Source organism: Channa argus, chromosome 12 (genome assembly GCF_033026475.1).
Source record: "Channa argus isolate prfri chromosome 12, Channa argus male v1.0, whole genome shotgun sequence".
In the NCBI taxonomy this organism is placed as follows: Eukaryota; Metazoa; Chordata; class Actinopteri; order Anabantiformes; family Channidae; genus Channa; species Channa argus.
In genome coordinates, this window is record NC_090208.1 from 26,393,077 (window position 1) to 26,650,327 (window position 257,251).

Consider the following 257,251-nt stretch of genomic DNA (forward strand, 5'->3'; position numbering starts at 1 on the left):
ACATGTGACCGTTATTGTTATAATTAATGTTATTGTTATTATTAATAATCATTTAAATTAGGGATATTCATCTATGTGAAGACACAGATCATGTCAATGATTTCTCACAATAACTATAAAATGGGATTTTAAAAAAGAATAGCAACAAAACAATTAGATGAAGCTCATTGGTAAGTGGCACTATGGTGAGCTATTTTTAGAACAGGCCTGCGGGCTACCTGGTGCCCACCGCCACCCTGTTGGTGAGCCCCCACTCTACAGCAACGCTCACTTGTTCTGATGTCTTTTGAGGGATAAAATAAATTCCTATCAGTGAATACACAGGTAATAATTTTAGCTGAACTTACAAAATACATTTTAGTCTTTATCTTTTTGCTTCACAGTATAACTTTGTCATTTGGAAAAATGAAAATGTAATTCGCAAAAATTATTAATTACAATGACCATAAGCACGAATCGTGATGACGTCATTCTATATCAAAGGCATCCTGATGACGTAGGGTATACGTAGGGTAAGTTAAGGCCTATAATGGCAGAATTACCTTAATGTATTGCTGCCAGAGAATTTCTTCATCGCCTTTTTTAAGGTTTTGAGGTGGATCTGATGTAAAAATGTTGGACGAAAATCTGAGGAATGATGAGGTGAGGATCACCTGGGACACTTATCGGGCGTATGTCGGTAGGCTGCAAGAAGCAGAAACCAGGGAAAACTACTTTAAAAACCGATATTTGTACACCCAGGAACAACTTAGGAAAACAGAAGTCAGAGTGATGATTTACTATTTGCAGTTACAAGGAGAAGCGCGACAAATAAAGTCTCTGACCGCGGAGAATAAATCCCTGAAGGAAGAACTGTTACAACTTCAGGAAGAATTACAGACGCAGCAGAGACCTGAAGGTCCGTGGACATGGTCTCCAATAGAACTAGTGAAGTTGGGTTTGTGTGTGGGAGTCGCCACCATGGGTGCAGTTCTATTGGCCAAAACCCTCAAGTCCATCTAAGTCCGGAGTCTGGGACGGGGTCTTCATCGTTACCGTGACACCTCCTCTCGTGTATCCGTGGGTTTTCTCCGGGTGCTCCGGTTTCCCCCACAGTGAAAAAAAAAAAAAACACTTTCACCGAGCTGAAGATGGAAATGTGAGTATCAATAAACGAGTGGTCTTACAGTTTCTGAAGGGAATATGAGACATGCAACGGTTTCGACTAGGTTTTCAGTTCTTGCACGGCCAACGAGTGACAAGTGGCCCTGCACCTTCTCTACGAAGTATTGAGAGCATTTTACGTTGAGGAACATTTTTCCAAAATTGTTCCACAATGTTTAGATGCAGTTTGTCACAGATTTGTGATCCTCTGTCCATCTTTACACTCGAAAGGCTCTGCCTCTCTGAAATGCTCCTTTTATAATCAGTCATGCAACTGACCTGTTGCCAATTAACCCAATTAGTTGTCAAATTCTCCTCCATTTGTTTTATATTTGCAGTAATTATTTTTCCAGCCTTTTGCTGCCCCACCCATTTTTTTTTGTTTTGATATGTGTTGCTGCCATCAAATTCAAAATGAGCTAATATTTTGTATTAAATGTTTAAATGTCTCAGTTTTAATATCTTATATGTTGTTTATGTTCTATAGTGAATAAAATAAGGATTGATGAAGTGTGTGTGTGTGTGTGTGTGTGTCTGTTCTTATATTGCAATTGTTAGTGGTGTGAGAAGTACTAATATTAATTAGTCTAATATCACATTCAAAGACATTGGGGCGGCTGCAGCTCAGTTGGTAAGGCAGACATCCACGGATGTGTCGTCCACAGACCACAGAGTCAGTGGTTCAATCCCAGCTGTGTCTCTGGGCAAGACACTAATCCCCTAACAGCCATTTCACATCTTTTTGCATCAGGAAGGGCATCCGCCATAAAAACTTGGCCAAATCAACATGCGGACAATGATCCGCTGTGGCGACCCTGAACTCACTGGATAAGACGAAAGGACAAAAAAAATCACATTCGTGTTACTGGATAAAATTATTTGTCCATCATTGTTTTCAGCTGTTAACAAACAGGTTATTTTAACAACTTTATATGCTGTTTTGATTATCTCATGTTTTGAATCTAATAATTGAAATCTCTGTATACTGCTCAGTAGCTGTGAATTTCATAATTATGGTGAATAAAGTTTATACTATGCTGCAATTTGGATTACTAATCTGAATCTGATATGAAACTAGTAAATAACATAGTTCTGAAATGAATTAAATGCAGGTCTCCGTATCCAATTTCTCTGCATAGTTTTAAATTAAACAACAAAACAGTCTATCAAAGCATTGACGTTGGTTTCGACAAAAATATTGAACTATAAATCCTCTTCAGTAAGGAAATCACTTTAACTTAGCTGCACGAAGGAGAAAAAAATAATTGGGGATTTAAACCTGTGAGCTGTGATTGTTAAACAGAACAGGTAGCTTCAATAACTTAGATCACGCCTTAACATACAGACAGCAAGTGAGACAGGAGACCAAGTCTATTATTCTTGTGAAATTAATACTGCAAAAATTAATACTATTAGAAGCTTTGCATAGAAACACTATATTTACATGTAGTCATTTGTGTTTGTCCAAAATGATTTACACGTTTCACACATCAGGGGCAACCTGGGCTTTAAAATCTTGTCCAAGTACACTGACATGTGGAGAGGGTTCAAACCACTGACTGCAGGTGGTGGATGATGCTCATACCACAACTTGGGCGACTGTGGCGCAGGAAGGTAGAGTGGTTGTCCACCAATCTCACAGTTGTTGGTTCAATCCCCAGCTCCAACAGTCACATGTCAAAGTGTCCTTGAGCAAGACACTGAACCCCAACTTAGTTTCTCCCGGTGAGTGTTGGCCAGCTGCATAGCAGCTTCCCCAGCAGTGTGTGTGATTGTGAGTGTGAATGGGTGAATAAGAAGCAGTGTAAAGGTAGAAAAGTGCTATATAAGTGCAGAACATTTACCATTTACTTTTAAACTCAGTTAGAAGAGCATCTTATTCCAAAGTGTTTTTTTGTCTAAATCAAGGAAAGAAAGAAAACCTTTAAAAAAAAAAAAACTTTTTTTAATCAGTACCATGAAAGGTTTCATAGCCAATCCTGAAGACAAATTAACCCCGTTCAGCACTTCAAGTAAAGCAAAAACAGTAGTAAAAACTTAACTGTGGCTACTTTTTGGGCAAAATCTGTCTTACTCTGATGCCTCATTAGATTGTCATTCTTAAATCTACAAGCGTATGTTGATGTCTCTTGTCAGCTGTGCTCCTCTCTCTCTCTCCTATTATCTTCTAACATCATAACATTACTTACTATCCACGTGCCTCTCTTTGTCTTTATGTCCCATCTGTTCTTGTCCAACATCTGTCTTGTTAATTTTTTAAATAAACATTTTAATACATTTTAGACAACAAAAACACACTCTTAAAAAGTTATTTGAAGAGTGAAACTTTCACGACTTATAAATTTAAAGAAAATACACACATTTCTCATCTAAAATTACGTCTGAAGCGCCGCTGTCTTAATCCATTCAAATAGCTGTGTCAAAACGTGGGGTTTTAAGGTGAGTTGCATGCTGAAATGATTGTATATATCTTCATTGTAAAGAATGTGTGGAGCTCCTACCTCAGCAAAGGGAATGTAGAAAAAAGCTGCACTATGCTGCACGATGCTGTAGACTCCTTGAAGTTAAAGATGCCAAGCAGTCTATGCCCATTTGAACAATCCTTGCTATCATCTGTGTCCTTTCAATCAAAACAAAACAAATCTATCTCCTGCTATCTCTGTGTACTGTGTTTAAAAGGCTTTTGGCTTCTTTACATGGATTTCATTTGATTTGCTTTAAGTTGTTTCCCTAAGTTGTTTTCCATGCTTTTGTATCTGTCTGTGTGTCATGTGCTGTTATGCAAGAATGAAAAGACTATTGTGTGCAATCTGAGAAAATCATGTTTGTCCGCTGTAAAGACTCTAAATGTATTTTTGACTCTTCATGTACCTATTAAAAATTCTGGACCTCATTGTCCCAACTAGTTACTTGTGACAATATTAAAATGACTTAAAGTATAAAATTGAGTATGGTGAACTCTACAGAAACCCTGTGGAAGTGTCTGAATAAAACGTAAAGAGAAAACCCTTTTCAGTATGATTAAGTTCTGTAAATATTTTCACTCTTTGTTCTTTTTTGTCATTCTGCGAGGTCTTTGGCCATGGGAAGACAAATGGAGAACCCACCTGGTCCCTGCTGCTTACGGCTCTTATTGCTGAGTTGGGAATTCTCATCGCCTCTCTGGACCTGGTGGCTTCCATCCTGATACTGTGAGACACAGCCCTGTGTGTGTGTGTGTGTGTGTGTGTGTGTGTGTGTGTGTGTGTGTGTGTGTGTGTGTGTGTGTGTGTGTGTGTGTATTTGTATTCACAACCGGGTTGAGGACAAAAAACGTAATTCCTAACTGAGTTTGGATCTTCTGGTGGTTATTTCCTTGAGGTTGAATTTTGCTGGTGCTAATAGTTGTAATGTTACTTATCGAACTTGAGTCTTTCTCCTTCAGGGAGTTGTAATTTATTTTCTTTATTTAGGTTGTTTCCCATGTGTAACCTGTTTGTTAAGCTGGCATATGCCCTGCAGACCCTCCTGAGGATGCCCAACTGGAGGCCACTCTTTTCCTACTACCACTGGTACTACCACAAATATATTCTCACACATACACACACACAACCTCAAATCATCCCACTGGCCAGAGTGGGGATCCCTTCAATCTTAGAGAAATTGTTGGAAATAAAATATTCATCACAGGTGGCTATGAGCTCTGGGCTAAGGCAAAATAGTTTTTTCTTTTTCCACCAAAATAGAATCCTGGCTGGAGTTAAAGTTTGTGCTCGCAGTTCGGTTCACTCTCTCTTTGTCTGTCTCTTTATCACTGTCTCTCTCTCTCTCTCTCTCTCACACACACACACACACACACACATTCACTCTGATCTCTCTCTCTCACACACACACACACATTCACTCTGATCTGTGCCTCTGCTGCTTGCCTGTGTCCAGGATGTTGTCATTTTCATGTTCTTATTCTCTTGCTACTACACAATTATTGCCATGGTGATTGCCCGCATACAAGTGAGTTAGAGCTATTTCGCCACCCTGACTTGAAATTAAGTTTTCAGTACCATTAGAATCAAAACTTCCAGGAAATGAGATTGTCTGTGGGTTTGGGTAGGTTCACATGGAAAATGCCTCCACTATGTCTTTTCACTCACTCCTTGATCACTTTGATGTCCACGTAGTGGTTTCCATCATAGCGAACAGTCACACCAAAGTTCATGGACACAGTGTAGTGGACTCCTGACTTGAACACAGAGACACCACTGAAAGGAGTCACTGGCAGGTTTACATTGGTCCCATTGAGCTGTATAGGGAAAGAAGGTGTAAATATTGTAGTCAAGAGATCATTTTAAAGAACTCTGCATAAATCCACTTTTCACTTACTGATGCAATTGTGATGCTAGTAGTTAGTAAAATACGCATTGAACAACAGCACTTGCAGATTTGTGCTAGATATGGCAACAATGTAACTGTCAGCATCCTGAAACCTATTTGTGTCTTTTGTGCTGCTCCTCCTGTCATTTACCTGCACAGTTCCACCTTTCAGTACGGAGATCTTCACCTTGTGTACATACACATGTACAGCTTTCACATAGGAAATCGTGGGTGTATTATAACGATTCTCATTTTCAGCATAAACCTCAAAGTACGGCAGAGTGGTTTCATTGCAGGGTCGAGACATCAGATAGCTGCAGCTGCCCATGAAGTCATAGCTGAGTTTGTCAAAGGTGATGTAGTGGGGATCACTAGATGCTATGCAGGTAAAATTTTTCATGAAACAGTATTCAAACATTGACTCTTTGGTAAGTTAACTTAGCAGCTTAGCCGAGCTGGACAGAGGATTACAACATACCATGTCAGACACACTGGTCCAGTAGGGGTGGGCAACATGAAGGAACTGTTGTCATGATGTCAACACAAATATTCATTTTGAAGTGCCGCAAGCTGGTTAGCAAAAATCAAGTCCAGTGGTTTCCGAAGCTCCTTCCTGAACATAAGCTGGCTGGACTCCTGGACAGCAGTCTGGTAAGGTGCTGGTCCCAGTTCCTCTGCCGGCTGGTCAAGATGGCGAGCTTGGTGGCGAGGGTGCAATTAAACCGCTCCACCAGTCCGTCACTCTGGGGGTGGAGTGTTGTGGTCCTGGTCTTTTACACCTCCAGGCACTGGAACACCTCAGCAAACAGCCAGCTCTCAAAGTTCTGGCCCTGATTGCTGTGTAATTCATCCGGTACCCTGTATCAGGTGAACATCTCATCCATCAGACACTGAGCTGCTGTGGAGGCAGTCTGGTGGTCTATAGCCACCAGGAAGTAGCGGTTGCCGGCCTCGGTACGGGAAAAGAGCCCAGGATGTCCATGTTGACCCTTTCCATGGGTGCCCCAGCCAGATACTTCTGTAGCGGCCTTTTGAACGTTGGTTGGGTCCTTTCTGCACCGTCCAGTCATCACAGGTGGATGTGAAACTCAACATCCTGGTGGCAGCCCGGCCAAGAAGCGCTGTCGCAGCCAGAGGCAAGAGGGGGCGGTCATTGGGTTGTGCTGACCCTGGCTGTGTGGCTCCTACGGGACGTCGAGGCCAACTGGAGACACTCCGCCCCCCAGCAGGTCTGCCGGTCCAAACCAACAATGCAGTCGTCTTTAACGTCCGTGAGCCAAAACACACGGCTAACCTCTTGCGTACCCACCACCACGGATAACACTTACTTGCCCGACATTCTCCAGTCACCGTAGGTAGCTCAGTCGCGGTGGGGGTCCAGTCCCTGGGGAGAGAACCAGTGGTCCCTGGGAGTAGCCCCAGTCACAACAGGCAGATGGTGGATCAGGGGATCTAGTGAATGGGGATTCCCTGGCGCACTGCAAAGCGGGATGACACAGTCTACACCCCATTGTATACATTTAGGTCATAGAGTGTTCTAATGTCTCGTGTTTCTGAAATACTACCAAACTCAGGTGCAAACTTTATGTGGCCAAATTTGTGGTGTTTTACAACTGTTTCAATAGCACATGTTGTACAATGTTCGTTACATTGTACAACAACAGTCTACATTTGTAGACTCCTTTAATTCAATTCAATTTAACTTTATTTATTTCACAACAAAGTCATCTTAAGGCACATAATTAAGTCCAGACTATACAAGTATGTAGCCATAGGCAACGGTGGAGAGGAAAAACTTCCTTTAGCGAAAGAAACCTCCAGTAGAACCAGGCTCAGGTTGGACGACCATCTGCCTTGACCGGTTGGGGTGAGTGGAAAGTGAAGAGAGAAAAGAAAAGAACAACATGCATTGGTGACAAATAAATGTCTGAGAAAAAAGAGAGGAAAAGAGCTCATTGCACTTTGTGGGCCCCCCAACAATCTAAACCTATAGCTATTGTAAGAGGAAATTCCGGGAACCACAAGTAGGCCTGCAATCTGAGATCGAAGTGGTCTACTGGGATGATATGGAACTATGAGGTCTTTTAAATATGATGGATCTTGAACATTAAAAGCTTTGTATGTAATGAGGAGGGTTTTTAAATTCTCTTCTAGATTTAATGGAAAGTTAATGAAGAGAAGATAATGAAGGTGAAATATAAAAATAGGCTTAGACTGCTGGGGGACCCACCCCCCGATGCACTGAGCTATTTTCCTCCTCTTGTCCCTCTCTCCTCTCCTCTCACCCCACAATTGTCACCACTTTATGACATTAACTCTGTGTGGTTTTTCCAGTAGGTTTCTTTCTCCATCTCTGTCCCCCTCTCTCTGTCCCTTTCTGCAGGTGTCCCCTTCTTATTGTGAAATTCAGCAGCTATCCAGCAGTATATAAAGTAATTCACATTATAATATTAGATTCATGAAAACATGTATAGGGCTGTTAGATCACATCATTACACTCATTCAAATGCAGTAATATCATATTCACTGATTTTGTAATATTTGTAAAGTACCATTTTGAATGGAGGACTTGTCTACATGATAGTTTATGATAATAATGATACTTTCAGTAGCTTGATGAACTTGTGGCTGGAGGTGCAGGCAGTTGACCACGGAGAGAATACAACTTCTACCACGGTTCAAACTGGTGTGGGTCCTTACAACAGGAGAAATCCAACCCAACACATAACACACACAGGGTTGTTTCCTGAGGACTGATGCTAATATGATGGTAATATATTTAATTAAGGATCTGACAGAAAGAAAGTGACACAGGTGAAGGTTGGTGTTAAGGTTTTTCCAGTTGTGTGTGAATGAGTCAGAGTAAACGTCTGTCAGTCCTTATTTAGCATCGTGTGAACAAAGTGAAAGACTGTGGTTCAATGGGGGATGGGGGTTAATAGGTACTCGTTTCCTAGTTGAGGGTGTCTGCTTCTGTGGTGATATGATTTACACTTCTCTTTGTCTTGGTGACATCTTTCACACTTTATCTGTTGCTCTTCTGCTCAATTTTTTTTATCCTCATTATTTCCTCAGGTGAAGACAACATCAGTCAGACAGGTAAGAAAACTTGGACCTTTATCTCTATATTCTATAAATTAAGCTCAACTTTAGGTTTCGGTTACGAGAAGTTTAAAGTGACTTCATCAATAACGACTGAGTTCTGTATTTTAAACTCCACTGTTGAGCTTTAATCTGAACTAAGGACACACTCTTCTCTGTACGACTAAAAATATGATCTCACATGATTTAGTTTAGCTCAACTCTACAGCAAAACTCTTACTTGTTCGAATGTCTTAACGTGGACAATGTAATCAGATTAGTCTGTGGTGAAAGAGATACTGACACTTTTTACTTTCTACTTTAGCACTTTGAGATTTGTCAACAAACGTAAAGCGCTTTATAAATAAAATTAATTATTATTATTACTAAGAAAGTAAAGCATTATCTCCTCAGTACAGATGTTTTCTCGGTCCGAGTCCTGCATTCAACACTTTATTAAGCAAAATTATGGAAAAATTACCAATTTTGCAAGGTAATACTTTTAGGTTGAAACTGTTAGAAAAGTGATAATTCTACTAGAACATGTGTTTATTATTGAGGTCAGAGTGGGTGGTGGAGTCTTACTGAAGTGCATAATAATAAGAAGAACAGGTTGTTATAACCAAACTGCAAAAAAAAAAAAAGCAGAAATAATAAAACTGTTTATAATATATAAGATATGTGTAGGTTCCATAAAAACCAAATAAACTCACTATTACTAATATTTGATTTAAGCAGCTGTTCACAGCTCAAACAGAAAGACAGAAAAACCTGTTTAGACCAACAGTAAAATAAAAGTGTAAAACACTACCAACAATCCCTCGGTGTCTGTAACCAGCTCTGACCTAAACCAAAAACAACTTCTGTGTGAATTCTACTGATGCGCACTTCCTGTGTGTCCCATTGTAGGAAGTCTGGTCCCCACAGTGTCTCTGTTTTCTCCTACATTGATGACAGCTGGCAGAGTGGAGCCAGCACCACCTACTTCAAATGGCAGACTTCTTGTTTCTGGTCCAGTTACTGATGGTGATGAAACTGGCGGTGCTGAATAAGAGTGAGTTCATTTAGGAAAACTCCAATCCCAAAGCTTTGTCTTATAAAAACAAGACAGGCTTCTTCTCCATGACAACAGCAGCTGAGGCTCATATGTACTGTAGTGCCATTAGAGATGGAAACCACCTGATTAGTCAGTACCAAACGGATGTTTGAACTGGAAAATCTAGAGAGGTGGAGGTCTGACATGGAAAACAGAGGAATGAAGATTAGCTGCAGTAAGACAGAATACATGTGTGTGAATGAGAGGGACTCAGGTGGAACAGTGAGGTTACAGGGAGCAGAGGTGAAGAAGGTGCAGGACTTAGGGTCAACGGTTCAGAGCAGCAGAGAGTGTGGAAAAGAGGTGAAGATGCGAGTGCAGGCAGGTTGGAACGGGTGGAGAAAATTGTCAGGTGTGTTGTGTGATAAAAGAGTATCAGCGATCAGTGTGATCTTTGCAGGTGTCCAGGGAATCATCCCCCATGTTTTTTTTCTGTATGACTCTTTGAACTATTTCCTGTCTTGGATCCAGGCCTTGTGGCCCCTCAATGTCCTGATGACTGCAGGTGAATTTCAGGTTTTCCCAAAAAACTCAAGGGTTAGAGATAAGTTGGTCACTTCTTCTTACCAAAAACTGATTTTGATCTGTTCATCAAGATTCAATGACTCGATGACGATTTGTTTGATCTGATCCCCCTTAACCAGCAATTCTGGTTGTAGATTTTGGTGGACAAGTCGCTTATTTGTATGTAGCTATGCTTCTAGTATCCAAGATAGTATAGGATGGCAGGAACTAATGTGCCCCTACTAATACCTGAACTGCATTGGTCTTTGCAATATAATTTTCCAAAGTACACAGAGTGTTTCTATTGATTTGCCCTTGTTTTGTTGTCTGAGCTCTTCACTTTTTCTTTCATCTCTCAAAACATTTCCATTATATTTCCATATATAAAACATCAGGTAGGTTGGTAGGACCAGTAGCTGGACACAAAACACAGCTCGAAAGCCAGGGACACCTGCAGAAAGGGACAGAGAGAGGGAGACGGAGAAGGAGAAAGACAACTAGGGGAGAAAGCCCACAGAGTTAATGCCATACAGTTGTGAAAATTGTTGGGTGAGAGGAGAGGAGAGAGGGACAAGAGGAGGAAAGTAGCTCAGTGCATCGGGGGGTGGGACAGTCTAAGATGGCTGAGGGAGTAACTGGGGCCTGAAAGTAGGGAATTACAGTAGTCCAACCTAGAAGTAACAAATGCATGGACTAGTTTTTTGCCATCACTTTGAGACAGGATCCTTATTTTAGCAAATGTTTCGTAGGTGGAAGAAGGCTGTTATACTAATACTAAAATACTAAAACTTCAGTCTCATCTTTTGTAGAATTAAAAATTGTGGGACATGCAGGCCTTTATGTCTTGTATGCATGAGTTTTATTGGTAAGTTTGTGCGGAACATTGCTGCTACTCCTCCACTTCAGCCTGTGCTTCTAGGAACATGATAATTAATATGACTCATTTAAACTGACATATTCTTCCTGCTGCAACCAAGTTTCAGTGAGACAAAATAAATCAAATTGATGATCAGTTATTAAGTCATTTACTAACAGATTTAGGAGAGAGAGATCTGATATTTAATAAGCCACACATAATAGTTTCAGGGGTTTGTTCTGTAAGTGGAGGAGTTTTAACTTTTATTAGGTTATCATGATTAACTCCTATTAGGGTCATTTTTGGTTTATGTAATTTAGTATGTTGGGGAGCAGACACAGTCTCTATAGGTATTTAGGAGTTGTTGGAGTTTGAGACGGTCATAGGGACACTGCACAGAGGCTTGTAGGACTAGATCACTGCATCAGATTGTCATACTTTTGGTTGTCTAATAAAAACCAGCCATATTTCTGGATAAGAAAGCTGCACCATCTAAAGTAGGATGGATGCCATCTGTCTAATCAGCCCCCCAAAACGTTTCCAATTGTCTATGTAGCCCACATCGTTTGCTGGACACCACCTAGACAGTTAGCGGTTGAATGACATGTCGTACATGTTGTCAATGGTCAGATTTGGCAGGGGTCCAGAGAAAACTATAGAATCCGACATTGTTTTGGCAAAGTTACACACAGATTCAACATTTATTTTAGTGACCTCCGATTTGCGTAATCGGACGTCGTTAACTCACTTGCAAATAATAATCCTACTGTATTTACGTTTATCTTTAGCCAGGAGATTTAAATATGATTCAACATCGCCCGTTTGGCCCCAGGAAGAAATTTGACTATGGCCGCTGGAGTCTCTAATGACAAAATTCACACTCTTTTTATTTTGATACCTTGGTATGACAGAAGTTGAATCTCTTCGGGTGACTCAAAAATCTCTTCCACCCTCATCACGCCTTTTCCTTCTGCTCCTCTGGTGTCTCCTCTGGCTCAGCTGAGGGTTCTTGCAGAAGTTTAGTGATAGGTTGTACCTTTACACCAGGAAATGCCTTTCTTGGTATGGGACCATAACAGCTTTAAACTCCCCCTCTACAGTCTAGACTTGATGTGGTCAGTGAGGATTGGTTGCCTGATGAGCAAAGGAGTCTGAGACCTGGATTGCCATGTCTCGTATACTAGCTTCAGGGGTGATCTGGCACTGCAGTTCCTTCTCTCTCATCATAGATCCAGGTGAGCCCCATGGGTCATAAAATAGTGCAGCTGATATTGATTTAATCCAGGTTCAGCAGGTATTTTTAAACCATCCTCCTGATACCACCATCTTTTGGTGATCTGCCAGGTATTTATTATCCCTTTTTTTTTTAAATCATGGTTTGGTTCTGGTTTTTAGAGACTTTGCACCCAATGAGTCTGACACCACCTGTCAACAATGGCATTTTTTAAGTAGCATTTTCAATTTGAAGTTCCTTTGCATCCCTAAGGCCCTACACAGGTTTGCTCGAAGAGCATATACCACACCGCTGCCTGTGGCCAGAAGTAACCACAGATGGAGTCCATCTTTACTATCAAGAGCAAAGTCTCTTGGGGTTTTTGTTCTTCTTTTTGTTCTTCTTCCTCTATGTCTACTTTTACTTCTACTTTCCATAGTTTGGTTTGTAGTAGGCACGTGTGGAATGTTTTCACATCCCCAGTCATATGAATAGTGTATGTGTCCATAGCGTGAGTACAGATCCACCAGTGGACAAACATAAGTGAGCTGTTAGTTGCTCTTAAATGTGGTTCATAGCCAGTTTACTGTAGGTTTACTAATTAAATAAATAAATCAGTCAAACCATTTTCAGATTAAATGAAAAAAATTGCAGCACCAACACAGTTTAAAGAAACATTTACACTTACCGCATATAAAAGCTGAATTAAATTTGAAGAGAGTTTGACATGAATCTGTCCTATGAACGAAAGTCATTGGTGGTTGTAGCTCTGAGTGACAGAGAACTTTCACCAACAAACAAAACAGATCGATGACTGATGTGACATAACTACAAACAGAGATGTTTGTGGTTGTTTCTATTTAAATTGTTTCACCAGCTACATGTTGCTGAAACATGAATATTGAAGTCACCACAAACAACAAAATAGACCAGATAAAAAAATCTGAAATTTCGAACAAGAAGGAACTAGCAGTTTCTGGGGGTTGATAAAAGACAGCAAATAAAACCGGTGACGGGCCACTAATTTTAAACAGGAGCACTTCAAAGGAAGAGAATTCACTTGATGATAACTTTTACATTTAAGGAATTTCCTGTAGGTAGCAACAAGTTCACGTCCTCTGGCTCTGGGGCAACTAAAGTAGTAAAGTATGGACAATCACTCGGGTGGCACAGCTCAGTCAGCTGCCCGAGCTTCCCGGTCGTAGCCAGGACTCGTGATAAACAAGAAATCTAGGTCCATAGAGGTAATGAAATCATTAAGAATTAAAGTCTTATTAGAGAGAAATCTCTCATTAATCAAAGCCATGTTCAGCTTCCTGTGATGCATTAATGTAGGTGCTGGTCCTGGAGCTTTAGTCACAATCTTTATGAGGTTATATAGGTTTTCTGAGTTCATCCTTATTTGTTTCACAATCCTATTAGTTATTCTAACTGGGATACTTGAACTATGTAAATTACCGTAAAGATTATCTGAAACAGAACTAGTGGGGTGAGCAAGGTCTCTCACCTTGTGACAGGAGCAGAAAAATGACCTGGTAAGCAGGTTAATACTGGACGTAAACAGCAGGAGGAGCTGTTAACATGGGGAACCAGATTCATGGCAGGTTTGTTTCCCAGTGGTAATCTGGAATGAGCATGGCTGGTAGCAGTTGGGAGTGGACCTAGATCACTAGGAAACACAAATTCACCATGCAAAAGCGAGAAAGAGTGGGATAATTTGTGGGGGGAACAGATCTATGAGACCGACAAGAAAGTGAGGATTTTAAGTGGCGAAGTAGTCAGTCATGTGTCAACCAAACAGCATTGAATATTGGCAGCAAGCGTTCCCCTGCCCAATCTGGATCTGCCCCAGAAGAGAGAGACTGGAGCCAAGTGTGGAGGCTGAGGATTCTGCTGAAACGCACTGTTCCCCTATTTAACGTGGAAATAGGGCCCGAAATATTGATACAGGTACTGAGAAAGGTGGAGGTCATTGAAATTGCTTTTTGTGAACTCAGATGTTTGACTGGAAGTGTCACGTGACCCCACATGAACAAGCACTCAAATGATGGAGGATGGGAGAGAGTAACAGTTCGTGGAGCTTATCAAGAATGACCAGGACTGTGGCTCCTGGGAAACAGTGAGTGGCTGCAATAAAAAATCTAATGTTCCTGACAACTCTTAATGTGTTTGGAGAGAGAAGAGGCTGGGGAGAGTGGCCAAAGAGACAGTGCCTACCTCCCGAGTTGTCGCAGGCCACCCAGGGGGAACCCCAATCCTGAGCCACAATGTCCAGAACTTCAGGCACGGGAGATGGGGAAATCCACATCGGGGCAATTTCCCCAGTCCTAGGAGGGTCCCAGCTTACTCCAAGCTTGAGGCGCCTCCAGAGATTGCATATTAGTTGGAGAGGCCCACAGTTCATCAGAAAGCTGGCGGATGTCTTCCTTAAGGTCAGCAATCGTGTTCTTTGCTAACTGGAGTAGCAGGTTGTTGCCAGCAGCAGCAGCACCGGTAGCCATGTTGATCAAATGTGTATTTTAAGCTCAGCAGTGATTTTCAGCATCTCATAGGTGAGAAGTAAATCCTTCTGCATGTGAGATGTTCTAGTCAGTGCAGGAGTCCAGTTAAAATCCAGCTGGCTGAGACCATTTAAAGTACAGGCTGCGCTTGGCCACACTAGGCCTCATTGCACCACAGTAGCTCCAGTTCTCTTGAAAATAGAACTTCAGATCGAGTTGATCAGATGAAATATATATCCCCGCAATGTCCACTGCTAATCTTGATTAAGAGTCTGAAGTTAATAATAAAATCTGCTAAAAAAAAATCTGATAAATCTAAGGATCCGTGGGAGAGACAAAAACAATTGACTGCACCAGTCAGAATGTGGCTGGAGCTCCTTGCAGGCCAAATGGAAGCACTGTGAACTGGAGCTGTTACTTCCTTGCACTCTTCTGTGACTGGGACCAGCCAGTATCTCTTCCATAAATCCAAGGTACTGATGTAATTGGAACTGCCAAGCCTTTTAAATCAAATCATCAACCCTGGGAATGGTATACAAGTCCAACTTACTCACTTACTGATCTTCCTAAAGTCCAAACAGAACCTTAGTATGTCATCCTTCTTGGGGACAAGGATTATTGGACTGCTCCATTCACTATTTGAAGGTTTCATTACCCCATTTTCCTCATCATGTCCAGTCCTTTCATCAGCACAGGTGCGTGCTGCTCTGGGACCCTGTATACAGACTGTCACAAAGAACTGGGATCCTTCGAGGAGATGTGATGACGTACAACTTCTGCTATTCCAGGGGTCTGCAAAAAGAGATCAAGGGGCAGGATCTCAAGAACCTCCCTCCCTCCTCAGATAGGTGGGCCAAATCCATTTGTGTCTCCTCTACGCCCACTGGAAGAAACTGCTCCACTTACTCCTCCTCTTCTTTTACAGCTCGAACAAAGAAGGGAATGTGCTGTAGACAGTTTTGGAACTGAGCGTGGGTGCCATTTCTTTAACGTGTTGATGTGAAATGTCTGGAGTTGTTGTTTGCAGTCTGGCATTAGAATCTGATAAGTCACTTCTCCAACCTTTTTGTTCACCTGATAAGGGTTATGGCACTTTCCCAGCAGTTTGTTCTCAGATGTTGGCAAAAGTAACAAAACTTGATCACCAGCCTAAAGCTACGCTTCCTGGCTGACCAGTCATACCTGCCTTTCATCAATTGGTCACGCGTCTTATTTACAAATGAGATGACTCAGACTCTTCCCACATCGCTCAATGTACATCCAGGGGCTCTGACCTGATGACCCTAGATGAGTTCAAATCGCAAAAATCCTGTTGTGCTCTGGGGAACCTTCCAATAGGCAAAGAGCAGAAAAGGCAGCCACTTGTCTCCATCCTTTCCTGTCTTCAACATGTGAATTATTGAACCACTCTACAAGACCATCAGTTTGAGGGGGGTAAAGGGTGGTTCTTATCCTCTTAATACCTAAGAGCTGATACACTTGAGAGAGTGGACCGCTCATTAAATTGGGTCCCTGGTCTGTAAGGATCTCCTTAGGAATGCCAGCCTGGCTGAAAAACCTTCTCATGGCTGTAGCTACTTGTTTAGCTATGATTTCTCTCGATGGATATGCTTCTGGGTACCTAGTTGCATAGTCACAGATAACCAAAATAAACATGTAACCTGCCTGACCTCTTTCAAATGGGCCAACTATATCAACACTAAGATGTTCAAAGGTGTAGAGATTACAGGCAGTGGTATAAGAGGTACGGGCACTCCATTTTTGCTTGCTGCAAACTGACATTCTGGGCAAGTTTTACAGTAGTTTTTGATTTGTGTTTACATTCCAGGCCAGTAAAATCTCTTTCCTATTCTTAGAAGTGTCATGAAACCCCAATGGCCTGCCCATGGTATAGTATGCCCAACCTTTTTCACCTCTGCCCTTGACCCTTCAGGAAGAACAAGCTGCTTACCCTCATCAGACTGTCTGTACAGAAGACTTCTTTCCAATACAAAATACTTTGAAAGCATGCTGGAACTGTTCTGTACTTTCCTGAAACATTTGGCTAGTGTGGGATCATTTGTTTGTTAGTGGGAATGGGGACAGGTTAAAGAAAAGTCATTATCAAGTAGCTCTGGAGGCTCAACGTCTTGCTCTGATTGCTCAGTTGACTGAAGTAGCAGCCCTTCAACCTGGTCTCTGCACTTATTCAGCCTTTCCTCTTGTGTGACCCTTGACCCCTCACCTACTTGTTCATTGTGGAAAGGCAAAAGTTGTAAAGTGCCACCGGTAGTAGCTGGTGCTTGATCAGGGGGCCTTTGGCACAATGTATCAGTAACATGACTGCCAGTGAACACTGCCTCTGTAGACATATCTAAAGTAGTGACTGGCAAAACACCATCATGTACAGTAGGATGGGAAGTTGCAGGGTTTGGGTAAATAACCCTGAATCTTCAAACATGGTTTGCTGTAGCTCTAGTGACTACACCACACAACTTACTCCTGCTCTCTTCAATGAGATTTAAGAGAATGGGTAAGTTAGTCCCCAGTACAACAGGATAAGACAGCTCTGGAGCTATAACTACTTTCATAAGATATGGTTGATTATCCACTTCTGTGTAGACCTCCGCCTTTGGCAAATCAGAACTGTGCCCAAGCACACAAACCACTGATACTACATCTTCTATATTCCACAGTTCTTTGGGAATTAACTTGGCCTGCACAAGATGGTGAGAGCAACTTGTGTCCAGCAATTCAGAAAGGGTAGAACCTTTGACAAGGACGTTAGCTACAGGTGACATGGAAGATGCATCTTGAGGCAAAATACTTCAGGTTGCGGAACAAAACAAATATTTGTGCTTCTGGGCTTTTTAACAGGACAAGAGGGACGGGTATGGCCCACCTCACCACAGTTGTGACAAACAACCTCAGCTTTACTGCTTACCTGAGCTTTACAGTTGGATGAGTCAAAAACTTTGCTTAACCACCATCTTTACTCAACCCCTCAGAAACACCCCCAGTTGGTCTGAGCTGGCAGACATAGTGGTAGACTCCTGATTCTTTTAGTGAGTAGTCAGATTGGCATTGACCAGTGTCAGACTTACTAGTGTTTCTTTAATTTTGGTAGGACCCAAAGGGAGGAAACAACAAGGGAAGGTGTTAAGGTAAATTAATGTTTATTTAAATAAAAGCAAACAACTTAAAATCAATCAGTGAGGAGGACGGGAAAACACACAGCTATAACTTTAGTAAAGTTAAACGGAACTTTGACAGACCAGGATTGTGCTCTTTGACGCAAGCCTTCACCTCTGGAAACAGCACTCTGATGTACTGTTCAAGGATCATCTTCTCCATTATCCATTATTATGTGTCATACTGGACCCATTTGCAAAACAAGTCCTTGAGGTGAATATACAGTTCTTGGGGTGACTCTTCCACAGGTGTCTCCTAAGAGCAAAATCTGTGGTGGTAGGTGTCTCTGTTGGGCTCATATTTCTTTTGCACAGCTGTCTTTAAGATGTCATAATTATTTGTGTCTGATACAAAAGCACTCTGATTAATTCCACTGTTGACTGGAAGGTCTCAATCAGCCCATTCTTCCTGAGGCCAGTTGTAGACTTCTGCCAGTCTTTCAAATATGGTTAGATAATGTTAAATATCATCCGAATCTTCCACGTTTTGCAGCTTTGGCTCTCCTGCTGGCATTCCTCGAGGTGGTGATAGTAGTTGACTGGCCCCGGTGGCTTCGAGATCCAAATGGAGTTGTGTTATTTGTTGGGTTAGCACACTGAATTTGTGCTCATGTTTTTTCAGCTTGTTTCTCTTGGCTTCTGTCTTTGAATTTGCATGAAATTCTCAAACATTTTGGCCCGTGTGACCAGACTGGATTCTGAAGAACCACTGAGGCTAGTTCCTAGCTGGGCTGCATCCTCCACAATACCCAATATGGCAATTTTTTCAATCTCAGCTGGTGCTGAGGCTTTTTAGGACTCATCCTTGGCTTAACTTCTGACACCACATGTAAAGGTTTGGCCGAGTGCTGGAGGACACACACGCAGGGAGGCCGGAGTATACTTCACTCGGTCTGGGATTTATTTACAGTGAACCCAACAACAGCAGCTCAAATTGATTTTGTGAATGTGTGGAAAGTTATATACAGAAACATAAAACACAGACAACAAAAAAAACCTAAAACTGGTCAAACAAAATAAGAAAAGAAAGACTAAACTAGGCCTATGGCTACAGGACAGCTAGCAGCAGGTCTGCCTCTAAACTGCAGCAAAAGCAATATATATATTATATACCTAGAGCCCCTCGTACATAGACAAAGTACTACTCATTACCAATCAATCAAGACAATCTATTAATTCTTTTCTATTAAAAAAAATATAAATGTCTTATGCATGTTAGCCTTATTTCTCCCATCTGGGAATATTACCATTTAATGTTATTAGGACGACTTTTAAGATTATTTCCCCATAAAAATCATAAAACTCCCTTTTATTTCATCTCCGGATGCTACAGTCTAATTCCCCCCTACTATAAAGACTTTTCAGACCTCCCACTGTTGATAGTCTGAACCTGTGACCGGTTGGTAGATGGAGTGGAGCCCACATGAACATTTAGTAAGTATCATAGTGGCAATGGTTTTCAGAGGATCTGGTATATTGAATTTGTCCACACAACTAAACAACAACAACAACAACAACTGTATTGTGCTGACTAGATGGTAAAACTAATAGAATTGGTGGTACTAGTGTATGATAACAAATTTGTTCCTAGTCCCATGACAGTTTCATACTGTATTTTAAGTGTCTTTCCTGGAGGTGCAGCATTAATTAGAGTCAAGACCATGTTTCTAACTGATACAGCATCAGCATTGTTCCTGAGTTTTGTTCTGGGTTTTGTAAATCGGTATGATGCAGGTCTTGAACAGAACAATGATGAAATGATGACAATTTCTTCAGGTCTGCTCTCCTCCATCCTGTTCCTCTGCTGTCACTAAATCAACACTTTCTCTGTGTGACCTTTGACCTCAGCTTCCTCTGCAGAGATCATCTTAATATCTGTAAACAGCAGTGAAATCGTCCTGCTGCCCTCAGGTCTGCGGGTAGAGGAGATGGAGCACAGGTGGGATGACATCCGATGGATTCATCGCCCACTGGAGAAAAATGGGTCATCGTTCGAACACAGACGCGGTGAGCTGGCGAGAGGGATGACGAAGCAGAGCTGGGATGCCAGGGTGGTCTCACTGAAGAGAAACTTGACAACATGTGACCACAGACGCTGTGAGCTGTTGCGTGACGGTTCACTGAGGTTCAGCAAAGTTCAGACTGAAGACTCAGGAATCTACAGCTTGGAGGTGTTTTATAAAAACGGGACAATAAGGATGAAGAAAGACTTCCAGCTCAGGGTGGAGGGTGAGACTAACTAACTACACCAACTCCAAACTAAAAAAACAATAGCAAACTAACTACATCAGTCCTAGTGAACAACACAAAGTATCTCTGCTTTATTTATTCTGATGATTTGATAAAATGTCACCTTATGACAGCTGATGCAGTTCACTTCACCAATGTGTATCTTCTGACATCTATCTGTTTAATCAGCAATGTAGTGTCTATTGTCACTTCCTGTTTAATGTCAGATCAGCTGTTCCACGTGTTCAAACTGGGTTTTAAAGACTCACGTTTTCACTATAGATGGAATAAGCTGCATAAAATGTAAAAAATACAATTTATTATTTCTCTTCATTTTGTAATAAAGTCAGGCATTTCCAGTGACAGTTCTCCTACTATAACATACTTTATATTTTATGTCCATTTCTCTGTGCATTTGTGCTCATTCAAACTGTGCAGGGTTAATAATTGCAGAGAGTCAGAGGACAGAGAATGAGACAGACTACATGCCAGGCTTGATCTGCTGCCTCCTCCTGCTTCCGATGTTGTTCTTCATCGTGTTCTTCACCCTGAGGAGGAGGAGGAGGAATAGGAAGAAGAAAATCTCAGGTTCTGATCTGAAGATCTGTTTCTTTTAAGACACAGCACATTTAAATCCGTAAGAAGTCTGATAATACTAATCTGCTCTCTTGTATCAGGTCCCACTGAGGAAAATGTTTATCTTTCAATGCATGGTCCCCATGGCAACATGAGGAAGGATGAGAACAAGGCGAAACAGGAGATACCGGAAGAACCCACTTATGGTACACAAAGAGATGCTAACAGATGCTGACACAAAAATAGTGATGCTAACAGATGCTAACAGCAAAAGAGAGATGCTAATAGATGCTAACATCTACTTCTTACAGTTCTCTTTAATCCTACAGTTTCCATGGAAACAGTAGATGTTGGTGGAGAGAGAAACATCCACGTCTGACGACCCATCAGAGCTCACCTGGTTGTAAGTGTGCTGTGACTCACCTGGACGCCAGATTTAGCTTTATTTACTTTATTTTGCTTGCCTTGTACCACACTTGTAAGTTATCTGGATAAAAGCGTCTGCTAAATGAGCAAATGTAAATGTTAAATGATAAGGTTGACAATATTTCTTCTCTATTTTTCATGAACTCACTGTTTCTTAGTCCCAGCTCATCCCCTCACTCTGCGAGTTTAACGTGTGTGATTTGGCTGTGGTGTCCTAAGAATGTACATACATGTCTATTCACTGACATTTCAAATATAAGTTTATTTTCCCGGTATGTGTTTGTTCTCATTTTCTCTTCTTGTTAGATGTTTTATTTCTGAGATTTTCTGAGTTTTCTTTACTCAGACTGACACTTTTCTCTGTAAATATCTGTTTCTTTCTTTTTCATTCGCGTTTTAATGAATTGATGTTTTAATGCAATACTATCACAGGAAACTTGCGACTTATAATTATTGATGCATCACTTTACTGACAGAGGTGGTAACTGCTGGAGCTGGTTTTAACATACTCTTTTAATAAACAGTCTGATGATTATACTGTATTTTGTTTGATTCATCTGAACCTCAAAAATTATTAGTAACTATCAAGTTCTCAAAAAATAGTAAAGTAGTGAAGTCAATGCATGAAATAGCAGTAAATGAAATCACTAGGAGTAACAGGGAGGCTCGATTAGTTGTGGAACAGATTACCAAGTTAAGGCCGATGTTTTCCTGTTCATAATGACAGATTGTCTGATGAAGTAATAGTTGAAGTTTTTCAGATTTTCCACAGACAGTTGAACAGCAATGAGGATCTGATTTTCTAAATACAGAGAGAAGGCTGCGTAAGTCAACCTTCCTATTTTTAGTTCAATGGTGCATTAAGCTTTGTTCTATAGAGTTTTGATAGCACTGCAGAAAAATGAGCCAAAATCCACATTTTTTGAGCCAGTGAAAAATAAAATTATTATTAACGTCATCAAATGTTTTATGAAAGTTTAAAAACAAACAAACAAGCAAAAAGACAAAACAATTAAACGATAAGCAAAACTACTGATTGATAGAAAATGTAAAACTAATCACACTCTCCTGGTTTATTAGCTACTTTGGAGTTTAGACGGCAAAGAATTAGAAAAGACAGTCCTCCGTCTCCATTTGGCTTTTATTTGTAAAAGCTTGAGCCAACACGTTACTTTAAGTGAACAAATAGCTTGACAATTTTCAGTGCTTAACGAGTTTTTTTAGGAATCAAAGTTAGTACTTCCCGGTACATGATGGGACCAGGGATCCATTATCAATACAGTCCAAAAGGACTTGGTGTAGGAAGGGAGCATTCTCTAGTTATTTCATCTGTGCCTGGACTTTTGTTGGACTTTAAACGTTCCGTGGCATAAGATACATCACGCATGCTAATTGCTCTATCGCACATTTCAGAATCACTGCCCACTGTGGACGACTTGGATCAGGAGCTAGAAAACAAGGCTTGTTCAGGGATAGCTGGAAAACAAGCAGGGCTCTGTTACACAGAGTTTGCCTCTCCTGCCCAACTGAATACCCAAAACACTCAACTCATCCGGTTTGAGATTTCAAATGCAGCATTTCATCTCAGTATCACGAAATATGTCAGGAAATGTCCACCCACTTTCCATGCGGTTGCTTCAGAAAGTACTCAGATATACTTCTTTCAGTCTTTGCACACTTGTTAATTTAATTAAAAAAAACAATTCCTACTAATCTACACACAATAACCCATAATGGTAAAATTAAAAACTCAATTATCTCATTTACAAAAGTATTTAAATGCTTTCCTGGCTCCAGAATTGGGTAGGTACCTCCTGTTTGCTTTTATATATTTTTTTTGAGTCACACTGACACACATACACTTGTTCAGACAGGACATGAACTAATTGTAATTTGTGATGAGGCACAGGTCAGGACAAATGTCTGAAACCATTTCTAAAGCTGTGTTTTCAAGAGCACAGGGGCCTCAATCACTTAATCAATGTATTGGAAGATGACTGGAACCATGGGGAGGCCTTTTAGGGTTGCTCGTTAGGCCAAACTGAGTAACTGCAAATTGTTGATGTTGGTAGGAGCCAGAAACAGAAAGTTTCTGCAGTGATGGGATAATCTGGTATGAAGACGAGCATCTCAGGAACAATCCATCAATCTGACCTGAGGCAGAGGAATAAGACAGAGGACAAACAACCTTTGGGTGACTGTGTTCATCCACCAATCCCACAGTTGTTGGTTCAATCCCCAGCTCCTGGTCACATGTCGAAGTGTCCTTGAGCAAGACACTGAACCCCAACTTAGTTGCTCCCGATGAATGTTGGCCAGCTGCATAGCAGCTCCCCCATCGGTGTGTGAGTGTGTGTGTGTGTGTGAGTGCGAATGGGTTAAGCAGAAGCAGTGTAAAGTGCTTTGAGTGCCAATAGGTAGAAAAGTGCTATATAAGTTCAGACCATTTACTTCAAATGACTCAGAGCTTCTCAGCAGCACAAACAGGAAGTGGCTTAGATCTCAACACCAGAGAACATATGTGGAGACATGTGAAAGCTGCAGTTCAGAGATGTTTCCCATCAAATCAGATGGAGTTCGAGAGGATCTGGCAGAAGGAACAGAATGAACTGGTTTTTTGATAAGATACAGAACTGTAATTAATGTCAAAGGTACTGATTTAAGGTTGACTCTCGAAAACAAGCGGTTTGAGTTTTTAATTAGACTGAAGAGCAGAAATTAAACTAAAATGAGCAAAAGGTCAAAGGGTCTGAATCCTTTTTTTTAAGTAAATGCATTGATGAAAATATTCTTCTGACCTGGATTGTTCTCTACAACCATGAAAATAAAACAAACTGATCTTTACAGGTCAAATTAGTGGTGATGGTTATGTATCGTGTCTAAAAGCAAACATTTGAGCTGTACCTTTTTTATTGACTTTGAAAAAAGCACCGACAGTGACAATGCTGGGTTCAGTTCTTTCTGCAGCAACCACAGCTGTCAGTCGTACGGAGTAGTACAAGCTGAGAGTACACTGTTATAGTTTTATCAGTTGGGCTAATGTCCACAGTGTCACGAGCTCAGCTATGTTAGACACGGCTGCACCACAGAATACCCACATCTTTCAAAGATCAATTCAGTCACTCAAGTTTTAGGCAGAGTAAGCTTTTTTACATTCTAACACAGGTCCTGTTCAGGGAGTACAGCAGAATGAGAGACAGACAAACATGCTGAAGACATCACAGGTAAACTCATGGATCTACACAGTACATCTGCATCACAGGTCTCCATTGTCCATGACTAAGAATACACACACAAATGGATACATTCTGCCAACATCATTAAACACAGAGCAGTTGGAGTCTTTAAACATGAAATATTAAGGTGAATGTTAATGTGCTGTGAATATGGAGACACAGGGCAGCTTTGAGGTGGTGAAGGACATAAACACTGTTCTCTCCCATTTTTAAACACAGGTTGGTTTGGAACACAAACACAGGTTTTTTGGAATTGTTCACTGGGTTTTGGGGAATGTAGTTGGAGCAGCACTGTTGAGTGAAAACATTGTGACCTTGGAAAACGGGGAAGCAAAATAAGGAATCATGTCTTTAATGCTTTTACTCCAGCTGATGAATGTCATGATCCCAAGTTGAAATTATTATTATTATTATTATTATTATTATTATTATTATTTAACTGCAGAAAAACTGAGCTGAAGATACGAGGTTTTCACCCAACAGAGACTATACTGTGTGACTTGACAGTGGGAAATAATGATGAATATGGTCGCTTCAAAACAGGTTACTGCAACTGGAAGTAAGAGAGGTTATACAGAGATCAGTCATGTAAATAAATACAGTACACATTGAAAAGCTACAGAGTTTCTCTCTCTTGGTTGGACCACACGGTAAGCTACAGTGAGGTGGAGGAGGTTTAGCGAGGGTCATCAGGAGCAGCAATCTTCTCCAGACTTGGCTCCATGCCCCAGATCTCCTTGGCATACTGGGAAATGGTGCGGTCACTGGAGAATTTCCCAGAGCCTGCAATGTTATGGATCACCTTCTTGGTCCACTCTTTAGGGTTCTGTTGATAGGCACATGGGAAAACAGGATAATCACTGAGACCTGAGTGCTATAGTATAGTTTAGCGCATATAGTGTATGGTACAATTTATTACAGTACTATGTACTATGGAATAAAGTATAACAAGGTAAAGTGTGCTGTAGCATAGCACCATAGTGTCTAGTATTGTATTGTAATGTACAGAATAGTTTAATATAGTAATATCATATTAGTATAATATTCTGGTGCAGTACAGTCTCAGTACTCAGACCGAGTACAAGAACTATAAAAGCATACTTTTGTTTTCACGCCTATCCTAAGCTAGTATTAGAAGTCTTCAAACAGTCCAGAATACTGCAGCCTAAATTCTTAAAATCTTAAATGGAAGTTCTCCTTCATCTTTGTCTGATCTCCTTCAGCCTTATATTCCATCTGTTGCCATTGGCTCACAGAGTGCAGGGCTCCTATCTGTCCCCTGTCTGAAAAAAAAGTCAGGTGGCTACAAGGTCTTTTCCTATTGTGTCCTCGTGCCGTCCTGACGTACTGACCTTGTAGAGCTCGCTGACTTTCTCTTGACATTTGATGTAGTCCTCATAGTCGGCAAACACCTTGAACCTACAAGCACAGACACACAGTTGGAGCTGAAGTGAATATGATCACAGTCAGACAGTTTTCTAACATTTGTAGAGTCCATCAGTTTGAATGTAGGTAGCGATGATGAAATCTTTCTGGTACAGATTCTCTATTCACATGTATTTGACAACGGATGACAGTGATACTTTGATAAAACTACATGATTATTGAGATAGAAGCAGAATGTGACAGCATAGATTCCTCAGTAGTGATGTGCTCCAACCTGTCATGGTGCATCAGCATGTTGACGAGGTCTTTGAACAGGTCAGGCTGGCTGGGACTGAAGAAGCCTCCGGAGATCTGGTCTATCGCCTGCTTCAGCTCAGGGAGTTTATTGTAGTACAACAAGGCATCATAACTGGGAGACATTTAGAAAACACTGTTAGTTACTACGTCACTACGTGTTTGCTGCTTTGTCGGGAGATAACACTGCTTTAACTACAGAGCTTCAAACAGAAACAATTGTTTTGTTTCACGCCAAAGTTCACACCTGAAATTACAGAATGTAACAAAAGTGAGCACAACCCAGATCATTAAAATGATAAGTCCTGTTCAGTTCATTTCTTTTTGTTTTTAGCAAAATGAGGCTCACCCCTTCTTGTCCATAGCATCCACGTCTTCCACCCTCATGCCGAAGATGAAGAGGTTCTCCTCTCCAGCCTCCTCTGCCATCTCCACGTTGGCTCCGTCCATGGTGCCAATGGTGAGAGCGCCGTTCAGCATGAACTTCATGTTCCCGGTGCCAGAAGCCTCAGTGCCTGCTGTGGAGATCTGCTCTGACAGGTCAGCTGCAGGGATGACTGCACAGAGGAGACAGGGAGAAAGATCCAAAATAATCTGACCCAGCCTCAGTCCTCTGAACCATCACTGACAATAAGAATCAAAGATCGGAACAAAGGAGCCTGCACACTACACAAATCCTTTTAGGAGAAAGCTGGTTCAAATCTAAACCTGAAAAATCTACATGAACTGCTTTGGAATGGGACTGACAGTATCCATTACCTTTCTCAGCCAGAGTGACCCGATAGTTCTCCAGAAAGATGACCTTGAGGCGATCTCCCACCACTGGATCATTATTGACAATGTCTCCAATTGATGTGATCAGTTTGATGATCATCTTAGCAGTATGGTAACCTGGAGCTGCCTGGAAACACAGAGGACTGTCACAATGATACACTTACAATAAGCTGAGATGACCAAGAACAGCCTTTGTAGAATCACTGCTTTCCACACATGAGAAGAGTGAATAACAGTTAAATGCATGTGGATTTATGTATAATCTCTGCTGCTAAAAAGCGTTTATTTAGTAAACAGATATTAAGTATTAAGTATTTGTCAAGTTTGGTGAGAAGTAGGCAAGTTCCCCTCTTTCCAGGCTGTACGCCAAGCTAAGGTAAAGTACACCCAGCAAGGCAGACGTAATCAGCTGGGTTCGATTCTTCTATCACTACACACAAAGCTGCTCACCTTTCCTCCAATCATGATGGTCCTGGGGACCCAAGACTTGTTGGGCTCCTTCTTGATGCCTTTTAAAGAAAGAAAGAGTTTAGCACAGTATTCAGATTAGTTTTTTCTGCAAAGCTGCCAGGAAAAGAAGGAACACCCACGGTTGTACAGAGTGATGATGTGCAGGCAGTTGAGTAGCTGCCTTTTGTACTCATGGATTCTTTTCACGTGGACGTCAAACATGGAGCTGGGGTTGATTTTCACCTTGTACTGCTCCTCAAGATAGGCAGCAAACTTCATCTTGCTCTCCTGAAAGTTGATGTCCAAAGATTCAGTGTGATTAGAAAAAAGAAACATGGCACCATAAAAATCTTTCTTTACGCTTTTTGAGTTCGCACTTGTTTGACTTTGGCAACATCCCGAATAAAGGCTTCATCATCCACAAAGTCCAGAAGCTGCTTAAGCTGGTCCAGGTTCCGGATGTAGTCGTCACCAATCCTCTGCAAGAAAAACCTGTCAGTGAGGCTGTTTCCAGTTCTAATCACCATATTAAAACATATGTATGATTTGGAAGTGTAAGCAGTATAAGCATAGAAGCTGCATAAATTTAATTTTAAAAAATCATCCAGGAAAATGTATGATGTCTTAAGGCTTCTGCAGAAAACAGTGGAGTAATTTCTTCAAACTATATAAAGCTGCATTAGTTAATTTATTCGTCCACAGAAAGACACAGGAGCAAGCTGTAAACCAAACACTAGCATAGTTTCACCTTAAAGAAATAAATATAAATATATAATAAAAACAATAGTATAATAAATACATGCTGATATAACCATTTACCATTTAACTGCACTGTATCTTTCTAAATAAAACCTCCTTGGAAGTTGTGGATGACTTTGTAACGGTTAGTTTTCATAAAGACACTGTAAGAGTTTTCAAAGCTATGAACACGTTGCAGATGTCTGTCAGGTAACTATCTATGCTGACAATGTAAGGACTCGAAATAACTCCTCTAACTTCTCAGCTCTGTATCTCTGAACAGACAGACAGACCTCAGCGATGACCTCTGCCAGACCAGGGTTGCACATAACCAGCCACCGTCTAGGTGTGATGCCATTGGTCTTGTTCTGGAACTTCTTAGGGTCAACTTCATAGAAATCCTTGAACCTAGTGAGGGAAATGATGAATGTAGAAGCTTGAGATGTCTATAAAGACACTAGTGCAAACAGGGTAGAGAAGAGCTGAGGGAACTGCTTTTCCTACACTGTGTCTTTGATGATCTCAGAGTGGATGCGAGCTACTCCGTTGACAGCATGAGATCCCACAATGCACAGGTGAGCCATGTTGATTTTCTTGACGTTCCCTTCCTCAATCAGTGACATGCGGCGCAGACGGTCAAGGTCTCCAGGGTAAAGTTTACTGATGCGCTGGGTGCGGGTGCAGAAAAGAGACATGGAAGTAGAACATTTGTTTTTATGGAGATGCTGAAGTCCGAACACATAACAAACTTACCAAAACTCCATCTTAACCTAGTAAAAATGTATATTACAAAGTGACTTATTCAGCTTCAGGTAGGTGCTGCAGTATCAGCACATTATCCCAGTAGAAGCAACACATCTCTAGACTGAAATGTCCCATTTCTTGCAATAAATAGTACGCAGAAGAAAAGGTGACTACTATTATGATTAAACTCTGTGTCCACAGACACTTTGTTAACTACAGACCCTGTCTGAGTTAACAAAGTGTTAGAGATGGTGTAGTACAGAGAAAAGACAGATGTTACTACTGTGCACTCATGTGTTCTGCAGCAGGATGTGGTGTTTGCTGTAAGGTTGGTTTCTGTGTCTGACCAAGCATATAAGCACCTGCTTCTTCAAACCAAAAAGCAGCTTCTTAAGGCTGGAGAGAGAATGTGATGCTGAAGGCTTAAAATACTCATTACACTTTGTGCTGAAAGTCATGAAACTCCTTGTACCTCCAGGTGCCTCCTGTTGATCTCGTAGATGATGTCCAAGTGTCGAGGCAGCAGATTTTGGAAGAGGTCGACAGGCCAGCGTTCTAGAGCTTCAGGCAGGACTGTGTGGTTGGTGTAGGCACAAGTACGAACCACGATGTCCCAGGCCTACACCCAGAGAGGACAGAGAAGCCTGACACTATCACACATATCTCTGACTCAGGAAGGAGCTGTAAGATGAAGTTGAGTTATGTACATGTGTAAATTTCTATACGCATTTTTGCTTAATTTGATCATTTCGTGTGAAACGTCACTGTCCATTTTTCAAGTCCTTTTGGAACAGATGATTCGACATAATGAAGTTAACCGGCTCACTTGCAGCCACAGTAAACAACTGACCTATCAGTTATCACTTTCCCTCTGAGGAAGCAGCAGTCCTGCAAAAGGTCAGGGACTCAGGAAAGTATTGTGTCTCTAGTTCATACAGATTTTACTCATTTGATTGATTTTGATGGATTTTTGAAATCTTTTTTGACATCTCTGGAAAATGCAGAGGAGGTGTGGTAATGTATGGCTGAGGTGCTGCTGTGTAGTTAACGCAGCATTAAAGGATACAACACAGAACTAAGTGAGCACAGAACAGGCTGAATGTCTCACACTTTTTGACAGGTGCTCTGATTTTTCTACATAACTCGACAGGCTGTTAGTTTTAAGCATGTTGCTGCACTGCTGCAACATCATGTACCTTCTCCCAGGTGAGTTTCTCAATGTCCACCAGGATCCTCATCAGCTCGGGGATGGCCAAAGCCGGATGAGTGTCATTCAGCTGGATGGCCACCTAAAGACCAGATGTCACAACTTTAGATTCACCTTACTAGCTACAACACACTTAGCATTTATTATATAAAAAAAAAAAAAAACTGTCACCTTCCAAGAAAACTCTGATCAAAAACTACAACTTTTCATACAAACTGTCACCTTACAACTTACAACACTTACAGCTTCTCAGAAAGACTTACCTGTACCACAACAAGCTGGAATATCTGTGACTGCTTAGTTTACTGTAACATGTAGCACATCGTACCCAATTATATAATGGGATGATGGATCTCTTACCTTGTCTGGCAGTGTAGAAAGATCCATCCGCACAAACTCTGTGGAGCCAAACTTGGAGGCTTTGAATCTCCGGATGATGTCTTGAAGAGTTGCAGCTACAACAAAGTACTCCTGTTTGAGACGCAGCTCCTTCCCCTCAAAGAACTGAAGAACAATGACAACGCAGACAACCATGTCACATCATTTTAGAACACCTGCTAATAAAATATCTGCAGTAGAAACACAGGAAGACAGATCTCTTCTGTAGGTATATCTGTTCTTGTGTTATCTTTGGTTGCATCCGAGCTGCATTGTTTAGCCACGTGCTGGCTGCAGTGAGGCCCAACAAACCAAAGACAATATCTGACATTTTCTTCAACAAGTTTTCATGTATGTAACCTGTTTCCACTGTTTATGTAGTATAGAAATCGTCCAAAACCTCTCTTATTGTGAGGAGGTCAATGTCTTGAATACCCCAGCCGCACTGAACATCACTGTCAGAGGTAAAAAGATATAAACTCCTAAATGTTTTTTGAGCGAGACCTACTGCCCAATCAGAAGATTTCGACTACTGCAGGAATGTAGAGCGGTCGTCCACCAATCCTGCAGTTGTTGGTTCGATCCCCGGCTCCTCCGGTCACATGTCGAAGTCTTCTTGAGCAAGAACCCAAACTTAGTTGCTCTATGTGAGTGTTGCATAGCAGCTCCCCCATTGGTGTGTGATTGTGAGTGTGAATGGGTGAATAAGAAGCAGTGTGAAGTGCTTTGAGTCCCAATATGTAGAAAAGTGCTAAATAAGTGCAGAACATTTAATCATTTTTGTGTCAACTTGATAAATTTTGGTCCATTTTATGTGTTGAGGCTTCTCTGGGTTCAGCAGCTAGTAGCTAACTGTGTCCTCTCACATCTAGTGGACAACCGGTTTATCCAAGCTTATTATTTCATTACCCAAACTAGTTTAACACACTGGTGATTTAATTGATTATTAGAGCTTTAGGACAGCAGATAACACCAAGTTCCAAACTTATAAAGATTAATGTCTGTTGAAAATGGGCATGGGCAAGGACAAGACAAATGTTTGACATACTTTCATGCCATCTGGTTTGTGCTAGTTTGAGCTCAGGAAACTGTGGGTTATTTTGCTCGTCATAGTTTAACTCAGATTTCAATCATTTGAAATTTCACATGAAAACAATGTTCAAGCTACTAGTATCTTTCTGTATTAATCATTGTGCTACAGCTGGGTGTAGACAGTCTTCCTGTGTACTGTGCACGCACTTTGTTTAGATAATGTGGATAAAATGTTTGTCTCACAGCCCATGGTTCCAGTCTGTTTTAGTTAATATGGTGAGTGCAATGTTACAAATCACTGATTGAATAGTTTTTACCAAGATTTATAATAAGATTCAAGAAATAAACGTGAGTAAAGTTTGCATAAAGTTTGGATATTTGTAAAATGTAAATAAAAAGAATAGTTGCACAATTTGAATTTGATGCCAACACATCTCAAACAAAACAGGAAAAGTTGTGTATTGCCACAAAACGTGTGTTCAGTGCTTTCAGAATAACATTTCTCATCGTAAAACTGCAAATAATTTTGTGAATTTCATCATCTACTGTTCATAATATAGTTTAAAAATGTAGGCAATCCAAAGAAATCGCTGTCTGCAAGGGACAAAAAACAATTCTAAATGGTTGGGATTAAGGCCCTGAGACAGCACTGCACTAAAAGCAGAAATCACAGCATGGGTTCAGATCCAGGTCTGAAAGCCATCGTTGTTCACAGGACAAGAACTGTCTGAGTCAAAATCTGAAATCTTTTGGGAAAGCATGAACACTATCCCATGCTAAAAAGGAAGGTGCCAATCTGACTTCTTATCAGCGCTCAGTTAAAAAGCCAGGTTCTGGACACTGTGGGGGGCTTTAAAGCACAGCATGGATAATTTGCACATCTGTGAAGTCTTTATTAATGCTGAAGGATTTGGAGCAACATAGTTTGCCTTTTTTTGTGATGTCTTTTTAAGAAGTCTTCCTTATATCAGCAACATAAAGTCAAACAGCAACAGCATGGCTCAGTAGTAAAAGAGTCCAGGTGCTAAGCTGACTTGACCACAGTCCAGCCCTGAAAATATTTGGTGCATTATGTAATGAAAAATATGACAACAGAGGCTTCAACTATAGTAGTTGAAATCCTGCTTCAAGTAAGAATAGGAAAATATTTGGTGTCAAGATTAAAGCAATAGATCCCTTTTAGTTCTTGACCACAGTGTTGTTTAACAAAGAGGTGATGAAACAGTGCTACACGTTTCTCCGCTCAGCTTTTTTGAGACATCACATTCTAAGGAAACATTTTTCAAATAACAATCATATTTTTCAGTTTCCACATTTCATATGTTTTCCATCACTACTATTATTGCTATCTACAATCAAACTAACTTTTAGAAATGGAGATTGTTAAATCACAGTCTAAGAAAAATGTAGACAGATATTGACAGAATAAGTTCATATGTGGTATGTTTTACAAAATAATTGACTCACATTGTCATTGGGGTAGAGAACTCTGGAGATATTCTCAGCCAGGTTTCGATCCAGCACAGCTTGGATGTAGCCACCAACATTAACTGTGGGACAACAGCACTTTGAGCATGTTGTGCTCGTCTAGTTCACTGGATTGTTTAGATTTGTGTTTAATACAGTAGCTGACAATTTAAATGTCATCTAGTATATAAACTGTATATTAGTAATGATATTTAACACTTCAGATGGCAACTCACAGTCTTTAAGGTTAAATTCACAGGGGGCCTTAGCAGACCACAGTCTCATGGTGTTGACAATGTTGTTTCTATAGCCGGGGACTGGGGTGTCATAGGGAAGAGCCAGGACCACCTGGATCCAAAAAAAAACCCACATTAAATTCAGTGGTTATTATTACATCATTATAAAATATGATCATCTAGGAGTTAACGCTCAAAAACACAACTAATCTGCTTCATTAGCACTGTGCGGCCGTGACTAACCACACTAAATAGTCCAGTACTGATAGCAGAAGTCTTTCCATTGGTTCCTACCAACCTGTGTGTCGACCCACTTCACCCCTTCAGCTGTGTGTTCCACTCTTCCATAAAAGTGGACTGGGCGCATGTACTCAGGGCGAGCCTTCTCCCACGGGTTCCCATAACGCAGCCAGTCATCAGCTTCTTCCACCTGAGGAAACATGCCACCTTGGGGTTTAGGTACTGTAAGTCATACTGCAGCAGCATGTTAGTATTTCTTCATGTTTTCACAACTTATTTACATCTACTGCAAAATGTGGAATAATTACTAGATTAAATGGCCTCTGAAATACAAGTATTCAACAGATGTAAAAGTAATAATAATAACATAATGAATAACACCACACAGGAAAGCAAACTCTTGGTCATGATCGTTCCAAAGGTCCTGTTCAATTTAATCTTCTTCCTCTACTTTTCCACAGCATGGTACTGGCTCACTTTGGATACATTTGCCTTTTTTGTGCTGGGCCTGGTGTCTCAGCGGGTAGAACATCAGGTTGGCCTTTGGTGTAAAAAACCCATGCCAAATCAACATGCGGAACCTGTTCCTCGACGGACCGCTGAAGCGACAAGCTGAAAGTCGTTGATCTTTGACCTCTGCCATTTTTCTAAGCCAGGTGACATGATACCAGAAAATGACGTGCAGCATGTCATGGGGCATCACTGTGATGACCAGCTACACTGAAGTATTATATTTGCTGTGGAAAAGGAGGTAATGGGGTGACTGTGGTGCAGGTGATATAGCAGTAGTCCATCAATCCCAGGGTTGTTGGTTTGATCCCCAGCTCCTCAGGTCACATGTCGAAGTGTCTATGAGCAAGACAATGAACCCCAACTTAGTTTGTCCTGGTGAGTGTTGGCCACTTGCATAGCAGCTCCCCCATCGATGTGTGTGATTGTGAGTGTGAATGAGTGAATAAGAAGCAGTGTAAAGCGCTTTGAGTACCAAAAGGCAGAAAAGCACTAAATAAGTGCAGAGCATTTACCATTTAGGTACCTGGTACCAAAAGCAATCAGAGTGGCCACGTGCCATGTGGTGAGGAAATAACAAACAAACAAACAAACAAACAACAACAAGAAACACTATTCCAGCCAGGGTTACACCCTAAAGCAAGTTCTTTATATTTGGTTCGGTGCATCAGTGCAAGGACACAGCGCCCCAGACCCACCACCAGGTTCTGAACTGACCTGCCAGCCGCTGACAATTTTCTGATTGAAGATGCCAAACTCGTAGCGGATGCCATATCCATAAGCAGCCAGACCCAGAGAAGCCATGGAGTCCAGGAAACAAGCTGAGTCAAAAGAGGGGGGAGGGTTTGAGACACGGCACTAAACATCACTGTTTGTCAGGAGATAGTGGTCAAGTTTATCAGTTACCAGGAAGAAGCAAGACTCACCAGCCAGACGACCCAGCCCTCCGTTGCCTAGACCGGCATCTTCTTCAATGTCCTGCAGCTCTTCCATGTCCAGTCCCAGCTGAGGAACAAATCAGACTTAAAATATATGCATCACTACTTTGAAATCACAAGGTGGTGGAAGACTTTGGATATTTGACCAATTTCTTGTCTTTCCACACTAAAAACAAAGATGTTCAGTAGCATCAGTGGTGTCACCCATTGGTAGCTGGAGGGACATTGTGGAGTCTGGAATTGTGTCGTTGTGACTGTGGTGTCTTGTGGGTAACAACCTGGGAGTAGCCAAAGTGAATTACAGTCGTTAATTTACTGACAACAGTCACTTAATTCGTCACCACTCAGTCATTGATTGCAGAACAGGGCAACTTTTCAACTGCATTAACCTACAGTAGATGAAACTGTCTTACATTCATGGAGCTTAAAAGACAAACATTGAAACTTGTGAACTAAGTACATTTACTCACTTAAGACTTTACTTAAGAGGCAAATATAGTTTTATATTTTAACTTAATTACATCTGAAAGCTATAGATGCTTTACTAATTCTAATTATTAATCCAAAATGTTTTCAATAAATAATAACTTACTGTTATAGATTACACTACTCAGCATTGTAAACACTAGTTTAAATTAGAGTCACCAATACCAGCTACAACATTAAAGTGACAGACACATTCATGCATCTATTCTTATTATGCACTTGGATTTTTTTATTTAAATATTTTTTTGTCGCCACAGTGAATCATTGATCCCCATGTTGATTCGGCACGTTCTTATGCTGGATGCCTTTCCTGTCGCAACCCCTCCCCAATTTTTCCGGGCTTGGGACCAGCACTACATGGCTGAGGATGGGGATGGGCTGTTTGGAGTTCAGTGTCTTAGTGTCCTTGGGCAAGACACTGAACTCCAAACAGCCGGGCACGAACCTCCGACCCTATGGTCAGTGGGCGGCCATTTTACCAACTGGTTTAGTCTCAGTCCAGCCTCTACATAATTAGCCTTTTCCTGTCCAGTGTGTTATATTAAGATTAGTGTGGAGTCTAAAACAGCACTAACTGATCATTCTTCACTAACCCCAACTGGAAGCACAGGTGCTAGATAAGAGGGGAGTCATTGCTGTGCCCTTTTCCTTGACCTTTTAACTTTGACCTTTTCCTTGACCTCACCTGGTAGGTGGCTTCATCACAGGCATTCTCCAAAGCCAGATTTACCATGGTGTTCTGCAGAGTGCGGCCCATGTAAAACTCCAGGGAGAGGTAGTAGACACGCTGCAGGAAATCAGAGGACACCAACCTGTGAATGTTTGCTTTCAGTATATTCCCAACTCCTATAAACCTGCCAACAATTAAAACTTTCTTTAAACTTATAAAATGCAATGAAAGAAACATTTGCAAACATATTTAATGTTTTATAAACAATTTGACCGGATGAGACTATGTTTAATTCCCCGAAAAGACACTACACATTGTCAGGAGGCCACTACTAACAAAAGCTACGTGCTGTTAGATGTCCCCATGGACCCTGCAACATTATCTCCAGAGGAGAAAAACAGCTGCTGTTGGAAACAACAGCAGAGCTATTACTGGCATCTCCTCCAACACTATCTCTTAAACCTCCCAGAGAAGTCTGTCCAGTCCCAGGACAACAGAACCACACAGTGTTAAGTGTCTGTTTACAGCTGAGTTAGAAGAAGTCTCACACACGTTCCAAATGAACACATGTACTGGGGATGATTGCCTACCAAATGATGTGGTGGTAATGCTCCAAAACTGTAAGGGGTCATGCATGTCCTCAGCCTCTCTGATCTTCTAAATTGGGACACATTGTGATCCTGCTCGTCGTCCACCGATCCTGCAGTTGTTGGTTCGATCCCTGGCCCCTCCGGTCACATGTTGAAGTGACCTTGAGTAACACACTGAACCCAAACTTAGTTGCTCCCGGCGAGTGATGGCCAGCTGCATAGCAGCTCCCCCATCGTTATGTGAGTGTAAGTGCGAATGGGTGAATAAGAAGCAGTGTAAAGCACTTTGAGTACCAATAAATAGAAAAGTGCTATATAAGTGACCATTTAGTTACACTGAATTATTGGTTTTAATATGCAGTAGCTTTGTTAATTTATTGTTGCACGTTTGATGTTTCTCAACACAGTATGCACCGATACAGAAAACAGACTTTGAGAATCCCTTTGGCCTCTACTGAAGGGGAACATTTAGACTAACAGCTCACATGTGTACCGTTACTTAAAAAGCACCAGTACCTGTTGCTTGTAGTTTAAACACGAGGGAATGTTGCATTGAGTAGTGGCTTCATCTTCATGCATCCTTTAATTGTGTGTTTTCACTTTACAGCTTTAACTCTCTGCATTATGTCGTCATTGCAGCTCCTGGATGTCCAGGCTGAGTGAATATTAAGCTCAAACCTCAGTGCTCTAATGTCTAGATCGTCCCATAAAATTGAAATGTCATTCGCACAGAGACATTTGGTTTCTTTACGAGCTTGGAGACCACCCATTACACTGTACATAAAGTTTTGTGAAGCAGAACCAGGCTGGGCTCTACAATCTGAGGGTGGGAGGATGAGCCAACCGGAGGGTACAGTACAGTTTAAGAGGCTAAAGTCAGGATTACTGGATATTCAGGAGCAGCATCTTTATAGTGGGATGAACTAAAGCCTCACCCAAGCCAGACTTACACCCTGTCTATGATTCCTTTATTATACACGTGAATGCCCTTAAAATTCTCCCTTCAACTTCCTCCATTTAACAAGGAAGTGCAGTGCAGGACATTTTATAGATGCACTGAAATCAGGTTATTAGTGGAAAATAGGTCTCTGTATAAAAAGGTTACAATATCTTAATATGCTTTGTAACGCTGCGTGTGTCCATTTAGTGATGCGCCGTGTGGCGCTCGTGGTGGAGGCTAACGGAGCCCCCCTCCCCTTAACCCCCCTCTTACGTAATCCACATTTCCACAATTAACCAGGCTTCCTAATGTCACCCAGAAGCAAAGCAGCAGGGCACCTGCAGCCTGGACTAGTGTCATACGAAGCACAGAGGACGCGCACGGGGGGGGGGGGTCTTCAATGGCGAACAGTGGAGAGGATCAAGGTCGCCGAGTCTGATGCAGAAGTACGTGCAGTCGATTATGTAAGAGCTCTGACGCCAGGAAACGTGAGTGAGGATTCCCTCCTCGACAAACACTCCAGCAGCCACACAGCCAAACTGGGGACCGGAGTGCAGTGTGCGTCGAGACAATGTGGCCGGAACATTTCTATAAAAGGATATGAAAAGCAAAGCAGCGGAAGGGGCGCGTGCGCACACACACACACACACACACACACACACACACACACACACACACACACACACACTCAGACAAACGTTCACACATGCGCACGCGCACAGCATCAGCTGTGATACTGCAGCACAGAGCCCCGCGCCCCACCTCACCCCACTCCCCCACCGCTTCTCGGTCAGCTGTGTGTAGGTGCACGACTGCGACATCAGGCCGCTGCTTACTTTGGGGTCTTTCTCATAGTAATGCTGCTGCGTCCGGATCCAGCGGCCCACCAGGTGGTCTCGGACGGTGTTGGCAAGGGCAAAGTAGTAGTCCCGTTTGGTAGCAACATTTCGGTCCTTAACTAGGGTGAAATGGAGGTGTCGGTTGAAATTGGTTTTCAGGTCTGCAACGTTCTCAACGCCGGCCAGACCACGGACCGAGATCTGCTTCTTCTTCTCCTGGTCTGTCAGCGGCTTGGCCATCTTACCGGCTCTTTCTGGATAGTATTTACTGTGCGTTGAGAGAAATGTCCGCCGGCCGTCCGTCTTCCCCTCTGTCGACTCTCCACAGACAACAGACGGCCCATTGATATATGCATATATTTACGTAGATACCGCCTTCCCCACTGGAACGTACGCCAACGTCGCCGCCATGTTGGTGAGGTCAACTCTGGCTTGTTGACAAATACATATAAAACGCGTTTACAGTTGTCGAGTTCAGTGAATCGTCTCTTTTAGTAGGATTATTACAAAAAAATACGTTTGTCTGCAGTTAATGATAACTTCGATCGTTGGGCTGTGTGTGTATCAGTGTGGATTGAATGAAGTGAATCACTCACGTGGTGAAAAAAAAACAACTGTCATAAGGAATCATAAAAAAATTATGTGTAGGTTTGGTTTAACATCGCCTAACTTGTCAAAACAAAAATGCATTTTTATTATGGATGGCTAAGCTGTTATTACTGTTCAATAATATGCTAAATATTTTATCTTCTATATTATACTACTTATATTACACTGTTTACTATTGGTAATCTAATACTATATTATATTGCTACTCTAAAATTACAGCCAAACTACATCCTATTGTACTTAACCTATATTTTACTTACTTACTTACTCTTCTCTAAGTAATACAGCTCAAAACGTTATTTGTACTTAGGTCAGAGTTGACCTCTCCATCATGGTGGCGACGTTGACGTATCACAACAACGGGCCCAAGCAGCTAATGCGGCATCTGCATCAATTGAGAGACAGCCAGGTCACGTACGCGGTGTCAGCAGCCTTTTCTGGTCAACAGCTTCAAAAAGAAATGTCTAATTTGGTAAGATACCTAACCCATAATTAGTAAGTTATTTAATTAATAATCATTATTCCATAATAAGTTATTCATAGCCTTATTGTAGCTTATTGCATCTGTCTCACCATAAACAAATGAATAATGAATAACTTTAAACAATCGCTAGTGAAAATCCAAATTTAGTTTATAAAATCATTCTTAATTAATGATATAAATCCAAACATTTGTCTACTAGCAAGACCCGAATTTGCACATAAGCGGCAGAACACTTAATCCACTTCCGGTCTTAATCCGATCATTTTACTTTAGATCTTTACATCCTTTTCAATTTGCTGCATTATCAAACATATTTAGACATTGATAGCATTCCAGCATATCTACACCAAGATTTGAGGCCTAAGAAGAAATTATAATGCCAATCATGCAATTTTTGATGTGATTAAATGGGACCAGACAGACAGGTTAAAGTAGAAAAAGAAATTTAAAAGAAACTAAGCGAAATTAAAGGTTTTGTTCTTTAACTTGGTAATAGTAAGTAATAGGTGATGGGCAATGTAACAAATAATCCTAACAACTCTCCAAAACCACAAAATGTTTAGTTCCATATTGAATCATTGTAATGACAATATGATAAAGAAATGTAATTAACAGCAAAAAACATTGTTTAAAATGTAATTCAAATGGCAGTCTTTTTGCTTTTTCAAAGTTCTGTTACTTCTCAAGTTGGTGAAATTACAAATTGGACGTCTTCTAAATGCTGAAAAGGAAGAAGCCAACACCCTTACACAAGTAGAGATTACATTCAATTCCGTTAATTAATAATTTGTTAACAGTCACAGACACTTCTCTGCAGACATTTGCAGATGATCCCCAAAACCTCTAAAATCTAAAAAAAAAAAAGTCAAAATCCAAAGTAATTGAACGAACTTTAATCCTCAGTTTCTCTAAGCACTGGCTTCCTGGGCAGTTCAGGACATGGTAGACACCCTTGACAATAACCTGCTATGTAACAACTCTGAGGTAGCCAACGGGGAAGCCCACTGACAAGCATTCTCCTCAAAAAGGGTCTTACATGCAGTACACAAAAGAAGAAATCAGTCTACACTAAACATATGTAAAATCAACCAGTTTAATGCAAAACCAAGCAAGATTTCAACAACTATTCATTCAGACTATAACATAACAGCCTGTTCCCAGAAATGGTAAAACTACGTTTTCTTCTCCAATAACAAGACAAAATTGATACACTCGTCCCTGCAGAAGCAACGCAAACAGTGCACATTGCATCTTAAAGCATAGAGAGATGCAGAAAAACAAGGATATCAGATTCATTAGCATTCAAGTAGTGCAGGCCCAGAAGCTAGTAGATCACAGCACCACTCCCCCTATCAATAAAAAAAAAAAAAAAAGAAAACAATGAGACGGTACTAAAAAAAACAACAAAAAAAAAAACTACAAAAAAACAGCTCATTACAAAAATATTCTTCCTTTTAAACTCAAAATTAACATGTGGAACAGGGATATAAATGTGTTACTTTAACCAAGTCTTAAAATGAATCATGCAGAGAAACTTGAGTATATTCAATGTTATGAAATTATATGTTCAGGTCAGACTTGAACACTAGAAGCAATGAGACTGTTCAGCACAAATTAAACTTGTGGCTGACTATTTGAGCAGTTTTATTTAGTCGACAAGTAACATGACAGAAACTAATGTAGCACTACAGGACACGTGCTCAGGGGGAACAGTGCTTGTATGCACACAAGCAGCTTTGTGTTATTACAAACTTAAAATAAAACAAAAAAAACAACCCAGGAACTAATTAAATTACACAACTTCACAAATTGAACTAATACAACCTTTCAATGTTTCAGAGATGTTTTCACAATATCAAGGATCAATAAAAATAAAGCACTGGTTATATTTTTTTCTGTGAGTACAGAGACTCTGTATATAACATCAGTCTATTGGATATCTGGTGAACAATGGGCTGCAGCGTGGGAGGACGATTCTTCTGTGGCAGGATTAATTCTGGGGTGGAGGAGGTGGGGGGGCAGGAGGCATGCCAAAGGGGGGCATGCCTGGTACACCCATTCCCATCATAGTGACAAAGTTGGAAGGGTCCATGGGTGGTGGTGGTGGTGGTGGTGCATACATCATCCCAGTTGAGCCTGGAGGTGGTGGAGGGGGGGGAGGAGGGGCACCAGGCGGCAATGGTGGCTGGACGCCAGGGGGGGGTGGCACCATGGATGGGGTACCCATAGGTGGTGGGGGCTGAGCTCCGGAGGCTGCAGGCTGCTGCGGCTGCTGCCATGGAGGCAGCGTTCCAGTGCCAGGGCTGGAGGTAGTGGTGGTATCTGCAGGGCAGATGGGGACAGTTATGGGGACAGTTACAGGGACTGGTCAACTCAATACAACAAGACCTACAAGACATTCCATTACATCATATGAACTTTCATAAAGAAAAAGGTATCCAATGTGATGTCACCTAAATTGAGCAGAGGATTATGGGATTAGCATGTGTGCAAAACCACAAAGGCAGTCATTGTATTTACCACAACCAGGTTTTGGAGAACCAGCTGAACTGGACTGACCACAAGTTCACTTTTCTGATGTCCAAGCTCCAATTAGATATTTGCAATAAAAAAAAAACTGTTTGATATTTGGGTCATGTGGATTATCAATAGGTGCATCAATTCCATAGCTACTGTCTGACATATATGCCTGACGCTTTTCACTATGTAGTAAAGTTTTCTCTTTATGTAGTTGTGAACAGTGAACTTGGTGAAGAGCAGAACTGTGCATGATTTGAATAGCAAATGACTAAAAGGTTTCATATGCAGATTTTGTGTTTACTTACTCTGTTGCCATGGCAGTGGTGTACTGGTTGCCATGCTGCTGGTTGGAGGGGGAGGTGGAGCCTGCTGTTGCCATGGTGGCAGGGGACCAGAAGGAGGTGGTGGTGGCTGGTTGCTGGGGGGAGGAGGTGGAGGTGGCATCATACCCATTGGAGGTGGCAGCAGACCTGTAAGGAAACAAAAAGTCAAACGTTTCTCTAATGGTCAAGTTAAAAAGCAACACAGATGCAAGTCTGTTTTGTAACCGATTTAAACGTCATCATGAAAATATTTCTTCCATCTAGAAACTCTCCACTAACGATATGGTGTTGTGAAAAACCCTGTAAGCCAATAAATGTTGTCTCTTACCCATGGGGTGTCCATGAGGACCTGGCCCCTGGCCCATGGGGGGAGGAGGTGGCTGCATCCAGGGAGGGGGCATGCCATTGGGATTAGGGGGCATAGGGGGTCCTCCCATATTGGGCATAGGAGGGGGGAAGTTATGTGGACCCCCATGGCCACCAGGGCCTCCATGCATGCCATGGAAGTTCCGGTTGTCTGTTGGGCCCGAATTCATCCAAGGAGGCCGGTTCTGCTGCACAAAATTGTCAGTCAGTTAAGAAACTTCTCTACACAACACAAACAGAAATCATAAGTCACCAACTAACCGGTGGGGGCTGGTTACTGTTGGGGCCTGAGGCCCGAGGTGCTCCTCCCTGGGTGCTGGTGTGTCCCCCACCAGATGTGGGGACTGGAGCCTCCCCCAATTCAGCCATGAGGGACAGGTACTCTTTGTCCATTCGAGCTTTGTCTTGGGCAGACTGTGGAGGTTCGCCACCTGTTGCTCTATGGGCAGCAAATGTGCTACACCAACCAAAACGGCAATTGTTGTTACACACTAAATATAGAAATGATGCTTTTAGCGTAAGTGGTGGGACATGTTAAATGCTCATCACCTGGTGTACTTGCAGTCAGAGGAAATGTGGCCTGCTCCACCACACTTGGTACAGACGGTGGTGTTAGTAATGCTACGTGGCTCAGAATTCTGCCAAGGGCGAAGGATCCTACAGAGACAAAGAGGGGCAATCGTTACTGGTGCTCTTTAGTTTCAATTAATAATCGACTGTGTCTCAGTCACCACCAGTGCATGAAGCTCAGATTTACTGACCTGTTGTCATCTTCCCTCAGTGTTCCATTAAGTCTGGCCAGCTCTCTCAGCTGCATCTTTCGTAGGTCATTCTGGTCCTCAGGGGTCTCTATACCTTGCTTCAGGATATTGCGAATCTGTGGACGTGAGGTATGACAAAAACAAACAAACAAAAAAGATTTTTGAGTTCAGAACAAAGAGCCAATCAGAGATCCAACAGGAGCACAATAATCCAGTCACTGAGGTCATCGTACCTGCTCTACAGCTTTCTTGACATTTTCCATTGTGTTGGCGGTGACCAAGGCATGCAGAGGCTCATCTTCCCCTGGAAGCATCTGTCCATCCTTTCGTCCTACCTTCCCCTCCTTCACAGAACCTTTACCACGGATCATGATCTTAGCACAGCACTCCTTCTCAATGTTCTTCAGTGTGTTTCCACTGATTTAAAAAAACAAAAACAAAAAAATAGAAAAACGTTAGAACTTAAGCTTATTTTAACTGTAATGCCAATAACTTACTTGGTTATTTCATTATATTAAAACCTAATTTACCGTGGCCCAATCAGCAGACCAACAAAGTTGATTTCTGGGTATTCATCCTGGGGGATCATGACTTTGTCGCTAACTCTGGTAGCTGGAGGTCTGTAACAAACAAACAGAGCAAAGTCAGTGGATGTATTAAGTCATATACATCACCAGTCAGCCATAACATAACATAACCACTGACAGGTTTAGTGACATTGAATTCCTCATTACAATGGGATACATACAGGCAGCAAGTGAACATTTTCTCCCGTAAGGTGATGTGTGCACAAAAACATCTGCAAACAAGGATTTGAGTGACACCAACATGCACCAAAAGGTGATTGCTAGACAACTGGGTCAGAGCAACTCTAAAACTACAGCTCCTTTCATGTCAACAGCCACGGGCATCTGCACAGAAAATGCCTGAGCTCCCAGTAAATTGGACATTCTTAAAACCCAAACTTCTAAAAACCTTTTCTTGTGTTTTCACTGATACTTGTAATTACAGAGGGGATGCTGCCATTTCTGCAACTGTTTGGCAGCTAGAAGTAATTGAGACATTGTTGTGGCTTGTTGTGTTGAATCCCTACTGGGTTACAACTACATAGTTTACTGTTACTTTAGGGGTTCATTTCAAATAAACTGTCATAAACACCAACAGACAACTGAATAAATCCTACTTGTAATCTGCAGGAGGCTTGAAGTCAGGGTTAAGTCCAACCATCTCAGTGATGAGGGCGTGACGCTCCTCCTCTATCTTCTTTCGTGTGCGGTATTCACGGGTGTTTAACCTCTTGCCCTCGCTGTTGTAGATGGGCTCTGGAGAGGGAGACCTGAAATTGGCAGACAAAAGACAAAAAAGAAATCATTATACCTCATTGGACGTGGAGCTCTGACAATTACAAGAACACAGGCTCCCTAGAGCTAACTAAGACTTTAGAAATGGCAAATCTTTAGTAAGAGTTTTCAATCAATCAATTGGGGCTGACATGTCTAAGAAATAGTTCTTTAAAATTTTGTTTTGAAAAAGTGGATCTACTGACAGAAATGTCAGACTACGTGTGTCTTTGCCAGTGCCAAAACAAACTCAAAGAGAAAAGTATGTAGGAGCTCTGCACCGACATTTCATAGGCTACGGTGTTTTTTTTTGTTTGTTTTTTTTTAAAAAATGTTTCCCCTCAAAATTTTGTGTAAAATGTGGGCAACCAAGGCGGCATAGTGGTAATTAACCCAATACACTGGGAGGGACATTGACCACACAGAAAAACCCAAATACATGGCCATAACTAAACCTGCATACAGGATTGTTGGCCTACAAGAAAGGAAAATTGGAGGCAAGAAAAAGAAACCAAATCATGAGCAGAAACGCTGGCTTTGAGAGTTGCTCGGTGTTGACGTGGCGGTAGAGGTCCATACCTCCCCTTGGATGCTGAAAACCTGTGCTGCTGCATTAAGGAGACTGTGCTTGAAAAAGGGTTAGGTTGACGTGGGGTAATTTGGGTTAGAGAAAAGGAATTAAGATTAGATATCCACCTCTTTCTATGCTCTCCCGTCAGAGAGCCACATTTGTGTCCATGTGATGTGAAGAGTGAGTTTTTTTTTCCTCCCTTTTACGCTTCAACTTCCAACGGTGACAACCTGAAACACCCCAGTTGGTTCTGTCACATTAGATCGGGGAGTGATTTATAAAAGTGCTGCAGCTCTGCAATCAACTTTTTACTTTGCTGTGGAAATGTCTGATTATGATGAGAAATTCTATGCAGTGTACAAAGGACAGGGACTCTATCTAACAAAGGTCAACTGCACACACTGTTGAGAGCAAGCCACTTGCAGGAACACATCCTTAGCGCAACTATGTTAGAAGCTGGCCAAAACTTTTTTTTCTGGTAGTTTTCTTCCAGAACACAACAGCCCAGAGGGAAAACAGGAACCCCCCTTCCTTTTCCATTAGCAGAAATGTTTAAAGCCACATTATGGAAAACCAGAGATCAGCGCTGAAAATCATTAGGTCTAAGACAAAATATTCATGGCTACGTTATGCCTACATGTCAGAAGCTTTGACCATTAGTAGCAAAAATAGTTATAATATTTAGTGCTTATTTAGTCAGGTAAGGCAATTTCAAAAACAGCCAATTCATCCAAACAATTAGCTTTAAAGCCAACAAGAGTTTGAATAAGATTTCTTGTCTCAAAGATGAATATATTTTTATTTTGACTCCGTATGCCACCACAATGGATTTGAAACAAAACAAGTAATTTCTTTGGCAGCCAGATATGCACCATAACACTACCTCTACAATGCTTCACAGATGAATCTTACCAGTTTACATTTAGTGGTAAACCTCTACAATGGTGACGTTGTCTTTTGACTGTTGACTTTGACAGATCCACCAAGCTCCCAGAGGATGTTCTTGGTCTACTCCGACTCTTGTGAAAAAGACTTCATATGTCACGAAACAGTTGTTTTCTGTGGTCTCCCAAGTGTTTGGATATCACTGAGTTTCTTCTTAAGAATTAACTTTGATTGTCAGTGACAGCTCTTTGGATTTTAATTTAAACAATTCTAAAAGCAAATTCAACTCAACTCTAGACCTTTATTCTGCTGAATTGTAAATAAGCTAATTACGTAATAATAAGTGCAAAAGTGCAGTCAACTACACATTTTTTGAGTCATTAAAATTGTTGGTATGTAAACAATGGTTTTAATTAGTGAACACTTAAATGAATATCTTTGGCCGAAGCTTTTGAGTAAAGCCTGCACTGTACACCTCCAGCACATCGGCTGTTTTCTTGTCATATCCATTGTGGTGATACACAGGGCTACTGTCCAAATACATATGACTGACTATGTATTCAAAGATGGATATAACACTCTTCAGACACAAAGAAATAGTGGGTGAAATGTTAAGAAATGTTAAGAGGCTAAATCAGAACTAACACCCCTAGTTATCTAGTAAAATTAGAAATAATAGACTATAAAAATGCACTTGAGTTAGTTTTTTTTGGCTCCTGGTTCTGAAATATACCCAACCTTGGCCTAGACTGGGCTATGTACTATCCATACCCGGCTGCTCCTTTCCTCTTTGGAAACTCTCCCTTTCAGAACTATTGCAATAAAGTATCTTTTAAGATTGAAAAACAAACAAGTAAAAAATAAACATCGAAAAAAACAAACCCAAACAAACCCACCTCAAGATCCACTTGCTAGCTTTGGAACCTTCAATAGTATCTGACAAAGTTCCTCAGCAAATTTTGAGCGTGCTTTACGGACAACCATGACTTGATTGAAGGTTCCAAATAAATACATTAAATAAATAAATACACAGTTCAGAACTCTGATAAGGTTTCATTTAAGTTAAACTACTGGTTCCATAATCAACACTTCTAGACTTAACTAATTATTTAATAACATTTTTAAAATGATCTTCATACAAGTTCTAAAACTTTACCATTACTTATTCTAACCAATCAATATTAAAACCTCCTACTGGTAAATGTACATTTACATACACTTACTGGTGATGGGAGCCTCCAGAGAGGTTCATAAACAACACGAATTTAAAAATAGTTGGGATGATGTATAAAATGTAAATTTGACTAAAAATCAACTAAATCAATGGAAAGAATGCAATGATTTGCAGATCTCATTAACCCACATTTTATTCACAACGGAACATAAAAAAACGTATCAGATGTTAAAAACAGTAATTTTACCATTTCATGGAAAATATTGGTTCATTTTAAAATTGATGGCAGCAACAAATCTCAAAAAAATTGGAACTGGGGCGACATAAGGAAAAGTAGGAAAGTTAAAAAAAAAAAAAAGGTGGAAAAGTTATTGCTGCAAACAAAAAAACATAACAAATGGAGGAGCATTTGACAACTATTTATATTAATTGGCAAAAGGTCAGTAACATGACTGTGTATGGGGACTGGGTATAAAAGGAGCATTTCAGAGAGGCGGAGCCTCTCAAATGTAAAGATGGGCAGGGGGTTCACCAACATGTAACAAATTGCATCTAATAATTGTGGCCCTAAAGAGGAGAGGGACAATCCATCTTATGAGAGGACAGCTCAAAAGCCTACATCTCTGATTGTATGGGGGGCATTAGTGCCTGTTGCATGGGCAGCTTACACATCTGGAAAGGCAGCATCAGTGCTGAACAGTACATTAGGATTTAGAGCAACATATGCCCCCATCAAGACAACACGTCTTTCGCGGAAGACCTTGCATATTTTAGCAAGACAATGCTAAACCGCAACAGCATGGCTTTGCAGGACAATAGTCCAGGTGCTGAACTGGCCTGCTTGCTGTCCAGACCCTTCACCAATACAAAACATTTGGCACATCATAAAAAGGAAAAATCTGGCAACAAAGGCCCAGGACTGATGAGCAGCTAGAATCCTGCATCAGAAAAGAATAGGTCAACATTCCTCTCCTAAAACTCCGGCAACCAGCCTTCTCACTTCCCAAACATTTACAGACAGTTGTTAAGAGAATTGTGAACATCATTCCAACCATCATTCCAACCATTGAGGTGTTTTGCTGCAATCAAATTCAAAACAAACCAATATTTTCATTGAAATTGTAAAATATCTCTGTTTCAACATCTGATGTCAATTATGTTTCATTGTCAATAAAATATGGGTTGATGAGATTTGCAAATCACTGCATTGTGTTTTTATTTCCGTTTTACCCACTGTAACATTTTTTTTTTTTAAATTGTGGTTATATACTGATCAAATCTCTAGCACTAGGTTTTGGCAAAGTGAAAAACTCAAACTTTTAAACATCACTGCTCTTCCTTTAGGAGATGGCTAAATAAACTACTACATCTGCCAGCTAAAAACTAAAATTCTGAGAGTTATGCTAAGAACCACATAGATACATACTGTAAATCAACAACTGTGTTCCAAAAAGTCAAGAAGGTAGAGAAAATGTTACTGTTTGTGGGTTTAATCTTTTTCCGACCTGTCCTCAGGGTTAACAGGGATTCCCAGGTCTCCTGTACGCAGTTTACGAGTCAGGTCTTCAATCTGCAGTTGGACTGGAAGAATTCAGGTTAGGAAAGAAAAACAAGGATGGAGAGAAATGTGGTTACCACAACAACATCAGAGAGACAATGCTCTGCACATTAGAGCATGGCCTCATTCATTACTGAGGTTCAAAAAAGAAGTGAGTTGGTTAAATAAGAGACAGAATAAAAATTTTCAGTCTGAATCCTAAAGCCATTTAACTCTTTTCTAAAAACATAAACATATTTGAGGTTATTTACCTTAGAATAAACAGGACTAAGCCTTTTTCAGACAATGATTAAACATGACACCATGTCTGTAAATGATTATACCATAATTCCTAAAAGTGCCTGCCATGCAGGTTTCATCCATGAAGACAGGGCATCTCATTCTGTAGCAAAACGTATTTAAAGGCTTTTACACATAGGGTCTAAAAATAAATAAATAAAATCATTGATTGGTCTATTTGTTTTGCAAGTCTAAATAAAAACGCAGGTGATCAGTCACTCTGTGCACACCACAGATCTAACACTGAGGGGCTGCAGTGACAAAGAATCAATTTTTACATTTGGAAGGAAATGACAAAAAATAAACCAGTCATCCCATGCACAATATGAAAGTTATAGTGAAATACCCCCCAAACACAGAAATTCACTGGTCACTGAAATGATTACTCTGGATTATAGAGATGGATACAGGACCTGTGAATTGTGGCTCACAACAATTTCATCTTAAAATGCTTTCTGTGGATTGTTTTAGGGGATCGACTGAATGAGCAAAGAAACGATAAGTGTGAGAACAGAAGGTGGGCACAGATGAATGTTTACATACCAAGGAAGTACAACCATTACCAATGAGTGGACAAAAAGTAACACTGAAAATTACAATGTCAGTTATCGACAAAACACACTTTTCTGCTTCAAAACACCCTGCTGAGGGCCCGTGAAGACAGTGCGTTGGTGGTACACTGCTGCTGAAAGGCATTTGTGGTTAAAAAAAAAAAAAAAAAAAAACACAAGCCAAACAAAGTGCACAATGATCAAATGTTTCCCAATTTGCACTGTACACTACACCAAACTGGTTGGTGATTTCAATGTGTTAAAGAGTTGTTTGCCATTGAAGCAGCATTGATCACACTTAGACCAATATAATTTGAAGCATACTTTAGCATGTTAGGACAACATGAGTAATGCCTCCATGCACAGGAACAATACTGATGATGTGTAAAGGATAAGCCAAGACGGTGCACAGTGACCTGCAGCTTAGGACTGATACCAGCAAGCAGTGGTGCTTAATCTATCTCAGATTCCTCTTGCTAATGGGTGCCCCATGGTATGCAAACCATAAGACAACAGAAACACTATTTTCATTTAAAGAGAAATGACAATTTACACCAAGTTATAATCATCGCTTATCAGAAATATCTGCCTGGTCTCAACAGCTGGAGCAAAATCAAACATTTCCTATTTTGTGCCACCTAGTAATGTCTCTGTTGGATAAATAGGAAATGTGCCTTTAGAGAGCTCTAACTGTTGGGATTTCAGCAACCAGGACACAAGTTTAACAATAATACTGGTATGCAACATGTAAGAAAACTAAACCCTTAAAGAGATGCAAGTGATAAGACATTATTTTTTAAAAAAAATCATTTGTATATATACACGTTATAATTATATTATTATTTTTAATAATAAACATCTACCTATATAAGCTCTCTCTTGATCCCGGGTCAGTCCAGGGGGGATAACAGTAGGCATGCCAGGGATCACGGTCTTCTGGTCAGGCGTCTCGCTGCTCCATCGACTCTTCTTCCTTGCTTTCTTCTGACCAAAATCTAGCGAGAGAGACGTAAGACGTGATGCTTTTATGCACTACGTTACAGAATGAACCGCTCTACTTGACCTTGTTTATGAGTTGAGACAAAAGGACACAGGGATACGTAGCTAACAGCAACATGAAGCGGAGGTGAATGAAGTTACAGAAGCTATTCAGTTAGACACGCTCGATCAGAAATGAAAGGAAGGTGAATTATCATGTCATGAGTGTGTATTAAATAACAATCTGGCTTTAGGTTAAAATATTCATGACTCCGAAAAGTTAACTGACAATGCGTCGATGAAGTAACGTTATAACATCATAAGCCTCACGCCAAGATTAACGTTACCGTTGCACTAAATGCCCAAACAAAATCAGTTCAACATTACATTTACTATGTCTAAAGTTGAAAGGGAGCTAATGTTACTGCGATTAATGCTACGGGTACAGACATTTCTACTTGCCAATTAGCGGAGTTGTCTCCATTTCGTGCGAGGCCGCGCTTGATGTTGGGCCTCTACTGTTAGCTAGCTAGCCAAAATAGCTTGAAACACGCCGCATCAAATGATTGGAACGTCAGCGGTCGTCCAGTTAACTTACCAGCTTTACCCATTCCCATCCCAAGAGCTGATGGTTGTTGAGCCTGCGTTCCTGGGTTGAACTGATGTGACGGCGGAAAAGCCGCGTTTGACATCGGGGGCTGGAATCCTTGTAGCGAAGGAAAAGGTGCAGGCTGCCCCGGAGTTGGCATCAACCCATTCCCTGCACCAGGCCCGGCGTCAAATCCTCGTTTTGCGCCAATACTGGGGTGCAACTTCCCTAAAGGGGTTGCATTAGCTCCCGTTGCCATTTTCGACGACGTAATATGGCTTAGGTTCTGTCCAACGTCAGACCACACGAATATAAAACTCTTTAAACAGAGAAAATATCGACCATACACTGCTCACAATGCGCTTTCACGGTACCTCAATCAAAATGGCGCCCAGCAGAAACCCACAAAGGATGTGTGCACGGACGTGGGATGATGCGCTGCAGTATAGAGCGGTCTTATTGGCCAGACCAATCCCCTCCCCAAAGGTTGTGTTCTATTGGGTAGTGGTTTATTTATTATCCTTATACTGAAAACTGATTGGCTCATGTATATCCGATTATCTTATCCGGATCATTTCACTGTTAAGGCATTGAATGAGGATTGTATGAGCCTGGTTGTTCTGCTTTGTTTTTTCTGTAGTATATGTAGATAATAAAAGCGTAGACGTCACATATCACATAAGTGCCTTTGAAGTTTGCCTAGTCAGTAGTCAGGGATGCGATGTTTGGTTTAGTGCTAATGGATCAACGTGGACTACAAAGTAGTAGTGGAAAGTTGAGTGTGTAGCTGTGGAGGTTACACGGTTTCTTAAGTTGCTGATAGTTGTTGAATCCTGGATCTTACCTTGTTGTGTGAAATATTTTGTGGAACGGCTTTTTGGTTATCATCTCACTGTTTTCTTAAGAATTGTTTTTTATGAGCTTAATTGTTGAATGGGGAATTGTTCAGTGTTTGTCCTACACCCCACCTCTGTGGAATGGATAATTGTTGGACCACCGGACATGAGTAAACCTGCCTCTACAAGGATTACACTGTTCTCGAGAGAACATTTGCACAAAACATATATTCCCCTTCTTTTTAGGGCACTTTAAACCACAAGGAAAAAATAAAATATGAATATTTAACTAAATTTATGGTGGACTGCCAATTGATTCTATGGCTAGTTGAAAATAACTAAATTCGTATTTGTATGTTATAATACAATCACCACGTTACATCACAGATCATAGTCACATACTTCCCATTTAGTTAAATTCCTTTAATCAAATTTTAAATATAGGTTATAGTTTCACTGTGTCTGTATGTTATCTTTAGTCCAGTTAAAATGCCAAATATTTCAAGATGGCTGTAGATATCAATATCTTTACCACAGGACCTGCTGAAAGAGAAACTAAGAAAATAGACAGTAACTAAATGTCAAAGGTTACAGAGTGTGCAGTTTCATTTTAATCGTATATAAATGGTTATTTGAAGTGTTGGTAAATAAGTGAATCATAAAGAAATACATGGAGAGATAAATTAATATATTTTCTCCCAAAACACCTGATCTAATATATTTTCCCAGTGTAGTAAATATATCCTTTCGGTGCATAATGGGGTTGGCATTAGGTGACATAAATTTCTTCAATCATACACCCGTTCCTGTTCAAAATTTCTGGAGCAGATTGTGGTTCTGAAATTGCTGCTTGATTAGAGGGATCAACAGAAACACAGAAATGTCTCCATCCCACAGAGTGGGATTTATTTTAGTGCTTCCCAATTTCCAGCCTAATTAATGCTTCACAGTGAGTGGAACCAGTTACTGCTTTTTTTTTTTTTTTTTTTTTTAAAGTTAAGTCCTGACTAAATTCTTAAATCAGATGCATGTTCATGTAAATAGTTGGAAGCACTAATCTGAATGATTTCAATCTGATTGAAGTAACAGTAGCTGGTTTTTAAAATAAATTATCAAAATGCTGCTAAGACTTAGATTTCTCTGTTCTATGCCTGATAGAAAATTGATTCAATTCCCGAATGAGTGAAGTTTGTCAACCTCCAAGTTGTTGATAATGTTACCTTTTCTTTGATTGACATTTGATAGAATACTAGAGGACTCAAATTTTAGACAAGAATTTAATTTTAACCTAATAGTAGGAAACACTTAACAGCATAGGTAAGTGTGGTAATTTTCTTATGAAACTACGACATATTTCCAAAATGTAAAGCAATTATTACAGCAATGAAAACCAATTTAAAGCAAGTATGGGCCTAGTTACAAATAAGATCACGATGTAGCATGATTTTTAAAAAAAGCTTTTCAGCCTAATTTTACAACAGGTCTGTTGTAACACAAATTCTAAATCTAACATTTTTTCTCTGTGCAGATCCATGTTTGGTACAGATGTGACATTGCAGTCCACAGTTTAAACAATGTAGGTGATGAAACACAGTAATTTTTTTTTTTTTTTTGCAGTTGCTTCACATACAGTATGCAGCGACAATGTGAACTTACAAACACTAAAAATGCATTTAGTAATACACTAGATCCTGCTAAAAGAAAATACGTATACCAAAGATTACTCACCTTTAAGACATGCACCATTCACTACCTAATGTGTCCTATTAACTAAGTCTAAATAGCGTATGAATGTATAGCTACTCGGAGGGACAAAAAAAAATAATAAAAAAAATAGTTCTTATATTATCACGAATGAATGTCAGCCAGGATGTAGGTAAAACCAGGATCTGTAATTCCACACTTCAGAACTGCACGAATACCACAACATGTAAATAGAACAATGAAAAGTGGTCAACTGAAAATTTGTTGTGCTGCATTTTAAAATAAAAACTGGAATGAGATTATAGCATGACGTGAATGCGTTCAACCATTCACATTGGAATCTACTTGTTCGCCATAGTATTTGGCAGGCTCGTATTGTAGCCTTGGCCTTGCTACCCACATACCTCAGAGGGCTGACATTGTCCCTAATGTTACCAATGAGATACACACGCCCCCACCCCCACAGTTCTGAGATTCCAATGGCACTTAGGCTACTGTGTCTGCTAAATATTGGTCAGCTCTTACCGGGCTGCATGGGACAAAAATTAGTATGTATATTAGTATGTATATCGTGCCCGATCAGCACCGGAATCCCGCGGATGCTCATAGGTAGAACTTCTTGGAAGGGCGGGAACTGGGGAAAGGCGCGAACGCTCATATGTATATCCATCTGCCTCGGCAGGGACTCTCCGAATCGGACTCCGGTCACGTGCATAGTATGAAGAGACCGGGGCTGGTGGAGGAGGGAGGGGAGGGCACCCGTATGGGTCAAGGCTAGAGGGGGGCAGACGTTCCCTCATTATAGCTGTAGAAGAGGAGGTTGATGGAGCAGGCAAGGGGACGGCGCGGCGTTCCTCGAAATAACTGCCTCCGTAAGAATTGGCCCTGTATTTCTCGTAGTAGTCCACGACCCCGTACGGATCTCTTTCCTCATAAGGCGACCGTCGCATCGGGTAGGGTGGTACCGCGCCATAGAGAGAGCCGTTGCTCCTGTATGCCGCCTCACTGCCGTACATCCGAGCCATGCTATGTTCAGCGACAGCGCTTATGCCGTAACCTGGGTGCAGCCCGTATCTCATTGCACCCTCGTAGCCTACACCCCTTCTGTACCCTGCCATGCTGCTGCTGTGGCCAGTACCCCTGGAATAACCATGCACAGGGGGATAGCCGCCACCATAATCTGGATTGCCACTGAAGTCCGGATGATAACCCCTGCTGCGACCACGCCCGTCAAATCTCGAGACATCATATCCATCAGACTTTGGCTCTGAGCCGTTTCTGTGGTAGCCATTTTGGTCTAGAGGGCATTCTTTGGACCAGTGCCCTTCCTGCCCACAACGATAACAACCCGATCTGTCCCCCATTCCCGGCGCAGTACGTAGACGGCTAGTTGAAAGCTTCACGCTCATCAGTTTGCCTTAAAAAGAAAACACTTAGTGAGGACTCATGCCTGCAATTATTCCAGATATATTTGACATCACCTGGCTAATTCTGTTTACTTAAAAAAAAAAAAAAATGCATTCAATTGCAAGTAAGACATGATTTATGGGTTCGGCTTAGACAAAAATTCTTAAAGCTGAAATCCGTAATTTTCCACGTTTTACCTTGTGCAGTGGCAAAAGGTAATAAAAACAACATTCATAAACAGGCGAAAAAAACTGATCGAGCTCTTGATATAAATATGAATTGTGTATAAATATGGTATCGTTTCAAATCAACAGTGAACAATTTAAAAGGTGCAGTGTGTACGAATTAGTGACATCTAGCGGTGAGATTGCAGAGTGCATTCATCTCGCCACCACTCCTTCCTTCCTAAACGCAGCGTCCTGCAGGGTCATGCTCACCACGATGGTAAAATTAGCATCAAGAGATTATACTTTCCATGCAGCTGCTTCACAATTAGAGCCAGTTGGTGCTTTAAATGTGAAAGAGCATCAACATGGTCAACATTACTGCTTTACTAACAGAATAACATCTTACCCCAAGGTAATTAAAGATTTACGGCATCGTAAACACTTTTCATTTTACCTAAGCCTGTGATGTCTCAGAGTTTGTGTACTCTGCAAGTCTGTCAGCAGCCAGATCTGTACAGTTAAACATATCACATCAACATTTCTGTGACCAGCAGATATATATATAAAAAAAAAAAAAAAAACTGCTGAGTTCAGCTAAATGAATGACAGCTCAGTTCAGGACAGAATGTAGTCCGAGAGCCAGGACAAAGACTTATCAGTCAATAACACTAACCAATGGAATGCTACACTTCACACAACGGGTGAGCTTATCCTAGTGGCTTTGAGTTTATCTGCTTGCACAACAACTTATATTTCAAGACGGAACTGAGTCTGCACGCCAGACCACCTCGGATTTAATAAATATGTTTGCACACAGAAAGTTTAGGAACAGAACTAGTGAATATCTGGTGAAATAGCCCAGTTTGACTGTGTTTGCATTAATGGCAGGTCTGCTGTTAGGATTGACAATTATTAGGTCCTGTATAAAACAACTGTGGTAGTGATCTCAGATCTAGCTGTGCCTTATTTTAAAAAGGTTACATTATGCATAATTATCCCTGCACACAATATTGTCAATAAGACAGAGGCATAACATGAAAAATCAAAACTAAATACAAGTATTAATTATGACAGCTTTGCTGTGTTGTAAAGTGAACGCTGTATTTAAAACTCTGCCTGGAGACTGGAAATAACATTTCTGCTAGAGATGACTCTCAATTATACACACTGCACCTTTAACTGAACTCCACAGCCTCAGCTCCCGCCCTGACAACAAATCGGAGAAGACTCAAGACAGTGGATTTGCATTAAGCTGGAAATCTCAATGAGTGTAGCTACTGAGCCACCCAGTTAGAATTATAAATGGGGACAATTTGGTACTGTGGACACTGTCCCCTGATGTTGCAAGCAAAGATAAAGGTGAAAACGCAAAGCAGAAATGCAATAGAATATAAACCACACAATAGCAGCTAAGGGTTTAAAGGAAGAGGTGAAGCTGCGTAACATCTCTGTTCACGAGTCAACTATGCATAAATCATAACGCGTTATTGCATGTCCATGTGGTTTAGCCAATGCAAGGTAAACATTTAAGCACTTTCATTGACTTAACTTTGAATTTCTCTATACTTGTGACATATAGATGAAAGTCATATCACACTGTGATAAAAACTAGAAACCAGGTAATTCCACAGGTCTCACAAAGCTTTTCTTTGTTATTGGTACTACACTTGGATCGCGCACATACTCCTGGTTCTTTTAGTGTGTATCCTACTCTTAATGGGCCTGCACAGTTCAGTTGAAGACATGGTACATCTTTTATTGTGTAGTATTAAACTGCATTTGCAATACCATCCTAAAAAGGTGTGATATAACAAGTCAAAGGTGGCAAAGTGGCAATAGGTCTGTTTTTGTCCTTTACAACAATTTGCCATACAACTACTGCCAAAGACATTACGGATAACAGCTTTAAAATAATAAATACTGTGGGCTGCCTTATTTTCTTCAGCTTACCATTGTCGCTTCATTATGGTTTTTTTTACTCACCTGCGGTTCATCCATATCTAAATACTGTCAATTCACAAGAACAGAATTAGGTCTTTTTTTTTTTTTTTTTTTTTAAATACCATTTCTTTAATATAAGGTAAACGCCCTATTAAGCCCAGCCCATGATATCACCTTTAAAAGCTGTGTTGTCTAACTGATTTATGGCTTCCATGGCATCCTCCATTCGCTCCATGTGAACAAAAGCATAGTTTTTAACTATGTCACACTCCAACACAGTGCCAAACTCTTCAAACTTAGCCCTCAGCTCCTGGTTGGTACAGGCAATGTTGCCAACATGTAGCTTCGTGGACCCTCTTGACTTTCCACGGCTCAATTCTACATTCATGGGCTGGCCGTTCAGCTCGTATTGGTGGAGGTTGCGGATGGCTTCTTCTGCTTCTGCTTTGTCATCCATGTGCACAAAGCCAAAGTTCTTGACAATACTGCATTCGGAAATCTTGCCATACTGGGAGAAAAGAGAGCGAAGTTCATCAGATGTCGTATCTGATGACAAGTTCCCGATAAATATTTTCACCATTGTTGAACTGCCGGGTCACTAAAGGAGGAGAAGAAATCAATGATTGGTATAAATACTCTACTGACTCAAATGAAAGCACGAGTGAAAGATTTTACATAAATACTATTTAGGCTTATTTTAAACATATGTGCCTCAATTTACATGCATTCGCACAAGTCTTTGCTCCAACCTGCACAGAGATAACCACAACCATAATCTGTCATATAATGAAAGCTGCTAACAATAAAAGGATAGGCTCTAATTACTGACCCTAACCAGTCTAGGTCTGCACTGGAGGATATGGTAACTGTAATGGTAATCTGTATAATGCCATACAGTTGTTGCAGCACACGCATCAACCTCCAACATTCCCACACTGTTGAAAGGGATGTATCTTTATGAATGAGCGACAATAAAACATTGAAAGCTTCTTGAGCTGGTTGCAGGTCAACGTGCTTGCTTTTTTAAAGATGATGGCAGCACGGATGAAGTCACATTGTTTGGCGATACTTGAAATATGATCAAAATAAGGAATGTTCGTGGGAACATTAGCATTGGAGCAATTTATTTGCAGAAAATGTAAGAAAGCATCGTATGTTCAACATGACTAATCAGGGATGGTCCCCCTGCCACTATGGGCCAACCTGCGCCCTTAGTTCTATCAGTATAAGTAGTGGAAGTCTTTCACGGGGGGTGGGGGGTCTGGTTTAACGTTGACGTTGTACTTGCTATATTCAGAAGCGAAGAACAGACGACTGCACAGCTCCGATAACGTTATTGAGTGTTCATCAGCGGATGCTATCAAGAGACCTGCGTTACCACCAACTACGAAATGAATTGACCAAAAACAACAACAGTCGCACGGCCATCGCTCGCCTTCTTTTCCCCACTCACAACACGAACATCGTGGCTCTGCGGTAACGTTAGCATTACGTTAGCTGCAGAGCTCAAAACTACATCTAACAGATGAGAAATAAATAAAATAGTGGCATGAAACAGAGGTAACCGTGCGCTAATCGCCATTCGCCTTATGTAACATGCTTTCCAATGCGTTTAAGCAGCCACCTTCACGTTTAAACGCGTTGCATGCGAGTGGCCAGTCGAAGTTAGCATAGCACGTCTATAAATGACAGAGAAGCTCCCTTTGATACAAGGTTAGGAAATATCAAAAGCTGGAGTATAGTGGCCAGTTTTCATCATCAAGATACGCTCTGGTTTATTTTTCATTTTAAGCTTCTTGAAATCATACCTTTAGCTACTGCGGGTCTGTGCCTCAGTCCTCCGAGAGTGAAATGGCGACTGCCGCTGATACCGACTGACGCTACATTAGCATCTAACTACTGCTCAAATACTGTAGCTAACATCGTTAGCACTGTATAGTCGGGACCAGCGCCACTGAGTTGAGCGACAGGGGAGAAAACAATCGATGCGCTATAAACAGGACATAACGAGTATTTGGTCTAATAAATGTACTTACATTTTGTAACATTGTGCAGTTCGATTTCCTTATCAAAAAAAAAAAGAATCATTTTCATGCTTGCATCACAGGGTTATGAAAAGATAAGCTGTCTTTGAAATATCACTTCTTTCAGTAAATCACCTCATAATCAAAGGCGTTTTAACTATTACGGTTAGATTACTATGTTGTTAAAGTGAACACGCCTAGACAACATGCTATTAATGATTATTGCTCTGCTTAAAGAAAGTCTGATCACTTTGACCTGTCTCTGTTCAAAGACATCCGTGGTCCCGATCCACGTGGTCTGACGGGAATAAAAACTATGATGAATTAAACACCAGGCCAAACAAGCTGAATTGGTTATTCTGTAGTAGAGCTAAGTGGATTTTCCTTTTAATTCCATCCCTCTCACAATCCTTTCATCAAATTTCTTTTTGTTTCTGTTATGTTTACACTGTAGATTGATATTTGAAACAGTGGAATAAAATGTATGAATCATGTGCACTAAGCAAAAATGTAAACATCTATATTTAAATTTAAATGAGCTTTGGACACTCTCTAGATAACCAGCAATCTTCAAGGTGTCCCACAGATTGTAGGCTTATGGTCCAACTCATCACAGGTCATGGAACCACAGGTGATCAGGTGTTTGTGGAGGCCAGGTTGCATGATGCAGCACGTCAGAAAAACAAGTGATGGTCTCACACTGGAGTGCGAACCACACTGCACAGTGTGTGGCTGCAGGATGTTAGCCGTGCTGATAAAGTGAATATATTTTCTACAATGTCACCAACACAGCGCTTCCACACAATCACACTTGCAAAGTTAGAACTACACATGCAGAAACCATCTGTTCACCTTCTCCTGTGTCTCTCACAGGAGTTTGAAACAAAACCGTCAATTTGGTCTCATCGCAACAACGTAGAGAGTTCCTCTGGTTTAAGGTCCACTATGTTTCCTAGACCAAGCAATTCTCTTCTGATTCCTGGTGTCTTCAGTAGCAGGTTCAACAATGAAAGCCTGACTCACAGAGTCTCCTCTCAACAGTTGATATTAAGATGTGTCTTGATGCCGAGGCGACTAATTAATGACCTAATTTTATGCAGCAGAGCTAACTGCTGGTCTTTTGTCATGGAGCAAACCTCATGAGATCCAGTTTGATGGATTTTGCAATTGCATTTGAAGAAATTCCCAGATGGACTGATCTTCATACGTTTCAGTTTTGTTGGCCTGTTGTTCTCTTTACTTTGCTTAACAGGGTTTTTTATAACATGGGTTACTATTTTCCCTCAGCATAACACAAAATATCGGTCTTAAATATATAAAGAGGCAAGAAATTCCTTCCATTAAACCTTTGACAGGCACAGCTGTTTGCTAAAGCCCATTCGAGATGTCTACCTTAAGCTGGTTTAAGACACTGCCGCCAGTTTGGAAAGCTGTCATCAAGGCCCTAGCTACTCTGAGGAATTTAGGTAGTTGTCCACCAATCTCACAGTTGTTGGTTCAATCCCTGACTCCTCTGGTCACATGTCGAAGTGTCCTTGAGCAAGACACTGAACCCCAACTTAGTTGCTCCCGGTGAGTGTTGGCCATCTGCATAGCAGCTCCCCCATCGGTGTGTGAGTGTGTGTGTGTGTGTGTGTGTGTGTGTGTGTGTGTGAATGGGTGAATAAGAAGCAGTGTAAAGCACTTTGAATGCCAATAGGTAGAAAAGCGCTATATAAGTGCAGAACATTTACCATTCAACACATTTTTTACTCTCCAATTCTATGCTTTATAGTTTCAATGTCTTTCCTTTTTTTTTTAATTTAGAAAAAGTCTGCAGGTGTACATAGGTAGCTTCTAAATGACCACCAAAATTAAAAAGCCTTTTAAATAAACATATTGTCAGTGCAAAATACCAAACTAAAAGTTAGGTAAAATGACAGGTGGTTGCATATGTAATTCCACAACCTTGATTCCATATTTGTCTCAGACGTGTATGCAGAGATGGCAGAAGTGCACAAGCTCAATATTCGAGTAAAAGTGCAACTGATAGTACCCTTTCAAATCTTATCCTAAAGTCAAAGTACAAGCAGATTATCGTTATTATTTTTCTTAAAGTACAAGAGTAAAAGTACTCCACTATGAAAACAATGCATTTTAAACAATACTGATTATGATAGTAATTGCAAAACATGACCTGATTTTAATTAATCTTCACTATGTGCTAACAGGCACTTAACCTATTATAAAACATTATTTAATAGTTCATATTATTACACATTTCTATATTAAAACCCACAGGTGGTATTAAAGTTGTGGCTGTGTCAATGTATATTAATAGTGTAAATATATATAACACTGCACTGTGTGTTGCCCACTTCTAAAAATAATACCCATGATCCTCATGCTCAAGAGTAAAATATGATTTATAATTTCAAAACAAACGGTCTGAAGCCAACACATGGGGATCCAAACAAAAGAATAAAATGTCATGCATCACCAAAATATGTTTGGCTTTATTAAAAAATAGTTCAGTTTAGATTTTTACTGTATGCTGGTATTTTTACAGCTAGTATGAAAAATACAAACTTCAATTCTCTCTATACGCAACACAAACAAAGGCACATTTAACAAAGTGCCTCAAGCCCTGAGTCCTGCCTCACATTTCTGTACAGCTTATGCTTACGCTATGTTACAAGAATACAATAAACATTCGCCCCTGACTATAATTCAAAACATATCAGTTTTGTTTTTATAAGCTCTAAAATGTGCAACGTTATCTGTGGAAACAAAACTGTTACGTTGTTGCACAATACATGCCAGCAACTATTTGTGTCACTCATTTTTGACTTCAGATCAGCAGACACCTCAAGTATTTTTACATGAAATTCAATTTATATTTAGTGAACACAAATTAAGAAAAAGGAGGCTGGAATGTTTGAGGTTGTTTGTCTTACCACAGATCCTAACTCCAAATGTATGTCTGTAACCTAACTGAACACTCAGCGATGTCAGTTACATGAATATGGATTCATACCACTATTTCTTTCTTCAATAAGAATCAGTGTGTCCAATAACAAACTACAGAGGGGAAGAGTCTGCAGGTTCTTTTTCCCTTCCACATTAGATAAATTAATGTAAGTTTCCCTCTTTCAAGCACAAAGGAAGCAATTTCTCAGGGAAAACATTTGGCTTAAGCTGCCACAGAACATACCTGAAGAATCGCAGACCTCCACAGAATATTGTTAGACATCAACAATGATCACTTTTGCTAAATCTTATAGCCTAATGTCTCTTTTTATCCACATCCATATAAACTGAGTTAGATCATATCAGATGTGCAAAAGCAGCAAGATAAACTTTTCTGCTGAACAAGAAAAGGATGCAGGTGAACATAATGCAGATCAAATTTCTAAAATAAGGTTTTACAAATTCATTCAAAAAAAAAAAAAAAAAAAAAAAAAAAAAAAACACTTCCGCTGATTGTATCTTTAACACAAGGCGTTAGCAGGAGTCCTACACATACCTATAACATAAGTTTGTCTATAAGTTTATAGAGACAGCTTTAAAGGACAACTCCACAAATTTTCAACTTGCTTCCTATGGCTTTACTTTAGCGTGTAAATTTACATTAATGCTTTTAAACTTCCCTCAGACTTCCCTTTATTAAAATATTTCTTTGCTTCAAGCTAAACAATTCCCCCGGATGACATCACCCGAAGAGTTTTTTCTCATTAGGAGTTCAAATGATGCCTTCTAGAGATCTGGAAAAGCAGGCTGAACATCATTTTAAACTCCATAGTACGAGCAACAATGTGTTATTTCAAGTGATGTCATTTGGAGGCGTTTTTCATCTAGAGTAACAGAGATATTTTGATATAGAGAAATCCCAGGGAAGTTTAATGGCATTTATGTACACGAGTCATCAGTGAAGGGTTCCTTTAAATCATTCACATCACCTTTGTAAAGACCTAGACGTGTATATGTGAAAACATTTTTGGGGCCTTTCGGCATATCCTGCGAGTTCAGGGTTGCCACTGTGGATTGTTTGTCCGCATTTTGATTTAGCAAAGTTTTTACACCAGATGCCCTTCCTGACGCAACCCTCCCCAATTTCTACCAGGCTTGGGACCGGCATTGCATGGCTGGTGTATATGTCAATAATCAAGCCATATTATGCTCTGTAATGGTGACTGTCAACTCCCAAAATGTTTTCACTCTCAACAAACTTTAGCAGCATCAGTGCCATTTAGCAGAAAACACCGGCAGCCAATCACACAGCATCGTCATCAATGTAGCTCCAATCCGTGGCTAAGCCAACTTCAGCTTCGATCTTTTGCATGGAAGCATTAAGATTGTAGCCCCTCAACACTGAAGTATAAATCCAGCTTTCCTCTAAATGTCAAATGATGAACATTTTCAAAAATACCAAGTTCATCTAAAACAGAAAGGAACACGGGTAAGAAAAACAGAGACATGGCTAAACTGAATTGAAAAGCTGCAGAGCAAGTGAAAAAAATATTATTTTATAATAAATGTCAAACAGCACAGTCTGTCTTATTGAAAATAGGATGTTATGAAAATGTCATCTAAAGAACAAGCCATCTTGTGTTTGGAACATATTGACACAATTTCAGAAGTAAATTTCACATCTCATATGCTTCGCCACTTATTGCGCAGGCTGATGGAATCATGAAGCTTGGAGAAGTGATAAAGGTAAAGTCCTGCAGTTCATAAGCACACCTAGAAAAAAAGCAAAGGAATCCCTTTTCAGAAACAAAGTTTAATCGCTCATTATCCTCAGCAGAGCTTCAAAGGATTCAGGATCTTAAAATACGTTCAAGACCCCAGGTCCCACTGAGGTTTTACAGTGAAGTGTCGCAATCTTGAGAGATCAAATAAATTGTCATACTTGTTTATTTAGTTGCTCACCTTGGCAACGTGGCTTTAGTAAGGCGCATAGCGTGGCACATAATGATCCTTGGTTCGTGGAGCAGCGTAGGAACTTCTGGAGGAGGACACTGGTGACAGTCGTGTTCGCTCATAGGTGGAGCTTGCTGTGGAGCCTGGCACTCTTCTGATCGGGCTGCGGTCTCGTGCATAGTATGCGGCAGCTGTGGAAGCAGATGAAGGTGGAGGCAAAGGCCGACGGTCATATGGATCCATACTGGAGGAGAGCTTTAAAAGGGATGAAGGAGGAGGCGGGGGAGGAGGAAGATAGGACATACGACGATCTTCGAAATAGCTTGAGCCATAAGGGCGAGCCCTGTACTTCTCGTAATAGTCAACACTGCTATACACACGGTCACGATCATAAGCTGATGACTGCTCAGCATAGGAGCCTATTGGTCTGCTGGCGTACCTATCCCCGGCATCAGAGCTGTAGCCACTAAGCCTACGGGGGGGAGGTGGCAGCCCACCTAAATAACTAGCCTGACTATACGCAGAGCCACCCATGTAATGCAATGCTGAAGATGAGGCCATCCCATAGCTGCCCCTGCCATAACCTGGTGGACTGCGAGGGGGGGCCCGGCTGCTGCGACCTCTCGTGCCGTCGCCGTGGCTACCGTCCCGACCGACTGGACAGTCTTTCGACCAGTGACCATGTTTCCCACAGACAAAGCAGCCAGTATGATCTCCCATTCCCGGGGCTGTGCGAAGCCGACTGGTGGACAGCTGTACGCTCATCAGCTTCCCTTTTAAGGAGAGAGAAGACACGCATGAGACCATGGGGTTCTGACACGAAAAGGCTCTTACCGACTTTAAAACACGTTAAATGCATTTGACCGACAATCACAGAGCGAAGCGGGGGGGGGGGGACTTTCAGGGCCAGGTACAGATGATTTTATGTCAGTGCATACTGAGTTACCCTGACAAAATTACAAGTGACTACTTTTCAGTCCAACTGGTGAGTTAAGGGGAAAGTGAATCCATTCTTTCCTCTTATCAGATAGCTGATTTTACTTGTCAGGGGAGTTTTAGGGCGACAGATACATGTCTACAGACAGCAAAGAAAACTAGCTCTCCCCCATCCCCAGAGTTCACCTTTGAAGGCTGTGTTGTCCAGCTTATTGATGGCCTCCATGGCATCGTCCATTCGCTCCATATGAACAAAGGCATAGTCCTTCACTATGTCACACTCTACCACCGGGCCAAACTCTTCAAACTTGGCCCGCAGAACATCACTGGTGACTCCTTCACCAAGGTTACTGACATGCAGCTTGGTAGTGGACTTGGGCCTCCCTTTGCTCATCTCCACATTCATGCGCCAGCCATGCAGCTGGTATTGGTGGAGGTTTTGAATAGCCTCCTCCGCTTCCGACATGTTACTCATGTGAACAAAACCATAGTTTTTGACGATGTCACATTCTGAGACTTTGCCATACTTCTCAAAGAGTTCACGCAGCTCCTCAGCTGTGGCATTGCAGGCAAGATTGCCAATAAAAATTTTCACCATGGTGAAATTCTGTTTCCTAAAAGATAGAGAAAAATACATTAATATGTGCTGTATCCCCACCACCATTTTTAACTGTGCCCTTTATGGATGTGTGGGTCACCCCACAGTCAATGAATAAAAAAAGTTGACATTAATATACACTGATCAGACATAACATTATGACCGCCTATACAACTGAATGCAATTCACCATATTTAAAATAAAGGTGGCCAAAACATTAGAACCACCTCTTCCTTTAATGCACTCCAGTTCTTAAATTCTAGCCTTGTAAAAGTAGAATTCTTAGCAGAGCCAGTGTATTGGATTCCATTAAACTGCACAGGAGGTCAAAATGTAATACATGTAAAACCTGATCCGTGTGTACATCACTCCTACAAGAGCTGTGACGGTTTTACTTTAGTTAAGTGGCAATTCCACCGCATTGCTATAGTTCTACGTTGTACTATAATTTTGCGAAATGTTACAGTGTTTACGTAGCACGCCCTCAATGAGAGAGACAAATTAGAAACACTTGCACTGTTAATGAGGGTAGGAAAACAGTTTCCGACCTAATCTGAGACATGTTAAAGCTGAAACACTTGTGTAAGAGTTTTAATAAAACTGTAACATACCTTTAATCATTTATTGTCTGTTATGTTGGATTGGTTTAAGGCAAATGAGAGAATTAGTATGTCACAGGATCAGATTGCATTTCAGGTGCTTTCACGTGTTTAAACAGCTCCAAGCTTTGAAGTTTCGCATCGGCCATTCACGGGTCTTTGCTAAGTCCACATAGGGAAACATGCTATTTCGGGATAAACCGAAAGCAAATAGCACTGCGTGGCTAGCTTCAAAATAAAAACATAGCCGTTTTTAACGTTACTATTCATAATGGCTACATAGTCTGAACGTCACTCGCACGTACTTTATATAAATTAAACAGTACTGATATTGTTCAGAAGCAATGCGTCCATATTTGGCAGTAATGGCGTTAAAAAGCAAGGGAAATAAGTCGCGTGGAATCAGGAAGCTACTAGCTAACTAGCTTAGCTGCTACCCTGCCTAAAATTCGCCCCGATTCAGCCCATACCGTCTCAGGAAATATCTTTATTAGTGATACGATGACGTTTCTTTGTTGACGACTGTCTGAAATGTATTCAACGGCTACATTTAACCCTTCCAGTGTCTAACTCACCAATAACCGATGTGGGCCTCAAGAGTAATGAATGGAAAGTGAAATGGCGACACTGTGGCCCTGACGCTACCACGGTTTCTTCAGCTCCCACATTCAGGTCGTTGCCGCCACCTGTTGGGTGGATGTATGAACTACTTCCTTCTCTTTGACGTTGTGTGGTGGCTCATGTTCTTAATGTTGCATTACTGTCTCCTCCGGGAGATTGATCTTTTTTTTTAAATCAATCAAACAGTAATAAGGAAGACACCCTGGGGTCATCTTGTCCCAAATGTGATTTTCTTTCGCCTATCAATAAGTATTATTTACTTCCAAATAAACCAACGTTTATTATTCTCAGTTGTTTAAGTGAGATCTACTTCTGTTTAAACTGAGACATCCATCCAAAAAGAGATCAAATTAAGTCCAATTATTATGTTGTGAGTGTTTAGCAACACAAACTAAAGAGGTGTTTAAAATTGTGGATGATAGTGCACAAAAGAGGTGGGTGGGCATCTTGCTCCGTTCTATAGGGGTGGCCTACATAACTATGTGTAGATGTACAAAGGACAGAGGGTTCTGATTATAATAGAAGAACTATTGCAATATATAATACACACTGTATGTCTTCATTTAAAGGACAAACTTATGGTGGTAGAGTAGATGGTCCCTGCTGTAATCCACCTTCCAGGAGTGTGCATGGTCTCCCCATGTGTGGTTCAACCAAACTTCAAAAAAATGCACTTAGGCTTAATTAGTGTGGTTTGAATGGATGTCTGTGATAAAACTGTCCAGGGTGTAACCCGCCTCATGCCAGAAGACAGCCTGTATTGGCTGCAGCACCTCTATGACCCGGGCATTGATATTGGGTAATTTATTCAACATCACATATGAAAGAGCATCGGTTTCTCCATTTTTATTGTTACATCAAATCTCTGGGGAGGCTGCCAGCCCATCACTATCAGTAAAACATAAACATCATCAGTAAAACATACAGTAATGTATGTAAAGCTGCTGCACCTTCAAAGGATACTAAAGTCTTTATTTTGTGTATTACAATACTTCTACACTGCAAGAGCATTTTGTTATATACATGACATTTTATATACAACAATAAAAGCATCTTAAAAAACATATGCATATTTCTTCTTTCAAGTATCTCATGGGGAAAGGTGAGTGTTACTTATACAGTTCCCTTTCCATAAATAACATAAATATCATTACACACAAAAGTCTAATGTAGTGGAATTTACATTTAGTTGAACAATTGTTTGCATTCTGTTCCTGCCTGTGTGTGAGCTGGATTACTATTAGTGATGGAGGACACACAGTTTGACTGTATTTTACACCCATGTATAACTGTGAAGGAAAGTCAGAAATCAGAGGCTCTCAACATGGTGGCACATTGTGTAAATTCATTTAGGATGTTCCAAATTTGAATGTTTTTTTTTTTTTTTCTTCATGTGGTTTTAGATTAAAGAAATTACATTTGGAAATTTTTCAACAAGTTGAGGAATTTTCAGGTTTTTCAAGATGGATGAAAGAAACCCTATATAGATTGTTACATTATTGTTATGCTAAAATTCAGCTGTAAATTCTGAAGGCTACTGTGACATTACACATGTGCCACAGCTGGTGTCCCCTCTGTACTACAAAACACAATTTCCAAAGCTATATTTCAAGTCAAAATTGTTTTAGAATTGATACACCGAAGAGAGGTTGTTGATGGAATCCTCCTTTCATTATTGCACAAAACAATAGAAAGGACCGAGAAAACTGCCAGCATCGGCTATTTGAAATTAAGAATAAGAATATCTGGCTTAACCTGCCTGACTTGTTTCGGTCGCACAGAATGTGATAAATGCTGAAGATTAGGATGTCGAGGCTTACGTCATAGCAGTTTTTACGCAGCTTAGTTGTCTACTCTAATTGGAGAGATGATGCTTGATGATTTAGAGTTCATCCTGGCCACATGTCAAAGTGCCCTTTGCAAGACCCTGAACCCCATTTCCATGTTGAATATATCCTGTACTTTCAGAAAAAAGGGTGTTGATGTGAATAGTATTAGTTGAAAATCTGTAATTACTGTAACATAAACATGACACAAACAAAACATGAGTAAGCTGAAACATTTTACCTAAAAATATATATTGAGATTATTTATGATGATGATTGATGCAGTTTGATCATCTCTTTGACGTTTCTCTCACGTGTCCCATTTCACTAAAATGTTGTGGTTCAGACAGTAGCCGCTAACTACAGCTTTACTTCAGAAGCTAATGTGTGGTGTCATAGATGTTACGCAGACAGCAGTACATCTTCATTATCTTTAAGTTACAGTGTGCAACTTTTTTTTCCCCCAAATATTTTTAATACAAATGTGCACCAACAATTCCTTTAATGTGGTGAGGTGCAGAAGAAGCCTGCTCTAGCACAGACTTCTATAACAACAGCGGCAGCAGTGCAGGGATGTTCACATCTAAAAGCGTATTGAGCGAGACTCACCTTCCTGACCAATCAGAGAAGAGCAGCAATTACATACTGAATTAGTTGTATTGTAGCTTGTCATTTATTGTAATTTGGTAACTACCACTACCTGAAGATGGAGCGTAAACTTTGGTGAAGTGTAAAGAATTAAGTCAAGCTGTATCAGAGAAGTTGTAATTAGATGTGGTAAGTAATTAAAGACATTTGATCAAGTGCTGTACTTTAGTACAATTTTGTGACACTTGTACTTTACTAGAGTATTTCCATTTCAGGCCACTTTTAGTGGAGTATTTCTTAGGAAAATACTTTCCCTTTTATTTGATTATTGAGTTTGTGTACTTCTATCACCTCTGGCTGTACTTTTGAGTCCCACTTGTGCTAGTGCTACATTAAGTTACACACTGCAGCCCTAATGAAACTGAGGAGCAATGGAACAGTCTTCCCTGCTACAGCCCAGGTGGGAAAGTGAACTGTGTGTTTACACTGTGATTCTACAGTGGCGTTTGTCATTCACAGCAGAATAACTTGGTGCTGGCGTCGTCCACAGCCTCACATTTCCACTACGTGGCTGAGGAAGATCTCTCTGCTTTTTTCTTCAGTGGGATCTTCTCTCAGTAGCTGCTTTCATGTCCAGTCAGGATGTACAGGTTGCTCAGAGCTGAAGGGTCATCTGTCGGCGTGCTCTGAAGGATGATGTCCCTATGAATGAAAAATCAATCGACCAATCAAATGTAGTACTGCTTACAGAACCAGTACTGTAATTACTACCAATACTCCTATAATTTTGCCATAACTACTGTTAATACTATGATGCTGCTACCGGTGCCACAGAGTAATAATATTACTCTCACTATAAGTAATATACAGTAACAGTAACCACTACTATTAATACTGCAAACATCATCACATTAATTACTATTACTACTACTATTTATACTACTTCCACTATTACCCCATACCGGGTGTCTTTTGATCTTTCTCTTAATTTCATTGATACTTGCTGGTGTCACAAATCCAAAATGAGCAAATATTTTTCAAAAACACACACAATTCTCAGTTTTAACATTTGATATGTTTACTTTGTATTTGTTTATATTCAAAAAGTAGATTCAAATGGATTTGTGAAACTTTGCGTTCTCTTTATTTACCTCTTACGCAGTGTCTCAAGTTTTATAGAATGCTATTGTACTAGTACTGTTAACAGTATATTACAACTACTACCAACAATGAATGATACGGATATTGTCAGGTGTGTTCAGGTACCTGTTTGTTCCCAAAACTCTGAATACTCGGCTCTCATCTGTAATTTCTTGTGTTACCTACAGACAAAGATCAAACATCTTAAAGGACTTGACTTGAGTTGAGCTCCAGCCTGATGAAAATCTTGTTAAGAAAAATAAAATCACCTCATTTGAATGAAAACTCTTTCCTTTGAGGCCATGTTTCCAGAAAGCCAGCACACTGTCCTGTAAGCAGACTGAGAAAAACAGAATGTCCGTCAGTCAGTCAACTGGCAGGATCAACATCGCGTCTCATTCTTTGTGCTTTTCATGTGACTGTTTCTACCTAGAGTTTCAATAGGGAAGTTGAAGACTATTTCAGCAGTCAGCTCTTTGGATGGAAGCCCTCGGAGGTTCACAACCTTTACAGTTTCTGTTCAAAGAGCAGTGAGATTGAGACAGCATGTTGGGAATCAGTATGAACGATAGCTGGAAGATTCAGAGCACGTGTTGAGATGAGACCAGCTTACTTTCTACTGCAATCAGAACTGTGTCTCTGTCCAGTTGGGTCACCTGTACTGTTCTGAGGGCTCCGCTACCTGCACGTACACAGAGAGGCTAACAGGTGAGTGTCATTTAAAATTTATGATGAACTCTAGAAACACCAGGACTGAGAAAACAGGAGTCCGTCCTACCTGGTACTGAAACAGGGGCACCATTCAGTTCTATTATATCAAAGTTGAGCTGTTGACTTGAGGTGGGGGGTTTTCCATTACCACAGTCTCTCACCCCAACACACAGCTGGGGAAACTCATCCGTCATCAACACCAGCAGCTCAAATATTGGCAGAGAGTCTGGAAGCTTCATGGCTAAGTGCTGCCAACAAACAGACGGCAACAAGAGAGTGATGGGAATTTGGTGCACAAACCACTTAACATTGAAATGCCCAATGAGCCTGGATAAAATCAAAGCTCAGAAATATTTAAATCAAATTGTTCCTCAACCCAATAAAAGTACTTACTCTGCAATGCTGGCTCAGTGTCGTAAAGAGTCTACAACTTCTTAAGAGAGATATGTTGGGTTCTCTCTCTTTTCCTATATTATGCCTTGACCTTACTGTTTAAAGTCTCTAGAAATGATTTGGTGTTATTCTGTATAAATTAATTTGAAGTCAATTGAATCAATTAAGCTTCCCATCAAACAAGCTTACAAGTATGTCAGCAAACCAAGTCAACTATGATTCAAAGCTGTTCATTAAAGATTTGAAACAGGAAACAATGAAAACAACTGACATGTAAAGACATAATTGTTATGTTATGCTATCAACAGAGGAACATTTATGAAATAAATACAGGTAATAAGACCATTACAGTAAATATTCTATAGTTTGTCTGAACATCTTCTCGTTTAAATATATTTATGGGCATCTATTCCTTTAATTTTATTACATTTTACAGAGAGGTCTCTGGTTCTCACTAAACCTGAGACCTAACCTAGATCAGAATTATTTTAAACTCCTCTATATAAATAAATTCCATGTAACATTAACGGAGCTGATTCAAACAAAACCAATACTATTTGAACCTCTGTAACAGAAATATACAAACTGCTGCACATTTCAGTGAAGACCATGTGAAGTGTGTGTACAAACCTTTAGATGCATGAACTTCTGGAGAGGCTCATACCACAGTAATAGAACCAGGCCAGATGGAACCGCTCCACAGAGAAATGTACTGTCCGTGTATGGGTTTCTGGCTGAAAGAATGTATCTGTTGTTAGTACTGCATACAGATAAAGTGCATGCAGAATGTATTGTGGATCCCCTACCTACACTACATCTTCTACAGCCTTTAGTGTCGGGAATCTTCACAGATATGGCAAACTTTCTGTGGATCATAGAAGATATGAGAGAGATGTAAGAGTGTTATCACTTCCCCCATGTTTGATTGCTCGGTAATGTCTCATAAGTCATATGCTCTCTGACCTGGTGCTGATCCTCTCAGTGAAACGGTTTGTGCCGAGTGACAGGCTGCTGTGTTTCTTCTGCAGGTGTCCTTTCTGTTCAAACAGAGCAGTCAGACTGTGGGAATAAAGCTGGGATGATTTCCCTGCAGGACATAGAACGTGTTAGAGCAACGGTTAATATGCAGCACTCTGTGCTCTGATGAAATCTTCATTCAAAGGGATTTGTTACCTGACACAGACATTAGCACGTTGTTCATAACATACAGCCATGTACATCGCTGAGGGAGCAGCTGGAAAACACACAACATTTTGACACACTTCAAACATCTGTACATGGTTTATGGCCATGTCACACAGGCAATGCCGGATCTCAGATGTTAAGCAGGGTCTGAGCCTGAGTAACACTTGTATTGGACACATTGGTCTTAGGTGGCTGTGGCTCTGAAGATAGGATGCACTGGTTTAATCCCTAGCTGCCCCAACACGGTGTCATCACAATCACAAAGCAGCTAAGGTATTTTATAGTATAATTACCATAAGTTAAAAACACGATTCAGTCCTTTTCTTACCTTCTCTAATGTATCTTCATGAAGTTCATTTAGATTCAGTGTGTAAATACCCTCCTCTGCTCCAAGAATAAGGTGCTGGTCTAAGTGTAAGAAGTAAAGGACAATAAGTAACAGTTTCTCCTGCACTGTAACACAAATAAACTATAATATTCATGTGTGCTGACATTGTTGTCATTTTTACAAATGATTATCTTTCTAGTGAAGCTCAGTTTGAAAGAAAAACATTTTTCTATTAAAAAAACAATTCCTAATTTTTACCTCTTGTCTTTGGGAAAATCCAGGTAACAGCACAGTGGATTTTAAGAGGACAACCATTGAAGACTTTTGAGAAGCAGGCTCCCATCTACAAATACCCATTGCAACACAAACATGTATTATTACAGCAATAATAACATTATGTATTGGATTTAAAGTAGCTGCTTGGCACATTTGCGAAACCAGCAAGCTGTAACTGGGGCACTGTGTAAAATGTAAATAAAATGAGAATTCAATGATTTTCAAAGTTTTCATCGCAAGTGCAAAATACATGTATGTGCAATATATATATGTGCTCAATGGCAAAGCTTCTTCTTCTTCTTCAAATGTTGAAACTTTAGAAGTTTCCCATTTCAGAACCGAGGAGCCCAATTGTTTTAATTTTGAGAGAACATTTTTTTTTTCCACCTAGACTTATACTATTGAGCCATGCTGTGGTAATATGTGCAGAATGTGGTTTGACATTGTGCTGCTATATAATTCCTGCGATAAATGTCAGGATCACAGCAGATGTTGCTCCAAAACCTGTAGATATCATTCAGCATTAAAGGAGCCTTTAAAGATGTGCTGGTTTTAGAACTGTGCAATGATAACAAGCCAGATGGGCCCGGTCCTCTTTAGCATGGAGGACACTACGTCCATTATTTCCATACTGAATTTTAGATCTTCACTCAACAAACCACAGGACAGTTGTTCGGTTCACCTCAGTCCGATTTAAAAGAGCTCGGACCCAGAGAAGGTAGAAGAGTATGCGGATCTTGTTTATTTATGTCTGTTTCTTTCCATGGTTGAGTTTGAACTTACTGACAATGGTTTTCAGAGGTGTTCTTGAGCCCATCTCTGTTTTTAATGAGTGCTGCCTGGGGGCCATTTAATACTGGGGTTTAGTCCCGTATGTTGATTTCAACAGATCCTCTAAATCTTTTAACCACATTATTAACCCTAGATCAATAAATCCGCATTTTTTTGTTGAGAAACATTATTCTTAAGTTTTAGAACTAGTAATGTCTTTCTTGCCTCATCTCAACGATATAGAAATACACACTTTAAACATTCGATGTTGTCTTTGTACTATTTTAGCTCAAATGCAAATTTTAAATTATTTCCCAAATCATTGTGTAAAACTTTGGACCAGCCATTGAGAAATATCTATGAGTGAATGCAGCCAATAAAAAAATGATAATAAAAATGTAACTAGTGCAGCTTGTGTCATGCCATGCAAGCAAGATTCTCTCGTTAGTCTTGTAAGCATTACTATTGGCCAGCTTTTACTGTAGGTCAAATGCTGTTAGATTTCACACTTACATGGACTTGAGGGGTAGGAGGAAGTCCATGACAATCAGCTCTCTAGAAGTTTCAGAGGTTACACATAATAATAAGAAGGGGGAGGACAAAAGCTGTACATCAGTGCAGTGCAAATCAACATCTTTGGTTGTATCATTGACATCTAACAGACCAGATGTTTAAAAGGATCCAAACCAATTCATTAGGAAGTTATTAGGTTAGCATCTCACACAGGCTTACTGTTGCTCGCCCTTGAAATTAAGATATTGACAGATATTTGGCCTGAACTCACAGAGTCCTCAGTCTTTCTCCTCAGTGTGCTCCATTCAGGTGACAGTGGTGGGTCTCTTTTCTGAGAGGAAGCGTTGGGAACCTTCTTCTTCTCCGCTGTTACAGCATCTCCCACAGGCACACATGGATCACAGCGCTGTCTGATGTCCTGTGTGGCTGAGCACCTGGCCAAGGCTTATAGAAAAGAGAAAAAATAAAAACCTGGACTCAGTCTTGATTTGTTCTACTTAAGTCAAACAAACATGTTTGTCAGTACAGTACCTGTAGTTGAGGTGGAGTCAGCGGAGTCAGGGCCCAGTGTACAGCTGGGTCTCACCGTCGGGTCTCTGTCCTCTGTGCTGGGAGTTAAGGAGCTGAGTGGTGGCAGGGAAGCTGTAGATGGACTAAATAAACTACTTTTCCTGCCTCCCTGAAAAAAAAAAAAAAATAGGATATTGGTGGAATGCTTTAATCTTTTAATATATTATAATACATAAAGCATACACTCTGTTAAACTGTGGGGCTGTATGTGGCCTGTCAGACCAACATGAAATATCTACTGGACCAAAAAAAAAAAAAAACCCTCAGTCTTTGTATCTGATGCCTTCAGCGTTCTATTTAGACAAAGATCACATGGCTTGTGGTAACCAGCCTTGTTCCTCCAGTCTGTCCACAGAAACCACCAACAAGACACATGTCAATAATGGACAAAAGCCTATACACTGCATACATAATGTACAGTGCCATTCAGAGGTTTGGAGAAACCTTCATCGCAGATTAGTACTGAAGACATCAATACTATTAAATTGGCATATGGAACTATATAGTACTGCTTTGTGGTTGAATACATCCGCCAACTACTTAAGATTGAAGAAAAGAATGAATGTGAGGGCAGATTGTTCTGAGATGGCTTGTTGATAAGAATGGGTTTGATGGATGGATGGATGGAGAATTAAACATGTAAGTAACCGTGGTAAAAGTAGCCACAAGTAGCTGATCCTCACACACTACTTAACCAGCAGTCCTCAAGGCCGTCCCACACATACTGTATGTTTATGGGCCAACTCATCACAGGCCATGGAGACACAGGTAGTTTAGGTGATCAGGTATTTGTGGAGACCAGATCATGTGATGCAGCACTGCAGAAAAGCAAGTGATGGTCTCACTGAAGTCCAAACCAAACTGCAGTGTTAACAGCAAAATGCTTTCACCAACACAGCACATCTGCACAATCCCACTTGTTGTTAGAACTAACATGCAGATACCTTCTGTTCATCTACTATGGAGTTGGAACAAAAACCCTCAATTTGGTCTCATCACAGTACAAGTACAGCGATCCTCTGGATTAGGGTCTATTCTCTATTTCCTGGACCAAGCAATTCTCTTCTTCTTCCTGGTGTCTCCAGTGGCAGTTTTAACAACGAAGGCCTGACTCACACAGCCTCCTCTCAACAGTTTATATAAAGATGTGTCTTGAACTCTAAGGCTGCTAATTAATGATCATTATTTCTGCAGCAGAGCTAACTACTGGTCTTTCTGTTCTGGAGCAAACCTCATGAAAACTACTTTGATGGATTTTGCGTCTGCACTTGAAGAAATGTTCAAAGTCGTACAGGTTTTTCCCAGATGGACTGATCTTCATATGGTTGAGTTAAAACCTGTTCTGTTTTTTTTTGTTGTTTTTTTTTGGTTTACAACACAAGTTTTAAAGAAAAAAAAACATCTTCAGTATTGATCTGCAATGTAAAAAAAATAAATCATAGAACATCCTATGAGTGTGTCCATGTTTCTGACTGGTTGTGTTTAATTACATAGCAACAAATCTATCCATCATAAATCAGAGACACACTGCGCAGAATTTCATTTCCCCCAGGAAACTGGAAATCAAGTTTTTACAATTATAACACTTTTTCCCATAGACTGACATCAGCCTTCTTTTGTTGATTTGTGGATACTCTGAATTTATGTATGAAATAATTCTATATTTGTGTCAATATTTTGCCTATTTCTTCACTTTCTTTCTATTTTCTAGGAGTGTTCATACTCACATAAATGCATGTTATGCTTGTAGGATTACCACTTACATCAGTAGATGGCGCCCTCCTTATGGTTAAACTCCTGAAAAACAAAGTAGCAACAATGTTGTGGGCTTCGTATAAAAAAAAAAAAATCTAAAAATCATGTTATCTGCTGAGGTCCACACCAAGCCACGTCGTTACGACAACAAGCTGCACAACACAGGCGGATGCTGAAAATGCTGATGGCAGAGTAACAGCAGCACAACAACACAAATATTGAGGAAACACCACAAAAAACATAAATCAGTAAAAAAGAAGCAGACGAAGGAGACCAAAAGCTAAAGGACCAGAGGGTTTGTGTTGAATCGGAGCCGCACCCAGGTCATGAAGGAGAACAGGTCTGGGAGGTTTGGAGATGGGATTAGTGGAGAGTAAACACAAACCCTCTGATTATGTCAAAGAAAATCATCACAAGCGATTTAATTCAGGTGAATTCATGGTGGGGGGGGTGGGGGGGGGGCACACTGCTGTTAGGAGAGGCTGGAGGGCGGTGGACGTTGCCTACCTCAGCTGCAGAGCTTGCTCCACACATTCCAACAGGCTCCTGCAACAGGAAGACCTGGTGTTTATCTGACTATGGGCCTGAAGGGAGCATTGCTATGTGAGGAAAGTAACCAGAAGCAGACTCTTTTAGGCTGGTAATGGCGCTGACATTTGGACTTAATGAAACCACTTCAACTTACTGATATTCTGTGGCAGAAGCTCACAGCTTTAACCTTGTTCTTTCGGTCTTAGCCATCATTCCAACAATAATAACAGGGCTGTATTCACCAAGTTGATTAATAAGATGGGCTGCAGTCTGGATTCCAAACAAGGAGTATATGGTCATGCAGCTTATTTGGGTAACGACAGATGTTCTGGTTTAAAAAGAGGCTTTGTCATATCATTTGTCACCCTTCTCCCCAATCTTAGCTCTCAACTGATGACTCAAATGAACACATTAAAAGGATAAGATCTTTTTTCTGCACCTGGTTTTAACTGTAGCTCTGTGCCACAAAGCTCATTGTTGTTTAAAACCTTTGCTCAACTCTTTCTTGGAGAACAGTTTCTGAGAATGTAAAAACAAACAAACAAAAAAAAAAGTATAATATTATTCTTCTGCTCAAGCTTTTTGTTTTTTTTTAATACTAAGGTGTCTAGGAGCTAAGGAACAAAAGTGGAAAAGGTCCTAAATTCACAGACTTTACACTAGAATAGAAAATGAGTGAGAAAACACAATTCACTGTAGGTTTTAGTCTCTTTATGGGACGATTTCTGACGATATCAACCAGGATTTTCTTCCAACATAAGCAAAGCATTAAGTTTCGATTTAGTCCCATTTTAAAAGCTTTGGTCAAGTGTACATTTAACTTTGAACAGAGAAAACACAATATTTACTCCCAGTGGGTTATTCAGCTGCTAAGTGAGTCATGTCTGCATTTTGTAGCTGCTGACATCTAATGAGCAGACTATGATTAGATGTGAATGTCTTTACATGCTATCAAAACTACAGCAGAAATCACTGGTTTGTTTCTAACTTGTTCATCATCTGACTGCTACTGTTTCTTACCCCGTATGACTTTGTTGCCACAGTTTTACCTTTTCCCAGATGGCAGCGATCAGCTTGGTGACTACAGTGTTATCATATTTGATGGAAATGACTAAACAGCATCAATTGCAATAATACCCAAGTTGTAACCTGAATTATTTCTTAGAATATACTTCTACTACTGCTTTTAATAAGATACAATTTTAAACCCCATTTCCAGAAAAGTTGGGTTGCTGAAATTCTGAACCCTGAGAAGAATTTTGAATTTGATGTCAGCAACAGGTTTCAAAAGGTTGGGACAGGGAAACTGAAGACAGGTGGAGACCAGACGACAAGCTTTGCGATACTGAAAAAACAATAAAAAAAACCAATATATATCTTCAATATATATCTATCTATCTTGGGTTAATTGACAAAAAGTCTATGTCATGATTAGTTATAAAAAAAAAAAAAAAGCACCCAGAGAAGCTGAGTCTTTCAGAAGTAAGTATGTGGAGCACTTTATTACTATACAATGTGTTTAGTGCCCTGAGAAACAGCAAAGTATTTTAGGATTTCAAATGGTTCACAGTATCACTGAAACGTTTAGAGAATCCGGAGAAATCTCTGTATGCAGGAAAAAAGAAAAGCAGTATTAAATTATCGGGATCATCAGGGCCTTTAATTGCACTGTAACTGGCGACTCCTCACATGTTTTGAGTTTATATTTTACAACTCTTCTGGAAATGGCTTTTCTGTTACATAACAGCACATTAAATTATACTGTAAAGATCCTTGGTGCCAATACAAATGTCTCTCAAATACTCTGAAGTTATATTATTCACATCTGTCGATAAATATACCATCTGTGCCCCAAAGTCCCTATAAGGGGGCCGCAAAATTTGGGTTTTTTCCCCCCCAAGTTTTGGACCAATATTAACAGGCTTTCAATCAATCAATAGAATTTTGCCAGTGGTAGGAACAGTCTGAAAATGTTAATATATAAAATAATTTAATGTTAAAGACTTGATAATGATACAAAAGCACTGTACTGTATATAATTCTAATTCTAAACATATAGATGCTTACTAATGTCAATGAATATGAGTATATTGGACACTACTTCTGTTCAATTCACTGGTGAAGACATTTCACATGTTGGGAGAAACTGGGACTCTATCCAAATGACAGCATACTATACATTGTTTCCACTGTTGTTCTAAGGTCAACTACACATGGCTCAAAGAAAAGCATCCAACTATAGCTGTGACTCCTCAGAAGTGACAGATATTCCCAATCCAGAATTCAGAGCAAAGAGAGAGGGAGAAAACAGAAAACAGAGAGAAGTCTTACGGTGAGCTGTCTTCATCTCCTGACAGATTCCAGTCATCATCGTAGGAGCCCTGCTGAAAGAAGAAGCACAACAGAAGCTTTGGTCACATCTATGGGAATTCATCTATGGCTGTGACTGTCATTACTATGATGCGGTAGAGACATTACCAGATCAGGATAAGGCTCTGTGACCTTCCTCCGTGGGGGCCCAAACTTCACCTGGTCAACTGCAACATAAACAAATCAACTAATCAATCAATTTCTTGTGACCACAGTGTGTGTGTGTGTGTGTGTGTGTGTGTGTGTGTGTGTGTGTCTGATTGTCCTGCGAGTCTACCATCCATCCACTAGATGTCCCCATCTCCATCCACTTCCTCTATTTCACCTCTGTTTCCTGAATTTGCCACCTCGACTCTCTTATTTGTTACCTGTTTCATGTCTGTCAAATAAACTAAGAATGTATTCAGCAATTTATTTAATGTGGAAAACTATTAAATCTTATTTGTTTGCATGTGAAAGTATGTGAATCTGTGCCTTCAATAACTGGTGTGACGCTTTCCTTTTATCAATGCTGCACATCAGCTCAGAGACTTATTTGCAAACTTTTGATAAAAGCTTCAAATATACTAATAATTCTAGATGTTCACATACTTTTTCCACATGTGGAATTAATAACGAAAAATCTAATTGTTAGATTAGGCTCCCTGTGTATAGTTTTAGGTCTCATTTACTATAAAGAAAGAACATTTTAAAGGGTTTACAAATGCTCAATGTGTATTTATAATAATTCTCTTGAAATAAAGACAGAGGCAGCTTGATGTTCTTTTTCACCTCTGCAGAGTTTTGCTTCGACAGATCGACATGAGGAAGTGTGTTGTCATGTAACCGCAGAGAACCTGAACTACTGGCCGATAGCTTGACTTTGAAGCAGGAGATGAGGAAACTAGTGAAGCTGAAAGCAGAAGTTCCTGTTTCGTCTCAGCTCAGTTGGCTCTCATGGTGCGGCTCAACATGAAACTATCATAATTTAACTGTTTATAACTTGAGTTGTGCCACAAACTCTGCGTGTCAGAAAAGCTGAAGGATGGGAAATTGCAACCGGCGATGACTTAACAAACCGATTTCACTTTTTATTATTATGTTTTGCTTCTTTTACGTTACATACTTTGAATTTTTCCACCTTCCAAGACGTCAGTGGTTTTGTTAGATTATAAAAATCAACCTGCTGAGACTTGAAACTTGCTTGCAACACAAATTCCATTCCAGTCAAGAGGGCGCGTCCTTTATAGATCAGAGATTTATTGGTGTCGTACCTTAAAGCTGGAGGTGAAAGTGACTTCCCCGGCCTTTTGACTGGGGACCATCTGCAGTATGAGGTGGTCCTGGAGTAATACTGGTTTTGTTTTCCTGTTGTCCTCTTTTTAAACGATAAGCTTCTTCTCTTTAATTGGGTCAAACTAAGTTCAATGAACAACTTAGATAAAATATGAATTTAATTTCTTTATCATAATACTAATGTGTTGTCTCAGTATCATCTGATGTTTTCAGCATTACTAGATGTGTGGCACTATGGAGCTGGTCTGTTTGGTTGATTAGTTCATCAATCTACTAGTTTAGTCCACAGTAAAACATTTAGTGGATAAATTGCTGTTAAGTTTTGCACAGACACTCATAGTCCCCAGAGGATAATTGCTTGACAATAATAAATTCGAGATTTGTTTTCTCAGTTTAAATGTCTTAACAACTATTGGAAGGAAATGGCACCAAATCATGAGCGATTTCCAAATATCTGCTAGATGGATGTGACTAGCATTTTTAACATCCGCGGTACCTGGAGGATAAAACACAGTACTTATGACTTATTTGAATCTAGCAAATTTTCTCAAACTGCAGCCATTGACATTTACAGTGCATCCAGAAAGTATCCATGTTACAGCCTTATTTCAAAATTAAATGATTAAATTGATCGTTTTCCTCTAGGTTCTACAAATAATATCGCATAACGACAAGGTAAAACAATTTTGTTTGAAATCTTTGCAAATTCATAAAAAAAAATAATAAATAAATCACATGTACATAAGTATTCACCACCTTTGCTTAATACTTTGTTGAACCACCTTTAGCAGCAATTACAGCCTCAAGTATTTTTGATCAGGTTTAACTCTGGGCTCTGGCTGCACCACTCAGGGAGATTCACAGAGTTGTCCTGTAGTGACTCTTTTGTTACCTTGGCTATGTGCTCAGGGTCGGTGTCCTGTTGAAAGATGAACTGTTGCCCCAGTCTGAGGTCCAGAGTGCTCCAGAACAGGTTTTCATCAAAGATGTCTCTGTACTTTGCTGCGTTCATTCTACCCTCGGACCTGACTAGCCTCCCAGTTCCTGCTGCAGAAAAACATCCCCACTGCATGATGCTGCCACCACCATGCTTAACTGTAGGGATGATATTGGCCAGGTGGTGATCGGTGCCTGGTTTCCTCCAGACATGACACTTGGCATTCAGTGTCTTTGTTTCATCAGACCAGAGAATTTTGTTTCTGATGGTCTGAGAGTCAGTCTGTCATGTGCCTTTTACTGAGGAGTGGTTTCTGTCTCTGTCTGGCCTCTCTACCATACAGGCCTGATTGGTGGATAGCTGCAGAGAGGGTTGTTCTTCTACAAGGTTCTCCTCTCTCCACAGAGAAATGCTGGAGCTCTTTCTGAATGGCCATCAGGTTCTTGGTCACCTCCCTGACTAAAGCCATTCTCTCGATCGCTCTGTTTGGTCAGCCAGCCCCGTCTAGCAAAAGTCCTGGTAGTTCCAAACTTCTTGTTGATTTATGGATTAAGGGAGGCCACGGTGTTCATTGGGACCTCCATACAATCCTGTCTTGTAGGTCTACAGAAAACTCCTTGGACTTCATGGGTTGGTTTGTGCTCTGACATGCACTGTTAACTGTGGGACCTTATATTCAGGTGTATGCTTTTTTAAAATCATGTCCAATCAACTGAATGTCCCACAGGTGGACTCCAATCAAGTTGTAGAAACATCTCAAGAATGATCAGCGGAAACAGGATCCACCAGAGCCAAATTTTTGGTGTTGTGGCAAAGGGCATGATTAGTTATGCACATTTGATTTATTTATTTATTTTAAATAAATTTGCTAAGAGTTCAAGTTAAGCGCTGGGAATACTTTCTGGATACACTGTATAGTTTTGGATGTCTATAAAATGTACATTGATAATGGTACATTCACATGCTTTTCACAACCTGTACCCCTGATCATAATTCTTTATCTGACCATCACATGTGTAATTTGTCCAATATTGTGGCTTCTGAACAAATGTATGTAAAAAGTAATAACTTTCCCATCAACCTCAGGGGCTAATCAGCAAATCATGGCAAAAGCTCACACTAACATATTTGTATTAAAATTTGTACAAATACTGATACTGTACTTTTTTTTCTACAAAATATTTTTGTCACAAACAAAAAGCAGCTAAACTGTCTAATGTCTATTAACACATATTGGTCACTGCCAGCACAGTAAAAAAGTTGAATATCTAGCCACAGTGGCGTTGGTGGCTGTAAACTTGTACACAACACGTGCACATTTTTTGCTGCTTAGTTTTTATGTCTCTGGCATCAAGTGGTTTTTTTACATGAGCAACATTTCTGGAGCTCAAAGCTACAGTATGTTCTCCAAAAAAAAAAAAATAATGGTTAATAATGCTTCATAACGTGGTAGATGTGCTGTCAAAGCCTCACATGGAGGACGTGTCCTTTTGTAATTAAAACACAAAAATGTTGATAGTTTTCTTAGAATTTACTTGAGTAAAAGATTTATAGTGGTACTTGTATTTCGAGATTTTATTTTACTTTTACTTGAGAATTGTGTTTGTGTAATTGTATCACCTCCGCACACAAGTTGCTGCGTAGCTGCAGACTGCTCAGAGTGGCCATGCTGACCGTTGTCCTCCATTACTTTTTGTGTCCTCCAGTATTACTACTTACTACTTACTTACCACTGTCTAGTTTATTCTAAAACTAGTTTCAACGTAGTAACAGTGGTAATGGCAGTTATTTATAAAAACTTCAAAAACACATATTGGTCAAACTGAGGTGCAAGTGTTATGTGTGTCTGTGGGTTATGCGTCAATGTGTAGCAGGTTGCTAGATGAATAGGAAGTTGAGGTAAACACCAGGTTTCTTTATCATATTGTACTGTGAAGAGCAGTACAATAGAACACTTAGGCCACAAGACGTTCTGCAGTATGAAGTCACTCCAGCCACCACATAAAAGTAGCACTGTCTGTCACACAGTAAAGGCATGTTGTCAGTGCCATCATGTGACGCAGCTTCCATCCCACATGTATGAACGGGTTACAGGACGAGGGCCGCCGTCAGCAGGCTGACTGGGAGGCTTTTGTCCTTCTTCACATTACGGAGATTACAGCACTGAAGCGGGGCATGTGGTGGACAATGAAGCGACTCATCACCGAGTACAACCGGAATACAGTAAACGTACACGCACATGCCGACAGTCACAACCACAGCTGTCAAGTGCACTTGGACATAGACTGACGGTCAGAATCCAAACAACGCACAAGATTATAAAGAGCTAGAGTAAGAGCATTGCTAGTTTCGCTTAGGATAAAGAAAGTAAAACACACACACACACACACACACACACACACACACACACACACACACACACACACACACACACACACACACACACACACAGAGTCAGAGCTGAATGAGGTTTTAGTGAAGTTTGTGCTAAGGTGTTATGTGACTGTGTGTCTGTGTACAGATACAGTGGTAATAAAACTGATAACATCACTGACATGACAGGAAATGAGCTATTAGTGTCAAGATCATTACCATTACATGTTAAGTGTGCGGAAAGTTTCCTTCTAAAAACAAAAGAAATTCTGAATGTTCCAAAATGTTGGCGTGTCTCTTTAAAACCTATGTCTGTGTTGGTGGGAGTGTATGGGGGTGAAGGGGTCCTCACATTGCTCTTCAGACAGGGTCCTCTCTACAGGCAGGTGTTTTCCTGCTGACTGAATCTTGTCTGGAGCCATTTCCCCAACCTGTCAACGCAACAGTTCATCGACACACCAAGTAAAACACTGTTCACTTTGAAAAGCTAAGCTTCACCCAACACACAAGCTATAACTAAATACACCATGAAGAAGGTAGGAAACACTGAGGATGGTTAATAAAACATGGCCCTAGCTGCTCTGCTCTGGACTTCTTTCCCACTGACCTCCAGCTCACAGTCGTCCAGGCCATCTGTGTGACCACAGTGGAGCTCAGGGTTGTTGGCCATGTCCAGCAGCTCAATGACCAGATTCCGGGTAAGTAACTGGGTCACAAATGGATGCTGGAAGAAGAAGTTGCAGATCACAACCTTGAACACTACTACAAACCCTGTTAGTGTTGAAATTAAAAGCTAATTCCAGAGCTGTGAATCGCTGCTAACATCTCTCATTATTCTGTCTGTCTGTTACTTTTGTCGAAAGCCAAAAGTTGTTCAGGATTAAATTATTCAGAGAGAGTTTGGCATTGAAGCAAACAGGAGACAAACAGAAACAGAATCCCATGATGTATCTTCACTAAGCAACACTAACAAACATTACGTACTGTACAGAGTCAGAGCTTCAGAAACACCTTCTCACTGAATGGATTGTTTCCATCATTGTCAGTATTCTGGATTTAAACTGAAAATATCAAAACCGTAAAATAAATGAAAATAAAAATCACATTTTACATTTCTCAGTGTCGCGATTGAGTTTGGGTCAAGGCAACTTTGGTTTGTCACTAGTATCTGAGCAGCGAGTCACCTGGAGTGGACTCAGGTAACATGCAATTTTCTCCTAATGCACTTGAGGCCATCACTTGTATGTTTAACTGTTTAATTGCTGCAGTAATTCACATTATGACAACACACACTCAACATACTGTGAGTTCGGAAACATAAGGCCATCATTTTCTTACGATATGCAGGTCAGTCAATCAGGTAAATTTAAAAAACTTTAAAGGTTATAGACAGTAGTTTCCAACTTCAATCCCCTAAACTTTGGCCACGATACGTTAAGAGGATTACATCTCCCTCGAAGCAACACTTGGCACTTTAATAAAGTCTGATATTGAATTTGCTTCTAGTTTGAGTAGTACATATAAATGAATGCCATTAATCTTCCCCCTGACTTCACTACATTAAAATCTCTCTCTACTTCTAGCTGAAAAACTCCTCCAGATGACATCACTTGGGGGATCCTTCCACACTCATTGGAGTCTCTGTATGTCATGAATGACACAAATGTGGGGAAACAATTTGCAAAAAATATTTAATTGTAAGGTGATGCCATTATTTTAGAAAAAGAGCAATGTTATCTTATATATAGATATATTTAATAAAATCATCAGCTGTTTGTTGCCAAATGTGTTGTTACATATTAAAACAAATGCATCAGATTGGACATCGTGCCTGCAACAGGAGGAACCTGACTAGAAAATTTAAAGAGGTTTTTTGTTTTTAAACTCATCATCAGTCACATGACCCAAAGAGCCAGACTTTAACAAGAAATCATAATATAAAAAAAAACAGGAATGTCTAGTCAAGCGTTATCGTGTCATGTCCCCCTCTGTCTTTGTGTTTTCTGTTCCTGCTGTGCCATCAAATCAAGACAAAAATCAACTGGTGGAATCAAAATGAAACTAGATGCATTTTTTTTTTTAGTAAATCTACTTCAGGAAAAGCCACATTGCTTTAGGTATTAACAGAGAACAATGACCTGGATTTGTAGCTGAATCAAAAGTTTGAGACTCATGTTTACGAGCCAGGAAGCACCTTTCTTCAGTGACTGTTAAATGGATTTAGAGATCTGCATCTTTGATGAACATCAGAAAAAGGAAAAGGCCAAAGTGCACTGATTCTGAGTGCATGTGTGATGCGTTTGTGGTTTGCTGTGACAACATTTGATATCTGTGTCAGTCAGATGGCAGCAGGAGCAGAAATGAAATTAAAATCGGTTCCACTTTATTATTAGGATATTGTGTTTTTTTTGACACCATAACAATTCTGTTGCATCACTTTCACGTAAAAGGTAGGTAATAAATATCACTCTATTAGCTTTTTAATGCCAAATATTACACCCCCAATTACCCCAATATTAGCTTGTTAGTTTTGAAAATTTTACCTCAACATTACCCTGCTATTACCAAGCTATAAAATTCTATAATAAAATGCTACACACTGCTGTTTGTCCATAAACACTCCGATTCCATTTTATTTTATCAGTTCCCACCATAAAGGTGGCTCCTCATATGAAGAAAACGTTCACCTGCAGCAGTGTCTCAGCAGACGGCCTCTTACGAGGGTTTTTATTTAGAGCCATCTTCACAAAGCTGTGAAAGCCTGGAGACCTGTTGAAAGTAAACACGCTGATACTGATCAGATTAAAAGTGAGAAAACAAATGGTATATGATGACTAAATGATTTTCAAGAACACACCAGCTCACCACTTGGATTTATCCTTTAGTTTTGGAGGCTGGAAGCTGCCCTTGGACATCAGCATTAGTGCTCTGAAACATAGTTTTAAATGTCACCGGGCTGGAAAAGGCCTATTGTTTACATGCACTGGCTGTCCAGAAATAAAATGCAAGGCAGCCAGCCAGGTCTTCACTGTTTATCTCAACATCTTCCAGCTTCCTCAGCTCGAGTCCCTGCTGTCTGTGCTGACTCACCTCATTGGGTGGAGGTCAAACATGGGCGGCTGGAGCTCAGCCAGCTCAATGGCAGTGATGCCGACAGCCCAGATATCACACAGGTGGTTGTAGCCACCCTTCTTTTCCACGGCAGCCACCTCTGGAGCCATCCTGCACACGTGGACCGAGAGGAAGAGGAAAGAAACGAGGAAGGAAGCGTGAGACAAAAAGGAAATAAGACGCAGACAAACTAGGAATTGAGAACCAGAAAGTATTATCGGTAGCAGCTTAAACAGCAGGAGTGTACACAGTCATGAAGAAGTGCGTTACATATAAATACATTAGAATACTGCAAATCAAGCCGAAATGGTAGAAATTCTCTGGTTATGGTTTGCAGAATATCGCCATATTTTTTAGTTACATACTGCAGCTTTAACTGATTAATGCACAAGTCATATATAAGGCTCAAGCTGTGTTATGTGTATATGTAGTGTGTGAATATGTTTTAGTGAATTTCCTAACTTGTTGTAGGCCTGTTTATTACAGAAACATTAATGACAATCATTCAGCACAGTCATACATATACTGTAAAGCTGCATGTATTGCATCTATCTGTATGGTTTGCAGGGGTCCTGGAACCTATTCCAGCTGTCACTGGGCAAAAGGTGGGGTACACCTCCTGGTTGCTATCATATCAGCTGTGTGCTGTTGGAAGGACTTTGTTGTGGTGGTGGTGGTGCTAGAAATCTGGTGTATTTGGAAGTGAAATACTGATATAAAATCCAAATCACACTCAAACATTATTTTAAGTAAGTACGTCTTCATCTTACCAGTAGGGAGTACCGATAAAAGACTTCCTTTTGGCCACCGAAGCACTGATCTCTGCCGCCACGCCAAAATCAGCTAGACGGAAAAGACAGACGGGGGTCACACTGAGGCAGCCACTGGCTTAGCTGGCCTCTTTAAACCTACTCAATGAGTGCGAGCGCTTCTGTACTAAACTTCTCTAAACTGTATGAGCGCTTGTGTTAGAGTTTCCACCACTGACCCAGTTTGACGTCGCCTCGCTCTGTCAAAAGAATGTTGGCTCCCTGCAGAGAGAACACACACACATCAATGTAAGATCAGTTCACATGATCACTAGATATACGTGGAATAGTAAAGGATCCCAATTATAATGTAGCAAGAGTTTTTTTTTTTAAAAAAATGCTGTACCTTTATGTCTCTGTGCATTTTGCCTGTTTCATGCAGATGATACAAGCCCTGGAAATAAAATGTAAATCAGCAGATTCCTGAGACAAATACATATAACAACCAGGAACCAACCGGCTCCTACTATGGAAGAGGACTTGACCCCAGGTTGACTGCGTTTCAGTTATTTCCACATATTTGATTAAATCTGTTAAATATATTTCTAGAATATATACACTACATGTAATGTAAACTAACTTCTGTGAACCACTTTTCCTTTTACATCTACAATAGGTTAGAATGCAGGACCTGCTGCAGGTGGGCAGGTGCATTTAACGTCTTTGTTATGTTTGTGTATTTCTCTCTATAAAGTAACATTTACTGCTTCTCTTCTGCATACATACAGATACATTCATAAAAAGCTGCAAACATGTTTTTGCATTAGTGATAATAATCCTATTTATTAATGTACTCTGACAGGGGCTATTTTAATTATATTTTGCTTACAGTTCTACATTCAGTATATTACTTAAGTGTAGTAATGCTGCCTCACCATCAATGAATATTTTAAAACTAAATAATTATTTGCTTGAACATTTTCTTTATTGTGAATTTAACAGGATTGTAATTTTTTTTTTTCTTTTTCTTTCTATATTTACTGGTCTGTTCACCCTTTGGTCTACATTTATTTTGGATGCAGTCGGTGATCGGTCATCATTTATTGTTTGAGGTATTTTATTTTAGAAATGTAATAACATTTTGCTGGTTCACACAGCAGAGGAAGAAAACATTTCCAATAAAAATAACAAGGCTTCTTTTGTGTATCACGTCCATTTCTCACTATGACTTGAAACCATTTACTTATTTAGATAAGTGACCAAATGTGGCTAAACCGAGAAAGCACATAGTTGTGTTCTCTGAAACGTCTTCCCATCTTTCAGCATCAGATGTTGTTGTTTATTATCCAATAAGATGTTAAAGTGAACACGAGGTCACACACTACCAAAGACATCCTGCTGTTCTGCTGCTGCAGCACTTACTGCCACAGTATATTTAGTGGTGTGGTGAAGTTAAATACTATTTAGCTCCTCTGTGGCTGGGAAAAACACATGACTCATTCTGTCAACATTGTATCTCCAGAGTTTTCACAATGCAACAGCAACAAGCTGCCTTTCATCCAAAAAGCCGCCTTTCATCCAAAAAGCCTTACCTGCAGGGTTTCTCGGCACACATACGCTATCTGCTTCTCTTTTAATGGGCCCGTCACTGTGAAGAGCAGATTGATTATTAGCAGAGCACACAAACGAGCACGGTGCAAGTGAAAGAGCCTGCAGGTACAGTTCTAAAAACAGGGTTGAACTGGAGCCTACCAGCTTGACATGTGTTTGGCAGTGACTATACCACTGTCTGAAAATGAATGTGGTGATAATCACAGTCTGGCATAAAGGGAAATATGTCTGCTTTCTTAACCAGAGCCAGCTGAGGAGCTCAGTTTCATCCCTGCAAATCTACAGCTGGATCTAAGCTCAGCACAAAGGCTGAAATGAGTGGACGCAATGCAAAACAACTCCAAAGTTGTCCATGATTTGTTCATTAGGAGTGTGTGTGAAATCGAAGGGTCATAACGGAACAAGCATACAGTGTTTGGAAGGATTCATTTGAAAGTGAAAAGATAACAATCAGATCCATTTTTGTAACATTTTACAAAATCTTTTATATGTAAATCAACATCTAAGGCTCAGATTCCCTAAATTAAAGCTACAGTATGGAGCTTCCATTTTTTTAGTAGAAACATGCTCCAATGCTTTGCTCTTATTGTGATGAGGTGTTAGCTGAGATTTCAGTAACTCGTTGATGAGACTCCCTGAACAGCGATGGCAACACTGTTGAAATATTTGCTTCTACAGGTTTTGGAGGGAGGCTCACCCTGCTGACTAATCAGATAAGATTTCTGACTGCGTGGTTTGGAGCTTCTTATTCATTTTAATTTCATACCAGTCATAGAGAAAGAGGGAGGGCTGGGCTGGGTGGAGTGCATTCATATTCAGTGTCATGCTGCAGCTAAACGGATTCTCAAAAGCTACACTTTCAAAAAAAAAATTAAAATCAAAAAATCTTTAGTGAATCCAATTCAGGAAGTAAGAACTCTAATATAAAGTAGAACAGGGGTCACCAACACTGTGCCCGTGGGCATGAGTAGCCCGCCTGTTCTAAATATAGCTCGACGTAGTGCCACTCACCAATGAGCTGCATCTAATTTTTTTGTTACTATTCGTTTTTTTAAAATCACATTAGATAGTTATTGTGAGAAATCCATAACATGATGCGGGTCTTCACATGGATGAATATCATTAATTATTAATAATTACATATAATTAGTTTCAAAAAGGTTGGTGACCCCTGAAGTAGAATATATCCTGATCCAGATGGATTTTCTGTGGAATGGTTTAACAGTCGATTTACCTTCTGTAAGATAATAATTTAGCTTGCAACAGTAACTGATCCTATATGGCCACAAACTGAGAACATTTAATCTTTGCCTGATTATAATGTGTCATAAGTTGGAAAATAGTGCATTTCCGTCTACACTTCCTACCTATCACACTGTAACCTCAACAGATACCACAAAACAACTAATTTTCAAATTTTGAATATTTTTCTATGTTAGTGATGAGGGCAAAAGAAGAGTCGCTCTAAAAAGTACACTATATATTAGTGGGTGAATCCAAAGGCTAGAAATGTGCGAGTCAATGTGGAATCCAAGAGTGATTTAGTAAGACTGACCAAAAATGATGCCTCACAATGCAAACTGAACTTTCAATTGGATCTTGAAGATGTTTCAAATCTAGGCTTGTTCAGTTCTAGTTGACTGTTTGGGAGTAGCAGTTGTTCATTCTCTCTTAACATCGAGGGTCACTCAAGTCACATGTGGATCATCGTCCAAAAAGTGGTTTGGGGGATGGTTGTTCTAGTTACCCTAACTTGTCTTTTAAATCGTCTGAAGGTGGACATTGCTGTCCTCAAAGGATTGCTCCACATTAAGTGCTGGCTCTTCTGTGCAGTTCTGTGCATTCCAGAAGTGAATTGGTCAGGTGAGATACTAATCCACATATGGCCTCAACAGCCCTCAGGATGTTAAGGAGTTAATGGCTCCACAGCCACAGTGACAGCGGCACAGGAGGTGTCCTTGAGCAAGACACTGATCCCCAACTTAGATGCTCACTTTGAGTGTTGGAAATCGGTGTGTGTTAGTGTGTGAGGGCAAATGGGGGAATGAGAATTAGTGTAAAGTGCTTCAAGTACTAATAGGTAGAAAAGTGTAGACCATTTACCATTTACAGAGGATAAAGACCAGGAAGTAGTTTGAACTGAAGATGAATCATACTGAAGAACCTTAGGGAAGTGCAGTTGCCACTGAACAGCACTTCAGAGAAAATCATGACTTTTTTTTGTCTTTAATTATCCCGTAAGTTCAGGGTCACCACAGCAGATCATTAGTCTGCTTGTTGATTTGGTTTCCTGATGCGACCCTCCCCAGTTTCCACCAGGCTTAGGACCAGCACTGTGGGGCTGGGGATTGAAATGGACTGTTAGGGGTTCAGTGTCTTGCGCAGGGACACTTCGACCTCTGACCCAGCGGTCGGTGAGCAGCCAATCTACCAATGGTGCCACTGCTGCCCCACTGAGCCAGAGTATAGAATACAAATTGGCTAATTCGGGCTCAGAACTTCTCATTTAACTACTGTTTAGATACCAGTTACCAGTCAGAAAAATGACAGCTTTTCTCATTCTTTCCTCTGTGCACTGGCCACAAATCTGTGAAACTGATCTTTCACCTTGTTATGGGTAAGAAAGAAAACATTCCCACTGTTGTGTAGTAATGGTAATGCAGCAGTGTGTAAAATGTGTAGCAGTTAGTACGTTGTATCTGTACCATGGTAAATATCCTGAAGTGATCCTCCACCGCAGTACTCCATGCAGATCCACAGCTTGGTGTTCCTAGAGAAAGACAGAGAACGTTTATGTTGGTGTTGGATGTTCACGCCACTGACTTTAAGGGGAGTGAGAAACCAGGGATTTGCTGGGATTTTGAAAGGCAACGCTAGGAAACTAAATGATCATAAGAACAGCATTAACAGCTGCTGTGCCAACAATCTGACTAAATCTAACAGCAATGGGAAAAAAAGTAAAATCCTATTCCACATTTACGGGCACCAACAATCCCAGGAACTCCTCCCATCTGAATGGAGAATGCTGTGAGCGTGCAGCACCTGTGGTAGCTGCCGAAGTAGGCCACAATGTTTTTATGCTTGCATTCCTTCATCATGGTGATCTCCTGCTGAATGGATGTGATGTCATCACCTGGACAGACAGACAAGTTGGTTTAGTGGCTTCTCACGTCATACAGCTACACAGTAAAGAACACACCTGTAGATCACACAGTGTTTGTCTGGTGCGAGGATCCTTTAAATATTTATCTCTATTACACGCAGGAGTGTTGTGATGCAGCTAATAAAAACTACTGCTGACTAACATTTAGTGTCAACTTCTGCCCATTGTAGCCTCATGCATCAGTACCAGCTTATTCATCTGACGTAGTAAACTGTGGTGTAAGACAGACAAAGTCTATACAAAGTGTATCAACCTGTAACTGCTGATTTACAAACAGTTATTGTAAATGTTCTGCACTCAAAGCACTTTACACTGCTTCTTATTCACCCATTCACACTCACACACCGGTGGGGGAGCTGCTATGCTGCCAACACTCAACGCTCACCGGAACCAACTAAGTTGGGGTTCTGTGTCTTGCTCAAGGACAGTTTGACATGTGACCAGAGGAGCCGGGGATTGAACCAACAACTGCGAGATTGATGGACAACCGCTCAACCTTCCCCCCAATTATGTAACATACCGGGGTCCAGCTTGACGATCTTGATAGCTGCCAGTTCAGACGTCCTGATGTTACGAGCCTAAAAGGGGCAGAACATATTAAATACATTAATTCACTTCTATTTAATTTTATCACTTTTAATTTGATATCATGCTCATTTATGGATGAAGTTTCGGTCGACCTTTTTGTTCAAAACTCAAGATGACATCAAATAAAACGTCCTGATGTCAGAGATGATGTTGTCTGAAGGAGTGTTTCAATAGGATGCAAACAGATATTTTATAATATATAGAAAGCTGAGCGAAGGTTAATCTCCTTCATTATTCTTTCCCCCCAAACTTGAAGCATAGAAAGTTGAAATAGCCCATTAAGTTAAAAAGGCCAATAGAATAATACACAAATTGTAAGAGTAAAAGTTATTAAGTCAGTAAATGCAAAGCAGAATTGTCAAAAAAGTTCTACTTCCAGAAACACTTGCAGTAAAAAGTGGTGGTTTTCATTCTAGGGGTTAAATCGAAGTTTTGATTTTAGTTTTACCCTGATTCTTTTTCCATTTTTAAATGTACAGCACTTTGTACTTTGATGAGTGCTTTTCAAATAACGCTATTATTATTATTATTATTATTATTATTATTGGCCTCTTAATACATCAAAAAGGTTTTTAAATGTTCTGAAAACATCAGAATTGTAGTCAGTGCTGCAGAGGTCTGATGCCTTCATTTTTGGCAAAAAACTCAGACATCTGGAAAATTATAAGAAGCATCAACCTGACACTGCTAGTTTTTTAAGAACAGAAGGTGCTGGTTTAATATTAACAATGTATCTCATCATCAGTTTATGAGAATAGCTGTTGAGTAAAAAGCATATTTCACTCTGAATGGTTCTCGAGTAGACGCATAAAAAGTGCAATTACCTCAAAACTTCAGTTCCCTACTTGAAGAAAAGGTATTTTGCATCATCCTTTTCCATCCTACATCAAGCCATCTCTGCCTCTAGCTGAAAAACACCTCCAGATGATTTCAGATCTCCAAACATCAGATTGTGTCATCTAAAGGAGCTTTTGAGCTAGAAGCAAAAAGATTTTAATAGAGGAAATACAGAGGGACGTTTAATATTGTTCAAATAGATGAACTCATCCCTCCCACCAACAACTACAGGATACAAGTTGAACATGTGCTTTTTAAGTTGAAATGACACACACACAGTTCTTGTATAAATAAATACAATAAAAGATGATTAATGGTTAAAGGGCAGTGAGAGAAGCAGCATGACTTCTACCTCCTCCCTGACAACATTTCAACAAGGGGGAAATGGGACTATTTCCTGACTAGAACGTCATACACACCTGAATACCTACAACCCCCTTTCAACATGGCCCTAAGAGGACATGCTGGATGACCCTACACCAACACCACCATCGCAGTGGTAGTGGGGACTACAGACCACAGCTACAAGATTTTCAGACCAGCTGTGATGACCACAAGTATTTTGAACGTTTTTACATTTCATTAGCCTCAGAACTTTGGTTTCGGTTGCAGACACCAAAAATACGGAACATGTTCTATAGACAGTTCAATATCACTACAGTACTTTGTTTCGACTTGGATGCTTTTAGGTTAGTGGCACAAACTTCAAGGCTTATTATTAACACACCAATACTCAAAAACATGCTCGATTTTCAAAAAAAATGCACTTAAAAACTAATTTTAATTTTAATAACTAAAAAACATGCACTTGTATTGATTTACCCTGTAGACAATTGTTTCAACTACTTGAGAATAACATTTCTCAAGGTAAAACTGCAAATAATTTGGGGATTTTATCATCTACAATTCATAATTAACACAATCTAAAAATTCTGTTTCAAAAACATTTTGTCACTGCATCCACAAATGTTTAAACGGCACCAGAAAGACAGAGAAACTCTGCTGCCTCATTTGAACTAGACTGAGGTGAAGCGAAAAAAAACTGTCCAGTTGTCCGAGGAGTCTAGTTTCTTTTATGAAATCATGAACACGGTGTCCTGCGTGCTAATGAGGAGAGGAATTGTCGGATTTGTTAAGAGTGCACACATCAAAAACCAGCATCTGTGATGGTGTGTGTGTCTAAATTAAACATCTAATAATAGTGAGTGAATCTACAAGTTAACTGCCAAGTTAACTGTTGTCTTGTGAGGATTCCCCTGCTTCTCTGGCAGTGAGTTAGGTTTCCTGACTTTGTCATACTACTAAAAACTGTTGCCACAGAAGGTCACGGTCTTAAATCTATGAGCATGACTGTACTCGAATTAGCAGATCTGGAAAAACCATTATCATTATTGTCATGTCATTATTTATCAATATTCGATTTTTCAAATGTTCCAATTTAAATTTCTCCAGGTTCCTCTTCGTCCAAAACAATTTAAGCAACTGATGAGCCAAATTAAAGAGATACAGGAACAGAAATCACATGATGAACTGACACAACTTCAAATTCTCTTTAAAATTATCATCTATCATCTACTAGAAGAACACAGCAGACTGATGAATCAATCAGCATCACTATCATTAGATTCCACGGCCCTCAAAGCAATGTGGCCGCATTTAAAGTCAAGCACAGTGTTGGGTTGGGTTTATCCATCCATCAATCATCTGGAACCGCTCATCCTGGCTGGACCCCAGCTGTCATTGAGTGAGAGGTGGGGCCCACCCTAGACAGGTCTCCAGTCAGGGCCAACAAAGAGAGTCACCTACAGACAGACAACCATTCACTCTCACAGTCACATCTACAGGCAATTTAGAGACACTGCTGGAGGAAACACATGCAAACTAACCACTCCACCACCGCGCTGTGCTTGTTTAATTCAACTTTTTCTAATAATGTGAAATCAACAATGTATTAGTTTTGTGTAAATCTTTTCCAGTTCACAAATATAGTTTTATTTTTCAAATGATCAGCGATTTCCTGAAATAGCCGCTCACTGTAATTTTGAGCAACAGTTTTTTTTTTTTAAGCAGGAAGAAACTACGACTACGCTGGGTCCTAGTTTCGGCAGCGGATGAATCTATATTTAGTGCTTTAGTGTGAGGGGGCTTTTCATTTACAGGTGGAAAACACAAAGCTCAGATTCTAAAGATAGTAGGAGCCTAAGCAGTTTGTTTACAGAGAAAAATCCAGCGGTGGCCACATTTTTTAATACTGAAGTCGAACACAGCTGAAGGGGAAACGAGCCCAATAAAAACCTAGCCAGGAAAACCATGTAGCCCAAGTACAGCAGAGGTGAAAGAGGATGTTGTTTCAAATCAGCTATGCCATGTGTCAACTTCCTTGATTACTACTGGGAACATCAGTCATCGCCATTCACCATCCCCACTGACGTCACGTGGACCGTTTTCTACTGGGGCCTATCCACAACCGAGGAGGCAGCACCCAATGAGATAAGCAGGTTACCTCAACACAAGCCGTTTCTCAGCTGCATTCTCTTCCTGTTTTCTTTCCTGTTCGACCACAGGACTTCCTGTGACTGCAGTGATAGTAACGTCTCTGAGAGACTTTTTTTTAACAGAGCCGAGCCTGAAATAACAGCCGCTGAGCATAACGTACGAACGCGAGGGAGAGAGCGGAAACGTCGCAGCTCTTTGAGGCTTTCGAAAGTGGCTCTCTGCGAGTCAGACACGATATACTATCTCTGACCAATCCATAATTTATTCATAATGAGACCACCCCCATCTACTATTCGATGCACATGCAGGTGCAGGGCATGGACCGGCCACTGAAGTGGAAGCAAAAACTGAAACCTGGCTGTTGATGCAAGGTGTGAGACGTGGCTGTGTGTTTGTAGTCTGCACTTTCAGTCCAAATGTGTGAATTTTGAAGAAAGCAAGAAACATTTCAACGTAGCAAGGTGAGGGGGCCGCAGTGGCTGCTGTTTGGTTACAGTTACAGTCACAGCATAACTCAGATTTAGTCCCCTGCAGAGATTCTGCAGGTTGTGTTGCATGTGTGTGTCAGAGAGAAGAGTTCACAACTTTGTAGTGATTTGCAGTCAGCACTAGCATGTAATCAGACAAATCAGAATTCTGGAACACATCTGCTGATCGTTTTAGGTAAAAGCAGAGACGGAGCTTTACGGGCCATTGTGATTATGGTGGGTGACATTTGTTAGTTGCAGATGGATCAGTATTGATGCACTGGCTGACCAGTAACGAGACATCAGAGATACTGATGTCAATTAAAAACAGTTTGTGCACCACATAACTGTTCCACATCGTGTGCATGTTGTTCACAGTTCAAACTAAAAAACCCCAAATGATCTGCAACAGAAATCAGCCAATAAATGTTCTTACTTTTTGCTGTTTTGTAAAAGAGTGTTCAGACTAATCAGTGCAAATGTGTTCTTTTATCAGAGATCAGTAACTCAGAATCTAAAAAAAATGTCCACATGCACATGTGGCTTGTCCAGGTGTAGTAGGTCCCATTTAGCAGCTGCTTAAAATCAAGAACACAGGGAAACACTGTTTTCTCATTTCCGTCACAACACATTTATGGATTCTTATGTCGAAAGCACCTTGAGGAAATTTCTATAAATTTGGCAAAAACATCCATTTGAATTCAGAGATAAACTGGTTCGATTTTGGTGCTCAAAAGGTCAAGGTCACTGTGGCTTCACATTTATCCCAGTCTCATGAATGCAATCTCTCAAAGAGGCCTGGAGAATGACGATACATCCTGAACAAGCGTCCACTTGGATTCAATGTCATTTCCATCTCAACTGTAACCTGACTGATAAAAGGACAAAAGCAAGGCCGTTATTTTAGTGCATTTTTACTGTTTCTGTCATAATTACAGACATTTATTCTTAGTCTGACATTTATAACTCATTTCGACATGAAATTCACTTCCTCACACAAAAATCTGCAACAGTGTGTGACTTATTCCGAGTTTGTTTCAGCAGAAGAATGTATGAACACACACACAGAATTACAAGCTGAGCTCAGGAATTCACCTCCAGAACTCCGTATTAATACAGTTTGCAACTCTGCAGCTACGGTCTCTCCCCACTTTATGTCCAGGCCATCGGCTTTTAACACAAACGAGCAGAACCCCATCCTCCTTTAAGACTGTATGTCAAGATCCATCATGGCCACAAATGGCTGATGTATGCGGCCAGAGGCTCCTTCAACATGCGATAAACTGCTCCTGTCAGCTTTTAGTGGCATTTAATATGAATCAAAGATCAAAGCTTTCCAACCAGAGGCTTCATTTGCTGCTAATATACTGGACACAATGGAGATAACGTTCTAAAGAGACAAAAAAAAGAAAAAAAAAAGATATAAACAGACATTGTGTTTTCCTGTAAGAAATGACTAATGGCACTGATCTCTCCACCTACATTTATAAGTCCTGGTGTTTACCAGAAATTCTTCCCGTTTCCACCGAAAACAGCTGCAGGAACCTGGAGCTGTTAGAACATGTGCATATGTAATGAAGAATATCTCATGCACCAAAGCAAAAACAATGTCCCCCAACCTATTTAGAACGACCATGCGACAGTTACAGTAAATATATAACCTGAACACAATATAACATTGTCAAATGTTAATTCCATGTCATGAATGTGAATAACACCTGGTAAAATTTGTAAGTGAACCGTCCAACAAGTGTTTTACTCTGACGTGCAGGATGGAGGCACACGAGAGCAGATGATCCCCATGATGTTGAAATTAAATGTCCAAGAAAAAGCTTTTAAGCACAATGTTGACCACAAAGCCACTCGCACACTCCCTATGACCAGGAAAACACAATATAATAATCATAAAGAGAATATGAAAAAAAAGCAGAGAATTGCCTTCACTTTAAGAAGATTGTTCTAATCCTATAGGGGATTTACTCATTTAAAAATCATTGACCGGTCTTTTGTGTCAATTTACAGTAGATACTGGCAGATAGTAACTTAAGAGTCTGAGGTGACTCCACCAAACTTTTAAGAACTTAAAAGCTTCTGTTCGAGTCAGAGCCACAGGAGGACACGGATCAAAAGTAAAGAGAGGGACACACACTCCCATAAGGCCAAAGCTGAGTTGCCTCTGAATAGCAGCAGTGTAATGAGAGTCCAGCGAAAGCCCACACAGTCACATGTCCAGAGGTTTCTCCTTTGCCTTCTGCATTTGCAGATCTACCAAACCCACCAGCAGCAGCAGCAGCCGCCGCGGGAGCTCATAATGCGCCATTGTCCGTTACTGTACTGTACTGTTCACAAGTGTGCAGAGGCTGCAGTATGTCCAAGCGTTGTGTCCAAATATGGTGTAATGGCCGAGTCAGCTGACCATTACTCATTTTAATAAAACTTAAGTCAGTGTTGGTGTTAACGCTTATTTTTTAGGTGCCACTTTTGTGATCGATATATATTTACAGTAACAGGGAAGCTGATGATTTGTGTAATGTGACAGATGTCCCCCCAGCCAGCTCGGCGTGAGGCATTCAGGGACTGGACAGATCGTACGTGTTTTTCGAAAACGCTAACAGTCAAATGGTCGATACCCTTCACAGATGGCGCTCACCTTACCCAAACCTGCCAACAAACCTGTCTGCCTGCTGCCTACGTTACCCACAATGCAATAAAACATCCAGCAGTGGGTTATTGGTAGTAGAAGCTAATGTGTCCTAGAAGGAGCTACAGAGGTCTGTCGCTTTTCTTCCCCCACTTATTTTTTTTGTTTGTTTTCAAGTGCTCAGCCTCAACCCACTAACTCACATGACACAATCTTATCACAATTAGAAGTTTTTTTTCCTCCAAACTAAATACAAATGGCAGTGATGAGTACTGAAGCTCCTTAGTCAGGATTTAGAGAAGCTGTCACAGGGACTGAAGAGATTCATATCTCTCACACTTAAACGCATGAAATGTTTGAGATTTGGCTTGAAGAAATAAACAACTGAAGACAGGAATCAACAAGTCCAAAAGGAATCATCAAACACGCTCTTGAGGTGGAGCAATGTCAGGACCTGCTGCTGCACCGACTGACACGCTCGCTAACAACAAACCACTGAAAATAAAGCGAAAACATGTCACTTCCGTTTGCCACACTGCAGTTATCGGGGCAAAGACTCAGTAGGGGACACAAGAAGCCGTAAAAGTAGCTCAAGAAAATGTGGATGGAGCTCAACAAATACATTCTTTCCTCCGGTATTTGCTCAAAGCTACAATGTGCAGTAGCAAATACTGATAGTTATACTTTTTAAAGGTTTAGAATCTAAAGGACATCTTCAGTAAGAAGACACAGCCTGGACTTTGTTTAGCTCTCACTGGGTTTCTCTGCTTCTGAAATATTTTCTATGTTTAGAGCATCAATACGAAACTGAAGCCTTTATGATGATAACAGTGTTAAATGATCACCTGCATGCAAACACAGAGGAGAGCAGCACTGAAGGTACTGGAACTATTTTTTTCTCTCTGATCCTCAACATCAACCAACACTCTCCTCATTAATTTTCCTAACTCTGCAATTTATAAAAAAAACTTTTAAAAAACAAACATACATATTTTTCTGTCCCGCTACTAAATTGTGAACTCTGGCCATATTGACTGGGGAGTAAAAAAAAAAAAAAGAAACAATACACAGGATGCACAAGACACCAGGGTGGGTTCACAGCACAGGATGTTTGCATCCTGGCGCCCAAATCATCAAGTGAAGTGAGCTGCATGATGACATATAAACGTGTCAGTGGACTGAGTGTTTATTTTACCACACACACACCGCTAAGGGAAAACAGAGCTCAGATTTCCTCCATGTTGCCCACAGCTATGAAAACAGCATAAACCTGTGGCACCACAGATGCAACAGGCTCACACTGATGGACACAGGGTTAAATGTTTTTTTTATGGGCTAATGACGACACACACACACACCGATCTTTCATCCCGGCTACGTTTCTCTTACACCATTTTTTAACATCATACATTCGATGATAAGAGAGGAAATGCGTTTTGTGAAAAGAATTGATTCCCTTTCTTTCCTGTCGCCGTTAAACGCCTCACACACAAATAACAGAACATTTTCAGAGACTTTGACCTAAAAGACAGGAGGTGAAAGACAGACGTGCTGGAGAATCTTCGCTCATGAAGTGACAGGTCCCGATGGAGACTTGCTTTCTTGCTTTGCGTCAGCGCCGTGGTGAACACACGAGGAAGCGTTTTCACTCACCTTGAACACATCTCCATAGGTGCCGCACCCAATCCGGTGAATTAACTCGTAGTCTTGCAAAGGATCCAAGAAGGACACCCCTATCCTGTCCATGCTGGGAGACCCCCTCTGGGTGCTGCGGCTGGGCCTGGCGGGTGTTTTTTTTTTTTTTTTAATTTTTTTTTACTTCCACATCTGAGCTGCTGTTGTGGGAGGACGAAGCAGCAGCAGCAGCAGCAGCGGAGTCCTCTGCGTTATAAAGGCTAATTGAAGCTGACTAATTACTGAAAAATGGATCAGACTCGCAGAACAGCACAAGTAGCCACTGACACAACTCCGCCTTCACTGACACGCTCCAAGCGTCTTGTGCGCGTGTTTGTGTGAGTCCCGGGCAGCGGAGTCAAATCACGCATGAGCAGAGAGATTCCACACTGCAAAAAAAAGTCTGTCAACATTTTATCACGTGCACGTGTCCGTGCTACTCTCCTGACAGAGAAAAACTGAACAATCTTTTTAAAAAGTGAAACATTTATGTTCAGTTCCTTGAAATGGATGAAAAATGGTTATATTTTTGTTACTGTCAACAAATCTCATCAAATGACTAAAACCAACAATAAACTGCATCCACTGATCACTTTCACCTGTGAATGTCAAACTAAATTTGCCTCATTGAGCGTTAGTGTTGTTCATACACTGAAATATTTTTCCTAAAACAAAGGTTTTTATATTCACAGACCTTAGTGAGGGGATTTCATCATTTTAAGATTTGTCCAGTAGCCCATGCTGCTGGCTGGAGATGGGGGGGGGGGGGGGGGGTCACACATGTAGCTCCAGGCACACAAGAGACTATAAAATTATTGTGAGAAAAAATGAAACTAACTTATGGTTTTAAAGACTTCAGGGTTTATTTTAAATGTCAAAATGGATTTCTCTCTATAACAGACCTTCCACTGCAGTACTAGCTAAACCAGATCAGCATTTTTTTCAGTGTTCCCCTCAGTCACCTGTGCACTTGTGCTGTGAATTACCAACTACACATCATTAGACCTCATCACATTCTATTTCCATCAGGTCTTTATTACTCGCAGATACAAAACAAGAACAAAAACCACGAGTCATCAAGCAAATAGGATTTAGCAGGGCCACCTAATATGACTCTGTCTCAACAGTGCATGGTCATTCTGGTTTCCTCTAATTAGAAATAGGCCCAGCTCAGCTATTCTGCAAACTAAAGGCCACCTACTTTAGAAAAGAACAAAGGCAACGTAAGGCAACATGGAGCTAGCAAAAAAGAAGCTGTCGATAGAGAAGAAGTGAACAATGTTACACAGTAACTATCCTAAATTAATCACTTCCAGGACTTCAGTCATGAACAGGTTCCTAATAGTACAAGTTGATATTTACAGGTCTGTATGTTAAATTCTGGTCGTCCTCATTACTTTGGCTTCAAACATCCAGATAGAAGTCAATGACAAGTTAATCGCAAGTGGCTGCCAATCACAAATTAGTGATGAGTGAATGTTACAATCTATATCAAGACAACACAGATCCTCACAAATTCATGTTTGTCAATTAAACAGAATGAAATGTTCACTCCTTCAGTTCAAACCTGACTTGTGACTTGAAATCCAACAGCATCTGTACAAGTCAAACGTACTGCTAGGAACTATGAGGATGTTGACTGAAAATAACACCTGGATGAAAACACTGGTAAAAAGCTTCACACACACAAAAGTGAGGTTAACCGGGGGTCCGTGTTGCTGTTCACAGTATGACGTACAAAGTCTCTAAACACCTCGTCCGTAACAATCAACATGTCTAGAGGGATTTGCGCTGGCGCTTCATGAAGGACATGGAATAATCCCCGGCTGGTGTGCTCTTCTGTCTCTTCATCTGGACCTGGGACTGGGCTGTGAGCTGCAGCTTGATGGCACTGGAGTTCACCTTGGCTGCACATAGCAGCTCCTTCATCCCCTTCATCTTCTCACTCTGAAAGACCACAACAGGACCAGCTGGGGAGGGGGACATCTGCCGCTGGGATGAGGGTGAAGAGGAGGGGTCCGGACTGGGGGATTTGGGTTTTCCTTCGGCATCGCCAGAGCGCAGGCTCTGGGAGGAGCGGCGACGCCCCCCTCCCTCCCCCACCTTTTTGGGCTGAGATGCTGCTGCTGGCTGAGTGAGTGGGGAGCTGGGAGCAGCGGGAAGAGGAGAGTTCTGCTCCTCCAGCTTGGACTCCCTCCTGGGGCCTCGTCTTCGGCCCTCCCGGGGGTCGTCGCTAGATTGGTCATCATCATCGTGGGACTCTGGCTCTTTGGTGATGATTGACACCTTCTGGCGCACCTTTGGGGTCAGAGAACAAATCGATGTTTAGCTACAGAGCATCAAGGGGTCTGCTTCCTGCAGACATTTGATGCTGATCTTCAAACACTGAGCTATTCTGGGTTTTCTCACCTGAGCATCAAAGCGGCTCAGAGACTGGACCAGGTACGTGGCCCAGCCCACGTGCAAGACCGGCGTAGGACTGCCCTCTTCCCATTTGCAGATGCCATCGTAAAAGCGCAGCAGGTGGGCAAAGCATTCTGGGTCCTGGAGTGCTGAGAAGGCTGCTGCTTGTTTGGGGGGGTCCTGAAGAAGGCAATATGAGTGACAGGAAAATATCTTTATTTCGTGAACTTATTTTCAAACTAACGGTGATACAAATTTAAGTGGAGATGCACACTGAATGGATTGCAAACAAAATGGCAGGTGGTCGGAGTCACAGTGCTGTCGGCTTAGCGATTTTCTCACTAGAATCGGAGACTTCAACACCCCTTTCCCGTTCAGACTTTGGCTTCTTTTCCATAAGATAACATTTTCTCCTGTGCCTCGGGCTCCTGGAGCGACTCTGTTCAGTGTTTGAACTTGAGGCAGCAGCATAATTCATCCACCAATCAGCAGCCAGAAAGAAGCGTAGAAGTAAATGTGTAAACGAGCCTAAACAACCAATCACTCTTTGCCACCGGTCAACTACTTGTCAGTTGTTTTTATTTAAGATAAAAATTAAATTGGCTATGGAGAGAATACAGTCAGTGATTTTCCCATCAACAAGGAGTCAGTTATTCGTCTGTGCCACAGAGGTACGATGTTCACATCAGCAAGTCTCAGTGACACTTGAATTCCTTATGACAAATGTGACAGTAGCCAATTTCGAAATTCAGGTTCTGAATTTACAGATATGTTTGTTTTTTTTTTACAATAAAAATATCCCAAATCACCAACCTTTATCTTTAAGCTCTATTTTATTCTTAAAATACTAACATAAATTCTCAGTCGACATAAACATGTGGTGAACTTTGATGACCTTGGCTGCATGTCATACCTCTGCCCTCATGTTTCCTGTCTCCCTTTCACTCATTCACAGCTGATAAATACAAAAGTAACAAAAAGGTAGCGGCCACACAGCGGCTTTATGCCCTTACTCTGGAATGTTAGCTGGCAAATAGGAAAGTCCCTAAACTACTGATTAACTAAATCAGGTGGCATCATTACAACTTGATCACCACAGGCTGGAACATAAATGTTGGCACGATGACAATAATGTTTTATGACTCAATAATCTTCTGATTTTGTCAATGAAATATCCAGAAGTTACATTTTTTCAAGTTTATGTCCAAAAAAAAAAAAATGTATATCTCTAAAGGAACTCAATTGTGAGCCACTTCCTGGCTGGGAGCTCTCACCTTGTCAGCTCCATCTCCCCCCTCTCCTCCCTCCCCAGTACTCTCGGCAGCAGCAGCAGTCTCCTTCAGCAGAGTGGGGATAACATCGTTTGCAACGTCAAAGAACTCTTTGTAGATCTCCTCATCCTCACGAAAATAGTTGTAGCTGCAGGAGCAGATGAGAAGAAAAAGACATGATCAGACACTCTGCAAGACTTGCCTGGGTTTTTTTTCTTTTAGATGCCTATTTGTTTCTACTGGGTAACCAAACACAACTGTAATCACAGAATAAGGTTCAGATTATATATTATTATAAACACATTTTGGTGAATAGTGTAAGAACAAGCTGCAGTAGGGTTGGAAGGGACAACAGCAGTCTAGACATGAGAAGAAGTGAACCCTAAAAAGAATTCACTGTTGTGCAGACACATTTCCATCTTTGTACACACATTTTCCTCTTTGCCCTATTTGTGGCTGCTGCATAGAGAGAACGGCTGCAAAAGTGAAGAACAATGGGGCAACAGGAAAAGGAAGCTGATGGATGAGGAGGGAATGTGTGATGTGGTGGGTCAGTGCTGGTATTTTTAGCTGTATGTCGTGAACAGTGGGTTTAAAGTGAGGGAGAGAGTGTGAGGATGCAGAGCTGGACACCACACCCAGTCCAAGCAACTGGGCTCCTCTGTACTGGATGTGTCAAAGGAAAATTTCAATCAAAGCAAACATAATCATTTTTATTATGTTATTATTATTAATAATTTTTCCCAATACTGATTTTGAAGGACATTTACTGTTAAATGTGTTTTTTTAAATCTTCTTTAACATTGTGTCATGCAGTCACAGTCAGAAGCGAGAAAGATTGCTGTGTATTTGCTGCCATCTTGTGTTTGTCTGGTGAAACAGCTGCTGGTGGACGTGCAGTTGTTGGACGATTCCCTGCTGTAAGCACCAGCATACCAACGCACATGATGTTCAACTTTTAAGAAAAATGCAATCAAAGCTACAATAAATGCAACATATTACTACAGCAACAATTGCAGATTTGTTTGGAGAAAATTAGAACTGAATAGGTTTTCCATGAATACCGATCCTCGACCTGATGCACTAATAAAGAGCGAGTTAATTCCCCTCCTCCAACAACTGCATTTCTCTTCATGTGTGATGGACTTGTTACAATGAGCATTGTCAGCATTGACTCTAGTGAAGAGTAATGACACTTTTGAACACTTAGTTATCTCTGCTATTGTCACTAAAGGCACAGTGTCTGTGTGTGTGAGAGAGAGAGCGAGAGAGAGAGAGAGAGAGAGAGAGAGAGAAAAGCCCTCGTTCCACAGGTTTTAAGAGATGAATCATAGAGCACTGTCTTAATACATTTCAAAGATTTGGGAGATAAAATGTGTAAGATAACTTTTATGTAGTAATAATAAATAGGAAATCTATATTTTTAGATCCTCCATTACCAAAAGCAGAACAGAAAACGTGGGAGCTTACTGATGACAGCCCTTAAATATTTAGCCAGGTTTGATATCAATCCCATCAGTATAGGTTCAACTTACTTTACTCTGCTGACTCGTGTTAATAAAACAATCAACATTTTCTATCTGGTTCAACTATTCAGTACTGTGGCTCTGTCTGCAAGTGCAAACGGAGACAGGGAAACCAGTCATAGCTTCTCCATCCCTGTGTATGAACTCACTCCTGCATGACCTGAGCTGCCTCGGCCCAGGACCTCAGCGCTTCCCGCACGTTCCTGTGTCTGTAATGGAAACCAGCCAGGTACATGTAGGGGTAGATGTGTTCGTTGTTGTAGTACGTCTGAGCAGAGGTTACAGCCTAAAAGACAGGGCGGGGGGGCGACACAGAAACCCAGGGAATATGATTTCCTATTAGTCATCCTGGTCTATGAGGAAATGCGCAACATGTGAATCTAAATTCTGAGTTAAAAAATACCCAGAACCATGCACCCCTCACTGTTTCAAATACAAATGTGGTCGGGTGTAACCCTCCTTAAAGACTTGCCTTCTGGTGGATGTTAAGGGGGTTCTCCTTGCCTGGAATTGGATCCTGGTCCTCAAGGTCTGCCAGGGTGCCCATGGCCATGGGATACCTAGTACATAATACAAAGCAGGAGGATGTGTAGCAAGTGAGTAACAGTACACATTCTTTTTTAAATTCACCAACACAATCTCACCTGTCCAGGTCTCCTCGCTCATACAACAACCACAGGAGTTTCTGTTCCAGCAGAATAAAAATATAAAGAAAGATTAGGAAATATAATACATGACAGATCATGAAAAAGCTTTTTATGAAAGATTGTTTCTTAGACTGTTCAGCGTTTGCAAAAAGCTATGTTACTCTTCAGTCTCACAATTGCCATAATTTCTCCAACAGTGGATCTTCAATTAGCTTGATAGCAGAGAAACTGTTTTTGTTTTCCAATTTTGTAAACATTTTTTATAGTTTTTTTTAAACAGCTGGTAAAAATGCTGATGATGCAAACTTGACATCTCACTGATATGTTGTTGGGAAATACAGTAATTTCTTCTTTCTTCTTATCAAGTGACCCATCAGTACAGCAGTCACGTCATATTTATCTCATGTGCTGCTCTCCCCTTCAAATCCCTGAAGCCACCACTGTTTGCAGTGGCGTTGCTGCTTTTAAGCTACTGTTAATGAATCGCTGGCTCTAGAAGGCTTTAAACGTGACAAATCTGCAGGCAGTGTGGAGAGAGCAGAGAGAATGGTGTGTGTTTCATGACTGTACAAAATTCTGTCCGGATAATATTCAGAATAATACTTTTCTAAGCACCACACTGCATGAAAAGAATACGTTAATAGGCATTAATACACAGACTAAAAATGACAGAGTCACAAACCAACAACAGAAGCTCACCTGCTGTAGCTGCAGCAGCTCAGAGCTGTCAGTATGCAGGTCCAGTGAGGGGTTAATGGCACAAACCATGAAGGCAACCTCCATGTTTCTATCACATTTCATGTAGGAACCTTTCAGATACAGCCAGCTCTAAAGAAAACACACAAGCACACCCAAGACAGAGTTACAGCCATGTGAATATGAAAATTACAGTCTCGGTGTAAAGCTGTGGTTAGTTGATTTGAACCTAGATTAGACATTGTTTTCTTAACCAACAGTTGATGCCACTCATTTTAAGCCACCTTTTTCTGAGAAACTTCCTTTCTGCTCTTTCTTGCACTTTCATCTCATGAAATGCAGACACATTTCCGACAGGACTTTGCTTCAATGTTTTCTCCTCGACTTAGATTTTTGCTGCCTTGTACCTCACTCGTAAGTTGCTTCGGATAAAACCGTCTGCTAAAATTACTAAATGTAAATTTAAATACATTAAAAACAACCGCTTTTATAATTGTAGCTCAGGTCACTTTGTCTGAACAAAAGAAAAAAATGAGAAAAATGGGGGGAAAAGTGCTATGTGGCCACAACAATCATCCCACTTTTTGAGGTGGAACTACTTTCATCTATTAAAATCCAGCAGGACACACTTTTCACTTTCTCCTAAGGGAAAAAAACCCCTGCACTTAGGGGCTGATGACCATACATGTCAGTGACAAATGCTCAGTAAACAGCTTTCACAGCAGCCTGAAGACAAATGGGACAACACAGGAGAGTTTGAGCCTCTCTTATTGTACGTAAGTAACCGGGTTACTCAAAGAAATCAGCTTTATCTGGGAATTGAGGAACAGTGTTTAAATGCACTTAAAACTGCTTATTGAAAAACTGCAGATACACGTAGCCGAAAGGTAACGTGACATCAGGTTTCCCTCATCCTCGACCCTGATTTCAAAAACCAGCTGTCCCAAAATGCTGACTTGTAACCTGGTTACTCAAGTCCAGGTAACATTGATAAGGTTAGGTGGAGTTCCACAGGACAGGGACCTGACACACTTCGGTCATGCTTATTATTCGTTTATGTCTTATGGTTATCAGTTTTCTTAAGAACACAAAGGTCTGTGTTTATAGATGGATGACACATGCTGTAACTACAGCTCCTTGTATTAGTGAAACCTTGGCCTGTCAACCATGTTATACAGAATAAGTATACATTTTGTTGGCTGAGGAATTTATGTATGATGTTATGTACATATGTTAGGAAAAGTACCAGGTACTGGCAGCAAATTTGAATAATTGTTACTTGTACTTATACACATATTTAAGCGGTGAGAGAGCATTTCATCTTTGTTTGAGGAAGATGAAGGTGTTTCTCACTTTCTCACTGACTCCTGCTGTGACTGTTTGTCCTCGTCGGTCCTCGTTGCCCTTTCCATGCCAAGTGACTTCTGCAGTCTCTTCACCATCTTTACCAAAAATCACCCAAGCGTGGTCCTCAGACAGTGCGAGGTGGACGTCTTTCAGACCTAGAACCTGACATGCTGCCACAACTGCAAACGCCACCCCAGAGCTGTCCAGTTTGGTGCCTGGTTCAAATGTAATTTTAAAAATTTCATTTATTTAATAACACCCACTCAACAAACATCTTCATAAAAACTCATTGCAGCATAATAAGTAATATCATACCAGTGATGAGACTAAAGAGGGACTGGATGTGTGCACGATCCTTGAAGTATGAACGACTGAGACTGTTCCAAATCACATCTGACACTTTCTTCACAAGCTCCCTGCTGGACCCCGCAGCAGTCCTCCGGTACTGGGACAGGTCCACTGCGCCTCGGATCTGGGCTGTAAAGCGCTCGTACAGTGCAGAGATCATCCCGAGCTCCACTGTGGGAAAGCAGGAGTTGGGACAGTCCGGCTCCAGCGGTTCAAACCGTACTCCTGGAACGTTTATAGGGATTACTCGGTTCACAGCCAGGAAGTGCTCAACAAAACCCAGGACCAAGGAAAGAAGGGCTAGGTCTGGCTCAGGCTTATGGAGCTCAGCATCAAACAGTTGAACCACACTGTCAATCCCTCTCAGGGGGAAGTGCTTCTTCTGGGCTGAGTGCAAACCCATGGTTTCCACTTGTCAGTCACAAGTCAGATGTTCCCTACAATGATGTTGCAGAAAAAGGACAATTGAAAAAAGACACACTAAATTTGCCACTTACTCACTGTAGTTCTACTTACACAGGAGGAACAGTGCAATTGTTCCAAACTATTTTCAGTAGCAGATTAATTCACAATATCCTTTGATGATTATCTGTGATGGTGCATGTAGATGGCGTGAAATTAAACTAGTGTGTGCGTTCTTGGTAATGAATGAACACGTAGATAAAGATAAAGAATCCATGTTACTTAGTACTATTTTGTGAGAATTAACAGACTTACACTGAACATTTGTGATTTGGCACAAGAAATTTTCAATTTAAAATAATTTCAGTTTTACCTTATGCTACTAATAAACAGCATCCAGGTGTTAAAAGTTTCAAGTGTGTCACTTGTCAGTGAGCAAAATCATGTTTTTTTTCTATATAGTTTATAAAGCTTCGTATAGTGTCCTTAAGGTGGTCGTGTCGTTGGAAACATCCCACGGTAATCAAAGTGACCACAGCCTGACTCGTTACATAAGGCGGTTACATCAGTGCCGCTAACCTGGGATATATGGCGCTCTAGTGGGCGGGGCACTCCCACTGCTAATGAACTACATTCAACTTAAAGCTGCAAAAAAGAAAAAAGAAAAAAAGCCTTCTCGTGTCTGATCTTCGTGATTCCTTTCCATCCCCCGAAACATCTCCGGAATCTCTCAAACGCGTCTCGTCTAGCGGTACCCAGAATTCATTCACTAGCCTGTTTGGCTGACACAGGCTAACAAGCTAATTCAATGTTACTAAGTTAAGTACACGTTAGCTACTTAAGTGGTGCTGCTATCATTAACATTAGTTTTGCAAGATGTTAAATGGGCAAGATAAAGTACAGAACTCACCTGAGCCAGAAGGTGTACACAAACTAATACAAGCCGCTTGAAACCAGTTGGATGAATAACGACTAAACCGCTAACAAGCTAACAAACTGCTAGTTAACTAGCTAGGTAAACTCACCCCTTTTGGATAACGCCTTTAACTAGTACTCACGCTAAACACGTCGTCACAATAATGCCGCAGCACCGAGTCACTCTAAGCTCGTATCTTCACACAATCTTAAAAGTCTGTAAGAAATCACATACCCGTCTCCTCACAGCCTCAGCCACATGTTTTTGTTTGTGTCCCCCTTCTTTTGCCGCGCAGCTCAGTCTGTCTGAAACACACTCGCAGTCCGTTCCCAGTGTCTGCGTTTGCGCAACACAGCAGATCTCATAACGACACGTAAGTCGCTATAAAGCGCGGTTGAACGGCGATAGGCTCATCCACGTAGTTGTAGCTCTTAAGCAATTCCACAGAATTTCTTTTCACGTATTATGGGAAATGTAGTTCATAGTATGTTTTTATAGTGAAACCCCCAGCACAGGGTAGCAACCTGCCTCTATAGGCTATTGCATCAAATAACAAAGGCTTACATAATGGACAACGGGCTACCATGAAAACCCACGCAGTTTGGAGTTGTAGAAAAAATTGTATTGCATCTGTTCTATAACTGCCCCTCCATTATATTTAGAATTTTTGTCTATGTAACTGTCTCGTTATAAACAACTCATACAACATTCGATTATGATTTTAACCTATAACAACTAAACCACAAATACATATGATGATTATTATTATTTATGCTGTTTTGGTTAAAACTGCGCTTAAAATCATCGCAAATTTCGAAAGATAGTGGCCGACATAAAATACAAAGCTTTTTTGTTGTTGTTGTTGAGATCAGATACAACGTGGTGTCTGCGTTCAGGAATATTCCTCTTGCTGCCTTCAATTGTTGTCGAATATTTCCAATGTACATTTAAATTTCACAAGAAGACAATTCCGCCTTGAAGTGTCCTTATTTACTGTTACGCAAGTTACTGGTGCATGTTTTTTAAATGCAATGAGCTTTGAGTACAATAAATAAACAAGCGATACTAGATAGACGCAGGTTTTGTTTGTCAGACTGTGGGCAGAGACCTTGAACGTCTCTCCGCCCGACATGTTTCCCCTCCTGCTTTGCCTGCCTTGTTTCCCCTCCATCATCTCTGCTTTCCCTCAGTGCTCGGACGGTGCGTTAAGGTGCACATCCCAGTTCCGCTCTTGGGGAAATTTGAGGAAAGCCAGACGACATATGTACATTGAGAGGACAGCATAATACCGTCTATATCAAAACGACCGACATTTCATCATCTTTGTGCAGTTGTTCAGAACCTACAGTAAAATGGATCCAGCGACTCAGTCCGCCCAGATATCATCGTCGGAAGGGGTTGCCGACGGGCAAAATTCCACTTCCAAAGAGTCAAAGCTCTCCGGTAAGAAACAGTCTGACGTTACGTTAGCTAGGTTAATGTTAATGTTGCTTTGTCTTTACGTTTTACTACAAAGCTACACCCTCGTTTTTATTTCCAGGTGTATCGCCGTACTGATTGCTTTATATCACGGTGACTGTTAATGTCCATAACATAGTAACTAATTCAGCTTTAATACTGTAACGCTAAAGTCAGGCAGTGAATTGCAGAAAGCTCACTTTGTCAACGTGCTGTCGGCCTGCGCGTGGTTGCTTTCTCAGCTATAAGTAACACCCGTGGTTGTGGACATATTCGAACAATACCATTACTATTCGTGCCTTAAACTCTGTGGCTTTGGGCCTGTTCTGGTACACACCACGCAAATGTCTTTTGTGAATGTGTCAGCTTGATTTCGCTTTGCTAATTGAGCTGAGTAGTCAACGTGGTAACGGTAAGAGTATGACGTAATTTACTCGACTGGACATTAGCTGTATTTGGTTCGCCGAATATTCAGCGGCAGACACAGAATTGTGGTTGCTAACGCTTGCTGCCGATCATACTTAAAGGGATATGAAAAAACAAAAACGTGCCACTTATGCAGCTGATGGTCCGCCATTATGTCGACTCTTAGAAATATTCTTACGTCGAGCTCTGGGAAGTGGTCATGCAGTTTGATAAGTAAACAGAAATTGTGACGTTAACAGTTTTCAGAGTAGCGTTTGAGGTGACAAAGCGTTATCTGTGCTATATGCGATGCTCTGCACTGCAGATGCATTGTCACTGGGCAACTGCCAGTAAAGAAAGGACTCTTAAAGGCGCATTGCCCTGTTTCTGGCTGGGTAATGGGAACCATTCCCAGAACAAAACATCACGCCTCATAAGCTGCGTTATTATTTTACTCCGTCTAAATAACTCATCCCTTTTGATCTGCTTTGGAGCTTTTCAATTCACACAGTTTGGATGAGCCAAATTAAAACAAAGGAGCAGTGTTGACTTTCAGGGCCTTATTAACAGGTTGAGTCAGGGAGTGGCAGTTTCACCATCTGTGTGTGTGTGTGTGTGTGTGTGTTAAGCTATCTGGTGTGTGCTACATGGTTTAATCGGCCATTACACTTGGGCCATTTGAGAATTCTGTTGAAAATATATTGGAGGCTTTAGAGATTTAATGTATATGTGATAGTGGGCGTCAGCTGGATATGGCAGGGTGTGGCACATAATGCCTCACTGAGTATGAATATGGATATGGTCTTAAACTTGTTATATTCAGGAGAGAAAAGCAAAAAATAGCATTACTTCGAATCTAATGTGACACAAAAGTAACCTGTATATGATTAATTTTTTACTTAGCCATCATGTGATGTACCTCATGACTAAACAATAATGCCAACTATGGCCGCATTACAATGAGACTCTAGTTCAGAAAGTTGTTTCCTAAGAATATCTGAAGCGGGGAGTTTTGCATAGTTATCTTTAGTGGACTTAATGGGATTTTCGTTGAGCTTATCAACAATTCCCAGCTGTGTTTGAACTAACACAGGTCTATCTGTTAAGATGTACTCCAGAGTACATAGTTGCAAACCCAGTACACCATATGCCTTAAAACCCCTTTGAAAGATTAGGGTTGTTTTTGGACAGATAACAGACATTGCTTTCCACAAACCTTTATCATTACAGCACTGCTGAGTCACTTCAGAGTTTGGGCTTTGGGCCCCAGTAGCTCCACATCAGAAGTGAACTTTGGATGTCAGTTTTTTCAACTTCTCTAACAGCATCTAGGTAGGCAGGATTGAAAAACATGAATGCTTTGAACAGAAAATCTGAGGACCAGTTTTAAATTGTTTAGGATATAGAACGTATATACATGGAAAGGAGAGTTGTTTTTTCTTTTCTTTTTTTCTTTTATGTTGAGCATTTTTTGTTTGCCTGGTGTTGAATTCATGTTTTCCATTTAACCCTCAGCTAATGATGATGCATTCACTGATGTCACAGGACTGCATTGTTGCGGTTTTCAAATTGTTTGGACCTGTTAAAATGCTAACTGTAACAATGCGGGAAAAATCATCAGCCAATTCTACGTGAATGGTTGCATTGCACTTGAGATACTTTGCTGACCCCGTAGCCGGCCAGCTTTCTCCAGCTTGATTTGGACACTAACTCCACTGCACAGATTAGCGCAGAACAGCATCTGGAATTATGTAAGATATTTTGAATTTTTCGATGTATTGTGGCTAGAAATGCGCCAATGATAATTTATTTATTTTGTTGGTTAATGTATAAATTTTTTTAACATTGAGCGCTTATTTATTAATATAACAATATAAAAGTGCAATTTCTGACTGAGCAAAATCAAACATGGGCAAAGGTTTCTTTCAGTTTCTGATGCCACATAGATGACATGAGCCGTGTTTGGGTAAGACATAAACAACATAGTAGGAACAACGACTGGACGCCATCAGCTGCTGCAGCACACACATTCATGGTGTCAACATGAGCACAATATAATAGTAGTAATAGTAGTAAACGGTTTATAGATGTAACTGATTCCAGATGGCCTGGTCTGCCTTTAGATGAGCCAAATTAATTTGACACACTGATGAGTGAGACTAGTCACAAAGGAAGTGGCACACTTCAAAATGAGGACCTAATTTCTCAAACTATATTGCGACAGATTTCCGGGGGAAGGTAACTACGGAATTCATGTATGTGTGTAGTCTTATGATCAGAATCAGATTATTTTTTTGAATAAAGTATTTGAGATGCAACACAGATTGTTGCAGGAATCCAACAGGAATTATTAGTTCACTGTTTTATAACTAGTTTTCTGTTGGGTGTTAGAGCAAGCTCTGCTCATATTTCCTCACAAGGATGTTCTTACATGAGCCAACTAACCTTTATCTTACTCAAGGCCTTAACTTCACCTTTCATTTCGAATTATTCATAGGGCTGACACAGCTGTCCAGCCTGTATAACTTTGACTCATCCACCATTAATCAGCCTGCAAGTCTCGTGTTTCAACTATAAAAACATGATTTTCTTGTCTGTGTTCATCATCTTACTCTGCCCCCAAATCCTATCACTATTAGTTTTGTCGTTTGCTTGTTTTGAGACAAGACTCAATGTGTAGACTTTCTGTCGGTCACAGTGCTGCTCCTTCTTTGCACTGTACTATAATCCCCTAGTGGGGTGGGGTGTTTGTGATCATTCTCATATCAATGTCATCAGTACTTGGTCCACTTGATCAAGATAGTTGCTCACTACATGGCACTTGGAAGTGAAACACACAGTCCCAGTCTTACCAAGGTGCCCCTCGTTCATCCGTGCCTTGTTGTATTAGACCCTATCACTAAGGTCACAGAGGCAGTCAGATAGCCCACAGGGGTAGACAGTTGAGCAATGGCAAGGATTGTAAGCAGGAATGGCAGACATGGCTGCAGAGCGACCCTGCACCATTACATCCACCCACATGCTAAGTAGCTAAAGGCCAAAGTGCTGAAGTAGCTGTATCACTGCCAATGACATATTTAATCCACAGTCCTGCAATATTCATGACGTAAACCCTACAGATGTGAAAATCCAAAAATGATTTCCAAAACATTCACAGTTTAAAGCTACATTGCTCAATCTTTTAATATTTCAAATGATCTAATGAAATAGAACATTTGTGAGTAAAGAACTGAAATTCATCAAAGTACCAGCATCCCTTTGGATGATAGCAACATTTTCAACCATTCTACTCTGACTGCATAGTCACACACCTTCTCTAAATCCTACTGTAATAACTTCACTCACTTGTCATTGACATCAGTCCTTTTTGCAAATCATCACTGAACTCAAGTCATGCCATCCTCATTGGTCCTGTAGATTACTGTATTTTTGTGTATTTCAAGATTACAGCAGAGAAGTGAAGTACGTTTTTACAATGTGTAAGAAAAGACACATAATTAGCATATTGATTCATTATATTACAAAGCTTATGTGATGTGTGTGCACATGATTTTAGATAGTGATTTTAAAGTGTTTAAATTGACTAATGTGATGGTTCTCTGAAACCATCACATTAACGCATGCTTTGTATTTCACAGAAAGATGTGAACATGTTAAACGAGTAGGAGTAAGACCTTGCGTTGCGGTTAAAAAAGTGAAGGTGTGGTGTTTGGAGAATAACAGTTGCGTGAATCTGAGAGAAGGAATGTTGCAGCGCCAGGGCAAACCAAACCCAGCCAGCTCAGCCTGTACAAATTGCAGTTGAGTGGAACTAAAGGTAGACACCACACCTCCTTTGAGTAATTCTGCAGCTCTCACACTACAATCCTTTCCCATGACTGAAGATATTTCACTTTAAGTAAGGAGAATCAAGTTTCTTCATCACGAAGGATGCTGTTTTCAGGATGCAAGAAGATGATCTTTAGGGTTTGTGCTTAAATACACGCAGCTTAAAATGGAATAATTGCTATGACATCAAGGTCCCAAGTCTTAACTTTAATCTCAATAGGTTTATCAAACAGCCTTTCCACAGACTTGCTGTCATTCAGCTCCAACGGCATAAGTAACGTCTAACACATACTATGTTGGGTGATATAGTCTGGCTCACTGTGGGTCTTCTGGTTTATCGGAGTCACTGGATGGTGTCAATGTCAGGACTCAGGCAAGTCAGGTTCCTCCATGCTGAAGTGGGAAAACTAATTCTTAATGGAGCTGACTGCTTAGACAGGAGCGTTGGACAGAGCTGTCCACAATATGTCCATCAAATCTTTGTCCTACTACTGTCTAGCATAACTACATAAAAGACAGTGGTCCTTTAATTGTAGGTCAATTCTAGGAAGCAAATCTGTTTGCTCTTACCAACAATTAAAGCAATGTTAAGGATTGTTGATGATTCTTAAGTAAACTGTCTTGTCTTTATAGCAAATATAAGTCATGTGTTAGCTCTTGTAGGTTTATTAAAGTGAATGACAGAATGTGCATGAGGCATTACTAACTTTAGTATTTTCTGGTCTTTATTTGAAGTTTTTACGGCTGAATAAGATAATGTCTGATTTGAATGGTTGTAGTTGGTAGCAGTTCTTTTCTTCTTCTAGGATGATCATTCTTCTGTCCTGTTTATTTTTTCAGATTCCTTTCTTTCCTCTTCGCCTGTATCTCTCATTCAGTCTCCTCAAGGCAAGTGTATGGTTCTCTTACGCTGCTAGCCTGCTCTCTCCCTCTGCTGCTACACCGCTGTACTTCATTGCCCTTTTTCTAGTGCCCCTCTCCTGCTCGTACTATAATAAAATAAATCAAATAAAAAAAAACAAACCTGCAAAGAAACCAACAACGTACCCAACTTTAGTCTCAACTCAGCTCCTTCCCTAGCTTGACTGATGTTTACCCACCCCTCCTTCTACAAACTGTCACGCTCTCCCATCCGTTTCCAGCATTGCTGACCCAGTCACTGCACTGATTGTAATTGGCGGTGCATTAGCGGTCTGTTTAGCCCACTGTTAGGGCTTCAGGAAAAGTATGCATACATGGCCATAGTTTGTGCAGCAGAACCTCCAGAGCTTATAGGCAATCACGCACAGTAGATTTTGTCTCTCTGTTGCTTTAGGGGGGGATGTATCATATTGGAGTGCATCACCTGTCGTCTGCAGGACAAGTCTGTTCAAAAGTCAGTGCTGCTCATTGCTGCTCCCCAGAATCCAAGAATTAGACCTGTAAAACATTGCTGCTGGCAATCTGATCTATGCTGTACCACCTCCTAGCAATTATTATTTAGGCCAGCGGCACTGACTGTAGGTTCAAGATAATCCCAAGATTGCCACCTTATTTTAAGAAAGTAGAGAAGTTCAAGTTCACATTGTGCGCACAAGAGCAGAAACCTAAAAATGGATCAGGTTGGTTTCCCTGGGGGTTGGTCCTACCTTCCTGCTGCCCTAGTATCTCAGCCACCCTAAGCCCAGGCAATTGCGTTCTGGAGGATGAGTGGCACTGGAGAAATCATCTACCGCCCAACAGTCTGAGCTTGCCATTGCCTGTGGCTGCTCACTCGCCCACCCCACTATCTGCTTATGGCTGTGTAGGCTTTGTGCATGTCTCACATACTTGCTTAAGCATTAAATAGTAGGTTTTCTTTTATACATTTTGCTTCTATTTTCAGATTCTTTTTGAGCGGTGTGTCCGTAAATGACAGCCAGTACTAAAAGTGTGTTCTGTTGAATTGTTTTAGATTAGGATAGATAATAACATAAGCCATAAAGTATACTTGGTAACATGGTTCCATTACAGAATTACGTCACACTCATTTAATCCATTTACTCAAAGTGATGGCACCCTGCTCCTTAGAAAAAATATCAGACTTATGCGTTACAGTTAAAATAAGTATTTGATGCAGCACATATAAATAAATTAAATTCAGAGAAGAAGACTTGATGACAAATTAACTAGTTCTATAGTGAACTAGTAAAGTTTAGACAATGTAAAAAAAACAAAAAAACATTTGAGATAAACTTCTCAACTCAAAGTCTACTTACTAGGTTCCTCTGTCAATGTCAAATATAAGAATGTCACATCTAATACTCAATATTTTTTCATACAGTATATTTTAAATACCACTGCCCTTTTTTATTTTTTATTTTTTTGTCCTTTCGGCTTATCCTGTAAGTTCAAGTTCACCTCAGCGGATCATTGTCCGCATGTTGATTTGGCACAGTTTTTACACCGCAACCCTCCCCAATTTGTACCGGGCTTAGACCGGCACTGCACAGCTGGGGATGGGAATGGGCTGTTAGGGGTTCAGTGTCTTGCCTAGGGACACTTCGACATATAGCTGGGACCGGGGATCGAACCACTGACCCTGTGGTCTGTGGACGACTGCCTTACCAAAACACCACTGCCATTTTATCACCTAAAATTGTTTAGATTTCTCTAAATCCAGATTTCCTTCCAACCCAGATTGCTCACCAACTTTTTGACTCATTCGTGACAACCAATCCCGCTTGCCTGGAGAATTAACCCCACATTTAACCCCAGCCAATCGTAATTCGTATTTTAATTTTAAGAACTTCCATTAATAGTTGCAGATATAGATGTATAATTTAAGACAGAGTGTGTAGCTATTTATGAAGCAGAGTGTGATCCTGAATAAGAAGCAAAGACTGCTAGATCCACTCATTAGGTTTTTCAAAACTTGAGCTGTATAGCATAAGATGGTAGTTGTAAAATGATCTTTGTAGAGGAGTGTGATGTTAAATGTGATGTGAATCCTGCTGATTGATGTTTCAGGACCGTAGCACGCTGTAGGATTGCTAGACAACTGGCAAAATAGTTAGTTATCTAGTTTAACTGTTGGCCAGCTATATTCATTTAGCTGAGTAACATTTTTTCTTGTTTGTCATCAGAAGTGTAGTTGGTGTTTAAAGCACACTCCTAATGACAATATGATGATCATCATAACATATGTAATACAGTATGTTTACCCAGACCTAGTTTGTGGACCAATTATTTTTTTTACTAATGATCCCAAGGTCAAAAATGAAACCCTATCTTTATTATAGCATAGATTTCTGCTAGTTCAGTTAAATGTATTTATTTCCAATTTAATTAGAATATAAGTTATTCCTCCATGCATGCTTGAGCCCTAAAAGGGTTTTAATGCTCATGCCTTGGACATAATCACAGTGCAGAAAGAGTATTACATAAATCAGGCATTGTGGACCACTGAGGCCTACTTTGGCAGATGCTACGTAATTAGTGGCCTATTACTAAGCAAAGTTGATGACTTCTATATTTAAACAAGGGTATAAAACAACTACTCAAAGATAATGCTGCTGGAAGTAGTCTAGGTACTGATCAAGTAGCCCTGTATGTAATGTGTGTACATGTATTCTGAGAGCATTAGCTGTTATGGAATTTGTTTACAAGTACAGAGCCAAAGGACTACAACACTGCTGGTGAGATGGAAATCCATTCATGTGGCCTAGTTTAAACAAGGCATTGTATTGTGGAACAGGGGAGGTGGTGGTGCTGTCCATGACAAAGTAGACCAGTCAGTTAGGCACAAATGGAAAACTCTAACTATAAAGGGACTGGGAAAGGCATCATGCTGACAACTAAGTGAACAACCGTTGCTGGGTTTGTTGAAGTAGAGACAAAATGAATCTGTTTCTAACTTCCTTGTGCTTGATGAGTAAATTGTATTTTCTGGTCATTACTGGTGGAGTCATTAGTGCTCAGGTTGGGCAGGTCTGACATGTTGATGCTTCTATGTCATTTTCAGGACTCGCTATTAGTCCTGAAAGTCACATATAAGTTCAGTGGTGCTGGAAGGGATCATATAATTGATGGAAGCATTGCTTTAAACCTCTTTGGAACTCTGTCACCTCCAGGATGGCATTGAGTCACATCACCCTATGGGACGGAAGGCGACTGAGGAAATACCCGGTTACCTGCACGTTAACAAACACTAAATTTATATATAGTATGTAACTGACCAAAATTATTGCATCTGTAGAGTTTTGTAACATTCCCAAATTTCGAGATTATTCTTTTGTTTTTGTTTTTGAATTTTAAATTGAGCCAAACTACTAACTTTGGAATTGTTACTCCAACACTATGTTCTTTGTTTCAACTTAAATTGGTGCCATTGGGAAGAGGAGATACACTACCAGGGTAGAGAGAGGCCAGTTGAATTTTAGAATTCTTTGAAAATTCAGTCATCTTTGTTTCACGTGGATTATAATATTTTTCTCTACCACAGCAGGCCTTGTGGTATTATCTTTTTGACTTTAGCTGTTTTTTTTTCTAGTTCTTTTATTTCCTTTCTTCTTTACTGTCCTATTGTGTTGTTCTGCAAGAGGATCCTATGTGGTAAACACTAGCACTAGCTCTCAAAGTGTCTCAGACTTTTTAGTAGCATTTATATTTTACTAAAGCCTTTACACATAACCACAAATACTCAAGACTTGGGTAAAAACTATTAAATTATGAATTTAATGGGATTAAGAGAATGGATGATATATTTGGGGCTGACTTGGTTTTACAATTCTGCATTTTGAAAAATTACATCAAATAACCACTATTGTCATGTTCAACTGCTAGAGAAAAATTACAAAATCAAATGTAATGGTGGCGAAAGAATGTATTAATGAAATAACCATATCAGATAAACACTATCAAAAAGAAACTGTTTTTTATGCCTGCAAGTTAAGCTATGGCAAGTACTATACGCTTGCTAGACAAATTGCAAATGACATGTAGTCACATATGGTTTAAAAGTGCTACCATCAGTAATTCATTGTCACGTTTTTTTGTTTTTTTTTTTTGGTTATTTTTTTGTGAATTTGATCATGCTGACAAGTTGCTATACTGTGAACTCCTTAATGGAAATTTTGCTGTACTTATGATCAGCATGAAAGTAACAATCCCATCCATTATTTAAATCTGTCTTACATTTCCACGGTGCGATGCATGAATGCTTGGGCTGCAACACTAAGGCCTTGCTGAATATTATTAGACTTGCATGGGAGTTTAGTGATTGTGACTTATGTGACTCGCCCCTTTTTTCTTCGCTGTGGATCTTCACGCATGACAAGCAGACAAAAGAGTCATCCTAGGCTCCAACAAGCCCTCTGAAGGTGTAGCAACTTCGCTTCGCTTTCCTTCTCAGTCTGGCTCATTCACACCTGGTCATTATGGGAGTGAAGCAGGGCCACCGGATGGCCAACCAGATTCACCGATAAAGACCTCTCCAGTGTCAGAGCGAATAAAGGCACTGGAAGCTCTTGCTGCCAAAAAGAAGGAACCTGACTTCAGAATCGATGCAGGTTTCTCTCATTTTAGGGATCGGCACTATGAGAAATCTCCCTCGGAGGCACAGAAATCTCCCTCGGAGGCACAGAAATCTCCCTCGGAGGCACAGAAATCTCCAACTGAGACACAGAAATCTCCCTCGGAGACACAGAAATCTCCCTCTGAGACACAGAAATCTCCCTCTGAGGCACAGAAGTCTCCAACTGAGACACAGAAACCCCCTGCTGACAAAATTATGCCAACTTCCCAGAAAAAATCTGATCAGGATTCACCTGAATCTCCATTTGAAGTTCTTGGAGATTTAAGACAAATAAATGAATTTGAAGAAACAGAAGAGTGGATGAAGGCTTATTTACCTCCTGTGCCAAACTTTGATTCTGTAGATTTAATCAAAGGCTCCGTGGCTTCAGACAGTGTTAAATCAAAGGAGGAGAAGGAGGCTGAGATAGTTGCACCTGATGGTATTGCTGCCTTTGTTGGTGTCCCTGATGCTTTCATGGATTCTCCTATTGAACCTCCGAAACTGAAAGATGACAGTGATGCTCATAAGCCACCAATTGTTGAGGAGGAGTTTGACCTTCGTTTTTTGCCAACAGCCTACATGTGGGACCAGCAGGAAAAATCCACTATCCAGAGTCAAGCAAATCCTGATTCAGAGCTGCCACCCTCACCTCCACCTCCTGCAGGCTTTGGCTCCCCATCGCCTCCTGGTTCTCCACCAGATAGTGTCAATGCTAAACACAGCATTTCAGATGACAAGAAAACCCCTTGGACTGGAGAGCTGGAGCAGAGTGAAGCAAATGAAGCAGAGAGCTCAGGAGAGTCTGATGATACTGTCATTGAGGATGGCGGCATCATTCCCGAATCTGTTTCTCCTTCCTTTTCTGATCCAGCAGTTTTAAATGATCCTACACCTGCCTCTGCCACTCCCAATGTTCCCACTGAGGGTAAAGTGACCCCTCCACTAAAGTCTGAGAGGAAGCTGATGCAGGTTCCAACAATTAATGTCATTGAAACAGATGAGCCAAATTACAGTGAAGAGGAAATGGAACTTGAGCTTGAAACGGAGGAAGTTGAGGATTATGAGATTATAAAAGACTCAACCAGAGAGACTCCAAAAACCCCAGAGCCAGAGTACAAAAAAAATGAGCCACCCAAGACCCGCCCTCTAGAAACTGAATTCATGGAAGGCTATTCGCCCCCATCCTCTCCTGTAGACTCTGATAACGAATACTCTCCCAAACACAAGATAATCACATCTCTTCCCGAAACAGTATGTCAGGAAGCTCCATCCAAACCTGAGGTCCTACCCAATGTAGCTGTTTCAGACGACTCTGTCTCTGAGTTTTCCCAAACACAGGCGGAAGAGTCCCAAACAAACTCCGATAAAATAAATGACGAACCCTCATGTTTAGTAGTTTTGAATCAAGAAGTGGACTTCCAGGACAATGATGACGAGTGGTCAGATGAACGACAAGATATCTTAGTCAAACCTGATAAGACTGATCTTATCTCCAAGGAACCAGTTCCTTACACCCAATCCAAAGAGGATGAAAAGAGCAACATTGGTGAGGTACATGTGGAAACGGCCTCCTTTTCTAAAACCAGCTTCATGCAAGATGACCTATATGACAGACAGTCATTTGATTATGATTTTGATGCATCATCTCCCTTGGATAACACTGACGATCAAAAGCTAAACAATGCCAAGGAGCGATTTCTTTCTGAGGCTACTGAAATCCACATTGAAAAACTAAAGACAAGCAATGCACAGAGTTTTCCAGAGGAAAGTGATCATCTGGATGACTTTCCGTCACTGAATAGTGACAATGCTGAACCAGTAAGTGTGTCATCTCTAAGTGGATATTCCCAAGACCAGTATTTCCCTTTCCAAAGCAGCATCAGCGATCAGGACAGTAAGAAAATTACCACCGATGCTCTTTCAGATAGCATGGCAAATGGAAAATCTCTCCCAACACAGAAAATTGACTTGGTGACCCAGCAGGACCCTGAAGCAGGTCACCATGATCTTGGCACAACAAGCGACCCAGAAGTCACTGACCCTGACAGCTCAGTTTCTGACCCTACAGATAGCTTTGTGGAGTTCATGAGGGAGTGCCTGAAGTCAAGGCAGGATGAAGAACCTGGCAACGTGCACCAAAATGTTCCCTCCAAAAAAGAGTTCTCTGAATCTGGGTTTCCTTCCACCTACTCCCCTCCAACCATGGTGATGGATCTTGAACAAGAACAGCTTACTATCAGTGCTCTCAAAGAGCTGGGCAGCAGTCAGGAGGAGGAGGAGGCTTTTGACCAGGACAATGTTCACCCAGACACCCCATCTAGAATGCAACCTACCTTTATCTCAGATCCTAACCCACCGTGTTCTCAAAGCAACCGTGCATATGACAGCACATATTCCAAAGAAGGGGAAGCCTTTGATGAATGGGTGGCTGAAGCCTATCATCTTGCTGAGCATGTCTTGACAGCAATACTAACTCACATATCAGGTAACACTTCTTCCTTTCATGCAGTAGGCCTCTAACCTCATGTAGGCACATCAACAGGATCCCTTGAACCCTATAACTGCAGGCTTTTTCTTTTCTTTTTTAAAGTTTTATATACAAAGGGATAACCTGACTGACAAGACGTAGGAAAAACTGGTAACTGCAAACACACCTTTCATCCATCTTTACTCTGTGGTTTTTGGATGTGTAGTGCATCCTTTGGTCCTTTTGGTCATTTCTTGTCCGCTCAAAAAAGTATGTCAAGGTCTCTAATGTGTAGCTTGACTTCATAGTCCCATTCCTCCCCTAACACTAATATCTATATTTCTGTGATACACCCCTTGCTAATATTTGCCTATGAATTTGTTTGTCTAGCTCTAAGAGGAGACTGAAACTTCATTGCTTTTGATTAAACCAGGCTCACTGCCATACACTTGCATATAGTTATTGAGAGTTTACAGTGTTGGAGAGTTGACTGTTTACACATCAGTCATCAGTCTTCTTATCCAAACCACATAGAGTTGTTCATTTTTTTGTGTGTGTGGATTTAGTCAGTCGTGGACTCATTTTACCTATGCACTAACTGAACCTGTAGACTTTGCTAGTCGAAATTATTAAAGCATCATAGCACATGTGAAGCCTCAAATGCCAAAAAGCCGTAGGGTAATTAAACTGGGTGTTTTCTTTGTGTGTGTCAGAATTTCTAAATGCTTTAAACATTATCGGAGACAGCTTCCTTTAGAGAGTCACATCTTCTAAAGCCAAAGTAAACTTCCTTTTTGGCTAATATGTAATGCTACGCAGCATTTCAACGTTGTATTAATAATATCGGGAATTGCTCCCCCATGGTTTCATGTTAGAGGATGTGTTTTTACATATTCAACTAAATACTTTCGATACAATAATGTTTCTTTAAAGCCACAGTGTCTTACCTGACAGTTTATAGTCTGTAGAGACTGCAGTTGTCACATATTATTACAGCAGCCAATCCACAATGTGTGTGTGATATGGACATTAAGGCTGCATATTTTCCAGTGATCACTACTGCATTTGAGCTAATGACCCTCTCCTGCCCTCTGTCCTTTAAAGCTCGGCAGTGGTCCATTAACAGAGTTGGTGGGGGGTTAAATATGGTGGCCAAGTGTTGACTTTCAAGAACCTTGCAAGTCACATGCTATACTCAATCCCCAGGGTCAGGTTTCTGCATTCATGCCATTTTCCACAACCCACTTTGAAAAAACTGATTTGACAACAAGGCATAATACTTTAAAAGAGCATTTAATTGCACATTATCTTGGTATAGACATGTGAGGAAAGATGCCATCATAGGAAATTTGCAGCTTTGCCCTCAGTTCTTCTAGGTCTCATTTGTCAAGTCATAAAAATGGACACTAGCAAAGCCACAGTCTTGGAGCATATTTTATTTCAGGAGTTACTGCAGCCAGTTCCACATACCCTGCCCTTCTCTGCAAACATGATCTCCATTCCACAAATGCACAGAGGCTGGTATGCAGACAGCAATCCTAACAAGCTCAGTGTTACATCTACATGTGTTGAATACTTGAACCTAGAACTGGCAGACCAGAGAACCCTAGTGCTGGCACTGCAGCATCCAGAAACTAAGGGAACATTTGCAGGGAAGCCACAGGAAATGCCAGATAGGTTAGCTTCCTTTTAAAGCTGTTACAAGCATTGTTCTGTGACGCCTTCTCTCTAATTGTTTGCAAAATGAAACGTTAATGATTTATTTAATGTTGAAGAGAACTTGTTCTGCATAGGAGCATGTGATGTTGAATCCCCCTGTACCAGGCACAAGCTTGTGCTATTTTAGTGCTTCTGTGCAGTGCTGTGCCACAACTCAGTAGGTTATTAAGAAGAGTGTACACTAGTGAATTTGTTTTACTGGTTGTGTCTGTTGCCATGCTGGAAATGATATTTTCATTACTGCCTTTGGAGTTTTAGAGTTTTTTTTTTTTTACATTCACTACCACCATTAATCAGTGAAATCTATCTAATGGTCTTTAAGAAGCAGTTCTTTGATTTCCTTAGTTCTGCTACCAGACCTGTTCTCAGTCTTTAACCAGGCTTAGTTGTTTGGTGTTATTCTTCTGTGTGAACATCGGTAAAGTGGAAGAAAGGCATTTGTGAATACTGAGCTATCCGTGTTTGGTATGTTACTCCCATCTAACTGACGGGAAGCTGGAAGGTCTTGCTTGTTGGATTGATAACTGTATCTTGTTGATGATCAGAAGCAGTAACTCTTAAGAACCCAGCACTTTGCCAATGTAATACACATTAGGTTTAAGTAAATGTACCAATTGAGTGTGTAAATGAGCTTTGCTATAACTATGGTAGCTGTGTGCTCAGGCTCCACGGTTTGTTCTGCCATAGATTAACTGATCTGCAAAATAACATATAACCATGCATCAGGGCTGCAGCACTAACGGAGATACAGTTAAAACTGGCTACTGTTGTCGGCCTACAAATGTTTTTCCCTCTGTACTAATGAACGTGAAGATGGTAATTGGACAGCTGTACTCTGGCATTCAGTAACAAAATAGTGTTACACCTTGGCCAGATCTTTAAGTCTGTCTAGCTGACTTTCCCTTTGTATTGCAAAGTAGCATGGTGCAGCATAAGTTCTTGGAGCTTGTTTGCAAACGTCTTTTGTACATTTAAATTAAAATTGTCACTCATAACTGCAGGCCAATGCACTATTGTGTAGTTTAGCTCAGGAATTGTGCTGAGTCCTTGAGCACATAGCCACTTTCTAACAAGACACAAATGACCTACACTTTGTACTGTCCCGGAACTCCCCTCAATTGCAAAACACAGAAGATCCGCAGCTTTTGACAGAAGCTCAAATATTGTACAATAAGTCAATAATGTCATTTTTGTGGCAGGCCTCTAGACAGATGAATTATATCCAACAGATATATTGCAAATACTCATGTTGTGCTTAGAATGATCAGTGACAATGAAACAATTTTAAGCCGATCTCAATTCATAACCCTGTGCAATCTCATCATTACATAATAATGATTGTGTCATGTTTGTATCAGCAGGGAGATCCACTGCATCAAATCAAACACTCCCTTTTTCCACAGCTGTACAAACAAATGATAGAACTGTGTCACACCATGGGCAAATGCAGATGTGCAAGCACTTACTACCCACCATGCCTGCAATAAAGCTCAAGTCCACCTGACAGTACGACCCACTCCTGCATTGTATTTTTCCTCTCGGAAGCACCAAGCATACATCAGTCAGATTCAAAGATCTTTCCCCCGATGTTTCTCATTCAAAGCCCTTTAGCAATCTAGGAGCATAATTGCTCCTGTTCATTAAAAATCTTTTAATTTCAAATATCTGCAATCATTTATTGATGTATGATTTATTGACCGACCATAGTAATTGAATTGATTCCAGAATACTTCATATGTTTATTACAGGTTAAAATGTGCATCACTGTTTGTGCTTGTTTTGTGTTTTAATGAAAGTCTCAGCTGACTAACTGTAACGCCCTAACCCACAGTTAAGGATCTGATCCACTGGCGAGACCCCAAGAAGTCGGGCTTGGTGTTCGGTCTGTCTATGCTGATGCTGCTGTCGCTCGCAGCCTTCAGCGTCATCAGCGTGATCTCCTACCTTTTGCTGGCCCTGCTCTGTGTCACTATCACCTTCCGCATCTACAAGTCTGTGGTCCAGGCTGTGCAGAAGTCTAACGAGGGACACCCCTTCAAGTAAGAGCAATTGGAGAAGAAAGTCAGTTAGTAATTCCTTCATGTGCATTGAACCTGGTTTTCCTCGTTATTTGGCAGGTTCGATAAGCTCAGTAAAATGTTGTAATTTGATGCTCATAGTAGCTAAGTTTTCGTGTTGAGGTTGTCATTTCCACAGGGAAACAGTAGCTACTCAGTGCAACCCAGAACAAATATCCAAATATACAGTCTTAGAGGTAAGAGTGAGTCCCCTTACGTTAGCAGCTACAAATTAGATGCAAAAAAGTTCCATTTTACTGTGGTGATAAATTTTATATTAGGTGAAATTGAAGTATTGAACCAGGGAAGATGAAAAATCCATCAGGCTGTGCAGCATTTTGATCACAGATGCCACTTTCTTTTTATACACTTGACGAAAGCCCCAGAATACTTGGTCTGTGACATACTGCATCTGCACATGCCGCCATGGCAACCAATATGCGAAAGTATGTTTCACGTGATAGAAATAGAATATTCAGGTAAGACACCATGGAAACAGATTACTGAACCCTACACATGGAACACAGAGACGATTTATTCAGAGGATTACATTTTTGCTTCAGAAATTATTCACACCCTTTTGCTTTCTGCACACTTATTGGGTTGTATATTCATTTTTGGAAACAAATGACATAAAATAGACATTTTTGCTCAGCAGTGTACACCAAGTCACCTATGGTGACAAGATGAAGGTCTGTCTCTAATAAGGCCTGAAGTCTTTGTGCAGTTGAAGCAAAATAGTAATCGTAGAGGTGTCCAAACCTGGAAAGTACAGAACTTGTTCACTTCAGTTTGAGCTACTTGAGTTTCAGAACATCACATCACAGACTCCCCTGTGCTGGAGAGCGAGTTTTGAAATCTCTTTATTTTCCTAAGACGATCACTGCCAACAATGCCGTAAAACTCCCCCAGATTACCATCGGTTTGTGTCACAATGAGCATTTGTTTCTTAAGCACCTAAAGTGAAAGTAAATCCCCATGTGACTGTTACCCCCTTGAGTCTCTTACTCTACATGCTGCTTTTGTATTGTGCATTATTATGTTTTCCTGCAGCACTTTGCGTCCAGCCTCATTCGTCTGCATGCTCCTCCCCTCATTATTTCTCCCCCTCTGCAGAGCACTGATAGATAAGGATGTCAGCATCCCTCCAGAGACTTTCCGCAAGCACGTGGACAGCAGTCTGACCTATATCAACCGAGCCCTGAAGCAGATGAGCCACCTCTTCCTGGTTGAGGACATCGTAGACTCGCTGAAGGTGAGCAGTTGCAGTCATTACATACTGACCACTACAGTACACTATATATTCTCTCACAGCTCCGTGAATTTCATGAAACCTGTCTTCACTCATTCTGCTCATCAAAAACAACTCAGTGAAATATATAATTCTACTTTATTATTCAGTGAATATCAGTGAGCTAGGTGATGAAAAGTGTTGGATGTTGCCCTTAAAAGCGTCCAACCCTTAATGCTCTGTTTGCTGTGTCCTCTCCAGCTGGCTGTGGTTATGTGGCTGTTGACCTATGTAGGAGCGGTCTTCAATGGGATCACTATTCTCATCCTGGGTAAGAGGCTTGGGAAACAAGTAGCATGCCGACAGTGTCATGTTTTCCAAGAAAGTGCACGTTTGTGTTTTGTTCCTTTTGAAATAACTGACATTTGTGACTTAAAAAGCCACCTCTTAAATTAAATTCTAGATATTTTCCCCAGCTCACCATTTATTAAGTGGTTGTAATAGTCTTTGCAAACAAACTGCATTCTTCTAAAGGTCAAATGTCAGAAAGCAGTGGCAAGTTGTTGCTTTTGCCCTGGATTGGAGCCCTGAGGCCAAAAACAGCCACATGCCACTGCTTTTTGATTATAGTAGTACTAACAATAATTGGTGAGCTACATGAGCATGTGAGTGTATTTCTGAACTCAGCTTCTTACCTTACTTGGGCATTTTTCAAAGATGAGGCTGAGGAAATTGAGTCCTACAACCAGCCCAGCTTTGGTTGCTTTTACATGACATTTGGGAACATTTTATGTGTTTAATCTTTGTTTCAAAGCTCTTAAATGCCAGGATATGACATCCTCACTTTCTTCTCTCTAGCTAACATCCTGCTCTTTGCCGTGCCTCCGATCTACGAGAAGAACAAGGTGAGGGCATGATGAGTGCATCAGATGATGAAGGGAGTGTCAGGCTGCCTTTGAGAGCAGTGTTTAGCGAATATACCCATCAGCAGTGAGCTCACTGGATGAGCCATCTTGATCGGGCACCAAAGGCTTTCTGTGCCCCTCTTGTTGCTCTCCAGTGTCCAGCTGCTGAGATTGGGAAGTCATTGCACTGATGGGTCAAAGAAGATGGATGTTTGCATCACGATGCACATTATGTAAAACGTTACAACTTTAGTGTCATTTACACAGTAACTGTCTGACGCACACTTTGTAAACTGAAGCTTGTTTTGTTCGTTGGTTGGTTGCGTTTGTCATTGGTTACACTCTCTGGTTCCTCCAAAATGAGCTGCTGAGTCAGTGGGTTTTGGATCAAACACTTAAAACTGTTTTTATTCGAAGTTCAATTCAGCTTTAAGATGAGAGGTAAAACGTCAGAGTGGGAAATGCAGCTCCTCACTTCACTAACTCGTAGAATAGAGCTAATGAATAGGTTTTCTTGTCCATCTGACCATCCAGCTGTTTAAGTGGGTCCAAGTTAAGGTAGCAAGCTAGGTAAAGTAGTCTATTAGCCCTCCTTTATTAATCTTGACTCTTGTTCTTTCTGGAGACATTCTCAGATCAGATGGAGTATAATATTTTTGTTGTCGTGTCTTGAGCAGTGCTCACCTGATATGGGTTTTTTTAATGACCAATGCCCCTGGTGTTTTTTAGAGTGCAGTGAGGCCACTGGTGAATGTATAAAGCCAAAGTTGTTTTGTTTTTTTTCCCTTTATAAAAAATACAATTCAACAATAACAAATGAGAGACAAATATGTTCAGTTTCAATTAACATTTGATGAAATTATGTGAATTATTTTAAATAATGATTGAAAACAAAAAAGTACATTGAGCCAAGTAAATCAATTAGAATTAATTTTAAAAATGTTGTTGGTAGACAACAAAAATATCCTTTAAACTACTTCATTTCAGTTCAACCGCAGAACTTTACACAGTGATTATAGGGCACTGGAAACAGCTTCTCTAAAACACTTAGTTAGTTAGTTACTGTTTTACTTTATGTAAATAGAAAGATTACATTAAAATTAACCATTAATCACTGGTTGAAATGTATCAGCTCAAATAAAAAAGGCAGCATATGTTTCTGCTACAGCGTGAGCACAGATATTGGCTAATTTCAATCCATTTAAAATGACAGAGATTGGCTCAATTAATCCACAAATTTAAATGTCTTCCAAGCTGGATCTACATGGCTCATATGTTTGACTAGTTGGCAATAAGATTTCAGATAAGGGTTTATGACATGAGAAGGTTAAGAGATGCTCATTGTCTCGTCATCCCTTTCAGACCCAGATTGATCGCTACATTGACCTAGTACGTACCCAAGTCAACACCACAATTGCCAAGTAAGTGAATCTAATCCACAGTGATAAAGTGTTGCATGTAATCAGTCTGCCACCTGCAGTTTTCATGTATACATTGAGTGATCATATTTGTTTTAATTTTATACCTGTTATGTTTCTTATCCCCAGGTTGCAAGAGAAACTTCCTGGAGCTGTGAAGCGCAGCAAAATTGAATGATCAACCCCCCCATCATTAGAAAATTCCACATCACCATCATCCTCATCTCCATTACCACCTTAAACTCACTCACCCCCTTCTACCTCTCTCCAGTTTATCCCTGCCCTAGTCTGAGTCCTCCTCCCTACTCCATCTCCCATCACCATCCTACTACACTGAACCTTGCTAGGCAAAAAACCTCTGAGCTACTCGATATTCAATGTAAAACTACTGCGCAGCTTAACTTGCAAGCGTTAGACAAGAACTGTGCCTGTGCAGACAAGATGTGCACATCACTAGCGAAGAAGTGATGTAATACCACGGCAGACTCCACACACATCTGTGGGGATCCCACAGGGGAATGGAGGCAGGGTTGAGTGAACTAGACTGAATCTATGACCTGGTTTTGTTGTGTACAGCAAGCAGGGGGTGAATGATGGCCATCACAAAAAGCAAATGTCTGTACTTTAAACTACACAATTCCCTGAAGGTAAATGGGTAATTGAAGCTGGAAACATTGATTGGGGGAGAAAAAAAAGAAAAACGCAACCTTTTGGGTGGTAGGAATAGTCTAATCCTGCTCTCTTGCTCTACAGTTGTTTTGGATGGATGGATGTGAGCTCATTTTTAGAAACTGGTAATGGGTTTTGCTGTTACTGATTGGCCTGGTTATTGACTTCGTTTCGTTTTCTCTTCACTTTAGTTTTGTATGTAAAGTTTCTGCATTGCACTGGACTTTTTTTTTTTTTTTTTTTAAACCCATGAGCAGGTTGAAATAAAAGGTTTGGAACACTGAGCCAGCTGTGATAATTTGGTCTAGTTCACCCTCTATTGATCCGAGGCATTTTTGGAACAGTTCTCCGTTTGTATATACACCGTAAAATAACTACAGGCTCTCAGCTGTATGGAACATGTTAGCCTCGCTTTTTATATCAAAGGAAAGTTCCCTCACTTACAGCAGTCATAACTCCTTTTTTGTTGCACCTGTCCAAGCCACAAAGTGTTGAGATCTCATGCATTTGTACATTCTGATTCTTCTTATCACTACTTACATTAATATTAATGATAGGATGGCTGCTTTGACTCCCTACTAGCTTGACAACAGCATTGTAAGAGTTGTGTTAAGTGTCACTGAACTTCATGATCTTAAATGAGGTTTTTTCAAAGCCTCTTGACAAGTAAATTCCTGATGTTTGATAAGTTAAGAAATACACCTCCTGATGTGTTCTCACACCCTAAATCCCACAGTGTCTTCCCAGCTTGCTTTTGTTTTTTAGCAAAAAATCTACAGTTGAACTTGTACTGAGTGTCAAACAGGAGTTTAAAATGTATCAAAACCTCTTCACATTTCATTATAATTGTAAAAAATTACACAATGTGCTGACTATATTTTGCAAGAGCTTTGAAGGCCATGAGGCAAAGATAACACCTCATGGGGACAAAGAAAGTAAGTGGACCTTGTTTGGTTTTTTTAACCCCACAATTATTTCCAAGGGGAAGGTACATTTAAAAAAAAAAAAAAAAAAAAAAATCACTGTTGCTTTTTACAAATTTACTGTTAGTTGACAAGTCAATGTTTAGCCTACACATATTGTAAGCAATCATGAAATGGAAAAGAAAGATATGAGAAATACTTATTTAAAACACTGTTTAATAGGTTTAATTTGTGTTGCTCACATTGCTCACAGTTCAGCACTGTAGAATAACTTTTGGCATGTTTTAGACTCCGTACATAACCTCAGCAATAGTTTAGACATGAGGAGTTGGTGTAACAAAGTTAGAGGGCACTATTTTTAAAAGAAGTGTAGCTTGGGAATACGGAAGTAGTTTTCAGAGCTGTTGTAGAGCTGTGTTTGTCACTTTGTGCTTTGACTGCTATGGAGCACATGTCGTAGTGGAAGCTGGAAGGAGTTTCACCATTTATATAGGCTGCATCATATTGTTGACCCTCACACCACCATGTGACTATTGTGATTGTTTGAATGGTGTCAGTAAAAAAACCCATAGTCATGTTAGTACTACTGCATTTTGATATTGTTTTTAAGGAATGAATATATAGAATGAATGAAATGATGTATTTTACTGACTTGTTTCATTGATCTCCAACATAAGTTGCCATGGAACCAGTTTCCCCTGAGCACCGAGCTTAATTTGGCCAACAATGAAGCTCATGTCACTGTCTGCGCAGTGACTCCTCAGACTAGTGTCCGCGTGCTGAGTGTTTTCTCTGGTGGAACATTCCTCTCCGTGCATGCCCTCCACTGTCTCATCTCACTGCGATCACCTCCTAAATGTCTTGGTTGACTCCTTTTTTGCATGGTATCCGATCTGGAGTCTGGGTGTTAAAACGTCAAAACGTGCAACGCGGCTCCTCAGCTGAAGAGCAGGTTGCAGTTCCAACAGTGAAGTGGGGAATCAGGCCTGAATGCAGAGGCTGATAACATACTCATGCATTCTCTTTATTCGAGAGTGAAGAAGTTGCATATTGCCGCTTTCAGTTTTAATTTTTGTCTATAAAGTCGAAACGAAATGGCTTTATTTAAAGGGTCAGTTCAACCAAATTGCATGTTATGAAGTATCTGCTTCCACTTCTATGTGAATGAATTTGCGATTGCTAAATGAACTTATTTTCCAAAATCTGGTCCTTTGTGGATAAACTGAAGAACCTAAACAACAACTTCTAGAAAACTATTTCTTCTAAGCGCGTATAGAGTTACTAATGTAATAGTAGGTCTTTGAATCGTGGAAGAATAAATGGAACTGAATCCGTTTACATGCCTAGTTATCCCCGGTTATTACATTTGTGTTTTGGTTGAATCAACCCTTTAATAGTCACCCAGCAGAACCAATCTGTCTGAATGCTCCCCAGAAGTGTTTTGCTGTGAAAGCTACATAGCTTTTTATGTGTACTGCACCTTTAAGTGAAACTTCAAGAAAGGCCAGGTTACCTGTGTTCGTGTGCTACCAAGGCTTAATAGGTAAATACTTCTCAGAACCATAGTTTGTTTATTTCTTTAGAGTTTAATATATAATATAAAGAAATCCTGACATATTTGTTCCCTCACAGCATGTTGCTTTTCTCCTGTTTTCTCATCGGGTACGCAAGTGTGTCGCAGGAGTGTGTTTGACTTTGTCTTTGATGCGTCTGCTTTTGCTTTTGGCTCTTTACTGGTATCTACAGGTTGTTCACTAACATCGGCCCTGTTTTGTATTAGCTATGACTGTGGTTCCAATTTTTGAAGCTTTGGGAAAGAAAACGGGGGAAAAAAAAAAAGTTTGTGGTCTCTGTACTGATGTCAAAGTGAAATTAATAAAAACACGTCAAAGGACTCGAGCTTAATTGGTCTGTTTACTTCTTCTCTGGGTAAGTGGGCACATGAGGGCTTTGCGACTACAGTATCCCAGCATGCAAATAGTGTGGGAGGATACAGGATTTCAAATGCAGCCAGATGAAAATGTAAAATGTAACATAAGCTTTAGCTTGAGGCTGCTGTCTGTCGTGGTTCGGTATAAACCTCCAATTGAAAGTTCTGCACACAGGTGGAGATGTCGATCAACAAATCCCTAAACATAAACCTGCAAAAGCAAAAGCAAAGCGCAAATAAGTGGACAGCCCCAAGGTGAGCATTTATTCAAAGATCACTGAGAAGAGAATGCATATCTCACATGTTGGCCATGTACAGATGAATGTTGAGTGATGTCAAAGTGAAAAGAAATGACAATATAATCATTCACATACACAGAATAAACACGCATACAAGCAAATGCATAAGTCATTTCACCAAATGCTCTCATTCATCTTACTGTAACTTACTTCATTTTAAATTAAGTGCTATGTCAGATTTGTTTACTAGAATGATGTGGCCATAGTCCATATGACACTTTCTGTCCTGTGACAGTGTAGAGACTTTTCCTTCACCACTACAATCATTTTATATTGAAAGGTCAATTCTGATCATTTTTCAAAAATTGAACAATTTAGAATGTACGTGTTCACATTCACATTTAGGTACAACAGAGTAATAGGGCCACCCTTATGAAAAAAGTGACTTTGTGAATACAAATAAACTATTTTTTTTTTAAAGATATTCATAATTCTGAGAACACTAGTTGCTCACAATTTTAAATTTCAAGACACAGACGTATCATTCTCTGAGTGTAAAATGTTATGTGTTGACTTACATGTGACTTTTCTGCGAAATTCAAATATTTTCTACAAACATTACAGATTTTCTCCTAATACAATGATCTTTTTTTTCTCCATTATTTTATTATAAGATTTTTTTTTCCCCCTCTCAAAATATATTATTAATATATTGTATATATTTTCCCCCTAAACATTTTCTTAAAATGACCTTTTCTCCCAATGTGTTTTTTCTAAATTGCAACCTTTTTATGTTATGCATTCGAAAAGATCAATTTACACATTTCTTCTGAAATACTTGACTTTTTAGTATTAAGACTATTTCCTCAAAACCAAAACATCCAGCTCCAAACATTACCATGTATTCACTAGATAATTCCCCTTGATTCTGCAAATGTTTTTCTGATTATTTCATTATTTTACCAGTGGTCCCATTACTCTGCGGTATGTGTGCCATCACCTGTACAACCCCAAAAGACATGTGTCCCGTAGGTCCAAATTTTTACAGTTTACAAGTTTCTACAAGTTAACCGACAAAAGCAGTTGTTGGTGAAAACAGAATCCCTGAGTTGCATTTTTCAGGTGAAGAAGTGACATTTTTATGGCAGACGTTTCACAGACAGCTGCAAATTATTCTTTTAACTTCTCTTGTTGCATAAATTGTGAATGAAAAACAAAGTAGTACCAGAGCTGGAGCCAACTTTACAAAGTGAATGTCCAACAAGCAAATTCTCCAGCCTTTTCCAGAACGACATTATTATTACTGAATAAAGTAGAAAAACTGGACATAATTACAAACACATTTTGTAGAAACCAGGGTGCATAAAAGTGCTTGTATAAAGGAAAAATATTGGTAAATTGTTTTGTGCTGCTTTCGCTAAGTTGAGCTAGTAAAGATGGAAAGGATGCAGGCTGGGGTAGCAGTATGACACAGAGATAACATATCTCATTAGAATGGATGAGAGGGGAGGACATCATTGTCCTCCACTGTAAACAAGGAATTAAATATAATCAAGAGATCTGAACTCACTGACTGCACGCTGGCATTCATTGTCTTCAGCAATAACGTCAAACACAGACTCATTCTATTGGCTGTACACAAGGAAAGCTAGGATTTAGTACATTTTTTGGGGGGGACAAAGTGCTGTGTTGTCTTCGTAAAACTAATTCAGCTCGGCCTCGCCGAAGACTCTGTTTTCTAACTTCCTGAGAGCATAAGACTCTGGCCCCAAGCAGAAACTAGGCCCGGGCCCTCGCATGGACCTGAATGTTAATAACAAGTAGCCAGGAAATACATAAATATGTCGTTGTGCCAATAACAACTAAAAGTCCAGATACTCATTAGACAGTGAAGGAGCAGGACAATGTGTGAAGCCTAAATCCTCATTTTCCATATCAGTAATGCCAGAATGTGACTCAGGAAAATCCACTGTCCTGGTAAAAGAAACCAGTGCAACCAGCAGTGAACTACTAGTGATGCTAGTTGGCTGAACTACTGGAGCCAATGAGCTAACACCTCACATGCAGGCCAGGCAGGAAGGACATGACATGGTGGTTTCTCTAAACTGTAAATGCTGCCTCGCCAGCAACACATTTCCTCTGTTTCTCTTAGGCTGTACGTCCCCCCCAGCACTGTCCACGCTGTTTTTGGTCAGTTGTGCAAATTTGTGTGTCAATGTTCACCAAAGTTAAGCTTCCGAGCAAAAGCTCAGCTCAGATTTACGTTGCCTCCTTTAGAAAATGTGTCTAACACAACAAATCCAGTGAAGTTTCACCTGAAGGCCTTGTGTTTTCCAATGACTACAGTGCTCGCGTGGATCCTTCGTCTAACGCCCGTTTCTACAGAGCACGGACTCTGTGAAGGAACGTTTCAAAAACACGTGAGCACAGTTAAGCAAACACAGAGAGTGTCTGGTGAAATTCAGTCATCTCACTACACATTACATTTTTACTTCTTTCTTAAAGATTCCATATTAAGCTGTTCGGATTCTATGCTTGTGCAGAGATTCTTTGTGTCTCGTCCAAAATGGGCTTTAGTTTCAAATGATTGGCTGGACTTTAATTTTGTAGGACATGACATTTTTGGGCGGTGCCATTTCCTGTATGGCAACTGTTACGTGCCGTTAATCTCAGATTGTGATTCAAAGGGAAATTCTGGTGTTTGTCACCATGTGGTCTCATATGTGTCTCCGTTATGACACTGGGGGTTGGCAACATTTTACCCAGTACCTGATTTTGGGAGATGTGGGAAATCAAAATAAAAACAACAGAGTAAAAGAGTATAAGGAAAGAAAAAAGCGGGAAAAGAAAAGTAGGAACATGTTTGACAAATACCTGAATTTCTCTTTTAGACAGAAAGTGGAGGGTTGTTTCTGAACGGGGGGCTATGTGAGGGACAACAGACGGAAGCCCTTTTGCTAAGTGCCAAAATGTGCTGGACTGGAAGCCAGCTCGGAGCGTCCGTGGTCCTGGGAGGTGAAGCAGTCGTCAGAGTGGATGAAGTGCAGGGCGGTCTGGTTGTAGCTCAGCAGGGCCTGCTGCTTCTCCTCCGGGCTGTAATACAAAGAGTTGGGGTGTACTTGCTGGATGTGTCTCTTGATGGTGCTGACCTTCAGCGTGGCTAGAGTGGCTCCACACACCATGCAGATCAGCCCGTGTCTCCTGCAGTCATAGTCCATCAGGTACTCCATCCGCCAGCGCACCTGGTAGTTCCTCCGCTGGTCCTTCCCGGGGTAGTGGCTGTGACGAGATGGTGTGGCACCGCTGTCCCTCGCTCTCCCCTTAGCGCCCGTCACAGCCTCCACCTTCACCGTTTTACTGGGGCTTCTGACATCCAAGGAAATGTCCTCACTCGGTTCTCCTGTGGTAGCTTCACTTGGGCTGACTTCTGTTGGAAAAGAAAGTGAATGGGAAGGAAAGTGTTAGCAGACGGAACACAATAAAATAAATACGAATTTTATTCACAGATTTCTTCCTTTTTACTTCACTACTACGCTACAACTCACCACTTCAAACAAATGTTTCAATTTAAAGTACATTATTCTGAATTTCTTAACTCAACAGCTTATGAGTAAAATCCATCCATCCATTATCTGTCACCGCTTATCCTATTTGGCTCCCAGGGGGAGCGGGGAGTAAAGCAGCATGTAACAGTGTCTACAATCATCTCACCATCTTGAACTTGCATCCCCTCACTAGAATAATCTTTGGTCCAGGCAGCAGCCATGGCTTCCCTTTCTTGTCGGCTCAGGGATGTGGTCTCGGGGTGACTCTCCTGGATGTGTCGGCGGAAGCTGCTGACCTTGGTTTCATACAGGACCTGAGAACACACCATGCAGAATGTGCCTTGGCCCTGTGGACCGTAGGCCACCAGGTAGTCGAGCCGCAGGCGCCAAGGGTCTCCACCGCGCAGCCGTCTCTTCCTGGGCTGGCGGAGGGGCTGGGGTCCCTGTTGCAGAGCTCCAACACCTCCGTCCTCCCCAATCAGACAAGTGTCCTGAGTTAAAGTGCCATCACCTTCTGGGTACAAGTCACTGTTGATCTGGATGGTCTCCATGTCCTGAGGAAAGGGGTCCACCCTGCCTTCTTTGGTGTTGGGCTCTGATTTGATCTCTGTCTGTTCTGTGAGAGGGCAAAACATATTCAAACATTAATGCGTAATAAAATGTGTACATTATGTTTCTGACTACATGTGCTTACAGTCCACTGTCTGTTCTCACCATGAGTCTGAGCCCAGGCCTGCAGGATGCAGTGCTTCTCCTCTGAGCTGTAGACCAAGGAGTTTGGGTGGGTGTCCAGCACATGGCTCTTGATGTGGTCAAGGTGAAGGGAGGGCAGCTCTCCTCCACACACCATGCAAAGCAGCCGGCCAGCTTCTGCCTCGTACTCCATCAGGAACTCCTGGCGGAACCAGGCATGAAGCGAGTCGTTCAGGTAGCGTTCCAGAGTCCGAGCCGATGGTCCGGACAGGTCCTGCTCCTCCTCCTCCTCCTCCTCCTCCTGGGGAAGGGGAGCGTCTCCCTCCTCAGAGTTGGGAGACTGGCCGAGGAGCTGTTGTGGCTGCTCCTCTGGTGTCACAGTATCCAGGAGTTCTGCTGAGATTAAAAACAGGAGACAAAAATATTTCATTTTATGTCTGAAAACATTCTCAAAACTACTTGTTCAACCTTGACATTATCTAGTCACTTGTTAATACAAGTGACTGTTACAAGTCCAAATTCTCATTTAATTGATCAAATTGCAAAATACCATGTCACATTCATGCAAATGCATATTTCTGCAAATAATTATGAACAATTGTTTGTTGTTTCCAACATTACCAGTTGCTCAAAATGGGTTTTTATTGACACAGCATTTTGCCCATCTGGTTTGTAAATAAGAAGCATAGGACCTGTCTGGTGGCACTGACATGTTCAGTGATATGAACGTGGCAGGTCTATAAACTCTGTGGAGTCATTAAGTCATTGTCCTTTTGATGGTCACCTGGGGGTTGTTGGAGTCACAAGCTTTAGGGTGTCAATGACTGTGAAACCTCCACAGAGGTGAAGAAAGAACTTTATTGTAAGTGTTTGATAGAGTGTCATAGTCCACCTCCTTTATGGAGGGAGGGTCATTTCAGCCAGACATAAATCCATTTCTTCCCTGTCCACAAGATCCTTGTCTTTCAGGTTTCATGTGAGCTGCTGAGTCTAGTCCCGAGGGGCTGACTTCTAAAGCATGTGTCTCCAGCAGCACACGTGAAAGTGGAACAGAACAACACTGCCCCAGGTGAACATCACGAACGTGGACTTCACGACTCCATACAGTTTGTAACCTGCTTCTCTATGTAAATCAGAATTGATAAAGGCTTTCGGATGAGAAAAAAAACATTCTTAAGAACTAGAAACAAGTCCAGTTGCTACTAAACAGCATGAGCTGGATGACTTAGAGTCAGACAGTTTGTTTTGAGAGATAAATTAATGATTTTGCGCGAGTTACAGGCTTTTGCAGTTAATCTATTGATGTGCTGTTTGTGTAAATTTGGTTTAAGAAATGCATTTATTGACTTACAAATTTTGAGACTTATTTCAGAAATGTTCCAAAATAACTGAAAAAACAAATAAAAGAGGCCATTGGGTGCAGTGAAAATTGCTGCATTCAGCTTGGATATGCCCTGGGTTTTTTAATACAAACATGTGAATATTACATATAAAACACTGAAGTTGATATTGTTTGTTTTGGAGGATTTATATCATTATAATTGGCCGTAGTAGAAGTACAATCAAATCAATGCTCATGTAAAGTGCAGGAATTCGTCTGAAAACCTGCTCCACTACTTTTCAATTTCTTCACTCAAGTTGCAGAGCAAAACTGTAGACTTTAAAACTAATGTGAAGTTTAAAAGTAAAAGGACTGCAATAGGAAAACTATGTGTTCTAAATAGTAAATAGGATGTTATATCTGCAAAATGAGGTAAAATAAATATAGTGGAGTAAAAAATACAATATTTTCCTATGAATTGTAGTGGAGTAAAAGTAAAAGCTTTTAATGGAAAAATACTTTCGGTAACTACAAAATAGTACAACAAAATAGTACTTAATTACAGTACTTGAGTAAAGGAACATAATTACTTACCACCTCCAGCTATAATCACAATGTTAAATCTTGAATACATTTTACATTAACTACCATGGAGCAGTCAAGTCCAAGTACAGCCCTTCCCTCTTCATTCAGTCAATGAATCATTACTTCAACCTCTTCGCCTCACACCACACCAAAACACATACTCACACTGCCACCAAGTGTGAGATCTAGAAATCTTTCAGCCAGTCCAGTCTTAGTAGAGTCCTACCCACCGACAGCATGTTGGCCTGAGTCCAACTGCTCCTCTTCTCTCTCGGCTGAAGGTGTAGCAGTAGGGCAATATGACCTCTGACCTCCCCCCAGGCTCAGGTGGCTCTCCCAGCCCGAGCGGATCACTTCCTTGTCGGCAGTGCTCCACAGTAGGGAGTCTGGGTGCTTCTGTCTAATGTGCCTCTTGATGGTGCTGAGCTTCAGAGTGGCCAGTGAGCTGCCGCACACCATGCAGATCATCCCGTGCCGCTGGGGGTCAAAGTCCATCAGGTACTCGCTGCGCCAGTACTCGTGGTAGTAGCGGCGGTGGTCACGGCCTGGGATGCGGCTGAGTCCTGGACGCGAGGCCCTCTGAACCCTAGGCTTTCGTCCAGAAGGCCCGGCCACTGGGGAGAGGAGGAGCGGTTGGTCAGGGCCCTCTGTGATGCTCCAGTAGCTGGTACCTGGTGAACTAATGGGTGTAACCATCCCAGCCCCCGATATCTCCACATCATGGCCATTGATAAGTCCATCGTCTTCTGACAGGAACAACACAGAATATAGGAAACTTTAAAAACACACATAAATGTCTTCAATGAGGATACTAATTCCAGCTTCTGATCTAAAGTCACCTGAATGGAATCAATATGCTAGATGTAAGCTAACAGCTTCCTGTTAGTTATATATACACAAATGTCACAAACAATCAGTTTTTAATATGATAGTTTCAGTTACTAAGATTTTGGATCTATATGGATCCGACTGATGTTCAGCCCATAACGGGGTCTGTGAAAAACGGCAATGTGGCAGCGCAATGAAATCAGGTTCGTGCAAATGCTCTTCAGTGATACAAACTATTAGAAGACAGACGTGTGAGATAAAGCTGGACGATATTAACATGTCACCGAGAAACGGGCAGAAAACCAAGACAGTACAGACACTACACACACAGTGTGTTTGAGCTCGCTGAACCCCAACATCACCGTCTGTTTTCCGGCAGTCGCTAAAACCTGAGACACGTCCCTGTCTTGTCCCCAACACGTTAAACACACGAAATGTAAGCATTGTCTCCCATGTAGACATCGTGCCTATAACACCCAGCTCTGTTGTTGATTGACTGCTCCGCCGCGGCCTGTGTCCTCGCTGTCCACTAGGGGGCAGGGGTGTGTCGGGGGCGCCTGCCTGCGTGCTGTTGAGCCTTTGTTTATAGGAGCCACAGAGACAGAGGGGCCATGCTGCTCCATGGCATTGTCCCTGACACGGATTAACTGGCTGTCTGACAATGGCCGTGGCTCTGATAGCCACGCACATCCACTTTGCGGTGGGAAACACCAAGAATAATACTGCTATTCTCTCATTACCTCCCAAGTCACTCTCCTCTGGCGTCGCTTCCTCCTCTCCGCTTATTATTAATGAGAGCAGCTCAGCCTGCTCGGCACACCGGAGGTTCACGGGCTCGCGTTCCCCCGTTTCTTTCTCTTCCATCACTGGCCTGGCTGCTGCTTTAGTAGTGGCTCGTGTTCCTCCTTCCTCCATTGTATGGCGGCGCTGAAGCGGGACATGTCACACTCCAAACAACATGCTCCAATAGTAACATGCTCGCACCGCTCGGCACCGTTCGACACGCATCTGTCTGGCTCTGGAACGAGCCCGGGGCCGAGGAGCCCTGCGATGTCTCCCCCACGCGCCCCGCACGGGAGCCAAGTTAACTTTTCATACAATCCCTCTATCATGTATTCTTCCTGCGAAACGAGCCGCTCCGCCGTCCCGCTCTGTGTGGAAGCGCCTCAGCCAAGGCCTCCAGTCATGTATTTTAAGGCTCTTGCTTGTCTTCAGGGTGGGGAGCCGGACTAGGGGCCCCTGGGGCTCCTTAAGGGGCTCCTGGGTAAATTTAAAGAGACAGTAGCAGCGTCGACAATGCTCACCCACCCCAGGGTGGTAGTGGGGATGGTGGGGAGGGGGGCACACGGAGCAGCAGGCGCTCTCCCGGTGAGCTGCTAAGCTGTGCTCTCCAAATCCTGCCATGAAGGAGGCGGCTCGGTGCGGCGCGGCGTCGCTGAAAACACGATGCGGCTCCCCTGCAAAATCGGGGCCCCGCGGGTTTCAGCTCAGCAAACGCTGCTTTTACTGCTGTTAAAAAACTTGGCAGTATTACACACAGGGATCCAGGCACAATCCACTGACGTCGCTTTGAACTTGATTAAAAATCACATGAACAATGAGCAATTATGGCGTTTTGGTTAAAAACTGACCCTTTGGCTCTAATTGTGCATTTTAATTAAGTTATGTTCATTGTGTTTTCAAATGAGAATCGGAATAGTTTTATTGGGTGTTGTCCCCTGTCTTCAGCAGCTCACATAGAAACAAAGGACTCAGAAATGCCACAGTCACAACACGGCCCGTTATGCTGAAATTAAAAAATGATATTCTTGTTCTACAATATATTTCTTAAGATTTTCCAAATTCACAGAACACTACTACTGCTAATAATTAAAAAAAAAAAAGGGGGGGGGGGGGGGAGACGAAAAAGAAGAAAGAAGAATAATACTAATATTAATTTCTCAAACGGGCCCAGCCCATCATAAAGGACATTTGATCACAAAGGAGGTTATTTAAACCTTAAATGCAACTACATCTCTGCACAGAACCCCATCAATTGAGGCCATGTGAGAAAATACCAATAAATCAATGGACCCTTGTCCACTTGTTTCAGCCTGGAGAACATTATAGTTGGTATTATTTCAAGCTTGGTCTAATCCCTGTGCATTGTTGTTGTATCTTATCTTGTAGCGTTCACTGATAGCGGCGTTAGGCCTCATTAGTGTGACTCGTGGACATATTAGCTCATTGTCCGAAAAGTGGCAGTGTCTTTCGGGTGTGGAGAGAAAGGGACCGGGGGGCGTCGGATGTAAAATACGGTAGGCTACGAGTCCACCCCATACAGTAAACACACGCGCGCGCGCGCACACACACATATTCAGGTCCCACATCCTGGTACTTTTCGGCGTTGTCAAGGCAGCCTCAGAGCACAGCGGGCTGGCGGACAGTAGCTGCAGTGTCCTGGCATAATATCTGTCCACAAAACGTTTACTAAAGTGTCCCGGAAAGTTAGGTGTAACTGAAAGGTAACGGAAATGCATGTTTTTCTTCCACATGTCTCCCAGCGTCCTGCCTTGCGGACGGGAGCGTGCTGCTTTTCTCGCGTCTTTCAGACAGGCAGCAGACTCAGACAGGAGCCTGTCCGTGTGGACAAGAGGAGGAAGAGCCTGTCCATTGTGTAGCCCGGAGACACCGCGCTTTTACACACGCGTTACGCTTTAATGCCGCAGTTTCTTGTTCAGTTTGTGTGCGTATTCGTAAATGTGCTTCCGCGGAGTCGCTTCGCTACGTTTCTGATCAAATAGTCCTAGAATAAAGAATAAAAATGGCTCTCGACGTATGTAATTAGTGATAGAAAGAGACAGCTTTAAAGGGACAGTGTCTATCCGCTTCCTTCCTGGTTCCTGTAGCTTATACGTTTCTGCACACACGACCAAAAATGCTATGCATTAAACACATTTCCTATATTTTTGGAGGCAACGCTGGATTATTTAAAGTTAGGAGACGTAGCCTAACGTTACTCTCACTCACGTGAAAGTCGCCAGTGTTTGGATTGAGCAATGGGCGTTTATGTCCTCGTGCTTTGTCTTTTGCTTTACGTGCAGTCCGTTTTAAACAAGGGTCTGTTGAAACAAATAGGGAAAGTTACAAAAAGGACCTAAAGTGTGATACACCACCAATCATCTGACGCTATATTTACACGTTTCTTTCCTAATGGGTAGATGACTTGTTTCGCAATTGGATTACTGCAATATCATCAAAGTATTCAGTAACGTTACATCAGTTTGGGAAAAGCTCAGATAGTAAACGTTTTGTAAACAAAAACATTTTTTTAAAGAAAACTGTTAATTCAAATGTATATGATTGAACTTGTGGTTAGTGGAGCTGTATGGACATCATTATATCCGAATGCCATGGTAGTATTCTCCCAACCCACTGTTTGTAAATGAGATGACAGTTGTATATCTAAATAGCTCAATGACAGAAAATGAATCTGAAATTTAACAAATAAGTAAACTTTATCATAGGGCTGGTATATAGGATTGCACTAGAGTGTACAGGTGTATCTAATAAAGTGGACATTGGGAGTTGAATTAACACCTCTTTGCTAGTGTCAAAAAAAAAAAACCCTGGTCATTATGATATCAGTTTAAGTGAGTTTGTAATATAAAGTCAGTCATTGCTCCACTTTGGCCTCAGAAATGTAGTCATTTTAAAGAGATGTTATAGAGCTATAATATGTAAAAAAAACCCAAACCTAAACATGTTTTAGTGTTGAGAGGTGTCGATGCCTTCAATGACACAGACACATTAAACAGTACCGCCTGCTGTGCAGAAAGTTTCACTTGTAAATGAGCGAGGTTCACCCTACTGCCCAAATGGAGAGGACCAATTATTTCTGATTGATTAGTATGTTTTACGGCCTTTTCATTAATTGTACTTTTAGTGCAGGGTGGTGGTAGCAGGTCGTAGCAAGGTTTGGGGATGCAGAAAGAATTGATTTAGCGTCTTGTGCCATTGTATCTTAGGCGGCATATTGTAGCTTTGTTATTTTGTTACAGTCTGATCTTGCCTGCAGTCATTTACGTGTCTCTTCTGTTTCTTAGGACACCTGCATAACGATGTGATGCCTTGGAGATTTGGCAGCTGCTCAGCAGAGCAAAAAAACCCTCTACAGCGTAAATTAGACGGAGATGATCTAAGTTAATGGAAGTTGGGATTCTGTACTGAAGGGATGAATTGAGTCAGCGTGACAAGGGAAGAGCCAACCAGTACTGTTGGACGAAAACTGATGGGCTGTCCAAGCTGGCAATAGCATGCCAACTGCAAAAGGTAAAGGTGGTTCAACATCCCACCGCTACCGGCCTGCCTCAGAGTATGATGATGCCACACTTGCCCAGAAAAGAGCATACTGGAGAACCAAGAAACGAGAGCAAAGGGCTCGCGTGTCAAAGCGAATAAGAAAGCCCCAAGATTGTCTTGGGGAAAGGCTTCGACATATAAATGCCCCAGCAGTGGTGAGTTCCACTGTGTCTGAGCCCTTTGCCGTTACTTCTTTCCAGACTAAAGATGAGTCACACAAAACAGCCAATGTCTCCCTTGCTGCACAGAGTAGAAATACAGTTGAGGAGAGATCAATGGAAGTCTCTGAGAGACAGCGGGAGAAGTGGGTACAAACAGTGGAACTCAATAAGGTCCTGCCTCAGTTGCCGGCAACATGTTCCATCACAGCCAGAGCTGATGGAGGCAACACAGTCACAGTGAAATGTCTAACAGCCAGGGGTGCTGTGAACAGTCCTGTTACCTCACCCACATCTAGTGGAACCCAGATGGACACAAGTTTGTCAGTGCCTGCAGTCAGAGTGACCAGACTTACCAATGGCAGCTCCGCTAAAACAACACCTCAGCCATGTGTGTCTATGCAGGGCCCATCCTTTCCCAAAATGCAACACAAAGCACAAGTTGCAGTACGTATTCAGCCCAAACTTTTACCCACCAGTGTGACCACAGGTATGAGTCTTGTGTCTTCTCCATGTGATCCTGTTTCTATTAGAGCAGAGGGCAAACCTGCAAACACACCACCTCAAAGCAGAACAAAGAGTGCCTTGGTCACCACACAGGGGGCTAAAGGTGTTGATAAAGCACAACCTTCCCTGGAGTCTGAGGAAGAAAAGGCAGCCAAGCGCAGAGAGCAGTGGCGGATTAAAAAGCGAGAACAGAGAGCAAAGTTGGCAGCTCAGATAGCTAAAGCTAGAGAGAGGACACAGGGTGTGGAAATTGCTGCGCAAAGGCAAACAACGCAGAAAGCAGGACTTTTGGGCAACACAGGTCTTCAGCATCTTTCATCTCATTCGATTTTTCGAGGAACAGCCCAGAAGCAGTGTCCTGCTCGGGTCAAAACGTTGTTTATATCTGCCAAAAGAGAAAATGATAAACTGCAAGGTCGGGTAGCAAGTTTAGCTGCAGTCAACCTGCAAGCAATTCAGGTAAAAGTACAAAAACCACATGGAAATAGAAGAGCACAAACAGCCATCACATCTGATGTCATTTCTGTAAAGAAAACAGGGGACGCTCACAGAAAGCTTCCAAGTCACGCACATCTTGCTAATTTAACTAGAGGGAGTGCACGTTGTAAAACCCCTAGACAGAGATTCATTGAATCCCAGAAGATTTTAACAAATCAAAGAAACATAAGATTTAAATCTCCATTGTATTCAGGTTTGGGTACTAGAAATATCCCCAAAATTGACCCCAACGACACTCCTGAGCAGGTAATAGCAAAGCGCCGAGAGTACTGGCGCATTAAAAAGCGCGAGCAGCGAGCTAAACTGTCAATGGAGGTGAAGGCTCGGTTGAAGGAGAAGGACTCTCTGATGCGCAGAGTGAAACGTTACCAGAAAATCTTAGAGGACATGAGGAAAGCCAGAGCGCTGTCCCAGCCCGCAGGAAGCACCCTTACTAATGCCTCGGAGACCATTGGAGGGTTCATTGGAGAGGATGGGACGGTGACCATTAACATTCCCCAGGCTCCAACAGATCACAACACAGCAGCACATGAATATGATGAAGAAAATCACACAGTTGCCAATAATACCTCCATCATACAGTCCCAACACAATCAGCCTAATACAAAACGGCTCTGCCCTGCTCAGGTGAAAGTCTCCTTTCCTCTTTCTGGACAGTTGGCCAACAAGCCTCCCAGACCAAGGTCTCAACATGAAAGCACAACTGTCTGTAATTCCCACTCCTCATCAATCCAAAGTGGAGGTCAGCTCAAACTCACGCATCCTCAGACCTCTCTGAATGCCATTTCTGGAGCCTCTACAGCAGGGTCCAACCTTGGTGGATGTGTGATGAAACTGGCGGTCTCCAGCACTACACCATCACTATCAGCACTCTCTGTGGACCCAGAGTTGAGAGAGGAGGAAAGGATGGCAAAGAAGAGGGAGTACTGGAGGATTAAGAAACGCGAGCAGCGAGCGGCTCGTGCTGTGCGGCTGAAGCAGGGGGTCTTGCATGCGAGGGCCAGTGCAGCTTTATTGAGGAGAAAGGCCCAGAAGCAAGTTGCATTAATCAGTTTGCCACTGAGCAGACGTCTTAGTAACCACCCAGGAAATGTGCAACCTCTCTGCAACAACAGTGGGCCGACTACGCCACATACAAATGAAATCAAACAAGAGAGTGAAGCTGTGCCAGCAGTTGACCTAAATTCTCACCCAGAACAAGCCATCTGTCCAGATATAAAGCCCCCAACCTCCCCACCACCTCCAGTGGCCCAGCCAGAGTCTGATATAACTCTGAGCGCAGAGAGTCAAGCTACCACTCTGCTAGCCGTGGCCTCTATGAAGAAACTGCTGGAGGAATCACTCAGCACGGTGGCGGGGGGTAAATGTGAGCAGGCTGACTTTAAAATAGAGACAAAGGAAGAGACTTTGGAGGAGGAGATAAAGCCAAATTTACCTCAGCTGTTTTTTGAAAAGGATGAGGTGGCTCCTATTGCTGCTGACCTGACTTTGCAGATAAAAAGCTGGCAGCCAGACACTGATGCTTTGCTACATACAGCTTCATTGAGTCCTCATCTCAAGGACTCGTCACATGTTAGTGAGACACTTCCCCGTCTCCCTGCCACTAGCGAGGTTGTCCTGCATCCAACCCGTGAGCATTCCTCCCAAACTGCTTCGAACTTCATAGTAAACCCCTGCAGTGGATCCTCTGATGGTCCATCATCATGCAGAATGCAGAGAATTCAAACCAAAAGAGCAAGCCAACCAAACTGCTGCTCAGAGCCACCAAAGCTACATCACCCATCCATCGACCAACTGCATCCACAGCAGCAACACTGTCGACCGCAGTTTCAGCCACAAGTGCAAAACCAAAACAGCACTTTGCCTTCAGCGTCTGCAAGATACTTCAATGTGATGACAGAGCAGTGTGGTTTGACCAGCCTACAGAGGAAGAGGGAGTACTGGAAGCTGATGAAGAGGCAGCAAAGAGCCAGGTTAAAAGCCAGACAGAAAGAGACACCTGGAGAAGGCAACAGTCTGCTTTCCTCAAGAGGCACCCAGGTGATGTGACAGGTGTTTATTTTGTACCATCTGGTTTGGATGCTAACGTGTTGCGATGCAGTGTAATGAATATTGGGAATATTGTGACTAATATGGAAAATGCTTGATACAACCAATGTTCTGTACTGACTTGGTTGCGCTTTAGACAACAGCTTTGTAAGGGAGCAACATTAGTTGCTTTTGCATCCAAATTTAGTCAATTTCTGAAACGGCTTGTAGTCATGGCTAGTGCCCCCTCTAGCTGAAACCTGAATCATTATGCCATAAATCTGTCTTTGGAATTTGACACTTGAACAGCAAATATAGAAGGGGTGACTGAGAGGGGTCCAGGGTGTATATGCATGTTTCAGATTAAATGTTACTGGCAGAGTTCCGGATAAAACCTTTTCATGACATTAAAATCTTTTTTGGTTTCTTTGTTTACTTATATCTTAACTTTCAGGCCCGAGGTCCTAAGGGTTTAAGTTTTCCAGCAAAACTAGCCCTTCAACTGAAGCCACCAGTTGTTTCTCTGACTCCATTGCCTAGTATCTCCACTGTCCTGGTCACTGGCCCTTCCACATGTAATGCTGACCAGTCACCTGACACACTCCAGGTCACATTGCCGATCACTAGTGTCTCATCTTCACTCAGAACTGAGCAGAACAATATGAGCACTGGGCCTCCAAAGGTTGTGTCCCAATGTCTAGGAATTCCTGAGGGTGAGCAAGAAGCCATGCCAGGTTCACAGAAATCGATGTCTAGCAGCACAGATGTGGACTCAGCCCCCTCCCCACCTACTCTGAAGCCTCCAGACAATCCACTGTCCAGCATCAACTTTCAACCCATTGAACCCCCGAGCCAATCTTCAGATTCCACCCAGGGCCCATTGATGATCCCTTGTGCTCAACTTCAGAGCCCCACACCCATGATACCACCTCCCGCCAAGCTGGCAACAATAAGCACCATGGTTCCACCAAAGCCAATCCCTGGGGAGGTGGAGGAGGACTTTCTGAGAAGGAAACGGGAATACTGGCGCATCAAAAAGAAGGAGCAGAGAGCCAGGAAGGCCATTCGTGACAAGGGAATCACTCCTAGGAGAGTCTCCAACACCTGGAGGCCCATCCTACCTGCAGAGGACCTACAAACCCAGGTAAGAGCTACACAGGTTCACAAATATACTGAGGTTGTTTACAGGCTCTTTAGATGGTAAATTATCTGCTTTTATCCAAAGATCTTTACAATGCTGCTTCACATTCACCCATTCGCACACACAGCAATGATGGCGGCTGCCATAAGAACTGTTTTTTGGTGAGCTTCCCCTTTTTGTATTTGCATGTGGTCCCTTTTTAAATATATATAAATGTGTCTGGACTCAGGTTGGCCAGTTTAGCACCTGGACCTTTATTACTGAGCCATGCTGTTGTAGCACATAAGGAATTTGGTTTGACATTGTGAAAAAGATGTTGTCTGGAAAGCAGCATTTGTTGCTCTGAAACCTGTAGATATCATTCAGCATTAATGGGCCCTTCACTTACCCATATTGTGTGGCCCCATACCATCACCGTTTGTGGCTCTTTTTAATTTTTATTTTATTTTAAATCAGTGGCGTACAGCATAATCAGCAGTCATTCTTTACAATCTGGAAATACACAAAAAGAAAGTAAAAGAAAACTCAAGATACATTTTTACAATATGATCTGAGAGCATGTGATGTTAGAACATATTGTCCTCATAAAACACTGTGCCGTCCCACATTTCTGCCATCTTCTTTAATTCTTAACAGAATTTTCCAATTTCTTAAAATTAGTTGTTGTGACATTTCCTACCGTCACGATGGTGAAACGACTGTAGTGAACTGACAATTGTGGGACAGTTCTGTCTCTAAAAATCCAGGACGAAGGCGTTAAAGGCAGTATGAGACCCAGTATGAGACCCAGCCAATTTCCCGATATTTTAGGTGGACACAAGTGGACGTTCCCAACTCATGTGTATAAATGTTCTCACCTCGTTGTGGCACTTCCAGCGTTTGATGTCATTCATTAACCTCCATCCTATGAAGCCTAGATGATGTCCAATAATATCTATGTAGAGTTTTAAATTGAGTAAGGTTTCCTCTAACTTCTCTCAAATGCCTGTGTTTGATAATATCTGTAGCCATTTCTCCTCAATGTTGCAGTATAGATCCTTTTGCCAGATACCTTGGAGACTAACTTATGTCCACTATTGGATTGCTGGAAGTCCTATAACACTTTACGGCAGACTAAAACAATTTGTCAGAGGGTTTTTATTGAAGGTGATGCAATGATTTAATTCCATGAAGAATTTCCAATGAAGTCCAAACGTTCCCATTACCTTCGAAGTTGTATTTATCCATCATACTTGAATATGATATGAACATGCCTTACAGGTCATTGATTGTATTTTTCTGTTTGATTGCCATTGTTTCCAGTATAACATCCTTCTTACCTTTTTTTATTTTTTTTGTTTTTAATTTTAGAGTTATACCAAAGAGAGGCATGTCCCTGTTTGAGATGAGATATACATTCTGTGTATTTTATTCCAAACATTCCTTGAGTAGGATAGGATGGGGTTTTAAATCAGTGAGTTCTCCACTTGATGTGATAGAATATCAACTGGTCAGAATGGTAGAGCGAGACTCCTATTAATAGTTACCCAATCTAGGCTGGTATCCCAATCTCCCTAGTGGTTAGATAATTTTGATATTCCAAAAGAGAGATTATATAATCGGACGTCAGGCAAACCCGACCCTGCTTTGTCTCGTGACGCAAACAGATTACTCCTTTTAAGTCTGGGTCCTTTACCCTCCCACAGAAAGTTCCTCACTGATTTATCATAATGTTTGAAGACAGAGTCAGGGATATTTAGAGGGATCATCATATAAGGGTAATTGAATTGTGGGGCTATCACCATTTCAATGACATTTACTTTACCCATCAGCAATAATTTTTGTGTCGTCCAATCGTCCAGGTTATTTTCTTATTCCATTCTATTTAAGTTTGGAAATTTTGCATCACTATTTTGTCTCTGTTTTACACATCTTAACACCTAATACTTCATACCTGTTGGTATCCATCTAAAGCCACATATCATCATATATGGAAGTATTAGATATAGGGATGGCTTCCAATTTGTCGCGTTCCCCTAGTGATATCAAAAATCTGCCACACTATACTATATGACAATGCTGCTGCTTTTGGATCCTTGTAGAGTTTTGTTTTTTTAATCCATGAGATAACATCACACAAATCCAAAAAAAAGGCAGCTGTGATGAGAAACGTCCACTCTACCCTGTCAAATCCCATTTCTGCATACAAGGAAAAATCTGCAAGTGGAGTTCTTTCAGAATGATCTTTATCAGATGCAGTAATCTTTTCATGTGATCAGCTGGGTAGCTGTTCTTTATAAAACCTACCTGATCAGTGTGTATTAAAGGAGGTAATGTTTTCTCCAAACGAAGAGCCAAAATTTTTCTTAATATTTTACTGTCCACATTAATGAGACTCACTGGTCGATAGTTTGGTGGATTTGTAGTATCTTTATATTTTTCTTTTAATATTAGCGATACTCAAACACATAAAAAGGACCCATAACTTCAAAGAAGCAGTAAAGCATCACAGACATAACTACAAAGATCAGAAAAAGACAAGATTTCTGTCTTTGTTTGCTCATGTGGTAGTTTCAGACTGAGACAGGCTGGTGGTTTAAACCAAGGACCTATGGCTTAACTTTATTATTAAAGAAAGTAGCGAAAGAAATAAAATTGGTTTAGTATGGATATATTTTGTGTGTCCATGACAGTATTGAAGGTTTTCTCAAACCCAGATTGTCTTTTCTTGTCTGTCTGGTCCTTGTAGGAATCCAAGCACTGGGTGACCTCCACTGAGTCAGATCATCAAATGAGGTGGGTATGATGTTTTGCTCCTCTACATGCACAATGTCAGATAATAATTAATATAAGTCTTGATTTTATTTTTTAAATGTTTTCCTGCTCCATAGCATTTCAGTGGACTCTGACCCAGGATCATTTCCATACTCCAACTACACAGCACCACTGGAAGGTGGAATATTAATTCTGTCACTTTGGACTAAATAGACTGCACATTTTAAAATGAAAAATGTGAAAATATACTTTCTTTCTTCCTTCAGATGAGGCAGAAGTTCTGTTTGTGGACTACGAGAATAATGATGGTGAGGACGGTCCAGCCTCAGAGACCTTGTGGAGGACCCACTACCTCATGGACTATGACCCACTAAACCAGCTGCTGGTTTGCATGGTGTGTGGGGACTTGCAGTATTCTCATAGCCTGGAGGGAGTGAGGGCCCACATTGATGAGGCCCACCCAGAAACCCTGACCTTGGAACCTGGGGAGCGGCAGCGAATACTGGAAGCCTGGGATGAGCAGGTGTCCCAGCGGGAACGGTTCTTCACCAGCCAACTGCAGCAGCACAGTGGGTCCCTGGAAGGTACAGTGTGATTTCAGAGAGGACACAGTAAGAGAACATAGAGGGTCTGTTAGGGTACTAAAGATGGTTGTTAAAGTAGTGAAAGGAAAAATTAACATTTAAAAAAATTAAACAAAAACATTAAAAAAAATTAACATTTTTCCTGCACTATTATTGGTGCAATGGAAAAAACCCCAACACATTAACTTATTAACACATTTTTGAGAATTTCCCAGTGAAACTGTTTAAGAGAATCATGCTTCATGCAAGTCTTTTTTTTTTTTTCTCCATTTACCAAATCTGACATGTTTTTTCAGAAGCACACAGGAGCTGATGAGCAGAGAATGTGACTGCGGTAGTCAACTCAAGACCATGGGCCAGAAGAGAAACCCCACATTTTTATTTATTGTACTATTTAATATCAACATGTGTATTTTCATATGCAGTTACCTTGAAAGAGCATGCTGTAAAGTGATGACACGCAAAAGCAGCTTTACCTCATTTCCTACCATTATTTTAATAAGGATTGTTTTTTTGTTTTTTTGGTTTTTACTGTAAGGACATTTTTCTATACTGAAGCTGCCACACCTGAACTTTTGGGACAATATTTCAACAATTTAAAGGGAAAGTCCAACATTCTGGGAAACACTTTGTAGGAAATATTGTACAGAGCTAGGACCAATGCATTTTGGACTTAAATCTGTAATTGATGTGCAGACATGTACTTTGATTCGTGTTCATCTTCCTAAAATCTTAAGGTTTTTCCTCAAACTTTGGTCATCATAAACAACTTTGAACAATAGCTTTAAACACTGTGTTTTTTCCACAAACTGTGGCCACACAGATACCACAGCCAATGAATAGCAGCTATGTTCCTGCACAGGGTGCTGGTCTGTCACAGGGCTCACACACCCACCTAAGAAGCATTTAGCAGTCCCCCAATTAACCTACGGAGGAAACCTACGCAGACACGGCAAAAAACATGCAAAGTCTACACGCGGAGGATCCAGTCAGCCGTGCTGCACTGTGATAAAACCATTTGCCTGAAACCAACCAAATGATTTACTCGCAACGTTTACGTAAACGGTGCCACAGCTCCTCTCCATCACTGCACTGCCAGAACAGGATGAGGCCAGAGCAGAGCACAATAACAATCACGCAGCCAGGGCTGATTGGAGGTGAATCTCACTGACCAGTCTCAGATTCTCCTTATCTCAGAGACTTAATATCAAACGTGTTTTATATTTACAACTTGTTATCAATGAGCAGAAACCAGCAAAAGCCAATAAGAGTGAGCTGACCGGGAAACTTCAGCAAACTGATGTTCAGTGTAAGCAGTGGTTTGCAGCAGCCTCATTTATAAAACGTTTCCCACTGATCTACAGCTCACCCTGTATAACACATGTCATGCTGGTTCTGTTATCTCAGCCGTGAGCTCATCCGCTTCTTTTTTCTCTCCTCGCATTTTCTCAGTACAAAACACACACATTGCTACCAGCTGGCACACTAGTTGACTCCACGTGGGTCTGAGGTCACATTTGGAAATGTTTGATTGCTCTCCCCTAGGCCTTTGAGGCAGACTGTTATTAATGTGTTGTGCATCTTTAAAAAGCTGCTTTAAAAGATGGTCATTAGCAAGGTTTGCTATTCTTGGCAGCCAGAGATAAACCAGTGACGGCAGCATTTTAGTGGATAATTAATGTACATGAAACAATTAAAAACAATTTAAAAAAAATTGACAAACAGTTTCAGATTTTGGAGATTGTTTCAATAGCGCTTGTTAGAATTCTGTCAGGACTATTTATACAAGCTTTACATACTAACAACAACTTAAACAGTAAATTTAGATTTGTACCCCCCCCCCAGGGAAAATGCACACAGCACAAGAATCAAACAGGTTCTACTGTTTGGAGCTGATAGTTGTTCTCAGTATTGTACAAAATATTTCCTGCGTTACTGGCAGGTTTGCATTAATGTCTGAGTCTGGTCCAAACCCTTTTTAGTTACTAATTGGGCATCTGAAATAGTTGTGTATGGTTTTGTATGAGGTACTGCACCGTGGTATTCAAACCCTGAACTTTACATTTCCTCTATTCCTCTTTCCCACCTTTTTTCTATCGAGACAGCTGTTTTTATGGTAACTTTCTCAACTCTGTAAAAGTTGTGTGCCGTTCATATCAGCTTTGGCATGTGACTTTGGACTGTAAATACACAAAATACTGAAGTGGTGACGAGATGCCAATTGTTTCTTAAACTGTACTGTTCCACTTTTCTTTGAGCACTTTTATTATTTATTAAAGCTCCTCTGATATAACTGCTTATTGATGATGAATTATTCATTTTGATAGTTGCATTAGAGACGTATCTCATTGTGAGTATTAAGGAGCCCGTGTCTTTACTGCATGAATAGTAGACAGATGAACAGTTGTATATCAGAGATGAGCTCTGGAATACAGTCCCACATGTTATGTGTGATTCTCATTAAGAATGAAATGCTGAAATCTTTGTGTTCGAGCAGAAAACTGCGGAGGTCCGTCATGCTTGGAGAAAGTGAGTGCAATAGAGATAGCTGGAAGCGACTAAGCTAATTTACTTTTGAGAAGAGAATGTAATTCTGACTTGTTAACAGTTCCAAGGGAATGTTTAAGAGCCTTTTTTAGTAATAAACCTTTTCTACATTTGGGCTTGTTGTTTCACATCTTTTTCACACATTGTTCTCTATTCAGTGTCATCCCACTCTTAAAGGAGCCTGTGAACAAAACAATTTGGCTTTTTAAAAATATGAAATTAGCATTAGTATAGTTTGCACTAGATAAAGAGTGAACCACTTACTCACCGATTCAAATGACACTGACACACACTGCAATACAGTATAGTATTCATTTATTTGACTCCTAAGTCATGTCAACATTATTACAAGTCCTCCTCACGTTCTGCTGAGTAGCAGTGTTGTCATGGACAGATACTTCTACAATTAGTCAGTGTAACCTGATTGATGTTTCAGTTCTACCCACACAGACTGAGTGGTGTTCACTGTTTCATCCCCTGGCTCCTTTTCAGTTCCTCTTCCATTATAATCTCCTCTTCCTCAGGCTGCATCTCTCCTCTCTGTGCCTTTGGGTCAGACCTATGTGGATGGCTTTGTTGTGAGTCTGTCTCTACACCCTGCAGCTCCCGGGGACCAGCGTCCAGACGAAACAGAGTAGGGACCTGACCCAAGATGGGGTTGTTCTGCTGTAGGCCAGAGATCCACTGGTTGAGGGTGGCTTGGTCTCCGTGATTGGTCATACACATGGCGAAGACCGGGCCCTCGTCCACTGAACGCACAACACACACATACGAGCTGCATGACACACGGAAAACTGTAATTTCTCTTTGTAAGAGGCTTAAAGGTATAGGCTATAATTATCTTACAGTCGTCCACATCAAAGCTCTCGTCATCTCCTAGGTCACGGTCCAAATCCAGGTCTAGCTGCAGAGGATAGATTAAACACCTGTCTGGATCATAGGGCTCTTCAATCTGTGGTGAGACACAGAGACAGATCAGTAAAGTGACAAACATCTGCAGTGGTTATGAGGAGAGAACTGTAAAACACTCAGTGGATAATATCAGAGGAACATATAACTGTAAATTGGAATGAAGGAACGTTTAAAGCTTTCTTTGTGCACAGTATGTCCTCACTCACTAACAAAGTACTTAGCAGTACTCAGTGCTGCCACTAGTGACCAGAATATACCAGAGTTAAACTAAAGTTAAACTATCATTTGTTTACATGTCTTAAATCATCCAATGCAGGTTTGGAGTTTAACTAGTGGATGGACAGCAAATATGCTGCCATTACTGCAGTGAAACATGTAAATCTACATACAACACTGCCATGAAAGTAAAGGATTTGTATTACTTTATGTGCTCTGTTGCAGGGGTAGTAGAAGTACACAAAAGTATAACTTCAAATTCCTAACTCGTGCACTAAGTGCATACTCTAAAATATACTTAAAGTACACAACTACAAGTACTTCACTAAGAAAACAAAAGTATTTATTTTGATAAAATACTACAATGGTGAAAATATTGCAAAGTAATATTTCTAGTAAGGAATAAGAACTGAGGTCCAAGTCCGGTGCTATTCCTGAAACTTGAGAAACGTCCAAAATCCTTCTGTGTTTCCTCTTAATAAAATGCAAGAAATCCTGTGGTTGAACAATTTGAATCCACAGTAAGTGGTATTCCTACCTTCACATCAGAGGGTAAGGGGTCGGCTCTGAGGACGTAGTAGTACAAACAGGTCTTTCTCAGCCACAGAGGGAAGGGGCCCTCTACAAAAACTGGCCTACTCGGATTATGCCTGGCCAGCATCTCCATCTGGCTGGGGCTCTGGATACCTGGTTTCAGAGTCAGGTATATATGAATATGTTGCCAACATTGACCAACTATAAGATTTAATACAAGACATGCTGATTACTGTAGTGCTGTGGTTTCCCATCATCATGTTCTTGTGTAAATTAACACCAATATACAACAGCATGAAAAAAAAAAAAAACGCTCATTAACAAATCAACCTGAGCCAAGGTAATTCCATACCTACTATATGTGGTACAGTGATCTCTTCTCCACTCTCTGTAAGGTCTGTATGGGGCAGCTAGTGGGAAGAGCAAACGCAAACATTATTATTATTTTAAACCAAAAGCAGAGTTCGAAATCAATGACATTAAAAAAAAAAAAAAAAAACAACAACATTCCGCATTTCTCGCCCTTGTTGTGTTTGAACTGTAGAGAACTAAAACAATCTTTCAGATCTTGTATTCCAGAAGTAGGAAAACCTTATTCAAAAGCAAGCAGTGGTTCTCAACACTGGTCCTCAAGGATCCCTACCCTGCTTGTTTTCCAACTATCCCTGTTTTACCCACTGGATCAGATGGGTTCAGTCCGTCTGCAGTGGGTAATGCAGGGATAGCTGCAAAACAAGCAGGGTTAGTGGCCTTTAAGACCAGGACTGACAATCGCTGTCCTAGTTTGACCTAATAAATAACCAATCGCATCTCAATATTTTGATAAGTTCTGATCTTTATAAGTAAAGACAAACACAATGTTCTCAAGCAACTAAAAGACACTGATGTACCTGGTAGACGGTAATTTTAGCATCCAAGTCATTAGCGATGCGAGTCAGGCTGAAGCGAGCCAGGTCCACTGGGTCGCCCGGCAGCTGCCGGGGGACGGGGAAGGGGTTAACGTGCTTGAACCTAGGGAACCAGTACATTATGCGCTGGTACTTTCTCATGGGGTGGCTCTTTTCTCCAAAAATCTGAACCAGCAGGACTTTGGTCTCGATGTTGGGCACAACACCTGAAACCCAGTTCAGTTAAACAATCAGTTAAACTCAAGTCAGACACACCTCTGTGTTCCTATGCTCATTCCTGCTTTCCCTGTCTGGAATAACCCTCTCTGAAGTTCAAAGTATTCTAGGAATGCTACAAACAGACTGAATCTTGGGACAGACACCCACCATTGGCCTCCATTTGCTCCAGTAGCTGCACTCCGCACTCTTGCTGTCGAGGATAGTGGTTAAACATCCGCTGGATGAAGTTCCTGGGCACAAACACTTCTTTAGGAAAAACATCCAGAAGCTTGTTGTAGACAGCGAGTTCTCGCTCTACGCTGAACTCTGGCATTTTTTTAAGAGCAGCGTAGATAAACTCCACGTGACCCCGCCGTCTTACGTCTCTCTTTAAGAAGATGTCCACCACCTTGTTAAATGTGGCTTTGCTTTTGGTCTCTTTGGCCACCCGCTCAAACAGGTCATCGTGGGTGATCAGAGACTTGTCCTTCTTCTCCTTTTCCTCATTATTAAATTCCGCAGGCACAGGTCGACTCTTGGGACACACTGGGCTACTGTGAAAAAGCCTCAGCACCTGAAATGAAAGTTGATTTGTGTGTAACATATGTGTGAAACAGAAATAGAAGTGCTTGTGGTAGGTCAGAAACAGAAACTCCTTTGCATGATGTACTTTGAGAAGACATGACAAGGGGCAGCTGGAGCTCAGTTGGTAAGGCAGTTGTTTACAAACCACAGAGTCAGTGAACCCCAAATTGCTTGTGGTGGGTCAGGAGAGCACCTCGCATAGCAGAAACCACCATTTATATGAGCAGCAAGTTACCATTTATATGAAAAAAAGGGTTGAATTATCTTTTTGTACACTAACAATAAATAAACAATTATTACTACACTATCCAAACCTTCTCGGGCCCAAATAACATACAGTCTACGCTCCAGTCCTGTGCGCATGACTGACAATTTTCATTAAAATCCAATACCTGGAAGCTCTCACCTTACATACATATCAGATGGGGGTGAGGGCTGTAGCTGGCACACACTACTGTCTCCTCTCAGTATTAAAAAACATTAACATGACTATGAAGCATCTTCTGTCAATAATCCTGGGAAGAATGTGTTAAGGAAATAATCTCATACTCTCACTACCAACCGCTGCAATGAGAATATCCGTATTAAATTGGGTTTTAAACATTCAATTATAATGCAAAAAGTCACTAAATGACTTAATTGCACAAAATAACATTGACAACATGTAACAAGACCAGACTTACACAAAACTTTGATTTAGCACTAACTGTGGTAACTCCTCCTGACTTTAGCAGTGGGCAGGCAACGAGGGACTCTACAGGGTGGGGAAGTAGCCTTAATCTACAAATCTTTGTTTGAATCCACATAGTACAAAGGAACTTCCTTTTAACTAATGTGAAGCCCTTGTTTTTAATCATCCATTTGTCTCTCAAATTGTTCCTGCTCTGAAACACAGGTTTACATTATAGTTGGATTTGGAAACTTTCTCACTGGTTTTGTTACCTACTGCAATGAGCTACTTTTAGGGCGATTTCAATTTTCATCTCAATAGTGCTGATGATTTGCCTAGTAAGGTTTTTCTAGAACAAACTGAAAATGTTCATGAACTCTCCAAACCTTAACAGAAATACCTTGGGTATGATTTGACCTCAGATTCAGTTGCACCTTTTACGGTGAAGACCAAAGGACATATGTCAATCCTTATTCTCTTACAGCTTAGAAAAACCTTTAATACAATAAATTATTCTATTCTGGTAAAACCAATTGAAAGGAATTTCAGTGCTTTTAGACTGACCCTTGATCATCTTCCCTAACTGAGATGTTTTGAAATATGATGCTTTTATGTGAAAGGTGCTATACAAATAAAGCATATTGCTAATCTTATTTTTAATGGCGTACATTTGTTTTTAGTTCTAACGTTACACGTAGTAATGAATTTTAATTGTAAATTAAATAACTAAAATATGTAAATTGTAATACATGCTGCCTAGTGGACTGAATGGAGATCAAGCGGTACCTGGTTATGGGTGTTATGTAGCACACTGATCTGACTGCAGGACGTTGACCGGAGTAAAATCCTGCACTGGACAAGCCGGGCTGACTGGCCCCGCAGTATGACACTCGGCAGCCGGAGCAGGCAACGGGAACACGTCATGGTCGACCCATCACACAAGACACTGGCCTTCAGGGAGCTGAACTGTAGAGCGACAGGCGAAATTAGACGTGACAATCTTAGGACAAACTCGGAAGACACTGGCAAGTCGACTTTACCTAATGAACTAATTTAAAGTGAGCATAATAATGGCTCTGGTTTCTTCGTAAATGTTCTATTAGCCACGAGTTTAGAAAAACGCACATGTATTTGTTTAATATTTTAACATAACGCTACATATACTGTACTAAATACTCACCGTTTATAATGACAAATGTGTCTCCTTCACAAGTCACTCTCCACGAACGCCTCCATGTTGAAACACCACCGGCTGTAGATCCGGGTCCTGCACACATCTGCTTCCCCCAAAACAACAGAATCATGAGCCGAAATTATTGTTCCGCAATTCCGTATTCCGTACACTGTTTGGCACTGACTTGTTGTGATATTCCCCTAAAATTTACATTATTATATCTGCGTTGAATGCTCCAATTTTATGGCATACTAAATGAATAGATTGAAATAAAGGAGTAAGATAGAAACACTATGAATAAACATTAAGCAGTATTAAATGGAAGCTAAAGGCACTAGATTTTTTTTAATATAAATATATATTTAAAAAAACGTATTATGAAGACTGAAAGCTATGTAAAACATAATGTGGGATTCAGTAATACCTAGTCGTATTTTCATTCGTCTGTCGTCATTAAGATGTTTTCATGAGCACAATCGAGGCAGGAGTATACAAAGGCAATAATCCAGTAAAAAACGCAAGTACTTACCTAAAAAGTACTTCACTACAAATAGCACTTCATATACTTCACTCATTTCAAGCACTAAGTACCTGTTCCTCAAAGTACAAGTAATCACAATGAAAACAAAATATCTGCAACACTGTTGAACTTGATACCATTAAAAACATAAATGTACAAGTGGAAGTAATTTGTTTATAAGAAAATACTTATTAAGGGTTTAAAGGTTAAGGTTAAATGCACTATTTAAGAGGGTATCTCAAATACTACACGCCTCCTACTTTATACATACTCTATACATCCCCTCTTCAATCTATTCGGCGGGAGACACCTTTCTTCATTTATAATCCAACATTATCTGTAATAAGCGTTTTATTGTTGAAGCTAACAATTCCCTGCACCTCTCTGGTTATGTACCAGGCTTTATTCACACTACTGGGCTCAATCTTTGAGTCTGGTATCATCTTTAATCCATCATCAGCATCAGTCCACGTGCAGCAGAAGCGCGCGCACTACACAACCCTCGCCGCGTGGTGGCGACAGGAAAGGCGCAGACGAGTAGACTGAAAACGTTGCGTTCCATGTTTCGCACTGCTTTCTTTTTTTCACTTAATCTAAAAGCTATTAAGGAGTCACCGTATCTGGGAGAAATAGCAGTTGGAGCGAGTTAATATGTGCAACTTGTGACACTCGTACTGCATCTCCGCGTGATCAAGTTCGTCATAATGAGATACCTGACTTCCGGAGGACGCTCGACAATAGTGAACTATTTTTGTGTCTGAGTATTATTTCTTAATTATATAAAGTGTAACTATATTAATTTTATACGACCATTTAGTGTACACGCGAATTAGGAGTCAGATTTAAACTTTTTTGTTCTATAAAAATGTAAATTATTCTTCACAGGAAAACTGCCACTGGCGCTTCCGGCGGTTTCTAAGTTATTAAACCTGGTACTTTCACACCAGTTCCCAGACAGTGTATGACTTGTGACGCTCCTCTTTCAGCATGGAAAACGTACTTCAGTGCAGACTTTACCTTTAGAGACACTTCCTCCAACTTTAACTTCGCGGTATGAATTCGTCTACAAACAGTTTGGGTAAGTAACGATACCAAAACCATATTTTGAGCACATGCTTTAGTGATTTAAAAAAAAAAAAAAGTATTTTCTGACAGTAGCATTATGAAAACCTTACTGACGGATTTCGGATATGCCACTCACATCGTTATGGAGGCGAACACGTTCTCACCGAACAACATTAAAGATTTAGCACTAATTGCTGTTTGGCTCCGTCAGACGTACGTACGAAATGCATCGCTTTGCTGTAAAAGGCTGTTTGGCTGATGTACATCTGACTGTACATGTGTCATAAAGTCACAAAGTGTAATTAATGTCACTAACAAGCTACTCGCTGAATTCTATAGCATGTTTTGGTGGAAGGGAACAGTAGAATTTGGTTACTGTCGTAGTTCCCGTTGACATTTAGTGGTGTTTGGCTCGTATGGACCAACGTTACACCGAATAAAAGATGTGGCAGTGTGGTGCAGTTTATTCAGCTTTTGTGCTACAAACGCGTTAAGCAACGCCCCATAAGTCATTCATTGTATAAACTTCAAAAAGGGGCACATGTCGTTTATTGATGCAAGCGGCGTTGCAAAAAAAATGACAGCGGCACTTGCGTAACTGTGTAGGTGTGTGGAACCTGCCACATATATCCTGAAGTGTTGGTAAACAGTTGCCGTACAATCTCGGCTGCTAGCTGGTTTCGCTTTTAGCGCGTGAGATTTGAGCGCGTATTCAACCAGCTGTCTTTATTTTGGTACGAGGGCAAATCAAGTCAAATCTGAGGCGTGACTGAAACTTTGTGTTTCTGAAGTTATTTGCCTCGTCCTCGTATGACTAGTGTGGACTGGTTGCAGAACTGGTGAACTTTTGACACGCAGATTTGTTATAATGAGCCCTTCTGTAGCTGACTGGTTGATGCAGGAGGACTTGTCTTCATGTGTTGCACATGCAGGCATCCAAACTGCAGAAACTCTCTTCGTTTAACACATTTCAGATGTAAATGTAGAAGTGGTTGATGCCTTTTTTGACGTACGAAATTAGGATTAAAGCAGACGTTTTGAATGCAACCAACTAACTTGTGTTTTAAAGCCCCACCCGCTCTGCCCCCACAATGCTGGGAGCCATAACTCTGTTGCACAATGCTGCTTTTGTTGCACATCTGTAAGCTCTGCTGTCCCACCTTATGTGCCGATGTTGTGTTTACCTATTTTGTAAAATGGTGGTGTGGTAAGGCACTAGGGGGAAAGTAATATCACATGGGCCTGCTTGGTAAGAACGCTAAGGCTGCCACCTGTCTTACAATGAGCCGTTTAATAACTGTCTGTGTGCCACTGTTCGGCTGGCTGGCTGGTCCACATAATGGGCCAGATGATGTGAACACGTCGCTATTGTGGTCACATATGATATGATGTGAATATCTATTGTATTGTGTAATTGTGTAATGCTGCTGTCTCAGGTATTATTTAAAAAAAGGTTGCTATGGGATTTATCTAGTTAGAGAAGGGTTAAAGGTCGCCTTCACTGATTTGGTACTTGGGTCCAGTTTGGCGTTCAGTTACAAGTAACTGAATGCCATTACAGTTCCCTCTGACTTGTCTACATTAAAGTATCTCTGTACGTCTATCTCAAAAAAGCCTACAGATGGCATCACCTGTAGCAGTTGTTCAGGAGAGATAATTTAATATAGGGAAGTCTAATGTACATTTACACACTAAACCAAAGCCATAGAAAGCAAGTTGAGAATTGGTGAGGGGGCCCTTTAAATATGAAAAAACTAAATTTACAGATGTCAGTTGATCAGAAACAGATTTGCGTACGTGTTCATGTTATGAAAAGCAGATATTAATTGCATATTGCTAGATCTGTAATTGAAGAGGATGCTTAAACAGTCACGGCTTACATACTGTATAGTTAAAGCAATTTACAGTGTTACAACTTTTGACTGAGTAATTGTGACAATATTGTGTATTTACAAGCATAAAGTAATAATGCCAAGAAGGGAAAATTCAAATGATGCATTTAATGTCCACAATTGATTTGTCACTGAGGAATACAGCCGCAAGAATAGAATAAAGAAAACAGCTGATTGCCCAAAAGTTTGTTAATCTGACAAGTAGAAGCTGGTGGAATCTGCAGGTTGCAAATGCATTTATTATCAAATGCTTTGCAGATAAGATTTCTGGATTTTACATTTTCTCCATATACCGTATACACCCACATATGTAAATACAGCAGTTCTTTAACTGCTTACTTCCCTATATTTATTGCACAAACAGGAAATTCAAACACATATTTTTCAATGAACCGGAGATGAAATAGAATTTTTGGAGGCATCTGAAAGACTGGGTCATTAAACAATAAAGAAACAATAAATGTTGGCATGGAATCTATACTTTACTCTAGTGTGGATTTTGGACAAAGTGCAGTTTTTGCAGACGTAGAAGGTCATTACGTTTATTGTATCTTTCCTTCTCTGAATGTTGAAATTCTGTTTCTTGTCTGAAGAGCATTACATGTTCTTTTGCTGCAGTCTTGATGTAGACATTCTGTCTTTCTGCCTCTTAGTCTTGATGATAAATCCCAGTACTATTTCCTTCTTGATTGAAATGTATCTCTTCAGAGTTTGTATCAAAAAAATGTCAAAGAACTAAAAGCGTCGGTGTGGTCAGATTTATTGTTCCAGATGTTTCCTGATTTACATCAAAAGTTTGTTTCTGAGTATTTTATTTGGGAAAAGTCCTTGACACATCTGGCTAATTTTGCTGAACGAGGGAAGTGAGGTATTATCCAAAGTATTGTTAGTATCAGTTAGAATCAATAGTCAGAGTATTTGAAATACTCTCTGGATCACTAGAAATATTGTTTTTGAGAGAACAAAAACAAACCCGTCATGCACTTTAGCTTTGTCTCCAGAGGTAAATATGTTCTGGTTATTAAATCAGTGACTATAAAGCTCATCCCTCTTCACGCAGTGAGATCAGTGTGGGATTGCAAAGAGTCATATTCCATCACCAGAATACTTAATAATTTGTTATCTGTGTTCACAACAAGTATTGTCTTGCATTATTGTCACTGCTTCAGTCAGATAGGAAAAATCAGTGACAGTATGTTGACCTGCTGCCAGCACTGTGAGTTAGGACATGTATCATCACCTCTTGCTTTTTCAGTTGTTTTTAGTTACTTTTATCCTTTAAGGCACTTGTGCATTTAGTAGACTTTGAACTGAAGAATCTAAGTTAAAAAGCTTGAGTGCTGTTAGAAAATGTGTAGTGCAGTCTGTAGCCAGATTAACCTGCTTTCAGGGCCCTTTGCACTGTTTCAGTGCTTATGCTTAGTATAAATTAAAATGGCTTCTGTCACTGAAAACTAGATTTATACACACTTTTTGAAAGCCATGACTTGAGAAGCAGACTTCTTTTATTCTCAAAAATAGAAATTAAAATGGAGCTGGAAAGTCAGCAGAAAAGACATCTGAATGGTTGGAGCAGATGCCAACATACACTGAAATTTAGTCCAAGAATTGGTTTTTAGAGGCTTTCATCTTCAGGCCTAAGCAGAAGCCATCAGGCTTGTTCTGACTTTACATGAACTCCCAACGACAACATAATGGTTAATTCTCAAGACTGGATAAAACTCTTTCTTATATCACAGAAGAGATTCTGCAAATGTGTAGAAATGCTAAACAGGATGAGTAAGCTGGTTGAATGTCCCTTTGATGAGTGGGTAAACTAGGTGGAAACGTTCTGGGGCCTTTCAAATATTTTCATAAACTGCCATTTACTTAAACTGAGAGCTGCTAATTACTGGCTCTAATGCAGTGGATCTGTGTGTCATTGCCTCTGTGCAAAATGGCAGCTTAAATCAAAGAGGCTTTGAACACCAGCACCTGAAATTTTTATTTGCATCCTCAGAAATGTCACCTGTTATCACACTCCATTATGTCCACGCTACAACAGGGAAATAATTTATTTTTAATGACTGTTCTTTATTTAAAAAAAAAAAAAAAAGCAAAGCGTTGAGTGGTTCCTGCTCCTTTCTTGCGTTTGTAGATGGTTAATTGAATATTTTGACTGAAACAATTTAGTGCTTTAGAGCTGTGAGCTGCAAAAGCCAATGCAATCAGTTTAATTTCTACTACTAATACTTTGTCATTACACAAGAGTCAAGTGATCCATTCTTAATGTAAATCTATTAAATCGAATAGCTTAAATCTGCACTGATATTCATCAAAGTTTACTGCTGTGAACACTGAATGAAATGTTACCTCAGGACGTCAGTGTTTCTCAGAGAATTTGCTCTTTTTCACTTCTCAGATGGGACCTTAAACACTAGTGCAGGGGCGTACAGGATGTTGAGCAGCGCTGAGGTGTCAGAATCAAAGAAGAGAACTAAAAGCGGTTAGCTTTGAGACAAGCGATGTCTGTAGGTGGTTGAGGTCATCATGCAGCACCCTTGGGTGAGAGTTTGAGAGAATGAGTGGGTGAGTAGCATGCGAATATGCAGCATGTGAGTGTCAACCAAATGCGATACGAGTTACATTTTTAGTTTGGAAGCTGATGCTTTAGCACACATCCACAGCTTTACAATTTTGCTTTTGGGTCTTTAGAAAAGTATTTGCAGAAGAGGCAGTTACGCAGAGTATAAGCATGTAGATAAACTGCCAATGTTGGAGTGTTATGTGTTGCTTCCACTCCTTCTGGCTGTAATCAAGCTAGTTTAAAAAAAAGGGAGTTTTTTTTTTCTTCCCAAAAACTTGTTCTGCACATATACCAGTTGGACAAGCAGGGCTTTGTAGCCGTGCACTGAGACTCAACCAAAGAATCCAATCACTCCAGAAGTGTGTGGCTGCACAGCTGTGAGCCCGCCAACCTACCACGAGACCTGGAATGAGCCCTTAGTCTTTCACAAAATTGAAATTCAAATTAATGATTCACATGTCCAGCTTTGGAATTAAATGCAGTTTTTGTCCTTCATTGGATTGCTGGGTTCCTGTGGCTTTTCATCTGAATGCCATCAAACTCTCTGAGACCTAACAAGTGCTTATTGGAAGAGTGCTTCAGGAGCAAATATGGGTTTCTGTGAATTCATTAGGTTAATTTTCTTTTATAACCTCAACCATAAAATAAAAATGTGCAATGTATTAAGCTCCCTTAAATCATGCAGTGCAGTCCAGAAAGTATTTACAGTACTTCGCTTTTTCCACATTTTGTTATTTTACAGCTTTACTCCAAGGTGGAGCTAGTTTGTTTGAAATCTTTGGAAAAGTATTAAAAATCCAAAATAAATAACAAAAAAAAAGTATACACAGGCTTTGCCATGACAGTCACAATTGAGCTCTGCTGGATCCTGTTTCCACTGATCATCTTTGAGATGATTCTACAACTTGATTCAGAGTCCACCTATGGGACATTTGGTTGGTTTGACCTGATTTGGAAAAACATACACCTGTCTACATAATGTCCCACTGTTAACAGGGCATGTCAGAGGACAAACCAAGCCATGAAGTCCAAGGAATTGTCTTTAGACTTCAGAGATAGGATTGTATTGGCCTTTATGGTAGATTAGCCAGACTGATAGCACTACTCAGTAAAAGGCACATGACAGCTCGCCTGAAGGTCTTTAGTCTTAAGCTTTCCTCACAAAAATGATTTTTATTTTTACTCGTTTAACATTTGTGACTAGTGTCGATGGCGTCACACCTGAGGGAGGCCTTTGTTTCCTTCTGTAGGCTCCATAGTCTGCGTAACTCTCACCTTTACATGAATGATTTTGCTTTTTTTTTTTTTCGTCTCGTTTTTTTCATGCACAAATTATTAAGGTCCAAAGTCAAAGTTCCTGTTTGCCGCCATGTTTGCTTTAGCACAAGACCATGACACTTTTCCACTATTATGGGATTTGAGGGTGCCCGGGTGTCCAGGCCCTCCAGTTGTTCCCAACCAGACATTAAGTCTGTTGTTCATAGTTTGCTCTGGTGTGTTCCCCTACCAGAGTGTCAAACACTATAAAACAGTCTGTATGTGTAAACTGTCCAGTCTTCCACAGTCTTTGCTAGTTTTGTGGTGTGTCCCCAGCTTTACAAAGAAGGAAGAAATCTGTTTCCTCAGGAACATTTGACAGGGTGTGGTTGGACAACATTTGATTTATAGTGCTAACAGTTAGACCTAACAAATTAGTAATCAAATCTCTTTTGCTACTCTTCCTATTTGGACAGATTTAGTTTGAACATGTCAACAAACCCAAACAAAATGAAAAATGTTATGACATATTGAGTAGCTGAACTTGTAGGAGGTGGGGCGATGCATAGACCTAATAGATTATGCGAACACGTCGAATAACGTAACAATGGTTTTAAGGCTTTTTCTCTTGGCTAATTTCTCTTGGCTTGGTACCATTTTATTCTTTGGAGTCGTACGGAGAGAATGGTGTAAAACACTTGAGGACTCAAAAGCTCTGTGCCCCTGGAAACATCATAACATTTAAGATTTATTGTCTTGCTAAGTAAGAACTCTTGCAACTTCTATCTTAAATTGGTTTATATTATTGGAATTGTGAGGTTTTCTGCTTTCTAACCAGAGTTTTATTTGGGATAGACGGTTGCAATTTTGAAAGACTTGAGGTGATTATGTATTTGTCCCGTAGGCGACCCAGTGTATAATAACGGCTCGGGAAATAATTTATAGATTAATCCATTAATCGACAAGAAAAGTCATCGTTAGTTGCAGCCCTATTAAGTTGTGATCCACTTAATGCCCCAAAATGATATGTGTAGTGTTTTGCTGATTTGATTGTTGTCTCTTAAAATGCTTGATTTTACAACAGCTTGATTTTTGCGAAATCAGCTGTTCTGTTGCTGTTGTTGCAAGTTTGAGCAAAAATCACAAGAGACTGAGTGAATTAATTCTTGTGATACCAACATTGGGAATTCCTGGAGGCACTAAGACGACAAATAAAGAGGCTCTTGTCTGCCTTGTTTGACATAGATGCCTGACTTTCTATCTTCTCTCCTGGATGTGCTTTTTCAAAAAATAATTACTACGTAAACATAGTATTTCGATCATGTAATAAAGTACTAACCAGAATTTCACTTGTGGTTGCTGAAGAATCTTATGTGGATCAAATTCCTGCTTCCCCTGAGCTATTGCCAAAAAGGTCTGACTCACCCACAGTCTTGTAACTGTAAAAATGAAAACAAGAAAACCAGACACTCAGAATAGTGTGTGTGTGTGCTCTGTTAGGATTTATATAAAAAGACCTTTTATGTTAAATGCATTCTAGTTCTTCTTTGGAGACGCAGTGTTTTTCTTTTGAAAGTGAAAGCCATAGCCAGGTTTTCTGATGAATGCTTCCATCTCACTCTCATGCCAGAAATTGGAAGAAACAAATATAGTTTTAGATGAACATAGAGGACAAAGTCTTAACTTTGGGGTTTTTCCATGATTTAAAACTTGAGTGTGTTGTGACCCATGGGCAGAATCAGTAATTACTGATTAATTGGATTAAAGAAGATATCAAATGCGTGTTCACATTCTTTTAAAGTAGTCTGGATTTTTACCTTTAGCTATGACAAAGAAGCAGGACTGATGAGTCTCTAAATAGAGAGAGAGAAATGCAGTGCACATTTACACATGTGACACATCACTTAAAGATTACGCAAACTTTGAGGTGTATGTTTTGTTGTGGAGCGCTTGTGATATAGTTGGGGATGAATCACAATTCCATACTTGATTTGACATTTTTCTGAAACATAACTTTCAGCTATTACTGAGCTATGGCTAAATAACACAGTGATAACTGAGCAGCACAGCATCATCAAACTGTGGCTTTACAATTTCACATAGTTTTACTTAATACTTATTAGCTTTTGAAATCCAGCCACATGATCAAGCAGAAATTTGGATTATGCAATATCAGCCAACAAAGACTAGATATGAACTAGATTCTGATAACTTTATTGTTGATGGACTTAAGCTTAGCCTTTCTCCTTTTAACACTAAAGGGTCCTAATGTGTTATACGTCAATTGACCATTTTTACTAGTCTCTTCAAAAATAAGAAAAGTTAAGTTGTGGCATTTTAGTTCACTGTGCTTTGTGTTACTAGGCTTAGACCTACCAGCAGTGCACAACAACACAGTGTGGAAGGAGTTTACTAAAGGGCCCAATTCCTAGTTATTCTACTGTATATTTAAAGGGCTCCCTCGCTGAGACTGTCCCAACATATGGCAGAATATGCCCAGTGAAATGAAAAGATTGGACTTTCTGTGTATTTATTTATTCATGTAACATAATTGATGTAATTGGGATGTTGGAGTGTTGGACTGAAAATAATTTGATACTTCCCCTTCCCATTTCTACAATAAACACAGATAGTGGTTGTAGAAAAAAACCCCCACTGCATTCATATAAAAAAAAAAACAAAAAACAAAATCAGTCTAGCAGGATCTCTGTGCCAAAACGGATTCCATGAAGAAGCTCTTTTAAAGCAGCAATGGGTGTGGTGCCACCAAACTGCCAGGCGCAGGCTCACCATAAATACAACATGGACTCTAAAAAGAGCTTTTCCCAAGATAGACAGCTCAGAAACTAAACTTAGATACAGCATATAACATTTCTGATGAGCTATGATTAGACTGAAATATCAAAGGGCTTTCGTCCTCATTAGTATTTGTGATGTGACACTTTACGTGTCAGTTTGGTATTTATTTATATGTGTGTGCACATATGTTGCAGATGCACCCAGTCTATGTGGAAATAGTTAATAGGTTTTTTCCCTTCAGACAAATTCAGCAATAAACAGTGCCTGTAGAGCAAAAGCCAAACTTCCTGTTTAGCGTATCTTTCCTTTAGAGAATTGACCAGAGGCAACCAGTTGTCACACTGGTATTTCCAGCAGCTACAACTAAGTCTGGTGGTAGAAAACATTTCTTTTATGTTTCCATTGAATGCAAGAGCCTGAGCTTTATGATTGAGCTGCTATATTAAATCCAGTGTCATACAGAAAGATTAGTGTCATAGGTAATGGCAAGACAACACTCTGATAATGAGGCCAATCCACTGTCATGTGAGTTCTATAGCAAATCCAAGTAACCCTCAGCTTTATGTTTCCCTTATGTACAATGAGGGTTGTCTTCTGAGTCTTATCCTTACTGTGTATGTTTTATTTAGGAAAACCTGACTCACTCTGTTTCGATGTTGTATGACTCCTGTAATACCGTTTTTACGTTTGTTGTTTTGCAATGCAATATTAAAGTACTGCTAATTTAACATTCCAAAACTATTCAAAAATGTAAATTAATCACATCAATTAACATGGTGCCATACGCCATATTTCCATACACCCTTCTGTCACTGCCATACATCTTAATGGTGATATATTAGTGAATGGGTTTTTTTTCCCACTCATCCACTCGTGTCTGACTTCTGAGCAGTGCAGCCACCACTAGACAACTTTCCTGTGACAAGGCATTTGTTGATTGAGATTGGATTCTCTGTTCATCGAATCGAGTCTGATGAATGTTCTCATGTTTGTCATTCAGCAGCAAATGCTGTATTGATCTTACGATATGTGGTCACTTGTGGCTCCTGATTGTGCTTTGGATACAGTTGATTCCGTGCACACACATTGAGAGCCATGTACTCTCTGTTAGAAACCTTTAGTTGTGTGTGTGTGTGTGTAACAGTGATGCTTAGTCACCAATGTTTATTTTACTGGAACTTCGAGGAGATCTAAACTTTTGTATAAAGGACTTAAAATGGTCAGTGGCATAGATCTACCTAGATTTGACTGTTGACCTAGAAATGTCTCAGAATCTGCATTCTTATGTGAGAATTTCTCTGTCTATTTGATATATATTTATATATTCTACAGTTGGAGTAAAGCCTGCTTTCTGTCCATATATGCATAATGTGGCTGGAGTTTTAGAACTTTCCAGCTGAGATGTCCTCACGAATGGCCTGTTACATGTCTGTGTATTAGGATGTGGTTAGCCTACTGAAGCATAGCATAAAAACATAGATGCAGCTACGCCGAGTTTTTCCTAAGTTCAAAAATACATCTTCAAACACCTTTAAAAGCTCCTGATTATGATCTCATTCAGACATTACCACAGAGGTACCATTAGGTAAATTCCATGTTGTCTTAATAAAGACAAAACAAACAATAGGGTCATTACTGACATGTGTGCAATACAGTTTTCTGTGTGTGTATGTATCTTAAAGAGGAATGTTCTCAGTCATTGCACGTATTAGTAGGGTTAATCTTACAATAGGTATTTTGGTTCATTTCATCAGACAATGTTATTATAAAAATCCAACATTTGTGTGTAGCAGGGAACAGTGATATTTCCCCCCCCCCCTTCATGTTCTGCAATAACACAAAATTAGTTTTGCAGTGCAGAACTGAAGAGTAATAAATGTCAGCTGTCAATAATAAGCATACTATATTTATAACTATATTTAGCTGGGAGGCTGGGGCTTTTTGGTAAAACAGTCAGCTACAAACCACAAGGTGTTTTGACTGAAGGTTTCGCCTGGCCACATGCCCAAGTGTCTTTTGGCAAAACACTGTAACCTCAAGTTTCCTGTGCTGTGTGCTCTTAACTTGTATGTTGATAAAAGAGTCTCCTAAATGACTGTAATTGTAATATTTACCATCACAAGTGAATTTCAGACTTCAGCTACAGAGAAGACCAGGCCTAGCAGCACTAGCTTCTAGAGAGAAGCAGTCGCACATAGAAAAATACATAGTCCAGCCACTTCTGCTGAATAATGGTGAACGATGATTGAAAAGCCAGTTTGAGTGTTATCAGACCATTGAGTAAGGCATAAGCAACTACGTATAAGTCCACACTTAACCATGAACAATCACCATGTGTGCCTTCAAACTTTGATAAACCATCTGATAATAGTTGGCAAGAGCCTGCTTGAGACTAAATAATTGTTGCAAGGTCCTTTAATCTTCACTCAGCTGACCAATCACGATGTGAAGTTACATTGACGTTATACAACCGTCACCGCTGCTTCTAGTTCCTGTGTACAGTTTCTAATGTGGTGTAATGCAGTCCGGTCATTTGTTGCAGATGCAGAGACCAAGGAAGTTTGTAATGGTTTTATACACTGAAATTAATAATTATTTTGATAGAATTTTGGTATTCAATAGTTTTAGTAATTTATATTGGTGGCTTTGCAAGTTTCTATATATATATATATATATATATATATATATATATATATATATATATATATATATATATATATATATATATATATATATATATATATATATATATATATATATATATATATATATATATATATATATATATATATATATATATATATATATATATATATATATATATATATATATATATATATATATATATATATATATATATATATATATACACACACACACACACACACAAATGCTTTGTTTATGATCGCGTACTGTAGTATTTAATGAGCAGTGTAAATGTTAAAGGCAGTAGAATACTTAGGTTTCAGAACTAAGGCTTTTCACAACATTGTGTTATCAACAAAAAGGTGACACTGTGGAATTTTAGTTTTTCAGAAAATGTGGTGTGATTTTTAATCTGAAGCATAGACACCACATGCTGGTAAGCAAGCTTTTGGTTTCAGTAATTGGCGAGATGTCCTTCAGCAGCAAAATCCTGCAAGCAAACTGTTCCTGTTTCTGTGGATCAGGCATGCAGAACATTTAGGAGGCAATTTGGATCATTATTTCTCACCGAAACCGCTTCAGCTAAGACCTACTCTTAAATCTGATATGAACTGCTCTAATGGATTAGGTTCTAACAATTGGCCCAATGCAGAGGGTGGATTTTCTTTGTTGCACTTTAGTATTATATTTACATTTAAAGTCATCGTGTTGCTCCTTAATCGGCTTCTATTGTGAGTGTGAATGGGTGAATAAGAAGCAGTGGAAAACACTTTGAGGGCCAATAGGTGGAAAAGCGTTATATAAGTGCAGAACATTTACCATTGTTTTTTCATCTTTTCAAAGCAGCAAGAGGACACTTTGTGTTGCGTGTTCGTCTGTTTTTTTGCCTTATTTTTATTGAATAAATAACGGCACAGTGGAAAAATGTATATGTTGTTTATCTGTGGTTGCATTTTCCTAATACTAAGACCCATTATATTCACATGATTTATTATTATTTTATTATGTTTTTATACAAAACACTTGCATTAAAAGAAGGTGTATGACCTCTTTCAAATGGCTGTACTTGATATTTCCTACTCACCCCTTTCCCTCTGAACTTCAGAGGAGAATCTTCAGATCTTAGACCTTCTCCCCCACCCTGGCTGCTCTGCTCCTCTGTTGCTGCAATCAAATAACTTTATAAATGTTTTCGACTTGTAAAATGAAAATGTTCTCATTTGTGGTTTGAAATCTGCATTCTTGTGTTTCTCAGCTGATCGGAAATGAAAATGCGTCTAAAAAAACCTACAATCACCCTTCGGAAGCATTTGAAAAAAAGTATTCAAATTTGTGTCAATTCTATAGCATGTTTCCATCTTTAAATGTATTTAAGCATTAAGCAACGAATTTTCAACCTCTGTTTGGAACCCACCACTCTCTCTCTCTTACCTGACTCCCAGGGTGGTTCTGAATCACACAGAGTGATATGCACGCTAATGTGATCTGTATCCAGAGAATATGCTAAATGATTTTCCAGATTATTCCAAAAATAGTTGAATCTTTAGAGTTGAGATTTTGAAATGTTGAGATTTCCATCCCATTACAGTTAGTCCTATTGGAGTATTTACTATAGATACTCCTCCTTTACTAATACTGAAAGTTAGAGCAGCCCTGGAGTTTACTTTTCCCATATTTAATTTCCACCTCTTCCCCTGTTTACAGCAGGTATAGTATGTCTATATAATGTTTTATACATCTATGTGTATGTATTTGTTTGTAGGATAAATGTTCAAAACAAATTGTTTGTATCAGCCCATTCCTGACCATGTTAAGTGGATTAGATGTTCGTCAGTTCAGTACTGACACACATACAGTAAATTAATGGCTGTGGTGAGAGGATGTGGATTCTTTTTGTGCAATTACTGTACTTTTCAGTTAATCCACAGCTCATTTGTTTGTAAAGATCATGATCTTGTACCATCAAATAGCTTGAGTTGGAATTGGTATCAGTGGAGAAACAGTTTGACTGGTTCGTTGTTAGGATGTGGGTGTGGGTGTGTCGGTGAGTGGGTGAGACACACTTAAACAAACACTTTCATCCTGCTTTAGCTGAAGGTTGGTATCACGTTTGCAGGTCAGAGGGTAGTCAAATAGGTTTTCTAAATCGAATGCCAAAGGAAGACACATTCAGATTTATTTGCAAGCTTGTTAATAAATATTCCAAATCCTTCATAACTGATGCTGTAAATTTTATTTTTGTATAAATGTAAACAGACATCAGACAGACAAAGCATCACATTGCATTAAACCGAGCTTTTCCTAGTGTCAGCTCATTCTGTCTGTTTTGTTGTCGTGGCAGTATTGGCATTTTTCATTCTGTGCAATTCACTACTACTTGCATATAGATTACTACGGATGCTATTATTGTCTATTTCGTATGCCATTATCTTATGATACCGGGTTAATTATCTCGTTATCGTGAGAAAACGAAGTTGTTATCCCAAGGTAACAAGATGCTTATCTTGTTATCACGAGGTAATGCAAAAATCATAATAATGGCCATTTTCAGAAACTGAAGACTTTGGGACACGCTTCACCACGCAATCAGTGTTTTTACATGGCCTTAAGTAACAAGGTTAGTTTCCGCTTTTTCTTTTGGGCTAGCCCCATGCATACCAGGAATCTTTGTACATAATAAGAGTAGGGGATAAGAGAGAACGGGTTTCCCCAGCTAGATATCTGTAGGAAAAAAACTGCTGACTGTGCACTTAACAGAATTTTCAAAGGGCCACTGTGATTCTAGCCTGACAGTTCGGAAATATACCATGTGTTTGTCACACAAAAACACAGCTTACTCTGCACAAGTGACTCAGTCCACTTTAAAGAAGGCAGCGGCATTTCTGGATGTTGTGGTTTTGCAAAAGGGCCTCTGCAATATCTTGAAGGGACTGATTTGTAGATGCAGCAACAAGCTTCTCGCTGACAATGGTTTTTCAAAGGGGTTTCTAAATCCATGGAGGGATTTCCACTACAGATTTGTGACTGGTGTGATCACTGTTTTCTGCCAGGTCCCATTCTGTACATACTGAGATTTCTCTAGATTTAACTTATTGTTTCAATGAAATTTGTACCATAGATAATGAAATCCCCAAATGCGGCACTTTTATGCTGGGAAATCTGTGCAGGACTGATAACAAAAAAAATGACCAGAAAGGTTGTTTCTGCAAAAGAGGGTCACGCCAATTAATAATACAGAGTCATACTTTTGCCGCACAAAAAAAATCTTTAAATCGGATCGTTTTACAACAGAAATTAACGTGTCATTCTTTTTGTCCCATTTGTGCATTAATTCTGTTTAAGCCTTAGCATTTTTAAGATGGATATATGAACTGCCATGTGTCATCACTTAAATACTGTCCCTAAAATATTCCCATATTCCGCACCCCAATTGCTGCTTCTGACTGACAGAAGCAGGTGCTACATGGGCTTCCTTTCCTTCCGGCTGTTTGAACCTTTTATTGTGTACATTTCTGTGAATTTGCTCAAACCTTTTAGAAACAGTGTTGTTTAAGGGATCAACATACTTCCTTGGCCTCTAAATCAGTCCACAATGAAAACTTGCCTGTTTTTAAAGTGAAGCATATCCACATTAAATGGTAAAATGCTGCTATGACCACTGATGGCCCACCAGAAACTGGTGATGTGTAATACACTTGAAGTAACAGTAGGCTTCTCCAGAGTAAGGTCAGTGTTAAAATAACAACAGATAATTAACTGGTGAATGTACAGATTTGCTGTAACCAGGTTAATAGTGCAGTTAAACAGGTTGTTGACTTGTTTCTAAACTGCTTAAACTGATGTAAACTTGCATTTACAAGATGCGTTGTAAATTAGTCATCATTCTTTATCTTCATGCCTTTTTGCAGATATCAGAATTAAAGCTCAAGTTGCTACGGCATATTTTGAGCCTGGTGTTCTTTCCAAACTAATCATCCTTGGTTTCATTACTTTGACAATCTTTTTCTCAGTAGTGTTGCTGACTTGCTGGTGCTTTTTTTTTTTTTTATTTTTTTTGGCAAAAATCCGGTGTGCAGTTTTTGGATAGCAGCAGCTTCTTACATGGCATCTAGCCATTGTGTATCCACGACGATGTGCAAACATTCTGGGCTGAAGTCATGTTATAGGACACCTATCATTTTCTATGGGTGAGTTGGAGGTTGGGTTTTGACTTGTTGTCCTGATTGTGAAAAGTGTTGTCACTGTAAGTCACAGCTGCTGCCATAGTAGGTCAGTATAGTATTGCTGCTCTACCTTGTGTCAGACTAGCAGGTCTTGCATAAAACCATTGATAGAATGCTTTTTTTCAAAATACCATTACTCAACATTGCAACTAAATTTGTCTTAGTCTCTTTTTATTCTTTTTAACTCATCCCATTCCCATCAAAGTTGATCATTTTAAACAACCAACAGATATGGAGGTAACTTAGGGCAGCCACAGGAGTGAATGAATGGAATCTGAAACTTCCACACAAAATAACGTGTTGGATTGGATTTAAAAAACAAACAAGCGTATAATTAAAAGGGTGAAAACCCATTGGTGGGAACTTTACATGTTATTTGCTACTTTGACGTAAGGAGTAAGTTGCTCAATGCATGTGCCCATTTCTTTAAGAACAAAACGAGAACTGTTAGATTTTCATACAGTGTATATTATTCCTGATCTGAGATTAGCAGTAACGATGTGGTTTTATTGCTCCATATCCCAGTTAACATCCAGCTGTCCTGCCTTCCTCTATGGGTCGTCATTGTGAAGCTTTAGCAGTGTGCAGAATGTACTAGTAGGAACATTTCCTCCAGTGCCGAGCTGGATCAGCTCCAGGTGTTGTGCAACAGCAATGATGATGAAATGCCTGTTCCAGTGAAGCAGTTACAGCAAAAGAAAATGTCACTAGAGACCACAGTGAGTCATAATTCTGGCGTTCCAAAACTTCCGTAAGGCCTAAGCCAGTGAGATATTATCAGTGGTATTGCTTAGATATCGTGTGTATTACTGTACACATTGTGTTTTGCTGTTGTTTAAATTGAAACAAAGACGTTATAAATGGGTTTCCTCAAACTAAAGCCCAGAATACTCTGACAACAATAGCATTAACTAAAAGGCTTTACTCTCATATACAGCACTTGTATACTGAGACGTGTGCAGTGACCCAATGATTTATTTATTTGCTGCTGGACCAAATGTAGGCAAAGGTACTTTTCTAGTAGCAACACAGAATATAGCAATACGTTATTAGCTATAACTGGCATGTTTTAGCTGCAGGCAACTAAACCATGATGTTTGGAAAAATATTTGCAGCAGGGAAAAGAAGAAGAGTTGTTAGTGCTTAGAGTTGATCTCTTAATGGCTGTGGGAGGTAAATGTGTAGCTCCTCTCTGAGCACAGTTACTCATAACACATATTTGGATTCTTCCTTTTGCAACTACAGTATAATTGCGTCAGCATTATTTAACTCAGTAGTTAAGCAGGTGAAGCAAGTAAAGTCTATTATCTTTAAAATAGATCTTGGCAACTCAGAACTGAAAGCAGTTTGTTCTTCTTGAGTTTTCAGTTTGTGTTAGAGAAGATAAAACTCCTTACACGCTTCCCTCGCTACAATGTGAAACATTTGGCACACAATCCCTTACTTTCCTGAAAGAGATCGGTCAAAACAAGATAATTTACGATATAAAAAAAAAAGCATTAAAATAACATGGATGAACCTTTATGTAAACCAGAGCTGATTAATCCCTTCCAAGTCCAAACTTGTCTTTGGTGTAGCTTCTTTAAAAAGAGAGAGTATATTAGGGCTGTTTCATATAATATATAACATGGAGCACAGCATGAAATGATGGGCGTTTTTTTATAGCAATCATTTTATTTAATTGTCTCACAATATGACTGTGTCATGTATCTTCTACCTGACAGTGGGGTCAGTCTACGAGGTCAAAGAAACCCCAAGACAATTGTGTGAATGTTTTGTTTTTTTTGATTTTCTATTACAACCTGGAATAAACTAACCTTACATTTAAAATGATGCAGAGAATATCCTGAGAATAATTCACAAAAATATTTAGGACGTTCATGATATGTCCTTCTATTTAGAAACTCTATGATCTCCAATAGATGTGTAAAAGAAATGCTGCCCATGATGCCCTGAAACGATGTTTTAAGAACAACTTCATCTTAGAACCCCTTTAGGTGTCCACTGGATGTCTAAATTCCATGGTTACAAAATGTCCAAATAGATGTTGCATGAAATCTTTAATTAGGAATCATCTGTAGATATGTGTAATGGACATCTAAATTGGACATTCACAAGATATCCTGCAAACCTTTTCATTCTGGTTACTCAGAAGAACCCTTTTAAATGTCTGACATAGTCTTAAAATAGACATCCTTGATATGTGTCCTTGTTCACTGGGCCCTATGTGTATTTTAAACAGTACTGATCAAATTCAGTACTGCTTTTGAAAAATTTACAAATCTAGTCAAGACAGTTTCTTAAAGGTAGGTTGTATTAAGATTTGGTGTTGAACGAAAATAGCAGTATATGTACAGATTCATGGATAATCCATTTAGTAGTTAATCATCTTTATCTAGTAAGTAAAGATGTAAAGTAAAAGTAGTGAAGTAGAAGTAAAACTATCATAAAAATACAATACTCTAGTACTCAAGTCCTGAATTACAATTTTGAGATACTAGTAAAGACTAGTATCTCAAAATTGTAATTCAGGACTTGATTAAATGTAGTAACTGGGTATCAATAAAATCCCATAAAATATGATATCTTGTTTTGTCATTGTCACACTAAATTAGACTTGTCTGATTGTGATTCCAGGTCCAGCTGCAGTCACAGCTAATGCTTTTTTTGCAGGCTTTTCTTTGTCACTTTGTTTCATAAGGTACTAATTTGACCAGAAATTAAGTGACACATAGTTTTCTTTTACAAGAATACGTCCTAAACCGATATGTTTCACCTTTGGTTCAGTGACAGTTTGTATTTAAACAGTCCTCTTCATCGTGCTGCTCACATTTTGACATCATGAGACCAAGACGAAACCTAACAATTCACAAGTTATCGAGACATTGACCTTTTTTGTTCTGGTAAACCCACCACTGTTGTTAGCTTTTGTTTCAACAAATTGTTTGAAATGAAAAAAATTACCATTGCATGCTTCTTCTTAAATGGCCTACTTTGATCATATAATATCACTGCAGCATGAACTTTTTACATTTTCCATAAATTTCACCTGAAAGTCGAGTAACTTTTTGTGAGCAGTGTATGTTTATGAATAGTTCATAGAGCCACAGAGGGTCCGTGGTCATGATGATAAAATAGGAGTGTTATGTGTGAAATGCCAGCTTTGTATAGTATATTTGCAATATGCAAATATACTGTGGGGTGCATAATTTATTATTATTTATTTATTTATTTATTATTATTATTTAAAAGTGGCATTGTCAACATAATATTTAATGATAAATGAGTTGATTAGGGCCAGTGAACACATGTTTGTTTCTGTTTATCAAGGGAATGGAAACCTTTTCAAAATTTAAAACTATAACTTTTTGACCATCTTTACTTTCTGATGAAGGAGCATTTGTAATAGCCAATTGTGCATTAATTATGTTGATGGGGGGGAAAACAATCTTTACTGTTCAGTATTTTTGCCATTTTAAAGCTTTAAACTACAATTACTGGAACAATGATAATCTAGGTTGTGGACTGGAAGTGTTACGTTTTGCCAAGATTTGAAAGATTTGTAGAGACTCTAGCCTCTCGCCTACTTAGTACTAAGACGGCAAACACATTTGTTAAAACTTCTGAGTCAATAAACAGTTCTGCTATGTTGGGCAATAGTGCAAAACTAACACTTAACGAGTAATGATGTGAATATCAACACAGCCTTGTGGAGCTGGAGCAGGAAAATATGCTCCTGATGCTGGACATGCAGCGCTAAGTTCTATCCTGTGACAGAAGAACAGAGGGAGGCATTTCACACACACGGACACTCCTTGAAGCAGCGATGTCCTCCATATGCACTCACACACGCCAAAGCTGTGGCATTTCTCTGCACACAGAGTCTTTGAGAGGGTTTTGGACAGTACAATGCTCTAAACATTCTTAATCGCCTTTCAAAATGGGTGGTGAGCCAGAAATATTTCTCTTTCCATACTTCTGAGGACATTCACTGATGTAATGCAAGGCCTAGCCCCTAACCCAAAATTGAATCATCATTAATAAATACCCAGCCCTAACCTAAACCTAGTTCCAACTTCAACCTTAAAAGCTTAATAACCTTCAAACAGTCCTTTAAATTGTTTTGATCAGCAAAACATACAAGCAGACACACACCCCAGCAGTGGCACCAGAATAACTTAACAAACCACAGGATACTTTTATTCATGTGTTACAGAGACGTTAACCTCATGCAATTGGGTCCTGTTTCCATTTATACTTCCATCCACATGTCAAATGAATTTTACACAATCTTTTCAAATATGAAGGAGAATGCACTGTAAAAGTGTGGTGTGTTGTGAAATAAATTATGTTTATAAAGATCAGGTTGTGGCAGAAAGGTTGCTTCCACAACCATCCCAAAAAAAAAAAAACAGGTTTAGAAAAAACTTGTGGAGTGTGTATGAAGCCTGTGTTTAATCTGGGCTACTGTTTTCCTGCAACACTCAAAGCTTTAGAAATAATTTTTCCCCCTGGTGTGTTTTGCCTTTGTTGGGGGGGTTAATGTTGTCACTTTTTATAGGTTGTCCCATAGGAGTCTGCAGTTGTTTGTTAAAACAAAAAGGTTTTCGGAATCGATTCTGTGTTATTTTATTTTATTATCAATGGAACTAGAAAGAATATGATGAGTTATCAGCTGTGGAGGTCAGTCCAGTTGTGATTTTTAAAAAGCCTGCCAGTGCTCTCTTTGTTGTTAATTATCTTCCAAACTGTTGACTTATTATATGTGCAAATATGTTTTTCTCTGCAACCTTTACGTATCGATTTTACTTAATGGGATTCAGTGTAATCTGGGCTTGTCACATGTAAACTTAAATCTAGGTTTCCTAATTCCTGATAAACCCTAAAACACCACTCTGGCCTTTTTGTAGATGATGTGTCGGCAGACAGCAGTGCCGAGTTCCCAGACAGAGCCTCCATGATGGAAGTGCGTCTGCAGGCACAGGAGGATGAGATTACGCTGCTGAAATCCTCATTGGCTGATGCTTTGCGCAGGATCCGCCTCCATGATCAGCTGCTCCCATTACTGAAACAGCAGCTAATTGCAGGTTAGTCGTGTATAACATGCGCTTTCTGATGCAACACTAATGTAGTACAGTACCCAGTGTTCTTGCCAAGTCCTGTTTACAACTGTTGCATATGCAAAGATACTTGTAAACACTGTTTTCACTGTTTTTTTAGATTTTATTAAAAAACATTGGGTTTTTTTAATAGGAAATAAACTCCCAAAAATTCTCACTGCTATGTAGATGACACCCAGCTATATTTATCTATAAAGCCAGTTGAGACAATATAGTCAAATTTCAGGGCCTAGATGTCCTATAATTTCCTACTTCCAAATTTAATAAGTAGTAAAAAATTCCCTGATTAGAAGGGATAGTTAGATTACTTTGGAAATTACTATGTAGACAACAGGTATTCGTTGATGTTCAACCTTTAAAAATCCAGCACATGCTCATTTAATTCTGTTGTTGAAATGATAAAGGGACCATTCACCATTTTTTAAGAAAACTGTTAATTTCTTGCCCATATAAACACTAAAACGTTTTATTTGCTCCACCCAGTTCTCCTTTTCATTCTGTCTACGACAAATTGCTCAGTCCTTCAAATGGAAGTGATGATGGCTAACATCCACGCTCCTTGTTCCGTGCAAAAATATATTCAATTATTATTATTTGCTAATGGCAAGTTTGAGCAGTCCTTCATTAAAGAGTTCATTCAATATAGTTAGTGTTTTTGTAAATGGTCTGTACTTTATTAGTGCTTTTCTACCTATTGCCACTCAAAGCTTTTTACACTGCTCTCACAATCACACACAAACACTCACACAACAATTGGGGAGTTGCTATGCATCTGGCCAAGTTGGGGTTCAGTGTCTTGCTCAAGGACACTTCGACATGTGACCGGAGGAACCGGGGATTGAACCAACAACTGCAAGATTGGGGTACAAATGCTCTACCTTCCTGCGCCACAGTTACAGCTTTTATACTAAAAATGTTTATTTATTTTTTTTTTGTATAAAATTAAAATTATATGGTGGCACCTGGACAAGTTCTAAGCTTTTACACATCAGCAGCCAGACTGTAGCATTAAGATTCTTATGAATATTGAACCCATTCCTTTTAATTACCTTTCGTCACACGACTAAATGTAGTTAATAATGACAACAATTGCTATGAAGGGACGTTTTTCAAGTTGTATCAACAGAGGAGTAGACACATGGTACTGATTAGTGAACCTAAGAAACTGATATGAGAGTTTATTTTACACTAAAGTCACCTAGAATCAGTAGGTGACTTTAGTGTAAAATAAAGAACAGTACTTTCACTGGGTGAAACAATTATAAAAATCAGTCACTATCACTCTGATCCTCTGTCCCACTTTCTCTACTACTCATCTAATTCAGGACTGAGCAGATACATGATGGCTGGTTAAATGTGGAGGCTGCTTGAGATTCCACTAGAACTTGCTCACTGAAGTTATGTGACAATTTATGCTAAATGGTTAGCATAATATTCTGGTAACTTTATTTTAATAAATGACTAATTATTTTATGTTCCTGTAAATAATGTTTATTGTAATTCCTTCCTATTAAATTGAAGTCGTTATCACAGTTTGACATTCCTTTGAGTCATTGCTTGGCAAACTAGTCATAAAGCAAACTAGTTTTGGGACTAGTATAAAAAAATAAAAATCAAGGAAGCCCTGCCATAAATGGTACACATATACTTACTGAGTGTTCATGTCATAGCTGGCCATAATGAGACTAGTATCACTGCAAAATGATAAATAAATAATTAACTGTTACTTTACCTAGTGAACCCAGGTGCTGCAAGGGTGCTGAATCAAGTGTGCTGCTCAGATGGTTGCACCAGCAGCAGGAGACTTTCATCCAGCTCAGCCATTGATGGGATCCAACCCCCCACCAGGTACTAGATCTACATGCCAAGGGCTTAGGAGGACAAGGGCCATTGTCGTTATTATTTTATTCTTTACATATACATGTCATATTGTTTGCTACCTTAGATGCACACTGGTCCATTATAAGCCTGGTTTTGTTCATGTATCTTTGTAATCTGTATGACTGTTCTGTGTTGATCTCAACCTTTGAAACATCTCTAGCCAGCTGTCAGAAAGAGTTGTGACCAATGCCAATGGCCGCACAGGAAACCCTGTGTCCACGGAATCCAGACCAGCAACATTCGACAGGTCAACCCAGACAGAGCCCATCCTTCTAGGAAGGGATACTGGACAGGACAGGGTCCCTCTACCTAGGCAAGTCCAGAGCTTGCACCTGGAGGATGCTCTTCCTTCAGGGCAGCCTATTGAGGAGGTCCGTGCCAAGCTGCACCGTGTTCCTGGTATGGAAGAGGAAGATGAAGAAGATGAAGGAGTAGGGGAGCAGGAAAAGGAACTGAGTTGGACTTCATCAGTGGAGGAGCCCATCCAGCCCACCACGATCAGAAACCTCCAGAGGGACGACTTCCAGGATGGGAGCTGGTCTCCAGATGAACCGGGCTCTACTTCAACTTCAGTGATAACCTCAGACCAGAACCTTGGTTTACGCAATGGACCCCTGGCACCCATCCAGGAAGGAGAGAAGACGGCTCTGTGCGTGACCATGCTCCACCACCCCTCTCTCAATAATAATCCTCTCTCTTGTGATTGACTGCATGACTTTATCTTCAATTTTTCAGTAATCCTTCAATCACTTCTTTCTCTGATTCTGACTTGTGATTCTGCAAACCCCAGCTCTGTTGCAGACCCGCTTATGAAACAATCAGCCTCAGGTTGTCAGGATGTAATGATTACAGCAGGAAACCCTTGGGGGATTACATGCTGTGACATCATGTTGGGTCTAGCCTCCATGTGCTTTCTTTTACATGTGTTTGAGCAGGGGGCTGGGGGTAGTAGTAGTAGTAGTAGTAGTAGTAGTAGTAGTAGTAGTAGTAGTAGTAGTAGTAGTAGTAGTAGTAGTAGTAGTAGTAGTAGTAGTAGTAGTAGTAGTAGTAGTAGTACCTAATTGTGGCATGTGTCCACACTGAGTGTGTAGCACTTTGAGATTTGCAGACAAATGTAAAGTGCTTTATAAATAAAATGATTTCTTATTATGAGTGACATATCCAGTATTAGCACCATGGAACACAGACATTCGAGTCCCCTGGAAAATGGGATGTGAGGGCATTTGAACACAGCATAATGTACAAATGGTTAGTGTTAGAGTTACAGTATGTATAGAAATATACTGAATACTAAAAGTCTGTGGTTTGCGTAACTGTACAGATGTTGAAATGCTATATCTGCATAAACAGCATGTATTGGAGTTAATATTCATCAAAGGAACCACCAGAGTTGCCCTCTCTGTTAGAGCTTTACTGAAACCTCAAGGCTGATGGGTTTTGGATGATGATGATGATGATGCAGGCACGCAGACCTGACACACTGCCCCTTAGGATCTGCCGTTCTGCTGGGTTTTGCACAAACATGCGATGCCTAAAAGTAACACAATTTTTTTTCAAACTGCAGCTCTGTTCTAACCTTAAAATCAGTTCTGTAACATTACCTTCCTCTAATCAAGGATCTCTTGCATGCTGAGATTTTTTTCTTCAATGTGATTGTACTAGTGATCAAGAAGCACAGTACTAAAGTCCTGCTTTGTTTTCTTTGTGCATTACTTTTACATGCATGTGCTATTTTGGCCTGTTTCTTTGTTGTGGCTTGGTCAAATGTCGTGCCCCTATATGGAAAGTCTTAATACCTGGAAATGTTCTCTATAATACACATCCAACTTTTTATTATTACCTCTTTTATATTCTAAGAGTAGGAGTACAGAGAATTGGTAGGAGGGGCTGGTTAACTGTTTCACTTCCTACATTTGAGATCAGTGACGTTTAATAGATGCCGAAGCCTTTTTTTTTTTTTTAAGGTTTGTTACACTTCCTCTGGTAATGATTCTAGAATAATGGCATGTTGCTGGGAAACTGGGGGGCGTCGCATGACAATAACAAATTAATTATGCTTCATACTGCTGTGTGTTTGTCTGTCTTCTTAATCATTGAGCCTTGTTAAACTCAGTTTAAAATCAACAATGCGAACAAAGGTTTTAAAATTGCTGATTTTCACCCTCCCTCTCCTCTACAAGTTGTCAGTTTTAAGTATTATAACTTGTGTTGAGGGTCATTCTTAGTTGTAGGTAAGAGATTAAAGGGTAATTACAATTTGTTACAACTTGGTTGAAATATTTATGGCGTTGTCCAAAATAACTTACACTAATGAAGATGTGCTCACCAGGTTCATTGCTGAGATCTGGTGACATACACAAATGCATTAATATTCACGGAGAAAAGGAGAAAATATCAACATCGACTTACTTTATAGAATGAGAATGCTGAATTTTTAATTTTTTTATTTTTTTAATCTATTGAGGATAAGAGGCTTTCTCACATAAAAGTATAATATTTGTATACAGTACTAACTATAATGCGTAAATCTACTTTCATATTTACCATCTGTATGTTTTGTCATGGCATAATAGGTCTGAATAGTTTTACCAAGTAAACCAAGATCAATGTTGTTTGCAACTAATTCAGATAATCAGTAGATGACGAGCCAGTGCTAATTAAATCAAGAATGACAGTTACTTGCTAGAATTGAGACACTGGCTTCATCTGTCAGTGTGTTTATATCACTTGAGTGACCACGTTACTGTGAGCTTTTTCAGGTTAGCAGAAAGCTGCCATATAAACAAGAAACCTGTTTTCCATATTCAGGTTAGGGGATTAGGGAAATCTGATTTCCCCTGCTAGAGTTCTCCCGGACACATCACCAGATAGCTTTGCCCTGCAGACATAAAAAGGCTGCAGACAGGAAGGTAGTGAAGTACATACTGTGTATGGGGTGATGCCACGTGCTTTTCAAATCAAAGTCTCCCCAAAGTCTGACTGAAACTTAAACTAAGACGTCCAAATAACTTGCTTTCCGCTGCACCTTTTTTTTTTTTTTTTTTTTTTCTTCAATTCAGAAATTTCAAACTGTGAAAAAGAGCTTTGCCGTGTCTGTATTAAGTTACTTAAATCCAGGCATTGTCTGTCTTAAGCCAAGGACCCACTGTTCCAGCTACTTTCATTTGTAAATGGGCCACCTTTAGCATTATAAACTGGCTATGTGCAGCGTTTGATTACAAAGCTTGCTAGACAGATATGGTAACTACTAGGGGCAACTTGTCGTCTTATCTTTTACTGTAGTGAAATCAATAATTGCCATAACCACAAAAATGAAACCCAAATTGTAAAGTTGTAATTCCTTTTAATTATCTTTGGAAGGTATAGAAATGAAATCACAGATATTAAGCATAAAAACGCAAAACATGCATGCCTCTATGTGTACATGGTCTCAAATATTTTGCGTACATAAATAGTGGGATAATTGCATCCATCTGTATAGTGTCTAGAGTCTGTGTAGACACACATTGAGTGTTTACTGGAAGCTGAAGCAGATTCTTTTCCTGTGGCGTTCCAGGGTTCGTAGGAACAGCGAGAAACTTGGGAACACAGAGAGGCAGAGAAAACGTCTGGATAAGAAGGCAGCGTCCTCAACCAACCTCCTCACCCGTTCCCCAAGTCTGGAGAAGTGAGACACACTGCCATCACTCACAGCTGTCACCACGCAGTCACAAACATCACTTTTTCCTCTGGCTGCTGCAGCCTCACATATCTCACATATCATCAAAGAGACACTTCCTGGAACACTGATGGCCCCTGTGAAAATAATAAGATTCCATTCCTAAGAAAATCCCACAGATACACATCATGTGACTCTGAAGTCAGGGACTAGTAAATAAATGATACTAATTTGTAAGAAATTCTTTCATGTCTCAAGTGGCTATTTTGTGTCTCCACAGCCGAGCTAAGGAGCTGATTGCCAGTGCAGGTGAGGTATTTCTTCTTTTTGTCTTCACTGTCTAATATTAGGATAATCCTGAAACTGTATAGTAATGAGAACTAATTGCTTACTAAATATGGATGTTTGAATACTTTGAGCTGTACCTTTTTAAATAATAAGTGGACCAAAAGAATCAGCAACTACTGAGTGTTAAATCGGGGGGGTGGGGGGGGGGAAACAAGGTGGATCCACTTGCTTTGAAGTGTAAGTTTTACTGTTGTAAACTGTGCACATGTTCTCGTCATCTATTATTCAATCTCCGTGAATTTTCGAAGGAACGAATATTTTAACCAATCTCCTGTGAAATTTGTGTGACGTTTCAATTTAAAACATGATAAAAGCATTGCAATATGCATTAAATGTGTTGTAGAAAAGCTGGCTTAAAATACAACCGTGATGTAATTCATCACAAAAACAAGATTTCCGAGATATCAAGGATACAAAGACACACCTGCACACAGACAATCAGAAACCTAGATACCATCACAGTAAGGTAAACAAAGAGCTGAAAAACCAGGTTTCACTGTTTCCTATCATGAATAGGATTAAAGCTACTTTAACTGGAATAATAATTCTGCGTTGCTGCAGACTCCTCTTGGAAATTATTTGAGTAAGTATGATTTTGTTTTCATCGTATTGATGCAAATATTGTTCTTGGCAGCTTTTCCTCGATATGCTGCCTAGCAGACATTGTCCTTAGGTAGGCATGATGGGACAAGATAGATGTTTGCATGATACTATAACGTGTGCATTGCTGTAACAGCACAGTAAGGAATGCTTTTTCCCTCAGAGGTGGGTGTGTTGTAACAGAGGTATAGGCTACAGTATTGATTAAAATGTGGTGTTTTGCCCATGTTGTCATGTGTCTTGACTTTAGTGTTGGCAAGGAACAAGTTGAACTGTGGTTCCGTGCATGTGGTTAGTGTAATTTTTATGAGTGTTGGGCTTTGGTCCGGTTAGCATTGTAACATAGGCCTCATTCCTTTATTCATCAAATGCAGAGTGTTAGAGGATACTCTTCTGACTATTCTTACAAAACAGGATTTCTCTTCTAGTAAACACTAGTGGAAAGTTTAATTTGGCCTCATCATGATGGTTTATCGTTCTCTAAACATGCTGAGTTGTCTATGAAATGGAGTGTTTTGTTTTTTTTTGGAAACATGCCCTGACACAAGTCACAGTTCTATTATAGCCTTTAGATAATAATGGAGTGTGAATTCATACTCCATTATTCATATGAGTTCTGTGATTCACTGCTTATATCTGCTTAGATGTTTGTTCAGTGAAGCACGTTCTCCTGGATTTCCTCACACCCAAGCCAATCAGAGCTTTGCATTGTAGGTAGGAAAGGTGAGATCATTTTCCTGTAGCAGAGTCAGAAACTTCCTAAATATGTTGTTTTAAAGTACTTGTGAATGAGATGATTATGTAAGTGAACTCACAGAAACAAAACACTTTACTTTCTAGACTTTTTTTGATATAGGGAACATTAACTCATCCTTGCCATGCACTACCAAAGCTTTCACACTTAAATCAGAAAGGAAGCTGACAGGACCGTATTGTTACTGATCGACTTCAGCAAAACTGTGACTTTCTGAAATTCAAACTACAAATCGAATGAAATGGGAACAAATCACTCCCTGAATAACTTTTTGAATTTAAACTGAGCAGTGCATCAAGACGTCCCTTGTGTTCTTCTTTTTTGGTAAAAGAAGATGAAGGTGTTAATCTAAAAGTTAAATGGTTTCACTTAAAGTAGAATCCTTTTAGGAATCACAACAGCACAGCAAGCACAGATGTGTCACATGTGTGAAGTAAAATGCAGCCAGCATAAATGTAGTAATAATTACCAAGTGTTGACCGCAAAGGTTTGGGAGCACAATATCAACTTCTCCCTCACATTTACATTTAGTCATTTAGCCGACGCTTTTATCCAAAGCGACTTACGAGTGAGGTACAAGGCAGCAAAAATCTAAGTCAAGGACAAAACATCAAAGCAAAGTCCTATCAGAAAAGTGTTCACAGTTCACGAGATGCAGGTGCAAGAAAGAGCAGAAAGTTTTTTTTGTTTTGTTTTTGTTTAAATAGATTTAAGTGCATAGGAAGATGCGGAAGAGTTCTGTTTTCAGCAGTTTTTAGAATATTGGGAGAGAATCAGCTGAGCGTGCAGAGTTTGGCGGCTCGTTTTGCTTGGTATCTTCTGTGCGGTGCTTCCCTCAGGAAAACTGGCCTAGAAAACAGCTGATATACTATTTAAAAACTGCTTTACAGTACTCCAGCTTAAAACTACCAGGTCATTTGGAGGCTATCTTTATGGCTTAACAAACCCTCTCAACACCAGAAATATCACTCACCATGTGAGCCCAAACACTCCAGAGACTGTTTGGACCGTGGGCGCTGCCTGGAATCACAACCATTGTGGTTAGCCAAGCTGTTGGCTGCACCACTTTAACTCGCCTGACAGAATGATGGATGGTCAGCTCCGCACAGAAGGATGCCAGAAAAACATTTTCTCAAATCTTCCTCTGCTTTCTTTCATTATGCCTCTTCATAACTCATTTGTTTGAGCAATGGCTGCACTTGGCACAAGTCTATATTATTTTTATTTATTTTTTGATTACTGACTGTCGAGGCACGTGAAATATTTGGGGGGGATGCATAAAACAAAGGTCTATTGGCAAATTTAAATATTTCTAATTACTTAATTAATCAAAAAATTTTTTTTTTATTGAATTCTTGTGGATTTCCTGTTCAGCTGGCAGTGGTACTTTCATGTTTTGTTTACACTTAATTTCCATCAGTTAAACCAGCTGTTTAGAGCTGGGTAGCTGACTTTGTTATCTATAGCCCCCAATTTGTAACCCACCCATTACTGTAGCCTTCTCTTCCCCCACTCTGTGCTGCTGTGCTCTAGTCTGGGTTGTAATTGCACTCGTGGTGTAACGTAGAGTGCTGAGGTTATCAAGTTCGATGACAATCTGCACTCCAAAAATAAGAAATGATGGGCGTGAATCGCCTGCCTAGAATCTCAATGCCTTGCAATGCTGTAGTTTCTGTCCCACCCAGCTTAATTGATTTACTGTTTCACCGTCACATGACTTCTTGTTTGTAGTATAGGGATTCTATCATAGCAAGTCCTCCCTAAAACTCAGATAGGCAAGTAGTTACAGATGTGGACATTTCATTGTACTGCCTGCCTTTACCCTCTAGTCTCATAAAAAAGAAGAGTTGCCGAGGTAATGGAGCCAGGTTGTAAGTCCGAAAAAGAAATGGAATCTCAGAATATAAAAGCTTGAAATTTGAAGCTCATAGATTGAACTAGGAGTTGATCTTTAGGGATTCTTAAAGTGGGGTCAACTGCAGTTGGAATCAGCTCTGATTTAAAGCTAAGAGGATCTTGTTTATTTGTCTGGCTAAACTTGTCCTTTCATTCTCACTCAGGATCCCCCGGGTCCAGAAGAGGAACCTACGGCCAAGGTAGAGGCACTGTCATGTTGGGAAGGTCAACACAGCAGTTTGTACTTTTCCAGCAATATTCCAGTCTTCTGATGTAGCCCTTGGTAGCTGATCAGTATTACCATATTGCCCGTAAAGTTTCAATATTGTGCTGGATCCATATATGACATTCACGTCACAAAAACATTTTGCATAGATCTACAAAACCTTCCTCTGATTGACATCTTTACCTTCTACCATTAGTGACAACAGCATTATTCCTGTTTCACATGGCCAACTTTACAGTTGTGTGAAAGTTGATATGATGGTATGGTATGGATGGTATGGTTGATATGATGGTATGATAAATGGTTTAGACAACAGATGGATAAGATGGAGTAAGGCCATGTAGACGGGCTAATTGTCTGGAGAGTTCACTGTGAGCGAGGAGCATATTTACAATTCTGTTAGGTGGCTAGTTCTGATTTGATGGGCTGCTTAAAAAAAAAAAAATCCACCCTGATCTCCTAAGAATACTTTTTGTCTCATGTTGTTACCTCCTTCTTGCTCTGATCAGGCACCACTTCACACAGAAGTCAAGTGGAGTTTGTCATGTAAGAACACATCTTATTCCTACAGTCTCCCACTGTATGTTAAGTGTGTTCAGCAACAACTCTGGACCATGTCTGGATGTGATTCTTTATTCAGTATGTAAAAAAGGGTTTGGTCAGTTAGTGCAGCTTCAGGATTTAAATTTAAAGTTGGTTTCTTAATGTAAGACTTAAAGCCCATTATTCTTAATACGTGATTTACACTTAAGTGACAACTCTTAAGTTTGAGTTTACCACACTGTATTTGACCAAACCTTCTTCCTGGCTTTTATAGCAATATATAAAGTAAAACTATTGAAATTGAAATTACTTTCTTTATTCGCTACATTACTAATTCTTGTCTGTACTTGTTTTCCAGGACAGTCAATCAAAATGTTCATTCGAGGCCGACCAATAACCATGTATATCCCCTCCAACATCCAAAACTATGAAGACCTGAAGATGGAGCCACCCTCAGAGAAACTGGAGCTAGACTGGGTGTATCCTCCCTTTTTATAGGGTTTATCTTACATTTAGATGCTACAAATCTAAAAAAGCATTATTATTTATTCATCTTTTTATATGAGTAAGGAAAAATCAAAAGGTGAAATTTCCACATGCACTGGAACCAGAAATGAAGTTTTTTTTTTTTTTTTTTTTTTCTTCTTGGGGTGAATTGGTCATTTAAGAAATTACATGGAGCAGCAATTAACATGAATGTTACCTTGACGCTGTCATGTCAGCTATGGTTATCGAGGACGGGACTGCCGCGACAACCTGTATTTCCTGCCAACAGGCGAGGCGGTGTACTTCATCGCCTGTGTCATTGTGCTTTACCATATCAACAACCGCACACAGCGCCACTATCGGAAACACACAGACTGTGTTCGCTGGTTAGTAGATGAGTGAACTGTATATTAACTGCATCTATTCTAGAAGAATTGAAAATGAAATTAGCAATAGATGGATAACAAAAGCTGATAAACATGTGGGGAAACGTGTTCACGCTTTCCTTCTGTGAAAGAGATGCTCAGCCTGACTTGGTCTGAATGTGAAATATTGGGAAATGGTTTACCTGACATTTTCATCTTTATTTATGTACAGGTTAAATAAGCAAGGTGAATATTTTATAATGAGCTGGGGCCTGAAATCAGGGCTAATGAAATCTCGATGTTTATGAAAATTTTCCATTAACCTAAGTCTTAAAGGCTGACTTTACTGATATTGAACTTGCTTACTTTGGTTCTTGACAATCATGGTCACCCTGCTCCTATAGAGCTCCTCCAGATTACATCACCTGAACTCAGTGATGAAAAACTGGGGGATGTCATCTGGCTCATAGGGTTTAAGCATTATTGTACATTTACACCTTAAAGTAATGCCATAGAAAGAAAGTTGAAAATTGATGAAGTTGCCCTTTAAACCCATTTAACTCTCTATTGACATGCTGGAAATCAATTCAATTCAATTCAACTTTATTTATATAGCGCCAATTCACAACAAAGTCATCTCAGGGCACTTTACAGAATAAAGTCAAGATTATAAAGATATATAAAGAGAACCCAACAATTCCCCCTGGAGCAAGCCATAGGCAACAGTGGAGAGGAAAAACTCCCTTTAACGGAAGAAACCTCCAGCAGAACCAGGCTCAGGGTGGACGGCCATCTGCCTCGACCGGTTGGGGTGAGTGGAAAGGGGAGAGAGAAAAGAACAGAGCAACAAAAGCAACAACAAAACATCGGGCAGATTGGTAGGATCAGTAGCTTCACGCTGGAAGACACACAGCTTCAAAGCCGGGGGACACCTGCAGAAAGGGACAGAGAGAGGGGGACAAAGACAACTACGGGAGAGAACACACAGAGTTAATGACATACAGTGGTGACAATTGCTGGATGAGAGGAGAGGAGAGATGGTCGAGAGGAGGAAAGGAGCTCAGTGCATTGGGGGGTGGGTCCCCCAGCAGTCTAAGCCTATGGCAGCATAACTATAACTAACTATATGCTTTATTAAAAAAGGAAGGTTTTAAGCCTAGACTTAAAAGTAGAGAGGGTGTCTGCTTCCCGAATCTGAACTGGGAGCTGGTTCCACAAGAGAGGAGCTTGATAGCTAAAGGCTCTACCTCCCATTCTACTTTTGGAAATTCTGGGAACCACAAGAAGGCCTGCATTCTGAGAGCGAAGTGGTCTACTGGGATGATATGGTGCTATGAGGTCTTCTAAATATGATGGAGCCTGAACATTCAGAGCTTTATATGTAAGAAGCAGGGTTTTAAATTCTATTCTGCATTTAATGGGAAGCCAATGGAGAGAAGCTAGTGAAGGTGAAATATGATCTTTCTTGCTAGTTCCAGTCAGCACTCTTGCTGCAGCATTTTGGATTAATTGCAGGCTCTTTAGGGAGTTACTGGGGCATCCTGAAAGTAGGGAATTACAGTAGTCCAACCTAGAGGTAACAAATGCATGGACCAGTTTTTCGGCATCACTTTGAGACAGGATGCTCCTAATTTTGGCAATGTTCCGTAGGTGGAAGAAGGCTGTTGTAGAGATTTGTTTTATATGTGAGTTAAAGGATAGATCCTGATCAAAAATAACTCCAAGGTTCCTTGCAGTAGTACTGGAGGCCAGACTTATGCCATCTAGTGTAACAATATGGTTCAACAAGCCAAAAAAAAAAAAAGAAAGAACATCACTTTCCAAACCTACCATTCACCTCAGCCCTGATCTGCAATGCACATCCAATGCGTGTAGCACAGATCTGGGATGTGAACAGCACACTGGCATGTTACTAAATGCACATGAACCATTTTAAGCCCAGCAATGTACAAAGTTACACTTAGGTTTGAGAATCTGATGTCTCTAATGACAGCTAGGCTTTAAAAAAAGAATAAGCATGTTCAAATCAAGCTTTGGAAGCAGGGGACTTTCCCACTGCTTCATGCATCATGTGCTGTAGTTTGCTTTTTCTGAGCCTAAATACCATCCTCCAGTGGAGTACATTGGGATTTTTTTATTATTATTTTTTTTTAGTACCTCAAACTGAATCCTAGTCCTGACTGACTTATTTTGGCAGCCTTTCCTGACCACAATGGGATAAATTCCTACATGCTTTTTGTACTCAAGTTAGAGACAAACTTGTATTCAAAGGGATTTTGTATTCACACAGAATAAAGTGGTTGGAAAAATGAACGAAACAACTAGACAGAGCCAGATTAAAACATTTCACCAAACTTTGGGGCACAGAAGCACCGGTAACATGACAAACTTGCCTTGGACATCACCCCAGTATCGTTGTTTTGGTGTGAATATATGCGACTTGATGACCAAGGTTTGTGTACTGCTTTAAGTTAATTTGGTAGTAGCCTGATCATCCATTTAGATTTACGTCATTATTGGGTCTAACACTGTGTTCAGTTTATTACCTGTGTCTTGGTATTTAGTTTTATTTTAGCAATTTAGTCAGACAACAATCTGTTTTTGAAACTCATCTATGCCCTCTGCCGTTTTCTGTTGGATTCAACCTGTTAACAAGGTATCATCCCTAAAGGTCTCTGCTAATGTCTTAACTTCAGCTACAACTCACTGAAAGCAAATGGTTTAAAGATCATATTGAAGCTAAATGGATTAGGTTACTAGATGAAAATAGCAAAGAGGTTGTCCTCCTCATTTTTGCCAATTCTGCAGCTCTCCACCTCTCTACTCTCAACTTTGAGACTTTTTCTCTTTTATTTTGATGATACAGCCCATAAGGACTGCAACCACAAGGGGGCACAAGCCAGTGTTTTCTTGTGTCAGTCCCAAGTCTAGATAAATGCAGAGGGTAGTGTCAGGAAGGGCATCCGACGTAAAACATATGCCAAATTAAAAATGCAAATCATGACAATGACTTCCACAACGGATCGGTCGGGGCCCTGGTTAACAGCAACCGTCGCTGGTGCTGTTGACCTACAAGGTACCGGTGGAAATTGGACTACTGTCGGTCGAAGAAGGAGAGGAGGAAGGTGTGTTCGTAGGCAGAGAGAGAAGAGGAAAGCTAAGAATTTAGGACTGACAGTAGGGACTTTGAACGTTGGGACTATGACAGGGAAGGTTAGAGAGTTGATTGACATGATGCAGAGAAGGAAGGTGGACATACTGTGTGTCCAGGAGACCAGGTGGAAAGGTAGCAAGGCTACAAGCTTAGGAGCAGGGTTTTAGTTGTTCTACCATGGGTCAGATAGGAAGAGAAATGGAGTAGGAGTTATCCTGAAAGAGGAGTTTGTGAGGAATGTTCTAGAGGTGAAAAGAGTATCAGACAGGTTGATGAGTCTGAAGCTGGAAGTTGAAGGCTTGATGTTCAATGTTGTTAGTAGTTATGCCCCACAGGTAGAATGTGAGTTAGAAGAGAAGGAGAAATTCTGGAGTGAGTTAGATGAAGTGATGCAGAGCATCCACAGAGGTGAGAGAGTGGTCATTGGTGCAGATTTCAATGGACATGTAGGTGAAGGGAACAGAGGTGATGAGAATGTGATGGGCAGGTTTGGTCTTCAGGACATGAACACAGAAGGACAGATGGTGGTAGACTTTGCAAAGAGGATGGAAATGGCTGTAGTAAACACTTTCTTTCAGAAGAGGTAGGAACATAAGGTGACGTATAAGAGCGGAGGTAGAAACACTCAGGTGGACGACATCTTATGTAGACTGTAATCTGAAAGAGATCAGTGACTCTAAAGTGTTGGTAGAGGAGAGTGTAGCCAGACAACACAGGATGGTGCTGTGTAAAATGATGCTGGTGATGAGGAAGATGACGAGGACAAAGGCAGAGCAGAGGTTGAAGTGGTGGAAGTTGAAAAAGGAAGAATGTTGTGTAGTTTTCAGGTAGGAGCTGAGACAAACTCTGAGTGGTCAGGAAGTAGTAAAGATTAGTAAGAGTGAAGTGAGGAGGATGTTGAAGAGGATGAAGAGTGGAAAGGCAGTTGGTCCTGATGACAAACCTGTGGAGGTATGGAAGTGTCTAGAAGAAGTGGCAGTAGAGTTTCTGACTAGTTTGTTTAACAAGATCTTGGACAGTGAGAGGATGCTGAGGACTGGAGGAGAAGTGTACTGGTGCCCATTTTTAAGAACAAGGGAGATGTGCAGAGCTGTGGCAACTACAGAGGAATAAAGCTGATGAGCCAAACAATGAAGTTGTGGGAAAGAGTAGTGGAAGCTCTGCTAAGGGCAGAGGTGAACATTTGAGAGCAGCAATATGGTTTCATGCCTAGAAAGAGAACAACAGATGCAGTATTTGCTTTGAGGACGCTGATGAAGTACAGAGAGGGTCAGAGGGAGTTGCATTGTGTCTTCGTAGATTTAGAGAAAGCGTATGACAGGGTGCAGAGAGATGTGATTTGTAGTGAGAGCAGGGAGCAGGTGGAGGAAAATCTAGAGAGGTGGAGGTCTGCTCTGGAAAACAGAGGAATGAAGCTTAGCCGCAGTAAGACAGAATACATGTGTTTCAATGAGAGGGACCCAGTTGGAACAGTGAGGTTACAGGGAGCAGAGCTGAAGAAGGTGCAGGACTTTAAGTACTTAGGGTCAACGGTTCAGAGCAACGGTGAGTGTGGAAAAGAGGTGAAGAGGCGAGTGCAGGCAGGTTGGAACGGGTGGAGAAAAGTGTCAGGTGTGTTGTGTGATAAAAGAGTATCAGCGAGAATGAAAGGAAAGGTGTTCAAGACGGTGGTGAGACCAGAGATGTTGTTCGGCTTAGAGACAGTGGCACTGAAGAAAAGACAGGAGGCAGAGCTGGAGGTAGCAGAGCTTAAGATGTTGAGGTTCTTTTTGGGAGTGACGAGGATGGACAGGAATGAGGACATCAGAGGGACAGGTCATGTTAGATGTTTTGCAGATAGTCAGAGGACAGATTGAGGTGGTTTGGACATGTTCAGAGGAGAAACTGTGAATATATCAGTAGAAGGATGCTGAGGTTGGAGCTGCCAGGCAGGAGGTCTAGAGGAAAAACAAAGAGGAGATTTATGGATGTGGTGAGAGAGGACATGAAGTTAGTTGGTGTGAGAGAAGAGGACAGAGTTAGATGGACACACATGATTCGCTGTGGTCACTCCTGAAAGGGAACAGCCCAAAGGAAAAGAAGAAGACAGCCCATAACCTTACTGTTTTTTTCCTCGATGTCACAGCTACAGTTTAAATGTAATGACTGTTAAGTGAATTCTTAGAAATGCTTCTGCTTCCTTAAAATTCAGGAACGCAACAAGTGAATTAATAACGTCAGACTTTACAGTAGTATTTTAAACCTGACTGTGAACAGTATCATATGGCCTCTTTAAATATGGTTTATCCCATACAACCTCTTCTGTTATTTAGTTATTGTTATTTACTCTTTTTTTTTTTTTTTTTTTTCTGTAGCCTTACTCTCCATCCTGACAAAGTGCGAGTGGCATCTGGGCAAACTGCAGGAGTAGATAAAGACGGAAAGGTGACGTCTGCTGCGATAGACGGCGTGAAACATCGTTAAATGCTTTTCTTGTGTACACTTACACATGAGGCATTAATACATATATAGTTTAATCAATTTAATTCAAATGATTTGCTATGAACATAGCTGGACATGTCACTGGTAACTGTTATGCACATATATACTGTGAATTATTTACTAATTGTAATGTTAACTTCTCGCTAAACAAATCTAAATGTACTTATGGAATGACTCTGCATTACATGTCTATTGTATTATTGGTCTTTTGTAACTACATGCGGAGCATAAATATGTGTTTGTGTTTTAGCCCCTGCAGCCTTGTGTTCATATTTGGGATTCCACTACCCTGGTCACACTACAGCAGATCGGTCTGGGAACTTTTCAGAGGGGGGTGGGATCAGTTGCATTTTCTTTTGCTGTGAGTGAACTTATCAACATAACTTACCATTCTGAAATATTTCGTATTCCTAAGTACCCATACTAAAAATGGCAAAGTAGAACTTATTGGAAAGACTTAGTTAATGCCACTTTTTTGCTTCAAGAATAATGGCAGTAGAAATGTGGTTTTGTTGTTTTCAGGACTCTGGAGCGTTCCTGTGTGTGATTGATGACTCTAATGAACACATGCTGTCAGTATGGGACTGCAACAAAGGGACCAAGCATGCAGAGATCAAGGTAAAGAGATGTCAGAGTAAAGTCAAGATTGATTCTAAATGAACTAATTATGATAATCAGCATTTAAATGATTATTAATAAAGACATTTTAATGGCTTTACAACAGTAAGGCTTTATTTACAATATTCAAAGCAGGAATATTCACACGTAATTAATATTAGCTGACATTACTAAACAGTGTTACAATGACAAATTCAACAGTGAATATATATAGTCTGATTGATTTTTGGCAAGTCTGCAGATTCAGCCTCAGTACTGGAGGAGACACACAGCTACATTAAGGCCTTTAGTACGGTTCAGGGGCCACTGTGGCGCCGGAAGGTAGAGCGGTCGTCCACCAATCTCGCACTTGTTGGTTCGATCCCCGGCTGCTCCGGTCACATGTCAAAGTGTCCTTGAACTTGTCTATTTTCTTTGTGTTGGTTTTACAGAGTACCAATGAGGCTGTGTTTGCTGTGGAGTTTAACCCCAGTGACAGCACCAATATCATCACCTGTGGCAAATCCCACGTCTACTTCTGGACGCTCAGCGCAGGACAGTTCACCAAGAAACAAGGCATCTTTGGAGTAAGACTCACTTGAACCTATCCTGATTGTACTTTGTGGGAGTTTGCAGTGTCCTTAAATCAGCTTATTTCCGATTTCTGACTAAGTAAATACTACGACAGGAAATTTACAGCTTCTTCAGTTTGACCTGAATAAGGAAGTGGGGGGGGGAAACGGAGAGAAGTGATGGTTGTGATTAGCCGTTTACAGTAGCATACCATTTATATGTCAAAAGAAAATAATGTAAAATGTCATAGGTGTCTCACATAGTATCTATGTATAGCTATCAGATTTTGTGTTTTTGGCTATTTGCACATTTGTTGGGTGTCAGGTCAGACAAAGTTGTGTGAGGAAAACTTAGTGATGTTTTTCCTAACAGAACTGTTATTTTCTGTTTTCCAGAAATACAAGAAGCCCAAGTTTATCCAGTGCTTTGTTTTTAGTCTGACTGGAGATGTTCTGACCGGTGACTCTGAAGGAAACATTCTGACGTGGGGAAAATCCGCTGCAGATATTAAAACTCTGGGTAAAGGAGCCAAAGGTCAGTGACTACAGTAAAAACTCCAAATTAAAGCACAAATCTGTGGAGACAGATCTCCCATCTCTGCAACTCTATTCAGCCACGTGGCGAACTCAGATCTGCTTCATTTCACATTTATTGTGGCAACCGTGCTCCTTAGATTTGAAGTTTTACAAATGATTTCTTACATTACGCCTCAGAGACCTTCCAGATCATGCGTCAAACGAGAGCCCACGAAGGCAGCGTGTTCACTCTGTGCACCCTGCAGGGTGGCGCTCTGCTCAGCGGAGGAGGGAAAGACCGCAAGATCATCCGCTGGAGCGCTGATCTGGCACCTGAGAGAGAGTGTGAGGTGAACCACAGCTGTATTTGTGCATGTGATACTGTTGGTGCAGAGATCTGTGGAGTCGCATAAAAAGAAAGGCATTTTGATTAATATTATGACATAATTTGTTTTCTCCAGATTCCAGAAAAGTTTGGGGCAGTTCGTACCATTGCTGATGTGGATGGAGAGGAAATATTAGTTGGTACAACCCGTAATGCCATCCTCAGAGGCACCTTCTCTGATGGATTTGTGGCCATAGTACAGGTAGATTTAGAACTGCTACATATTTTTGGACTAAACTTCCAAATGCTTTTACATATACTGTATGTACTGCACCAATATTACAGGGGGGGCCTAGTGGCTCTATGAGTAGAGCATCAGGTTGGGATATAGGAGGCTGCGGGATCGTGTGCCCCCCCCCACACACCCCACCAGACTTGGTCCCGAGCCCAGATAAAAATGGAAGGGTTTCTCATGCCAACTCAACGTGCGGAAGATGTAATAAAGCCAACGGTTCTTGAGCAGCTAGTCCCTCAGAAATTTATGCTACACACAGCGCAAGTAGTTTTCCACACAGCAGCAGGTTCAGGGAATGGAGTTCATATCACTGAAAGTTACAGACATTAACACAGTATTAGCTGCATGCCTTGTTTCCTGTAAATCCTTTGATTAGGTGAAGGCAAATGCTGGAATCCACTAACAATAAAACAAACTAAATAAGAGTCCGAAGGGCCCATGTTACATCAGTTTAGATCCAGCTGGCACAAGAATACGTTTTAGCAATGTCTCCACTGACCACAGGAATGTGAATTTCTCCTCATTTTTTAATGTATCTGTATGAAACTGAAATAATTTCCTGACATACAACAAGAAGCCTAAAGCCCCAGCTAGCAGACCATAGTGGCTACAGTGCTCATTATATCACACAAATGTTACACTAAATATTTGGAAGCATATGGAACATTTAGTGATTATAATGAATCTTACTAGTAGTTGCGTTACAGAAGCTTGTAATATGTTACTTTGAGAATTTTAGAGGTGATACTAAGGACTTGCTGCTTTTTCTCCAAAGATTAGTTCAAAGCGCAAAACAGATTTGTTTGCAAATATGCAGAATCATTTTCTGAATAACCCCAAGTAGAAAATGATTCTGTTGTGTGGCTTAAACAACCAATGCTTTATTTCTGCATGTTTACTATGCAGCATGGTTCACGGACCTTTAAAGAAACCACATTTCTGTGCTACAGCCAGGTGTTCACCCAAGCTAGAGGCAAATTTGAGTAATATTTTCCTGCCCTGCACCTCTCTGCTGATGTGAATTTCCCATGCCAGGAAAAGTAAGATATAGATTTTAAACATTTAAATTGGTGGAACTTGAACACATTTTATTGTGCACATATACATTCTTTACTTTAAACATCAGTTATCGCAGACAGACCAAAGAAACTACAGATTTTCCTCTTCTGCTCCTTCATTTTAAACAGGGTGGCCAAGACATTAGAACCACCTCTTAGTATAATGCACTCCACCAACCACTATGACCTCAATAATAAACACACAGTAAGATTATCATCTTTCAGACAGTTCAGCTTAAAAACCGGGAAATTATAACCCTGTGAAGGTACAACTCCTGTCAGCGCTCCTGCTTTGGATTGTATTAGATTGTACAGTAGGAAAACTGATCCGTTGCACATTGGAGGGGTTGCATTTAACACTTTCACTGATTAAAAACTGTTGATTTACTCTGTTTGTCTCAGGGTCACGTAGATGAAATGTGGGGGCTGGCCACGCACCCCTCTAACAACATTTTTATCACCTGTGGTCATGACAGACAGGTGTGTTTGTGGAACGCAGAAGACCACAAGCTGGAGTGGTGCATCACCCTGGAGGTAAGACACACTGACACTGACCTATATGCACTCACATTATTTGCAATGAAGAAGTTTTTCCATAAAGTGACAGGTTTTGTACTAAACGCCTGGATAGTGATTCCAACCCTGTAACTTAGACAAAACATTTTCAGATCCTTTCAATTTTTGCTCAACTTTTGTTTTATGTAGATTTACAAGCCCCATTTGTAATATATTAAATGTACGTGTACGTAGTTGTTTTCTTGCATGGTTACTTGCATGTATGGATGCAGACACAAACTGTGTTCCCTTACAGTGTTTTTTAGACGTTAAGCTCATTAGTTGTGAGATCGCCAGCCATTTTTTTTTTTTTTTACCACTAGACAATACGTTGGCATCAAATTCAAAATTAGCAAATATTTTTCAAAAAACAATCATTCCTCACATTCAACATTTGATATGTTGTCTTCGTGCTGTTTGCAATCAAAAAGAGGTTATTAATGAATTGTTTTAATGACGGCTAACAGTATCAATGCTTTTAGCCATTATTATTATTATTATTATTATTATTATTATTATTATTATTATTATTATTATTATTATTATTATCCCTCTGTGTCATTGACAGGAGTACGGATTGTGTGCTGGTTTCTGCCCTAAAGGATCCGTGGTATCAGTCGGCCTCAACACAGGAAGGTAAGACAAGACAAAGACCCATAGTTAAAGTAATCTATATGATTGAGGATGATGAAAACAACTTTTTATATATGATATGACATAGATTTAACTCAAAAGAAAGTGAGAAGCACTAAAAAGCAACTCTAACTTGTATTCACTGGTAAAAATGAGCCTCTTGCTATCCAGTCTGCTATAATAACTGAAGAATCTCTGCCTGTCCGTTTATGTCTCTGTTTAACTTCCTTTATCCTTGTGTAACCCTGACAGGTGGCTGGTTCTTGACCTGCTGACCCGAGAGGTGGTCTCGGAGTCTATTGATGGAAACGAGCAACTGTCAGTCATGAGATACTCACCAGGTCAGAGTTTACCACCCGCTCTTTCTTTCTGTCTTTCTTTCTTTCTTTCTTTATTTATATATATATATATATATATATATATATATATATATATATAAATAAACCCACATTTTGCAGACAAAAAGCCTTTTTTAAGTTTTATTTGGACATTTTTTACTTTATTTTGATAGATGAGAGCAGCAGCAAAGGTTCTTATTACGGTTAGAAAGTGTCTTTAATCATGATGCTACCTGCATACTTCACACACACGAATGAGTAACTCACTAATACAAAATAAACATCTAAGCAATTCAACTGTTACATGTAATGTAGTCAACAGTATTCCTTTGTAAATTGTATCACCCACGCTAACCTTCCTGCAACCCAGCAGAACGATTGATATGGATAAATTTGTGATGGGGGGCTAATAACGGCTAAAATACACATTGAGTGGTTGTGATCAGAGGCTTATTTCAATAAGAGCAGAGATGTGGAACACTGACGGAACCACACACCAAGACGTCAGTCTAAAACAGATTCCCCCCACGTTCTCACACCTAATAAAAGAACATAGACACTGAGGAAAAATATAGTGGAAATCCCCCTGAACTGTATGAATGGCCTCTTGTGTTTTCAGATGGCAGCTTTTTAGCTGTTGGCTCTCATGACAATTTCATCTACATCTACAGTGTGACGGAGAATGGCCGCCGTTACACTCGCTTCGGGAAATGTAATGTGAGTTTAATATCAACCACCCACTGTCCATTTCGTTCCTGATATTTTCTCATGATCCATTTTTTGTGTGTCTTTTTTTTTTTTTTTCTCAAAAACAGAAAAGGGATTCACCAGAGTTTGATGAGATTCTGAATGTTTCTTATAGTCAACAAAGTATAGATGCAGAGCCTAACAACTGCTTCATATTTTGTTAGCAAATATCACATGCCTATACAATACTTCATAAAGTATCTTATCTGTATTTGTTTTGTGAAAGTTCTAGTGATTCTTATGATACAAAAAACATTACAAACACATCAGTTAGCAACAGTGTGTTTTCTCAGTGTTGCACTACTGTTACGCATACTTGCAAAGAAAAGACCATCTTGTTCATGGGCAAAGATTGTTAGCAAAGTGAGTGGGGAACTCCTCCTGGAATTTCCTATTGAACGCTCAATTTCAGTTTTTGATGTACTAGCTCATTGGTTTGACTCTTGGGGATGTAAACTTTTGCAGCCAATTGCATCTTTGTTTCTCTTTCATGGGATGCGTTGACGATAAAGTGCCAAAAATCCCACGGGAAAACAACCGGCCTTGCGTTTTCACCCTGATTTCATTGTTTGCCTATCTCATCAGGGTCACTCCAGCTTCATCACTCACCTGGACTGGTCCAAAGATGGAAAGTACATCATGTCTAATTCGGGCGACTATGAGATCCTTTACTGTAAGTGACCGTGTGTTTTTGCACTTCCAACCTTAGACAGTGTGACAGTCTATTGTTCTGACCGTGAATGTGTTTCCCCAGGGGACATTGCAGCAGGGTGTAAACTGCTGAGAAATCGCTTTGAGAGCAAAGACAGACAGTGGGCCTCCTATACCTGTGTGCTGGGCTTCCATGTCATGGGTGAGGAAGCCAAATGTTTTGTCCTTTTTCAGGTCAGACTCTTACATTCAAAACTTCTAACCACTATGCTGCTGTGGTCTTCCAGGTGTGTGGTTAGAAGGCTCTGACGGCACAGACATTAATGCCCTGTGTCGCTCTCACAGTGAGAGGCTGGTGGCTGTGGCTGATGACTTCTGTAAAGTCCACCTCTTCCAGTATCCCTGTCCTAAACTAAAGGTAACGCTCACATAAATCATCTTCCTCATTAGTTCTTAAACTTTTTATTCTTGTCAACCTGTCTGTTAACTCCCTTTACATACACTTCAAATATTGTTTTTATGTGATTCCTTGACAAAACAACAAACATTTTTACATGCTCTCCCCCAACTTGACACAAATGATGCAAGAAGAAAATTAGTTAACCTTATCAAATAACTGTAATCACAATATTTTGAGAGCTGAAGCACATCGGGGGGTAAAGGTTTCAGAATTTCTGGCAGAACTGTTGATCTTATCACCAGCCTTTTTATACGTTTGTTCTTTTCTGTAAAGCCAAGCAGGGGAAGTGGACGTTGGATATATTGTGGTCTATTACAATGTAGTGATCCAAAATGGACTCTCTTTCCCCTCCAGGCACCGAGCCACAAGTATGAAGGCCACGGTAGCCATGTGACCAACGTCTGCTTCACCCACAGCGACTCCCACCTGCTCTCTATGGGTGGCAAGGACACCTGCATCCTTCAGTGGAAAGTGATAAGAGGTGGTGTAGGCAGCAGCAGGGAGAGACTGCCCTCCTCCTCCTCCACCTCCACCAGTTCCCCAGAACCGGCCACAAGCTAGGAAGGACTTGTGTTATTAAAAATGACAAAAAATGAAAATGTTTACACATGAACAGAGAGGTATGTTGGTCAGTGTACAGCAGCCACAGTCATGAACTAAGTCTGTCTGTGGTGCCACTGCTGGCAGCTTCAAACAGAACATGTAGAGAAATTCTCTTCAGGAGGAATCTCCATTGAATTTTACACTTCCACACCTCTATAATCCTGTAAATCCTTGGGAAACTGGACAGTGTGACACCTTCCATGACTGGGATTATTTGTCATTCATTGGACATGTGGTGAGGATCATTAGAATGGTCATTTATACTTGCTGCCACAGAACATGGCTTGACTTCTGTGGTGACAAGACTTTGGTTTCAGTTAACGTTCCTTCTTCCTAAACATTTAGTCCATGTTGCTTAACGCAGGTTACCAAAGTGCTGCATTGTGGCCGTTGTGCCTGTAACGATGTTTGCATAATGTTTTTGTACATAATTTTAATACTTTAAACCGTGTTCAATTGTTAATTGTTAATATTGAAGCTGTTTATGCCTGTATTTGACCGACTGTGACAAACGTGCTCCAAACAAATCCACTTTTCTGCCTAATGAATTAATAACAATAGATCAGTACACTTGAAAATGATTACTTTAGTATAGATTTATATTTAAAAGGACATTGGGAATACTTTGATATATCTGCCAAACTAACAATAAAAAACTGAAGACTGGAAAGTGCATTAAGTGTGAAGTGTCACTAGTGGGCAGTGCTGCTCTTGCAACTGTGTGCTGTGTGTGTGTGTATGTGTATGTGTGTGTTGAGGAAATGGAAGTTTTCACACTACATGTCCCTGTCAAAGAAACCTAATTTTTAACATTGTTGGTGCCATAGAGCAGCGTGCTCATCCAGTTCAGGTCAGTTTATAAAATGTGATACTAAAGTCTGCTGACAAATATCTTCTTATAAGAGAAGATAACATGTAACTGAGTTAGTGCCCTTCAGTTTGAAGGTCAGGACCCACTAAACGGTGAATAATGAAGTACTGAGCTTTTCAATACTACAAAAAATAGTCTATTAAATCGTAACTTCAACTTAATGTTCCACTTAAAATATATTTTAAAGCTTCAAAAGTAAAAGTGTCTATGTGACATAACTATATATTGATTATAATGTGTTACACAAGTGGCGTTTTTGGACTATTATTACTTATGCATCAGCTTGAAAATATAATTTACAGAATACTGTGCAGCTGGTTGAGGTGGGACTGACTTTACTTATGGTTTCACACAGAACTATTCACTGTGTCCTAAAATACATATGGGGTTTTGGTGGTGTACTAGAGTAAATGGTGTTTCCTCTAAAATGAATTGTGTCAGACACCTAAATAACCATAAAACATATTTAAAATACAAAATCTTCAATGTTGTTTTTAACTGCAACACTTCTCACATCGTAAATGTAACAAACCTTAAGTTTAGGAAAGATAACATTTCTGTCAGACATTTGTATTTCTTTTATCGTTTAGTTGCTTGCTGTATCTGTAGGAAATATAACTCATAAAATCATCAATAATGTAAATACTCAAAGTCAAGTTAAGAGAAATTTGGGACTTTGTAAAACCCCGAACTGCTTACTTGGTAAAAACTGAGTGATACCGTATCTCAGAATAAAGCTGGAATAATAAAAATAATAAAAAGCAGGCAAAGATATAAACAAAAAGGGAAAATACTGCAGTATTAAACAATGTAATGAGATTTACTAGATCAAGAAGGTATATGCTGTAGCTACATATGAACTTAAACCAATGGGATTCAAGATAGCAGGTTGTAATATTAAAATTATAACATATGGTAGTAAATTATGGAAAAAGCATGACAACCCTTCTCATAATAATTTTGTGTTTGTATTTAATTATGGTAACTTAAAAATGTATAATGGAAAATAGAATAAGTCTCACTATCATGTGGACTTTGTATCTTAAAATTATCATTCCCACAACTTTCTTTACCTTGTATGTGTGTGTAAAAAGCGAGGACCTAATAGTTTCTGTCCACTATAGAATACATAACGTTGTGTGGGAGTTTGTATATCATTATACAACTGGTTATTTATTAAAAGAATGCCAGTGAAAAGGTTAGCGAGATGGCGGAGATTGCCGATAGTCTCCGAAGATGACGATTGCGTTACGAACGAAGGGGACCAGTGAGTGTGTCTTCTTTGCGCGAGTGTGTGTGTTGAACTAAGCTGAGGTGAAGAAGAGGAGGATGAAGCTGGGAGCGGAGGATGGGAGGAAGAGTGGAGTAAGAGACAGGCTAGCTGTTTGTGAATGAGTGAGTGAGTGAGGGAGGAAGAGGAGAGGAAGGTCGTCTGAGGAACCGAAAACAAAGACACGATTTTTTTTTTTTCTAGGAATTAAGGTCCGGAACAATACCAAAGGAAACTTTAAACTTTTTACCCGCCACAGCTTGCTTCTTGTGCCCGGAGCCGGCTTTGTTTCGCGGCGGGAGTATCTACGATAAATGAAGGATTAAAAATAGATCACCATCGACCTTTTTACCCAAGCGGGGAATGCCCTAGGACTGATTTTCCAAAAAGGTTAGGAGAGAATGGCGGCTAACATGTACCGAGTGGGAGGTAAGGAATGTTTTACATTTTTAAGACGCCCCCCCCCCCCACACACACACACACAACGTGATTGTTCGTTTCGACAGCAAGGTGGCTAGCTAGCTGCTAGCCGTCGGCTGTGTTCGCTTAGCCGCTAACTACTGCTAGCTTTTTCCTAGCGTTTATACGTGTGTCCACTCTTGCATGAAAGGACGTCAAAGGTATTAAAACGTCCAACAGTGTGATGTGTTTTTAGCCCAGAGGGCAAAACGCAAAGTACTCCCAACATTCTTACTGGACTTCTATTGAGATATTATCTTGTATTCGGTGTGGATACAATAATGCCAGCAATATGTATTTTTAGAAGCCATAAACTTTTACAAAAGATTGCTGTGATATCAGACTAGTTTCCTGTGCCCAAAAAAAAAAAAAAAAAAAAAAAACCCACGGCGGGCGGCTGCCGAGCACCATGAACCTGTTCCGGAGGGTTGCATTTGATTTTAAAATTGATGCAAAATTTAAAATGTGGAAAATGTAGTTTGTGTGCCATTGCATTTGTGGTGGCAAATAAAGGAAGGAGCCGTAAACTGTCAGTTGCTCATGTGGAGCTTGTACATATGGTAACGTCCTGGAAGTGAACACAGTGCTAGTTAGAATTAGCTTGTAGCTGTTGATAGGTCATCGGCCAACTAATTTTAGCGACAACTGTAGTAGCTAGCTAAAGCTGGTCAGCTAGCTTTGTTAGTGGGATGGGTTAATTTCATTATCGCCTCCGCCATATCACTCCATATGCAACGGATTAGCCGTTAGCCGTGCTAGCTAACTTAGACTTCTAAGTTTTGTTAGCCCAGCGTAACGTTTTGTACTCAATGTGTTAGCCGGTGCCATAGCTTCCTGTAACGTTGAGCGATTAACTTTGCTATAGGATGTCGCCTTTATAATGTTTAGCACTAGTTACTACGAAACAGTGGCAAGTGGCTCATGTTAACGTTAATAGTTACCGGAAAGCTAAAAAGTTAGCTAACAGCAACTTAACATTTCAGTCTCGGTGACATTTCACGTCTCATGTTTTACTGTTGACTTTAAATTGCCATTGGATGGAAACTGTAGCATGGGCAAAACAAAATCCTATAACAAATTACCAGTACCTTTCATGTCACCTGATGAAATTGCTAGTGTTGGTCTGATAGTGAAGTGTTGCAGGTTGCTTTATTAATAATGATGACCCCAATTATCTCATCCCACGTATCTGTTAACATCGTGTTTCCAAACGTCATCGTCATTTTGAGAGAAATGAGACTGCTAGCAGTTTCCTCGAGTGTAGTTTTCAGTTAAATCTGCCCTGCGATTTGAAGGAGTCACCTCGTCCTCTCATTGCTTCTTCCCCCTTTATTGTCTGTCTGATTTGAGGACGATGGTGGGACTTGTGTAACTACCTTCTTTTACTCTCTTTCTCTGGCAGCAGCATTGGCTGAATTGACAGTGAGAGGCTGTGACAGGCTTATCGCTGTGTAAGGTCATGTAAAAGTCTAGGCTACTTAGGTCATGCTGGTAAAACAGCTTTTTGCAAAATACGCTGCATAACTCTGTACTTAATGTCTTATGTTGTTTTTCATGAAATTGTAATATTCCACAGCAATGAGAAATTATTTGTTATAAGGTTGTATCTGTGTTTATGTCTTCTACATAATTTTCCCATCTGTACGCTAGTTAGTTTTATAACTAGTAGCTCAGTTGGGGAGGCAGTCATCCATGGACCACAGGGTCAGTGGTTCGATCCCCTGTCCCGACTATATGTCAAAGTGGGCTAGACACTGAAGGCCTAACAGTCCATTTCCCTCCCAAGCTGTGCAGTGCCGGTCCAAGCCTGGTAGAAATTGGGGAGGGTTGCGTCAGGAAGCATCCGGCGTAAAAACTGTGCCACATCAACATGCGGACAATGATCCGCTGTGGCGACACTGAACTCACGGGATAAGCTGAAAGGACGAAAAAAAAAAAAAAGAAACTGGTTAGTTTTATGGGGGCATGAGCCTGAAACTGCTAGTATCCACAGCACAGCTTTGTTTTTGTTTTTTTATTAAAAAGGTGTGTTTTATTTTGTTACACTGTTTCAAGTAACAAAAGTAATTATGGACAGATTTTAGCTGATGGAGAGTTTTGATTAATGTTGTTCATAGCTACATTTTGATACAGAAATGGCAACGAATGCCACCAAAAATTGCAATACCAACATTCACCTTTTAGCAAATAGAGATGGGTGGAAATGGCCTTTTTCCAAGTTATTTACTGTCAAAATATTATTATTTGATAATTATTGTTACATTGATGAGATGGCGCTAGCTCTTAAATGTGACAGTTTTAATTGTCTTACTTCATATTACATATAACCTATTTAGCCATGTTTGTACGAACCAAACATGTTATTTTCTGACATCGTTTTAGGGGGGCCTTGTGACTCAGTGGGTAGAGAATTGGGTCAGACCGCAAGACTGAATCCCACCCTACCAGGTTAGGCCCCGCCCATCCACCAAGGCCCCCCTTGTTGCCGGTCTCGAGCCCGGATAAAAATGGTATGGTTGCGATAGGACGGGCATCCAGCGTAAAAACACATGACAAATCAACCTGCGGAACAAATTCCGCTGTGGCAACCTCTGAAGGGACAAGTCGAAAGCTGTGATCTATTATGAAATAATTTTTAGAAAATAACGATCCTAATGTGCTTTTATGTTTTATTAAGAATTCAATTTCCCAGAGTTAGTGCTTCGATTCCCAGTTGCTCGTGTTAAAAAGCTGAAATTATCCTTATCCTTAGTCACACAACAGAATTTTCTTTGTATCTTGAAAATTAAGATACAAAAAAATTATCCAGAATTTGGGTATGTACCTTTTTATAACTTGGTTTACGTCACATTGCAGCTCATTACCAACACTAAAGTAACGTATGATATCTGTAAAGACAGACAGACAGACTTCCAGCTCCAAGCTGTTCTTTATACCAAACATGACATGCGATTCATGTCTCTCGTATACAATCAGCATCCTTTCTCGGAGCATTGGGAGCATTTGGGTCTTTCAGGCAAAGGCACATATTTTTTTTACAAAGAGCTCAGCTTGTAGCTTGCTTGCCCGTAGAAATGCACCATGATGGAGCAAATAAAACTTTACAGTGTAGCGCTTGGTCTAGTTCCTACTATACTTGGCAACAAGCATATAATTATGTGTTGACATAAATAGATTTTTAAGTAGCTCAAACGTTGACGGGGTTAATTTGGTGTTGTGTGTAATACATAAACAATAAGTAACTAATTGTATTTGGTAATATAGGCCCCTTTAATAAGGTTGTTACACGTTAATCTCCCATGATTAGTTTTTATTAGTATTTATTAAGCAGGTGTCCAAAGAGCTTGTTTTCACTACGGATTTCTGTTGCAGCTGGCGGATATGCAGGCACTTCTGTATCAGCAAGGGCCTATATTACCAGTTCTCCAGAACCTGACCGTGTTCAACCTGCATGTAAGATCATTAACGTCCCCAGAGATTAGTCAAAGGGCTTCCTCCTCTTCACTCACCCTCAAGAACCTGGCCCACTGCACCACTCCAGCTGCATACCTCCACAAAAACCGCTGCCTCAGCTGCTTGTTGCAAGTCTCTTCCTCTCTTCTGGTCTTTGTTCTTATCTACTGACACTTCCATTAAAAAACAAATGATCCCTTTTCACGCGTTAGAGCATCTCAAGGGTGAATTTATGCGGAGGACTCTGTTTTGATTTCAAAAGGACAGAGGATAAAGTCCAGCGTGTTTTATTTTCTCAATGATCCATCGGCCCCCTCTCCGATTGATACCAGTGCTTTCAGTGCTGTTGGAACAGGATCATTCTTTAATTTGTCCCCCCGGATATCAACAAGTGATGGACGGCCTGAATATAACTGGATCCCTCCCTCCTTCCATCACTGTGTTTTTAGTGCCCGAATAATTAATGTCAAGCACATGAAAGCTCAAATCCCCTCTTGGTGCTTTAGCCAGTGTTACATAACGTGGTGATGTTGTGTTGCTTCACTGTGAACAAGTAGGTGATACTTCTCTAGTCGGGCTTCCCATCCGTGGGGTAAATAGAGCAAGAAAATTCTCCCTCTGTCTGAATCTTACACTCTCTGTCTCTGGTTGTGGTGATGCATCAGAAAGCCACTGATATCCTCTTGAGGCTCTCTGTCCCTGCTCGTGGGAGGACCAGATGGAGCTTGACATGAAGCCACACTGCTGTGCAGAACTGCATCAAAAGCTAAGGAAGCACTGTCTCTGTGGTAGACATGGACATGATCACTCAGTTCAAGCTAACAGCTAAAATAGTAAATGTATTTTTGTTTTTATTTAGCAAAATAACCCAAAATGTAAGTGAGCAAAAGTTAAAGTTTAGAAAAGTTATATTTTGTTGTAAATCCCTCATTTGCAATAACTGCACCAAGCCTAGCGTCAGTATGATGAAACCCTTCCCAGCAACATATGACACATTTCTCTGTAAGTTGCTTCACAGATAAGCTTGTAAGGTTTGGATCATGAGCAGATCCTATTTTGGTAAATGTTAATGTTGTCTGTTAATGTTTTGTTTTTTTTCCCTGGATCATGGCCAACAGTGAGCCATCATGGCTTACTGTTGAAGGGATGGTGTTATATGGTATGGTGTCTGCATTTCTGCTCGAGACGTCTTCTTCAGATGTTGGATTGCGATACCTTCATCCCTGGTCTGTGGAGGTTGTTGCTGATGTCACAGTCTTTTCTATTGAGCTCTTTCAATGCTTCTCTCATCAGGTGCTGCCGTTTTCCTTGGCTGACCTTTTCTGTATATGTTTCTCGGTACACCGTTGGTTTTGTTTCTTTTTCACGGCATGCCAACAACTGGCAACTGTTTTTGAAAAAGTTCTTGTTGAATTATACTGTTTTAATTGCCTTGATAGCTAAAACCCAAGACTAAAACCAAGATTAGTCATTAAGAACATTTTATTGTTTGAACGATCAATCTCACAGGACACAACCCTGGGTAACAAGAAACATCTGTCATGTTCCAGTACTTAGTCTCACATTTATTTTTATTTTTTTCATTTGATACAAGAAGGGCCGTGTTTTATGTCGTTTAATGCAATTGGTTGCAAATTTGCAAGGGCTCACGGTGGGGTCAGAATTTGGAGTAAACAACCAGAAAGCACGGATCCTTCCTGCCTTGTATCAATGGTGTGAAACTATGACCACAGCATACTTATATTCTTCTGGCTGCCTCCAGCAGTGCAGTGTCACAAAGATAGATCTCAAGCTTGTTTCTTGACCATGACAATGCGTTCGCTGTAATCAAATTGCGTCCACAGTCCCAGGGTTAAAATTCAACAATCACCTTTGGGACGTGGCGCAACAGGAGCATTGCATCATGTCAGCAAATCAGCACCAAATGCATGGTGCTATCATGTCAATATGGACCAAACTTTCTAGAGGTGTAATGGTGATCAACACTGTTGATCTTGGCCTGTTGTCAGCACCCTGATGAATCTAGGCCACAAAGAAATAAGGCAATAAGGTGGCCAGTTATTGTACAGGTATTGTGAGATCTGATGTCAGTATGAGTGAGCACACCTCCAGAATTAGTTTGGCTGATTGGATTATATTCAGTTTTCCTTTCATTCTGTTTAAGAATTCACCTGCATTGACTTGGGCCCCTACTGACACTGATAGGATGTCAGTACCAGCTGGAGTCAGTTGTTGTTGTTGTTGTTGTTGTTAGTGCAGCACTTGGACAACGTGGCACATTATCTCTCAATACTTTTACTTCAGCACTGTCATAACAGCAACATAGTTTTACAGCTTTCAGCTCTTTGCTTCAGGGGTCGCCACACGTTGATTTGGCATGAGTTTGCAACCCTCCCATTTTTTTTATTTTTTTATCCGGCCTCGGGACCAGCATCAAGGTGGCCCTTGTTAACATAACCTGCTGCACTTCACTGCAGCATAAATCAACTTGTTACCATAAGCCAGCGTTTGAGATTTTTCCATTTTGCATCCAGGTCAGAATGTCTCCGCCATTGTAAAAATAAGGCATGAAAAGGTGATGGGAAGCTACTTTTTGCATGTGGAGTAAATGCTGACTGCACTGCAGACTGACATCTCAAAGCCGTGCTGTTCTACAACCTTCGGACATGACCCTCTGACATCTCCTAAAGAGAGAGAGAGCTCCTCTAGATGACTACTCCATTCACACAGGAGCCAGAACATGCTCTGTGGATATTGGCTGTTGTGGCAATATGAGCCTACTCTGAGTCCTTTCTCTGTGAAACCTGTGTACTTATTATAATCATATTTTCAGTGGCTCTGTTTGCTGCGGTGTCACTCTAACTTTGAACAACCCAGTTGTAATAGAAGGTGGTTCAGTGCTCTGTGGAGGATTACTAGTGAGCAGAGTCGTGGGCTGGATTAAGAAATCAGAGGTCTGTTGTAACAGCGAAAAGTAAAGGAAATGTATAGTTGCCAATTTTATTTCTATTATTTGTTTTCTGTCAAACTGGACATAGCAGATACATGTCAGGTTTTTAACACAATTATCAATTCAGATAATGGATAATTGCAAATGTCTGCTGCTAAGGTTCTGTTTATATCATATGTATTTGGGCGAATCTTGGGGACTGGGAAACAGCGATCTTTAAATTTTGTACCAAAATGTAAGTATACTTTTGTTAACAAAGAAAATAATTGAGGGACAAAGTCCATTTATTGAGGGACCAAAAGTGCAGGGTCACACAGGTGGCAATGCATAATGCCAGTATTTTTGACTTCATACAGTCATTTCATCATGTATGTCTTAAAACATTGGCTTTGGTCTGTACACCTATCCAATGTGGACATGTTGATAACTTGATAACAGGTTGATAACAGGTTGATAACAGGTTGGGATTGCAGCAGTAGTTAGGCACGTTTAGCTCCTGTTCTATTGTGCACTTTATCTATACATTAAAATGAGTTCTAACAATGATGACGTCAGGTTTGATTCTATGAGAGCTAACAACACCAAAACAAAATTTGTTACAACTTTCTTCATCCGCTCTTTTTCACTTCCTGTGTGAGCTTCACATTAAGCCTGTGTGGACATTTCTGATTATAGAAAGTCTTTGACAGTGGTGTTTTAATAAGCCCTAGTGTGTCACCTGTTTCTGTCATCTCTTTCGTTGTTTCTGTGTGAAAATTTAAATTGTGACTTCTCTGAAATTTATTGGAATGAGAAATAGTTTGTGACAAAATACCAGAAGGTTTTGCAGCACCGCCATGACGACGACGCTCTGTGTGTAACCCTTCAAATCAGCTGATGATATCACATGAATTCAGTATGCAGTATGCGTGGAAAGATTTCTTTGGAGCTCACCAGTCCCTTTACTAAGCTGGCAGGTTCTGGCCGTCCTAACAGCTATTCAGTGTTGACAGGCTTCCAAATAGAGCTGTGTGTCGGCCTGAATGGGTTCTTATCCATCAGGTTAGCCCAGCTCTGCCATTAGACCCACAGAACTTGTGCAGGTCTGATGAAGTTCAAAAATGGTAATACGGCCACCCGAACTGTCGGAGGACCAAACTTTTTGTGGATATGGGCCTGTAATTCTGTCATAACTGTGGATATGTATGTTATGTAACATATGAAACATGCATGGTCTTGCCCAAATGTGCATTAGTCTAATGTTTTATCATGTTGTTTTTTCCCAGATTATGTGTACTTTGAGAACTCCTCCAGCAACCCTTACCTGATCCGCAGAATAGAAGAGCTCAACAAGGTTGGTTCTCTTCTCTTCTTTCCACAGGTTCATGTGTTTAGCAAATACCTAAGAGTGTTATTGATATGACTTGTACACCAGTTAGGTGTCTGGTATAAACTGGTGTAAAACTTTATAGTACGACACTTCTAATTTGTGTGCAGTCAACATACTGTTCGTTGGCACTAGTTCCTCTTTTTCTCCACGGACGCCATTTGGTAAAGCGTGGCTACTGTAATGACAGTACACTGGTAAATGAGCCACTTATATAACAGCAGCAGCATATGACACAGAGTTGTTTCCCAGTCAAAGGATTAATCTCATTTATGTAACATTCTTACACTGATGGGCCTGTGCTGAGCACCAGGAGGGCTGCATCGTCCTCCGTGCTGAAGGCTGCTGAACAGAATTAATGGATAGTGTGTGTGTGTGAGAGAGAGAGAAAGATTAACTCACCAGGCCTAGCCTGGAATGGGGAGAAAAGGTGTGTGTGTGTGTGTGTGTGTGGGCGTGTGTGTGGCTTTTCTTTTTGATCACAGTCCACAGGAAATCAAACTCCTTACGATCTAACATCAAGGACTGCTGTTAGCAGAATGCCACATCATACTTTATGGGCAATGTCCGGTTGAATCCTAATGGTATTTTAAAAAATCATTTTACAGCATTGAGGTGGGAGGTCTAGCTTAAAGATCATATATCTGTTTAATCAGACTGATGATCTTTTTTTTTGTCCATTACAATCACTAGATATAGCCAATATAGTGAGTTTGACTACCCAGCGTAGTTGGATGTCAGGCTGTGTCATTCTGTTGGTCAAACTGACAAGAATCTAAAAAGGTCAGAGCATTTGTCTCACCTGAAAACAAAGCAAATGAGCAGCACATGGCACCAGGCTCTTTTAAAGTCCAGCAGTGGCCACTGAGCAAATTACTTAGTACAACAAGGACACTGCTCCTGGCTGAGAATTTTTTGGGGGAGCACTGGCTATGAAATTAACGTTAGTTCATAACAGCTGACGTGACCTGTTATTAGACAGTTTGCAGTAATGAGGAATCAGCAAAACGGGAAGCTGCTCAAATAATTTATTACATCTACACACTATAAATTTATCTCACAGGGTGAAGCTCAAGTGTGTAAAAGCTGTCAAAGAAACAAGTTTGGTGACAAGGCAACATGTTTGTGAAGTTGCAAAGTGGATGACTTACCAGAAATGTGAGATTGTAAACACTAAAGGAAAGTTTCTGTTTTTTACAATTCTTATTTTCATTTTGCAAACATCAGTAATAATAATATAATAACATTTCACTTTGACTCAGGTGTCTGCTTTCAATATTTCCCCCATTTTTTTTTATTATTGATTCTCAAATGAAGCCAAGATATAATTAAATGGATCTGTGACCACCTTTGTTCACATACGTGTTGCTTTAGGACAAATACAGATCCACGATGACTTTTCATTTCAACATAACTTTGACTTTTGAATGAGGCATTCATTTTTAGGAGCAATGGTACACAAGAACTTCAAATTAGACTGAAAGCTTAGCATATATACAACAAGCCTTTGTTTTAATTCGGTCATAGAAATGAGCAGTTTAGGTGGCTGAACGCTTCCTGTTTTTCTGTAACTTTAGGCTTGTTTAACGGATGGTTTGATGGAGTTACTACTTTTAACTCATAAAAAACATAATGAGTAGATATTGTCACCTAAAATGTCTCTTCCTACCTGCTGTGCGTGTCTGGAGGATCTGAGCCCAGCCTACAGCCAAACGCTGATGGAGAGGAGAGACTGCATCGTAAACACTACAGTCTTTTAAGACATAAACTATTCTCCCTCACTGCTTTCTTAACTGGGTGGATTATTTTGGTAGTTGAAGAAAAATTGCCATTCCTACTTAAGCTCATTCACACTGGTGCACCCAAATAAATTTTCACATTGTTATGCTCTAATATTCGGTCACAAATGCAAGTGAAATGGTCATGCGGCAGAACCTTGGTTTATACATTTACACTCCATACAGAAGAGTTAGTTTTTAAAGACCATGCCCCTCAGAGAAAATGCTTACAATGTTAGCAGTGCTTAAAAAGAGTGTTAAAAAGCATCAGTGTTTACGTTTGAAGACATTCAGGTGTCAATTTTTTATCAAGCCATTAATCCAGATTGATGGATGGATGGTTAGACACCTACACCTAGAACACATCAGATTTAACAAAGCATTTGAAATATATAAGTTAGTGTTTAAACTTTCTGAAGTAACTGACTGGGATTATACTTTGATGTGAGTGGACTGGTTGTGTTAACCTGGGCAGTAGAGGTAGCTATCAACTCAAGCTAGGGGACATGTATTAACTGCAGGACCAGTGGGCACATCACTTGCGAAAGTCCAAAACAGCCAGATAAGACAGGAAGGAGTGGTACTTACTAAAGCTCAGGCTTCTAAGAGGGAAGATTGCAGATGTAGTTTCAATAGTGCTTTATTATGCTGCTAACTTGTAACCACTAACCTTCCACTTACAGACAGCCAATGGGAATGTGGAAGCAAAGGTGGTGTGTCTGTTCAGGAGGCGAGACATCTCAGGCAACCTCAACACTCTGGCTGACAGCAATGCAAGTGAGTAGCCACTACAGAGGCAAACGTCCTCTCCCGCTCTTGTTTTGTGAAAGCAGGTATGATCTCTCTCATATAACCCTACGTGCAATTTCTAAAGTGAGAGATATGCATCATTCAGCCACAACATTAGGTGCTGCTGTACAATCTCATTGATTCCAGAATGGAGAAATTGTTCCAGCTGCGAAAAGACAAGCACCAGATATTGCACCACACATTATATCAAAGATATTTCCCATCACCTAAACGAATATTGCACAAGAGCCCAAAAAAGTTACATAACAGACCAAAAAGTTACTCCCGTTTGTATTGATGCAGTTACAATAGCTCTGCTGTTAAATCTACTTTTAAAAGCGTATCAATTCCCAATATTTATGTTGAAACTGTCAAAAGGGGTAAATTCATTATTGATGTCACACTGTGTGGTGGACTTAAGAGAGTGAGTGAAGATGTGGTTAAGCTGTGGTTCCAATGTTTCAGACGTCCATTTGAAAATGAATGAAGGGGCCAAAACATTATAACCACCTCTTAATATAATGCACTCCAGTATGAGTTCACCTCCCACTATAATAAACACGAAATTATTGTGTTTCTGACAGCTTCAAATTGAGAAATGAATTACCAGGCAAAAGTAGAATTTCTGGCAGAGATGCTGTATTATATTGTACATGGACATTTAGTGACATGGTTAAGTGAAAGATTGCTCACAGGTTTTATGGAGAAACAATTCTGAGAAAATAACTTTTGGTCAAGTATAGAACTCAAAGTTTATTAAGAAATCAGCCTTGTTATGCAGTAATAACATTAACAATATAAAGAAAATGTGCTCTATTGTCGTGTGTGTGTGTGTGTATAAATATATATATATATAGAGAGAGAGAGAGAGCGAAGCCCCATGTCTTTCTACTTTGAAACTGTTGGGCATTGTGTTTTACATAAAAGCGGTTTTATGTTAAAGGGCAGCTGTGTTTGTTCACAAATGTGTTGAGTACATCTTCATTCACAGTTTAGAAAGCTGCGAGGAAATGCATCAAATATGCATATGAAACAGGAATCGTACAAATATTACAAATTAATATAGTATAGATATTCCTTGAGCCAATCCACACATCTAGATCAGTGACCTATTTTTAAGGAATTGTATTTGCAAAATCCGATTCTTTCTGTAATCAACTTTAATCAGGTTTCAAACTACTGGTGCAATACTGCTCTGCAGGTGGGCTCCACTGTAAAGCTCTGTATGTTAGATAAGTAAAAAAAAAAAAACCTTTCATATAGGCAAAAAATGTATTTTGGATCGTACCCGGTATCAGCAGATTGTTACATTCACAGAATAAAGTAACCTGTAGACACTTGAGGTATAAACGTTAGTTTGGAGCATGTGTGGTACTTAACATAAATGTGCCTGAGCTTCTTTCTGTACTTACAGAATACTTTTGTTGTCAGAATCAGAATGTCATCCGTTTGCCAATTAAGCTCGACTTTTCATACAGCCGTTGTCACTCGCCCATTTGTTTGAATCCAGATGTGTGTGTGAAAAACCAGTTAAACTGGCTGTAGTTGAACAAGGGCTGGATTAGGTTATTCTGGATGTACTAGTAACTGGCAGCTTCATTAGGTTATTGTCACATTACATTACTTTAGCCTCATTTATTTTAAGCTTTTATTTCAGTTTGCTAATATTTTTAATAGACGTTGTCATATTTTTAAGTATTGTTATATGATTACACACTATTTGCAATCATAGATGTTTTTTTTTTTAACTATTAAATTAATCCAGGACCAGGAAAAGGAGGAATAAAGCTCAAATATCCTGCTTTCATTGCATTATTGTTCATAAACGAAATGGAGTAATTAAATGTGAATATATGTAGTGTTATACCCCATCGAATATCAAATCGTATTAAAAGAAAAGCATACCATCCCACTGCAACAATTTTACTACATTTATTTTGTATTTACTTTTTTCTGTAATAGTCTCAGTATGTGGTCCCTGGCCCACCTCCTCCACCACACACAGATCATCTGATCAGCCTGTGTGTGTGCATGTGTGTGTGTGTGTGTGTGTGTGTGTGTGTGTGTGTGATCAGAGAGCCAAAGACATGGTGCTTATGGCACAGGGACTACTGAAGCCCACTCACATTCACATATTAACCACACCCCAACATCATCGCCAGCTCCCTCTCCCCTCCTTCTGGCCCCCAGTGCTCCAGACAATGACATATACACACACATGCCTTTCTACTGTATCTGGTACTAGACAAAGATGCTGTGTCTTTTGTTCTGTGATTAATACAGTGATGATAATTTCATCATTTTTTTTTTATTTTGTGTAATTGCAGCTTCTATAAGTCTTCTGAAAGTGTTTCATACTTTTGAAGAGGCTTAGCAGTCCGTTGACACAGTTTATTTTTATTTTTTATCGCTGTGGATTTCTTAGGGAAATGTGCAAATTAAGACTTGAAGGTGACTGGCTAAGGAAAAACAGTCGGTTAAATTAAAAGACAACCGTAGCTTCATACTAACCACACAAAAGCAGCTCATCTGAAACAATGCTTATCTGGAAAATCAACATCGATGTAAAGTAAAATGTGCATGTTGTTTTGTCAGACCAACTCTTCCTGGTGATTACTAAGCAACATGAAAGGTGTAATTCTGTCTATGTAGTGATTATTTGGAATAAACCTTTCAATCTAAAGCTGCATTAACTTCTGATGTTAGTAAAATTATTTTTGTTTGTAAATAGTATGAATGCTTTCAGTTTTTTTGTTTTATTAAGGCTAAATTATTTTTTTATTGAAAATGTTGAAAATATTTTCTCCTCTTGAATTTGTTGCCAGCGTTTTGTCAAAAAAGTTGGAACAGGGGCACATTTACTGTAGAAAAAAATTCTGTGTTGCATACACACACACAGTATCTTGAGGGCACACCATCGCATATGTGCAAGCAGATGTAGATGTATCTGTGGAAAGAAAAACAAATATCTATCTGTCTATCTGTGTGTATGGGATCACATGTGACCGGAGGAGCCGGGGATTGAACCATCAACTGCGAAATTGTTGGACAACTGCTCTACCTACGCTCCAGAGTCTTACTATGAAGTTCACAATGGCCTTAAACTTAGACTGCATCGCTCAGTTTGGTTTCCATCTGAAAGCTGTTCCAGGTGTTTTTTTTTTGTTTGTTTTGTTTTTATTTCCTCTCTCTGTTTGTACATTTGCAGTCAAGCAGAGATGTGCGATCTGAGAGTATGATTGGTAGATGAGTACCATGAGATTATCTTGCAAAGAAAAGAAGAGAGTCTATTTAGTATTGCTTATTTATTAGATATATAAATGCCTTATGTTTGATGCAGTAATCTGTTTAAATATGTAATAGCTGCTATTATACACGACTTTAATTATATCAGCCTATTGTAATAAATATGTTAATTAGTGCAGTTGAACTTTAGAATTCTCACTTTACATTTGTACTAAGGGACTTGCCAAGAAAAAAACAACTTTGATCAGTAGATTGACTGCAACACCAGTTAAGCCTGAAATAGGCTGGACCGGGTTCGACTGGAGGGATGACTTGCTAACTGCTAACTGGCTGACTTATTTTAACTACCTTTGTTACACAGCAGTTTCGTGTAAATTCAGTCGCATAAAGGGAAATGAAGTAGGGTCTGGCTCATAACATTCTGATGCTGTGGTAGTAATGAAGATGTGGGCAGGTAGCTTCTCTCTGTTGCTGCTCATTTGCACTAAACCTCACTTTATCTGCCTCACTTTTTCATCACTTCTCCCGTCCTCTTTGTCCTCCTTCCACACACATCAATTCTTTGTGCCGAACAAAAGGCCCTTGATTTGTCTCTTAGGGCAAATTAGCAGGCAACGGGTTAATTCTGACTTGCCTTGTGTTGCCTTGTGAGAGCGAAGTAAGTGTGTTTGTGTTTGCATGTTGAAGAAGTATATTACTGTTATGCTGTGTGTGCTTTAGGTGTCGCTTCTTCTGTGTATATGTGGTTTCTTCTTTGTGTGTGGGTGGGTGCGTAGTTGTGGAGGGAGTTGGGGATACATTTGGGGGGGTGGGGGTGGGGGGGGATGGGCGCCTCAGGTTGGGTACACAGGGTTTCCTTCTTAGTCTGGCAGGGACTAGCCGGACAGGGGGAGGAGGGGCAAGGGGGTTGAGAGGTTAACAGAAGAGGGGTGTGGCTTAAGGTACTATCCTTCTCACTCGCTATCTCTGTTTATGTCTCTCTCCCGTGCCCTCACTGACAGGGTTTCCTGTGGCTGAGTGCAGGGGTGGAGTCCACAAAGATGGAGCCAAATAGCCCCTCCCCTCTAAGCTTGCAACAAATTACTCACCCGCCTGAAATTAGGAATGCGCAATCTAGTGGCCACATACACATATGCACACACATAGCTGTCTATGGCTTAATTATTTTATTTTTTATTTTTTGCTTTCTAGCTGAAAACATGGGTGTCATTAAAACAGTACTATCATTGGAAGTTCATTAGCAACTGTGTAGTGGAAGGCAAAGTACAGCTTAAGTGAGTTTATCCTTATAAAAGAATTAATTGAAGGAATCACACCAGAGAGCCCTCAGGAGCAGTTTTTCTCTGACCTCTCAACTCTTAAAGTGCTTTACACAGGACTAATAAAATATTAACTGCTGCAATAAGAACTGAAAGCAATACAAGCAAAGTAAGCAATTAACCCAGAGGACAAAAAGAAGACACTTTCGTAAAAGTAGGTCTACAGACGTAGTGGTGTTGTTCTTAACCCCCTTTTCAGAGAAAAGGCGTCTGTTTTTAATTTTAGTGAAATGGCATTTTTTAAATCTTGTATATCGGTTTCTATCTTTTAATGACTGTGTGTGATGTTTTTCATGTAACAACTGTGTTTGTAGGAGAGTTTGAGGAGGAGTCGAAGCAGCCGACACTATCTGAACAACAGAAACACCAGCTCAAACACAGAGAACTTTTCCTGTCTCGACAGTTTGAATCTCTACCTGCTACTCACATACGGTATGTGTGAATCTCCAACCAGAGCATCTGACACAGGGGCAGTATAGTTTGAAATTGTCTGTTAAAGCTGTTAAATCTTTTGATGATATGACTATGATATGATATAACTATTTGATTTGATCTCACTGGCAAGTTGTCTTTTCAAGCGAGTATTATTGCTACAAAATTGGAATTAGCAGTGGAGATACAAGTTGGTAAAAGGGGGGACGCACACATTTCATCACCAGTTTCATTGCTTCCACAATTTTCTAATATAACGAAAGCAGTATTTGTTAGTAGATTAAATGTTTTTGTTTATATTCATCTAATAAGGGCATTTGATATTATTGATCATGACTTGTTATGAGAAAATGTTCAGAAATATGCAGTTAACATAACATTAACATAATATTAACTGCATACTATTATTATGTTAATTTAATTAACTATTTCTTAAACACCTGTGGGGTCCCACAAGGTTTATCCTTTGGTGCTTTATTTATTTTGTAAACTAAGTACATAATCTTTGGAAATTGGAATATACACTTACATAGTAACTTACTTTTGCTTTGGACCAAATTTAAGTAAACAAAGTAATGAAAATTCTGTCTCCTCAGTGGAAAATGTAACGTCACCCTCCTCAATGAGACAGATGTCTTGGCTGGCTACCTAGAGAAAGAGGTAAGCTGTTGGTTTATTTGTAATTAGCACTACTTTGGCATCGGTTTTTAATGTTTCACATAAAACACAACAACAAAATAGCAGGAATTCAAAGAAGCAGCTGTAATGTTTTGCTGTGTTGGTCCAGGACTGTTTCTTCTACTCATTGGTATTCGACCCAGTTCAGAAGACCCTGCTTGCGGACCAGGGTGAAATCAGAGTTGGCTCAAAATACCAGGCTGAGATCCCTGACAAGCTGGCTGATGGTGAGCAACACATTAATATTGAAGATGCAAAGCAAACCAGTATTTGCCGAATCCGGTGGCAACTTTAGCTTTTACATTTCTAAACATTTAACCCAATATCTCCTCATGTCAGGTGAGTCAGATAATCGGGTCCAGGAGAAGTTGGAGACTAAGGTATGGGATCCCAACAATCAGCTTAAAGACCCTCAGATCGACCAGTTCCTGGTAGTGGCAAGGTAATACCGTTCTGCCATTTGTCAGGCAATTATATCATCATCTCTGTCATAATTTATCCTTGAATCTGTTGCCAGGGCAATCGTGACCCCATCATCATTAAAAACTATATGTTTAGAGGAAAACTGAATTTCTTGTTAGATATATCAGCTGTTTACACAACCCTAATTCAAAAAAGGTAGGGACGATGTGTAAAACCTAAATAAAAAGAAGCTGAATGGAGATTGTAAAGCAATAAAAACTGAATGCAATGATTTGCAAATTTCATCAACCCATATTTTATTCACAATAGAACATAAACGACATATTAGATGTTAAAGATATTGCACCATTTTACCTCATTTTCAATTTAATGGCAGCCACACATCTCAAAAGTTAGAGAAACGGCAACAAAAAGCGGGAAAAGTAATTGCTGCAAATAAAAAAGCATGGAGGAGCATTTAACAACTAATTATAATAATAATAACAACTAAAAATAATCTGACAAACTGCCTTAAAACTGTCTTACAATTGTGGAACAATTTCAGAAAAAAGATTTTAAAGATCCCACTCTCTAGAGTATATAAAGTTGTCAAAAGATTCAGAGAATCAGGAGGAATCTCTGTGGGCAAGGCAGAAGGCCAAAGAATAAAAATCGGATGAGCATGATCTTCGGGCCATCAGGCGGCACTGCATTAAGCTGATTCTCAACTGGACATCACTTCATGGGCTCAGGAACACTTCCAGAAATCATTGTCTGTGAACAAAGTTCGCTGTGCAATCCACAAATGTAAATTAAAGCTGTATCATGCAAAAAGAAAGCCATATGTAAATACGATCTAGAAACGCTGCTGTCTTCTCTGGGCACTATTTAAAATGGTCTGAGTCATGGATGCCATGTTCTGGGGACTAAAGACGAGAGGGACCGTCCAGCTTGTTATCAGAGGACGGTTTAAAAGCCTGCATCTTGAACATCTGGAAAGGCACCATCAATGCAAAAAAGTACATAGAGGTTTCAGAGCAACATATGCTCCCATCCACACAACGTCTCCTTCTGTGAAGGCCTTGCATATTTCAGCAAGACAATGCTAAACCACATACTGCATCCAGCACAACAAAATGGCTTTGCAGGAGAATAGTCCAGGTGTTGAACTGGCTTACCTGCAGTCCAGACCTTTCAACAGTAAAAAAAAAACTTTGATGCATCACAAAACAAAAAATGTGGAAACAGAGGCCCAGGATGGTTGATCAGCTAAAACCTTGCATCAGACAACAATGGGCAACTCCAGCAACTGGTCTCCTGGATGTTTACATACCGTTGCTAAAAGAAGAGGGGATGTTACACAATGGTAAAAATGCCCTGTTCCAATTTTTTGAGATGTCTTGCTGCCAACAAATTCAAAAGGAGCCAATATTTTCCATATAATGATAAAACATCTCAGTTTCAACATCTGATATCTTGTTTATGTTCTATTGTAAATAAAATTTGGGCTGATGAGATTGGCAAATTGTTGCATAATGTTTTTATCTAAGTTTTACACAACTCACCCATTTTTTTTTTTAAATTGGGGTTGTAAATGTTATGAGTCTCAGGCCAGTAAAATATGAGTCACTAACTATGAGGAGTTCTAGCCTGGACATCATTGTGTAAGCAGTTTTTAATAGTGTACAGTAAAAGAATCATCCCTCTTGCAAATTTTGAGATTTTTTTGTTTGTTTGTTTTACAATGTTGAATTATGCTACAGTACAATAAAGTCACCATTAGGAAATAAAAGAAATATGGCATATGCATAAATCTGTCCAATGCAGGCTGTTCTCAAAAACTAAGTGACTGTGGTAGTGAGGGAGGCCACCAAGACACCTGTGACTCCTTTAAGAGTTTATAAGCTTTAGCTGCTGAGATGGTAGAGACTATAAATTACTTCTCTGTACATTTCTGTACCCACCTTGTATCCATTACGTGTGTTCATTGGATATTACCTTTTTGTTTCAGAGCTGTGGGTACGTTTGCTCGGGCTCTTGACTGCAGCAGCTCCATCCGCCAGCCCAGCCTCCATATGAGTGCAGCTGCAGCCTCCAGAGACATCACACTGGTGAGAGACATCCACAGTCTAAGACGCTGCAAATAAACTCAGCATTTAATCTAAGACTATTTGTGTGTGTGTGTGAGTGCTTGTGTATTTTTGTGTGTACATTTTTTTTCATAGAATTTTATAAGAAATTTTTATAGATATTGAGGATTTTTTTTTTTTTCCTTTTTTAAATTTTAAATGGATACAAAATAATTGTGATAACACTTTATACCAATTATTTTTGGTATCAACACCACAGATCATTTCATTTTCTATACGCTAACAACTAAAATAATTCGTTGACATCAGTAAATTTTGCATAAATGTAAATAACAATTAAGGATAAGCACATAAAGTGCTTAGATAATTTTCCCATCCCCACAAATCCCCAAGTTCATGCTTCATTGAAGCTTAAGGATGTAACTTTGACTTAATTTATTATTTTAGTAGAAATATGCTCCACAACTGATTTTGTAGAAGTGTTACGTTGGGGAGGGTGTGATCAGGAGGGCATCCATCGAAAAAACGGTGCCAAATCAACATGCAGACAAATGATCCGCTCTGGTCACCCTGAACTCACTGGGTTAAACCAAAAGGACCAAAAAGTTAACGTTCCGTTAAGGCCTCCCATGAAATCAGACTCACAGAACAGCACTGACCACAGCGATATTCAGTTCTAAATAATAAATGTTTGAGTCCAGCTCATCCTTCTGACCAGTCTGATAATTCCAATGATTCCTGCCTTATTAGTAAGTTGTGCAGCACCTAAGCACTGGCATAAACTGCACACTTAACTCTAGAGACGATGTCAACAGAGACACATCCTAAATCTTTACCTGCTCTTGAACCTATGATGAATAGTTTTATCACTTTTTAACATTTTTGTCCTATTTGTCTAACTAGGCTCTAAATAGTCAGTCTGATCAAAGCACAATAATGATGTAATGGCAGATGTACTCTCCCTGGCCACTTCATTGGGTCTTTACAATCTAATGCAACCCAATACAGCAAATCTGACATGAATTCTACTTTTACAAAGTTATAAGTTCCCAGTTTTTAAGTTATAACTGTCAGAAAGGTGATAATTCTATGATTTATATTGTAAATATAAATAACCCATTATTGTATAATGGGTGGTGGAATTGTACTGGAGTGCATTGTATTAAAGGTGGTTCTAAAATTTTGGCTACCTTATTTAAAATGAAGGTGGTTATAGTGCACCTTTTTTAAAACTGATTGAAGAGCCAGCAGGGTTTACGTGTGTGTGTGTGTGTGTGTGTGTGTGTGTGTGTGTGTGAGAAACCAATTACAGACCTGTAATGGTAATAATAGTATTGAGATTATAAAACCTTATCATTCTCCTCTCTCTTGCCTTCTCTGCTGCCAGTTCCATGCTATGGACACATTGCAGAAGAACGACTATGATTTGGCAAAAGCCATGTCCACCCTGGTTCCTCAGGGTGGTCCAGTTCTCTGTCGTGATGAGATGGAGGAGTGGAGCGCCTCAGAGGCCATGCTGTTTGAGGAGGCTCTGGAGAAATATGGCAAAGACTTTAATGATATCCGCCAGGATTTTGTAAGCTCTTTGTTTTTTTTGTCTTACAGAGTAAATGGTATAAACCTAAGTGTGATGTACAGGTGAAGGGAACTGAACTGTCGTGTGTAATTCTTTATGTGGACTTTTCTTCCTCAGTTGCCCTGGAAGTCCTTAGCCAGTGTGGTCCAGTTCTACTACATGTGGAAGACTACTGACCGCTACATCCAGCAGGTAGGACTACAGCAAACTACAGCATGGTTTAAAGTGGTTCTGTCTTGCTTTTTGGGATTGTTAGATTAAAAAAAAGTCTTCTCCCTGTCAGAAACGACTAAAGGCAGCAGAAGCAGACAGCAAGCTGAAGCAGGTGTACATCCCTACCTAGTGAGTATTGCTGTCATCTGCCACACAAAATACCTTCCCTGAGTTACAATGGGCTCTTTCATAGAACTGGCACAATTCTAGCCTCTTCTTTCTTTACCAGCACCAAACCTAACCCAAACCAGATCATGGTGCCAGGCAGCAAGCCTGGTATGAATGGGGCAGCAGGTTTCCAGAAAGGACTCAGCTGTGAGAGCTGCCACAGTAAGTACATGATCTTCTGTAATACTGCTCTGCCAATACAGGACATATGAAGGAAAGTAATCACTAACCATAATGTTTGAATTTAAACAATTTAAAAAGATATAATGCATTTGGTATAAAAAGGTTTTCACTTTGCAAATGCCATGAATAAATATATATGGCTAAAACTGGGCAGCAACCTCCACAAAGACCCTGAGAGACTTTCCTACTTTAGGTCCTAATTAAGTATAAAGATTTTGAGGCAGAAATAGATGAATAAAAATACAATAATAGGCAATAATAATACAATAAAAACGAAGACACTATAATTTGTAAGACTCCATATGAGTATCTGTTCATGTCTTGGACAAAAGATCTAAACTCCAAAATTTCCTTTGTAGCAAGTAGTTCTAGCAAACGCCAACAATTTTCTAAAATTGCTTGTATGTGCTACTTAAGATTAGAACATAATTTGTTCAACTGGTTGTTGCACTGTTCTGTTCTGCTATGATCGTATTGTTTGTGAAACTATCAGGTAGATATTTAGTAGTTATTTTCTGTTTTCTGTACTAACCTAATATCAAAGCTATAGACTTTAGTGCTATCATCACTGGGTATTATCAATGTAGTATTTATCAGTCAGGTATCAGTCAAAGTGCTCTCACTCAACATTGATTTCATTTTTGTTTTTTGTTTTTTGTTATCAACCCAGCCGCCCAGTCTCCTCAGTGGTATGCGTGGGGGCCTCCCAACATGCAGTGCAGACTTTGTGCTTCCTGCTGGATCTACTGGAAAAAATACGGGGGTCTGAAGACACCTACACAGCTAGAGGGCGCTGCTCGAGCTGGCTCTGTAAGTCCTAGTTCTTAGTAGGCTGATTAACTGTATTAACTTAAAGGAAGTAAAGGGGCAACTGTGGCACAGGAAGGTAGAGCGGTTGTCCACCAATCTCGCAGTTGTTGGTTCAATCCCTGGCTCCTCCGGTCACATGTCGAAGTGTCCTTGTCTGAACACTGAACCCCAACTTAGTTGCTCCCGGTGAGTGTTGGCCAGCTGCATAGCAGCTCCCCCATCGGTGTGTGAGTGTGTGATTGTGAGTGTGAAATAAGAAGAAGTGTAAAGCACTTTGAGTGCCAATAGGTAGAAAAGCTCTATATAAGTGCAGAAGATTTACCATTTAAACAAATAAGTCTGCCTCCATCCACATGTAGGAGTCAGGCCCCCGTGGTCACATGACGCGGCAGGAGGTTCAGGGCTTGTCACCATTCACACGCAATGAAGGGCGAGCCAAGCTGCTGGCCAAGAACCGCCAGACATTCATTCTGCAGACCACTAAGCTGACCCGCATTGCTCGACGGGTGTGTGAGGACATCCTTCAGCCTCGCCGTGCTGCACGGCGACCCTATGCCTCCATTAATGCCAATGCTGTCAAAGCTGAGTGTATGTACACACGCATCCACAATACTTACTATTAGAGGTTTAGGACAGTCGGTGTTTAAACTCTGTGCGCATTTACATTGTTCTTATTGGTTATGATGTTTTTGTAGGTATGATCAGACTTCCCAAAGCCACAAAAACTCCTCAGAAAAGCAAGGTGGTGCCTCGACAGTCTCTGGCCACTATAGTGAAGGACTTAGGTAAGAACGGGTGATGGCCAGCATTCTATGTCACATTGCTTTTTGGCTTCTCTCTCTGTTCCCATATGTAATGGTCATTGATGAGCGTTGTGTCTCTGCAGCCATCTCAGCTCCTCTGAAACTGAAGGCCTCTAGAGGACCCCCAACACCCATAAATAGGAACCAGGCCAGCCAGCCTCGTGGGGGCCAAAGCCTATTGGGAAAGAGAGGGTTTGATAGCGTAAGTATTCCAAATTGTTAACATACACATACAAATACACTCTGTTCACAGGCCCATTGCCAATGAAATATGCGTACTTGCGTCACATTTAAGCCGCTTTCACACATGCACTGGAATCCTGACATTCTCCAGACTTTATCTGAAGGCAGTGTATGTGAAAACACCAATGTCAGAGTGAGATGCTCCCAGCGATAACTGGACCTTATCCTGTCAGCCCCCTAGTACAAAGTCCTTATGTGCACAAGCTCATGCGTGAAGCACCCTGCCACACATTGACTCATCTCCTGCCAAATTAACTACAAGTATCACCTCTGACCACATTCACCAATTCTATTTTTAGCAAGACACTTTTTAAATTGTTTTTCTGGCATCTTGCCTTAATTGGACAGTTTACAATGTGAGTGTAGACATAAAATATCATGAAAGGGATGATATGAAAAATAGTACCTTTTGCAAACGTAGTCGTGATGTTGTGTGGACGGCCAAAATAAAACAAATCTGAAGTTACATTCAGTATATGTTGGTACAGTATCTGTGTGCCATACAGCAGACTGACAATATTCCATAATAAGACTGTGCTGTCACACACTCTCTCTGATGTTACAAAGGCTCTGGTGACTGCAGGATATGGGCATCAGAACTTTTTCCCCCATAAAGTAACATTGATCATGTGCTCATATAACTTATTGTTAACAGGCTGCAGGAGTTCCCTATCCAGCCAATGGGAGGCCATACACTTCAGGCATGAGGACCACCTCTCAGTCGGTCATCAAGCGGCAGAAGGTCAGCCAGGTAGAGGCACCCAACCCTGTGGTGTTTGTGGCTACAAAGGACACCAGGTACATTTCACTTAGTCCCATCATTTAAACCTTGAAATCTTGAAAATGAAGCAACAGAACTCGACTAACAGCTACAACACAGCCTGTCTCAGAGCTTCGGACAATTTTATTTGTTTATTTTATTTACTTTTTGTTTTTATTAATATTATGTCAGATTGTAGGCCCTGTCTCATGACATATTCTTCTCACGGAGAGTTTAGAATTGCAACTGACACAAGAAAAACAGTACGGCACTAAAATTTGATAAACTTTAATACGGTGTTTTCAAGGTCTGCAATGTGCTTGAATTTTGGATGAAGTGCTTGAAAATGCTTGAAACATCAACTGTATGTCTTTCACATTAAATAGCAGTGTGACTTGGTAGGTGGAGAAATAAACTAGTGTGAAATTATAAATGTTACACCTAGGTCTCCTTGCACCTCTGCTCGGCCAGTTTATTTTCCTGTGTTACCCTGCCCCACCCCCCAAGGCACTGAGTCGCACACGACTGCGCCAACGTGATGGGAGGTTGTCGTTTTAATGAGAGATGGTTCAAAAACGAAAAATACAAAGCATGGATAAAAAGAGGAGCAAATCCCTGCATAACCTTCTGCATAATAGGCCTACAGCCTTTCACCATCTGAGAGTCTGCACTTTCACCAGTTTGCACATTAAAGCTAGTGTAGAAATTTCCAGTAACCTTAGATCAACGTAACACGTACATGTTAGCGTTTATGCTAACCGCTAGCTGGTGAATTCACAGGCGAAGTGATTGAGAGGTGCTGTGTGTGTTTGTATGGTAATGCTAGTATTACATGACAATTATGAAACGCTCATTTATGGAATATGCAGTGGATGTACCCAACGTTACTTAACAGTTAAGGTAACGTTAGTAACTTTCTGCTACTGTAAAGTTCAGCAAACATCACACTGCATAACCAGCCAACTTGTGGCTAACTGAGACAAAAGGTTTTCACATGGTTTGCAATCAGGAGTTATTTCTCAACCCTTAATTTGATTTCTCATGCATTTTAAATAGCATGACCAAAACATTAGAACCATATCTTAATGTACTGCAGCCAGACTGTAGAAAGACTGTAGAATTCATGTCAGAGATGCAGCATTAAATTGCACAGGTGGTCATAATGTTAATAATGCCTGATAGGTGTATATTGCAACGTTTTGCTTTGCTTGGCAGTAGTTTGTGTTGTTAATGCTGTTTTGTCTGTCAAATCCAGTTTTGCTTTGATTTGCACAATACAAAGACACATGTTCTTACTTTTTAAATTTATTGGAACTTATTTGTCAAGTGAGTGTGGATCTTAATTTTTTCAATTTATTTTGAAATTAATTTTGGTTGTTTATAGTATAATGCCATCTTTTTTTAAATACATTTAAAAGTGATAATCGTTTTCAGTATTTCTCTATTTATGCAAATATCTAATTTACCACAGCTGTAAAGGGCTAGAAAAGCTTGAAAATTGACCTTGAAAATGCTTTTTGTAGAAAAATGCCCACAATATATAATCTGATTGGATGATTAAAAAGAAAACACCAATGTGTTTAGGCCCTTTTCTGCTTAGAAAGCTAAACTGCTTAAAATTAATAAACTGGAAGCATCCAGGGCACTGCAGCAAAACTCCAAGGGGCTTATTAGCATTATAGGTGCATTAAATATTATTATTTGCTAAATAATTAAAACACAGAGATGTGTTTAAAAACAAAGAACAAAAATTATTCCCACAATTATTGAGAGTATGGTTAGGGACCTTCTGGAATTCCCACATAGACCACCAGGGGACACAAACCATTAGGCTTATCTCAAAGACTAAGCTGCATTCTGTGCTTTGTCCATGCCGTGATGTAATGTGTTAGCAAGGCTAACACGTCTGTGCTATTCTCTGCCCAAGAAAAGCAGCAGCCTAGTTTTTTTAATGTATTATTGTATTATTATTATTATTATTATATTTTTCATTGCTTGCAGGTATGTATTTAAAATTTTTCCTTGGTCTTGATTGTTAAAATATTTTATTCATATACATTTTAATTCAAGGTCCACTTACTAGCAGTTATTTCAAGCAGCCAGCTGCAGTTAATGAGTAGAAAGTCTGATGACTAAAACACTGCCTAGTCTTACCGTTGATAATTTAACTTGTTGTTTTGTATAGTTTCTGTTTGTTTGTTTGTTTGTTCATTGTGGTCTCTTTCAATCAGGGCTCTAAGGAAACATCTGACCCAGTCTGAAATGCGTCGGGCAGCAAGAAAACCTCATCTCCTGGTCCGGATCAAGCTACCGCCACCCCCCCGTTCCCTGGCCATGCCCCTGCTCCCCTCTAGCACCAGTGAACCCATCGTCCTGGAGGACTGACGGGAAGGACAGGAGCTGTTTTAACTGGACATGGGGGTTGGGAGGGAGTTGAGGGAGGATTTGTACTTGCAGCATGCCATCCTAATAGGTATGGCGTGCTGTGCTATTGTCTTTTATTTTCCCACTTTTAAATGTCATTTTTCTTTAGTCTGCTGTTACTTCCCAAAATTAAGTCCAACACACACACGCACACAAGCGTTTAGATGACCGTACACATTGACCATATAAAACAAGTACACACCTAAATCAACACACGGACACACAACACCTTGGGCTTTGTAGTATTTTTTTCCAAACCCTAATTTTTTTTTCCCTTTTTTTAATTTTTAAATGTGTAATTTAAATCAACATATTTTTCATTCTCAAAAAACGGTGATGAAGCACACTTTGTTTTTTCCCTCTTGTCACTGTCATTGTGTAAATATATGCATCATTTAAAGAGTGACCCCACAGCACGTGAGGAGAATATGGGGTGGGGAGGTAGAAACAGGAGACTGTGTGGGACACTTGTAGCAGGCTAAAGGTTTGATTTGACTTGACTTGAAGATGTCACTCATGCAATCTTAGTCCATTCCAGCAGGGTAAATCTGATGGGCAGGTAATGCATATATTTAGAGGCCTGAGCAAACACATTGACAGAGTTGCCCTTGGTCAGTGTCAACAGGGTTTGACCCATTTACTGCTATTTTATTTTTCTAAATGATTCTGAAACTTACTAACTTTTACCATCATCCATCATGAGCCAAAAACAAGCCCTTTATAATATGTTCAAGGCAAGTCCTTCATCCTATCTGCACCTGAAAACATACTGGCTTATCAGAGTCTCTTTGTCAAACATATTAGTTGAGCACAAAACAACTGGAGCAGTCTGAAAGTCAGGGTTTGAGTGCAGACAGATCTGTGCGTGCACCACAAGGGTGGAAACCGAGTGTATTCGGTGTTTTAAATTTGATTATTTGATTGTATTATCATGAAAAGCTTCTTGCTCATAAAATCAAAAGTGCCATTGTTTTGAAATAATTATTAGCCTTTTCATGGCTGTATCGAACAATTATTGTAATTATTAATAAATCTGCCAATTCTTGTCCATCATGGTTCTCCAAAGCTCAAGCTAAAATCTTAAGATGTCTGGTTTTGTTTAATCAGAACTCCCAAACTTTTGAGACTTTCAAGGTGATGTCATAATCATTGTAAATATATTTTATCAGCTTAACTACAGCCCTGCATAGCATATTAAGACAAATTGCCCAGTTGTGGTCTTGCATTCAGAATGCAGGTGCAAAAATAGAGCTCACACAGCATAGTAGTGAATCCAGACGTTTTATTTGCTAATCATTTTCTGAACTATTCTTTTGCATTCAGAATCTACTCTACTCAAACTGGTGAAAAATGTGCACCAGTTTGTTTTTTTTTTTGTTTCCCAGTAGTTTGTACTGAATCCTGACTTTACTGCTTATAATTGTGCTCACTTGATAATTTTGATATCGTTGACCCTTCATACATTTCTACTCTGCTGGGCAGCACTGTAGTACTTTTTAGACTGAATGAAGGGTTGCTGTTACAGTCGAAGTGCGTTTTCTTCTTTCTTCTCCTGTCACCTGATTTAGACAATTCTGTCCGTTTAAAGAGGGGGGGGGGCCCTGGCTTGTCTTCTCTTGGGGCTCACCCACTAGAGGCTCATTGCTCCCTAAGCTTAGAAGTGTAGGTGGGACTATACAAAGTGTTTGAGGCAATTTCCAATTGTGGTTACCACTGATTTGCACAACGTACTGTGACTTACCACGACGGGAGAACACCTATAGCTGTGAGGTACTGTCTTTGAGTTCACAGAATTCAAAAATTAAGCCATAATGTGCAAAACAAATAGTTTGATGTCCATTGTGAGTGTACATTTTTGATTCTAAGGTTATATTAGGCTAAAGCCACAGCGTTTCTAATGGCGTACTGTTTGATTCATTTGAATGAAACGAATGCAATTATTTTACTGTCTGTTGATAAAGCAGGAATATGTCATATGTAAGGAAAACAATTCGGCCAAGTTCTAAAATAGACATAGTCATTTTTAGATGGCCTCAATCTGTAAATGTCTACCAACACATAACAGAAATGATGGTTTTGGTTGTGACTGGATATGGTGATTATATGAAAGGAATTGTCAGCTGTTCCAACTTGTGCTTACATTTGTTTTATTTTGGTCCCCCCTTGTTTCCCTCATTATGAAACGGTGAGTACTTAAAGATGTTAATTGGGTAATTATAATTCCTCTGTATCCCCACAGCAGGAAGGGGTTACACTGGTTTTATAAGCAAGTTTAGTCCCAATGTGGGCTTTGTAATATTTCTCCGACAAAAAAAAAGAAATTGAAGTGTTGAGTTTGTAGCAAATACTAATCTGTGTAAAGAAAAGTGAAACATTGTAACATTGGAAAGAATTTTTATATCCAAAGTGTAATTTTGCTCCATTATTGTGGAGGTGGCTCAAATAGGCTACTGTACATGTGAAACATTGCTCTCCTTCATGAGGTGGGTGGGTTGGTCATTTGAACCAGGGGCAACATTCAAAAGGGACAGGTTGCTGATATTTGTATGATGGAGAAAAAGACATGCTACAATTGAAATTTGTTTCTCAAGTGTTTTTTATTCCAACATCTCTGTATCCTTTAATGTATCTTGATAAGAAAAGAAATAAAGATTTTTTTCTTTGTGGTCAGTCATGGGCCCTTTCATTTTTTTTTCCCTTACATTTTAATTATCATCGATCCGGACTCTTAAGCACTTCTCCTGTTGAGGGTCACGGATTGCTGGTGCCTATCCCAGCTTTTTCATTGGATGACCCTTATTATTAAATAAGGTTAATTAAATTAAATAAGATTATTAAACCCTGCATGACCTATCCTATCTGTTTTCCACTAATGTTTCAAGATTTCTGAATCATGTGAAAAGACGGCATTTATTCTTTAAGGAAATGTGTCATTTGGTTCCAACAGGCTTAGTCACTGAGTAAACAGTGGAGTAAGACTTTAATGGAAAAGTGTGCGCTGGCTTTTTAGGCGGGTTAGTTTTAATGTAAAAAAAAAAAAAAAGAAAAGAAAATCATGAAAGACTTGGTTGTAACTACTGCTACGGGTGCTATCTTTTAACTATTGAAAATTGGAAAACAGGAAGTATTTGCCTATTTGTACTTAGCTGTGTTCCTGCCAGACGGCTTTTAATTACAGGGTTTGTTTTCACTCTTCTTCCGACTGTGGCGTTAATTTCCATAAATCTGTGACGGAGAAAAACACCCACCTTTAAGTGTGTTCTCGCCGACTGAGGATGTTGATTGAAGCTTATAAACAGCGCCTCCCAGTGGCCGATAGCACACAGCAGTCTAATGGACACAAGAGAAGTAGAAGTATTTAATGAGGAACCTACAACAGTCTCTGAGCGGCTTCCGCTTTATACATCGACATAAACATTACTGCGCGATGATGACGCTGACGCAAGCGCAGACGGTAATTGGATTGGCGCGTTGAACGCACGTGGACGTGATAGGTCGCTGAAGGCGTCGAGCTCGCGCACACCTGATGCTCATTTAAAGTGGAAGGCGGGACCTGAGCGGCGGTTTAAAAGACCAACGCTGTGTCGCTTTGTTTGCGTGGCTGTGTGCGGTTCCATCACAAAGCTCCGAGTTCAGGTCCGTCCCAGTCCTCACACAGCCATCTTCTTACTCAACAGTTCGGGACCCGGCTTTCTTGGCTTCACAATCTTCTCCTCCCCGGTTGGTAGCCATGCTTGAGGTAAACACTCAAATTCTTCATGCCAATTATCAAAATAACCCTATTTTTGAATGAAAATTCTGAAGCGAAGTTCTATGTGTCACCTCACTCACACTGATGACTCACTGTTCATTGTGAAAACTTCAGCTTTGCCCCTTTTATAGAGGGTATAAAGAATGTTTCCAGCTTTTCAACCGACTGTTACGTCATGTTTAAATGTAGCCTAAAAAACTAGCTTGGATGCAGACTCCAAGTCTTACTGTTGCTGAGTTACTTTACCTCTGGACTCTCCTCTCACTACTTGAGCACCTTGTTGAAGGGTGAATTGGCAACAGCACATCTTCTAAATGGGATATAAGAGAACTCATGCTGAGTTAAGGTTTGTCTGGATTTGTAGCAACAGTAAAGTAGGTGTATCTTGTATTAAAATCAGGGAGGCTTTAACTCTAATAGTACATTTTAATGTAGGTATAGTTTCTCAGATTACAGACTTTGAACCACAGGAGATTGGATGGCTTAATTTTTCAAGACTATGTGCTCAGATGTGGCTTGAGCTTTACTAGAGCTCTCAGTAACTAATCCCTAGACAGACCCTACTTCCTATAGTAATGAACTTGAATCACTGTTACACAAATGTGTATATTTCCTTGTGACATTGCTGACAAAACGTAGGAACTGCACTTTCTTGACGGCCCTTTCTTAGAATTGGATGACTCTGATCAGAAGGTGGGTGGTGCTGTTATATTAGATGTATGTATCCATGCATTCTAGGGGAACAGTAAGACAAGGCAGGACTCTTATCAAACTCTTCTCACCTAGACTTGTTTTTTTATTTTTATTTTAATCTCCCGTAGACCAGTAGCGATAACTTGTTCCTGCCTTCCTACCAAGATGAGGAGCTCGTGGACAATTTGCTGTTAAGTGAAGAGTCAGATGAAGAGAACAGTGCAGGTGGACTCTCATTGGCCAAGGCCCTGCTCCCCCTGGTTGAGTCCTCCTCGCCACCCCCCATCCCTTGGGTCTGTTCCACCCGCTACAAAACCGAGCTCTGTACCAGCTACTCTGCTGCTGGTTTCTGCAAGTACGCTGAACGCTGCCAGTTCGCCCACGGTCTCCATGAGCTCCACGTTCCCTTCCGCCACCCTAAGTACAAAACGGAGCTGTGCCGCAGTTACCACACTACGGGCTACTGCTACTACGGCAGCCGCTGCCTGTTCGTGCACAGTCCCACCGAGCAGCGGCCTGCGCAGCGGCGCCGCAGAAACATCCCCTGTCGCACCTTCCGCTCCTATGGCATTTGTCCCTTTGGCACTCGCTGTAACTTCCTCCATGTTGAAGGTGGGAATGCCAGCAGCCCCGAGGAGTCTTCTGATGTTGGCGAAAAGACGCTATCTGCTCCCAGCCGCCAACTACAGCCACAGACCAAGGAGTGGAAACCCCGAGGTGCTTTGTGCCGCACCTTCAGTTCCTTCGGTTTCTGCCTGTACGGGACACGTTGCCGCTTTCAGCACGGCCTCCCCAGCAAGATCAAAACTTCGGACCAGAGCCAAGGATGGTCCCTTTACCCTCAGCCATCCCTGGGCAGTTCAGGTTTACCGTCCCCCACCTCTCCCAACTCCCCCTTTACTTCCACTTCTCCCAACTCTTCAACATCCTCGTCTCCTCCACTAACCTCTCCCGTCGCCACGCCAACCGCAGAGCCTATGGCCCACAATGCCTTCACCTTCTCCAGTCAGCATCTGAGTGACCTGCTGCTGCCACTGGCCCTCCACCTGCAGCAGCTGGAGAGCAGCAAGGCCCAGGAGATCTGGGACAACAGGGGCGTCTAACTGGATGAGACTTCATAATTAGAACCAGCAGCACTAAACTCCACTTAAATCTGTCTTAAGTGTTTTGTTTTTTTTTTTAAATACTTTCTTTGGGCATTTTATATTTATATATTTTTTTTTTTTAACTGTTTGTCTGAAATATGTTTGGACAAGAGGTCAGTGGTTTTGAACACTTTTTAACTATTGTGTATATACATCATGAATGAACTGAGTAATGAAATGGTTGACCTCAGCAAACATGAATAAACTCATTTTAATCTCTAAGCTCTTGTTGTGGTTTTATATAAATCGCCTATAATGTTACACAGTAGCAACATGATTTACAAGACTGAACAAGCACCCAACAACAGCCACGGACCAACGAGTGGAAACCCTGAGGCGCTTTGTGCTGCACCTTCAGTTCCTTTACATTAAAAGCAAGCACACTTGTAATGTAACAATATACTGACTGAGCTTAAAGAAACTGAGTCTAATTTAAAGGAACTAGACTAGCTTGCAGAACCATGGGGTGGAGGCCATTAGACACATTGCATGTACTTGGATGCTTGAAAATCTCCCAACATCAGTTGGATTTCACTGATGCTTGGAGAAAGTGGGCAGGTTTAATTTATATATTTTTTTCTTTGCTGGATAATTAAAACTAGATACAACATCTTCATAGGAGAACCTTTTCAGAAGAACGTCTAATCAACCAACAACCGACGTCTTTACTCATCCGCAACTTCCAATGCTAAACTATCGACCAATCAGTGGCTTAAGCTTCTGGCGCGTCACTAATATGCGGAAAATGTTGCCATATCAAGTTGGGCAGAGTTAAATCGGATGTTGTGCAGGTTTAGTCGAGCGAATTTGATTTGCGAAAGGAACTATAATTTGGTTCGATCTTTTCGTTTCCCAATGTTTTTTTTTTCTTTAAAGTGCATAATATTACAAAAAAAGTGAATGGGCTCTTCAGCGTTGCCTTATTTTGAAGGTTTTGCCGGATGTCTCCCACTCGCGCTCGGTGCCTTGACACTAATAGAACACCGTGTGTAGACATTAGCTGATGTAAACTTTGTACCTGGCTTGAATGATATTCAACTTTCAGCTCCTTCGCATAAACAGGTAAAGTCATATTTTAAATACTAAACCAATTTCTATTTCATTACAGGTCTAAAGCGGCTAGCTAAGTTACTGTGATAGCTTGATCGTAGCTAGCATTAGCTGCGACCTAACGCACTGGCTCAGAACTAACGTTAGTATTTGTGTTAAACTCGCATTACAGCAAATACGCGCTATTTACTCTTTTCTAAATGAAGCACAATACATTTAGACACCCAGCAATTTTAGTGTTTGTCTCGCCATATTAAGGATTCACTCAATGCACCTTCAAATAGTACATTCCAGGCTTTAGACGGAGTCTTTATTTCATTTTCTCGAGCGAGCCCTTATTAAAGAAGTCAGACTCTTACACGTTGTTAAAAATTTGATTGTTTAATTGTCGCTAAATTTATAGACGTGACGTTAAAATATGTAACCAATCGGATATGTTTTTAGAGAAATGTAGGACATAGTTTGACGTTATCCACCAGGTATGACTCGGTTTTAATGAAGTCAAAGGGAGTCAGGGAGCCCCCGGAGATCTTGACGCGGTTCTCTAGTCTAATAAGACGTACACGGCTTCGTAGAGAGTGTTTCCGTACTGTGTTTCCTGTGCCAGCTTCTGAGTGGGAGCCGTGGGGATGGCGGACCGGGAGGAGCGCCGCTTCGCCGAGGTTTCCCGGGAGTCTGTCAAACTCATGGCCGAGAGTGCAGGGGTGGAGCTGGGCGACGATGTGGCCGCTCTGCTGGCTGAAGATGTGTGTTATCGGCTCAGGGAAGCAGCACAGGTCAGTGCTGCTGACGTAGTACATGGATGGTACCGGAATTTTAGTATTTATTATTCCTAAATGTATGTTAAGTCTGTGTGAGGGTGTGCAAGGTTACTACAACTAAAGAATGCACATTAGACTGTTGGTAATGTTGTGAATTTGTCTTGCTTGGGCATCAAACAGAACAGCTCCCAGTTCATGAGACACGCCAAGAGGAGGAAGCTGACAGTGGAGGACTTCAACAGAGCTCTGCGATGGAGCAATGTGGAGGTGAGTGTGTGCATGTCAATGCTAGTGTGGTGCTTGTAAGCTCAGTCTGATATCACATGGTCATGGTGCAGTAGTTGTTGCCTTTAAGTCTCTTTGTGTGTTTTCTTCAGGCCATTTGTGGCTACGGGGCCCAGGATGCGCTTCCTTTCCGTTCAGTAAAAGAAGGAGAGCTTTTCTTCATTGAGGATCGAGATATTAACCTGGTTGAGTTGGCTCTGGCTACTAACATTCCCAAAGGCTGTGCTGAGACCATGGTGCGAGGTACGACGCACGGTGCTGACATTACTGTCTATGAAAATCCTATTGGAAGTCTTTGTTCCATCATACAAGCTTTTTTCTCGCTCCAATTTTTTTTATATCAGTGAATGTGTCTTACCTGGATGGAAAAGGAAACTTGGAGCCTCAAGGGACAGGTAAGACTCAGTCACATTACAGAATGTCAGACGACCTGTCTGAACAGTTGGTGTGAGGTAAGAGTATCAGCAGCTTCCATCCTTCAGTAATGTCTACACAGGCAGTGTTCATTCATAGTACAGCAGTTTGCATGGTCGCTCTAATAAAAAAAAAAAATCACTACAAAAATGTTCAATTTGTCCTTTTATTGTAAAGGTTCTAAAGTCAACCTGTGCCATTGAGTGTGAATATCATTGTTTGTGCAGCAGCTGTTTGACCTGACTGTTAAATTGTCACAGTTCCCACTGCAGTGCAGTCCCTGTCTGAGGACCTCCTGAAGTACTACCAACAGATCACACGGGCCATCTTGGGAGAGGACCCCCACCTCATGAAGGTACCTGCAGGCAAAGGCAATCGGATGCGCTGTGTGGCTGGACAGAGTGTTAGCTCTAATCATTCCTCTGTCTTTGTCAGGTGGCTCTAATGGACCTTCAGTCCAACTCCAAGATTGCTGCACTCCTGCCATATTTTGTTTATGTCATCAGTGGGGTAAGTTTGACAGCCCATGATGATACTGTGTGATGGGACTTCTCCATTTGCCTGTTTGTTGATAGCATGAGTATTTCTGTCCAGGTGAAGTCAGTAAGCCATGACCTGGAGCAGCTTAACAGGCTCCTTCACATGGTTAAGAGCTTGGTCCAGAACCCCTATCTGTATTTGGGCTCGTACGTGCGCAGCCTGGTCTCCAGTGTCATGTATTGCATCCTGGAGCCGCTGGCCGCCTCCATCAATCCACTTAATGACCACTGGACTCTCAGAGATTACGCTGCCCTGCTCCTAAGCCACATCTTCTGGTGAGTTCAACACTAATCTTTGCATAGTATTTCAGTTATGTCAGTTCACTTGTGAATGTCTGGAAAAAAAATATGATTGTGTTTCCTCTCCAGGACTCATGGTGATCTGGTGAGTGGTCTTTACCATCAGATCCTGCTGTCCCTCCAGAAGGTTCTGTCTGACCCAGTGAGACCTCTCTGTTCCCACTATGGAGCTGTAGTGGGGCTTCATGCTCTGGGATGGAAGGTATGTTCTGCCCCCAGTGTTGTTGTCTGCATGTAAGTACTTACACTGGTAAAGTGAAATCAGGGTCCATCTTTAATCTACAACTGACTGGGTATATTCAGGCAGAATTCTTTTCACAAATATTACAAATGTGTAGATCTTTGTCTCCGATACATTCAGATTTAATTTTCTTAATGTGCCTGTTGAGTGATACTATTAAGCTTGTATTTTTGTTCTGCTCTGCTCTTAATTGTTCCTCACTAATATGACATGTGTGTTTTTGTTGCTAGGCTGTAGAAAGAGTACTCTTTCCACACCTACCTGCCTACTGGGCTAACCTGCAGGCTGTTCTGGATGACTACTCTGTGTCCAATGCCCAGGTCAAAGCAGATGGACACAAGGTCTATGGAGCCATCTTGGTGAGTGTTTTTTTTTGGGGGGGGGTTCCATTCTTCCAGCAGAGCTCAAGAGACTTCGATCAGTGAATCAGAATTTTTTTTATATAGCTTTCTAACTTTCATGCAAACTAAAACATATCAGCGTAGTTTACAGATGATGAAAAGTGTAAGAAACAAAGACAATAAAAGATAAAAACAGTGATAACAATGCTTACAAAAGACGAGTATTTCAATTTTAAAAACTGGAAACCTGGTTTCCTTAGGTAGATTAGTTGAAAAGATAACCAGATTTCTAATCTGATTTCTCCAACTTCACACATGTGTAACAGCCTGCAGAGAACAACCAGCTGAGTAGGGGAAAAAATAAAGTAAATGGAAGAAGCAGCCTTTTTTGTCAAGGAGAAAAAAACGATAAAAATCATTTCTCGTGGAGGAGAAATCATTATACTTGTGGACTGCACATATAAACAGATTTCCACTAACCAGGTTTCTTAAGTGCATCTTCCCACATTATCTGAGAAAGCAGATTTCTCATAATAACCTTTTTTTTTTTGCTTGTTTTGTTTGCATTCTGTTTCTTAGTGTTGCAACCACATTTATTTGGACGTCATTTCAGCCTCATTGAATCTTGTTTTGAAAAAAATTATGAATTGGAACGCATGTAATAAACACAATCATGAGATCAGATGTTTGTTTTCAGTAAAAATTATGGATGTAACAATCTGTCCTTCTTGATTGATCCATTGATCAAATACCCAATAATCAGAAGTGATTGATTTAAAATAAACACCTTGATTGTATAATTGTAAATACGGACATTTGATATTTAATTTCGACTAGGCCTATAGACACATGGTGTGAAGCAGATGTGTTTTCTGTCCTGCAGGTGGCAGTGGAGCGTCTTCTGAAGATGAAGGCTCTGGCTCTGTCTCAGCCAGCAGAGGGAGGCTCCAGCGCTCAGCCAGGATCTGTGATGGGTGCTATGGGTTACAGGGTGAGCTCCCCTGGGCTTAGCCCACCTCCAGAACCTTTGTCAGAGGCTGCACTGGGAATCGCCAGCCATCTTCAGGTGGGTGGGGCGGGCTGTCCCTGGGAGGAGTGGACCCCAGTCCCTCTGCCTGCCATGTACTGTGAGCTCTACTCTTTCTTTGGAGACAGCCTAGCTGTCAGGTTCAGTACAGGACCAGGGTTTGGCAGCTACCCTCCCTGCACCCCTGCCCACCTTAGTGGTGCCAGGAAGGAGCCCCCAGGCCCTGCCTCCAACTCTGAAACCGCCCGTAAGATGCCACAGCTGACCGCCAACCTAAACATCAGTCCCAGGCAGGACGGCAGTCCTCGCACTGATCCGCCTCCACCCAGCCTGGCCGTGACTGGATCAGGGAGGTAAAGCAAAGACATGGGACATTTTAGACAGTTTAGAAAATTAAATTGATGTTTGCTGCAATTGAAGTTGTTGACTTTCTTCTTTCATCCAGGTCCCTGGCTCGCTCTTCTTCCTCCTCCTCAATGCAGCGCTCCAGATCCTCATCCTCACGTTCAGGTCAGCGTTCAGCAGGTCTTTCTCGTGACGTTTTCCCCAAAGCTCGTTTTACCTCTCCTCAGACGGGACTTCCGGTCTTCTCATTTCTCATTGGCGGGCGTCAAATGGGACGCCGTTGCCAGGGCCGCCGTCCCTTCCAGACCACCTTTGCCCCCACTCCACCTCTGCCTGCCATCCCACCTCGTGCCTACGCCCACAAACTACCCGTTATCGGCCGAGTGGGCAAACCCGTACGCCGATGGACATGTTCCCATTACTCCCTCCATCTTCCTCTGTAAAAAAAAAAAAGACACGTCTGTTAGTACAAAGTGATGTTTACTCCTCAGACACAGGATTCTGTCTTTCTGCAAACAAAACATCATTGGACATTTCAGTCATTCAGTGAGACAGCGAAGTTCTGTTTCATGCCCCAACTGGTAGAATCCGAGCAGATACTGTGGTAAAAAGCAGTATACATCTCCACTCCCCGAGTGCCACTGAACCACAGACACTGACATGAATTGGCAGAAAGAGGAACTTAGACTGCACCAGTTTTCACAGGATGTGTATCTTTTAACAGAAACGTGCCAAGTGCAGAACACTCAGCTTTGTCATCCCTCATTGGGGCACAAAAGTGATATTTACAATCTTTAGGTATCATTTAGAAAAAGATGTAAATAAATGAAACGTGCAAATTAAAATGTAAAGTTATGGCACAAATGACTAGTCAATAAATTATTTGGTAGATGAAACAGTCGAGTGCCCATAAGAACACTGAGATGGACTTTACTTGCATTGTTAGAATGGGTATGAGAGGTGTTGTAGGACACACCTGAAAAATTGTGGACCCTGTCTTTCATGTGAGAATGATCATTGGCTGACATCAGCAGTGTTATTTCTATGCATTAGAATTAGTGGGGACAAAAGTATTGGACCCTTCTGTAATCTGACCCAGAGGAGCACACGGATCAAAAAGACCAATGCTGGCTTTACACACAGGGCTTTGATGTGGTATTTTCTGGCGATGCCTAAACAGGATCCCCCACACAAGACTGGACAGAAAAGAATGATGCAACACTAGACTTTAGTTTTGCACTGAACTGAGGACACTAACATCTAGTTCTAGCTCCAAAACACATAGTTGCTTTATAAAATAAATCTTTTTTTTGAACGTCCGCATTAAAACAGGCCTGACTAGGCAAAATAATTGTGAGTACTTTGGACTTTGTGTGTGTGTGTTAGTTACATGTAGGACCCAAAACTCATTTATACACTCACTTATGAGGGTATGCGTGTTTAGAACTGGATTTTAAAGTGATGGCCTGGTTTAGGATTAGTTAAGTTATGGTTAAGGTCAAGGGAAAGTCCCCACGAGGTAATAAATTCTCCCTATTCACAGGAGATATTAAAATCACTTCTCAATGAGCCTTCAGTGGACATGAGGGTGGACAACTTTAACAGCTCTTGTGTGCTCTAGTGATCACTGTTGTGTTTTTACCAGTGTGATAAACAGACCTCTGTGATGCAGAGGGACCAGATACATTCTACTCCGAAAGGACTGAAACGGCAAACATTTGTTTTTGCTGTTCAAAGGAGACGTTTTGGTTTGAGGTCAAAAGATAGATGTGAAAGAAAAGATGGTATTTGATGGGATTTAAAACCTCAATATGTTAAACAACATGAAACATGGCACCTTTTGGATCAGAGGACTCAAGCTTTTAAGTGAGCAAAAGTCCTGGAATAAAGTACATTCAATAAAATGTAATTATTCGTTGAAAATCCTTTGTTCGCAGTAACCATCAGACCTGTGACTCGTTTCACTCATTTATTCCTTTGCACTTTTCCCCTCTGATAAAGCCCTTTGGTGGGTTAACAGTGTGTTTTAAATCATTGTCTCACTGGATGCTGATGTTTGTGTTCAACCCTGAATTAATTCTCCTGCTACAATCATGATTTATATCATTGCTTCACAGATTTGGAGCGTGAGCGGATCCTTTCTTCCACCACACTTTCCATCACTTTGTGGACAAAGTCTGAACCAAGTTTTGTAAAATGCCTCGGATTGATTTTTCCCTCTTTTCTAAGATTCGAAACAGCTGTGTTTCCCCATAGACGGCTCTCTGGTCCCATGTGGATTTGTCCTTTTTAATAACAAATTTAGTCTTCACAGACGAAACTCAGGGCTAAAACCAAAAGTAGTCATTTAGAGCGATTTATTAATGAACAGTCTTTCTGTTGCTCTCCGCTGGAAATATGTTCTGTGCTGTGTTTAGGTGGAGGCCTGGTGGCTCAGTGGTTAAGTATTGGGTTGGGTGCAGAAGGCCGCAGGTGTGGCCCCGCCTATCTACAAAGGGGCACCCTGGTGGGGTGGGATTCAAACCTATGGCCTTCTGCACCAAACCCAATACTATCCTGGTGCCCATCCCGAGCCCGGGTAAAATGGGAGGGTTGTGGCAGGAAGGGCACTTCATCCCAAATCAATGTGCGGAACATGATCCACTGTAGCGACCTCTGAAGGAACAAGCCGGGAGCCATTGACTTTTATGTTCTGTGCTGAATTAGAATGCAAATAGTGAAATTCAGAATTTGTATCTGATATCCATCTTTCGAACCTTCGCCCAAACGTCTTTAGTGTACAGCTAAATCCTTTTTGCAGTACTTTTGTAGGAGACATTCCATTTGTTTTACTCCGTGTTGGTGTGGATTTAATGGTTCTTCCTCAGGTTGAGACTCCTACACACCCATATCACATGAGGCCAAGCTCTTCTGCACCCTGGGGATCCCCCTCACCCTCTTTCTCCTCACCCTCCTCTCCAATCTTCTCCTCCCCATAGTCACCCACACACCGTTACACCACCTTCAAGCTCACTGGGGTTTGACACCAGAGCTGCTCTCATCCACGCCAGCCTCCTCTTTGTGCTGGTTCTCTGCTTCCTCTTCCTCCTCCCTGCCCGTCTGGTCCGCGCAGTAGAGCCCGACTGGAGCTTCCTGGATGCCTTTTTTTACTGCTTTGTTATCCTGAGCACCGTGGGTCAAGGAGGAAACTCTCTGGGGTGAAGCCAGGGAGACACTGGAACTCCTCACCACATGTAAGACAACCCAACACAAGACGCAATTTATTATATTACCCTGCTATGATTCAAAAAAGCCTATTGAGTCTTGACACAGTAATGATCTATTTAGCTGCTTTTGGACGTAAAGTGAATCCAGCAGCAAACAGACTTCTTTTAAAAGGTTAACACACTGTTCATTTTGAGTTAATGAACTAAAAAAAAACACACAACAACACACACCTACACCATGTTTATGCTCCACCCACAGATTTCATGGTGAGTTCTGCTGAGGGCTTTGGATCAGTGGATATTATGCAAAAATCAGTTGTAGAAACAGGTTTGGGAGAATGTGTAGAATTCACCAATGCTCCCATACTTAGAAATTCCTGGTGAAGTATGAAGATTTACACGAGACACCTCTTTTATTTTCACTTTCATGGCTGCTGGCAGGGCCCATTTGTCCTACTAACTGTCATGGCTGCCGTTACACTGCCCGCCCCCTACAGTTTTCGGACCTTATTGTGTTATAGGTTTCATGTGTAATGGATAAAATTGCTTTTTTGTATGTGTTGGATCATGGTCCTACTGAAAAGTGAACCATCATCCCAGCCTAAGGTTTTGTGGAGCAGGTTTTCTTGAAGACCTTCTTGTTTCCCGTCTCTCTTGTCAGCAAGGGCAACTTTGGTGTTGGCCCGAAGCCCGGATAAAAATAGCAGGTTTGAGGCAGGGTATCTTGGGCATCCGGTGTTAAAAAACACATGCCAAACCATTGTGGGGAACATGTTCCGCTGTGGCGACCCCTGAAGGGACAAGCTGAAAGCTGTTGATCTAGTTGAAATAGTAATTATTAGACTTTAATTCAATTGAAAACCTACGGAAAGTACTAAAAAGAACTCAAGAACCCAGAGTTCATAGAAGAGACCTACGGAACCTTTAAGATTTGAAAAGTCTTTGTGTGAAAGAATGGGCCAAATGAAACTAGAGCAATGCACGTGGCTAAATTCTCCGTACAGGAAGAAACCTGAAGCTGTCATTAGCAGCCAAGGCTTGTGTACAAAGTATCAAATAAGTTTCAGTAACCGTGTTCAACACTTTTTCCTCTACATCTTCTTTTTTGATTTAACAATTTGGGTTTTTTACCGTTAGCCTCCGTCTGTATGGTGACAGACGACTTCCATTTACCTGCTGCTGGGCCTGGTGCTCATTATTACCTTGTACCATACACTTCTGCAGAGTCCCCGAGCCTGTGGAGTAGTGAGGCTCCTCTCTGGTCCACAGTGTGGACGGCTGGACGGTGTCCATCTCAGTGAACTGAGTCTGACTGATGAGCACGGCGAGGAGGAGCTGCAGTACTCTCAGTCAATCTGTACCATCTCCTGTGCTCCATTAGAGCTCAAGAACCCGTCCTCAGACCTCTAGACAACTAGAACCTGAACTCCTGAAACCACGTGACATTCACAACTTACAACTCTTTAAGTTCCTACTGAGTACTAACCTCCTCGGCCCAGTATTGTTCTATTTCCATCAAATATTGTGAATTTGTGTCCCGACATGCTTTAGCTTACACTTGTTTACAGGACAATATGCTGCATTACCTCTTAGCGGTTTCTGTTGGCACTGTACCCATAGATGTACTGCAAACTATCACCTATAATACTTTTAGGAAAAACACAATGATTCTAAGTAAAGCTTCTGTTTTTTGTGATTTTAAACTGACTTATGTTTGTCTATTTGGGATAGATTTAATAACCCGGCGATTGCTTCCTGGAGCCATTGAGATGGGATGTTGGCAACATGCAAACAGTAAATATACTGATCTGCTAAAACATTTATGCCTCCTGATTGTTTTAGCTCTGTTTACCTAAATGTTTTACTCAGATACTTAAATGCAAAAGGTTTTATGTCAGTATCATCTATTAAATGTAGATCTTGATGCATTTTATATACAATTCTCCTAAGTACCTGTTACTTGATTGATAGTTATTGATTAATATATTTCTTTTCCAAATAGGTTCTCATTAAAAGCGCCCATCTCCTTATACACATAATACAATAATCTGTACTCTGTTTTTGATTGTAAATAGCATAAAGACAACGTATCAAATGTTGAAACTAAGAAAACTGTAAACGTTGTACAATGCAACTCCCACCAAAAACCAACCAAAACAACAACAATCGGCCTGTGGTTAAAATGTGTGTTCAGCACCTTGGAATCAATATTTCCTAATGACAAACTGCAAAGGATCATCGCTTGTGGTTCATATTATCATTGAAACATTCAAAGGAATCTAAGTACCGAGGGGACCGGACCAAAAACTAGCACTAGCTGTGATCGTCAGGCCCCTCAGGGGCCCTGTGTGAAGAGGTGCTAATCATGGTTTTCCAAATTTTTTGAGATGTGTTGCTGACATCAAAGTCACATTTCTCTGTTTCGACATTTGATACATTGTCAGTGTACGATATGGTTTGAAATGATTTGTTCTCTCTACAGTATGTTTTTCACATTTTAGCCAGTGTCCCAACATTTTGGGAAATGTGGTTTGTGGTTGTGGTCTAGAGTGGGTGTCACTTTTCCTGCTTTGAAACTTTCCTTCACAATCTATTGTAGTAATATTTGGATGTTTGATCAGAGAGATGCACTGGTCATTATGCTGACAGCTACACGGAATTTACAAAGTAAAACATTAGGTTAAGCTCTTTGTCCCTTCTCCATAATACACAATACACGTATTATACAATAGTCATAATGAAATGTAGTGCAGACAGATTTGATTCGTTTTTCAGCCGCGTGCTGTTGATATTTCTTCCTGTCCTTAAAAAGCCTCTCAAACAGTTCAAGGTAAAGTTGCTCACATGCAGAAGGTAAATGACTGACCACAAGGTGTCACAACTTGCTAACATTCAGCTGCAGCTCAGGTTTGAAAAGTAAATCTTTGCTAAGTAACATTATTTGATTTTTATTGTTTTGTCATTTTGAGTTATCCTGTGAGTTCAGTGTCGCCACAGTGGATCATTATCCGCATGTTGATTTGGCCAGATGCCCTTCCTGACGCAACCCTCCCCAATTTCTACCGGGCTTGGACCGGCACTGCACAGCTGGGGAGGGGAATGGGCTGTTAGGGGTTCAGTGTCTTTCCCAGAGACACTTCGACACATAGCCGGCACTGGCACTGATCGAACCACTGACCCTGTGGTCTGTGGACGACTGCCTTTACCAACTGAGGTACAGCCCCCCCCCTTGCTAAGTAACATGATAATAGGTATAAATGTCAAGTTCAAGTTGATGGATGTTTGTGGTTGGCACAGATAAGAGGGTGGAATATTCTCACAACCCTAACTTATCAAGCTACCTTCTAATTTAGTGTTAGAATCAGAGTTGGCAGAAGTACTGCAAGTACATGTCTGAATAAACACAAGTAGAAATAACATTTAACACTCTAGTTAAAGTACTAAGTGCATGTTCTAACATAAACACATAAGTGGCAGTACTGCAGTAGTGGCAGTACTGCAGTATTGCATTCGCTGGGCATCAGTCTGACTCAGTTAAACATATTTGAATCTGATGCTCTTTATATGAATGTACAAGTCTCCAGATTTGTTCCAAATGTGCCTCATAAATTAAGTTTCTGCAGAAAAATGAAATACTCAGGTCTTTTTGAGTTGAATTCATGTGCACAAGAACCACTTCAAAAACCGGATTTCTGTCAGTTCTTCTATTCACTTGCTGACCCTTTAGTTAGTGGCAATAACACAACACAGAGAGGAAACATATTAAAGGGACATAACATCTGTCAAAAATTAAGAAAAAATTTAGACAAACGTCTGATCATGCCGTGATGGTATTTTATAAACGATGTGGAGAAAATAAGGGGCTGAGGTGCAGCTTATATCTTACAGACGTTGAGCACTTCACAGTGTGAGGAGAGAACGTTCCTCTAAGGAAGCATCTTACTGCTTTGGTTGGAGCTACAACAGTGGCCTGTTGTGTGTTCTCCTACTATGGCTGTGTTTGTGCGAGGCACAGAGGACCATGGGAGGGAGTTGCCATGAATCTGAGCACTGCACTGCCAGCTGGAGCAAAGAGCACACCCACACACACACACTAGTGCCCATGTATGACATCATCAGTCTTATAAGGTCACCTCCTTGACAAGTGGAGTGTACACGCTGAGGGTGGAGATACAGTATGTTTGGATATGTTCTGGTAGTAGCTTAATAAAATGGATCTGATAGCACTAAAAGAAGCTTCTCCATTCTTCCCCTGTGGATACCAGACAATAGTTTTTATTAGTTATTAGTTGGGCCTGTCAGCTTCAGTCAGTGTTGGAAAAAGTTGAGAGACAGGTGACAAATTAAAGAAAAAACTACATTAAGCATCTGTTTCTCATAGATTCTCTAAGTATTCTTGTCTTGTCTTTTTGGATTGTTATGTTATCATTGCTTTGACTGTTTTTATATTTTATCACCTTTTCAATCATTCAATCATCACTTTCAAAGCCATGAGTCTGTACACAGGGTGCTGTGTAAATAAAGTTTGTTTCAGAGTGATGTGTGTGTGGAGACCTCTGTCTAACACATTGATCCAAACTCTCACATAAGGTGTTTAGCTGCACTGAGAGCAGATGATTTAATCATTTTCACCTTAAACCGTTCAGCGACCCCTCGTGCCCGTTGGATCGGGCACTATTCTTACGCAGGGCACCATTTACTTATTCCGGTTCCTCCTTTGACTCATCACCCATCTGTACACAGCTCATTTTATAGTCTCACTGAAAGAAATGGTGGGGACGTAATGTTGATGAGTCCAGCCTCGATTGTCCTCATCCTTTGATTAGCAGTTTTCAGGGTCGTGCTGTGGCTCTGACATGAGATAACCAGTGGTCACATGTCGTCAAACACGTGAGCATCCTCATCCGGGTCAAACATTGTGTCAAAGCAGCAGTTAAGTACTGTCCCCAGTACTGCAAAGCTTGCCAGGTTACATGATCAGGTTCCTCAGGGGAAGTAAATAGTTTGGCCAACAGCTTCCCGTACTATACTATTACAATACTACGACCTCTACAGCTACTGCTGTAATCAATATTTGTACAAGAACATCTACACAAGTATATCAACAGGTATGTTGTGTGTGTTAAACTGCCATCAAGTATAACTCAGGGGGAACCAAGGCCACAACCAAAACCAAAAAAAGAATCTCATTCTCAAAGGAAGTGCTGAATAAACCCTAAGGTGGAAACAAAGAATCAAAAAGTCATTTACTCAACTTAGCTCCCTAAGGTGACATAAAAGAGAAAACGGTGTAAAGCAAATGGCAGTTCACCTTACGGCCTCAATACTGTTTACAGTTTACAAGACACACAGTTGTGTACAACTGATACACAAACTATGGCACTAGGCCCAATGATCCAATCATCTAAAATACACAAAATGAAATTAAAAAGGGTTTGGAGGCCAGAAAAGCCAGACTGACTGGTGGGAACCTGAGAGAGCACTTATCCATCAGGCTCACAGACCCACAGAGGAAAAGAGGACTCACTTTGTTTTTCCTGACAATAAACACACAGCATCAACATCCAACATTCATGTGACATAAAATCAAATAGGGTCTACTGACAGAAATCCTTACTAGGTATCTACCTTCATCTGACTGTGGAGCAGGAAGGTTGAGCGGTTGTCCACCAATCTCACAGTTCAATCCCCACCTCCTACAGTCACACGTCAAAGTGTCCATGAACAAGACACTGAACCCCAACTTAGTTGCTCCCGGTGAGTGTTGGCCAGCTGCACAGCAGCTCCTCCATCGGTGTGTGAGTGTGAGTATGAATGGGAGAATAAGAAGCAGTGTAAAGTGCTTTGAGTGCCAATAGGTAGAAAAGCGCTGTATAAGTGCAGATTTGCCTTTTATATATTTAGACTTTTAAAAAAAAAATTATTTAAAAAATCAAATACTTATAATTGTTTAATGATTCAAGCAAAATGTTATGTTAGTTACACTTTAGTTACACTTCTGTTCATTAGGTAAAATGTACCTTTATTTTTAACAAACAAAAACTTCACCGCAATCTCAGTTTTTCGGGAG

General features: G+C 40.5%; 15 protein-coding genes across 36 annotated transcripts; 7 read left to right on the forward strand and 8 right to left on the reverse strand.

Moving 5' to 3' along the window:
* The first annotated feature begins 8,442 nt into the window (after positions 1-8,442).
* Positions 8,443-21,680, forward strand: LOC137137617 (uncharacterized). 3 transcript variants are annotated; one of them, XM_067524114.1, is made up of 6 exons: positions 8,443-8,592; positions 9,484-9,628; positions 19,763-20,143; positions 20,582-20,731; positions 20,821-20,925; positions 21,031-21,680. In XM_067524114.1, exons 2-6 carry the CDS (start codon positions 9,565-9,567, stop codon positions 21,096-21,098), a joined length of 768 nt encoding a protein of 255 aa, XP_067380215.1. In that variant the 5' UTR covers positions 8,443-8,592; positions 9,484-9,564; the 3' UTR covers positions 21,099-21,680. The 3 variants fall into 3 exon arrangements, with proteins under 3 accessions (XP_067380215.1, XP_067380218.1, XP_067380216.1); XM_067524117.1 differs by having other exon boundaries at positions 21,049-21,680; XM_067524115.1 differs by having other exon boundaries at positions 20,597-20,731.
* A 3,126-nt stretch (positions 21,681-24,806) lies between these two features.
* Positions 24,807-38,649, reverse strand: LOC137137614 (glycogen phosphorylase, muscle form). Its single transcript, XM_067524109.1, has 20 exons — positions 38,298-38,649; positions 35,947-36,048; positions 34,764-34,842; positions 34,555-34,658; positions 33,386-33,517; positions 33,088-33,199; positions 32,852-32,934; positions 30,335-30,478; positions 29,964-30,056; positions 29,240-29,386; positions 28,528-28,691; positions 28,317-28,431; positions 27,663-27,764; positions 27,426-27,573; positions 27,286-27,344; positions 26,821-26,962; positions 26,411-26,618; positions 26,042-26,176; positions 25,734-25,800; positions 24,807-25,207 (listed from the first exon to the last, which is right to left on the reverse strand). Exons 1-20 carry the CDS (start codon positions 38,538-38,540, stop codon positions 25,058-25,060), a joined length of 2,529 nt encoding a protein of 842 aa, XP_067380210.1. The 5' UTR covers positions 38,541-38,649; the 3' UTR covers positions 24,807-25,057.
* A 1,622-nt stretch (positions 38,650-40,271) lies between these two features.
* Positions 40,272-51,688, reverse strand: sf1 (splicing factor 1). 2 transcript variants are annotated; one of them, XM_067524111.1, is made up of 12 exons: positions 51,298-51,688; positions 50,585-50,716; positions 48,839-48,914; positions 44,547-44,699; positions 43,894-43,983; positions 43,597-43,780; positions 43,364-43,479; positions 43,152-43,259; positions 42,864-43,059; positions 42,565-42,787; positions 42,219-42,383; positions 40,272-41,715 (listed from the first exon to the last, which is right to left on the reverse strand). In XM_067524111.1, exons 1-12 carry the CDS (start codon positions 51,545-51,547, stop codon positions 41,384-41,386), a joined length of 2,025 nt encoding a protein of 674 aa, XP_067380212.1. In that variant the 5' UTR covers positions 51,548-51,688; the 3' UTR covers positions 40,272-41,383. The 2 variants fall into 2 exon arrangements, with proteins under 2 accessions (XP_067380212.1, XP_067380211.1); XM_067524110.1 differs by having other exon boundaries at positions 42,565-42,790.
* Positions 51,689-52,532: 844 nt separating this feature from the next.
* On the reverse strand, positions 52,533-59,584 carry rbm4.1 (RNA binding motif protein 4.1). Of its 2 annotated transcripts, none has more exons than XM_067524113.1 (3): positions 59,380-59,584; positions 57,518-57,941; positions 52,533-55,245 (listed from the first exon to the last, which is right to left on the reverse strand). In XM_067524113.1, the coding sequence occupies exons 2-3, from the start codon at positions 57,921-57,923 to the stop codon at positions 54,386-54,388; spliced, it is 1,266 nt and encodes a 421-aa protein (XP_067380214.1). In that variant the 5' UTR covers positions 57,924-57,941; positions 59,380-59,584; the 3' UTR covers positions 52,533-54,385. The 2 variants fall into 2 exon arrangements, with proteins under 2 accessions (XP_067380214.1, XP_067380213.1); XM_067524112.1 differs by lacking the exon at positions 59,380-59,584 and adding an exon at positions 59,152-59,313.
* A 2,249-nt stretch (positions 59,585-61,833) lies between these two features.
* Positions 61,834-67,028, reverse strand: rbm4.2 (RNA binding motif protein 4.2). Its single transcript, XM_067524118.1, is given in 5 exon segments — positions 61,834-64,089; positions 64,279-64,418; positions 64,420-65,042; positions 65,392-65,819; positions 66,415-67,028. Coding segments are annotated over 4 exon segments (1,272 nt in total). The 5' UTR covers positions 65,804-65,819; positions 66,415-67,028; the 3' UTR covers positions 61,834-63,992.
* A 1,293-nt stretch (positions 67,029-68,321) lies between these two features.
* Positions 68,322-102,248, reverse strand: map4k2 (mitogen-activated protein kinase kinase kinase kinase 2). Of its 8 annotated transcripts, none has more exons than XM_067524127.1 (32): positions 101,882-102,248; positions 93,720-93,777; positions 93,079-93,169; positions 92,742-92,806; positions 90,018-90,073; positions 88,832-88,879; positions 88,665-88,707; positions 88,447-88,519; positions 87,656-87,787; positions 87,431-87,493; positions 87,253-87,334; positions 85,173-85,289; positions 84,918-84,996; positions 80,089-80,147; positions 79,942-79,991; positions 77,587-77,625; positions 77,052-77,121; positions 75,286-75,433; positions 75,026-75,198; positions 74,755-74,796; positions 73,453-73,537; positions 73,195-73,274; positions 72,855-72,915; positions 72,645-72,768; positions 72,488-72,546; positions 72,312-72,415; positions 71,356-71,536; positions 71,191-71,259; positions 71,007-71,093; positions 70,847-70,917; positions 70,704-70,759; positions 68,322-70,139 (listed from the first exon to the last, which is right to left on the reverse strand). In XM_067524127.1, exons 1-32 carry the CDS (start codon positions 101,972-101,974, stop codon positions 70,052-70,054), a joined length of 2,646 nt encoding a protein of 881 aa, XP_067380228.1. In that variant the 5' UTR covers positions 101,975-102,248; the 3' UTR covers positions 68,322-70,051. The 8 variants fall into 8 exon arrangements, with proteins under 8 accessions (XP_067380228.1, XP_067380227.1, XP_067380230.1 ...); XM_067524126.1 differs by having other exon boundaries at positions 79,942-79,994; XM_067524129.1 differs by having other exon boundaries at positions 77,088-77,121; positions 101,882-102,247.
* A 668-nt stretch (positions 102,249-102,916) lies between these two features.
* men1 (multiple endocrine neoplasia I) lies at positions 102,917-112,062 on the reverse strand. Of its 2 annotated transcripts, none has more exons than XM_067524137.1 (10): positions 111,693-112,062; positions 110,108-110,577; positions 109,799-110,007; positions 108,449-108,577; positions 107,747-107,787; positions 107,575-107,662; positions 107,252-107,388; positions 105,580-105,724; positions 104,312-104,485; positions 102,917-104,200 (listed from the first exon to the last, which is right to left on the reverse strand). In XM_067524137.1, the coding sequence occupies exons 2-10, from the start codon at positions 110,541-110,543 to the stop codon at positions 103,679-103,681; spliced, it is 1,881 nt and encodes a 626-aa protein (XP_067380238.1). In that variant the 5' UTR covers positions 110,544-110,577; positions 111,693-112,062; the 3' UTR covers positions 102,917-103,678. The 2 variants fall into 2 exon arrangements, with proteins under 2 accessions (XP_067380238.1, XP_067380239.1); XM_067524138.1 differs by lacking the exon at positions 111,693-112,062 and adding an exon at positions 111,453-111,473.
* Positions 112,063-112,565: 503 nt separating this feature from the next.
* Positions 112,566-135,973, forward strand: rtn3 (reticulon 3). 3 transcript variants are annotated; one of them, XM_067524122.1, is made up of 9 exons: positions 112,566-112,901; positions 117,990-118,037; positions 122,450-125,170; positions 128,703-128,910; positions 130,045-130,183; positions 130,421-130,490; positions 131,018-131,064; positions 132,427-132,485; positions 132,612-135,973. In XM_067524122.1, the coding sequence occupies exons 1-9, from the start codon at positions 112,811-112,813 to the stop codon at positions 132,658-132,660; spliced, it is 3,432 nt and encodes a 1,143-aa protein (XP_067380223.1). In that variant the 5' UTR covers positions 112,566-112,810; the 3' UTR covers positions 132,661-135,973. The 3 variants fall into 3 exon arrangements, with proteins under 3 accessions (XP_067380223.1, XP_067380224.1, XP_067380225.1); XM_067524123.1 differs by lacking the exon at positions 122,450-125,170 and having other exon boundaries at positions 112,590-112,901; XM_067524124.1 differs by lacking the exons at positions 117,990-118,037; positions 122,450-125,170 and having other exon boundaries at positions 112,593-112,901.
* Positions 135,222-147,287, reverse strand: zfta (zinc finger translocation associated). Of its 3 annotated transcripts, XM_067524136.1 has the most exons (6): positions 143,956-147,287; positions 142,618-143,133; positions 140,503-140,877; positions 139,955-140,404; positions 139,423-139,670; positions 135,222-139,336 (listed from the first exon to the last, which is right to left on the reverse strand). In XM_067524136.1, the coding sequence occupies exons 1-6, from the start codon at positions 144,128-144,130 to the stop codon at positions 139,271-139,273; spliced, it is 1,830 nt and encodes a 609-aa protein (XP_067380237.1). In that variant the 5' UTR covers positions 144,131-147,287; the 3' UTR covers positions 135,222-139,270. The 3 variants fall into 3 exon arrangements, with proteins under 3 accessions (XP_067380237.1, XP_067380236.1, XP_067380235.1); XM_067524135.1 differs by having other exon boundaries at positions 135,222-139,670; positions 140,503-140,874; positions 143,956-147,285; XM_067524134.1 differs by having other exon boundaries at positions 135,222-139,670; positions 143,956-147,285.
* si:dkey-28a3.2 (mucin-6) lies at positions 141,413-157,519 on the forward strand. Of its 3 annotated transcripts, none has more exons than XM_067524120.1 (7): positions 141,413-141,550; positions 147,301-150,759; positions 151,202-151,891; positions 154,617-154,663; positions 154,759-154,820; positions 154,909-155,226; positions 155,523-157,519. In XM_067524120.1, exons 2-7 carry the CDS (start codon positions 147,511-147,513, stop codon positions 155,537-155,539), a joined length of 4,383 nt encoding a protein of 1,460 aa, XP_067380221.1. In that variant the 5' UTR covers positions 141,413-141,550; positions 147,301-147,510; the 3' UTR covers positions 155,540-157,519. The 3 variants fall into 3 exon arrangements, with proteins under 3 accessions (XP_067380221.1, XP_067380222.1, XP_067380220.1); XM_067524121.1 differs by having other exon boundaries at positions 141,463-141,587; XM_067524119.1 differs by lacking the exon at positions 141,413-141,550 and adding an exon at positions 145,582-145,719.
* Positions 157,520-158,071: 552 nt separating this feature from the next.
* On the reverse strand, positions 158,072-163,100 carry ecsit (ECSIT signaling integrator). The gene is made up of 8 exons (XM_067524140.1): positions 162,977-163,100; positions 162,583-162,762; positions 160,710-161,115; positions 160,326-160,549; positions 159,788-159,845; positions 159,440-159,588; positions 158,620-158,725; positions 158,072-158,522 (listed from the first exon to the last, which is right to left on the reverse strand). Exons 2-8 carry the CDS (start codon positions 162,718-162,720, stop codon positions 158,236-158,238), a joined length of 1,368 nt encoding a protein of 455 aa, XP_067380241.1. The 5' UTR covers positions 162,721-162,762; positions 162,977-163,100; the 3' UTR covers positions 158,072-158,235.
* A 944-nt stretch (positions 163,101-164,044) lies between these two features.
* eml3 (EMAP like 3) lies at positions 164,045-209,473 on the forward strand. Of its 3 annotated transcripts, none has more exons than XM_067525515.1 (24): positions 164,045-164,568; positions 184,849-185,025; positions 186,795-186,906; positions 187,100-187,588; positions 190,496-190,606; positions 190,878-190,906; positions 194,360-194,395; positions 195,323-195,443; positions 195,687-195,836; positions 201,324-201,393; positions 201,710-201,811; positions 201,973-202,068; positions 202,500-202,634; positions 203,016-203,154; positions 203,334-203,485; positions 203,597-203,722; positions 205,216-205,347; positions 205,937-206,004; positions 206,254-206,342; positions 206,959-207,056; positions 207,672-207,759; positions 207,841-207,939; positions 208,025-208,155; positions 208,552-209,473. In XM_067525515.1, exons 1-24 carry the CDS (start codon positions 164,544-164,546, stop codon positions 208,756-208,758), a joined length of 2,982 nt encoding a protein of 993 aa, XP_067381616.1. In that variant the 5' UTR covers positions 164,045-164,543; the 3' UTR covers positions 208,759-209,473. The 3 variants fall into 3 exon arrangements, with proteins under 3 accessions (XP_067381616.1, XP_067381615.1, XP_067381617.1); XM_067525514.1 differs by having other exon boundaries at positions 164,046-164,568; positions 201,701-201,811; XM_067525516.1 differs by lacking the exon at positions 187,100-187,588 and having other exon boundaries at positions 164,048-164,568; positions 201,701-201,811.
* Positions 209,474-210,955: 1,482 nt separating this feature from the next.
* mta2 (metastasis associated 1 family, member 2) lies at positions 210,956-239,753 on the forward strand. The gene is made up of 18 exons (XM_067525517.1): positions 210,956-211,370; positions 219,069-219,136; positions 221,631-221,724; positions 226,616-226,733; positions 227,330-227,393; positions 227,521-227,638; positions 227,751-227,853; positions 229,825-229,924; positions 231,291-231,479; positions 231,597-231,671; positions 231,763-231,821; positions 231,922-232,022; positions 232,714-232,853; positions 233,213-233,441; positions 233,549-233,638; positions 233,740-233,858; positions 234,555-234,697; positions 236,891-239,753. Exons 1-18 carry the CDS (start codon positions 211,343-211,345, stop codon positions 237,042-237,044), a joined length of 1,992 nt encoding a protein of 663 aa, XP_067381618.1. The 5' UTR covers positions 210,956-211,342; the 3' UTR covers positions 237,045-239,753.
* Positions 239,754-239,853: 100 nt separating this feature from the next.
* Positions 239,854-242,812, forward strand: cth1 (cysteine three histidine 1). Its single transcript, XM_067525519.1, has 2 exons — positions 239,854-240,822; positions 241,656-242,812. Exons 1-2 carry the CDS (start codon positions 240,814-240,816, stop codon positions 242,628-242,630), a joined length of 984 nt encoding a protein of 327 aa, XP_067381620.1. The 5' UTR covers positions 239,854-240,813; the 3' UTR covers positions 242,631-242,812.
* A 650-nt stretch (positions 242,813-243,462) lies between these two features.
* On the forward strand, positions 243,463-255,720 carry taf6l (TAF6-like RNA polymerase II, p300/CBP-associated factor (PCAF)-associated factor). Of its 2 annotated transcripts, XM_067524394.1 has the most exons (12): positions 243,464-243,734; positions 244,330-244,498; positions 244,664-244,750; positions 244,861-245,011; positions 245,113-245,163; positions 245,443-245,537; positions 245,618-245,692; positions 245,777-245,997; positions 246,091-246,223; positions 246,493-246,621; positions 247,487-247,983; positions 248,076-255,720. In XM_067524394.1, the coding sequence occupies exons 2-12, from the start codon at positions 244,352-244,354 to the stop codon at positions 248,416-248,418; spliced, it is 1,929 nt and encodes a 642-aa protein (XP_067380495.1). In that variant the 5' UTR covers positions 243,464-243,734; positions 244,330-244,351; the 3' UTR covers positions 248,419-255,720. The 2 variants fall into 2 exon arrangements, with proteins under 2 accessions (XP_067380496.1, XP_067380495.1); XM_067524395.1 differs by having other exon boundaries at positions 243,463-244,498.
* The last annotated feature ends 1,531 nt before the right edge of the window (positions 255,721-257,251 follow it).

Coding starts and splice junctions, on each gene's coding strand:
- rtn3 (XM_067524122.1), top strand. CDS start 112,811: ATGGATCCAGCGACTCAGTCCGCCCAGATATCATCGTCGGAAGGGGTT. Junction 125,171..128,702: donor AATACTAACTCACATATCAG/GTAACACTTCTT, acceptor CCTAACCCACAG/TTAAGGATCTGATCCACTGG. Junction 130,184..130,420: donor ACATCGTAGACTCGCTGAAG/GTGAGCAGTTGC, acceptor TGTCCTCTCCAG/CTGGCTGTGGTTATGTGGCT.
- sf1 (XM_067524110.1), bottom strand. CDS start 51,547: ATGGCAACGGGAGCTAATGCAACCCCTTTAGGGAAGTTGCACCCCAGT. Junction 43,984..44,546: donor AAGCCTCCTGCAGATTACAA/GTAGGATTTATT, acceptor TGTTTGTTACAG/ACCTCCAGCTACCAGAGTTA. Junction 41,716..42,218: donor ACCACTGCCATGGCAACAGA/GTAAGTAAACAC, acceptor TCTGCCCTGCAG/ATACCACCACTACCTCCAGC.
- taf6l (XM_067524395.1), top strand. CDS start 244,352: ATGGCGGACCGGGAGGAGCGCCGCTTCGCCGAGGTTTCCCGGGAGTCT. Junction 245,693..245,776: donor TTGTTTATGTCATCAGTGGG/GTAAGTTTGACA, acceptor ATTTCTGTCCAG/GTGAAGTCAGTAAGCCATGA. Junction 246,224..246,492: donor TTCATGCTCTGGGATGGAAG/GTATGTTCTGCC, acceptor TTTTGTTGCTAG/GCTGTAGAAAGAGTACTCTT.
- LOC137137617 (XM_067524114.1), top strand. CDS start 9,565: ATGGCAGACTTCTTGTTTCTGGTCCAGTTACTGATGGTGATGAAACTG. Junction 20,732..20,820: donor TAGGAAGAAGAAAATCTCAG/GTTCTGATCTGA, acceptor CTCTTGTATCAG/GTCCCACTGAGGAAAATGTT. Junction 20,926..21,030: donor ACCGGAAGAACCCACTTATG/GTACACAAAGAG, acceptor TACTTCTTACAG/TTCTCTTTAATCCTACAGTT.
- zfta (XM_067524134.1), bottom strand. CDS start 144,130: ATGGAGGAAGGAGGAACACGAGCCACTACTAAAGCAGCAGCCAGGCCA. Junction 140,878..142,617: donor CTCAGGCCAACATGCTGTCG/GTGGGTAGGACT, acceptor TTTTAATCTCAG/CAGAACTCCTGGATACTGTG. Junction 140,405..140,502: donor GGCCTGGGCTCAGACTCATG/GTGAGAACAGAC, acceptor GCCCTCTCACAG/AACAGACAGAGATCAAATCA.
- si:dkey-28a3.2 (XM_067524120.1), top strand. CDS start 147,511: ATGCCAACTGCAAAAGGTAAAGGTGGTTCAACATCCCACCGCTACCGG. Junction 150,760..151,201: donor TTTCCTCAAGAGGCACCCAG/GTGATGTGACAG, acceptor CTTAACTTTCAG/GCCCGAGGTCCTAAGGGTTT. Junction 154,664..154,758: donor GAGTCAGATCATCAAATGAG/GTGGGTATGATG, acceptor CCTGCTCCATAG/CATTTCAGTGGACTCTGACC.
- eml3 (XM_067525514.1), top strand. CDS start 164,544: ATGAATTCGTCTACAAACAGTTTGG. Junction 187,589..190,495: donor GAAGGAGAGAAGACGGCTCT/GTGCGTGACCAT, acceptor GTGGCGTTCCAG/GGTTCGTAGGAACAGCGAGA. Junction 201,394..201,700: donor GAGTAGATAAAGACGGAAAG/GTGACGTCTGCT, acceptor TTTGTGTTTTAG/CCCCTGCAGCCTTGTGTTCA.
- mta2 (XM_067525517.1), top strand. CDS start 211,343: ATGGCGGCTAACATGTACCGAGTGGGAG. Junction 211,371..219,068: donor TAACATGTACCGAGTGGGAG/GTAAGGAATGTT, acceptor GTTTTTTCCCAG/ATTATGTGTACTTTGAGAAC. Junction 233,859..234,554: donor GAAAGAGAGGGTTTGATAGC/GTAAGTATTCCA, acceptor TATTGTTAACAG/GCTGCAGGAGTTCCCTATCC.
- rbm4.1 (XM_067524113.1), bottom strand. CDS start 57,923: ATGGTGAAAATATTTATCGGGAACTTGTCATCAGATACGACATCTGAT. Junction 55,246..57,517: donor AGACAACACAGCTTTTAAAG/GTGATATCATGG, acceptor TTTCTTTTTAAG/GCAAACTGATGAGCGTGAAG.
- map4k2 (XM_067524126.1), bottom strand. CDS start 101,974: ATGGACAGGATAGGGGTGTCCTTCTTGGATCCTTTGCAAGACTACGAG. Junction 75,434..77,051: donor CAAGCATAACATGCATTTAT/GTGAGTATGAAC, acceptor TTTTTTTTTCAG/GGAGGCAGGAAAAGTAGTTT. Junction 70,760..70,846: donor AGAGTTTTCATTCAAATGAG/GTGATTTTATTT, acceptor CTTTGTCTGTAG/GTAACACAAGAAATTACAGA.
- LOC137137614 (XM_067524109.1), bottom strand. CDS start 38,540: ATGGCCAAGCCGCTGACAGACCAGGAGAAGAAGAAGCAGATCTCGGTC. Junction 33,518..34,554: donor AAATTGTCAGCGGCTGGCAG/GTCAGTTCAGAA, acceptor ATGTTTCCTCAG/GTGGAAGAAGCTGATGACTG. Junction 28,432..28,527: donor GAGATCATCAAAGACACAGT/GTAGGAAAAGCA, acceptor TTCCCTCACTAG/GTTCAAGGATTTCTATGAAG.
- men1 (XM_067524137.1), bottom strand. CDS start 110,543: ATGGGTTTGCACTCAGCCCAGAAGAAGCACTTCCCCCTGAGAGGGATT. Junction 105,725..107,251: donor GCAGCTCAGGTCATGCAGGA/GTGAGTTCATAC, acceptor CTGCTCCTGCAG/CTACAACTATTTTCGTGAGG. Junction 104,201..104,311: donor TGAGCCGCTTTGATGCTCAG/GTGAGAAAACCC, acceptor CTGACCCCAAAG/GTGCGCCAGAAGGTGTCAAT.
- ecsit (XM_067524140.1), bottom strand. CDS start 162,720: ATGACGTGTTCCCGTTGCCTGCTCCGGCTGCCGAGTGTCATACTGCGG. Junction 159,589..159,787: donor CACTGTACCACATATAGTAG/GTATGGAATTAC, acceptor CTCTGAAACCAG/GTATCCAGAGCCCCAGCCAG. Junction 158,726..159,439: donor CCTTACCCTCTGATGTGAAG/GTAGGAATACCA, acceptor GTCTCACCACAG/ATTGAAGAGCCCTATGATCC.